Source organism: Antechinus flavipes, chromosome 3 (genome assembly GCF_016432865.1).
Source record: "Antechinus flavipes isolate AdamAnt ecotype Samford, QLD, Australia chromosome 3, AdamAnt_v2, whole genome shotgun sequence".
Classification (NCBI taxonomy): Eukaryota; Metazoa; Chordata; class Mammalia; order Dasyuromorphia; family Dasyuridae; genus Antechinus; species Antechinus flavipes.
In genome coordinates, this window is record NC_067400.1 from 465036793 (window position 1) to 465268780 (window position 231988).

The 231988-nt window shown below is 34.0% G+C and overlaps 3 protein-coding genes across 4 annotated transcripts; 2 read left to right on the forward strand and 1 right to left on the reverse strand.

Moving 5' to 3' along the window:
- Window positions 1-38784: 38784 nt before the first annotated feature.
- Window positions 38785-157871, forward strand: XPO4 (exportin 4). The gene is made up of 23 exons (XM_051986606.1): window positions 38785-38945; window positions 70563-70668; window positions 75808-75949; window positions 81734-81872; window positions 97372-97488; window positions 98275-98428; window positions 112449-112561; window positions 115912-116069; window positions 116316-116490; window positions 123485-123661; window positions 125451-125593; window positions 126097-126242; window positions 127534-127711; window positions 135111-135270; window positions 135873-136042; window positions 139516-139690; window positions 140770-141063; window positions 142339-142519; window positions 148028-148146; window positions 148954-149084; window positions 149969-150086; window positions 151472-151564; window positions 155689-157871. Exons 1-23 carry the CDS (start codon window positions 38877-38879, stop codon window positions 155884-155886), a joined length of 3456 nt encoding a protein of 1151 aa, XP_051842566.1. The 5' UTR covers window positions 38785-38876; the 3' UTR covers window positions 155887-157871.
- Window positions 157872-169919: 12048 nt separating this feature from the next.
- EEF1AKMT1 (EEF1A lysine methyltransferase 1) lies at window positions 169920-188935 on the forward strand. Of its 2 annotated transcripts, none has more exons than XM_051986598.1 (5): window positions 169920-170098; window positions 175086-175240; window positions 182632-182714; window positions 186837-187117; window positions 188739-188935. In XM_051986598.1, exons 1-5 carry the CDS (start codon window positions 169960-169962, stop codon window positions 188882-188884), a joined length of 804 nt encoding a protein of 267 aa, XP_051842558.1. In that variant the 5' UTR covers window positions 169920-169959; the 3' UTR covers window positions 188885-188935. The 2 variants fall into 2 exon arrangements, with proteins under 2 accessions (XP_051842558.1, XP_051842559.1); XM_051986599.1 differs by lacking the exon at window positions 169920-170098 and adding an exon at window positions 170191-170510.
- A 9549-nt stretch (window positions 188936-198484) lies between these two features.
- IL17D (interleukin 17D) lies at window positions 198485-225390 on the reverse strand. The gene is made up of 3 exons (XM_051986604.1): window positions 225154-225390; window positions 224327-224625; window positions 198485-199776 (listed from the first exon to the last, which is right to left on the reverse strand). The coding sequence occupies exons 1-3, from the start codon at window positions 225166-225168 to the stop codon at window positions 199458-199460; spliced, it is 633 nt and encodes a 210-aa protein (XP_051842564.1). The 5' UTR covers window positions 225169-225390; the 3' UTR covers window positions 198485-199457.
- Between the last annotated feature and the right edge of the window lie 6598 nt (window positions 225391-231988).

Genomic DNA, 231988 nt, shown 5'->3' on the forward strand with positions numbered 1-231988 from the left:
CAAAGTTGCAAGATACAAAATAAATGCACATAAATCATCAGCATTTTTATATATTATCAACAAAGTCCAGCAGCAAGAGATACAAAAAGAAATTCCATTCAAAATAACTGTTGATAGTATAAAATATTTGGGAATCTATCTGCCAAGGGAAAGTCAGGAACTATGTAAACACAGCTACAAAACATTTTCTACACAAATAAAGTCAGATCTGATTAGTTGGAAAAATATAAAGTGCTCATGGGTAGGCCGAGTAAATAGAATAAAAATGATAATATTACCTAAATTAATCTACTTATTTAGTGACATACCAATCAAACTCCCAAGAAATTATTTTACAGATCTAGAAAAAAATAGTAACAAAGTTCATCTGGAAGAACAAAAGGTCAAGAATTTCAAGGAATTAATGAAAAAAAAAGTTAATGAAAGTGACCTAGCTATGCCAGACCTAAAACTATATTATAAAGCAGCGGTCATCAAAACTATCTGATACTGGCTAAGAAATAGAATAGTCAATAAGTGGAATAGGTTAAGCTCACAGAACAAAATAGTCAATAACTATAGCAATCTACTGTTTGACAAACTCAAAGACCCCATCTTTTGGGATAAGAACTCACTATTTGACAAAAACTGCTGGGAAAATTGGAAACTATATGAAAGAAATTAGAGCTTGAACACATCTAAATGAGTTCATGATTTAGCCATAAAGAATGACATTATAAGCAAATTAAAAGAACATAGAATAGTTTACCTCTCAGATCTATGGAAAAAGAATGAATCTCTGCTGGGAAAATTGGAAACTATATGGAAGAAATTAGAGCTTGAACACATCTAAATGAGTTCATGATTTAGCCATAAAGAGTGATATTATAAGCAAATTAAAAGAACATAGAATAGTTTACCTCTCAGATCTATGGAAAAAGAATGAATCTGTGTCCAAAGAAGAACTGGAACTCATAATTGAACACCAGATAGATAATTTTGATTATATTAAGTTTAAAAAGTTTTGTACAAACAAAACTAATGCAGACAAGATCAGAAGGGAAGCAATAAATTGGGAAATCACTTTTACATTTAAGGGTTCTGATAAAGGCCTCATTTCTAAAATATATAGAGAACTGACTCAAATTTATAAGAATTCAAGCCATTCTCCAATTTATAAATAGTTAAAGGACATGAACAGACAATTTTCAGATGAAGAAATTAAAGCCATTTCTAATCATATGAGAAGGTGCTCTAAATTACTATTGATCAGACAAACTCTGAAATACCACTACACACCTTTCAGATTGGCTAAGATGACAGGAAAAGATAAGGACAAATGGTGAAGGGCATATGGGAAAATTGGGACACTGATACATTGTTGACGGAACTGTAAATGGATCCAGCCATTCTGGAGAGCAATTTGGAATTATGCTCAAAAAGTAATCAAACTGTTCATACCCTTTGATCCAGCAGTATTTCTATTGGGCCTATATCCTAAAGAGATCTTAAAGGAAGGAAAAGGACCCACATGTGAAAAAATGTTTGTGGCAGCCCTTTTTACAGTGGCAAGAAACTGTAAACTGAATGGATGCCCATCAACTGAGAATGACTGAATAAGTTATGGTATATGAATGTTATGGAATATTTTTGCCCAATAAGAAATGATTAGGAGGATGATTTCAGAAAGGCCTGGAGAGATTTACATGAACTGATGCCAAGTGAAATGAGCAGAACCAGGAGATCATTGTACACAGCAACATCAATATTATACGACGATCAATTCTGATGAATATGACTCTTTCCAACAATGCAATGACTGATGCCAGTTCCAATGATTTTGTGATAAAGAAAACCATCTACATCCAGAGAGAGAAACTGAATGTAGTTCACAACATAACATTCTCACTCTTTTTGTTGTTGTTCACTTGCATTTTGTTTTCTTATTCATCTACTTTCTTTTTTTGATCTGATTTTTCTTGTGCAGCAAAAGAATTATATAAGTAGGCTTATACTCATTGGATTTAACATATATTTTAACATGTTTAACATATATTGGATTGCTTGCCATCTAGAGGAAGGGGTGAGGGGAAGGAAGAGAAAATCTGCACAAGACTGTGCAAGGGTCAATGTTATCAAATTATCCATGCATATGTTTTGAAAATAAAAATCTTTAAAAAAATTTTTTTAAGTCAGAAAATAAGAAAAAACTAAAAAGAATTAGAAAATTAAAAAAAAAAAAAGGAAAATATCTCATTGGAAAAACAGCCAACCTGGAAAATATATCCAGAAGAGAAAATTTAAAAATTATTGATTTACCTAGAGACCATGACCAAAAAGAACCTGGATAACATTCTTGAAGAGATCATCAAGGAAAGCTTCTCTGATATACTAAAACCAGAGGGCAAAATAGTCACTGAAAGAATCCATCGATCACCTCTGGAAAGGAATCCCATAAGGAAAAACCTAAGAAACATTGTTGCAAAACTCCAGAACTATAATCTCTTAATTTACAAATACTGCAAACTGTCAGGGAAAAAACCAAGTATCACAGAGCCACAGTCAGGATTACCCAGGATCTGGCAGTTTCTACAAAAGAGGATCAGAGGGCTTGGAATTCCATATTCTAGAAGGCAAAGAACTTGAGATTAAACCAAGAATCATTTACCTAGAAAAACTGAGCATCATCTTTCAGAGGAGAGGAGATGGATCTTCAATAAAGAAGACTTTCAAACATTTCTATTGAAATAATCAGAACTAAACAGAAAATTTTGTCTTCAAACACAGGACTTAAGAGAAACATAGAAAGATAAACAGGAAAGAAAAAGAAAAACAACATTATTTAAAGATTAAACTGTTTACATCCCTAGGTGGTAAAATGATATTTGTAATTCTTAAGAACTGTATCTTTTATTATCTTATTATTTATTAGTTAGAGAAGTCATAGATAGACAGAGACTGTGGGTATAAATTGATTCTGATTTGATGATATAAAATAAAATAAAAAAAACCATTAAGGGGTGAAAAAAAGGTTGTACTGGGAGAAAAGAAAAGGGAAGATAAACTGAAATAAATTAGATCACATGAAGAGGCATAAAAAAATCTATTACAATAAAAGGAAATAGATAGGGAAGAGTTGAATCTCATCAGTTTTGGCTCAAAGAGGCAATAACATTCACTCAATGAGTATAGAAATTTATCTTACCCTATAAAGAAGTAGGAATAGAAAAAGGGGAGGGGGGAGATGCTGAATAGAAGGGAGGGCAGAACATTAAGAGAAAAAGAGAAGAGAAGAGAAATGATAAAAAGGAGGACAGGCTGAGGGTGGGTTGGGTGAAAACCAAAATACTACTAAGGAGGGACAGGGTGGAAAGAGTATATGGGAGGGAAGGATTCTGGGAAGATAGTAGAATAGGCCAGTAAATTTTAAGGTCTCCACATTCCTCACCAAACAATAAATTTGTGCCTTATGCTGAACATAGACTGGTGAAAATTCAAGAAGACTTGGGAACCTCCTAGCACAACCCAAGGAGATCCAAGGAAAGACCCCACAGCAGGATTAACCAATGTAAAGTACAAACACCTCCAGGCTAGTTCCATAGAAACATCAAATGGGGACTCATGGGGCTAGCTGGATTTGGCCTGAACTTCAGCAGGAATTAGAGACTTTCACCTCCCAGATAGGTGGGGAATCAGGGTTCTGACTCCAGGAAGAGTAAGGAAACCTTGGCTGATTAGGAGCACCAGCCCAGCTATGCTGCAGAGAGATGATCCTGGGCAAGGAGGAGCCAGCATATCCAATGAGTGCAGATGCAATTGAGTAAGGATGCTGCTGACTGTGGGCACTTGCAGGAAGGGGAAGCTTTTGCTTTTGGGTTCCAGGTCAAAGTGGAAAGCTGAAGTAAAGCTAAAGCGCCATCCCTCACCCCATGGTGCTTACACTAGTATTCTTCTAAAAAAAAAATGGGCAAAGAAAAAAGAACCCAACTATAGAAACTGATTATGGAAATAGGAAAGACCAAGGTTCATCTTCAGAGGAGGACACTGAAGAAAAAAGCTTCTTCTACCCCAAAGACTAGCATTTGAGCTCTCTGCCCAAAAAGAATTTATAGAACTCAAAAAAGGATTTAAAAATCAAATGAGAAACATTGAGGAAAAAATTAAAGATTAAAAAAAAATCCAAGAAAAACAAGATTATGAAAAAAAAAAGTTAACCCTAGAAAAGGAGATACAGAATCATAAAGGTGAAAATAACTCTTTGAAAATTAGAATTGGGCAAGAGGAAGCTAAAAAGAGACTAAAAAAATAACAAAACAATATAAAGAATGAAAAAATAGAGCACCATGAAACAAGAAAAAGCAACAGATCTGGAGAACAAATCAAGAAGGGAAAAATATAAGAAAAAATGTGCTACCTGAAAGCTGTGACCAAAAAAAGAAAAAAAAAAAAAGGAACCTTGATACAGTAATGCAAAAAACAATCGAAGAAAATTGTCCTAGAGTGAGAGAATACGAGGAGAAAGAAGAAATAGAAAAAAATCCATCTATCACTACCTCAAAGAGATCCTTTTTAGAAAATACATAGGAATTTAATTGTCAAATTTCAAAACTCCAAGACCAAAGAGAAAAATCTATAAGAAAAAAGAAAAAAAAATTCAAATACACTGGAGCTACAATTAGAATTTTACAGAACTTACTTATCAGCAGCCACAATAAAAGACCACAGGTTTTGGAATCATTTATACCAGCAATCAAAAGAACTATGTCTGTGGCCAAAAATATCATATCCAGCAAAATTATCCATAATATTATGAAAAAAATGAACTTGCAGATTTTCAGGACTTTCTTTCAACCAAACTCAAACCCTATAGAAAATTTAACATGTAAGAACGAATATCAAAGATCAGTTTCAAGGAACTTAACATGAAAAATTTGTTTATGTTTTTTACATGGAAACGTATACCAGATGTTTAAGATTTACATCAGCAATTGGGTAGCTCAAAAGAAAGATTGGAGCAGAATTAAGTAGACTAAAAAAACACAAAACCATTTAGAAAAAGATAAAAATAGTTATTATGTATATAAATGAGGGGCTAAGGAAGAAGAGATGGAATGGCATGAGAGAAGGGAGGAAGGCTCATAATTCTGAAAACCTCATATCAGGAATGGAATTTAGGAAATAACATTTCATTTAATTGGGGTTCAAAATTAGTGCTCTATCATAAAAATCAATTGTAAATATTCATTTGTGAATGCTGATCTGTGATTACATTATATATTTCATCTTTGGAAAGATCTTTTCACATAGATACTTCCAAATACTGATATCACTCCATGAACATGGTGTTTCAATTGTTTGTTGCTTACAAGGCAGTGATAGAATTCTATTAGAAATTCTTAGTAATCATCCTCAAATAATTAAATGCTTTTAGGATTTTTACACCTTGTTACACACTTTTCTGAGATTTGTTTTTAAGTTTAGTGACTTATCCTAAAGAGGGATGAGTTTGGATTTCCAGTTGGAATTCCCTAGGTTTTGCAGGGATTTCTATATTCCATGTGCCTAATGTTTTTCAGGGATCTGTGACAAGTGTTCCAGCTCCCTGGAGCTTAGAGGGGTAAGGGGGGCTGTTTTATTATATTATTATATTATATATAATATATTATAAATAATATACATATTATTATATGTTTTATTATATAAATTATATATTTATTATATAATATATAATTATACATTATTTTTGCCAAAGGATCTGGCAAAATGATTTGTTTTCAGAGTGATTATTTTCAATTATCTTTAAATCTCTCATCACTTTGAGAAAACTCCCATAGGTTCTGGGAGCTCTGGAGGAACAAGGCTTTTCTTCTGAGATAAAAAGCTTGATTTTCTTTCATTTCCCTCTGTTTTTTGGGGCGTTGTGAAAGACCTTTGAAAGTACCAAAGGAGGTGGTAACCTATGAGAAATTTAAGGATATCTTTTTGTTAAGTTGTATCATTTCATACTTAGAAGTTTGTTAGAGTATTAATTTCTAGATTCTTTGTTGAATGGTGCCATGTGTGTTTTCCTAAAACTACTTTAGTACAAGGTGGTAGGGAAAGTACTTGAAAGGATGATGTTAGAACTCCTCAGTGAATCCAGAGAACTTTCCAGGATTATAAAATAGACCTATCTATTTGCTGAGGACAGTAGGTAAGAAAATTGAAAAGATAGTAGAGCAGGCATGTGCATAATCAGATTTGTCCTTCCTGGTGGGTCATATAGAACAGGAACAGATATCCTCTACCTGATTCCAGTTTATTGTGTGAAAATTTTAGGGGAACCTATTTCTGGGTATTTGAGACTCATAAACTTATAATGGATTATGATGAAGTCTCCTTTAATTGATGGTTGTCATAAACCAGGGCTTCTTAAATTTTTCCATTCTCGATTTCCTTTTTTCTTTAGAAATTTTTATTTAATCCTTGGGTATTTAGGTATATAAAATAGATATACAAATCAAACAATTTCTGATAATGTTATAATTTTGTGACCCCTATATTAATTTCTGAGATCCCATATGGAATCATGAACCACAGTTTAAAAATCTTTGTTCTAAATAACTTTGCCCTTATAAATAGGGTTTGGGCATAGGGAATGATGAAGAAATTTCTAATTGGCTGCTAAGCTGAAATTCAAGAGAGATATAGAAAGAAGGCACTCAATATTCCTTTATCTCTTCTTTAGGGATTTGAATTATGAGGATGGCTTCTAGCTCCTTTACTCTGCACATCTGGAAAAAAGCATATTTTATGAACTATGGTTAAGATTAGGAACTTGCTTAAGATTACACAGATTAAATGATATAGCTGAACCAGAATTCAAATCCAGATCTTCTTATTCCAAATTCAGTGCTCTATCCAGAAAAGACTGACAATTTATATTTAAGAGGACTAGAATAAAGAGTATTGACTAGAAATAGTCTGGTGTTTCAAGAAAGATTTCTATATTAATTATGGGCTAAAAGCAAGTTCCTTCAGTTTTGTGGGCCTCATTTATTTTTACATATGTAAGATGAAGTGATTTTCCTTAAGTAGGCGCCCTCTAGAGAATTCTCTGATGGCCCTTGGAATCACTTCTGGAACTCCCGCTCTGATCAGGTGGCATGAATTTTCAGTTTTTTGGACTCATGGCATCACCACTGATCGGAATTCTAAAATCTCTCAAAAATTTTATTTTTCCTCTTTAATATTATTATTATTGTGAACATTATTTCCTGTTTCTGTTCATTTCATTTTCCAATGGTTCATTTCCCAGCTATTCCCCAATTGAGGAGTATTCTTTTAGCTGCTAATTCTTTGCTACCATAAATTTGCTGTTTTTATAGTCTTTTTCTTCCTGATTTGATTTCTTTAGGGCATACAATTGGGTATGAGGTATTAGGGTACAAGAGAAGTTGTACGTGCAAAGCTTAATTGATTAAAAACAGAAAAATTTAAAAAAAATAAAAAGATGAGGTGATTGTACTAGATGACCTTTCAAATTGCTCCAAGTTCTAGATCTTCTCCCTGCTTTTGTAAGTAGAATTTCCCAGCAAACCTCAGATGAAGAAACTTTCCTAAAATCTCTTCCATTCCTCCCTTCCTCTTTTCACATACTGAGATTCCCAAGCATCCTCCCTCTCTCATTGTAATACTCTTGCCCTATAGATCTCCCCTAGTATATCAAAGACACTGTTGGGAACAAAAACTTTATATGCTTTATTTGAGACTAAAGGAAATTGTGGTTAGGTTCCTATATAAATTGTTGTGGGCAGGAGCCACCTTGTGGTCAAAGCTCTGTGGACTGTGATTTCACTGCGTGAATGTGTTAAATTAAGCAAATGCCTTTGGTTTATAAAGGGAACACACTGCATAGCTGAAGCATTTTTCAAAGTCATAAAGATGATGAAATGAGTTGTGTGGTTTATAACAACTCCTAGGAAACCTTTTCCCCAGTGGAACTCATTTCTGGTCTCCATTGAGTACAAGCCGTACTATTAGCTTTGAAAGGCTCCTCTCATGACAGCAGGAATAGTGCCTTAGAATAGAGCTGAGTCCCAATCTGTGTGTGATGAGGGTGGGGAGGAGAACGAAAGGAGAAGCGGGGAAGTATCTGGATTGCTGTATTATCATTAAATCTGGCAGTAGGTCCAGGGAACTTTGGGAAGGAGCTCATTATTCTCTCTGCATCTGTTAAAAAGCAGTGTGATTACATTTTTTAAAAAGTTCAGACTCCATTGGGGGTAGTAAACAAGTTTTGTCTTGCTTTTTTTTGCTAAATGTTTAAGAGGACAGAAGAAAGAAAAAAAGAAGGAAAAACGTGAGAAAGCCAGTAGTGATATAATTGAGAAGTAGTATAGGAATTAGCTAAGCCAGATTCCTCTTCTATCTCAATGGCTTCATCTTTAAAATGATTCATTTTTCCCTATTAAATTCCTGGCACTCAGTGCCCTGGCATTTACAATGATGTCTTAAAGCTCTTCCAGTCTCTTAGACTTTAGGTCAATAGATTTAGAGATAAAAATGAACTTGTGTCCAGCACCACCACTTCTCATTTTGCTATGGAAACACTGAGGTTGAGAGATTAAGATACAGCTAGTGTCTCAGGCAGGAAGCTAAGCTCAATACCCTGTGCACTGAACCTGCTAGAGATCCCCACTGAAATTGCATTGGAAGATTATAAAGATATTCACAGAACATGGTTCGATTGTATAGTTTATAAAGTGGGGAAGGAAAAGAACTGTTTTTTGTCCTTTAAAAAAAAATCCATACCTCAGTGTTTCTTCATTTCACTTTCTTTTGTTCTCAGAAAGGAAGAATTGAGGAAAACAAAGTAGAGTTTGCTGAAATGTTTTTACCTGAAAAGGAAAGAGGAAAGGAAGGAATGAAGGCAGGCAGGGAGGGAAGAAAAAAAGGAGAGGGAAAAAGGAATAAAGGAGAAAAAGAAGGAAAGAGAAAAAGATTGAAGAAGAGAAGGAGGGAAGGAAGGAAGGAGAGAAGGAATGAGGAAAGAGAGAAAGCAAAGAGGGGAAGGAGAGGACAAAATAGGGAAGGAAAGAAGGAGGGAAAAGAAAAGAGGGAGGAATGTGACATGATCAGACCTAATTTTGGGAAGATCAGTTTGACAGCTGAGTGGAAGATGGGGAGAGAATTGAGTCAGGAGCACCCAGTTTTGCAACAGTCTAGATCTGAAATGATAAAGGCTTTTTTCAGGATGATGGCAGTTTCAGAGGAGAAGAAGGTATATATTCAAAAGATGTTAAAAACATAGAAATGGCAGGACTTGACAACTAACTAGTTATGCGGGAATGAGAAAGAGTTAAGAGTAGAGAATGACAGATTGTAAACATGGATGAGTGGGAGTATAGTGGTACCCTCAACAATGGCAGGGAAGTTAGGAAGAGGCAAGGGCTTAGGGAGAAAGCTAAGAGTTAAGTTTTGGATATATTGCGTTTAAGTTGTGAGACATCCAGTTCAAGATGTTTAATAGGCATTTGGAAATGTGAGATTTAGAAGTTAGCTCTAGATAAATAGATTTGAGACATCAATGTAAAGATGACAATTGAATCCATAGGAGCTAATAAGAAAAGTAAGAGATAATATAGAGGAAGAAGAGGCAAAGGTTAGTTCCTGCTTTTAAGGAACTTACAGTCTAATGGAGGAGACAATAAGCAAACAAATATACACAAAGCAAACTATATATGGGATAAATGGAAGATGATTAACAAAAGGAAGTGGACTATGCAAATATAACTCAAATTTTTAAAGCATTTTTTAAAGTATGCAAAACACTCTTCTCACAACAACCCTATGAATAGGTAGTAAAATTTTATTATTTTCATTTTACAAATGAGGAAATGGAGGTTCAGAGATTTAAGAAAAATCTCATATCACAAGGCTAGAATCTGAGAAAGAACTTCTAACTCTTAGCATTAACTTCAGAACAATTTAGAACCCAAATTGCCTAATGTTCAGTCCTTTACTTTTCCTACTACATGGATTCCATTGCTTCTCTTCAGACAGTTCGTTCTGCTAGACAGGACTCATGGATGATAGTATAACTATAAATCACATGGGAACCATAAGGGAACTTCCCTATAGGCTAAATTTAGCTCTTATTTCAATATTTCATAAACTCCACAAAACAAGACAAAAAGAAAAAAAAAAGCAAATATGAGTATAATTGAATAAAATGAAGGGTGGATGTGATGATTTGACATGGTCTATAAACTTTGGAGAATACAATACTTTGCAAACCTTAACATGTTACATAAATGTGAATTATTAATATAAATTCATCTGGAGGAAACAAAGGTCAAGAAGATCATGATAATTGGATAATTGGTGAAAAATAGGAAGAAAGAGAGGACTAGAAGTAGTTCAACCATTTTTGATAGCAATACAAAACTATGCTCCCAAAACTATTAAATTGTTCTTGCCCTTTGGCCCAGTGCTACTTATAGTAGGTCTATATCCCAAAAAGAATGGAGAAAGAAAAATGAGGATTTATGCGTATAAAAAGATTTATAACATTTCTGTTTATGGAAACAAAAACTTGGAAAGTGAGATGATGTCCATTAATTGGCAGAATGGCTACACATTGTTATATATGAATGTTCTAGAATACTATTGTACTATAAGAAATGATGAAGGGAAGATTTCTGAGAAATCTGAGGAAACTTATATGAAGTGATGCAAAGTAAAGTGAGTAGAACCAGAAGGAAAAGTTATACAATATCAATACTGTAAAGGCAATCAGTGAGAAGCTAAATACTATATAAATGCTTATTCCCTTCTCTTCTCTTCCCTTTTTACTTCCTACTCGAAACTTCATTAAATTACAAAACTATCCCTAAGATTTATCTACTTAAAATCTTGCAAAGATATTTCTGATTCTTACTCATTCAAAGAGGTTGCTCTCTTTAATAGTCACGAAATTTACTTCATAAAGTCCTTGTAGATTAATGCCTTGTTAATACATTAAAACTTTATCAAATGTGATTACATTCTGTATTTCATCAACTGAGGTAGAGGAGGGGTCCTCTTCCTTATACTCTACACCCAAATAAATATTTTTTATCTACAGCAAATCAACCAAGATATTTTGATTTGCTTTGTTCTTGGCAAAGCCCATGTAGCATAGTTCATGAAGAATTTGGACATTGACATTCTTGTAGAAGGGAGACAAGGGGAGAGATAACAGATCATCAGTAACACTGTAAATGGATCTTAACTCCAAATATGTAAAATTAATAAAGGATAAAGTCTAGATCTGCAAGAAGAACTTTTGGTGGAACCACAACCTATGAAGAATGACTTGTAATTTTCATATGAAAAAACTATGATGAACTGTTGGGCTCAGGGATTATACCTATTCTTAAAGTCATGGTTAAGTAATCATAAAAAATAGACTTTGTATTACAGATTGCACTCAAATTACCACTTGTGTTGCTTATAAAGGCATACTCCAACTCAAAGCGAAAAGAAAGAAAGAAAGAAAAGAAAAGAAAGAGAGGGAGGAAGGAAGGAAGTTAGGAAGGAAAAAAGAAGGAAAGAAGGAAGGAAAAGAAGGAAGAAAGGAAAAAAGAAAAAAGAAAGAAAGAGAAAACAGATTAGAGACTTGAAGTTGATTTAGAAACATGCTGGAGCTAGCTCTGACTGACTTGTGAAAGCTGACAAAGTTTCAGAGCACCTTGGAAATCAGTACATGTTACAAATCAGAGCTTGATTTATTGTTTTGTTGATTACATAGACTTAAGAAAATTAATGATGCAGATTAAATTTCAAAATATGTCGTACATACATTCTATACCCCGCTCCTTCCAAGGAAAGATGTCCTTATATGTTGTTTTTTTAACCTTTGGGTTAACAGGTTAACAGGAATTCACCTCTCTCTCACGTGAGAAACCAAAATGCTTTGAATAAGCACTTATACAATAACTGATCCACTGGGACAAAAATACAGCTTGAGTGCTGATCCTGTCCCTTTCCTACTAAGAGGCTTCCTCTTCTTAAGTTTAACATGGGATCAATAACTTCATTTTTTGGGGGAGGGGAAAGTAATAGTTCCTGTGGATCTCTCCAAAAACAGAATTTGCAGGTCTGAACTTATAGCTGACTTGGTTAAGTAAGCTGACTTTAAAAAGAAATCAAGCTATCTCAGAAAAGCCTCAGAAAAAAGAGGGATGAGGTTCCCAAGAAGGAATTAAGCACTTGGAATTACTACTCAAGGTTTCTAAGCCATTAAGTAAACTTTATCCTTTAGACCTATAGTACAATAGAATCTCAGACAAACTGTTTTGACTCATGTGCCAGTAAGACAAACAGTCTAGAGCTATTTAAATTAAAAAAAAAATTAACATGGATGAACTCCCACAATATGTTCTAGGAAAATTGCTAGGCTCTAGTATTCTAAGAATGCAAAATATGTGCTATTAATTTTGGCTTTGATATTATAATGGATAAAGTAACACAAAAATATATAACATATATTTGTTGTGAATAAATACTCAACCATGCAAATGCCATGACAGTCCTTCCAATCTATGAGCATAATTCATAAGATACATGAATGTATAGTTATAAAAAGAGATTGCTACCAGGAAAGCAGAATTCTTATCTCTGAAGCAACTTCTTGTGTATAGGCCATTGATCAAGGCAATGAAACCACACTACAAACTACAGAAAATCTTGCAAGAGATGGAACAATCCAATCCAATCCAACAAACATTTATTGAGCATCTACCATATGCCAGACATGTCTTCAGTCCTGTAGATACAATTAATAAGAGAGACAGTTCCTCCCCTCAAGGAGCTTACAATCTAAAGGGGAAATGATCAAACCCAGAAAGAGGCAGAATAGGAGTGGGATTAAGGGGTGGAAAAAGGAAACCTGGGGGCATCTTATTACATGGAGTTGAAACCAGGCAGAGTAGCTAGTGCAAAATGGAATGAGTGGAACAGTAGACAAAATCATGCTTACTTGAAAGATACAATAAAGGAGGCCACAAATAATAGGTACCTCCTGGTAGCAGCAAATAAAGGCAGATTTACTTTCTATTAAGCTGCAGAAAAGAACATGATCATACATAGGTAAGATGTACTCATTGAAAGAATGCAGCTATGGTGCTATAGAAACTGAGGTCCTAGAGGATCTGTATTGGGGGAAAAAGATGGTATGAGAGAAAAATGTTATCCTAGGCCATCAAAATATGTAGGACTTCATCACTGATTACTTATGAGTCCATACCATGCTGATTCATAAGATGTAGAATATATTGCTGTCTTGGAGAGTGGGACATAATTGATCATTGTTTTCTAGTCATTTAATATGAGATATTTAAGAAAAATATCATTATAGCTTTTGGAAGGGCTTGGACTTGGAAGACTGAGTGACCAATACTACCTATATCTGGGCTACATCAAAATAAACCTGGAATTTGCTAAGGAAGTTATTGCTGTCAATAGGAAAGTCAACACCTTGGTTTGGGTATGTCTGGATCCAGAAAACATTTTCAGTAGAGAAGATATCATTAACTGATGCTAAGTGAAATGAGCAGAACCAGAGATCATTATATACCTCAACAACGATACTGTTTGAGGATGTATTCTGATGGAAGTGGATCTCTTCGATAAAGAGAGCTAATCCAGTTTCAATTGATCAAAGATGGACAGAAGCAGCTACACCCAAAGAAAGAACACTGGGAAATGAATATAAACTACTTGCATTTTTGTTTTTCTTCCCAGGTTATTTATACCTTCTGAATCCAATTCTCCCTGTGCAACAAGATAACTGTTCAGTTCTGCACACATATATTATATCTAGGATATATTGTAACCTATTCAACATGTGAAGGACCGCTTGACATCTGGGGGAGGGGGTGGAGGGAAGAAGGGGAAAAATCGGAACAGAAGTGAGTGCAAGGGATAATGCTGTAAAAATTACCCTGGCATGGGTTCTATCAATAAAAACTTATTTAAAAAAAAAGAGAAGATATCATTATAATTGTACCAAATCCAGCCTGTCTATGATAATAATAAGATACTATAGATAATAAGTTATAACCCAATATCAGTATATTTTGGCCATCCATGCAGAGGACTAAGGATAAAATAGGCAAGTAGTGACAGTGAACATCATGGGAACACCTACTCTTTAATTTCAGAAGTGAGTTCCAAGTTTTTTCACTTTGGTGACTGGAACTTCTGAGTCATGTGACCAATGAAATGGAAGACTAGACATCTTGATGTTCAGTTTTTACAATCTCTCAGACTTCTCCAAATTAGGAATTATATGCAAACGATAAAACAATTTTAGTTGTTTCCAAGTTCTAAAACACCCAAGAACCCAAACAAATTAAACTAACAGCACAGAAAGCTAATTCCTAACGTCTAAGTCATTCACTCAATACCCCCATCTCCATCAACCATCACTCTCCCTTCTACAAGGCTATACAAGCTGACTCATGTTCTTGCAGAAGAATTCAACTCTACATCTATCCTATTCCCTTCATCCCACCATTACCCCAATGATCCAAATGACAGACATTTTTCCAGGTTATGACAGCAACAGTTCTGTTCTTCCAAAAGGTATTTGGGACAGAGACTGAGACTAGTGAACAGAAAACTGTCCAGCATGGGAGGATACTGAGAGGCTTAAGATCTATCCTCCAGGGAAATCATCAGGGAAAAATAAGAATTATGAGAGCAGAATTTATGGCCTACATATCAAAAAAAAAGTTGGCAGAATAGAAAACTTGAATCTATGGTGGCAAATTTCATTAAAGAAACAAAAGAGAATTGGGAATACAAATACTTGGAAGTGAAGGACAATCTGAAAGAAGAAAAAAAAATCAATGAAAAAGTATAATCTCCAAAAAAGCAAAACATCTCAAAGATAGGATGCATAGAGACAACTTTAAAGATCATAGGGATTCCAAAGAGTAAGCCAAACAGCCTGAAAACTATAATGCAAGAAATATTACAAGAAGAGTACCCAATACTTCTGACCATAAAAAACCAAAATGCCAACCAAAATAATCCACAGATTACCGACATGGAAAAACCCCCAAACCCTTTGCTGGAAATTCCAAGAAACTTAGCTAATTTTAAAGTTCCACTGACAAATTCTTCAAACAATAAAAAAAAGGATATTCAAATATAAAGGAAAGGAAATTTTAATAATATAAGATTTTTCTGCACCCACTAAAAATACTACAAGGAATAGAATGATGTGTTTTAAAGAACAAAGAAGTTTAAGATACAGTACAAGATGACCTACCCTCAATTAATTAATGAATGAAAAAAGATTCAATTTTTGAAAATTAATATCCAACACATTTCTAGAATGAAGACCTCACTTCATTCAATGAAGACAAATGTTTTTCTTTTCAAATACTCCTAAACAACAGAAACACCAGAAAAGCAAATATATCCAAAAACCAACAAAATAGCAAAAGAGATATAATTAAGAAATTTCTTTTTAAATGCACACAAGAAGACATGGGTGAAAGCAGAATAAAATAGAAGTGATAGCAGAAAAACAAATCTAAATCCTCATGCATGAAACCTCACAGTATCATCTCTACAGGTGAATCAATGTTTTTGTGGGACTAAATTTTAAAATTGGAAAGTACCTAAAAGGGAGCAGGAGGGAAAGAAGATAAAGGGGAATGTGTGACATAATCTGATGAAGTTAAAAACTGACAATGAATGTAAAATAACTCCTATAGTCTCTTAGAAAGAAAATGGGCAAGAAAGCAAAGGGAGGGTTTGGAAAGATAAAGAAATTGGAGAAATTTTATCTCAGGTGGGAAAAGCTATCATAGCTCCTTTGAGAGAAGAGAGATAGTCTATAAAGAGACATGAGAAGCTCACAATATGTACTGATGTATAAGCTCTATTGGTTAATAAACTATATACCATAGATTGAATATTAGAAACTTTTTTTCCCACTCAGTTTTTCCCATGTGACATGTTAGGAAAAACTCTTTTGAGTAACTATTAATATTTTTTAGTAGGCATCACAATACTCTGGAACTTAATGCAACCAGCACAATGTCTTCTGCAAACAGGAACATCTAAAGGACTTCATTCTATGGAGAACTCCTCTTTTACTTAGACTACATTGGATCTTTTCATGAAGGTGATAAAAACTTTCAGTGAGTGTCTCCCTGTTTCTTTTTCTCTGACACAAATATTCAGAAAGTTATATATAATCAACATCATTGTTATATCATTAATGGATTTTGGATAGTTTTATCATATGCATGAGGGACACTTTGTAAGAGGAGAGCATTAAAGTATTTATTTTGATATAATTATTTTTTATATTTTGACAGAGTAGCTCAAATATTTTTTGGAGGCAGAGCCAAAAAGCTAAAGTAGCAGAAAATACAACAAGATCTCCACCATTATCACTACCTTCCTATCCCAAATATCTCCAAATAGATCTAGAAAATTCAACAGATAAAATCCTGATTGGGAAATCTAAGAGAAAAATTTAAATGAGCCATTTTCCCAGCTAAGGTTAGCTTAGAATAGGACAACAGAAGAATATGTAAAGAATGGGATTTATCTAGAAACAACCAATCACACAGAGCTCTCCAGTGCTGGAAAAAGTTATATACTACATCAAGAAAAGGTCTCAACCTAAACCAGGTAGGCTGAAAACAGAGAAAGAAAATTATAGACCAATCTCCCTAATGAATAAAATATTAGCAAAAAGATTACAGAAAATCATCCCCAGGATAAAACACTATGACCAAGTAGGATTTATACCAGGAATGCAGGGCTGGTTCAATATTAGGAAAATTATTAGCATAATTGACTATATCAATAACCAAAACAAACAAAAACCATATGATCATCTCAATAGATGCAGAAAAAGCATTTGATAAAATCCAACATACATTCCTAATAAAAACACTTGAGAGCATAGTAATAAAAGGACTTTTCCTTAAAATAGTCAGGAGCATATATTTAAAACCTTCAGTAAGCATCATATGCAATGGGGAAAAACTGGAATCTTTCCCAGTAAGATCTGGAGTAAAGCAAGGTTGCCCACTATCACCATTATTATTCAATATTGTATTAGAAACACTAGCCTCTGCAATAAGAGTCGAGAAAGAGATTAAAAGAATTAGAGTAGGCAATGAGGAAACCAAACTATCACTCTTTGTAGATGATATGATGGTATACCTAGAGAATCCCAGAGATTCTACTAAAAAGCTATTAGAAATAATTCAAAATTTTAGCAAAGTAGCAGGATACAAAATAAATCCCCATAAATCCTCAGCATTTTTATACACCACCAACAAAATCCAAGAGCAAGAGATACAAAGAGAAATTCCATTCAAAATAACTGTTGATAGCATAAAATATTTGGGAATCTACCTACCAAAGGAAAGTCAGGAATTATATGAGCAAAATTACAAAAAAGTTTCCACACAAATAAAGTCAGACTTAAATAACTGGAAAAATATTAAGTGCTCTTAGATAGGCCGAGCAAATATAATAAAGATGACAATACTTCCTAAACTAATCTATTTATTTAGTGCTATACCAATCAGACTTCCAAGAAAATATTTTAATGATCTAGAAAAAATAACAACAAAATTCATATGGAACAATAAAAAGTCGAGAATCTCAAGGGAATTAATGAAAAAAAAAATCAAATGAAGGTGGTCTAGCTGTACCTGATCTAAAATTATATTATAAAGCAGCAGTCACCAAAACCATTTGGTATTGGCTAAGAAATAGATTAGTGGATCAGTGGAAAAGGTTAGGTTCACAAGACAGAATAGTCAACTATAGCAATCTAGTGTTTGACAAACCCAAAGATCCTAACTTTTGGGATAAGAATTCATTATTTGATAAAACTGCTGGGATAACTGGAAATTAGTATGGCAGAAATTAGGCATGGACCCACACTTAACACCATATACCAAGATACGATCAAAATGGGTCCATGACCTAGGCATAAAGAATGAGATTATAAATAAATTAGAGGAATATAGGATAGTTTATCTCTCAGACTTGTGGAGGAGAAAGAAATTTGTGACCAAAGATGAACTAGAGATCATTACTGATCACAAAATAGAAAATTTCGATTATATCAAATTAAAAAGCCTTTGTACAAACAGAACTAATGCAAACAAGATTAGAAGGGAAGCAACAAACTGGGAAAACATCTTTACAGTTAAAGGTTCTGATAAAGGCCTCATCTCCAAAATATATAGAGAACTGACCCTAATTTATAAGAAATCAAGCCATTCTCCAATTGATAAATGGTCAAAGGATATGAACAGACAATTTTCAGATGATGAAATTGAAACTATTACCACTCATATGAAAGAATGTTCCAAATCACTATTGATCAGAGAAATGCAAATTAAGACAACTCTGAGATACCACTACACACCTGTCAGATTGGCTAAGATGACGGGAAAAAATAATGATGAATGTTGGAGGGGATGCGGGAAAACTGGGACACTGATGCATTGTTAGTGGAGTTATGAACGAACCCAACCATTCTGGAGAGCAATCTGGAATTATGCCCAAAAAGTTATCAAATTGTGTATGCCCTTTGATCCAGCAGTGCTACTACTGGGCTTATACCCCAAAGAGATACTAAAGAAGGGAAAGGGACTTGTATGTGCCAAAATGTTTGTGGCAGCCCTGTTTGTAGTGGCTAGAAACTGGAAAATGAATGGATGCCCATCAATTGGAGAATGGCTGGGTAAATTGTGGTATATGAGTGTTATGGAATATTATTGTTCTGTAAGGAATGACCAGCAGGATGAATACAGAGAGGCTTGGAGAGACTTACATGAACTGATGCTAAGTGAAATGAGCAGAACCAGGAGATCATTATACACTTCGACAATGATATTGTATGAGGATGTATTCTGATGGAAGTGGATTTTTTTGACAAAGAGACCTAACTGAGTTTCAATGGATAAATGATGGACAGAAGCAGCTACACCCAAAGAAAGAACTGGAAACGAATATGAACTATTTGCATTTTTGATTTTCTTCCCGATTATTTTTACCTTCTGAATCCAATTCTCCCTGTGCAACAAGAGAACTGTTCGGTTCTGCAAACATATATTGTATCTAGGATATACTGCAACATATCTAACATATATAGGACTGCTTGCCATCTAGGAGAGGAGGTGGAAGCGAGTGCAAGGGATAATGTTGTAAAAAATTACCCTGGCATGGATTCTGTCAATATAAAGTTATTATTAAATAAATAAATAAAAGAAAGAAAGAAAAGGTCTCAGATACAGCATAGAGGGGCCTAAAATTGTCCAGAATAAAAAAAATAGGTGTAAATTGGTAGCTCTGACACTCACTAGCCAATATGGAGATTATAGGTCCAAGATGGATTGAGGAGGAAAATAGTTCAAGCTGAGTAGCAGTCCTAGGCTCTACACTGTATATCAAGCAATGAATAAGTTGAAAAATAAGCAGAAATGATGTAGCTCTGAGTCCAAGAAGAGAAGCAGAATTTCAGTTCCAGCTTCTAGCTCTGTCTGAAACTGAAAACAGAATAACCATAGAAGAAATTCCAACCAAAGGAGGGGCTGCAGAACCGTCACTTTGAACCAACGAGTTTTCCATCTGGTTAATAGTGGCTGAATCTAGCCGAAGTCTATAGCAACTTTATGTGCTAGGGTGAACCAATAGGCATTTTGCTCAGAACCAAAGCCAAGTCAAGAACTTACAAAGTTCAGAATTGGAGGACATAAATCAGACTTTTCCCTTGATGGGAGTAATTTGGGAGCACTGAGAGTTTGCAGTTCTGCATCTTGAATTGTTCCTGAGATCCTGGGATAACACAACACTCAATATCATAAGAAAGCTGTAGCAGGAGCAACCAACATATTCTCTTTAGACTTGTACAAGCTCATACTTGATATCAATCTGAAGTAAGGAACTGGCCTGAAAGAATTAAGGGGGAAAAGATTAGCATAATGAGCTAACATGGCAATTGAGAGTCTCTGACATACAGTAGTTCCAAGCACTACAAAACATTTACAAGCAAAGTCTCAAAGAAAAACATAGCTTGGGTACAAGTTCAACTAGAATTTCTAGAAGAGATAAAAAGTGAATTTAAATGGATTTTTAAAAAAAATTATAATTTATGTGAGAGCACTAGATAAAAAAATGGAAAAAAAAGAAAGTTATGGAAGAAAGAATTGAAAAGGAAATGAACAGTTTGGCATAAGAGGCATAAAATCTTTCCCATTAGAAAACTATTAAAATAACTGATCATATCAATAGCAAAAATCATATGATTATCTCAAGAGAGTCAGAAAAATCCTTGTCAAAAATGCAACACCCATTCCTATGAAAAACATCAGAAAGCATAGGAGTCAATGGAACTTTTTAAAAAATGAATAGTATGTAAAACCAAGATCAAGCATTATCTGTAATGAAGACAAACTTGAAATCTTCCCAGGAAGATTAGTAGTGAAGTAAGCATGTCCATTATCAATATTATTATTCAATATTATACTAGAAATGCTGATAGCAAAAAGACAAGAAAAAGAAATTAAAGAAATAAAAATGGGTAATGAGGAAACAGAACTATCACTCTTTGCATATGATATAATGGTATACTTTAAGAACCCTAGAGAATTGACTAAAAAACTAGTTGAAACAACTAACAACTTTAGCCAAGTTGCAGGATATAAAATAAACCCATACAAACCAGTAACATTTCTATATACTATCAAAAACTCAAAAGGAAGAGATAGAAAGAGGAATTTCATTTAACTTAATTGTAGATAATATAAAAGACAATTTTAGAGGATTCATGATTAAAAAATGCTAACCACTTCCAGAGAACTGAACTCTAAATGCAGAGTGAAGCATACTTTTTAAAAAATGGATATTTTTATTGTTTTATTTTGTGTTTTCTTTTGTACCATGGCTAATATGAAAATTTAAAAAAAATCTTGCTCAAGCAACAGATTCTCTTAAAATTATAATAGATGATAATAACTTCATGAGATAAGAAATATTAAAGTCAAAGATTATAAAAAGAGAATATATAATATATATCTTAGCAAAAATAACTGACATGAGAAACACATTGAGGAGAGATCATTTAATTATTGGACTACTTAAAACCATGATCAAAAAAAGAATCTAGACATATTTCAAGAAATCATGAAATTAAATTGCCTCAAATTCTTAGAGCCAGAGAGCAAAGTAGAACAATACAGAATTACCTTAATTTTTCCAATTTAAAGCCCCACCGAAGGGCTTATTTGTTTAGCTAACTTTTCTTGACAATTAAAGACCTATCACATAATTTTGCTTACATTAAATTAAAAAGGTTTTACATAAATAAAACCAATTCAGTCAAGATTAGAAGGGAAGCAAAAATCTGGGAAACAATTTTAAGGCCTAATTTTTAAAATATACAGAGAATCGAGTCAAATTTATAAGAATATAAATCCAATTGATATGGTCAAAGGATATGAAAAGACAATTTTTATATGAAGAAATTAAAGCCATTTATAGTCATATGAAAAAAATGCTCTAAATCACTATTGATGAGAGAAATATAAATTCAAATAACTCTGAGGTACTGCCTCAAATCTATCAGATTGACTAAGTTGAGAAAACATAATGAGTGTTGGAGAGGATGTGGGAAAACTGGGATACTAATTCATTGTTGGTGGAGTTGTGAACTAATAAACCATTCTGGAGAGCAATTTGGAAGTATGCCAGTAGGACTATAAAATTGTGAATATCATTTGATCCTGTAGTGTCATTACTGGATCTGTATTTCAAAGAAATCATAAAAGAGGGAAAAGGACCCACATGTGCAAAAATGTTTGTAGTGGTTCTTTACATAGCATCAGTTCATGTCAGTCTCTCTAGGCCTCTGTGAAATCACAATAATTATGTTGAGTGAAATAAGCAGAACCAAGAAAACATTGTACATAGTTACAACAAGATAATGTGATGATTCACTATGATAGATTTGGCTCTCAGAAATTTAATGATCCAAGGTAATTCCAATAAACTTTGGATGGAAAATGCCATCTTCATCCAGAGAGAGAACTATGGAGACTGAATATGAATCATAGCATACTATTTTCACTTTTTTTTCTTGTAATTTTTCCCTCTTGTGATTTTTCTCTCAACATGATTCATATGAAAATATGTTAAAAATGAATGTTCATGTTTAACTTAAAAAATAATTATAATAAAAAAGATCTTCCCCCCCCCCAAAAAAAAAAAAAGATAAAGAGATGGCAAGATTCTGAGAGTCATGCTCATACATTTTTAAAATCTAATTATCTGTCGATTAATTGAGATGAGAGCATCAAACCCCCTATCATATATGTATATATTCTCTCCCACAGCACAAAGGAAGTTCTTTGAACAATAGTGACTTTCATTTTAGTCTCTGAATCTCCAGCACACAATATAGTGCCTGTCACACAGCAGATACCTAATAATGTTGAATTGAACAAGTTGGACTTCAAAAGGAACTATGGAAGAAAGAACAAAAGCAGTTTCTCTTTTCCTTGGTAATCACATAATCCCACTTCAACATAAATTTAAATAATCCAGAACTTCAATTTAGGGCAACAAGGTGGCGCAGTAGATAGAGTGCCAGGCCTGAAGTTAGGAAGACTCATATTCCTGAGTTCAAATGTGAACTCAATACTTCCTAGCTGTATGACCTTGGACAAGTCACTTAACTCTATTTGCCTTAGTTTCATCATCTGTAAAATGAGCTGGAAAAGGAAATGCCAGATCAGCCCTAAATGGGGTCACAAAGAATAGAAATTACTGAAAAAATGACTCAAGAACAACAAACTTCAGTTTAAGAAGCTCCTAATAAATGTTGTCATTTATACAGCCTATGACCATGTTGGAGATACATAGAGATTTCACTAATAAATTGTTATAGAAAACTTTTAAATGCATTTCAAAGAGAACATTCTTCAGTTTCTTTAAATGCCTCTTCTTTCAGAGTGATCTCTGAGTTCATTCTTTAAGTTCTTTGAAATAATGATCAAGTAGGAAGATTGTAGACAACCAGCTAAACTCTATAGTAGCATTTCTATATTTCTAAATTTAATTAGGAGCACGTATTAATTCTTACAGAAAACTAATTTTTTGTTGCTGTCAATTACAAAATTAAAATGTGTATTTGGTTTCTACAACGATGGGATATATTATTGCTTGAGGATAACAGATTTCTCATTATTTCTAGAATCTTATCCCCAAAAGAAATTCTCAAATTTGAGCATTTGATTCTTCAGGATTCATAAGGTGCTGCAGAAAGCATTTAGTAAGTCCTTTGTTTCTCGTATCTTAAAAGTCAATATTCTTTTATGTGATAAAGAATCTAATGTGATAGGATTATTTTTATCCTGTCTAAACTTTAATACTTACATTATTACTTTTTGTATCTCTAGAGTTCATTTCTTTCTATAAAATATCTGTTGTAGTCAATCCTTCCAATGACTTTCTATCTGAAAATCCACAAAGGCAAAAATTGCTTTCTCTTTAAAAAATGTGAAGCAATTCTTTGTTGAGTGTGCTTCTGTGATTCAGAGGATAGCTTAATGTTTATTTGTGTCACTGAGCCCAGGATTAAGCAATAGCACCCAAGGATCTATTTATGAAAGAAATAGAGGTAAACAAAGAGAGACACAGAGAGGGAGAGAGGGAAGGAGGGGAGAGAAAAAAAGAGAAGGGGAGAGAGGAAATCTGGCTCTTATTTTATCCAATTTATGCTGTCTCTTCCTGCAAATGGACGGTGGCTTTCACTTTCATGTACTTTAATCTGATGGTGATTTTGAAAAATAGTTTAGAACAGAACTTTCCCTAACTATTACCATATAAAGGAAGCATGAAACAGAATGAATGAATCATAAATCTAATAAAGATTTAGTAGTAACTGAAAAATTGTTTTATGTGTCAAAAATAATTTATTTAAATCAGAGATTCTTAAATTTTTTTCCATCTTATTCCCTTTTTTGCCAGAGAATTTTTTACATGACTTTGGGTATATAGTTATGTAAAATAGGTACAGTAATAGAACATTTACTGACTATAAATTATAATTTTGCCACCTCCACGTTCACTGAGGCCCCATAAAGGGTTGGGAACCAGTTTAAGAAGATGGGATTTAAATGTAAATATTGCCAAAACATGCCTAATTGGTTGTATTGATACTTCATATTAGATTTGCAATAAATCTCTTGTTAAGATAGTTAATTCCTTATTATTATTTATAGATTTTCTTCCAATTTGAATTGAGAGAATTGAAAATTTGTAATAGATTCTATAAGGCAGAGACTTAATAAGTACTATCTGGGGGTCCCAGGAAGGAAAGTGAATAGAAGACTCTACAACGACTGCTTTTTGAGAATGAATGAACCTTTGATACTAAATACTATTCCCCCAAAGCACTATTTTCCATTCACTAATGCAGTGGTCCTCAAACTTTTGTTCTCAATATCTTTATCCTATTAAAAATGATTGAAGATCTGTCCAAAGAGTTTTTGTTTATGTGGGTTATAGTTATAGATATTGATCACATTAAAAATAAAAACCAATTATGAATTTGTAGACTCTCTGAAAGGATTTCAGAGATTTCGAAGATGCTCTGGACCAGACTTTGAGAACCACTGCATTAATGCATGCTTCTTTTCCATATAATAGTTTCCTTTTATTATCATACCTGCCTATCTTGGCAACTTTTCTGGTATTAATAAACAGCACAAGTTGGGGATCTGGAACTGCAGAGATTGTCCAAAGTGACTATGATTTCCATTAGATGTTTTGTCAAAAAAAAATTAAAATTAAAAAAATTGGTTTGTTTTCTTTTATCAGAACACTCATTGATTGGTTCATTCTGTTAAACTGCAGTGGTTTTCAGTGATTCTAATCTGAAGGTCATACTAAGATTTTAAAAACCTATTAAGCCCTTCAGGTGAATATCCCCAAATGGGAGAAAAAGAATAAATTCTAGAAGCGAAGATAAATAAATTGAACAAAAAGAATAGAATGCAATTCCAAGATACAACAAATTAAATAGTTAACAAAACTGAAATCGATAGTACAATGCCTTCAAGAGATATATCATTGTATATTCTGCATTTTGATGTTTAACCCAGATCCATGCAATGACAAACATCTGCAGGACAGCTGAGAAAAGATAATTATCTAAAGAAGCAGGAGCAATCTTAAAGTTATCAATATTGTTTTCAGTAGGATTTAGTATGATCCATCAATTTTTTTTTCAATTTGAACCTCTTTTTAGTGTAATATCACTATTTTTTTCCATGGGATCTTTTATATAAACCTTCTATTATAAGTGCTTCACGGTTATAAGCTTTTCAAATTAACAAATCAAATCATCACAGCTCCAGAGGGGAGATTAGGAATAACAACATGATTAAGAGCAAAAGGAATCTTAGTTCAAATGAGTTTGGTGGAGTGATTCCACATTTCTCACTTGTGGTTATTTACAATACACTGACATTGGTTTTTTTGTATGCCTACATATTTTTAAATAGAGCAATGATAATGCTGAAAGTATATATTTTTTAATATTTTAGTTGAGGATTGAGTTTATGTTGAGGATTTTAGAACTGTTGTTCCTTTGCAAACAGCAGAGGGGGCTGTTGAACTATTTTTATAAACATAATTCCATCTTTTAAATTTTAATTATTTCTTTGGATAGTCACATTTGGGAAATGCTATCCCACTATCCTATTATACTTTCTAGACCATCTACCTCGGATAACTATACTTACATGACCTAATTACATAATGTGCCAAGTCATTAAACTAGATTTCCTCCAAAAGAACTTTCAATAGCATGTTCTTATCTTCAGCCTGAGTAATTATTAAGCATTTGCTATTCATTCATTCATCCAATATGATTTCTTTGGTAGGGATACTAAAAAAACAAAGTTATGATTTGGCAGCAAATCTTCTAATGATAAACTCCTCTTACCTTTGGGACAATCCATTGCTGAGGCCAAAATGGAATCTTTCTAGATTAGGGGAATATGTCAGATTTGGGTTCCACTGGAACAATGTTTGAAAAGCTAGTGTCATCTTCATGGTCCCATAAGCATAGAAGTAGGACTTTAGTAAAGATAATGATTGAGCATTTACATGCTAAATACTATGTAGGATAAAGAAGTATGATATTTGGTCTTTCTCAATAGGATTTATATCTCTCTAATTAAACTAGACATATAGACAAGGCATAAAAAAATGTGCCAGCATAAAAATTAGTATTTTTTAAATGATACAGATTACATGTGCTATAGTCAATCAATGAGGGCAGAATTAGGAGAATTTCATGGAGAGGTTAGGATTTGATCTGGACTTTGAAGGATGAGCAGAACTAAATAGACATAGAGGAAGGATGTGGTTATAAGAAGCAAGAAGAATTGCATGAGTAGAGGTGATTTTCAGTCTGATTTATTTCCTAAATAGTATGGAGGCCATATGTCTTAAAGAGGCTTGATGTTAGGAAGTAGTGGGAAATAAATTTGAATAGATAGGATTAGGACTGGATTATGGAGGACCTTAAAAATAGACTTAGTTTGGAGTCTATTTTAAAGATCCCCTGAAGAGTTTTCAGTATGAAAATACTTTAGAAAGATTAGGTAGTAAGATATAGGATGCCTTGAAGTAGAATAAATTATTTAAGAACTTTTCATTTTTCAATATTTCCCTCCATTTCTTCTGCATTTGCTGATAAGATTCTAGATGAAAGTTGTGGCAGTGGGATTGGAAAAGGGAGGGACAAATCCAATGATTTTCATAGCTTAATGACTGGCTGGATTTAGAGATGAGTCAAAGATGATAGAGATGTTGAATATGGGTGATTGAAAGATTTAAAGAATAGCAATACCAAAGACAGAAAGAAGAGAAACTGCTTTTTGAGGGAAGAAGTTAGTCTGGGTATATTAAATGATATAAAATAATTGGATCATGGGATTTATTCTTTGACACTGCACAATATGTATTAAAAATGATGGCATGTTATTCAACTAAAAATGTTCAAAAGTTTTTCCTGACAGCTCCCAAAATTTTGGGACTTTTTTGAAATTGTCCAACATGCCTTCCTTCCTTAAGAAACTCAATCATTGGGAAATTTCATTATTTTACAAGATGGAACCTTCTTGGTACACATAACTCATCAGTATCCTCCATCCCTCACGTTGGACCCTTTATCTGGTGAAAAAGGCCAAAAAGGGAACTTAGAACAGTTTTTCTCCATATAACCATCATATATGCTGCTTTTGGATTTCTTTGGAATTCTCCATCATGCTTTGAGGGCAAGAATTGTATTCGTTTTTATTTGTATTGCATCTTTAGCACTTAGCACAATGCACAGCACATAGTAGAGTTTAGTAAATGTTTATTGTTTGCCTGACTGAAAAAAATAATTTATATTGGCTACAGTAGATGAAAAGTTAAGGCTACAAGTATAGATTTGGAAATTATGCACATAAAAATAATAGCTGAAGCTATGAAAACATATCAGGTTTTTTGAGGGGGTGGTGGTATTATTTTGGAGGATTTAAAAAATACATTATGGTTTTATTTTTTCATCTAATAGTATTTTATTTCTTCCAATTACATGTAATTTTCAATATTCATTTTTTGTAAGATTTAGAGTTCCAAATTTTTCTTTCTCCCTCATTTCCCTATCCCCAAGACTATATTTCCATCTTAGTCATATTGTGAAAAAAATCAGAACAAAAAGGAAAAACCATGAGAAAGAAAAAACCACAAAAAAAAAAGTGAAGTAATATACTTCAATCTGCTTTCAGTCTCCATAGTTCTTTTTCTGGATATGGATCACATATTCCATCCCAAGAATATTGTAATTGTCTTGTATCACTGTATTGTTGAGAAGAGCTGATTAGTTGATAATCACACAATGTTGCTGTTGCTGTGTACAATGTTCTGTTTCTGCTCACTCCATTCAGCATCCGTTCATGCATATATCTCTCCAGGTTTTTCTGCCTATTCATCCTTTCTCTTCCTTTCTTCCTTCCTTCCTTCCTTTCTCCCTTTCTTTCTTTCTTTCTCTTTCTCCCTTTCCTTTTCTTTCCTTCCTTCCTTTCTCTTTCTCTCTTTCTTTTCCTCTTTCTTCCTTTCCTTTTTTCTTTCTTTTTCTCTCCTTTTCTTTCTTTCTTTTTCTCTCTCTTGCTTTCTTTCCCTCCTTCTTTCTCCCTTCCTTCCTTCCTTTCTCCCTTTCCTTCTTTCTTTTCTCCCTTTTCCTTTTCTTTCCTCCTTTCTCTTTTTCTCTTTTTCTTTCTCTTTCTCGTTCTTTTTTCCAAATACATGCAAAGATAGCTTTCAATAGTTACTTTGCAAAACCTTGTGTTCCAAACTTTTCTTCCTTTCCTCACTTTCCCCTCTCTCCAAGCAAGCAAGCAATCTGATATAAATTAAACATGTTCAATTCTTCTAAACATATTTTTATTTTCATCATACTTCACAAGAAAAATCAGATCAAAAGGAAAAAAATGTGAGAAAGAAAAAAACTAAGCAAGCAAACAACAACAAAAGCTAAAAATACTATTCTCTGGCCCACATTTCTTATAGAACATTTATCCTAGTATATTCATTAACTCAACTTACTGAGCCATTCCCAATTGATAGGCATTCCCTGAATTTGAAATTCCCTGAAATCACAAAGCATTGTTACAAACATTTTTGTACATGTGGATCCTTTTCCGTTTTTTAATGATCTCTTTGGGATACAGACACAGTGCTGCTGGATCAAGTATGAATAGTTTTATGGACCTTTGGTTAGAGTTACAAATTGCACTCTAGAATGATTAGATCAGTTCACAACTCCACCAACAACATATTAGTGTCCCAGTTTTCCCACTTTACCTCCAACATTTATCATTAAGTTTTCCTGTCACCTTCACCAATCTGAGAGTTATGAGGTAGAACTTGAGTTATTTCAATCTGCATTTTTCTAATCAACAATGATTCAGAGAAGAAAATGTATCATTTATCCTTCTTTGAGTTGTTTGTCCTATATTCTCTGAAGAGGACCATGACCTCAGGAAGTGATGCCACAACATGCAAATGAATTGGAAAGTGATCAGCCTTACTTTTTCCTCCAAAGACATCTGAGTTCAATAGCAAGATTAGATCAGAATGACTGGAGATGGCACGGGATGCAGTGAGAAACCTTTGCCTTTTTTAAAGCAAAGATCTTTAACAGGTCTCAGTTGGACTGAAGCAAAGCCTAATCAGAGATTAAGACAAAGTCAAAAATGAGACAGAGAATTACCTTTTTTATCTAATATTAAAAAATAACAACAACAACTTTCTGAGAAGGGAATACTCTCAAGGTATCTGGCCAAAACAGAAAAACTGCTATTTGCATTCAACCTAAGCCAATCAGGGTCTATACAATGATCAAGTTGGGCTTTACTTGGGACCTATTGTTGACTAATTAATGAGAGTGAGAGTGACTTGGGTTTAAGGCATGGTCTCAAGAAAGAAATCTAGACAGTAAATCCAAAAATATCTTGCTAGGTTTCAACGATCAAAATTTACATTCCTTTGGGCAGAGAACTCACAGGTAAAATACCCTATGTGAGAGAATGAAGGGAAGAAAGAAGAAAGAAAAAGGTACAAAAGAAGGAAGGAAGGAAAGAAGGAAGAAAAGGTAGAAAGGAAGGAAGAAAAGAAAGAAGGAAAGAAGGAAGGAAGGAAGAAAGAGAGGGAAAGAAGGAGTAAGGAAGGAGGGATGGAGGAAGGGAGGGAAGAAAGAAGGAGAAAGGGAGGAGGGATGTAGGAAGGGAGGGAGGGAGGGAGGAAGGAGCTATGTTGTCCAATTGACCAATTCCAGTTGGATCCCCAGAGGGACAGCTCCTCCTCCTCCTCATAGAGGTTGGTTGTCCTTTATTCTTGAAGAGGACTATGACATCAGGAAGTGATGCCACAATATACAAATGAATTGGATTTAAGTGAGGCAGGGCTGTGCAAAGTCACCAGCATCCTTTGGAGCCACCTGGATCCACTAGCAAATTTTAGATCCGGACGACTGAAGATGGGATCCATGTGCCAGGCATTGTGCTAATCACACAGAGAGAAATATGAAAAAGAAAGACTCTCCAAGAGCTGGAATGGGGGAAGATGGGGAAACAACACAAAAAGAAGCTAAAAGGGGGAAGGAGGGATAGAGAAAGATATTCATTGCAGGGCATGATGGAGAAGTCCAAAAAGAATACAATGGGGTAGGAAATGAAGAGATGTCTGATCTGAGTTATCTCCTCAAATGGAGGTTTTGAAATTCATGGCTTTACCTGCAATGAGAGGAATAGGGAGAACTGATGAGTTATGAGTACTAAGGCTGACTGGCTCTTCTTGAAGGATGATGAAATTTCCCAGGGATGAGGTTCCTAGCAATGTGATAGAGAAGTCTAAAGGAGTATAGTGGGGTGGAAAATGAAATTTTGTGAAAAAAATTATTTGTGTATTAGCTTAAATATACTTTGAAAGGGGAAAAGGAAAATTTTTATGATTTAAAAAAAGGCATAAAAATTATTCAGATGGGGACATATACTTGTTTATGATGAATTTCAAGGTTGGAATCAGTACTTTGTATGGTCTAAGTTACCACTGTCAAGCTTTTGAGCCATCTCCCAGGAAGCAACTACAACTTTGTATGTAGTCCTTTTCCCATGACACTCTTTCTGCTGTAAAGAAGCATTCTTACTGGGATTTCTGCATGGAGTTTGTTGTGAACAATAAAAAACCTTTGTGACTGAACTCAGCTATTTGTCTACCATACTTTGTTTCTTCTCTCATGGCTTAGTGTTAAAAGTATCAAAAATATGGACTACTACATAATAGAGAGCAAAAAGTATAAACAGACAGGTCATGGAAAGGGGATGGGCCAATATCTTATACACATACATTCACAAACCCATACACACACACAGCAAGTTATATACAGGATAAATAGATAATTAAGAGCAGAGGTACTGGAATTAAGAAGAGATGTGAAAGGCTTTCTGTTCTTCCTAACCTACATGACTGTTATGTTTCATTTATTTTTATACTTTGCACCCATTACATCTTTTTAAAATTATTATTTGTATTACATGCCATTAAATGAAACTTGAAATAATATATTTTAATACATTCAACTAATCTGTATTTATAAGTCATTTGGTCAGAACATGAACTAGGATACAAAGTTGCTAAGATATATATGACATATGACACTAATACAGTTTACAAAAAGAAAAATAAGGACGGAAGAAAACATGTTATTCACAATTGTTATTTAATGTGTTAGTTTAATCACTCCAACTAGATTCTAAACTCCCTAATGGCCTCGGTCTTCTACTTCCCTTACCTCACTGATTGTGTTGAAATAAAAAGAAGACTGGGAGTTAGGTGATCTGAATTCTAATCTTGGCCCTGTTACTAATTGTGTGATCTTGGGCAAATCATTTCACCAATCAATCACAGATCTACAGATCACAGAGGATAACTCCAGAGGGTCCTTAAATTTTTTCTAATCAAGTCTTTCCTTTTATGGACAAGTCTGCATTTATTAATAGATAGGTAAGCATTTATTAATTACTTACTAGCCTAGGCACTGCGGTAAGCATTATGAACACAAAGAAAAGCAAAAGAAAGTCCTTGTTTCCAAGGAGCTCACAGTCTAATGCAGTGGACAACATCTAGACCACTATGTCCAAAAGAGATGTATTCAGGATAAATTGAAGAGAGGGAAACTAGAGAAAAAAATAACAATTCATTAATAGGGAAAAAATGTGAAGGATGGTAGTCTAGTTATAATAGATCTCAAATTGTATAATACATGAGTAATTATCAAAACAATCATGTATTGGCCAAGAAATAGAGTGGTGGATCAGTGGAATATAGATTAGGCATACAACATGTTATAATACCTGACCATAGTAATCTATTATGTAATAAACTCAAAGATTCAAGCTTTTGGAAAAAAAAAAAACTGCTGTGAAAACTGAGAAACAATATAGCAGAAACTAGGTTTAGATCAACATCTCATACCACCATAATAAGATAAAGTCAAAATGGGTATGATTTACACATAAAGGGTGATATCGTAAACAAATTAGAAGTGCATAGAATAGTTTATCTGTCAGATCTGTGGATAAGGGAAGAATTTAGGACATAACAAGCTATAAAGAACATTATGAAATGTAAACTGGATATTTTTGATTACATAAAATTAAAAAGTTTTTGCACAAATAGAACTAATGCAACAAAAATTAGAAGGCAAGAAGAAAACTGGGGGAAAATATTTGCAAAAAATATCTAATAGTAAGACCTCATTTCTCAAATAGAGAATTGAGTCAAATTATAAGAATACAAGTCTTTCCCCAATTGATGAGTGGTCAAAGCATATGAACAGCTAGTTTTCATACAAAGAAAACTATTGCTTTAAATGAAAAAATTACTTTAAATCACTATTGATTTTTTTTTGGGTGGCACTGATGTTATATAAAATGAATAATATGGAAATGTTTTACATGATTGTTCACATATAATCTTTTATTTATTATCTTAGGGAGAGAGGAGGAGAGGGAAGGAAGGAGGAATAGAATTTGTATCTCAAAATTAAAAAAAAAAGCGTCCAAAATAGTTTTAATATGTAATTGAAGAAAATAAAATATTAAAAAAAAAAGATAGGTCAACTAGATGACACAATGGAGAGAGTGTCTGGAATCAAGACTTGAATTCAAATATAATCCCAGACATTTATTTAACTCTATTTGCCTCAGTTCATATTCGGTAAAATTAGCTACAGAAGAAAATGGCAAATCACTCCAGTATCTCTGCCAAGGAAACTCCAAATGGGGTCATGAAGAATCAGACATCACTGAAAACAATTAAACAACAAAATTGAAGATAATTTCAATGAAAAGGCACTAAAATTAAAGGAGATAAGGAAAGGATTTTTGCCAAGTATGGATCTTTAATTGATACTTGAAGTCAGGGAATCCAGGAGGTATAGATAAGAAAAACATTGAATGCAATAATCAGTAGAGGCTAACCCCTTGATTGAAGCAGGTTTGTAATGGGGGGAGGAGGAAGGGGAAAACTTCCTGCACCTGCATCCTATTTTTCTGATCAGATACTTAACCCTTCTACCAGCCCCTCCAGAGGAAGCTTCTGGATTGAAATATATTTAAGCCCTGCCCCCTTTGCTTTTTTAAGCATTGTGGTGTCCTGAATTACAATTTCCTTGCCTCAGTTAATGAGTCCTATTGTTACTTTTTTGGTAGTCCTCTTTCAGATGAACAAGGGACGGTGTTACAGGCATAAAGACCAACCAATGAAAACGTTGACGTTTGAAGTATCATGTATAAGGTACAGCAAGAAGGCCAGAGTCCTGAATACCAGAGAAGAGCAAGGTAAAAGAAAACTAGAAAGAGAGGAAGGGGTCGGGTTGTGAAGGACTTTAAAAGTCAAACTAAGAATTCTGTGTTTGATTCTGGAGGTAGCAGGGAATAACTAGAGTTGGGGTAGAGGGCACAGGGGTAGGTTGATATGGTCAGACATACTTATTAACAGTAGGGAAGCAGCCAATAGATTGAGGAAGGATTCCTTCTCATCTTAATTTCTATCTGGATGCCATGCTGGATCTCTCATCACCATGGCTAATATTTGTAGAGAAGGTATATCTCCATTTTATGCCTTGCTTGATGTTTGTCATCAGTGGGTCACCGAACAGGATTTTTTCTGTTACCTATTCCAAGGAATCCTGGAATGATCTTCACTCATGAATAGGAAATACCATGATATAAAAGAATTTGTTAGCTTGTATCTTGTTCTATTGAATCAATTTTTAGGTATCTCAGTCCCTCAATGTCCTTATAACTGAATTAACTCTAATAGGGATATTCTTTGTAAATACTTAGCTCAATCTGACTACTTTCCCTTCTTTTTATTTTCTTTCGTGCTGTTTCTATCTCCTTTATAAGCACCTTAGACCAGGGCTTCTTAAAACTTTTTCCACTTTTTGCCTGAGATTTTTATTGCCCCTTCCCCTCACCACATATAGTAATATAAGATAGGCATACAAATCAATCATAAAGCAATTTATTTTATTTTATTTTTTTTTTTTTCTTTCTTTCTTTCTTTATTTTTTAATTTTATTTTATTTAGTAATACCTTTGTATTGACAGAATCCATGCCAGGATAATTTTTACACGACATTATCCCTTGCAATCACTTATGTTTCGTTTTTTCCCCTCCCTCCTCCCCCCCCCCCCAAGATGGCAAGCAGTCCTATATATGTTAAATATGTTGCAGTATATCCTAGATACAATACATATTAAGCAATTTATTTTAAAACAATTCTTCGCTATACATATAATTTTACATTTATTAAAGTCTGAAGCAAATTTGCATGGTATGTGCTTCTTTATTTTTACATAAAGAATTAAAGCTCTGCTTAATTGATCAAAGATGGACAGAAGCAGCTACACCCAGAGAAAGAACACTGGGAAATGAATATAAACTGCTTGCATTTTTGTTTTTCTTCCCGGGTTATTTCTACCTTCTGAATTCAATTCTCTCTGTGCAACAAGAAAACTGTTCGGTTCTGCACACATATATTGTATCTAGGATATACTGCAACCCATTCAACATGTAAAGGACTCTTGCCATCTGGGGGAAGGGGTGAAGGGAGGGAGGGAGGGGAAAAATCGGAACAGAAGTGAATGCAAGGGATAATGCTGTAAAAAATTACCCTGGCATGCGTTCTATCAATAAAAAGTTATTAAAAAATTTTAAAAAAAAAGAATTAAAGCTCTGGAGAATAATGCCTTTTACTGTTGCCAAACTTTTTGTGACCCCCGCTTCCCTCCTCCCCCCCAGCCAATTCAGTTATGTGACCCACAGTTTAAGAAATTTTGCCTTAGAAGACTTTAATTTTAGGGTCTATGCATAGTAGTTTTACCAACCCTGATAGAGAAAAACTTGTTAGGATTTTTAAGTCTTTTCCATTTTTCCTTGTATCCTCCTTCCAGTTTTTATACTTGAATTATCCATAGAATTACTTTAGTCATCCTGGTGCATATTGCACCACATTTCTTTAAACTGATTTTATGAGATGATACTGCTTATCATTATCTCTGTATTATTTTACAAATAGATCTATACTTTTAATACAGCATTGGAGCTATTTCCCTCTCTTTAGCAAGATTAAAGTTTCTTCTAACCTCTTGATTTCATTGTTGGGACAATTTACTTCAGTTAAATTTCTGGACAAAATGCCAATTATAGTCATTTTCAATATCAGTTCTTTTTTCTTTACTTTTCAGTTACTTGCTTAAATAATTAAGTCATTGTAATACTTTTCTCATTATTTTTCTACTTTACTTTAACTCTGAGTTGATACTCACAGCTGATCAGGCCCACAGTTGATTCAGATATATAATTCCCCATATCAATAACAAATCTTTTCCTGTCAGTTACAATAAAATCTATTTCATTGTTTATAATATTTAATATCTCCAACTTGATTTTTAAAAAGTTCATGGTAAAGGAATGACGATTCTTTGTAATCTTTAAGTCTTTGGCCTTTTCATTTTTCTTGAACCAAACTTTGTAGAATCTGTTTACTATTTTTTTCCTCAGAAAATGACAATGCAGAAACTGCATTAACTGGTGTTCTTTTAAAAGTACCAGTATTAAGGGTAATATGTGATGACCTATAAAATATTTTTTAGTTTTCTGGATATATGGTAAAACTCATTCTACCACATTTTTTTTGTTTTGTTTTGTTTTTGCTTCTTCAAATAATTGAAGAATTTTATAGAGGGATTGTCCAAATGATCTTTTAATTCTTATCTATGAAAATGTTAGACAGTGAAGTTTTAATTCTATACTGGCCAAGGATATGAATGGGCACCAGCTTTATAGACCAAAGCAAGCTGGAAAGAGCAAGTACAGGCTTTGTACTAGCACTGACTTGGCTAAATTTTAAGAGGGAGGCATCAGTCTGCGTTGATGAAAAACATGTTGAATGGACATATATCCATTGCTTTATGGAATAAAGGCATTTAACCAAACTTTTTTAAAAAATAATTTACATCATTCATTATCAAGCATCTATTATCTATTATGTGATAAGCACTGTGGTTTGTGGGATGTAAAGACATGAAACAATTTCTATTAATTCATTGACAAACTGAAATGGGTCCAAAAAATAGAAAGGGACAGTGAAGGAATTTAATATTGAGAGAACTTGAATCTGAAGATTAGTCAAAAGAATTGCTTAATATGTAAGTAACTGTCCAAAAGATTGTTAATAGAATTAGAATCAACGAATTATATGCTTGGTTACAGGAATAGAACCTGAAGTAATGGGTAAAAGTTGCAAAGATGCAATTTTGGGCACAGTACAAGGAAAAACTTCCAATCAGAGTTTTCCAAAAATGGAATGGGCTTCTTTAATTTATAACGTCCCTATTGTTGGGGAATGGGAGGCACTGATATATAGGATATTGGAGGAGAGAATTTCTGCTTCCTTATGGACTGGACCAGATAATTCTGAGTTCCATTTTAATTCTCAAATTCTATATGTTCCCATCAAATAAATTACCTTGATGACTTAGTTGAATACTTTTGATGAGGGAAAAGCTGAGTTTGGTGTACCCAGTTAATGTTATATATGCACTGAATTAGTAATATTTTTGTAATGATTTCCTGATTCTTCAAATCTCATTTTCCAGGTGCTCTTTTGAGTTTGACTTCAATATCTTCTCCCATGCCTAAGATTTCCCTGCCTTCACATTGGTTCCCAGAATTCTTTTCTGGGATAGACAGTAATATTAGCATATATTTAAATAGTGCTTTCCTGTTTCCCCATATACAATCTCATCTTTTCCATATTATCTCCCTTTACAGACTCTAAGCTCCTTAAGAATACAGATTTTTATTTTTTGTCATTGGATCCCCATGCTTTGCTCAGTTGCCTTTCATATAGTAAGTACTTAATAAAATTCTTGATCAAAATCAGTTGTGAAGTGTGTCCTAAAAAACATCACTTCTATTTTGCAGGTATTGTATAGGCATTAAATGACTTATCCAAATTCACACAGCTAAATTGTAGAGTTAGGACTCAACTTCTGACTCTGTTAGAGCTTTTTCTACTATACTAATTTCCTTTTCTTTCACAGAGCTAGATTCAAATATTATGTTTTGTCATAGGACCCTATTGTATAACATACTTCATTTTGAAACTTAGGTTCATCTTGCATGAAACAAATTCATATTAAGTGTTTGTATGTTGGAAATTGTTTTAAAAAACCTTTTGTGATACCTATACTCATGAGGGATAGGTTAACAACTTGATTACCTTTTATCTTTGATCTTGGAATATCTCACTACAAAGTATTTATATGAGACACGCAAAATATGTTTTCAGTAGTACTGAAGCCAAACATGAAGCAATGTAACTCATTAAGAATTAAATGTCTCAAACTACTTTATGATAAAGTCTATGCAGTCAAACTTTGTAGCACGAAAGACACAATTTGTAAGCAGATTTAACTTTGTTTTCATAATTTACTAAATAAAAACTAACTGCATCGACGTCTTAATTTAAAAATGAAATGTGCTTAGTTTGACTAGAGGTTAAAAAAAATAACTGCTGAGAAGCAGTTAGGATAGATTTACTTAAGGAATCTCAAGTTTCCAATAAACACTTTCTTGAAATTATATTTAATAGTTAAGGACAAGGCTAGAAAAAATTCAATATATATAACTTCATTAAAAAAAAAAAAAGGACTCACTGGATTCCTATGCCCCAAATGTAAGATTCAAGGTTAAAACTTTCCTATTTTCTTATATTTTTCATCATTTACAATGGTAGCTCTTGGAAAGCAAAGATGGCAATAAATAAAGGATAAAAGGTAAAAATAAAAAAGGTGTTAAAGGATGTTTGTATTCCTAAAAAAGGGTTTTGGAGTGATCCCCGGTCTGCCACAGGGATTAAGCAACATCAATCTACCTCTGAAGCGCTAGATTTGTTCTAAGTATTGAAGCAATCAAATGAAAAGTCCCCTGGCCCTAAGGAGCTTCCACTCTAAAATATACACATTACACAATCCTAGAACAATGGGGTGATGACGAAGAAACAGGACGCCGGCATGAATCCAGGCACAACTGTAGCAGAGAGGAATTCCAGAAGCCCAAGTTTCACCATCACTGCCTTTCCCCCCAGAATTAACTCCCTCCTGGAAATGCCTCTGTTCCCCACCTCTAAGACTAGAGAATCTGGGGAAGCGTGAAGAGAGCGGAGGAAGTACTAGGAAAAGTGGAAGTGGACGTAAGGGAAGGATAAGATAAGGAAGAGCTGGGGAACACAAGACATAGTTAAGACTCGGCGTGGGCCGGACACGTGCTCCCGCCTTCGGGGAAGGATACGTCCGTGGGGAGGTCGCGGCCCAGCCTGGGCTGTGGGGGTATTCGCATGCGCCGGGAGCGCCACAGGTTACACCAGCGGAGGGCAGAGCCCCGGACCGTCCAGGGAAGGGGCACTCCCGCCGCCTCCTTCGGCGTCCTAGGCGGAGCTGTCCCGCGGGACTGGGGGTTGCGGCCTTTGCTCCTTTTTCGGAGGTCCACCCTGAGGGCAGCCCTCAGCTCCCACGGCCCCGAGAGCCAGACTTCAGGAAGCAAGGAAGGAGCTGTGCCTGAGGCGACGGCGGCAGGGGCTGCGACTGGCTTGGGAACCGCGCGTGAGATAGCCGGGTCCCTGCCGCGATTGGCCGGCCGCGGCGCCCGCTCCCACAATGCAGCGCATGGCGCGTCATTGAAGAGAGACCATGATGGCGGCGGCGCTGGGGCCCCCAGAAGTGATCGCTCAGCTGGAGAACGCGGCCAAAGTTCTGATGGTGAGGGCGCCGCGCTCCTGCCTCCCCACCCCCCCAGTCCCGGGACCTTGGGCGGCCCTGTTTGTACCCCCCTCCCCAGGCCCAGCTCTCCACATCGACCCCGCCGGCTCCCTTGGGGGCCACGGAGGAGGCGGCGGCGGCGTGGCGCAGGACCCGCTCAGTTGCCCCTTTGCTTTCTCCGGGAGCCCAGACCCCCTTCCCAGCGCCACTCCGCCGCCCGACTCCGCACGAGGATACAGGAGACTGCCTTGGCCTGGCACTTCGCACTGCCGTAGTCCCGAGCTTGCAGCCCGCCTTGGCCCGCGAAGGGAGCGCCGGAACGCGGGGTGCAGACTTGTAGGGATCAGTGACTATCCGTGGGGACTGGAGAGAAGTCCATCAGTCCCAGGGAAGAAAGCTCGTGGGTGGAGGAAAGGGAGGTTGCCGATAGTGTGGTCTGAGCAGCTCACGTTTTTCATCTAGGTCGAAGTCCCCAAGCACCTTCCCCGAGGTGCAGCCCCGTCTGGAGCAGCACGTGGGAGGGGGAGAGGGAGAAAAAAAAACCAAACCTTTGGGGCCAAGGTCACCGGGCCCAAAACTTACTCTTGTACCAATCCCCAGTGAGTAAGTAACGTGTGGTTTGGCGGGATGGACTCCCCGTCCAGCCTCTGGCTTCATGCCCCCAACTTATCCCAGGTTCGTTGATTGCCTAGAAAGCTTGGTAGGACTGAGTTAAAGGACATCGGGCGGAGGAGGAGGTAGGGAAAGATGGCAAGTTGATTGTTACAACCATTTACATATCTTAGCTTAACAAAGTATGTTCGGAGTTCTTGGTTCATTGTTGTTTTTGTTACTTTTGACTTCCGAATTGGACAGTAAAGTTTTTGCAAGTTGAGGAGCGGGCTCAGGGTGAGGTGTGCTTTTTGGCATCAGCTTTAGCCAGAACCAGTGTAGCATTTCTTTTTTTCTTGAGAGAATTTCGGTTATTGTATGAAATAAATGTCTTGAGTTTCATCTACTCAACTCTTCGATCAAATTTCACAAGACAGTATTTTACAGGATCATTTGAGTCATGGGTGGATGATGCTTTTGGGGAGGAAGAGATGACCGATATCCTATTTACAACGGTCGCTATTATCTCCCACTTTGACAAATATTTTAAAAAGAGTATATAAGTGCATCTTTTTTATACCTTTTGATGAAGAGAATAGCATCTTTTTTGAGGCTGTTTGCTTCTGTTCTCCTGTTCAGAAAATAATTTGTTAGTCTAGCAAATGCAGACATCAACAGCTAGGGGCCAACTTATTGGTATTCTGGTCCCCCCTTTTATTTTTACAAAATCAGCATTTTTGATATTTTATTATTCCTTCCATTCTCTATTGAACAGTAATAATTTTTTTAAAAAATCATACAAATATATGTATCTCAGCAAAACAGTTCCAACACTGGCCATATCCAAATATGCATGGCTCTGGATTTTAAATCCATCATCTTTGGCAGAAGGTTGGATGATTGTGATTCATATCCAGCACTGTGGACTCATAGTTCATTATTGCATTAATCAGAGTTCTAAAAACTTTCAAAATGGCATTTCTCTTTAATGATGTTATTATTGTGTAAATTGTTCTAATTTTGTTCACTTTACTCCATATCTAGTCATCTTATAGTCTTTTTTACTTTCCTCCAAAATTGTGTGTTCGTATGACAAATTTGTTTATAAATTCCCCAATAGGTAGGTACCCTTTTAAGTTTCCAGTTTTGGGCAATTATGAAAACTTTTGCTATAACTCTGTCCATTGGGTTCTTTTCACTTCTTTGATCTCTTTAGAGTCCAGTGGTTCTTAAAGTGTGGTGCAGTGAATCCTGGAGGGTCTCTGAAATCCTTTCAGAGGATCTACAAATTTAAAATTAATTTTTTTTTCTATTTATGATAAATATCTATTATGTAACCCATATAAATAAAAACTCTTTGGACATGATGTCCAAAGATAGTTGTTAATACCGTAAAGATACTGAGAAAAAGAGTTTGAGAGCACTATGAGTGTAGGCCTAGTAGTGGAATAGTTTGGTCAAAGAGTATGCATAGGTTAGTAGTTTTTTCTTCATAGTTTCAAATTGCTATCTTTATAATGTTGTTATTGTTTAAATTGTCTTCTCAGTTCTACTCAGATCACTTTGCATCATTTCATAGAGGTCTGCCCAGTTTCCTTTGAAACTGTGTAATTCTGTCATTTTTTTAATCACCTAATTTATTTCATGTGTATTTACCTCAAATTGTTGAGCCATTCCCCAGTAGGAAAGCAGTTTATTAGTCTCCAATTTTTGGCTACCTTGAAAAGAGCCACTGTAAATTATTTTCTAGGATGTTGGGACCAATTCACTCCTCCATCAATAATACTTTAGTGGTCCTGCTTTTCTTTAGTTATTTTCCTCCTTTATCCTTTTTGGCCAATCTGATGAGTGTCAGTCTGAAGAATCTTATTCAAGTAATATGCCATTTTTCTAATTATTATTGACTGGTAGCATTTTTTCTTACGGTTATTGTTAGTTTGAATTTTTTCCTTTGAAACCTACTTGTTCATATCTTTAGACCATTTGTTGTGAAATCATTCTTAGTTTTTAAATTTTGAATCAATTCTTTAAAATTTTAGATGAGACCTTTTTGAGAAAAACTTTATATGAAATATTTCCCTCATGATTGTTTCTTTTTTCATTTTAATTGTTATATTTTTGTGCAAAATTTTCTATTTTATATAACCAAAATTACTTATTTTCTGTGGTTCCTCTCCATCACCTGAACTCTTCCTCTATTCGTAGATTTGATAAAAACTAATTTTCCTACCAGGTTGATGATTACATTAGTCCTGAAGAAATTGTTATTTAAAAATGGCTCTTCGTGAGTCAGGAATACCTGATTTCAAATTTAGCTTTAGACACTAACTCTGTGTAACTCTGGTCAAGTCACTTAACCTCTGTTCCTTATTTGTAAAATGGTGATAACAACAAGTACTTCCTAGGGTAGTTATGAGGATAAAATGAGATTTTTCTAAAGAGTTGAGGACAGTGTCTGACACATTAAGTGCTATATAAATATTGACTATTATTAATACGGGACATTCAGTTTGCGGTCTCAGAAGCAGTTAGAGATGGGAGATTGGCAGTCAGCAAAGAGGTTGGGACAGAAAAGTTAGATTTGAAAATCATCAGCATATGGATTGTAATTAAATCTCTGGAAATTGATGAAAGCACTGAATAAAATAAATATAGAGAAAGAAGAGATAGCCCAGAACAGAGGGCCACCCACATTTAGAGGTTGTGATCTGGAGGAGGACCCAGCAAAAGAAACAAAGAAGGAGTGGTCAGATAGGTAAAAGAATAACCCGTGGAAAGTGATGTCCTAGAAACCTAGAGGGTAGAGAATATCAAAGAGAAGAGGGAGATCTGCAGTATCAAAGGCTGCAAAAAGGTCACGAATAATAAGAGAAAAGGCTATTGGATTTGATAGCTAAGAGGGCATTATTAGTAATTTTAAAGAGCAGTTTTAATAGAATGATAAAGTGGGGAAACTAGATTCTAAGAGATTGAGTAAAAGTAAGAGGAGAGAAAATGAAGGCATCTACTATAGACAGTCTTTTTATAATAATAGCTTTTTATTTTTCAAAATAGTGCAGAGTTTTAAATACTTACCCTTGCAAAACTTTGTTCCAAATTTTTCTTCATCCTCACTTTCTCTAGATAGCAAATAATCTAATATAGGTTAAATATGTGCAATTCTTCTAAACATTTCCCCATTTATCATATTGCACAAGAAAAATCAAATCAAAAGGGAAAAAAATGAGAAAAAAAAAAAACAAGCAAGCAACAACAACAACAAAATGAAAATACTATGTTGTGATCTACATTAATTCCCCATAGTCCCCTTTCTGGATGTGGCTCTCCACCACAAGTCTATTGGAATTACTCTGAATCACCTCATTGTTGAAAAGAGCCAAGTCCATCATAGATGATCACCACATAATCTTGGTTCTACTCACTTCATCCTGCTGATAGTTTCTTACAGAACAATAATATTCCATAACATTCATATACCATAACTTATTCAGCCATCCCCAACTGATGGGCAACCTCTCTTGTTTCCAGTTTTTTTAGAAGGGCTGCCACAAACATGTTTGCACATGTAGGTCCCTTTTCCTTTTTTATGCTCTCTTTGGAATACAGGCCCAGTAGAGACACTGCTGGATCAAAAATAGTCCTTTGGGCATAGTTCCAAATTGCTTTCCAGAATGGTTGGATCAGTTTACAACTCCACCAACATTGTTTTAGTTGTAGACAGTCTTTTTGAGGAATTTAACTACAGATAACAGAAGACATTATTTAGGATGAAGGATCAAGTGACGCTTTTGTTCTGAATGGAGAAACATGGGTATATTTGTAGATAGTAGGAAATGAGCCAGTAGTCAGGGAGCGATTGAAAGTAAGTGAAAAAGTGCTTTAAGGCTAAGTATTGATCCAAACAATGAATAACAGATAAAATGTTACCTCACTGACATTTTTCTTAGTTCTGAAGTGATATTAAATACAATTTTTGAGACAAATTTTTAGAGAAATATTATTGATTTAAGGTTTTAATTCATTAGTGGAAAGAAATGCAAAGTATGTCTTGAATTGTCCTCAAAGTTTCAGTTCTAGAACATCAAGGTTTTCAGTGTTATTACTATTTGTAGCTATAATTAGCTATTTAGATAGTCCATATCATTCATAATATTCACTAATTTTATAGTAAATCATTAATTTATCACTCAGAGAAGTATCAGTGTAGGGGCAAATAAAGCAGTTGTAGAGCCAAAAGACTGGCTTTGAAGGCTTTCTGAAGATAGGCAGATCAATTTATTTTTCTGAGCCTCAGTTTTTTTCATCTACAGAATTCAAATAATGATACTTGGATTATTTAGTTTAGTTCTGCAAACTTTTGTATATCAAATGCCTATTAATGTTGAATTTATCCTCTCAGTCACTTAGGCTCACAATCTGTGTGTCATTCTGAATTCCTTTCTCTTATCCCCTTATAGCCAATTCCTGTTCAGTTCCTGTCCCATCTTCTTAACATATCTTATAGATGCTTACTTCTCTCCTAATAATATGATAATACCACCATCACTATATGCCTAAACTATTACCATAATCTTTTGGTTAGTCTCTTCTGTTCAAATTTTCCTCATTTCATTCACCTTCACCAATTGTCTTGACCTGGTCTTGTCACTAAATTCTGACTCTGGAGGAAAGAGTGAGGTTAAAGCCTCATTTAAATCCAGCTCACTTGTAAGTCAAGACATCCTCCTCCTGATGTACTGAACAACAGTAATGATACTTGAATTATGTATTTGTAGGATTGTTGTAATTGTTGTAAAGTGCTGTATAAATTAGCTATAATTTTTATTCACCTGTAAAGCTAAGTACTAAATCTGCGATTTCATTGATAAAGGAAACTCCTGGGTACTAGTGCAGGCTGGAAGTCTCTTTAATTTTTAGTCTTAGAAAATTCCCTAAAACACTAAAAAAATTAAAAGACTTGCTATTCTGTGTCAGAGGTGAGACTTGAACTCAGGTTTTCCCAGCTAGCTTTCTTTCCTCTTTGACCTCACTATCATTATTATAGACTTGTAAAAAACAAAATTTAAATACTTAAAAAAAAACCAAAAAAATTTTTTTTTGCCATTCATTTGCCATAATGTAACTTCATATTAATAAAACCAGTTTTCATTATGGCCAATTTTTTTTTTGGGGGGGGGGAGGAAGATAAGGATAACATGTAGAGCTTACCATGTGCTACTCACCATACTGGGTCCTAGACAATTTTTATTTCATTTGATCCTCACAATACTATTGTCCCTATTTTACAGATGAAGAATTGACTTGCCCAGGGTCACGCTACTAATAAATATATGAACCTGGATTTTAATTCTCCAGGCTCAAATTTCAGTGCTCTGTCCATTGTGTCACCTAGCTGCTGTTGTGATGAGTATATTATATTCTTCATACCGTTGAAAATGAAAGAGAATTACATTATAGGGAAGAGATGGAAATATTCATATACACATAGTCACTCTTGATCTTTATATGTTTTTCTCATTTTATAACATTTTGTGTGTTTTGAAGTATATATGTATTTTGAGATAGGCCTAGGAAGTTTATTGTAATTGTACCTTGTTATTCAACCAAAATAAGTTTGAACACATTCATGCCACTTTTCCCCTTCACCAAAATGAATATAATATTGATTTCCCACCTGATCTGACTTAACACTCTGTTTTGCACTTTTTTCTTTTTAATTTTTAAAAGCTAATTTTTAATGATAACTGTTTTCACATCAGAAAATTGATACAAAGATTTTTTTCTCCATTTGATCACTTTCTTTTTTGCCCTAGCTGTGTTAATGTAATATTAGCAGAAGTTGTTTGGTTTGAAGTTATCTAACATTTTTGCTGCAGTTGCTTCTATCTCTTATTTAGTGAAGAATATACATTTCTTTCCCAGAGCTGTGAGAAGTATATGATCTGTTTCTTTTTAATTTTTTTTTTTGTAATAGTATGTTTCTTAATATTAAGGGTCACATATTCATTTAGAGTATATTGTGTGTGGTGTAAGGCATTGGTCTAAGCCTATTTTCTTCAACACTGCTTTTCCCATTAGTTTTTATCAAATATGAAGTTTTTCCCTCAGTAACTTCCGTTTTCCAATTTAAACTTTTTATATCTAGGCTGTGCATCCATTTAGAGCTTTACTTATACATGGTAAGAGATGTTGGATCTAAGTCTTTTCTCTGCTAACCCACTTTCCAGTGTTCACAACAGTTATTATTGAAATTGATTTTTTTCCTATGTGGTTTTTATACTTGTGTTTCTTTTTTTTTTTTAAATAACATTTTATTTTCCCAAATACATGCAGACAGTTTTCAAAATTCACCTTTGCAAAACCTTTTGTTCCAAATTTTTCTCCCTCTTTTCCTCCTTGTCCCTCCCCAAGACAGCAAGTGGTCCTATCTAGATTAAATATGTGCAATTCTTTTTTAAAAAAATTAGCTTTTTATTTTTCAAAATACATGTAGAGATAATTTCCAGTGTTTGTCCTTGCAAAACATTGTATTCCAAATTTTTCATCCCTTCTCTAGACAAGCAAATAATCCAGTATAGAGGAATCATGTGCAATTCTTCTAAATATATTTCCACATTTATCATTCTGCACAAGAAAAATCAGTTCAAAAGGGCAAAAAATGAGAAAGAAAAAAGCAAGCCAACAACAACAAAAGTGAAAACACTGTATTATGATCCATTTTCAGTCCCCATAGTCGTCTCTCTGTAGAGATGTACTCTCTCCATCACAAGTCTATTGGAACTGACCTGAATCACCTCATTGTTAAAAAGAACCAAGTCTATCACAGTTGTTCATTACATCTTGTTACTGTATACAATGTTCTCTTGATTCAACTCACTTCATATAGCATTAGTTCATGTATCTTTTAGGTTTTTCTGAAATCATCCTGTTGGTCATTTCTAATAGAACAATAATATTCTGTCACATTCATATACCATAACCTAGTCAGCCATTTCCCAACTGATGAGGATTCACTCAATTTCCAGTTCATTGGTACTCCAAAAAAGGCTGCTATAAACATTTTTTGCACACATGGGTTCTTTTATCCTTTTTATTATCTCTTTGGGATATAGATCCAGTAAAGACATTGCTGAATATGCACAATTTGATAACCCATTTGGCACAGTTCTAAATTTGGTCTCAAGAATGGTTGGATCATTTCATAACTCCATCAACAATGTAGTAGTGTTCCAATTTTTCTACATCCCCTCCAACGTTCATCATTATCTTTTCCTGTTACTTTAGCCAATCTGAGAGATGTGAAGTGGTACCTCAGAGTTGTCTTAATTTCCATTTCTCTAATCAGTATTGATTTTGAGCTTTTTTTTTTTTTTTTTTTGAGTAGAAATGGTGTTAATCTCTTCATCTGAAAATTGTCTTCATATCTTTTGGGTTTTTTTTTTTAATTAGTTGGGGAATAGCTTGTATTCTTATAAATTTGAGTCAGTTCTCTATATATTTTAGAAATGAAACCTTTATCAGAAACACTGGATATAAAAATTGTTTCCCAGTTTTGTTTCCCTTGGTATTGGTTTTGTTTGTGTTAAAACTTTTGTTTATTTTAAAACTTTTTAATTTAATGTAATCATAATTATCCATTTTGCATTTTATAATGTTCTCTAGTTCTTTGGCCATAAATTCCTCCTTTCTCCACAGATCTGAGGAGTAGACTTTTTCTCCTGATTTGCTTATAGTATCACCCTTTATGTCTAAACCCATTTTGACCTTATCTCGATATAGGATGTTAGATGTTGGTCAATGCGTGGTTTCTGCCATACAGTTTTCCAGTTTTCTCAGCAGTTTTTTGTTAAGTAGCAAGTTCTTACCCCAGAAGCTGGAGTCTTTGAGTTCATTAAACACTAAATTACTATAATTCATTAATTCTCTTGATATTCTTGACATTTTGTTCTTCCAGATGAATTTTGTTATTTTTTCTATCGCTATAAACTATGGAGATGGAACGTGGAGCAAAGCATAGTGTTTTCACCTTATTTTTGTTGGTGGTGGCAGTTTACTTTTCTTTTCCACAAGTTTTTTTCTTTCATCTTTTGATGTGATTCAACATGATGAATATGGAACTATGTTTAGAAGAATTGCAAATGTTTAACCTATATTGGATTGCTTGCTGTCTATGGGGGAGGGTAAGAAAGTAGGAGGAAGAAAAACACAAGAATAAAAACCACATAAGTTATAGGCATGTCTATATGTTGCCAGCAAAACCCAGTAGCAAGCGATAGAATGAGAAATTCCATTTAAAATAACTGGAGAACAGCAAGATAAACATGATCTTGATATAGTAATAAGGAAATATTCAGAAAGAGGGAGAGAAGGGAAGAGTTTGGAGGAGAGAAATAAATTCATTTTTGGTTAAATATAACCAACAGGCAATTGGGAATTTGAGACTTGGATGTCTGGAGAGAGATGAGAGCTAGATAAATAGATCTGAGAAATCATCTGCTGAAAGATAATTGAATATTTTGGAGCTGATGAGTTCATCAAGGAAATAGTATAGAGAGAAGGCCATTTCTTGGGGGAACACTCCTGGTTAGTAAGTAATGGGTAATAAAGAATAAGGGGTATGTCAGACTCTGTTTATGACTTTGATAGTTTGGGGGAGGGAGAACGGAAAAATCGGCCTTTGTAAAAGGCTAGAGGTGGAAGGTGTTCATTAAAAAGTATAAGCATATAGTGATGTTTGTTTAGAATAAAGCATAATGGAATAGTGTAGTTATTAGATAAATGAAGTTGTATACCTCTTGAAAGAATAGGGTTGATCATAACAGGGAGAAGTAGTATGGGCAGGTTGCATCTAAAGTGATGTGACTTGGTGCTTAGAACTGGGAAGAGAATAGATTAGAATGACATGTTGGTACATCTATATAAAAGAGACCCAAAGATTTATATACTAAAAAATATAGTAATATAATCACAGAATCACATGAAGAATTCTAAAATATAATCACAAGAATCATAGATTATTAGATTTGGAAGAAACTTCAGTAGTATCTAGGTTTTCCATCTAGTTTTAACTCATATCTAAACAAGAACCTTCTCTATATTATTGATGACAATCTTTCTATCTTTCTATATGAAGACCTGCATTGTGACTGCTTCTAAGGAATCGAGGTCCATTTTTGGTCTCCCTTGATAAAGATTTTCTTTGATTCAGGCCAAATGGCCTTTTTTAGCCATCACTATGGCCTTGCACTATGGGTTAATGAGACCCATAGTCTCACTTTCTAATTATAGCCCTTCAAACATTTAAGAGGTGTCATCCTGTTTTCAATCTTCTCTTTTTTAGGTTAAATTATTCTTTTATCCTTTTATTTATATTAGGAACAAACTTCCTTATATTCTAGAACTTTTCCTTGAATATGTTTTCTTCCTCCTTACATGAATTGATAAGATCCTTCCTAAGGGGGACTTTATCTTGTCCTGTTTTCCTTAGATCCATTTCACTACTTCATTTTTCAAAAACACTTGAACATTGAAGGAGAGGTAAATATCTACTCTTCACCATTGGTTCCAAGTGCAAGCACATAATAGGGTGGTGGTGGTGGTGATGGTAAGACAAATCATCTATCATTAGGAGAAGTTTAGTTTTTCAATTTCCTTCTCTGGTAAGTATCTGTCATCAATGAAGGCACATTATTCTGTCTTCTTTTGTCACACTGTGTTAGGGACTCCTGATTTTTCACAAGCCTGGCATCTTAGCATTTGGACCCAAACATTCAGTTTGAGTGTTGATTCCTACTTTGTCAGCCTCTCATTTTTTTTATTTTTTATTTTTAATAGCTTTTTATTTATAAGTTATATGCATGGGTAATTTTACAGCATTGACAATTGCCAACCTTTTGTTCCAGTTTTTCCCCTCCTTCCCCCCACCTCCTCCCCTAGATGGCAGGATGACCAATACATGTTAAATATATTAAAGTATAAATTAAATACAAAATAAGTATACATGTCCAAACCGTTATTTTGCTGTACAAAAAGAATCAGACTCTGAAATATTGTACAATTAGCCTGTGAAGGAAATCAAAAAATGGATGTGGGCAAAAATATAGGGATTGGGAATTCTATGTAATGGTTCTTAGTCATCTCCCAGAGTTCTTTCACTGAATGTAGCTGGTTCAGTTCATTACTGTTCCATTAGAACTGATTTGGTTCATCTTACTGTGAAGATGGCCAGGTCCATCAGAATTGATCATCATATAGTATTGTTGTTGAAGTATATAATGATCTCCTGGCCCTGCTCATTTCACTCAGCATCAGTTCGTATAAGTCTCTCCAGGCCTTTCTGAAATCATCCTGTTCAGCCTCTCATTTTTGAAATAGTTTTCAGTTAAAAGGAATTTTCCAGGCTCTTAATTCAACCTGTTTCAGTGTAGGTCATGAAAAACCCTCAGCCTGGCATCAGAAAGATCTACTTTGGATATTAATTTTCTAACCCATGGTCTGTTACTTAACTTCTCCCAGTTACAGGGCCCTTCCCTAAAAAGTGAGCATAATAGCTCCTATTTTACAGAGTTGTTTAAGGATCAAATGAAATAATATATGCAGAGCACTTGGAAGATCTTTAAGCGCTGTACATCTGTCAAGCCATTATTAACTTTTTTTTTTAGCTTTTCCTATTCTCATGTTAGGATAACAGCAATAAAGTTATAGTCATATTACAATAATAAAGCATAAGCAGAAATATAGTGGTAAAGAAAAAACAGATTCCAGTAATAGAAATACAAAAATAAGCAGTTATTATAAAATAGTTAATTTTCCAATATTTTTTCCCAAGAAATATCCAACCCAGGAACATTCAGCCATTTGCCTTGAATGTAGGTTGTGTATTTTCCAAAGTAGCGATAACTTGCTTTCTGTGGCCACTTAGATAATCTTTATAAATATTGGTTATTGCAAATCATTTCCATGTAGACCTTGGCTATCACTGAACTATTTAGACAAGCTAAAGTTCCCCTGTCCTCACCACACTGTTTTATAATTTGTAAAACCTAGGTCCAAATTAGTACTTGATTTTAAGGGAGCCCTCCCATAAGGACTGGAGTGAAGGCAGGTACCCCGGTCTTAAAATCATAACAGTTCACCAACTCTTTTATAAAAGGCAAGTTTTTCCCTTGGCAAAGTATACAAGAAAGCTAAATTTTGAGATGTGCTAGATATTTCTTTATTTAGCTTTCAGGTAGTTTCTTCTAGTTAACATTCAAACTGGCCAGCTGATTTTTTTTTTTTTTAATAACTTTTTATTGATAGAATGCATGCCAGGGTAATTTTTTACAGCATTATCCCTTGCATTCACTTCTGTTCCGATTTTTCCCCTCCCTCCCTCCACCCCTTCCCCCAGATGGCAAGAGTCCTTTACATGTTGAATGGGTTGCAGTATATCTTAGATACAATATATGTGTGCAGAACTGAACAGTTTTCTTGTTGCACAGGGAGACTTGAATTCAGAAGGTAGAAATAACCCGGGAAGAAAAACAAAAATGCAAGCAGTTTATATTCATTTCCCAGTGTTCTTTTTCTGGGTGTAGCTGCTTCTGTCCATCTTTGATCGATTAAGGCTCTCTTTATCGAAGAGATCCACTTCCATCAGAATACATCCTCAAACAGTATCGTTGTTGAGGTATATAATGATCTCCTGGTTCTGCTCATTTCACTCAGCATCAGTTTGTGTAAGGCTCGCCAGTCCTCTCTGTATTCATCCTGCTGGTCATTCCTTACAGAACAATAATATTCCATAACATTCATATACCACAATTTACTCAACCATTCTCCAATTGATGGACATCCTTTCATTTTCCAGCTTCTAGCCACTACAAACAGGGCTGCCACAAACATTTTGGCACATACAGGTCCCTTTCCTTTCTTTAGTATCTCTTTGGGGTATAAGCCCAATAGAAACACTGCTGGATCAAAGGGTATGCACAGTTTGATAACTTTTTGAGCATAGTTCCAAATTGCTCTCCAGAATGGCTGGATGTGTTCACAATTCCACCAACAATGTATCAGTGTCCCTGTTTTCCCACATCCCCTCCAACATTCCCCATTATCTTTCCCTGTCATTCTAGCCAATCTGACAGGTGTGTAGTGGTATCTCAGAGTTGTCTTAATTTGCATTTCTCTGATTAATAATGATTTGGAGCATATTTTCATATGTCTATAAATAGTTTCAATTTCTTCGTCTGAGAATTGTCTGTTCATATCCTTTGACCAATTATCAATTGGAGAATGGTTTGATTTCTTATAGATTAGAGTCAATTCTCTATATATTTTGGAAATGAGGCCTTTATCAGAACCTTTGATTGTAAAAATGTTTTCCCAGTTTATTGTTTCCCTTCTAATCTTGTTTGTATTTGTTTTGTTTGTACAAAAACTTTTCAATTTGATATAATCAAAATTTTCTATGTTGTGGTCAATAGTGATCTCTAGTTCTTCTTTGGTCATAAATTCCTCCCTCTTCCAAAGGTCTGAGAGGTAAACTATCCTATGCTCTTCCAATTTATTTATCATCTTATTCTTTATGCCTACATCATGAACCCATTTTGACCTTATCTTGGTGTACGGTGTTAAGTGTGGGTCAATGCCTAGTTTCTGCCATACTGATTTCCAATTTTCCCAGCAATTTTTGTCAAATAATGCATTCTTATCCCAGAAACTGGTGTCTTTGGGTTTGTCAAACACTATATTATTAAAGTTATTGGCTGTTTTGTCCTTTGAACCTAACCTGTTCCATTGATCAACTAGTCTATTTCTTAGCCAATACCAAATGGTTTTAGTAACTGCTGCTTTATAATATAATTTTAGATCTGGTACAGCTAGGCCACCTTCATTTGATTTTTTTTTCATTAATTCCCTTGAAATTCTTGACCTTTTGTTTTTCCATATGAACTTTGTTGTTATTTTTTCTAATTCATCAAAGTAGTTTTTTGGGAGTCTGATTGGTATAGCGCTAAATAAGTAGATTAATTTAGGTAGTATTGTCATCTTTATTATATTTGCTCACCCAATCCAAGAGCATTTAATATTTTTCCAGTTGGTTAGATCAGACTTAATTTGTGTGTGGCTAGCTGATCTTGTCCCAATTTTTGTTTAGTTATTTTCAGTTGTGTCTGACTCTTTGTGACCCTTTTTTGGGTTTTCTTGGCAAAGATGCTGGAATGGTTTGCCATTTGCCTCTCCAGCTCATTTAGCAGATTAGTAACTGAGGCAAATAGGATTAAGTGACTTGTCTAGGCTCAAACAACTAGCAAGAGTCTGAGACTAGATTTGAACTCAGGTCTTTTGATTCAAGGCCCAGCACTATCCTCCATGGTACTAGCTGCCCTCTTGTCCCAATATTGTATTTTAGATGGAGTGGTTGGCACCCAGTGACATAAAACTTTTTAGGATGACATGTAATGTCCACATACGTCATTAAAGTAAATCATCTTTACTTTAATGTCATCTTTCTTTGGTATATCAGAGAACTGAAGGTATGACATTTGTCCATTTATTTCCTCCCAAGATTAAGATTTTCATTAAGATTGCAGTTTATATGCTCTATCATATCTAAGGTCAGCTAGGTGGGGGATAGAGTGCTGGACCCTGGAGTTAGAAAGACTCTTCTTTCCAGAGTCCAAATCTGGCCTCAGACACTTTCTAGCGGTATGTCCCTGGACAAGTCATCTAATCCTGTTTGCCTTAAGTTTTTTCGTCTGTAAAATGAGCTGGAAAAGGAAATGGCAAACCACTCCAATATCTGCCATGAAACCCCAAATAGGTTCATAAAGAGTCTGATATATCTGAAAAATGACAGAAATCATGTCTAAATAGTGGAGTTGGTAGGCTAGATAAGATTGTTACTCAGTTTTAATAGTTGGGCAAGTTCTTTGGTAAGAGTGGAACTGAAAACTGAACCAGAATCTGATTCTACCACCCAAAGAACTTGGCAACAGCAGAACAATTCATTGAGAACTTGGGCTTTGATTTCTAATTTCTCTTTAGCTGTTATTATTGCTTCAACCCGTACTATCTGCTATCTCAATTGAAAGGGACAGTGGGTTGTTACAACCCATTTATATCTTTTCTCATTTGATTAGTTATTTTCTTTATTCCATTAAAACTTGTCCAGATCTTAGATCCCTTGGTGCCAGGAGTGTTGCACTAGCCTGCTGGTTGGTCTTCGTGTCCTCATTTTTCCCCATACTAATCCTACCTCCACTCAGCTGCCAAAATGATCTTCCTAAAATTCAGGTCTGATCATCTCATCCTCTTTTTCAGTAAACTCCAGTAGTTTCCTATTATTTTGAGTATCAAATATAAAATGTGACTGGCTCTTAAAGATCTTTATAACTTGTCCCTTTCCTATTTTACAAGATTTTTTACACCTACTGCCCTCCATGTACTCTGAAGAACCCTGGCCCTCCTGGCTGTTCCTTTCAAAAAGCAATCTTCAGACTCCTTATTTTTCACTGGCTGTCCCCTTGTCTGAAATGATCTCTCTTTTCATCCTACCTCCTGGCTTCAAATTTTAGCCAAAAACCACACCTTCTACAGGAAGCTTTTTCTCACTCCTTCTTAATCTTAGTGCTTTTTCCTCTGATGGATATCTCCAATTTAGAGACAGAAAGTATGTGTGTATTCAACCTATTCATTTTGCATGAGCTACATACTCTTCTACCCTGCTCAGTCTCCCAATGATGGTCATATCCTTGATCTTCTCATCATCTACAAATCAAATACTTTTTTGCTCAAGAATTCTGAAATCCTTTTATCTGAATGTAAACTATTGGCCTTCCTTTACAAAAACCTAATCTTCATCTGCACCTGTGATTTAAAATTTTTTAACCCTTCAGTTCTTTTCTAGGCCAACTTCCCTACTATATTCTCTCTTCGTTTCCCCATCTTGACCTATTAGTGAAACTGTTCAACTCTACATTGTCTTTCTTTCTTGAATCCATAGCCACCTTATCATGTCAACAATTACTTTTTGCTAAACCTCAGCTTTGGATCCCTCCTGCTGTTTGCTTACTTGCTCCTAAACGTGAGCTGTTCAGTAAGGTGAAGAAAGGCACACAACTGTTTTTATTAGGTCCACTGCAAAGGGCTCAACTGGGCCCTCATTGCTGCTCAGGTACAATAATACCCTCCTTATTTTTCTTTTTCCTGTAAAATATTTTTCTGAAGCCATTTGCCATGAACTCCCACTTATTCTTTTCCTCATACACCTTCTATCACTCTTTCCTCTTTCACCCCTGTTTCCCTATCCTTCTTCCTGTTCTTTTTGTTTGTTTGTTTGTTTGCTGAGGCAATTGGGGTCCCACAACTAGGAAATGTTAAATGGCTGAGACTAGATTTGAATTCAGATCCTCCTGATTTCAGGGCTGGTGCTCTATGCATTATATCATCTAATTGCCCCCTTCCTGTTCAAGGAATCACATTCCATCCCATCTCCTACAGCAGATGTCTTCTATCATCCTCACTTTATCACTTATCTGCAGTCCCTCCCTTCTTATTGGCTTCTTTTCTGCAAATGTATCCATGTCTCCCTCATCCTTAAAAAAACCCTGATTCTCAATAACTTACTTTATATCTCTTTTGCCATTTGCAGCTAAACTCAAATTGCAGCTCTCTATAATAAACACTTCCACTTTTTCTTCAATTTTTTATAATCTGAACAAATCTTGTTATTCCACTGAAATTGGTCTCTCTAAATCAGGGGTCTTCAAACTTTTTAAATTGGGGGCCAGTTCACTGTCCCTCAGACTGATGGAGGGCCGGACTACAGTAAAAACAAACACTTTGTTTTGTGGGCCTTTAAATAAAATAAAATAAAATAAAGAAACTTCATAGTCCTGGGTAAGGGGGATAATTGTCTTCAGCTGCCACATCTGGCTCACTGCCGTAGTTTGAGGACCCCTGAATGATTTCTTAGTTGCCAAATCCAGTGATTTTTTTCCCCTCAAACTTTTCTCCTTTATTTCTCTGCAGCCTTTGACACAATTGATCTCTCTTTTTGACACATTATTTCCCTATGTTTTTGGTACCCTTTTCTCTACTTGTTCCTATCTGACCACTCTTCAGTCTTCTTTGCCAAATAATTATCCAGATAACAGCCTTTAACCAAAAAGTTAAAGAATCTTAGGTTTTCCTTCTGTACTACTTCACTTGGTGATATCATCAACTCCTGTGGATTTAAATACCATCTTTATGTTACTGATTCTCAGATTTACTTATCCAACAAACTTGCTTATCAGACATTTTAAATTTGACACCCAGTAGACATCTTAAATTGAACAATTCTAAAATAGAACTCATCTTTTCCCCTAAATCCTTCCTTACCTCTTTCTCTACTATAGAGAGTAACATCAGCTTCCTAAACCCTTAGGTTCACAAGCCTAGGAATTATCTTTACCATCTCTCAACCCCCCATATCTGTGATTGGTACTGAATTGTATATGATACTTTGTGACTCCATGGATCATAGCCAGCCATGCCTTTCTGTCCTCCACTATCTTTTGAAGTCTGACCAACCTCATGTTCATTGACACTCATAATACTATCCATCTTATCCTCTGACTTTCCTTTTCCTTTTACCTTCAGTCTTTTTACTATCAATCTTTTCCACTAAGTCTTGTCTTCTCATTATGTAGCCACAGTATTTAAGTTTTGGCTTAAGTATTTAACCTTGAAATGAACATTCTGAATTAATTTCTTTAAATATTAATTTTGACTTTCTTGTTATCCAAAGGACTCTCAAAAGTATTCTACAATATTACAATTTCAAAGTGTTGATTCTATAGTCCAGTTCTCAGTCATAATTGGTCCCTCTCCTCCCCTGAGGCAATTGGGGTTAAGTGACTTGCCCAGGATCACACAGCTAGGAGGTGTTAAGTGTCTGAGGTCAGATTTGAACTCAGGTATTCCTGACTTCAGGGCTGGTGCTCTATCCGCTATGCCACCTAGCTACCCCTAAATCACAATTACTAATAGAAAGACCATGACTATATGGACCTTTATTGGCAAGCTAATAGCTCTTGTTTTTTAGTATGCTGTGCAGATTTGCCATAGCTTTTAAAAAAACATTTTTTATAACTATTTCCTTAATAATTCTTTGCAATTTATTTTTTTCTTTTAAAAACTTTATTCTGAGAAGACTTCACAAGATTACCAAAGGGGTCTGTGAACCAAAAAAGATTAAGGACTCTGGCTTAACTAAAGAGACAGAGGGAAAAAGAGAAGAAAAAAGAAGAAAAACTGCTATGCATCAGAATGAGGAGAGTCCACTACTGCTCAGGCCCCCTTCCCTTGTTTGGTTGTTGCTTAGGTTGTGCTTAATCTCTGCTTTGTTTCATTTTTCCTCCTCTACTCCAAATTTCAGGCTGCCACCAGCCAGATAAATGACCCCTTCCACCAAGGACCTGTCACATTTATTTCTGGAAACTTTATGGGGCTGAAAACCTTTCTGAGAGATGTCATGCTTCAGAGGTAGACTATGAACTTAGTAGTTTGAAAAGAAACTATCTAAGAAGTAGAAAGAGAACCAGAAAAGAGTAGTGGCACAAGCTATAGGAGGAAAGAGTATTCAAGAAGGGGATCGTGAGAGCAGTGGGGTGATATGGTCAGGAATGTGCCTATGGAAAATGTGCCCCTCTTTTTGAGGTCCGGTAGGTGGAGCAAAAACCTTTCCCCCACCAAACCTTTATTTAGAAGAAGCTCAGAGGACTACTCACAGCCCAACCTTTTCCCACTAAATTCCCTTGAATTCTGCCCTACCGTCAAGTTTCTACCTATACAAGTCTGACTCTTCCCCCTTTTGCCTCTATTGAGAATGAGAGAAGAACAAAACCCGTTTTATAAAGGTTTAGTCAAGAAAACAAATTTACATATTGGTCTTGCATGGGACAGTATCCACCACAAAAACAGATTGTCAGAGTAAGAAAAAGCAAAAAGTAGTTTATTACGATCTCTTGAGAAAGATGTTTGTCAGTAAAAGAAGTGCAAAGTAAGAAGTGTTGGGAAAACTAGAGGAGATAAACTCCTGGTACTGGTTTTTTTTTTTTTTTTTAGCTAAAGCTTTACTTATTATAAAATCTTAAGTCACAATTAAGTTATAGTTTAAGTTTACATTCCCATGAGAGGTTTTTACTCAGTTTATCCCACACATTCCCTCTTCTTTATTATCCTTTGAAAACCTTTCACACTATTCTTTTTCCTTTTCAAAACACATGCATAGATGATTTTCAGCATTCATCTTTGCAAAACCTTGTGTTCCAAATTTTTTCCCTTCCTTCCCCTCATCTCCTCCTAGACAGCAAGTAATCTAATATATGTTAAACATGTGCAATTCTTCTATACATATTTCCACAATTACTGTGCTTCATAAGAAAAATCAGATTAAAAAGGGAAAAAAAAAGTACAAGTAAACAACAGCAAAAAGAGTGAAAATACTATGTTGTGATTCACACTCAATTCCCCAAAGTCTTCTCTCTGGATGCAGATGACTCTCTTCATGACAAATCTGTTAGAACTGGCCTGAATCATCTCATTGTGGAAAAAAGAGCCATGTCTATCAGAATTGATCATCACAATCTTGCTGTTGCTGTGTTCTCCTGGTTCTGCTCACTTCATTTAGCATCAATTCATGTAAATCGTCCAAGCTTTTGATAGAACAGTAATATTCTATAACATTCATATACCATAACTTATTTAGCCATTCCTAAACTGATGGGCATCTACTCAGAGGAGAGTGATTGAAAAGAGTGATTCTTCAGGTCAAAAAAGAAGAAGATACACTCCTTTTAATTTGGAAAAAATTAAAGATTTGAAAAAGGGTTGCACTCTTTATGGGGCTACATCCTCTTATGTTAAGCTGTTACTAGACAATTTGTCTTATGAAATCTTACCCCTGAATGATTGGAAATCCATATCTAGGACATGTTTAGAACCTGGACAAAATTTATTGTGGCTTTCGGAGTATCATGAATTATGTAGGATGCAAGCCCAACACAACAGGCAAACAGGAGCTAATGTACAAATAGCTTTTGACCAACTAGCTGGTGAAAGTATGGAGCGAATTCAGAACATATTTATTACCCCATACCAGTGTATGAGCAAATTTCTAAGGCTGCAATAAAAGCTTGGGGTTCCCTCCCAGGACAAAAAGATCAAGGGGAAGCTTTCACAAAAATAGAACAAGGTCCCAGTGAACTTTTTGTAGATTTTGTGGGGTGTTTGCAAACAGCTGTAAATAAGAACCATTGGAAATAATGCTGCCACAGAAATAATGACTAGACATTTGGCTAAGGAAAATGCCAATGAGGCTTGCAAAAAAATTATCTGGGAACTAGACAAAGATGCTTCTTTAGAGGAGATCATAAGATGGTGCCACAGTGGACACAAATACTTATTATGCCCAGACTCTGATGAACATGGAAAGACAGGGTCCCTCTTGGCAAGAGACTTCTAGAGAAACTCGTCGATGTTTTCAGTGTGGAAAAGTTGGACATTTGAGAGCCCAATGCAGATATGGAGATAGAATGAAAGGGTAAGAGAAAACCTAAAACCCCATGTCTAAAATGCAACCGAGGCTTTCACTGGGCTTCTGAATGTATATTGATCCAGAGAAATGAGAGGCAGGGCCTAGCCCCAAGATATCAATCAAAAGATACACCCAGAGTCTTTAAAAGATCAGAACTCTGATGTGATCAGTCAGCCTAAAAATAATCACATGGCCTGCAGGAAGAGATTACAGTTGGGGAGAATACAGGCCTTTTAACCCAACAGTGCAGTGTCCAGTGCAAACAGCTCCAATGTAATTACCAGATGATGAGGAGAAATCCCAAAAGTAGTAAATAGAAGGTAATTAGATAGGTTAACTGCTTGGGAAAGAGGGTTTGCTTGTATTTCTACAGATAGAGAAGGAATCAAATGGGTGCCAACGAGCCGTATTCACCTTGTCCATCAGAGAGAAACAAAAGCAGGAAAACTTCAAAACAAAGGAGAAGATTTAAGAAACATCTGACACTGAAAGAGTATGGCTAACAATGAGATTGTTAAAATAACTTTAAAATCTTCAGGAATCATTGGATTCCCTAACACAAGATGAACAAAAACCAGCAGGAATCATTGGATTCCTTGAGATGAAAAATTGTTAAGGAGACTATTGTAACAATTCAAAGCTTATAGGAATTTTTAGATTCTTGGCACATGAAATAATGGACAATGGATTGTGGACATGTATAAATTCTCATGTTGATTCATGTTATTTGTTACATTACTACTAGCCTGTGTTATATTGCTTGTGCTTATGTAATCTATGTAATTATGTGTAATACCTCCCATATTGATGAATTTATGTATACCTGTTTTAAGAGTGAGCCCCTTCAGAAAACCCGCTAATCTGATTTGATTTCCCATTTCTTTTGGTGTTTTCATCTCCTTGCCTGAGATGTCAGGGAGGGTGTGTAACTACCTTCTTTTTATGGTGTTTTCACTTCTTTTTTGAGCAGTCAGGGAAGGCATGATCACCTTCTTTTTTGGGGTTCTCACCTCCTTGAAAAGTCAAGGAGGTCATGACTACCTATGTATTAAATCAAAAGAAAGCGGGAGATGTTAAGAATCCTAGTGTTAATTCAATGGAATTGATGCAATGCTTATTGGTTCACGCCTTAGAGTGAATCCTTATAAAATGATGTCAGTTGCCTAATTTAGCATGGTACTTAGCAAATCCTCTAGCTCACTAATGTATTTAAGTACTCATTGGAGTTCACACTTTTGGGAGATTCACAAGCCAGAAACCCATAATCCCACTCTCTCGGAGGAGGAGTCAACTTTTTACACCAAGCAAAAAAGAGCTTCAGTGAGCCAGTCAGTCAGTTCAGAAGAAGCCCACTCTTGGAGGTGAAGTCAGATTCATTCCATTTTTCACCTTTGTGCTGTCTGGAGGCTGAAGGACAAACCTTTGGATTTGGAGACATTCAGAGGGAGCTCTTGGAACCAAGCAGAGAGATAGGCTCTAAGAAAAACTAACTGAGCTATTTGGAGGAAGCAATAAAAGATCTGAACTTTTAACACCTGGCTGCATTTAGGATGATTATTGATTTGAACTGAAACTAAGACTGCTTCCAGAAAACCTCCCCAAGATACCTGATCCCAGAGAGAACCACTATATTATATTAAAGAAGAATACCACAACTCAGTTTCCAGTTTCTTGCCATTACAAAAAGGGCTGCCACAAACATTTTTACATATGTCTCACACCATTCTTGATATGTTTTCTCAATTATCTTTTTCTCAATCTCTAATACCTCTGGAGCTGATTCGTCTTTTTTCTCTACGGGGGTCCATCCATATCTAACTGGACTTCCCTCTCTAGGTTGCTCAATCTTTCTAATGTGGAACTCTTAGTCTCATGTTCTATTTAATAGTTAATTTTACCTATAAAACCTACTTGTGGGCCATCCCATGGTTGTCACTCTCCTCTAGATCAGCTCACCACAGCTTCCTGTTGTGTGATGTCTTTTCCCTTCCTCCACCACATGTAGTATCTCTCCTAACTGTACTATGCTTTCTGACCCCACTTCTCTTTACAGTCAACTAACTCTTTTAGGTGCTTAGTCCCATTTTAGCCTGGTACCTAAGGGCAAGCCCCAACCTTACAGGGTACTCCCTTTGTTCTGAAAAGTTGTTGAGTTCCATCAAGGAACTTAGAAAAGCCTTTTCCTTGCTAACTATATGCTCTCTCAATTATGTATCAAATCCAGTGCCTGTGTCCTTTGGTTAGTAATTATTTTGACCCTGACCTAGAGTCTAATGAGCCTATTCTGCATACAAATTAGGGTTCTGTATCCCCAACTCCCATCTGGGGCCATATATCACCTCAACCATTTGTGTCCCTAATAATTAGAGTAGGTAATCTTTTGCAAATTAAAATGTCTGTCCTGAAAGTTAGCAACAACAAAAGTGCTAAAAGAAACAGATATATGCATCTAGCAATGGATAGATGAGTAGGCCAAATACTCATTTATTTAGGATATAATGATCACATTTTCAGTTAGGAAACTGCAATCTTTTACATCTATTGAAAACTTACCCTGATTGTAGAAATTTGCTTATAAAAGGAAAAAACAGGGATGTGATTATAATCAAAAACTGGTCCTTCAGGCCTCAGTTTGAAAGCACATATATAATAGGATAAAGCATGCTTAGCTAATTGTATGTAATAACAATTCCATCTTATAGCCAGACTCAGGAATAATAAGGTAGTTCTTATTCAAAGGAATACCATTGGGAAACTGAGTCAGAAGGCTCCCATCTTGTGGAGGCCAAGGTTGTCCTCCTAACTCTTGCCCAAATATTAATCTATCTGTAACAATTCAGAATCACATTCTGTGAGTACCTTCTGGCATCTTCCTTTAAAATGGTGGATTACTGACTTGATGATCCATCAGACAATCACACCTAAATTCAAAACTCCATATAATATCAGCTACAGTCCCAAGAGATTTTCTCTCAAATAACAAGTCTCATTGATCACAGTTTCAGGTGAATTTAGGTCTCAAGGATCACATAGCCTAAATAAGTATTGACTCTACATACATAGAGTATGAGCTTTCATAAGAGATTCATCCTAGTAAGTTCACAGCTTATCTTCATATCTAAGTAGATAGGTTTTTGACTCAACATTACACAAATCATTTTACTTTATTGAGCATCTACTCAATAACTAGTCTAAAATTGAACATGTTATTAACCATAGACATAGACCACTGTTCTCAGAATCCCCTAATCAATGGGAACGGCTTTAAAATGACTCAATACAACCAATTAAAACACATAGAGTATAGAATATCTTAATTTCACATTAAAAAATCCTATCAGAATTAACATTAATAATTTCTTCATCCTAAAAAATGTTAAGTCAATTTCCTTCAATAGAGGAGTCCCTATAAAATATAAGTATTTTATTACGTATATTATATATAATTACATATATTATATATAAAATAGAAGTATTATATTAACAATATCAGTATTGTTAAAATTCTTCTAAGCACAAACATTCCCACTTTCCACCAAAATATTCCTAAATCCAAAGTCAATTTTAGGTTATATATTTTCTTTTTGCTGGGGGGGGGGGGAGGGGAGGGGAGAAGCTGAGGGAATTGGGGTTAAGTGACTTGCCCAGAATCACACAGCTAGGAAATGTTTAGTGTCTGAGACCAGATTTGAACTTGGATCCTCCTGACTTGAGGACTGGTGCTCTATCCACTGCACTACTTAGCTGCCTCCTATAGACTGTCCTTTAACAGTCCATTCTTGAAGTTCCTCCATAGGCTCTTTTAAGCCTGGTTCTCTTAGCCTCCAGATTACAGTCTCAGTTATCTTTACCTTCTGGTAATATCCTTCCTACCCTGCTTCTTCCAGTACTCCTGGAATTGCAAACTCCAAAGATATTGCCTGGGTCAATAATCCTTGCTTTCTACAGGCTAAAAAGGAATGAGGACGTGGCCAGTATATAATTTCTTAAAAACTTACTCTTTGTTTCAAAAGAGAGTATTTCCCTTTTTTCCCCCTCCCAAATAAAAGTAAACCAAACATCTCATATGGGCAAAGTCCCAGATCACTTCTGGGAACGGTTCTAATTCTTTAATAGAGTAATGGGCAAACATTTAGTCCAAGGCAGTTTAGTCTCTAACATCAATTTAGTTATCAGTGTCATAAAAATCTGATTCATTCTTTCCACTTTCCCAGGTGAGAGCAGATGCATGTAATTGCCATTTAATTTGCAATCCCTATTATTTCTCATAAAACCTAAGGAGTAAAATATGTTTCTTTATCAGAATAATATTCTCTACCAATCCATACTTAGGTTCAATTTGTTCCAATGTTATTCCACTAATCTCTCTTAAAGCAGCAGAGCTCAGGGGAAAACTTCCACCCATCCCTTATATCTCAGTTTCCCCACTGGTGTCATTTCATTAAAAGCTAACTTAAATGTTTTGGAGCCGGGCTCCTTCCCTCTGGAGGGATACCTTCTCAATACCTTCTTATTTATCTTTAGACATATTACACATCTTTCAGATACAATTTATTCTGCAATTACACATATCCCTACATGCCAAATTTTCTTGCTTTTACAAAGAAAAAAGCAAGACTAATCTTAAAAGATTCAGAATATCTAAATAACTTTGGATGAAATTTCACAAAATGTATACAACATATCCAGTTGGGCTGAAAAAATGTTAAAGCACAGCTCATACAATTTTTACAAATTGCCCAATATACAATTTAATTAGAAGATACAGACATGTGACCTGGTTCTTACCAGAGAACCAAAATTTTAAATTTAAAATCAAATCAAATACAGATTGAAATTTCTAATGCCAGTACTTCAATAAAAGTGCACACATATTTAAAAAATCTTATACCAGAGTAAAACAAGTGAACAAGTTTAGCATGTGATAGGTTAATAGTAATTATCTCAAACAATTTTAGAATTAGAATTCACTCAGCCCTCAAATTTAAGTTGGCTGAAAACTGCCCTTTCAAATCTATCCACATGACATGCATACATGTGTATACACACACACACACACACACACACACACACACACACACACCGTCCTTTTCACCCTTTTCTAAATCAAACTACTATACCTTGGAGTAGAAGTGAGGAGGAGAGTTTGGGAGCTGAAGCCTTAGGAGCTGTAGCCAGCATTGAAGGCTTTTTTGAATTTAGGTTATCTGCCCAAACAAAACAACAGAATTTTCCTATACATTTTGGTACTTACTCCCAATTCTTCCTAAAGAGCTGTCTTCCAGGGACTCTAGCTAGGTTTAAAGTTAAACTACCTTTCTTTCCCAGAGTTCACAGTATCTTACCCAGAGGACTCATCCAATCGTACCATAGGAAAATCCTTATGGACTAGAATTGCCTAGGTAGCCTTTTACAGACTTCAATGTCTAAATTCTCCCAATCCCAATTCCAGTCACCCATGCAGCTCACTAGTTACTTGGTAGAGGAAAGCTCTTGTACTGATAGTCGTCTTCCTCCCCTCTCCCCCACAATTCTTATTCATCTGGGTTGTACACAACTCACCTGAGTGATTTCAAACCTTTCTCATCTGACTTATCATTTGGGCTGAATTAATCCTTTATCTTTACTAGCCTACTTCGGTTTTTGCTTTCTTTGAGTGTCTCTCTTCGAGAGTTTACCTGATCAGAGTGGGGAATTCCTGAGCCAAGTTCAAGAACCAATGGAGAACTCTCTGGAGGGTGACTGCCCAAGGATTCAGTACAAGAGAGATCTCTCACAAATAGGAGATATCCTGGATGGGTCCCCAAACTGTGTGGGACAGTATCAACCACAAAAACAGTCAGATTTTCAGAGTATGAAAAAATTAAAAAGGGATTTATTACAATTTCTCAAGAAAGGGCATTTCTAATCTGACAAAAGTGTTTGCCAGTAAAAGGAATACAAAGTAAAAACTGCAAAATACCAGATTAAATAGCCTGAACGAGGAACCTCCCTCACCTCCCCAGCCTTTTCTCCTGTTGCTTGGGGAGTCTGGGATTACATTTTAATTGTGAAAAATTATCCTAGAAATAAAAGAATAAATTGCCTTTAAAAGAGGTTCTTAAATGCTAATAAGAGATGGTGGGAAACAGGAGAGGATGAACACTTGTAACTTTTTATTTTTTAGCTATAACTCTACTTGTTATTACATAGTCTCAAATCACAATTAAGGTATATTTTAAGGCTATATTCCCATGAGAGTGTCTTCACTCAGTTTATCCCATGTAGTCTTATCTAAAAAGTGTGTGCACAATGCTGCATGCACATGTACATCTATGTCTGTGAGTCTTTCACCTCTCTCTTAGGATGATGTGTATAATTTCTCCTAACTTTTCTTTCTCTCTTTTCTTTCTCCTCTATTCCTTTTTGCTTCTGTTTCCATTCTTTTAAAACCATGAAGACATTCCCAAACCTTCTAACTGATTAGATTCCTATTGTGACTTCTTTTGTTGGGGTTCAGATGGGACTTGTATCATCTCATATTTTGATATAAGCAATTTACCCTTGTGTAGTCCCTTGTGATTTTTTTTTTAATGTTTCTTTTAATTCCTGAATTTAAACTTGAATTTCTTTGTTGTTCTGGCCTTTTTATCAGGAATGCTTAGAAGTCTTCTTTCATTAAAGTTCCATTTTTTTCTCTTTGTGTGATTACAAATTATATGCTGTTTTACTGGGTAAATTTTTCTTGGCTGTAAGGCTTTTGTCTTCTTTAGAATAGGGGCCGCTGATTCTACTGTGGCTATTCTGTTCATGAATTCTTTCTTTCTGTTTGCCACATATATATATATATATATATATATTTAACCTGAACGCTCTGGATTTTGGCTTATGTGTTCTGGAGAGTTTTCATTTTGGTTCTTTGAAAATGTGATGAGCTAATTCCTTCTATTTCTTTTCTGGTTAGTCTGATTTTTAAAGTATAATGTCCAGGTTTTTCTTTATTTTGTTTTGGTCCTGGTTTTTGGGATGTATAACAGATATAACAAGACCATTGATATACGTCAAAAAATGTGTGCTAATTATGTATACTTAGCTAGTCACCTCTGTTGGGATGGGTGGGTCATGCTTCCTCATCATTCTCCTGGAATTATTTAGTAATTACATTGATCACAATTCTGAAAAGTGTTTCAAAGTTGCTTGTCTTTACAATGTTGTTAAATTGTTCCTCTGGTTCTAAGTTCACTCTAATAATAACAACAGTAATTTTACAAATGTCATCTCGTTTGATTTCACAACATGGAATCTGAGGCAGTCTTTAAATGACTTGCTTTAGGGTCACATAAAGGTAGGATTTGAATTCTGGTCTTTGTGATGCCAAGTTCAGGAGTCTCTGGATTACATCATAGGAGTCTTTCCAGTTTTTCTCTGAAATTGTCCTTTGGGTAAGAGTGTACATATTTGAGAAATATATGTAGGGGTGAAGGATATATATAAAGAACTACACCCATAGGAAATTATATTATGTGATTACATGTGGTAGGGCACACACATGAGAATGCTGTGGTCAGAACAAGGAGAATAACTGCATATCTTAAATTCTGATATCTGATGATACCTTGCTTTTACTAGGTCTGCTTGTTTCATTTGTGGATTTTATTCTTCTAGTCTTGTGGTCAATAACAAGTGTGGTTCAACTGGGCATACAGTTACAGTTTCACTCTTGTTTCTAGATGCTACCTTGCACTATGTGCTGAGATACTAAAGTGCTTAGCTGCTAAGATGCCTCTTCTCCAGAAAACAAGTTAAACCAATATAGATGTTGTCTTAGAACTCAGTGGCTTAGACTTCAGCTCTCTGAAGAAGATAGGCCGTGTACATACTCAGAATCAAACTAAGGAAAATACTTAGGCACCTTTCTTCTTGTAAGAATTGGGAGTATGAGAAATAAAAGTACATTTTAATATACAACGGCAGTAGCAGTTTCCTGTAGAAAAGTCACACTTGGAGCACAGAAGCAGTCTTTTACTTCCTTTCTCAAAATTCAAGTCTTTCTTCTATGTTCCCATTGGCTGGAATTACAGAGGTTACAGCCCATCTGGAACACCTAATCCCTTGTTATAGGTGTGAATCCTCATCCCAATTATATTACATCTTCCCTTGGTGGTCAACTTATTTGGATGTAGTTCAATCCTTTCCCTGATTTGACTAGGTACTATAAAAGTTGATAGCCTTTCTGAAGAGTCTTAATTCCCCCACATGAGTTTCCATCTCTGATTACATCTTCCTCTCAAGTGAGTGTAAGTCCTCTAATTACATTTTCCCTCCATAAATTTTTGTTTCCTTTTTCTGTGTTAACCTAGCTTCCATTTCTTAGGCTTCAATTTCATTTGTCTGTTTTAAGTTTAATAACTCTGTGGAAACTAAACACTCATCCTGTTTTCACAGGAAGTTGTGCAGTTAGCAGAATCTTATCACTGAGAATTATTGTGGAGTGGGGAATGGAGAGGTGTTTCCTCCCAAGGGGGTCTTCAGCTTCAGAAGCTATACTCTTTGAGAACATACTAACCAACCAGATAGGTTATGTCTGCAGAGGTTTAATCCATTTTCAAATCTCTGATGTCTGAGAATGAACATCCATCTATTGTCCCAGATAGTCATTTGATTTAGAGTTAGAAGTTCCTTGTAATTTGAGTTACTTTCTGATTGCTAATTTGCACTGCTTCAATATTCTTTTAAAAGTCTGTCTACCTCACCTATCTAGGGCTATTTGAGTTGCAGGAGAGACATGATCTTCCTTACTTTCCCCCAAGGTTCTTATACTCCCATTTAACAGGAAGAGTAGGAACAAAATAGGCCAGATCAGCCTATTCTCCCCTACAATGCTTTGTTTTTTGAGAAGTCAGAGAAGTAGGAGGAGGAAGTACTAGAGAAATAAAGTCCTTATAAAGTAGTACAATCAAGTGGAAAATACTGATATGTCTGTACTGAGCTCCTTCCATTAATCAGGCTTACATGGTTCTTCCCTCAATCAGAAGGAGCGATGAGATATGAATGCCAAGGCCAATTTGATCTTTCTAGATGATAAGTTTCCCTAGAGTAGTAATTGAGAAGTTGGAGAAGTCCCAAAGTACTACAGTCCAGCAGGAAATAAGAGAAATTTTTCCTGTTGAACATATGTACAAGCCAGCAGAAGAGATAAAGCAGTTTATTGAAGTTGAAAGCAAAGTATAACTCCCTAGGGAGTTAGAAAAGTATTTGTGAATGTTGGAGAAGTCACCTTATGATGATCAAAAATTCTAATACAGTGTGAAGCAGTTAGTAACTTGTAATCAGCGTATTTTATTTTAATTTAAAATACTCTTTCATTTGAGTAGATTCTCCTTACCTTTTGAGTAATTTGATTTATTGAATTAGACTTAAATATTCAGTTATTTCGATAATTTTAGAGTGCTTATCTCAATATCTTTTGAATATATATTTCATTAAATACTTTTCAGACTTAATAGTTTTCAGTTTGTACAGATGATAACTTCTTCTCTGTTGAATTTCTAAAACCATTTTAGACTTTTAAAACAAATTATAAGGAATGATAGGGGCAGTTAGGTGGCACAGTGGATAGAGCACTGGTCTTAGAGTTATGAGTTTAAATCCAGACTCAGACACTCAATTACTGTATCACTCTGGTCAAGTCACTTAATCCTTAGTTCCTTATCTATAAAATGACATGGAGAAAGGAAGTGGCTTGCCATTCCAATATCTCTGCCAAGAAAATTCTAAAACGCGATTAGTAAGAGTCAGTCAGACACTGCTGTAATGACTGAACAGCAACAATAAAGAATAATAGATTTTCTTTTTTATTTTGCTAATTGAAAGAAAGAGGGAAGAAAAAATTTGATTTAGTTTTGACTTATTTATTGGTAATTTTTGAGAGACTAATGTAAATTCTTTAAATATCCTTTGCGATATTGCTTTGATGGCTTAATTTTGTTATAACCATAGTTATCTAATTCAGACTGTTAGCTCTTAGAAAGAGGGAGTCATCGGTTATATAGTTTTGTGTAGTTGTACACATCACATTGTCACACATAGTTATGTACTTAGTAGTGTTTTAATTATGAAGATGATTCTGAGAGAGGATGTAGATAATGTAGAATGATTTTATCTTTATAATCTAGAATTGATGCACTTCATTTGATTTAATGCCCAAACAGTATATTGAGTAAAAATAAAAGTTTTTCTCTTTGTTAGTTTCATATGGATCAGGAAATAGCATGTTACTAACGTATAACTAACATGAAATGTACTTAATGGATTCACATAGCAACTTTTTTATAAATAGAAAGTATGGCATTTTACTGGTAAAGCTTGTTTTACTTTTGTTGTTGTTTGATACCTGAATTTTAAAAGATGAAACCTAGAGGGTGCTCTATCACTATAAATTACAGCAGAAATTAGTTTTCTAGCCTAGTTTTTTTCCTAACCTAAGATCCTTAAATCCAAAAGTTCAATTAGTCTTTTATTTATTGACTGTAATTGAATGTGTGAGTACTTAGATACTAATAAGTAATTTATTCTCTTAAGAATATTAGCTAGTTTATAAAAAATGTTTTAAATTTTTTTGCATTTGTTTTAAAATATGTCTCGATTTAAGAATGTGTTCTGTATTTTCTGTCAGATGATTTGAACTTACTTCCTCCTTAACATTATTGTTAGAATGATGAAAGTTTCATGGTTCCCTCCCATTTTTTTCTTCCCCTTCTAAAGAATTTCTTTTGTTTTATTCAGTGGAACTTAACTAAAGACACCAGTTTTTTTCTTGAGTAATTTTCATACTTGTACACAGCCTAATCAAGGCATATTGTAGGAATAAATGTTATTGAGGTGACACACTTAAGAATAATTTAGTCTTACATTTTTAAAAAATGTTGAATTTATTAGTCTAAATTTTTGGCTGATTAATTCCTTATCCTGAATAAGCATTCATTAAATGGCAACATTTAATCATATCTCTAATGTTATTCTATAGTTACTTAATTTAGTTATAGTTTAGTAATATGGTTACTTTGATTTTTCTAAAGTTTCATAATTAATTACATAGTTAATTATGGCTACTTAATCTTTGAAATATATGTTGTTTGAATTATCTGGGGAAACTTTTATTTTCTGGTCAAAAAATGTGTTCCATGAAATTAATGTTTGTGTTCTTGAAAGTTATTTATTCTTGTTCAGGTTGAAAATTCATTCTGTGGTAATATATTGGATTAAAAGCCCATTTTCAGCTAATTTGTTGTCTTTGAGGTTGTTATTGGTAGAAAATGCTCAATTGAACATTACTAAAATTTTTTGCCATTGTTGTGAAACTTTTCTTTGATAATATGAAGGTGAGATAGTATTCATAAGGTATTCTAAGGAGCAGTATGTTTGAACTTAAAAATTAGACATATCTAAGTAGGTTTTTTTGTTTTTTGTTTTAAATTAAGGCACCACCTTCTATGGTCAATAATGAACAACGCCAGCATGCAGAACATATATTCTTATCATTTAGGAAATCAAAATCACCTTTTGCAGTTTGCAAGCATATCCTGGGTAAGTGTTAACATAATTTTTGTTGCATTAGCTTAGTAGTTTTATATTGCTTAAAAAAGATTATTGCTGTTTATACAGCTTAATTTTTAAAAATATTTATTTGTAATACTTGAGCTTTTACATTAATTGTACTAAAGTGAATTTTAAAAGGTATTTCTCAGAGCAAAAAAGAAACTATTATTTTCAAGTATGAATTTATCTGTTTAAAACATATTTTAAGGTCAAAGACCTCTTTAAAAGTAGAACATGAGAATTGAATTTACTTTTAAAAAACATTGATGTGTTCATCATTTCTGTTATTCAATTCTTTTCAACTATATGACATCAACTCTCAAAGGAAAAATAGGCAGCCCAATATAGTGGACCTTGGAGTCAGAGTGATATTAGTGAAAGCCCCTCCTTTGACACATGCTTCTTTGTGATCCAAGCCCCTTTCCCACTCTAAATCTAAGATCCCTTATATGAAATAATTTAAATTCTCTATGCCCCAGGCAATTCTTTAAATAACCCAAGTTGCAAAATTGTTGCTTATCTATGACTTGGGGATGTTTCCTCCTGTGTAGTTAGTTTCCTATGTGCATGGAATTACTGGCCCTGGAGGACAGGGAAAAACTCTCAAAGGAAAAGGTCTGTGTTGGTTCCATAACACTTTTTAAATGTGACTGAGAAATAAATGAATGGATAGCACGTGAGACAGAAACAAGTTAATATTTTGAAATGATTATTTTAAAAATAAACATCACTTTTTTAAGACTTTTATGGAAGTTTCTACTCAAAATACTTTGATTATAACATATACATTAAAAATCTTATATATTGAACTTCAAAATTATAAAACTGCCTCTTTCACTGGCACTGTTTACTAATAAGGGCCATAGTAGAGCTTTTGTTTCCTTTTGTTTATTTTTTACACAGACTTTGCTTTTGATAATTTAACCTCTTTTTATTTGACAGTCCAAAGTTTTATTTGAGGTTCGTAACACTTGATTATTCAGTCACATAGGAAGTAAATTTTAGGATGAACTGCTGATTTTTATTCCCCTATGCCTTTAGTAAGTTTGTATTAAGTAGAAAACTCATTTTTGTTGTTGCCTTATGCTGTGAGTAAAGATCATATTCTCAATAAATTTATTTCTCTGTAAATAATTGTGTAGTCATTCAACTTACTTTTCTACTTTGAGATTTCAATTTCTTTTAAAAGAAGAGAACACTTTTGCATAGTTTGTGTTTTTAGGACCCAAAGTGGTAAGGATAGGTCAGTTAACTCACTTCTGAATAGACAGGCCAGTTTTTAAAACTAAGATGAAATATTTATATTTTTTGAACGAATAATTTTGTACACAGGGATGGTTTAGATCTGATATGACAAACTGGCTCTGACTGTTTCTAATATTTCCATAGAAAATTAAAAGAAACTAAACCTCAAGGTAAACAAATTTAAAAGAATTCTACTTTCTTTTCTACCTCTTGACATGCATTAGGTTAGCATTGATAGATTTCAGAAAATCATTGTGATTAAAAATAATAAATCTAGGGTCCATCTAAATTTGTTCTGAGAACTGGTTATTTTATTTATCTCTTTTGCTGGATGTACACAGCTGGGCTTTCCTGTAGTTTAATTTAGCAGTTCAGGTGATTACTAGTTTATTCTAGATGGTAAATAGAAAAATTTCCAATGTATAAGTTTCACCTTTATGAAGTAATATTAACTTTGTTGCTATTTTAGTTTATTTAAGAATGTATTTTTGACATGGGATAAATTTTTGAAGGAGTAGTAGTGCCAATTCCAACTATACGCCTAGAGTTTTGAATTTGGAATGTTAAAGTAGCAGATTTTACTTTTGAGTGTGTGTATTACCAATAACATCATTAATATACTACAGGTCTTTCTGTTACATTCATGTTTACATATAAACACCACAGACTGTCTTTTACTCAGTTGCCACCAGCAAAGAAGGGTAATTCCTCTAAGAAGACTTCTCATTCAGGTGGCAGTCAATCAGCGAAGCCAGAATTTTCACATTCTTATTCAGGAAATTAATTTTATTTTGTGGGCATCACTTAGGGAGTTTGTTCTAAAATTTTAAAGAAGGAAAAAAAAGAGCCTTGCCCTTCCATTTTATATAACTTAAATTTTTTCTTTCCTCATTTCAGCTTTAAATTTTGCATATTTTTCCATTTTTCTTTATTTCTTTCTCTAGCTCTTATGTTTATGTTTATTTTCTTTCCTCTTTTTCTGTGTGTTTATTTTGGTAAGAAAAAAATCTGAAGATACATGACATTTCAAGTGCTTTTTGACTAAGCAGTGCTAAAGTGTTCTCAGAAAACCCTTTGACTTTTGTTCTTATTGTTAGAAAATACTCAGATGAGTAAAAGGATTTATTTTCTCTAGGTGTTAATTTTTTCTTTTTTAGTAATTTTATATCCATATTCTAGGAAGTATCATTTCTTTTTTACCTTGAAGTAGCCAAAAAAATGAATAAATAAAAAACAATTATAATGGTAAAAATCTTAGATTTCAGAATTTCTGGGAAAAAAATTTAGTAATATTGTCAACAATGAGAATTGGTACTTCATTGGTAAAATTCTTTTAATGAATCATATCTCACCTTTTGTTTCTTTTCTTTTGGTCAATTAAATATATGGGTTATCCCAAAAGTGTTAGTATGATTTTAAGATATTAGAATTTGTGTGTAAGAACTTATTTACTAAATTATTCATTGTCATGTAGAAAAGGGCTTGAGGAATGAGGAACAATTTCTTTATTGGCCAATTTTTTGAGCCTCTTCTATTGAATTGAAAATTTCTTCTCTTAGGGAGAATGAATAATTTTTCATTTTAGAAAATTTAGAGAAAAATGTTTTGGTTTATGATAGTCTTTAAAAGAGATGATTTCATTTTGGTCATAAGTAATGTAACCTTTAAAATGACTTGAAAATAGTTGCTTTTGTCAAACAGTTTGTGTTGCTAGGCAAATGTGAGCACAGCATAGTAAATGGATAAACTTTTTTTTTCTTTTTTTTTTTTTTTTTGCAAGTAGCTAGCTAAGAATTCTCTGAGGACCCCAAACTTCAAAATATCCTTGTATTAGTTGCCAGACGTGTTGCTTGTATTGTAATAGTTATATTATTTATTCTTATCAATAGATTTCTAGAAAGGATTTCTTGAAGTTTATTTTAGATTAATACTTTGGAAAGTTATCCAAGTAGAATTGGTTTTAGAAGGACCATGTGTTCAAAATTTTGGCTTTGGTTTTACTATATACATAGTTCCTAGAAGTAATAATTATATAGGTCCAGGAGTTTGGAAATCTTGATATCATCTGATATCATCTGTTCAAGGAATATGAATGATCATGGTTGTGTTTTGTGACTTATGCTTGCCACTGTAAATGTATTAAATTAAATAGAAAAGTCTGTTGATTTATTACTCATTAAAAAATGCCACTAGATAAGGCAGTTTAGAGGCAAAAGAGAGCATTTTATATTTCATGAAAATCCAAATATATATTTATTTGGGTCCACTCTCACATGCAGTTAATTTTGAAAGAAGATCTGTATTAGCTAAGGAGAAAGTGGTTTTCCTTTATTCATGCCAATGGAGAAATTAACATTTCTTTGGTTATAGTGGCTATGTTGTGGTAGAAGAAGTAAGTGTAAGTTGTTTTACCATGAATAATTGGTAGCAAGAAGTTATTTGAGTTATGGTTGTTGAGGAAGCTCTGTATTTCTCCTTAAATGGATTACATGATATGTAGCTTTTAATTGCCTTCAGTCCACTATGAATTGAGCCTTTATTTCTTCTTTACCAGATCTTTACCCAGTAATTTCTAAGAACTGTCTCTTTTTTTTTCCTTTGAGAGTATTGAGGGATTTATGAATTGTGATTGTAATTTCCATCAGGATTAGAATTGACACTGAGGCTACATTTAATAAGCCAAACTTTAAAAAATAAGATCAGAATTATCTTTTTTTTTTTTTTTTCCCACGTAGCCTTACACAGTACCCAGTGTAGGAGACTTAAGGATAGTTGTTCACTAATGATTAACCTTCTTCCCAGATTTCCATATCTAATCTTGCCAAGACCATTTGTAAGATTTTAGTAATAAGAATTTGAGTAGGAGAAAAACATTGATGTTAACTTTTCAATGTACGTATCTTCAAGATACTTTGGCTCATTCTTTAAAGTACCAATTTTATGTTACAGTTTGTTTTTAATTCTTTAAAGATACTAATGTTCAAATGTCTTGGAAAATTATCTGGAATCTGGCTATGTGGTTTATGTAGCAATTATATTCAGTCTCTTGAGTTTTTCTGTACATTTCTTGACTTTGTTTCTTCCTTTTTGAAATCACATTTAAAAATTATTTATCAGAGCTATTTGGTACGTGGGTCACAGAGAATCTGATGCCTGTTGACACGTCATTTTTTTCCTGTGATCCAATTCTTAGTTCAGAAACTGTAACTTAATAGATAAGGTTGAATTCCTTCAAAGTGTAGAATGGGGATTTTTACTCAGTTTGATCCTCAGAGCAATCAGAAAATTTATAAGAACTTCTCACCTTGTGTAAAAAGTGAATCTTGTTTTTATTTTCTGGGAAAAATAACTTTAATTATGTATTTTTTGAGTGTTTTCTTAGAGATGAGTCATCTTGCTGAAAGAAATCTATATCATTGTAAATTTAGACCTTTTTAACAACATGGCTCATCACGGATGGGAATACTCAAAAGTTCCCCTTTTTTTTGTTTTGTTTTGTTTGTTTAATTATCTTCAAATGTAGTATACTAGTTATACCTGGTGAGAATATCTTAGGAAAATTTCTGATTGCTTTATTTTTTTATTTTTATTTTTATTTTTTAAAGCTGTGTTATTTTTTAGTTCTTCATGCTTTGGAAGTAACAGTTGAAGAGAGGTGAGGAAAGTTTGTGAAAATTGTGATCGTGATTAGCTGCCACCTGCCTGAGGTGTCTTCTGAGAGGAACTAACCTCTTTGTGGTGCTAGAGCAAGGTCACGGGGAAAAAAAAAAAACAGGTAATCATTTTATTCCTTGTCTGAAAAGTTCTGTTTTCAAATCAAGAAATGCACATTGTGGAAGTTCATAACAAGGATCTGAAGAAAATTTTTTATTTTCCTAACAGAAACTAGTAAAGTGGACTATGTCCTTTTTCAAGCTGCCACAGCAATAATGGAAGCAGTTGTTCGAGAATGGATTCTTTTAGAAAAAGGTAGCATCGAGTCACTGCGAACATTCCTTTTAACCTATGTCTTACAAAGGCCTAAGTAAGTACATAGAAGAAATGCCTGTAAAATGTCTTTCGCAATTTTACATGCCTTTGAGAGTGTCTTTTTGTTTAAATTATTGATTATTGTATTATTCCATGTTAAAATTATAAGATTCTTGAAGGCAAATGTTTTTTCCATTTTTTTATGTCTGTAGCTCCAGGGTCTTGGGATGTTGTTGGTGTTTGTTGCATTGAAGACCTTGAGCAAGTCACTTTACCACTCTTTACTTGTTTCTTTGTCTGTAAAATGTGAGTGATAATAGTATGTACCTCTTAAAATTCTGGTGAATATTAAAAGAGGTAATATGTGGGAAGTGCTTTGTAAACCTTAAAGCATTAGCTATTATTATTGGATGTTAACTGGTAGTTGGGTTTTAAAAAGTTTTTAAAATTTTATTTTGGAAAGATGGCTTTTAAAACGTTTAGATTTTTAAAAGCCCAAATGTTTAAAAGGAAAGCAGACTAAGAACAGTTTTATTTTTTTAAAAATCCAACAAAATACTAAATAGCTAAAAAACAAATATTTTGTTGTTTTTGCAGATAGAAACATATATGTGGATGAAAATCTTTAATGTAATGCCATGTAAATTGGTCAAAAATTGTTATTTCCATTAAACAAGGTTTCTTTATGCTGACATTTCCTATATTTTATATTTCATAGAACTGTTATTTATGTAATTTAAACAGGCAGGAATTCTGTGAGAAAGAGAATATTATATGTTAAATTATGAATGATCAAAAATGCATTATGAAATTTCAAAAGGTCTCATTTATTCCTTTTTATCCTAAATCTTCATATTCCTACATTGAACTTTCAGTCATTGCAGAATCCCCTGGATCTGGATTTAGGGGTTTCATCAATATCCTGGTGCCATATTAATTATACTAGTGTGAATCACAATATAGTGAAAAGAGATCTCAGAAGTCATGAAACCCAGCCTGACCCAGACCTGAATAAGAATCCACTCCATAGTATATCTATGGGGGCAGCTAAGTAGTACTGAAGTCAGGAGGACCTGAGTTCAAATCTGGTTTCAGACACTTAACACTTCCTAGCTGTGTGACTCTGAGCAAATCATTTAACCCCAATTGCCCCAGGGGGAGGAAAAAAAAGTATATCTTACAAATTGTTGCCTAGGCTTTTGCTTTTAAAGTGTCTGAGGAGAGGGGACCCACTGCCCCCTTAGGCATCCCATTTTACTTTTTGCATCTCTAATTTATTTTGACAGCTTTCTGTACTTCAAGCTCAAATATACGTTTTTTACAATTTTTTTAATCCATTATTCTTGTTTTGCCATCTGGGTCCAAGAAGAGCAGATCTGTTTTCCCTCTTCTTAAAGAGATCTATCATGTCTTCTCACTGAAATCTTCTCTCCTCTAGACTAACCATCTCTTGTTTTGTTTTGTTTTTCCTACCATTCATATGGGAATAATTTAAGATCCATCACATTGCTGTTTGCTCTCCTCTGGACATTTTCCAGTTTATCAATGCTCTTCCTAAAATATGTTATCTAAAATTAAATACTATACACTTCTGATATATTTGATGAGAGTGGAAAGTAAACTAGAACTTTCTTATATCATTTCTGGGCACCATTCTTCTCTAAATGTACTCTGACTCTTTTATTATCTTTCATGCATTTATTTCTTTTTTCCCTTGAAATTAAATGTTATCTTTTTATTTAGCAATAATTTCTTTTTATCCTTCCCACTATTCTCCAACCATTGAAAAAATAAAATGAACAATGTTACCCTTGTAACAAATATACATTGTCAAGTAAAACTAATTCCTTCACTGGACATGTTTAAACAAATGTCTCGATGTGCAGCTTGAATTTGTTGCCTCTTTTTTCAGGAGGTGAATAACATGTTGTATCATTTAGTTGATTATTGCATTGATCAGAATTTTTTAAGTCCTTTCCACACTATTTTTAAAATGTTACTATTATATGAATTGCTCTAATTCTGCTCATTTTGGTTGACTTATTATACAAATCATCCCAACTTTCTCTGAAACCATCCCTTTCATCATTTCTTACACTGAATCAAAAAAGTCTCTTTATTCATAGTGAAAGTTCTGTTTTGTTTGGGTACCATAATATATTCCATCATTCCTCATTTGATGGGCACACTCTTAGTTTCCAATTTTTTGCCACCTGAAAAAATATTTTTCAGTCAGTGAAAATTCATCACTGGTTCTCGAAGACACATATGTGACCTTGCTAGTTTAAAGCCCAGTGGTATATGTACTGATAATGATTCACTATAATTCATTTATTCCTGTTACAAAATGCTCATGGAGATTGAAGTCTTCTATAGCACTCATTTGTTTTTTTTTCCCCCAAACTGTTGTCTAGATGCCTCCCCAAGCTCCTACATTTGAATTTATTTTTAACCCATTTCTAAAACCATCTTTAAATTTCATGTTACTAAACTCAATTTTAACCTGTTAAAATCTTTTTGGATCCCTGCTATCATCTAATGTATTAACTATTCTAACTTTGTAACATCTTCAAATTTAATAATAATTCCATAGGAAAAAAAGATTGGGTAAAGATCCAAGTCATTGGTAGTGTTAAACAATAATACTATAAACTTTGTTTGACATAAAATCCCTAATAACCAGTCTCTTCAGCCTGTTCTAAATTCTTTTAATTGCCCTAATTGTAGCTAATCTTTTTTTGACAAATAAAAATATGATATATGACATGCATTTAAAAAAATAGAATATTTCCTGAGCTATCATTCTAATAACCCCTAGAGAAAATAAAGTTAATATAGCACAACATTCCATTTTATTTGTTTTATTGATGTCCCACTTTTTTATTACAGTGTAGTAATTTTTTAAAAATGGGATATTACCCCACCCACTCACCCCAGTCATTGAATCCCTATATTAAAATAAACTTTTAAAAATCAATGTTCAAAATAACCACATTTGGTATTATACGTAACATTGGTAAATGTTATATGGCCTATTCTTGATCAGTCCATTCTGACTTGTGAGCACCAGTTTCTTTTTAGTCCTTCACTAACCATCTCTAATATGTTTTTTGAATTTTGGTCAGAATCATGATCACTGGCCTGTAGTTTATATATGTCAATCTTTTTTGAAAATTAGGATATTTGCCTTTTTTCCCATCCTATAATACTTTACTTATTTGCCATGACTTTTCAGAGAGCATTAAGCCAGTGACTCAGCAATCATGCCTTTCAGTTCTTTCTGCACTCTATTTCATCTGGAGCTGGTGATGGTGATTTGCACATACTCCTTCAGAGCCACTTGGTGCTCTATTTATCTCATCTTGGGTTTCAATTTCTGATTAGCTTTTTTGTTTCATTCTTTGCAGTTCAAAGATCATTCTTCTCAGCAGTACAAATAGACAACAAAATAAGAGTTGGTCAGCTCTGTCTTCTCTTTGTCATCAAGTACATAGCCCCATCTGTCTAGAGCAGTGGTTTTAGCTTTTCTTTAAACGTTATCTTTTTCTCATTACAGTTAGCCTTCCCTGTAAAACATTGGGTCATCTTTAACTTTTCCTTTAGCTTTAACCAGCTGAGCTAATTATAGCCATACAATTTGCTATATTTCATTGTGTTTATTGTGATCTCTCATTTTTGTTGGTACTTCTTTCACACAGAATCTTTTTTATGTCCTCCAACAGTGAACACTAACACTGCATACACAATTTCTAACTATTCATTACTTAGTAAAGAGTCTTTCAGAGAGTTATTGTTCTGTGGCCAAAAAATTAACCATCCTTCTGTCAATTTAGTGGTAAACTTTTATGAGCTAATCTATCACATTCCTAGTTAACAGATGTACAATCTAATAATAAGACCTATATTGGAAGATTTGCCAGGACCTGTCAGAGAGCTTATGCTTTGCTACCACTCCTTTAAGGACTTTGGATTTACTTTCATACCTTGATGAGGCATTAGAATGAGTTACAGTAGAAGAATACAGTACATTTTATTATTTTAATTCTAATCTGTATTAAAAAAAAAAATAGTGGTAGGTAATGAGTCATAGATCTTTTAAGACCAGTATGTAACATATCTTAAGACTAATTTAAGAGAGTTGTGGGGAAATATGGAATACGTTCCTTGTTCCAGCTCCATGAAACAAAGATGAGTGACTGATAGCTTATGTTTTGTTGTTGTTCCCATCTACTTAATCTTTTAGGATGCTGCCTTACCTTTCTAGGATTTCCATTTAGCCATGTTCCCAGATCTTTTGATTATTTTTAAAATAACTGGTAAAGAGGAATCTAGGCAAGTTTTTCACCTTGTGATCAGTCTTTACAATTGTTAAAGAATTGTTGCTTAGTTCGGATAAGAAAAATACAATATGAGATTTATAATTTGTTGAATTTTATTAAAACTTAATTACCTTATTTTTTATTCTTAGCAAAGTGCCTTTTTTGACTCATTAATTGATAATATCAGAAACATGATATGTTTAGAAACAAAATTGGAAAAATTCTTGATATAATGCATTTAATTAAAGTGTAATGACATCTAAAATTATACTCAGAAAAGCTGTCCAGAATTGTGTAGTTATGTAATTCTCTCTCCACCCCCCAATCTTACAGACTTAAAAACTTTAGAGTTAGTCTAGAGTTCTCTAGATCCTTAAAGGAAATTAATGTGAATGAATATAAGACCAATCTTATGTTCATTTAACAACTCCTACTTTTTAAAGATGATTTTTATTTCAGAAGTTATTTATCTGAATAAACTTTGGAATAATTCTGTTATTGATGGTTATATACAATTACACAATTACACAATTCAGAAGGACAATCACTGTAAATTATTTAAATTTGGTCCTCCGTTTTATTTATATTTTCTAGTAGTCACTGCATTTAAAACCATCTTCCCCCTAAAGAATAAAAGTCAGCTGATATTCTGGGCTTTTTATTTTGTGGTTGTAGTTTAAGGGAAAGCTTTCTGGGAAAGAGAAAAGAGGAAATGGGTACTCTTTATGTCCCAACAAGGGAAAGGAATGTAGTAGATCCTGATTCTCTTTTTGAGTTTCATTGTTAAGAAAGAAATAATTACTTTTGTGTCTTTGAACAAGGATGGCACCTTGAGTATCCCATTGTGGAATGCAATATAGTTTAATACCTTGCTAATTCTTTTTCTTGGACTGAAGAATCTGAATACTCAAGGTCATGGTTGTCTTCTTATGATGTGGAATTTTGTTTTGTTTTTAAATAAAATTTTAAAAAGTGAAGCTAAAAATTATCATTAATTTGAGATGTACTTATATACATTAACTTGTAGAATAATCAATCTGTTTAAAATATTTTATTTCCATGTTTTGCAGGTGCAAAAATATGTAACTTAGACATGAAGTTATAAAAATTATTATAATAGAATTTTCATTTTTATTTCTATGTTCTGCTTTGAACCGTCTAGCTAAATTATAGCATGAAATGTTTATTTACCATTGTACATTGAAGACAAGTGGGTTTAAATTCATAACAGTGGTTGGAGCTAGGCTCCTGTCTAGGAGCATTTGCTGGGAAGTTTAAAAGGCATTTAGTTCTTTCTGTATGTGTTCATCACCCCATTTAAAACAACTTATGGCATTTGGATATTTCTTCTTTACCTGTTTCTGCTTTCTCCGAGCAATATCAGAACTATCAGCTTTTATTTATAAATGACCCCCTTCTAATTCTGTAAGCAGTATTTTAAATAACTACATGTTTATTAGAAATTGTGGTGTTCTTTTATAGAGGATTTAAGTAACTATTTAATAATTTGTATATTACAGCCTTCAGAAGTATGTTCGGGAGCAAATTCTGTTAGCAGTAGCAGTAATAGTAAAACGAGGATCATTAGATAAATCAATTGACTGCAAAAGCATTTTCCATGAAGTCAGCCAGTTGATAAGCAGTGGCAATCCCACAGTGGTAAGTATGTTAAATATATAAGAAATATAGCTTAAATGCATTCATTTTGAATTATTATTTATATGTTAATACTTTAACCTGTTAAATTAACATGTTAAATTACTTAAGATTCATTGTGTGTGGTCAATAATAATTGCTTTCTGAATTTCTTCTAATTTTTTTTTTTTTTTTTTGCTGAGGCACTTGTGGTTAAGTGACTTGCCCAGGGTCACACAGCTAAGAAGTGTTAAGTGACTGAGACTAAATTTGAACTCAAGTCCTCCTGACTTCAGGGCTGGTGCTCTATCCACTGTACCACTTAGCTGCCCCCTCTTCTGTATTTTTTGAAACTATTGCTGTGTTATTTTTAGTTTTAAAGGATTTGTTCATCTTAAGAGTTTCTGGTTCTCTTTTTTCTGGGCTTACAAATATTTCTTTGTTCTTTATAACTTTCTTTATTTTCTCAAGTATTTGCTCCCTTTTTTTCTTCTCTTTGGATCTTTAAAATCTTTATTATTTTCTTTCTTTCTTTTTAAATTTATTTTATTTGAAAAAACAATAAGAAAAACAAAAAGAATGTAGAACAAAAGAGAACATTGTCATGTGCCCAACTGAACATCAGGGAGGATCAAAATATATAACAACCAATGACCAGATCAAGAAAGTGTATAAGATTAGTAGATGAAATTATATTCACAAATGTTCACTTTTTCTTTTACTTCCTTTTAAATTGTTCTTTGGTTCTCCGCTGCATACCTTAATTACTTTATTCTTTTTTCTTTCTTTTATTCTTGCCAACCACCCCAAGCAAGCTGCAGTTAAGAAGAGCTATATATATATACATTTGTAGATTATATACATACATATACACATAGACTTATACACATCCCTCTCCCCCACATATATATATATGTCTTTCCCGTCTCTGCTGACTGCAATTAAATTTTGCTCCATAACTTGCTTTGCTATAACTTAATCTTCCCTCAATGAGGGACCCTTCCCTTACTTTCCCTCACCCTTTGCTTCCCCATCCACCTATCCCTCCCCCATTTATTTCTTTATAGATTTTGGAGGGTGCTATATCCTTCATGGAATATATATATTGTTGCCTATTAAACCCATTCCCAATGTGAATAGGTTTTCAGAATTATGAACTTTTCTCCCCCTTCTAATGCCTTTGTGCCTGTTCTTCCTCAGCACTTCATTTGTATAACATGATTACTATTTTAACCTGTACTCTGCCAGTCTTTCTTTTGAGCTGTCCTATTGTTGATGTAAATCTTAAATATATATATACATTTCCCATGCTAATTATATATATATGTATATACATATGTATGTATATATATATGTATATAAAATTTATCCATGTTTAAACAGTTTGTCCATGTTGAGTTCCTTAAAATCCTTTATATTGGCTTTTATATGTTAAATTTTCTGTTAAGTTCAGGTTTGGATTGATAGAAAATCCTGAAAATCTGCAAGTTTGTTGAAGGTCCTTTTTTTCTCATTTAAAATTATAGATAATTTTGCTGCATATGAGATTTTTGGCTGCAGGCTTAATTCTTTTGATTGCCAGTAAATATGATTCCAGGACAAAAACTTTTATTGTAGCTGCTGATAAGTCCTGCACAATTGTAGTTGTAGCTCCAGGATATTTGAATTGTTTTTTTCTTGTTTGTTGCAAAATTTTCTCTTTGATATGGGGGGCTTTGAAATTTGTTTGTTTTCCACAAAAGATCTCTTTGAGAGGTTGTGATTGGGGGGATTTTTCTTTTTCAACTTTCCCCTCATATTCTATTATGGGACAATTTTCTTGGATTATTTCTTGCATTATTGTGTCAGGGTTCTCTTTGGTCACAATTTTGTAGGAGTCCATTTGTACTTTTCTCTTCCTTAATCTGTTCTCCAGATCCATCATTTTTTTATAAGACTTCTTTTCTACTTTCTCATTTATAATCTGTTATTTCTTGATTTCTCATAGCTTCACTGGCTTCCCCTTGCCTAATTCTAATTTTCAAAGAATTATTTTCATCTTTGAGACTCTGCACCTATTTTTCTAGTTGTTTAATTCTTTTTTCATAATCATTTTCTTGGGATTTTTTATTTTTTATTTTTTCCTCTATATCTCTCATTTGATTTTTAAATTCTTTTTTGAGTTCTATAAATTCTCTCTAGGCAGGGAGCCAGCCATTTCACTTTACTCTTTGGAGTAGAAGCTTTTTTTTGTCAAGTGTCCTTCTCTGAAGATGAACCCTGTTCTTCCCTGTTCCCATAATATTTATCAATGGTGGGGTACTTTCTTTTTTGCTGGTTCATTTTTTTTAATATACCTCTAATTGTGGAATGGAGAGATGGAGCCTCAAGCTTCCCATCAGCTCTCTCCTTTGACCAGGAACCCCAAACTAAGAGCTCCACCTTCCAGCAAGTGCCTACAGCCAGCAGCATTCCTACTCTGTTGCTTCTTCACTTCATATGGTACTGATTTCTTCACACTAGTCCCAGGGATCCCCCACTTGATGTTTCTGTGGAGCTAGCCTAGAGATGTTTGCACTTCAGATAGGTTAATCTCCAGCTGGAGGTCTTTCTTCAGGTCTTCTTGGTTTGTATCAGGAGGCCCCTTGTTCTGCCCCAAATCTTGATTTTTTCACCAGTCTGCATTCACTCTGACGTGCACATTTACTCCATTTGTGAGGGAAATTGGAAGAGCTTGAAATTTACCAACCTAATCTGCCATCTTCCCAAAATCCTCCTCCTTCCCTCTGGATCTTCAGGATTTTTTAAAAAGACATTGGTTCTTGTATTCATTGTGTGGCTGTGGTTTACATTTGTTAAAATGTGATATTACTGTATGTATTTGTGCATATAATACATATATGTAAAATTTTTAAAAATTTGTTTTATTTTTGGCACAAAGACACATCCTTTAACATGCATACAACTTATTCCTCCCTCTCATACTCCATTAAAGCACATTCCATTTAAATAGGTAAAACCACCAAAAGAATGATTGTGATGAATGATGTTTGTCTTTTTGGAGTTTATCATTTACCCAAAAGCAAGGAAGGAGATGTGTACTTTAACAATTACTAATATTGCCCATTGTTATTTGACTTGATATTTAATATTTAATGTTGTCATCATTTACATTGTTCTAATCATTTAAATTTGGAGAAGGAAATGGCAGACCATTTCAATATTTCTGCTAGAAAACCTTAAATGGTGTCACCAAAATATTTGACATGATTGACTGAAACAACTGAGTCAAATTGATAAACACTTGATAAAGTGTTATGTTTAGGATAAGCTGTTATGTTCATTTTCACATGAATTTTTTATATAGTTGACTGTTCTTGATATTTTTGGAGTTAATTTTCTATCCTTTTTTTTTTTAAGTTGCAAATTTCTACCTCTTTCCTTCCTCTTTTCCACCTAACAATTTCTACCTCTGTCCTTCCTCTTTCCCACCTAACTCCCCCTCTGTGCCCACCTGTCTCCAAAAAAAAAAAGAAGAAGAAAAACTGCATATAACATTGTTTTCTGAAGTAAGCAAATGGGCATTTTGCATTTAGATTTTCATAGTTTGTTTTAATAATTGGAGATACCTTAGAATCCTCAATGGAAAATGCTAAGCTGAGTAGAATTCTGTGATTTAAGAGAACCCATGGTAACATATTGCCCTATAAAGATAAACAGGACTGAGAATCACTGATTTTTTCACACATGTCTCAAAGTAGACACACTTAAAAAGAAAAAGTTGTATTGAAATAGCTTATGTATATTAAAGCAAGATTTTCTAATATTAGTCCCCCCCCAATTATTCCAGACTTTTTTCATGAACATTGTATCATTTGAGGTCCATTGAATAAACCTCATTAATTTCACTTTGAGCAGCTAGATGGTACAATGGACAGAGTGCTGGCCTTGCAGTTAGGAGGACTTGAGTTTGAATCCAGCTTTAGACACTAATTATGTGACCCTAGTAAATCATTTAACCTGTTTGCCTCAGTTTCATTCTCTGTGAGATTAGTAGAAGAAGGAAATGGCAAATCATCCTAGTATCTTTGCCAAAATTCAAATGATGTTATGTAGAGTTGAACACAGTTGAAATAACGGAACAACAAAAATTTTATTACATTTAATGAGGCAAAAATTGTATTCAAAGTCAAAATGTAATTGAGATAAGATTATGAAAGCTTGGTTTCCTTTACTTAAAAGAAATAGAGACATACTGTGATGTTTTTTCATGAAACTTCTGATAATTCTGCATCTGTTTAGTATACGTTGTCCAGATTGGCCAGTCAGTTATTGATCTCTTTATATTTGGAGCATTGAACTGTGTAAAACTTTCCATTGTTTACTGTTGTGATGAAGATTTTTTTTTGAAGACATAAATGTGTTTTAAAATTATTCATGCCCAAAGTAAGCAATTCATTTGAAAATTAATTAAATTCTTTAAGTTTTCTCCTGAAAATACATAGTGAAAGGAACTTTTACCTGAGAGACAAATTAATGGGGCTATAAGTAATATGTCATACTAATATGCTGTTTGTGAAACTGTATTAGTCTAACTACTTTGTAAAACTACTTTCAATTTGGAACTGTGCCTAAAAAAAATCATTACATTGTTTATATCTAGTGGTGCCACAACTAGGCTTTTGTCCAAAGAGATAAAAGAGGAAATGACCTATATATGCAAAAATATAGCCACTTATTTTATAGTAAAACTTAGAAACAAAGCCAATGTTCCCGTCTAACTGGGAAATGACTAAAGAAATTAAAATGTGATTTAGGAATGTATTAGAATATTATGCTAAAAGAAATGATGAAATTGTCAGTTTCAAAGGAATCAAGCAAGATAATTTTTGTCTTAATGGATGACAACAATATTGTAGGGCAAAACAACCTTGAAAGACTTGATAACTGTGATCTATATAATGACATGTCATGAACCCAGAGGAATGAAGATGAGGCGTACTGCTCATCCACCCCTGCCTGAGAGGGGATGAATTTAACATTGAAGAGAGAAGCAGACATGTTTAGACATGGCCAATGTGGAAATTTTGTTTGCTATGCATATTTGTTATGAGGGTTTTCTTTTTTCTTTCTCCCTCCTTCCCTTCCATCTTCTTTTCCTCCTTCCCTCTCTCCCTTCCTCTCTTTCTCCCTCCCTTCCTCTCTTCCTTCCTCCCTTCTTTACCCCCTTTCTTCCTCCCATCCTCCCTTCTATTATCCCTCCTTCCCTACCTACCAACAGTTCAGTTTAACAAAGGAAATGGGGGCAAAATAAATGCTTATTGAAATAAACACATTTTTAAAATAAATAAATAAATAAATAAACTAAATAAACCAAAAAAAAACCCAAAAAACAAAATAAAACTAAATAAACTAAATAAAAAGAGAAAGCGTGTGCTCCTAATTTAGGATCCTATTAAAAAGTTAAAATTATACTGTCTTGTGAAAACACAATGCATGTACTGAGTATTGTGGTAATGAAATTTCAGAAAACATGCAGTTATTATAGGAATACCTTATTAAAGTTCAGAAAAATTTATGGAGCAAATTGTTTTCATGAGCATGATATCATTTTTGAAAAGGATCTAAGTAATCATGTTAAATGTAATTTCAAATTTACTATATAGAATTTTATGAAAAAGGATTTTGTATATATCTCTCTTGCTTTTGACTAAATTCTCTAAGGGCAAACCTGGCTTCTTTTGCTCAACTTTATCTCTCATGCAGGTGGATTTGAGGGTGCATAAAGGCTCTTTCTGCAGTTTGAATCTCTACTTTTGCAAGTTGGGGGAAGGGAAAGAGAAGCTGTATAACTCCAATATTGTAGGAAGAGAAGGTTAGGTTTTTAACCTTAATATTAGAGAAAAACCTTAGTCACTTCTGACTTCCTTAGTAATTTTAAAGGAGTGTGATTTAGAAATCAAACTGAAGGAGAGATTAGTGTGGAGTCTGCTTTATTTTATCATTCACATAGTTTTCTTCTCACTGTTATTTATTCGGCTACTCATTGAACTGTATTGACAGCATTTTGTTTGATTTTATGAGGCAGGAATCTAAAATGGTGACTCTTTAAACTTTTATTTTAGTCCACATATTTGAATTTACTTAAATATAATCGATACACTGGCAAGGGCTAGATGCATTACCTTTGCTTTCTGACAGCCCCAGCATGTACTGCTTGGGCATATTAATTAACTTAGTACTACTTAGAACCTTGAAGTTGCCAATCATCGGATGTAGTGATATCAAGTTATATTTTGTGCAATTGTCTATGATGGCTTAGTTACCCAAAATTTAATTAGTTCATATGAAACAAAAGATTTCTCTCTTAAAATATTAAATGTCTGTATGGCTGGCTGTGGCTTGATCTTCATCTGCAAGGAAAAATCAACTGCATCTTTAAGCCCTTTTCATGTTAAAATTTTTAGCTAAAAATGAGAGACATTAGAACAATAGGAAAGAAGGAAACATTAGAAATCAATTAGTTCATAGTTTTCATTTTACAGGTGAGGAAACATACTTCAAGGGTTTAATTGAGTACCTAAGGTTACTTAGTCATTAGCAATCTTTTCCTAATTGGAATTTTTTCTTCTTAAGACATTAAATCAATATTCATCATTTTATTTATTTGTTTTCATTTTATTAATCCTTTAAGTTAAGCTTCATTTTGTTATTTTTTAAAGACTAAAGTAGAATGAAAACTGTTTATTCACAGGGACTATTGTTAGTGTTTAACCTCAATTAATCTGATAATGTGATTCTTATTAGCAAAGTCAGAAGGGACAAAGGAGGAAAATTAAAATCTTAGCTAATGTAATCTGCGTAAAGTGATTAGGGGCCTGTATAGGGCTATCATTAACGTATGTATGGCCTTGAAATCCAAAATCAAAGTACTGTTTCTTCAGAATTTTGCTAGGGGTAATTATATTTTATTTTTTATCATTTGTAAAATAAAGTAAGTCCAATTCAGTTGAGAATCTTGATAAACAAAGGTTTCTAAAGAAATTAATCAGGAGCTGTGGATCTTAGATTCTAGTGACTATAAACTCTAGCTATTTATCTCTCCAGATGGTCCTATTAGCATGAATGGAAAATGTTTATCTCCAACAGCTGGTTGATAACAAGGATGTAGTAGCTAAATTGTTCAAGAGTTCTCTTATCTTTCTTAGGAATGAGCAAATCTTTAAAAAGTGTTTGATTTTTTTTTTTTTTTTTTTAATTCTCTTGGAGACTTAATGTATGGCAAAAAATAGTCCCAATGGTAACCTGGTGTGGTTTTGTTTTTTTTTTTTTTAATTTTATTTTTGTAGCCACTAAAATAGCTGATGTCCTAAGAACTATGGGAACATATTCACATGTATTTAGCTAGAAAGTTTTGGCCTGATACAGTTGAAAAAAATGGCAGAGAAATAATTGGGAAACTTTCATCCTGATGGCTATATCTATTCATAAATCCCTTGGGAATCTGTGAGCCCAATATTAAGAACGTCTTTATTTTTTCTTCAGATTGATTTTATCCATCACTCTTTCTCCCTGCTTTATATGAGGTGATCCTGCTCAAAATTTTTGTCCTCCTTCCTTGTAAGATTTAAGATTAAGATTTTAAGCTGAAATTACACATCATTGTTACCTTTGACTGCCATCTTTCTCCTTGACAAACAAGTCAACTATTTGTTGATTAATATGCTTTTAAAATTTTTTTTGGTGTCTTTGTGTGGGCAATTATATCTGTGAAGTTGTATAAAATTATTATAATAGATGCCCTTGTCCTATTTTTAGTTGTGCAAAATTTATTTTTGAATGGTTTGTTTAAGTTGCTTCAGTTTCTCTTTTTCTTATTCTTCTTTTAGTTTTATATTACTTTTGATCTTTGCTCTAACATGTCTCTGGACTGACTCACTGACTGACTGGACCCAGACAGCTGATTCAGGAATGAATCATATATAAATATAAAAGGCAGTTATTATTATCTTGATCACTCTTTTGGATATCCTCCAACTTGTCAGTATCTTTCATAAAACGTTATGCCCTGATCTCAATGCAGTATGGTCCAAGGGCATAATATAGTCCAAGGACATAAGACCTTTCCTGGTTCCCCCCCCCACTAGAAAACTAGTGTTTTCTCCTCTAAAAAATTATTTTCTATTTATTTAGTACATATATGTATACAAGTTTTCTCATCTGATAAAATTATAAATTAGTTGAGGGCAATGACTGCTACATTTTTATTTTTGTATTCTTGGTGCCCACCAGAGAGCTTGGTACCAAATAGTAAATTCTTGTTGACTGATTAAAAGACATAAGACTATAAGATCCTTTTACAGTATTGTTGCTATCTTCATTAACTTAAAGTTGTCCATACATTTTATTATACAAAGAAGATAGAGAAAGATTGTATACATACCATTGAACATCTATATAACATTTCTCTGATCATTTTAGCAGGGGGGGAGGGGGTTTGTTTGTTTTTGACTGACATAACACAGTGTTGAATCATTGAACTTGTGGTCCCCATAAAAATCCCCTAGTGTCTCTTCACATTCCCCAGTTCTTGTGTAGTGTTGTGTGGTTGATTGTTGATTATTTCTAACTCAAGTGTAAGACTTTATGTTAAGACCTATGAAATTTGATCTCATGTGATCATCAGGTTCATCGTTATAGCTATTAGCCTCTTGACCTTACTTCTATTGCATTATTTGATACTCCCTCCTATCTTCATATCATTTGCTTTATTTTATAAACTTGTGTCATCTGTGCTCTCATCTAATTCATTGATAGAGAAACTAAATTTATTTCCTTTTCATTTGTATTTGTATTTCCTGTCTAGAATTTACTTAAGGGCAATATCAGTTGCTGATTCCATCCTTAAATGCTTTTGATACCTTGCCACCTAAACTATGACAGGTCCAAGATCCCTGACTGTGGTCTTCCACTTTGTCCTTTGCATTTTCATTTCAAGCAGACTTGGTTCAGCAGACAGTTAACTATGTTAAATCACCCTTGGTACACCCCCATTAATAGAACATATATTTAAATTTAGACATGAATGCTGAAACTTTTGTTCACAATGAAAATTAGTTTATTAATTTGTTTTTCTAATTCACCACCATAGAGCCAAATTGATTTCCTGCAGGTGACATTTACAATATAATTTTGTTTTTTTAAAAAAATAATAGCTTTTTTATTTTAAAAATATATACAAAGATAGTTTTCAATATTCACCCTTGCAAACTTTGTGTTCAAAATTTTTTTCTCCTTTCCTCACACTCCCTCCCCTAGCAAGTTATTAATCCAGTATTTGTTAAACTTATATGCAATTCTTCTATACATATTTCCACATTTATCATGCTGCACAAGAAAAGTCACATCAAAAAGAAAAAAAATGAGAAAGAAAACAAAAAGCAAGCAAACACCAACAAAAATATGAAAATACTGTGTTATAATCCACAATCAGTCTCCAAAATCATCTTTCTGGATGTAGATGGCATTCTCTATCACAAGTCTATTGGAAACCTACATTATAATTTTAGCTGTTGATTTGATAAGTAATTTTGGAGTCGATAGCCTAATGAATTATTCTAATTGTCAAAACATGATTTATTTTAATTGAAACAGTTTTCCTTCAGGATTATAGAATTTTAAAAGCATAATACAAATTATGTATTATGTATGTATTATTTTTTCATTGCACACTGATTTAAAGAACAGAATTATGATTATGAAAATATTCATATCCTCACACTTAATTTCAGTCGTGTTTTCTTGAAATGTGACATGTAGACTTTTTGAATCATTTGAAAGTTTTCTAAATAAATAGCTAAATATGGCATTTAATTTTGCAGTCTTAAATCATTTTCATGTTTTTTTGTTTTTTTCCAATGCAAATAGTCTTATTTTTCAAGCTCTTTTACAAATAGTCCTTTTTCTAGGATAAGAGGAAAGTGGGTGAGAAATTCAATTGTCTATGGATAGTGCTGCCCTGTGTGGGATAAAGGGCTAATCTCTCTTATCACAAGTCTCATTGATGTTTGCTTAGAGGAGCAGCTGAAAGTCTGCTTTATGTATGGCAACCTTTCATAAAGTTTATTCTTGGTAATAAAGCTCTTGGGATAAGAGCCAGGCTATTATAAGAGACAATCCTCTCTCTGAACAAGAGTATTTCATTTTGTCAGCTGGGGTTCGTGTTTGAGTATGTTATTCTTATGACAGAACTAATGAAGTTGCTGGAGAGTGAGACAAGCAATGTCCATGAAATAGTTTCTCAATGGTATGAAGTTAATGACTTTACTAGAAACTAATACCATGATATTAAAGATATGGAAATATGATGCATGTTTTAAAACAATTCAAGGAGTGTATTGTTTTGCTTATATACAAATATATTATCTCATTTGATCTTGGGATAACAACTCCTGAAGTTGGCCTATGAAAAAATTAACTATTATTTCCATTTTTTGCATTTAGGGTCAGGGGAAAAAAAAAAGATTCAAAGAAGTTAAATGACTTTTTCAAGGTCATATGTGTAATTAGTGGCAGAGTCAGGACTATACTTCATCTCATGTTAATAGGACAATTCTTATACTAAAGATTATGCACTTTTTTCCTTGGATTTTTCTTTTCAAGTTCTTAATTATTTCAAAGTGAACTAATAGAATCTAACAGTCTTCATTTAAAATTTTTTATTTTAATTTAATTTCTTTTCAATGAATAAAAATGTTTTTTCTTCTTCATTCATTGGGGGAAAGACCCTTGTAACTAAAATTCATAAATAAGCAAAAAAAGTTCCAACACTAGTCATGTCTAAAAGTGTGTCTCATTCTGCATGTTTAAACTTGTTATCTGTCTATGAGGAGATAATCATCATTGGGCCACTGGAATCATGAGTGATCATTCTCTTCATTAGAGCTCTCAAGTTTTTTAAAGCTGTTTTTACAGTTTTGGGGGTGAGTGTATAAATTGGTACCCTGCTACTGCTCACTTTATTCTGTATCAGATCATGTGAGTAGTCTCAGGTTTCTCTGAAATAATCTCCTTCATTATTTCTTACAGCACAGTAGTATTATAGTATTCTAGTATGTTTGTATATCATTATTTGTGTAACCACTCCCCAGTTAATAGGTACCCTTTCCCCCTTAAGTTTGCATTTCTTTGCCATCATAAAAAATTTGTTGCTCTAAATATTTGTGTACATATGAGTCCTTTTCCTTTTTATTTGATCTCTTTAGGATATAAACCTAGTAATGGTATTGCTGCTGGTCGAAAGATATAGACAGGTTAGTAACTTTTGGGGGCATAGATCCAAATTGTTTTACAGAATGTTTAGATTAATTTACAGGTTCTACAACCCCTCTAACATTTATCATTTCTTTTAACCAGCTTTGCCAATCTGATGGGTGGTATCTTTGGGTTGCTTTAATTTGTTTCGCTCATAATGTGGAATATTTTTTTCATGATTATTGAAAAGTTGTATCTCTTCCTATGTAAAATCAGTATTCATATTCTTTGACTATCAATTGGGAAATGGATCTTCTAAACTTGAATCCTATATCTTATAGCCAATTAGAAGTAACATAATAAAAATGTGATAAGGCGGAGGGCTCCATGGTTCTCTGTAACAAGAATAGGGATAGGGGTTCTATCAGCGAGAGTAGTTTAATGAGAAACCATATGGCAAAGGGAAGAAACATGAAAACTTTTCAAAGAGAGGAGAAGAAGCATAGCATCCAACAAGCTTACATCTCTGACTAGCCTCTGAAAATAAGATCTAATAGTTTGTAAAATAACATCATGACTTTTTTTTTTAAACTGGAAAAGATCTTAGAAATTAATTAAATTTACTTATTTTGTCTTTTGCCATAAAATTATGGATTTGGAATTATAATTCACTGACCACAATGGTTAACTGAAGTCCACAAAGAAAAACAAATCATGGTCAGACTATTTTACTTAAGAAAACAGTTGAATGTATGTTTTTGAAAAATCACCAGTAAGACAATTAAAAGTTTAAAAGAAGGGGGAAAACTATCTAAAAATTTAAGTATATTTAAAACTCCATGATTCCAGATCAAAGAAGCATTACCTTTTAACATACTAATGGTAGTATACTAATCAGACCCAGAAAGCAAGGTTGGTAACTGCCTATCAATTGCTCCTTCAGCCAGTTTTTTATCTTATTAAAATGGAATTCTTTGCTCTGAATTATTCAAAAGCAGTTCTTTTCCTCATGTCACTGTGAGAAGACTTTGCATTGTCCTTAACATCTGACCACAAAGTCTTGCTTCTCAGCCCAGAGCACTTGGGAGTGTTTGCTTGGATGTCTCTCTTCTTAGAAGGTCTCTATTTCTGTTTTGTAAACCAAACTAGCTAGATTCATAGAGGTTTATTGTCAAGTTAGCCAAATAGCAATAATTTTGCTGTCCCAGCAGCACTTTTTGAAAATCGTTTACCACACCAGAGAAGGCTTATGATCTGCATTTCCAGAGGAAGGGCCTTTACCAACAAATTCACAAACCCCTCAGGGATCTGAAGGGATCATTTGTCTTGTGGAAGTATGTGTCTGTACCTCTGGAATCAAAAGTCCTTCAAGAACTTAACTGATAGGATAGAAAGAAGGATCTTAATGCTTCATTCACTAATCAGAGGCCGACAAATTGTGTGTCCACTGAAACCAAGAACTCAACAGATTAGTAATATTTTATCCAAAGATCATTTGGCTCTTTCTTTAGATTTTTCTCTACATCCTCTAGGAGTTCATTCCTAACTCCAGCTTTAGATTTAGGTATCATAAAATTGATTTGAAACTAAATTAAAGAATTTTTGTCAAAAATCCAGGTTTCCTCATAGTACAAAATGTCTTAATACCCTTGATGGGGAAGTCAGTTTAACCTTGAGTTGAAATACATCCATTGGTGGAGAGATTATTGTACTTTGGGAGAATCCATTTCATTTTTAATAGTTCTAATTGTTTTTCCAGATGTTGAACTGAAATCTTACTTTCTGCATCTTATGCCCATTAGCTCACAAGATCATCAATTTAGAGATAGAAGAGAGCTTAGAATTTGTCCTGTCCAACTCTTTTATTTTTATCAATGAGAATCCTGAGGCCTAAGCAGGTTAAATTATTTGATCTAGTTTTCACTGCTAATTTTATGCCCATTATAGCTACACAATAAATCAAATCCTTCTACCTGACAACCCTTCAGATATTTGAAGCCAATGTTCCTGTCTATGCTAAGCCTTTTCATCTCCCACAGAATATTTCTAGTTCCTTCAGCATCTGTTCATTCTGAAATGCTTTTCAAACCTGTTACCATTCTGAACACCTTCTCTGAACTTACTCCATTCTTTTAGCAGCCCTTTTAAAGTATAAGATCCATTCCTAAAATCAGTACTCCTAGTATGCTTTGACCAATACAAAGGACAATGGAATTATTGAGTTCCTTTATATTCATATCATATTTCTATATCGCATATGATATTAAAATGTGGACATTTTATTAGGCCTTTCAGCACACTCGGCATACTGCTTATAATAAATTTGTGGTTAATCAACCCACCCCACCCCATCATACACTCAGTCTTTTTTCCCCATATGGATTTCTGTTGTTTGGGCTTTAACCTTTGTGCAGTTGGTGCTTTATAGTTGACACATGTTGAGGAATATATTGTTGATGTTACTAGCATTATTAAGTGAGTTTTGTTACATGAAAATAGGAGCATCACCCTGATTATCTGCTATTTTCCTAGTAGATTTCAATGTCCAAGACTTCTAAATTTTACTAGAATATAGCTATTTGTAAAAGTTTCCCTAAAGGTTCTACACAATTATGAATTATTTTTTAAGCCAAAGAATGATTAAGTTATTTTGTTATCTTTAGTGTTTAATTAAATTTTTTCAATGAAAATTTATTTTTTTTCTCCCAACGACAAACCCTCACCCCAACAAACAAACAAAACCCTTGTGAGAATTATGCATAATTGGGCAAAAAAAAAATCCTACCATGGCCATGCCCAAAAAAAGTCTCATTAAGTAACAGTCTTCATTTGTTTTTAGGAATCATAATTGATCAAAGTCCCTAAGAGTTCTTTTTTCTTTTTCTTCAAACTTTTGGGTGTGTATTCCATGTAATGGTGTTACCAAGTAATTGGGTCTGCACAGTTTAGTGACTTCGGTGTAGTTCCATTGCTTTCCAGAAAGGTTGGATCAATTGATTCCTAAGTGCAACAGCAATGTATTAATGTTCTCAATCTGCCACAGCCTCCCCAGCAGTTACTTTTCCTTTCCTTTTTTTGTCATCTTAATCCCAGTCTAAGGGATGTGAGGTGGAATCTCACAACTGTTTTCATTTACATGGTTATTGAAAGTTGGTCTTCTTTGGGGAAATGCTTGTTTATATTTCCCTTGAATGGCTCCTATTTTTACACATTTATTTCAGATGTAAAAAAAAAAAAAAAAAAAAACCCTAAAATGAAAAGCAATCCATTTCTAAATTAAGTACTTAGTCTCTTCATCTGTAAAGTAGGGGAGTTGGACCAGATAATATTGTAAGATACATTTAGCTTTTAAGTAAAGTGAATTGATCTTTTAATCACTGCATATAGTTAGTACTTTATACAAAATAGGCATTTAAATTTTTTTGGGAGGGTTGATATTCATTTATTGTGGGTAAGATCTTGCTAAAGATTCCCTGGGGGATAGCATCTATAAGCTATTTGTGATTTGAGGGAAATAAAGATTTAATTTAAATTTGCTAAGATAATGAGCATCTGTAGGGTCAAGGTACTGACATCAGAGGCATTTCAGAACAAAGATATTGCAGTTGTTGGGTGGATGGCAACGCGTTCAGCTGTTCTATAAGCTTGCATAAATAGTATCATCTTGACTTTAATCTTTCGGTTGTTCAGAGGTAGTGTGCATATTTCTGTTTAACCCATGGACACTTGCCAGCATGCTTGACCTTTTAACAATTCCTACCACTCCGTCCATCTTTGTCACCTTGGCTCCAAATAGTCTGTGGATAAAGCCAATAGTTTTGCAGTTTGGGGCGATATGTTGGATAGAGTTATTGGGAAAGAAAATCTTAATTTCCAATTTCAGGGTCACTGGATGTAGCCTGTAAAATATTTTGGAGATTTTTGACAATTTGTTTATGTTATACTACTTGCTTAGAATGAATTATAATATCAAAATGTGGGAAATTGAATTATTGAATATTTCTTATTCAATATGGCATCAGAAAAGAAATGACTGGGAAAACTATAGCAGAAGTTTTATTATTATTGTTGTTGTTTTTGAATAGGAAAATGGTGAGGTGTGTTTTGAATTATCAAGTGAACATTATTATATTGCTAAAAGTCATTTGTCATTTTTCTAATTTTCTAATTTAATTAATTTTCTAAATTTTGTAGACTTCTGAAAACTATGGAAATTTTCTGACAAATTAGCAAAAATATTTGTTGCAAGTGACCCTACACAAAACAATTATGTCATTTTTATCTTTTCAAGCAAACTCTGGCGTGTTCCATTCTAACGGCACTGTTAAGTGAGTTCTCAAGTTCAAGTAAAACAAGCAACATTGGACTAAGTATGGAATTTCATGGTAACTGCAAAAGAATTTTTCAGGTACTGCTTGCTATTAAAATGTCCTTGGTAAATATATTATAAATTAGTATTTCTTTCTCTAGAAAACTCATGATAAAAGAAATTTTATCTAGGCATTAAGATTTTGTATTTGAAAATTTTCCACTATTTCCAGTTAACTGGAAAAAGAATAAAAATTTCAGCATTTTAAATATATTCAAAATTTTAAGCTTTATTTTTCAGGTTTATCCTTAGTTCTCCCAGTATTTTCATAGTAATGGTTTTAGTTGTATTTATTGCTTATTGTTTTCAAATTTAATTAATGTTATTGAACCTCTTCTGGTCACAAAAATAGGCTTGGCTGTAGACTAAGGATGATAGCTGTGTATTTTAAAATGTTATTGCTGATGATGTGGACTGATTGTCTCATGTATTGTCTTCCTCAGAAGAAATGATATTTGAAGCATTCCTTTAAATCCTAGGACTATGTAGTACAACAACTGACTCTTCTTTCTTGTCAACTAGGACATAGTTCAAGGAACCTGTGCTTTGTTACAGGAGTGACATTTATATTTAAAGTATATGTGTGTGTGTGTGTGTGTGTGTGTGTGTGTGTGTGCACGTGCGCATGTGCATGCATAGGCGCATGCATATGTGCTAGTCCTTATCATTGCAGGGAGGTATAATATTGAACAATTTGGAAGTACTCCTAAGAATTGAAGAGCTCATTTTAAATAAAATTGACTTTTAAAAGCACTGATATTTTAATAGAGCACATTTTAACATTTATTTTTTGATATAAGAATGTTTATAATTGCTTAATTTTAGGAAGAAGACCTTCGACAGATTTTCATGTTAACTGTTGAAGTGCTGCAAGAGTTTAGCCGACGGGAAAATCTAAACGCTCAAATGTCTTCAGTGTTTCAGCGTTATCTTGCACTAGCAAATCAGGTTTTAAGTTGGAACTTTCTTCCACCGAATTATATCCTTTAATGACTGAAGATTTAGTTAGTAACAGTTTTAAATCTAGGTAATTTACTTGCATTATACACAGTTAATAGAAAAGTAGTTTGTATAGTTTTTATAGGGTTTATTTTAAAAATATGCACTAAGTTCTTATTTTTAAAAAAAATGAACTCAGCAAGTTTTTTTGTTTGTTTGTGCAATTACAGTTAAGCGACTTGCCCAGGTCACACACAGCTAAGAAAGATTTAAGTGTCTAAGGCTGGATTTGAACTCAGGTGCTCCTAAATTCAGGGCCAACACTATCCACTGTACCATCTAACTGCCCTTAAAGACAAGTTTTAGGGACAAAATTTTGGTGTTCTGATTCCATACTCTTTTCCTACCCTGGTTTTCTGAAAACAATTAAAAGTAAAAGAGAATCTATTTCCTTATCTTCCTCAAGGCAGTTCATGAACTAAAAAGTTTACTAATAGAAAGTACTGCTTGGACAACCGAATTTTTGATAGGAAAATCTAAGATAGGCTTCTTTTTTAAGAAAGTTAACGAAGAGAAAGAAAAGTGGAAGCTTTTATTTATCTCTATGACTACTTCCCCCTCCTTTTGGCATTTGATTTTCATGGATTTGTCCTCTTGTTTTCACTTGAGGTTAGAATGTTGTGATAAAAAGTATATTTCCATTTTTCTGAGCAACTTATGACAAGAACTTATTGTTTTTGTTTCATTTCATTTATTTCAAGAAATATATTTATTAGTTCACCCAAAACATTTTTCTTTCATTCTTAAAAACCTTTATTTGATCTTGCTACATCCCTCTAATTAGTATCTTGTTTTTTTTCTTCCTTTTATAATTAAATTTGGAGGTGAAGGATGGAATATGTTGGGGAAGGGTAGGGATGACAAAACCTGTTTACACTCTTCATTTCTACTTTTTTTCCTTTCTCTTTCCCTGGATAGCTGGCATCTGACCTCATTATTCTATTGAAATTGCTCCCCACTGCTACTTATGATCTTTAAATTGCCAAATGTTAGGAACTTTTCTTAATTCTGAAATTCTTTTTGCGGCATGTGACATGGTTGGCCAATTTTTTCCTGGTTATTTTTTTCTTTGGGTTTTTGTAACATTGGTTTTGTTGTTGTTGTTTTAGTTATCCTATATATCTGGTTTTTCCTTTTCAGAATCAATTATAATAATTCCTCCCCATTGGTAATCTTGAACACAGGTCCAAAAAATCCAGAGGCAGAACTAGAATATAACATTTTAATTAGCATTAGTTTAAGTGACTTGCCCACGTCATACAATTAATAAATGTCTGAGGCCAGATTTGAATTCAGCAAGATGAGTCTTCCAGATTCAGGACGTGGTACTCTATCTATCTAGCTGCCCTTTTAAGGTTATAGAAACTTCCTTTAAGAAAAAAGAAAAGAGATTCAGGGACTGTGAGTCTATCTCTTTATACACTCCTCTTGTTCCTTTTTCTTTGACCTCTGAGCCAACTTTTTCTGGGAAGATGTTTCTCTAAATTCACAACACATATTTATATCTTCCCTAATTGTATATGCCACTCTCATTTATTTGCCTACATATCCAGTCCCCATATAGGGTTGTGACCCTTCAGTTTAAGGAACTGAATTAACATAGTCACCCTAGTTTAGGCACTATATACCTTTCTCAACAACAGTTGGAATAACCTTTGCATTTATCTACCTGCCTCACATCTCTTCCCTCTCCAATCTATCCTCCACACAGCTACCAAAATGATATTCCTAAAATGCAGGTTGGATTATGTCCCTCTATGCATGTTCAAGAAGTCCCAGTAATAGGGTGGAGTGGGGGAAATCCAGGATGACAGAAAGTAGACAGGATTTTGCCTGAGCTCTTCCTGGCTTCCCTCAAGTCTTTGAACAGATTTTGGAGTGACAGAACTCACAGATATTTAGAGTGTAACAAATTTCCAGCAGAACATAAATTGGAAGGACTTTAGGAAACATCTGTCTCAGGCAGACAGGAGAGCTCAACACAGGCGTGACACAGGGAAACCCAGAGCAGAGAGGCTCTGCACAGGGATTCTAATGGGAGGCTTTTAGCCCAAATACAGCACTATTGGCTACTCTATGCTAGTTCAGAAGCTAGTGTATTCTCAAACTAGCTGTGAGAAACCCTTGTCACTTTGTAGAGGAAGCTTGGGACAATCTTCCCCATTCCCTAAGGAGTAGAACTTAACCTTTAAAAATGAGCAAAAAAGCAAAAAGAGCTCTGACCATAAATGGAGACAGGGAAGAACAGAACTCAAACCCTTGGGACACTAAAGGGAAAATGCCTCCAGATGAAGGCTCAAAAAGGAATATGAATTAGTCTCTAAATCAAAAGGCTCTCTTGGAACAATTCAAAAAAGGATCTTAAAAAAGATTAGAAGAAAAAAATTGGAAATGGAAATGAGAACTTTTTAAAAGAGTTTGGAAAAGTAAACAGAAATTAATTGAAGAAAACAACTCCTTAAAAATGTATTTGGTGAAATGGAAAAAAAATATACTGAAGAAAACCATTTTTAAAAAATAGATATGACAAAATAGAAAATGAAAACTTGAAAAATACAATTGGTAAAATGGAAAAAGAGAACAACTTCTTTAAAAATAGAATTGGTGAAGTGGGAGAAAAATCCTTTCCTTTAAAAGTACAATTGGCCAAATGCAAAAGGAGGTAAAAAAACTAACTGAAGAAAATAATTCAATAAAAATTAGAATTGGACAAATGGAAGTGAATGCTCAATGAAACATCAAGAATCAGTCAAAAAAAAAGCCAAAGAAAGGAGAAAAAAAAAAGAAAACGTAAAATGCCTTAAGAAGTCCCAATGACATTTTTGTCAAAAGTGAGCCCCTGTTTGGCTTTTAAACCTCTTCAACACCTGGTTTGTAATCTATCTTTCTAGATTAAATATAAATACCTGTTACTGTCATTTACATATTTTGTAATACAGCCTTCCCATCTTAAATTCCATTTCTCATCTCCATGCCTTTTCAGCTTTTCTACTTCCTTAACCTCTGTCTCTTAGATAGTTTAATTTTATTCTTAAATAATATTCCTCAGCTTTCCTGAAACTGCCAGATACTAGTGCTATCTTTCCCCTTCTCCCCATCTTACACTCATCATATATTTAAATACTTTGTATATATCTTATATTAACTCAGATATATGTATATGTTACTTCCCCTTTGTAAATTCCTACGATGCAGGAACTGTTTCATTTTTGCTTATTTATCTATTTTAACTTTGCCCATTTCCTGGCATATAGAAAGTGATAAATAAATATTTGTTGTTTGATTAAACCATAGAATTCTGAAGTGAAATGAACTTTGGAGGTCCTATGTTCAATTCCTTACCTAGTGGATGAATGCTTTCTATATTGTATTTTACTTAGTTGTTACATGCTATACTAAAATGTATACTGGGATTTGCTCCATTAACGGAATAGTCTGGTAACAACAGAAATCTCTGTGCTGCTTCCACTATATATGGAATATTATGTTTAGTTCATGTTACCATATTTTAGAAAGGATGATGATGAACTGGAGAATATCCAGAGAAAGATAACTAGGATGTTAAAATTTCTTCATATTCAGAATTTGAACTAACTGTCCCATCTGGGATGACTTCCACTATAAAATTGTGCATGGGATCATACCTATACATTTTCTGAAATTTTTTGACATCTGCTATCCCAAAATCTATGATGCATATCAGTCTGTACTTGGCTTTTCTCTCTTATCATAAATCTAAGATGTAGTGCTTACTTTCTTCCCAACATTCCCATCATTGTCATTCATTGCCTGCCTGGGATGACAAACAAATAAAGAATGGGATTTCACCCAGAAGTATCAAGACAAACTGGGGAGGATCATAATTGTCAAATTATGTTGAATCTCTTTTTTTCTCTTTAGCTATATCTTTTCAGTCTTCTTTCTTGGATCACCATTTTTTTCCCCATTCAGCATGGGTAAGACTTAGGTTACTTGTCTTTACTTTGCATACTATTTACCTTTCTTGGCTCAGTTATTCTCATGCTCAAGAACTATCCACATACATGACCTCTAGATCTCTATATTTAGCCATCATTTTCCCCCTGAATTCTAATTTTACTTTGATAACTGCCTTCTTAATATCTCTAAAATGTCCTAAAATGTCACCAGATCTAAAACTGAATTAATTTTCTTCTTCCCTAAACTTGTTCTTCCTTCATAATAATAAAATAACCTTTTGATGTTAAAGTCGCCCATATCACTGGTTTTTTAGGCTTCCAAGTTCATATCTTAAGTTGTCTTTGATGCTTCTTTATTTCTCATGTCAAATTAGTTGCCAAATCTCATCTTCGTGTACTTTTTTCTTTTCTCCACTCTGGATCATTAGTCTGATTGAAGGAGGCCTTATAATCTTCTTTCTGGACTACTGTCACATCTTTCTAATAGTTTTCTCCACTCCTAGTTTCCCTTTCACACACCTGTCAAAAGTGTAATGCATGGGTTTGACCATATGGAAAAAGCTGGTTTTTGACTTTAGAGGACTTGAGTTTGAATCCTAGTCCTGTCATCAGCTACCTATATGATCATGGCAAATTACTTCCCTTTTTCTGGGCCTCAATTTCCTCATTTGTAAAATGAAGAGGTTGTACCACATGATCACCCCCAATATCCTTTCCAGTTCCACATCTATGAACCTATCATTCTGCTGAAGAAAATTTTTATATTGTGGCATTAAAGTCCCTCCACAAGCTGTAATATAGCTTTCCAGACTTATATCATAATACTTCCCTTCTTGAACTTTGTTTTTGCCAAACTGAAATAATAGTTATTGCTGAACTGAATACCCATCTTGTTCCCGTGCATATTCCTATGCTATTTCACTTTCTTGAAATACCTTTCCTTTTCTTCACTTGTCTGAAAAGGGAAAACCACAAGAAAACAAAAAAAGGTGAAAGTACTATGCTTCAGTCTGCATTCAGTCTCCATAGTTCTCTTTCTGGATGCTAATGGCATTTTCCATCTCATATCTGTTGGAATTGTCTTGGATCACTATATTGCTAAGAAGAGCTAAGTTTATCATAGTTGATTATTATACAGTCTTGCTATTACTGTGTACAGTGTTCTCCTAGTTCAGCTTGCTTTACTTACCATCTATTCATGTAAGTCTGTCCAGGCTTTTCAGAAATCAGCCTGTTCATCATTTTTTATCTAACAATAGTATTCCATTACATTCATAACTTATTCAGCCATTCCTCAGTTGATGGTCATCTATTCAGTTTCCAGTTCCTTATCACCATAAAAAGAGCTGCTGCAAACATTTTAAAATTCTTTGTGAATGAGAAGAAATCACTGTAAGCAGATTAAAACTTCATTTTATTTTGCTTAATTATCATCGTTTTTTATAATTATGATTTCATGAAACTTTGTAAATTTTAACTCCCTAAAGAGAATTTTGATTTTTGACCATTCTAGCACCAATAGCATGTAGTTTGGAGTATTATATCGTTATGGGCACATCAAGTGTTTATGAAAGAAATAGACTGTAACATGTCAAGGTCTTTTAACATTTTGGAGGGGTGAGATTTGGAGGAGGAAATTTCATCTTGATCCCTTCATAATTGTGTAATTTTTTTCATGACCCTTTACATTTTGATTCAGTAAACATATTAAATATTTATTAAAAACATTGCTAAACTGGGAAAGATAAAAACCATGTCCTTTGTTATCAAAGAATATGCAGTGAATGAGGCTGGTTGTTATGTATGATGAAAGAAATAGCGTGAATGAGATAAAGGAGAGATTTAGATGCAATGATTTAGGAAAATTTGTTAGAAAAAAACAAGTGGCATTATGAAAGTTGGGGGTGAGCTTGTCAGGGAATGCTGCTAGAGGCATTGGAAATTAAAATTTCCTGCACTTGTTGGTTAGAAAACCTAAGTTGAAATTTCAGTCTTGTTATTTGCTGGTGGGGGAAGGATAAAATGACTAAAATAACTCAATTTCAAATTTGGTATCTCTAAAATGGAGACTGCAACAACACATGAACTGTTTACCCAGTGTGGCTGTGAACAAAGTGCTTTCTTTGCCAACTAAATTGTTAAATTTGCATGAAACATTTTTCTCAATTCTGTAGTAATAGTAGATCACTTCTATATAGTTCTTTAAAAGTTTGCGAAGTGTTTGTATATCTTAAATCATTTGATTCTTAGTCACCTTGTGAAATTAGTGCTTTTATTATCCTCCTTTTCAGAAAAGGAAATTGAAGCTGAAAGGTTAAGTGATTGCCTTGGACCACACAGCTAATAAATAATCATCTGAGGGAGTATCTGATCTGAGGTCTTCTGACTCCCAAGTCTTAAACTATATTCCGAAGGCCATGTAAGCACCAGAGGGCATAAACTGCCATTTTAAATTTATTTTATGTAGTAAGGAAAATCCACTTATAATAAGTATTGCTGTCATATGTATTATGCCTTTAGGTTATCTTATTTAAGACTCATAGATGTAGCACTAAGCCCAAAGTTGCTTTTAAATAGTTCAAAATTGAAAGGTAGTTTATTGTTTTTAATGTAGCTATTCGTGGTCATATGTGGGCCTCTGATATTACTGAATTCTGATGTACAGGTGGCACTTACTGTATTAGGGTATTCATATGAAAGCTTTGTAAATACAAACAATGTGACTTTATTTTTTCAGTTACTTGAACACTTATTTGATATTAATACTGTTCAGATGTTAGTTCACCTGGTGTTCATAAATGCTTGAGGATTTTGGCAGTGCTAATCATAAATGACAATGCCATAGAATTTCTATTTTGCACAAAGAATGTTTGGCAGGGGTCCCTGGTATGTTGCTTCTGAAATATTTCTTTTTCCAGTTCTATTACTGTGCCTTTTATTGGCATTCTATTTCCGAGGATCAGGTTTGGTTTTGGCCATATTTTTTTTTTTTAAACTTAATCTCCTGGAGGAAAACTGAAAGGATCAAAGGATGGTAATGAGATACAAAGACTTTCACCTAGATCAGAGATACTCAATCAGTAAGGTCAGCTTCATCCATGGCAAGGGCTGGAAAATAGGCAGGTGAGGCCTTATTGCACAAGCCAGTTCCCCTTCCTCTAAAGATTTATGATAATTGGGATCACATGGTTTTAAGTTGCAGTAAATTTATAGCTATGGTAACAGAAAAAATGGTGTCATTTCTATTACTAATAGATGGAGGTAGTGATAGAAGTGATTTGACAATAAAATTGTACTAATCTTAAAATTTTTTCATTTAAAGCTGTGGATAGATATTGTGTCAATATGTTGATATTTTTTTAAAAATTCCTATTGTTGCCAGAAAAGCTTTTTATAATATAAAACATTGATAATGATAGAAAACTTTGCTATAGCAGTGTCCTAATACTGAACGGTGGTTAGGTGCTAATTACTAATAAAATGCATTAGTTTTCATTATTTTTACTCTTTCTCCTTTCCATTACAATGACTATCAGATATGCATTCTTGATAACAGGCATATTGATAGTTTTTGTAGATTAACAAAAGTGCTCTGAGCAGAGTTCGTTGGTGCTGTGTTTGTGCTTGTGTTTTAGAAGAGGATTTCTCTAATTTATGGTTAAAGTGGTTGTTACTAATATTAATCATATCAATAATATTAAATATTATACAATTGCACAAAAGGATCAATAATTGTACCAGTGTAGGTAACTGTTGTTGCAAGAATTTTTCTATAGCAATGCAGATTGCAATCTGTGATTTATCTTTTGAGTTCAAGAGAGATGTCAGAGACAGAGTAATTGCCTTGCTCAAAAACATGCAAGTAGGACTATAAAAATGGAATTTTAAATCCAGATTTTCCATTTTTTAACAGTATTTTATTTTTTCCAATTACATGTAAAGATAATTTTTAACGTTCATTTAAAAAAATTTTAAGTACCAGGTTTTCTCCTTCTTTGATACAGGTTAGAATGTATAACCATGTAAAACATATTCCCACATTTATCAAGTTGTAAAAGAAGGAACAGACCAAAAGGTTTTCCAAAAGGGAAAAAAAATTACCTCCCCCTCAAAAAAAAAAAAAAGTAAAAAATAGCATGCTTCACTATGCATTCAGATACCATTGATTCTTTTTCTGAATGTAGACAACATTTTCCATGATGAGTCCTTTATATTACTTTTAAAAATATATTTGAAGTGGGACACATAGGTGGTGCAGTGGATAGAGCACCTCTCTGAAGTTAGGAGGACCTGAGTTCAAATGTGGCCTTAGACACTTAATACTTGCTAGCTGTGTGATCCTGGGCAAGTCACTTAACCCCAATTGCCTCAGCATAAAAAAAATAAAAATATATTTGAAGTAGTTCACAATTATCCAAGAATTGTTTGTCCTTGAAGTATAATGTTATGTTTTTGGGGGGTTAGGTGACCATTTTATAGTTAGGGAAATTGACTCAAAAAGAATTTATAGGACTTATTTAAGGTACCACCAGCAACAGAGCTGGGACTGAATCCATGACTCTAGATCTCTATTTTGTTTTTCTTTTTCTAGACTGCTAGTTTGCAAACTGAGATGCTGCAACATATATTTGTGTCACAGTTCTCTCTCCAAGCCAATAAACAGAATAAAAAAATTTTAATGCTTTAAGGTATTATAGAAATAAATTGTCTCTCCTTTGATATTCTGTTTTGCTGGCCTATGCTGGTTCATTTGTCCTTAAGTTATATGACAGTTAGAAAATGGCTTTTCTTTTGTTACGTTAAGAATTCAGGCATCAGAACCTTTGCTCTAGGGGTTGTGTAAGTAGCCACTATAATAACAGAAAAGCTATTTTAGTTTCATTTCTGTCATTTCAGGAAGTTTTTTTTTTAAATGGGAAGGGAAATGGAAATAAAGATGATAGACTTTGCTATTAAAAATAAGGAGGAAAAACTTCATTGTAGGCATATTGGGATCATATATAAACAGACCAAGAGACAGGAAAAAAGTACGAGAAAAGATTAGGAAATTTTTAAAAGACTATATTTGTAGTTGTATACCTGTGTTACTAGTTAAATTAAGTAGTTGGAAGTACAAATAAGCTGTCATTCTGCAAAATATTAATACTTTTTATCTTTTTCCTCAGGAAAAAAATAATAGTTGGAGATCAAGAGAATTCTTTAATCATTTAGACTATGAATTGAACTGATTTCCATTTTTACAGTACTGTTTAATAGTACAGTATTAACAGTCTTCAAATTTTTTTTTTTATCTCTGCCATCCTTAATATAGTGATGAAACATTTTTATTTTGGATGGCTTATTAAAAGGTACACAGTTAATTTTATCTATTTGCCTTGTGTTGTCTGATGTGCCACTAATTAATATAAAGTCTTAGAGGTAAAGTTAAGGATCCCTTACAGTTCTATGATAACCCTTAAAATTACATTTGATTATGGATGTCTGATGTAGGGTTCTTAACCAAATTTGTGTTATGGACTATTTTGGCAATTTTGGTGAAGCCTATTGATTCCTTCTTAGAATAATTTAAATAATTGAAGAAAATGTTAAAGGGAATGGAGCTAGCATTAATTAAAGGCCTACCTGTATACCCAGATACTCTGGTAAGTGCTTTACAATTATTAACTTATTTGAGCCTTACAATAACCCTAGAAATTAGGTGATGGTTATTCTCATTTTATGAAGAAGGAAATTGAGAGCCACAGAGATTAAGTAACTTAGCCCAACGTCACTCAACTAGTATCTGAGGCAGGATTTGAATTCAGGTCTTTCTAACTCTGTGGCCAATGCCTTAGCCACTTTTTCTATCCAGCTGCCTAGGTTAATGAAACTAAAGCTGCAATTTTCCTGCCATCTAAGCTCACTGACTACCTAAAATTTATCTCTGGGTTTTAGACCCTAGATTAAAAATCCCTGACCTAGAGGGAAAATACAGGATATTTTTAGTAAAGCTTGTATACCGCTTAGTATAACAATTTGACATGTACATGGATAAATACTTTCAGTGATGAAAATAAGAAAAAATAATAATGGTCACATAGATGAGAGAGTAGTTTTCAGGTGATAGATACACAGGATATTAACATCTATTTCTCTGACATCTTGCTTTTGAACTCAGCTCATCTCAAATGACCCTCTTCAAAGTAATTATATCTGATAACTTTTTCCCAGCCCTTATCTTTCTTGACCTCTCTGTAGCTTTTGAATGCTCTAGGTTATCTCCTCTTGGATATTCTTTCCTGTCAAAGTTTTTTTTTTGTTTTGTTTTGTTTTGGTTTTTGGTTTTTGGGTTTTTTTTTTTTTTTTTGGTTGGTTTTTTTGGACACTATACTTTTCTGGTTTTCCTATCTATCCACTTGCTTCTTTTCAGTCTCCTTTAGCTAGTTCTTTATCCTTATCTTGCTCATTAATTATTGACATTTTTCAGGTCTCTCTATTGGTCCTTTTCCCTTTTGGATTCTGTACTCTTATTTTATTGGTTACTCTGGGGCTAATAAGCAACTCTGTGCCTGTAATTTCCAGGTTTAAATATCCATCCTTCCTCTGTCTTCTGAACTGTAGTTACAAGCATTTTTCATATTTTGAACTGTACTTTAAACTCAACATGTCCATAAATAGGAGTCATTGTTCTCATCTCACCCCTAGCTATCCCCATTTCCAGATTTTCCTATTGCTGAAATTGATGTCATGCTTGATCTGTCACTCATTCTCATCTTACATTTGCAGTCAATTGCCAAATTTTGTGGTTTCTATTTTCTTAACATCCACATCTTTGTTGTCTCTATGAATATTCATTTCTCTTTACTCACATCTACTTGCTGGGATCTAGACCTCCTGACCTCATACCTAGACTATTGCAGTAGCCAGCTAGCTGATTTCCCTACCTCAAGTTCTTTCCTATTCCAGGCAACTTCACTCAGTTGCCAAAGCAATATTTTTTAAGTATAGCTTATCCTCATGCTCCAGTAAGTTCCAGTGGCTGCTTATTATCTCCAGGATCAAATCTCAGGTTTTGGTGGCATTTAAGATCCTAATCTAGCACTTTTCTACCTTTCCAGTCTAATTGCACTTTACTCCGTTGCATGCATAATACAGTCTATTTAACATGCCTACTTATGTTGTTTGAGTATAGCACTTTGTTTCTTATATCTGTGCTTTTCAATGAAGCTGAAATTCTTTGTTCCCTTATTTTTACCATTTAGTTTCCCTCAATTTCTTCAAGACTTGGCTTCTCCCCTCTATAATGGCTCCCTTTATTTCTCTTTCAAATTACTTATATCTTGTATTTTCCTAGTTATTTTTATACATGTTGTATCTCCTCCATTGAAATGTATGTTCCTTGAGGGTTGGAATTGTTTACCTTTTATTGTATCCCTGGTGCTTCAAATTGTGTTTAGCACACAGCAAATATTTCCTAAATGACTGTCTAGTAATACTGCTCTAACAAGAATGAAAGGAAAGTAACAGTAATAAAAGTTGAACATGATAGGAGTAATTTGCTTTTAAAGTATTCTGTATTTTTTCAGTTGTATAGTTCTTACTGGCTTCAGGAAAGATTCTTTAGGAGGGAAAAAGCTAGAAAAACAAGTAAAAATACTGTTTTTTAATTGTTTCTTGTTTTTAAACTTCAATTTTTATAATGTTACTATATGTTTTTTTTTGTTGTTGTTGTTGTTGTTGTTGTTGTTGTTTTTAAATAACTTTTTATTGATAGAACCCATACCAGGGTAATTTTTTACAACATTATCCCTTGCACTCACTTCTGTTCCGATTTTTCCCTCCCTCCCTTCATCCCCTCCGCCCCAGATGGCAAGCAGTCCTATACATGTTAAATAGGTTATAGTATATTCTAGATATAATATATGTGTACAGAACCGAACAGTTCTCTTGTTGCGCAGGGAGAATTGGATTCAGAAGGTAGAAATAATCCGGGAAGAAAAACAAAACTGCAAGCAGTTTATATTCATTTCCCAAGTGTTACTATATGTTTAATGTTGCAAGTGAGGTACAGAAAGTAATCTTGGACTAAAGCAGGTTTATAAGATGGGAAGTGAAAAGTTAATTACTCATTTCAGTGAATGTGTGATCTTGGCCATGTGAAAAAAGCTTCCTTTAGCTGGGCAGCTACCTGCTTCCATATCTTTTTACCTTTGACAGTCTATTCTTGGCTGTCCCATAGTTCCACAGTACAAAGGCTAGAGGTCCACATGATAGAGACCTTTTACAGGTATCACTGCAATACTTAGGTTCTCTGATTGATGTCCTTTGTTTTCCCTACTGGCCTTTTTCCTTGTTCATCAAACAAGTCTTTGGTGATGTGTATAATACAATTTGATGTGCACTTTATTGGTAATATATTATTTACCTTCTATCTTCTATCTACCTTCAATCATGACCACCTCCATTTATTTGAGAATGATCTAACCATAACTTTCATTCTGTCTTTCACAGATAGACAGAATGGGTTAGATTTCTTGTATTTGTTAATATTGCAGAGTGCTTTTAATGATCTAGATTTTTTTTTCTTATGAAAGGATATTTAATGCCATTATTTCTAAGGTGGTATATTACTATAGAACTTAATTCTTTATAGCTAATGCTGTAGATCAGAGTGGCTAGGTTGTTTTTTTATTTTTATTTTCAAAAATAATTTGTACTTCTAGCTTTGTCTTTTCCCTTTTATTCCTTGGTTTTTTTTTTTTTTTTTTTTTTTTTTTTTTTGGTTATATCAGAAAACATCCACTATAGGGAACATAAGAGAGAAGTAAATTTCAAATTTCCAAATTCACCTACTTCCTGTGATATGATAGGTAATATTATTGGAGTTCTGTACCTGTGAAAAACAAGAGTTATTCTTTCAAATCTTAAAGTATTTTCCCCCATGTAGAAACAGATGTGTTAAAACTATCTCAAAAGCAACAAAATAAACAGCCATGCTTTTAAAAAAAGTCATTTCAAATTGTTTTCATTAGTATTGTTTTTTACTTTTATAGTTATGTGATGGTAGAAATTTTAGCATATTCTTTGAATTTCTGTCTTATTTTTGTAAGTAATCATATGGATTACTAAATGATCAGAGAATTGTCTCAATTGAAATTTTATAGTCGAACATGAACAAGACAGCATATCCAGATAGCATATCCAGATATTGGCTATTTAGATCATAGTCAAATTCTTAAAGAAGTTTAGTTATTTATAAAAATGTTGTTGGGAAAGTTCTCTTCAGAAATGCCCATGCATGTTCTTTGGTCAGTTTATAATTGCTAGAAATTTATTTTGTTATAGGGTAGAAAAACACTGCATGATAATGTCATTAAGTAATATTGAATAACAAATTAAGTTTTCAAGCTTCTTTGCAATGATTGATAATTTAATAGAATATTTTTTATGGTAGCTGTTTTCAATTAATTTAGAATTAAAATGAAGTAAATTTCCAATGATGATGATGATGATGATGATGATGGTAGCTGTTTTCAATTAATTTAGAATTAAAATGAAGTGAATTTCCGATGATGATGATGATGATGATGTGTGTGTGTGTGATTTGTTCTTTTTTAATATTTGCATATTTCACTTCATCAAGTGATTCTTGCAGCTAGATTCACAGAGATACACATTTTCATGTATTAAAACTTGTCATAAAGCTTGTTGGCTTTAATGGTTGGGAAAAACTTGTAGAAAATTATTTCCCTTCTTATGTAAATTTTGACACCTATTAGTTGCAATTGTTGTTCCGCCTTTTTTTTTCTTGCCCATTAGGTGTCCTACTTATCAAAAGTGAATTTATCCCTTTGGTATGTCACATAATTATGATCAAACCGTTATCTTACATGCCTATAGCATTCTTTTTTCCAGTACTTAATACCTTTTATTCCTTGGCATCATGCATGAATTATGCAGTGTATGTGAAGAGGCTTAAACTGGTTCCATTACATTCTTTCTGAATGGATCCTGTTGTATCCAGGATATACATATTTTTTAAACAAAGTAAGAATGTTATTGTTGACCTTGACACCAGATAACTGGGTAGACATTATATAGCTATGTTTGAATCCTCACAAAATGTGATGCTAAAGCCAACAGAGTCCTGGCGTGAGACCCTCTTGGATAGCAGAGTTATGGATCTTTTCTTTACAGTAAGTATCTTCCTATTTGATAATGTTTGAAGTTTTTTTTTTTAATTTCTTTTCACATTCTGACTTTCAGTTGAGTCAATTAAATCTAAATTTTAAAAAATAATTCATGTCTTTGATATGTAATTATTTCATGAAGTTTAATATATTTAAGAGTAATCTACGTTTTGTATATTTTATACACGTTTCAAGTTTTAAACTATAATATCATTGAGTAATTTTCTGTTTTAAATACTACTCTGAAAATATCAAATAAATACTGCATTTCAATGTTTTCCATCTTTACAGTTAAAGATGAAAAAGTTTATTGGCATTTTTCAGCTAATTTGCAATTGTACTATAAAAGCATAAATTGGATAATTAATGGTAAACTGTACAGTTAAAGACTAAGATTTTTCCATTTGTAGTTTTCCAGTGTTTATATATTCCTTTTCTTTGCTGGTGAATTCCCATTTGATGAGATGGAATCATTGAAAGTTAAAGAAAAAGCATTGTAGTTTTATCTAGTACACATTCAGCAGCTGTTGAAATGAATTCTTTGTTCTATGTAAGTGTAAACATAGATGATTTTGTCATTTTCAGATTTAACATAAATCAGTTTGTATTTTCATTTGCAATTCATAAAAATAATATGCTGAAAACATTGTCAAAATTAATGGATTAATTGTAAATAAATCTTGAATTGTCTGCCTCAATTGAAATAAATTATTTTGGAATGTATTCAAGATTATATCTTTATAAAGATTTATTTAATTTGATTGAAAATTGATATTGCTCCAGCAGTTTTTGAAAAGGTGAAAAACTTGCTGGCAGAACTCGAAACAGCTATACCAAATCTGAACAGCTGTCTAGACAAACCAGACAGCTGCTGCTGTCAGCTGTGAATTGCCTCATTGCAAATAACTTTTTGAGTTTGGAAGTTAACTCTTTCTTGCATAGCTGTATTGACAAGTGTAATGTTTATAGCTAGTTATTAATTCTATCTTAAGATGTATTTTAAGGGATTAATCAGATAAATTATGACTTAATTTTCAATTGGACATAAAAAATATTTCCTTAGGTAAGGATATATGTTTAGCTCTATTTAATATTTTTGAATATAATTTTATATTTCAACTTGAAAACAAAAATAATCACACAGCTCTCCATTTGTACGTCATAATGAGTTCAGAAATCTTTTGCAAGCATCATGCATTTTCTTCTCCCTTCCCACTCCTTACCTCCCTTTGCCTTTTATAATGAAAGTGAATTATTGCAGAGAGTCCTGGACTTGAAGATTGAAGTGTTTCAGCTCAAATCCTACCTCTGACACTTCATGACAGTGTGACTGGTAATAAAACTTGTGAGCTCTTTGAGCCTCCATTTCCTTATCTATAAAAGAGAAGCAATGGTAACTTCTTCACAGGATTGTAATGAGATTCTAGTGATGTGCAAACATACATATATACATATGTTTATACACACACACACACACACACACAGATATATATATATATATGTGTGTGTGTGTATATATATATATATATATATATCTGTGTGTATATGCATATAATACTTTGTGAACTTTAAAACCCTACACAAATGTCTGTTATACACATATTTGGAGATGGGGCTAACTTTATAATTATGTAATATGTTTATAATTCAGTAAGGGCAATATCACAAATGTTTGAAATACAAATGCTGTTACTGTGGAATGTAGTCTTCCTTCATCCTGAGTTGTTTTCTTAATCAGCCATGTTGACTAAAAGCTGTACTGGAAAGCAAGAATGGGGAGAGTTAAGGAGTATAGTCATTGGAAGTGTGAAGTAAGGGTAGGAGAAACCAATGTATTCATTGTATCCAAGTTCTAAGTTAGAACTTGAAATACATTTTCCTGTAGAAACAATGATATAAAGGAGATTGGGTTCCTAGGTTAGCCCGCAGACATTTATCTACCCTCTTATATGTCCAGGCTGATTTTAGCAACTAAAAATGCACATTGAATTCCACGTTGGAACAAACTTTGTTATATAACTTATTCACTAAATGGGAATTGCTTATATGTCTTAATTTATACAAAGAGTTATTATGTAAACATCATTAGATGTATTAGAATGTATTCAAAGGATGTTTATATTTCTTGAGCAAAATTTTTTTTTAACATACAAGAGTAGAAAAAATAATTATTAAAAACTTCCAAATATATTTGAGTTTTTACAATATGTATTTAATAATTATAAGCTGAAGGAGGTTCAAAGATGAATATAGAATCATTCATCAAGTATTTGCTGAGCAGATAAACATGTGCCCAACACTATGCTGGGTTATTCTGGGAGATATAAAAGTAAGTATAAAATACAGAAAGTACCTTGAGAAATATAGAGTTGGAGAAATCAAATTTAAATAGATTGAACATACAAAACAGTAAGGTGACAAGTGATGATGTATACAGTAAGAATTGTTTAGAAAAGGGAAGGACCAACTTAATCTCTAGTAAAATGTTCACATTTTTTAGCAAAACTGAAAAATGACCATTTTTATTGTCAAAAGTGAAGTGTGATTAGTTTCTAACTCATTCTCAAAAAGTTAGGTGCTTTTGTGGTGCCTACATTAAGCAATCTACATTAAAAATCCTTTGTTTTATAATATTGTATCATGTGACAGAAATGTAATATCTCTTTAATATTTACCTGAAAATATAAACAATACTGATTTATCTAGCATAAATGTAGTCTTTTGAACACTGGTAGGTGTTTGGAAAGTTTTGCATGACTAAAGTAAAACTTGTACAGACTTTTGAAATGGATGTACACTATTCCTTTACCATGGCACTGTTGTAGAACAAAGGTAAATTTAGGAAAAGAAAATTATAATTGTAAAAATTTGAATAAATGAGTGCATTTTTAAGAATTGTAATGCATTTACTTTTCATAGCTTCATTGTTTACTTCCAATAAAGAAGCATCCATATACTCTTGATTGAACTTGATGACTAACTTTAGCAAGACTGTAGCCTAGGCATAGTTAGCATAATACAGATGACTGTCGTTATTGCTGTTTTTAGAAGGAGCAGTATGTCTGACTGGCTGGCATCTGTTTCTCTCTTTAAGACACAACATGCTGTAGACAGTTAAATTTTCAAAATGTAGGTAGTACACTGTGGATAGTTAGTTTGGAGATATTTAAAATTATGGCTTGTGAAGTTAGTGCATTGGAGAGTAAAATAATATTTAAAGTGTGTTTTCATTTAGGAATTAAATACTTTGTTTAAAAATAAACAGCTGGTCTGAGCTCTTTCTTGTTTGGAAGGTAGACATGTAATTTGATAAAGAGAATTTATTTTTATGAATTGGCAGTGACTCTTTCTTACAGGTACATCGTAAAATCAGAGAAGATTCAGATATGGCACAAGATTCACTTCAGTGCTTAGCCCAGTTAGCTTCTCTTCATGGACCCATCTTTCCTGATGAAGGTTCTCAAGTGGATTACCTGGCACATTTCATTGAGGGATTACTGAATACCATTAATGGGTATGTATACATAACTTGGCTTTTTAATATTATGGGAGTTTTTCTTTTTTTTTTAGTCCTTTTTATTTTTGCAGTTAGCAGCAATAAATAATAAGTAACTTTTTTTTCCTTCTTGACATTTTAAAGTATACCTGCATTTGATGGCTAGCATGAAACAGTTGCATTAATCTTTGAAATTGAATAGATGGTTATGTGTAAGGGAATCCATTTTTCCTACTCAATAATTAAAATGTCTTTGATTTATAGAATTGAAATAGAAGACTCTGAAGCGGTGGGGATCTCCAGCATTATCAGCAATTTGATAACTGTGTTCCCTCGCAATGTTTTAACTGCCATTCCAAATGAACTCTTCTCTTCCTTTGTTAACTGCCTCACACATCTCACTTGTTCTTTTGGGCGAAGTGCTGCGTTGGAAGAAGTGGTGAGTAAATTACTCTAAAGTAAGAGCTTCTTTGATCTTCTACTTGAAAATCTGTTATACTATGATGGTATTTTGAAAGCTGAGGACATGTCAAATGAGAGCTCCATGGCTTGTAACCTGCTTTTGTTTTCACACAAGTCTTTTGATATGCACATTTTTTAACATATTGGGGTCATGAGGAATGACAAATTCATTTATAAATTTGACTTCTGAGATTCTAGGATGAAGGTAACTCAAGAATTGGAAATTTTAGGTCTTTGGAGCATCACTTTTGAAATAATTTCATCTAATTATACTTAAAATGCTTGCACTTATATGTTAGTAAATTTCCCTCTAAAATGTCTACTGTTATATAATACAGCTTTTGTTACTTGAGAGTTCAGGTTTGACTTCTTTATAAAATGCTTTTAAAAGTTAAAAAGGTACTTTTTTGATAGTATCTTTTGATCCAAGTTTTGAATTTTTTCAAAAATAAGCCATTTATAATTGGGTTCTCTATCATTGTTAACATTTTCTAACTTGGATGCTGATCTCGTTAGCTAGCATGATCTAATGGCAATTATTAAGTTCAACTGTTATTACACATAAAAATATATTAAATATCAAGGATGGTCTTAGAAACACTTAAAAAATATTTCCTCATTTTGTAATCAAATCAAACAAATTTAACTGAATAGTTGACCCTGATCTTTATGAAAAGAGCTGTATTTATTTAGTTGATAGATTAATTCACCTTGTAATGATATAAGTTATTGATGTTTTTATCAAAATTTTACACATAAATTTCTTATTGTTTAAAATTAGTTTCCCTCTCCAGTTTAATGATCATTAAAGACTTTTGTAAAAAGCCTAAGAAGAAATGCACTGTTAAATTGTTAAATATCACTAGTGTACTTTTCCAGCTTACCTTAAAAGAAAACAAACATTATTACATTAATGAACCTTTATTTCCTTGTAACTGTTTTAATTATTCATGGTTTAATTTGTGGATGTAGGCATCTATTGTATTTAATTCAGGGACATTTAGAAAATATAAAAACAGTTGGGAAAGATAGCTTCCAAATATCAGATTCCTCAGAACAACCAAGTTTCTGTTTAAGCAATACTTTACAGTAAGTACTTTTTAATCTTTTAAAAATTTCATGAAGCTCCATCAGAATTCAAATAAACATGGTATTCAGAGTGTGAATTTAAGAGAAGAGGTAAAACAACTGATAATTCTTCATGGGATGGAAAGAAGAGTAGTAGGAGTAATATTTTTTTTTAATTGTGGTATTAGATTTTTGAGGCATAAAAGGTTGTTTTTTTTTTTTTTGAAGTGAACATAAAATGTGTTCTACATTCAAAGGTTGACCCTTATGCCATCCAAATTCTGAATTAATGAAGCATGGATTAATTAGATTTTTAGCATAATTAATGTCTCCCTTTGTTGATTTTTATTTCCTATTTTGAAGTGATTAAAATGAATAGCATTTAAAGAGAAATTAAGATTTTATCTGTTTTTGTTTTCTAGATTTTACTTTAAAAAAAACTTTTTTAGTTTAATTCTTAGAGAATTTCTAACAGTTTATGTATTTAATCATTAAATTTGTCTGAGTTGCAGAAAACAGAAAAATTAGCATATTTATTATCTGGACAGGTCCTATCCTTACAATAAACTCAAAAACTAAAAGTTTGTGGAATGTGGTCTTTGTGCTTTGGATTCTGCCTTGATTTTGTTATTGTTTCTTCCTCTTGTGTGTTGAGGGATAGAGGAGTAAATAGAAGTTACTTCATTGCAGAGAGCTATGATGATTTTTCAATATGTATGTCTTATAGGACCAGCCTAATCTATTTAATCTATTTTGGCCCATAGCAGTATATAATTGATTCAAAATCAAATAATCTAATCTTATGGTAGTCAGTGAACAAAATAAATGATTTGATTTATGTTAACAATGAAGAATATCAGACTAGGAAGAAAGAAAAATACTGAGAAAACTAAGTTTATTCCTCAGTAAGTAACTTAATGTCTAGAACGTTACTAAAACAAATTACAAAACAGTGAAAGAATTTGGTGTAACATGGTCCTATATTTTATTTTAATAAAATTTGGGAGCCTTAGGTTCTCATTTTTGAGCCAGTCTCTTAGTACTGTTATAGGATTTCATATGATAAGAGTCCATGTAAAGCACAAATTTTTCAAGGATAGAGGGAAGAATGTTGTTCGAAAGTTTATTTGCCCCTTTTAAAAAAAATTTCAAGAAAGGCTATATAAAGCAATAAATATTAGATTATCCATTTTAGGCACAGGAAAGCACCTAGATTTCAAAAGTGAATTTGTGAAAGAAAATGGGGAAGAATTCTCTAGTTGTCTAAAAAACAAAATTAAATATGTACCTCACAGTGTTAATGAGCATCAAGAGAAATAATTTTATCTGGTAAACATCTGGTAAACAAAAGTGAAGTAACTTCTATTTACTCCTTTATCCCTCAACACACAAGAGGAAGAAACAACAACAAAATCAAGGCAGAATCCAAAGCACAAAGACCACCATTCCACAAACTTTTAGTTTTTGAGTTTATTATTCTTTTGTCAGATGAGCATAAGGATAGGATCTGTCCAGATAATAAATATGCTAATTAAGCATTTACTGTATACAATGTGTTTGTTATGCTTTGCTGAGAACATAAAGAAAAAATAGTCCTAATGTCAATCAGTTTGCATTCAGTCTGGGATGCAACTTGTAGATAATTTATTGGAAGAGAAGTCCTTAGGAACTGAGGATGAAGGAACTGGGGAATATGAAAAATGGGGCACTTGACATGGATTGTGAAAGGCCTAAATGAAAAGAGAAGGTTTTCCAGGCCCACAACAATATGAGTTGTGAGAATGTCCTTAAATAGGAAGTGGAACAGTCCAGTTTAACTAGAACACAGAAAATAGGAAATAATTTTTAGAAAATAGGCTGAAATCAGATTGTAGATTCTTAAATGTCAGGTAGCTTCTTTTCTATAGTAGAGAGAATCAGATACTATTAAAGGTTTTAGAATAAAGGAGTGACACAGTCAGCTTCATGCCTTAGGAAGATAATATGAAAAGCACTTTGTAAACCTTACAATAACAAGTACTTGTCAGCTATGGCTTTTACCTCTAAAGTGGGAAATAATGTTTCTCCTATATAATGTTCTCCTAAGGAGCAAATCAGATAAGATATTTATAACTATGTAAATGGTAGCTAATATATTTCAAGGAGAAGAACCAAATTTTTTGAGTCCCTTGATACATGGCTAATAGTTTATTGGATACAGAGTAGATGTTTTGTGAATACCTGTATTACCATGAAAAGTAGAAATATAGACAGAAATTATCCTTGATTGTAATATTTAAATCAATCAACAAGCATTTCTAAACCTCTTCTAATGTGCTAAGCACAAGTTAGGGAATATAAATTCAAAGAACTTAAATAGTTCCTACTTTCAAGATATATATTATACTTTCTCCATTATATTCTAAAGGAGAATCAATAAATAAATACACGTGTAAGAATTTTGCTGGACTAATGATTTTAATCAGATATAGTTGAGTGGAGATGTGGAGATTGTAGCTGTATACCTTTTTTACACTCATTGACCTGTGAAAAAATTCAAGTGTAGAAGTAGAAAAGTAGAATAGATGATTGGTGAACTGTAGGAAATATGGAATCTCCACATTTTTAAATTGAGTTTAAGCAATGAAGTATTTCATGAACTATAAAAGTTTTTTTCTTTAAATTTTTACTGGAGAAATAGAGCAGTTTTTTTGTCTCAATAGACCATCACTAAGTTTAGACCCATAATTACATAAAAGTAATAAGAAGTCAGAGTCGTGAAATCACAGAGTTGAAATTTTTTAAAAAGATTATTTAGTTCAGGAGCATCCAGACTTTTCGGTATTAGTTCTTGTCAAAAATTCATAAATGTATACCTCCAAAATGTTAGAATATACAATAATGGCCTATTTAAGAATTTTTATTTTTAAGGAAAAGAGTTCATGATATTCTTACTATGCCTAATTTCCTAAAGTAAAATCCTAAAGGAATTTTTAATTAAAGGAAATTTCCATAATGTAGTTGCAAGATTTGTTTTGATGACCCTTGTTATATTTTTGCACTGAACAGTATTATGTAATTTGTGTTTTAATTTAGTCATGACAATCATATACAGTTGCTCAGAACAAGATTTAGATGTTGGAGGAAGCCATTTTTCTGAGACATAAGATACAAAACTTAAACTTTACAAAAACTCTTCTTTTAAAGAGTTCTTAATGTACTTTAGCCCCTTTTCAGGTATTTTATGTCTTTGTAATATTATTACCCTGCAATCCAGAGCACTAAACTTGAATGTGGCTTAAGAGGTTCGGGTTACTTCTTTTTTGATTATGCATGCTGAGTGTATTTCTGAGATGCCAAATTACAGTCTCCAGAAATCACTGCTTTTCCCAGTTCTTTCTGCCTAAATGTAAATACTTCATTGTGCCATGGGAGAATCTTACTTTGGTTTTAGGAGACTCTAGTTTAATAGAACAATTTCTCTTAAAGCTTCAGATATATCAAAATCTCCAGCCTAGCCAACAGCCTCTTTTCTTTCTATAGGCCATTGCACACATTTTTCCCCATACCAGGAATGTATATTGATTGTCTTCACCTTAATTTTATTAGACTTACCTAGTTTCCCTCATTATAAAATGAGCTGGAAAAGGAAATGACAGACCATTCCAGTATCTTTGCCAAGAAAATTCCAAGTGAGGTCGCGAAGAGTTGGCTATGACTTAAAACATCTAAAAAACAACAAAAGTTTACTTCAGATATTAGCCCACATATCATTTCCTCCATAAGGCTTTTCCTGTTGTACTCACTCTTTCTTGTCTAGCTGCTTTTGCCTTCTCCCCTCAAATTGTTCTGGATTTATTTTTTATATACTTAATTTATATATGTAGCCTTTTTAGTAAGTCAGTAAGCATTTACTAATTAACTGCCATGTGCCAGCCAGTATACTAAGCAATGGGCATACCAAAAAAAGGTTGAGTCCCTTCCCTCAAAAAGCTTCCTTTAAAATGTATACATCTTGAGGTCAAACATCATTTGATTTGTTTTTGTATCTTCATTGGCTAGCACACAGTAAACTCTTATTAAAATGTTGGTTTGGTTCTGATGGTTTAGCAAATCCATAATGATAGCCATATCACAGACTTTATCTTTAACTATAGTGTCATCTCAGTTAAACCACATTCATGGAAATGTGTCATTCATAACACATATGAATGAGCCTAGTATTAACTAAAGCAGAAGTGAAATAAAGAGTTAGGTTTGGCTTATAAGGTGTGCATTTTCAAAATATAAATTATGATTTCTGAGGTTCTACTTGGCAGTGCCAGCATTATAAATAGCCTTGTCATCAACTTCTTTCCTTGTCCACTTGTTCTCTAACACCTATCTACATTTTATTGGCTCTAGAAAAGATTGTGTGCGTTGGTTTTGATTACATGTATTTTGAAATTCTCAAAATAAAAATAAAGGTATCCTAGATCAAAAGTAGATTTGTTTATTTAACTTCTTTTGACAATATTAGTTCAAATTATTGTTTTTGTTTTATAGTTATAGGTTAACAAATACTATCAAAGAAAGTCTTTTAAAAAAACTTTTCTGTCTTTAGAGTATTTCTGAGAATCTGTAGTACTTAATTACTTCTAAATCAGTACAGATGAAGGACTCTAGTCCTTTCTTTGACTCAGACTAGCTGTATCACTATCCACCTAGTCATTTAACCTCTTGTTGTTTATTTAGTTTTTAAAGACTAAATTACTAAGAAATTGTCAATCTGTAGTATTTGATATTCCAGTCTGAAGGAGTTTATGCCACATTGCTTCCCTTCACCAATGAAATTCTAGGTCTCAAGGGGAGAAATTTTTTTAAAAAGGAACCTGTAATAACTGCTGGTGGTGATATCTCAGATTGTGTTAATCTAATCCTTGGAACTCAGGGTTTTTGTGGTGGAAGCCTTGATAGTGCATAAAATTACATAGAATTTTAAAACTGCAAGGCATCTTTGAAATCAAAAAGTTCAAATTCTTCCTTCTACAAATGAGAAAACAGAGACCTAGAGAATTTAAGTTATTTGTCACAAAATCACACAAGATCATGGTAGTTAAGCTGGCTTGAAATTTTTTGGGGAAGACAGGGAATTCTTCAACCAGATTGTTAACTATTTTAGGTTCTATGAAGAAATAATGCACTATTATGCTAATGTTATGTTTATGAAACTGTGTTTCTGTTATGTTTAGAAACTTTCCATTAATGTATGATAACATACTGTTATGAATGTTTTTGATAGTTGGGGAAAGGTATTGGAATCAGTTCCTATTATGAAACCCCTACCCAGGGAAATAATTGCTCTTGTGTATTCTTACTTTACCACTTGTAGTATCTTAATTTTTTACTGATGTGTGTATTTCTTCTCTACTGCAGATATAAACCCCTCTTAACTGAGTTTTTCAAAAGGTATTATAGCAAAACAAATTCATTACATGACTAGCTTCTTTGAATTAACTAATCTGATCTTTAGGAAACAGCTCCTTCTCTCATTTGTCCTGTAGTCAGTCTTCCTAGTAGACATGTATAGATATAACATAAATTTAAAATAATACTCATTTCTACATTTGACCTAGAATTTATGCTAATTATGAACAAATGCTATAAAATTCTTAGTGACTTTCCCCATCTCATACTTCAACAACAGCTCCATCCTAGGGATCAATTATTTTTAGGCTGCAGGTTTTATTTCAATTTGATTTGTATAATATTGAAATTAATCCATTGATCTGTCAAGTTAGAAATCTAAATTTAAGTCAGATGATCTGTTCAGGGTTTTTTTTTTTTTTTTTAATGGTTAACTATGACTGCATTCCATTTTAATAATCCTCCTAATTTTAATTCTCTGCTTCTATATTTTGTGAATTTTTTTTTTCCCCCTACAGCTTGATAAAGATGATATGGTGTACATGGAAGCATATGACAAATTGTTGGAGTCCTGGTTGACTTTGGTTCAAGATGACAAACATTTCCATAAAGGCTTCTTTACCCAACATGCAGTTCAGGTCTTTAATTCCTACATTCAGTGCCACCTAGCAGCTCCAGATGGTACAAGGAATTTGGTATGTTTTAATTTAACCCTTTATGCCCTATTCAAATTACAGACATTCATATAAAAGAAACATTATTTCATAAGCTGGTATCATTGCCCATTTTTAGATGCAGAAACTATTTGAAGAGGTTCAGTGATTTGCCAGTGATTACACAGATAGAAAGTACTTGAGGTGGGTGTTGATTTAGGCCAATGCTCCACCCAATTATACCACCCTGTTTCTTGGATAACAAGGCAAACCCTGAATTTTATGCTTTTTAACTAGAAGCATAAATAATCCCCTGACAAAATCTCTGAAAATTTAGATCCCTCAGTTGTCACTAGTACTGCTTTAAGCACTTAACCTTTTGCTTTTATCAAACAGGGTCAGACCTCTGACCAGATTCAGGAGCTGCTTATAACCAAAGAAGTCTTGGTTTGGTTGTAAGATAAGAGAAGGGAAAACCCACTGTAAAGGGAAAGATTGCAGTTTATTCTCTCATTATAGAGAGGAGGAAAAACATAAGAGATTATGTATTTTAAAAAATCTAATTAAAAGAAGGCTGTTTGGAACTTGGAACACAATTTCTCAAAAGAAACAGTTAATGTTATTAAAGGGTAATTAGTTTTCCAGGCTAGTTCAAATTGCACTTCTATAATAATGTAGCTAAACTGTAGAGCTGATCTTCCTGGTTTGCATTTTAGGGTCCTAAAGACTGGGGACTGGGGTGGAGAGAAGTATTTTAGTAATTGACCCTAAGTAAAATTTTCAAGTTGGCATTTTGTATTTCTATTCCTCTTTTTTTTTTTTTTTTTTGCAATCCTTTCCTCCCTCTCCTAATGCCGTAACTTATTCCTAAGACCCCCAAATGAAGTGCTTTACTGCCAACCTGCCTTTTGCCCTTTCTCCCCTTATCTCATTTCTTCCTCCAGTCAAAATTTATATTATTCTCTCACTACAAATGATCTCATTTATGTTTTAAAAGGAAAGCAACTTAATTAAATTTATTCAAAAACATCAAGGAACTTTGTCATTTATACTTAATTGCAAAAGGGAGCCTATGTGTTTTAAAAACTATTCTTATTACTTTAAATTTTTTCTAATTTTAGGCAATGTATTAATTAAATAAGATAAGTGAAAGTTTCTCTGAGGGTCAAGGATGGCCTACAACTAAAGCTGTAAAAATTCACTGATTCTTCATTTCTAAGGATTTTACAGGCTGGGGTTCTGAGTCTGTTTTTAGAATCCAATTCCTTGCTTCTCATTGCTGCTTAAATGTATACATTTCTTAACCTATTCCTCTCCTCTCCTCTCCCCTCCCTTTTTTTTTAACTTTCAGGTTTCTATGTTTTTTTGGAGTAATGATGAGAGAATGAGAGTGGAATGAGGGGAAGTAGTTTCACCCCATCCAGAAATAACAAGATAGCACTGTTAGCGTGTGTTTCTCCTTCTTTTCTCCATCCAGTAATCAATAATTTTTTTCCTATCTGTCAATTTGATATGAATATACCTCTACAAATACCTGTATCCATTGTTACATCTCTTATAATTCAGTATTCTCTCAATGATAGGTGTTAGATTGTTGGTAGTTTGGTACATTATGTAGGGAGGCACAAATTAACAGAATGTCAGCTACTGCCAACTTCCTTCTCTCCTCCATTCTTCACCAGCAACTAAATTAAGAAAGTTTTAATCATTGGATCCTAAGCAATCTCTTTAACTGATTTGGAACAGTGGAAATTATATGATGCAATCAGCATGTTTTATTATGTAATGTACCAGCTCTTTAATCTTCGTTTCTTTTAATTGTCTGTAATAGACCGCTAATGGTGTAGCCTCACGTGAGGAAGAAGAAATAAGTGAACTTCAGGAAGATGACCGAGACCAGTTTTCTGACCAACTAGCCAGTGTAGGAATGCTAGGAAGAATTGCTGCAGAACACTGTATACCTCTTCTTACAAGGTACAAACAGTCCAAAGAAATCCCATGGAGAAAATGTTCTATGTTCAAAATGCCCTGGAGAGTACTTAAAGTGTTTAAAGACTTTTAAACACCCCTACCCCGTATTCCAGCTCACTGGAACAAATGGACAGAAACATATTCATGGTTGCATACCTTGGCACATACATTTGGAGCACAGGCACTACAGGATAGATGGCAGAAAGTATGGAAAACATGGTACGAGAATGGTTTGACCCATATAAATAAACACTTGGAATATTCTATTTTCAAATGTCCATTGTGTACTATGAGTCTTTGTAAAAATTAAAAAATATATATACATATGTGTGTGTATGTATATATACATATATATATTCATTAAATGCTGTTATATGTAATAAAGCAAAATTATTATGACATAGTTAAAAATTGAAATTTATTTTACATATATTAATAGTTAATAGAGATTATATTGTAATAAATCCTTAATAACTGAATTTTCCAATGCTATTTATTATTTTCAGTTTATTAGAAGATAGAGTAACAAGACTCCATGGCCAGTTACAGAGACATCAACAACAGCTACTTGCCTCACCTGGTTCAGGTGCCATTGATAACAAAGTGCTTGATGATCTATATGAAGATATTCACTGGCTTATTTTAGTTACAGGTAGGGTGATGATTCTTTTAAAAATTGCCAACTGCTTAGTTTCAGGCATGATAGCAGCTTTAAAAAGTTGTTAAACTAAAATGCATTAGTTTCCAAAAATGTTGTGTGCTATAATAGAAAGAGCACTTACAGATGAGACCCAAGTTTGGATTTCAGCTCTTTCAATTACTAGCTGTTTGAACTGGGTAAAGTACTTAATCTTAGTTGCCTCATCTGTAAAATCAAGATGATAAATTCACTGCTTCCTCACAGGATTATTTTGAGAAGTCTATAAATTTTAAGAGTCTATAAATGTTTTGGTTCTATGTACTTTTTAAATAATATATGTAGTTAAATAGTCTCTTAGGACTTTGTTTAGGATTTAAAATTTTTCTTTTGTCTAAATGACATGAAATATTCACTTTTAAAAAGAAATAGTATTAAATATCATGGCAAAATATTGCCCTTTTTGTCAGTTGTAAAAAAAGGTGTGCAAAGCAATATGCTTGCTTTTGTTTCACTTAGTAGCAGCTAAATGAGGTAATGTCTACAGATATTACTGTTCCCATTTTATAGGTTAGGAAACTGCTTAGAGTCAATGCGAAATAACAAATTCAGTATTGGACTTGGAGTAGAGAAGCCCTGCATTCAAATTTTCTCTCTTAATTCTTGTTAGTCTTGTGAAATCAAGCCAGCAAATTTAAGCACCTATCATGTTCCAGATATTCTGCTAAGCACTTAGGCTACAAAGAAAGGCAAAAACAGACCCTGCTTTCAAGCAGCTCAGTCTTAAAAGGTGGGGGGTAGGGAGAAGTGGAGTACAACATGTCCTGTGACTATTGACATGTACTTCACTTTTCCAGAGCTTAGCAACTGTTTAAGAATTACTAAAGTCATAGAGGCATTGAAGTTTATATTTGTGGAGATAACATATTAATGATGTCAAGATAATTGACTCATTACTCTTGACATAGTAATAGACTACCTTTTCATATGACAGTTTTAAATAATGTTAATAGGAGAGTGGTCACATTTATATAATTCTCTATAAAGTATGTAGGTGAAATGATTTATTTCCCTTCAGGGGATTTTTTAATTTAAAAAGTTGTAAAATATTAGAAGAAGGGAAGAAACTTAAGTCTTTTCTGAGCTAGCTTTATGTGGTATAAAGGCATTAAATAAGTAAACCTGCAAATTTAAACAATTTCACTGTTCTTTCTAAAATGTTAATGAAAAGACAGATTCTAAAAGATAAATTCTGATGGCTAAAAACTGTGCATTCACCTTTTTCCCTCATTTTTTGAAACTAAAGGCTACCTCTTAGCTGATGATACTCAGGGAGAGACTCCGTTAATACCTCCAGAAGTAATGGAATATTCCATTAAGCAATCAACTGAAGTTGACATTAATACAACACTTCAGATCTTGGGATCTCCAGGAGAGAAGGCTTCTTCCATCCCAGGTTGCAACAGAACAGATTCTGTAATTAGGTAATGCTAAATATATGGCTAAATATAATTTCCACAATATTATAAGTAATAAGTTGTTCAGAAAGTGACTGCATAAGTACTTTTTATATTTAAATGATACAGGGAAAAATGTGAAGATTGCAAAGGCTTGGATTGGTAGAACATTCAGTTACAGAAAAAGAAAAAAGGGAATGAGAGTTATGAAATTACTATGAACTTAACATAGAATTGATTATAGAGCCTCTAGGGGAGGTATTATTTAATGCAAAACTGAAAATAATTTGAATTGGGAACTGAATGCAATGGAATTTTAAACATTAAATAATAATTTTAAATTGAGGCTAAAATATGGGTGTGTATATATGTGTATGCATATAGGTGTATATAAACATAATATTTTATGAAATCACAGAATCTGAGACTTGACAGTAACTTAGGGGTCAACCAGTTAATACAAAACCAAGCAGGAATCCTTTTTTATATTTTAACTTGAAAAGTATCTTCTAGGGGCCATTTGAAGATTCCTTAAATTACATAATTCATCTTATAAGCCTGCTTAACTTTTGGAAAACTCTTATTGTTAGTGGTGGCTAGGTGGAGAGTGTATAGAGTGCCAAACCTGCAGTCAGGAAGACTCATCTCTGATTTCAAATCTGAATTCAAACACTGGCTGTGTGACCTCTGGGCAAGTCACTTTATCCTGTTTGCCTGTTTCCTCATCTATAAAGTGAGTTGGAGAAGGAAATGGCAAACCACTCTGTATCTCTGCCAGGAAAACCCTAAATTGGATCATGAAGGGTCAGTCAAGACCCCAAAAATGATTCAACAGTACATATTTTTAAGAAGTTTTCTCTATAAATCTTCATATTCCATTTTTAACTTATTATTCTTAATTCTTTTCTCAAAGCCCAACAAAACCATTGGGGTATACAGTTTTTCGGATCCTTAAATATGTATGTCATGGCTCACTCACTCCACTCTCCATCCCTTAAATATTTTAAGCTAAACTTTCCTAGTACCTTAGACTAATTTTTATGTAGCGTGGTTTCTAGTCCACGTCATCCTCTTCTCATTCTTCTTGATACACTCTAGCTTAGCAGCATGCAGATGAGTACTTAATAGGATTTCTTTGAGATGCAGATTATCTCCATGTTCTCTTCTGTAGAATATCTACTTGACATCCCAGAATCTTTGGATTTGACCTTTTTAAATCTAAAGAATACCTGTGTAGCGTTCAATGTGTTTATTCATTAACACTAGCCCATGCCCTTTTCTGATCATACATCTCTATAGTGATGTGTCCCCACAATTCTTCTTTAACTGCTACTTTAAGTCTTTTACTTGATATAATCAGGATGCTATGAAAACATGGGTTTTACCATCTAGAGGGCCTTATCTAAGGCATGTCATGAAAGCATTCAAATACTTTTGACAAATAAGTCTCCCTGTTTCATGCCATCTCATTTTTAATAACTGGGGTTATTGAGTGGCATTATCTTCATGATTTTACTTATCATGAAATCTTGTATAATCTTAATGTATGTAGGAAAAAGCCTTTAAGCTATATTTGCTCTACTGAATTAAATGTTTTTGTGGTGTAGTAGATCAAGTACCAAGGTCTGAGAGAGCTGGAGAGATCTGGGTTCAAGTTCTATCTCAAATATCTACTAGCTGTATAACCCTAGTTCAGTTACCTAACTGCCCTTATCTTCAGTTTCCTCACCTGTAAAAAACAGAGATAATTACTGTGTACTTATCTGGCAGAGTTAGATGTGAGGATCAAATGAAAATGTAAAATGCTTTGCAAATCTTTGTCAGGATCAATGATTATGACAATGAAGATAATATAGAGCTCTTCCTGTTTTTCAGTATTGTCAGCTATACCATAAATTTCTTCTGTGTGAATTTGAACTGGTCTAGCCTCTCTTCCCAATTTCATCTTACTAAGTGCTATTTTGACTTCATATAGCTCATTGGGAATTGAGGGAAATGTGGGGGTCTTTCATAATGAAATCATTTAAGATCTGGGTTTCACTTATTTTAAAACAATTATTTAATAATTTATTTTTCTCTAATTACATGTAAAATTTATTTAATATTTGTTTTTAAAACTTTTGAGTTCCAAATTCTCTCCCTTCTTTCCCATTCCACTTCTCTTATTGAGAAGGCTAGCAATTTGTTATAGGTTGTATAAGTGCAATTATGCAAAACATATTTCCATATTAGTCATGCTGTAAAAGAAAACATAGACAAAAAAAAAGTTTTAAAAGTATGGTTTAACATAAGTGAGTGCAAGGGATAATGTTGTAAAAAATTACCCTGGCATGGATTCTGTCAATACAAAGTTATTATTAAATAAAATTAAATTAAAAAAAAAAGTATGGTTTAAGCTGTATTCAGAAACCATCAGTTTTTTCCTCTGGATATGGATAGTATTATTTGTCATAAATCCTTCAGAGTTGTCTTGGATATTACTGAGAATAGCTAAGTCATTCAAAGCTAATCATCTTAGAATATTTCTGTTACTTTGTAGTATATTTCACTTTCCATAAGCCATGGAAGACTTTTCATGAAAAGTCTTCCAGGTTCTGACAGCATCCTGCTCATCACTTCTTAGGTCACAATAGTATTCCATCATAATCACATACCACAATTTATTCAGCCATTCCCTAATTGATAGGCATCCCTTTAATTTCCAATTCTTTGTCCCCAGAAAAGAGCTGATATAAATATTTTTCTACATAGAGGTTCTTTATTTTATTTATTTTTTATTTTTTAATTCTCTTTTGGGATATTGATCTAGCAATGGTATTGCTGAGTTAAAGAATATGTTAGGTTTTATAGTCTGTTTCAAATTGCTATACAAAATGGTTAAATGAGTTCACAATTCCTCCAACAATGCATTAATATCTCATTTGTCCCATATCCCTCCAATATTTGCCCATTTCCCTTTTCCTGTGATAAACCAATCTAAGGTTTTAATCAATAGTTTTAATTTGCATTTCTCCATTTATTAGTGATTTGGAGCATTTTTTCATGTGACTGTAGATAGCTTTGATTACTTTATCTGAAAATTGTTCCTGTCTTTTGATCATTTATCAATTGTGAAATAGCTCTTATTTTTCCAAACTTTACTCAGAACTTTGTATATTTGAAAAGTGGGACCTTTATCAGAAACGCTTCAATTTTTTTTTTTTTGCATATTTATATTGCTTGTGGTCTCTTCTTTCTTAAAATATGATCATTCTCTTTGTGAGCAGGTTTCTTGGAGAGGTTTCTAGAGGCAGCCTTAGTTTCGGTTCAAAGTAATAATCACCTCAAACACAGCCAGGGATTTAAGTACAGTCTTTTATTATCTCTTGGTTCCGAGAGCTCTTGTTGCTAATCTTTTGCCTCTGCCAGCTTCTGCTCTAGCTCAACTCCAACTCCTGGCAATCTTCCGAACTGACTGACTGACTGAGGCTCTAAGAGCTTCTTATATATGATCTCTTAAAGGTGTGAACACAAAAGTTGACTCCTCCTCTGAGAGTGTGGGATTGTGGGTTTCTGACTTGTGAATTTCCCTAACTTGTGAACTTCAATGTGTGAGCTAATGTGTAAACTCTCAAAAGTGTGAGCTCTAATGTGTGAATTCTTAAAGGTGTAAACCCAAGCACACAAGCATTGCTTCCATCAGTTCCATTAAGTTATCTGGCCCATAACATCTCTTTGTAAGATCAGATCAATCATACTACCATACTAAATCAGATAATTATTGTCTCTGTCAATTCTAATGACTTAACACTTTGTAAGGATTCTAACAATTGCTAACTATAATTCCCTCCATTTTATCCCATTCCCCATTTATTTTATTTTCCCTTTTCTTTCTCCCTGTCCCCCTTCAAAAGTGTTTTGCTTCTGACTATCCCTTCCCTAATATGCTCTCTCTTCTTTTATCCCCTTCCCCAACTGAGTGTATATATTATTTCCTCTTTGAGCCAATTCTAATGAGAATATGGTTCACTCACTCTCCCTCACATCCCCCATCTTTCTCTGCACTATAAAAAGTTTTTTTCTCACTTTGTTTATGTGAGATAATTCACACCATTCTACCTTTCCCTTTCTCTTTCTCTTCTTAAATTTATTTTTTTGGATATTATTTCCTTATATATTCAACATCATAGCTATGCCCTCTGTCTATATATATATATATTCCTTCTGTCTTTACAATGAGAAAGTTCTTACAAGTTACAAGCATGATCTTCCAGTGTAAGGATGTAAACAGTTTAACCTTATTAATTCCTTTATGATTTTCCTTTCCTGATTACTCTTTTATGTTTCTCTTGAGTCTTATATTTGAAAATCAGATTTTCTATTCAGCTTTAGTCTTTTTATCAAGAATGCTTAAAAGTCCTCTATTTCATTGAATATCCATTTTTCCCCCTGAAGGAGTATACTCATTTTTGCTGGCTAAGTAATTCTTAATTAGTCTTTGGTCCTTTGCCCCTGCAATATCAAGCCTTCCGGCCCTTTAATATCGAAACTGCTAAATCTTGTGTTATCACTGTTGACTGGCTCCATGATACTTGAATTGTTTCTTTTTGACTACTTGCAATATTTTCTCCTTGACTTGGGAGCTTTGGAATTTGACTATAATATTCCTGGGAATTTTCATTTTGGTATCTCTTCGAGGAGGTAAAAAGTATATTCTTTGCATTAATATTTTACCCTCTGATTCTAGAATATCAGGGAAGTCTTACTTGATAATTTCTTGAAAGATGATGTCTAGGCTTTTTTTTTTTTAAAACCATAGCTTTTAGGTAGTCTGGTAATTCTTAAATTGTTTCTGCTAGGTCTGTTTTCCAGGTCAGTTGTTTTTCCATTGAGATATTTTTATATTGTCCTCCCCCCCCCCCCGACCCCCCTATTCTTTTTGGTTTTCGTTTTATTGTTTCTTAATTTCTAATAAAGTTACTAGCTTTCATTTTCTCAATTACAATTTTTAAGAAATTATTTTCTTCAGTGAGCTTTTAAGTACTTCTTTTTCTATTTGGTCAGACTCTTTAAGAAGTTTTTTTCTTTAGTGAATTTTTTCATCTGCACCTCTCTTTCTGTTTGACCAGTTGTACTTTTTTAGGCCACTTTCTCCTCGTTGACTTTTTGTACTTAACATTATCTTTTGAACTAGTTTGTTTTTTAAGGTGTCATTTTCTTCAGAATTTTTTTTTCTCCTTACCAAGCTGTTGAATTGTTTTCCTTGATTTTATTAGATCAGTTTCTTTTTTCTTCTACTTCTCTTACTTGATTTTCAAAATCCTTTTTTGAGTTTTTTCCTGGCCTGAGACCAATTAATATTTTTCTTGGAGATTTTATATATAAGAGCTTTGACTTTTATCTTTTTCTGAGTATTTGTTTTGATCTTCTTTGTTATCATAGTTACTTTCTATGATAAGAATTTTTTTTCTGTTGTTTGCTCTTTTTCTCAGACTATTACTTCATTTTTGGTTAAAATCGGATTTTTCTTCCAGAGTAGAGAGTGCACTGTCCCAAGTCTCAGAGATTTTGTGCAGAGATAATTCTAAGGACCTGTAACTTTTTAGGTCTTGCAAAATGGTATGATTTAAGGAGAGTTATATACTCCTGTCCTGGCTTGTGCTTTGGTCTGTGAGCATCCATAAGTACTCTTTTCTATCCTGGAACTGTGACCAGGGACTCTCCATTCCACTGTGGGCATAAGTTCTGATGTGCTATTCTTTCTTCTTGCCCTGGAACTGCTACCCAGGAGGATTACCCAGATCTAAGTGTACAGACAAAACAATGGAGTTTTGCCACTAGTGCCATCAGAGAAACTCCTATAATCTTCTTCTTAACTCTTGTTTAATTGCTTTATTGACTGTAGACTGAGAGCTCTGGAAGCAGCCTCTTGGTCTGCTGGGACCTGGTGTGTGTTGGCACAACCTGTCCTAGAATAGTAGTTACTCTTACCCAAGGTAACAGATCTTTCCTGTCTATTATCTATATTGTCTTTATCTGGAAAAATATTTCTTTCAGTCCTTTTGTGGGTTCTGCTTCTCCAGAAACTTATGGCGTTATTTAAGTGTTTGGAGGAGTTTTTTGGAGAGCTTAGGCAAATGGCTGCCTGTTCTCCACCATCATGGCTCCACCTCCTGAGTTTCACTTTTAACAAGGATGTTGCCATGGCATCAACAAGCTGGCACTGACCTTTAAATGTGGCATCCAGAATTAAACATAGTAAATAGTCCTAGTGTTACCTGACCAATTTAGAATGTAAAGGGATTATAACTTTGCTTGTGTCCTCTAGAAACTACTGTTCTTTTAAAAATTAAATCCCCACAGAGTATAGAAGGAAGGAATGGAATAATAAATAGTGAAGCTGGAAAGATAGGTTTGACCCAGGTTTTAAAGGACTTTAAAAACTGAACAGAGGCGTTTATTTTAGCTCTTGAGGCAAATCATGAAAGGCAGAAGTCTCAAAAAATTTGCTTTTTTATATTGAAAAAAATAGTTTTTGCCTAAGGAATAAGAAGCATATAGCAGGTTGAATGTGAAAGAAAGGAAACATAAATCTATCAGTGTCATAGCATGAGGCCTAGAATGGGTACTAAAATTAGAATCTATACAGAACAGGGTATATGTGAAAGTATTTTCACATTTTTCAATATAATATTCCTATAACTCACCACAATGCTATCTTCCAGAATGAAATGAGTCATATACTCGCTGGTCATTACATGTTTTTATGAAATCTTTTTACATAATTTCTTGCTAAAATCAATTCAAGCGTAACAAGTGTATATCTCTGCTTTATGTTTAAACTGATGGAATTTGCATAGTATAAGTAGCTTGTGTATAGAAAGAAGAATATGTCCTTTGTTGGAATAATTTTGTAGAAAATATAAAACAATGTAGAATTGGTGTAAATTCCCCAGCAAAAATCCTGTCCTTGATTTCACCAATATTCTAGTGTATCTGGAAGTAGAACTTATGATTTAGAAATGACAGAGATTGTACAATGAATAAAAAATGAAAATTCCTGGGTGTTTATGTTCACAGCTACAATATGATTTCAGTAATTATACAATTCAGTAATAATGTAATTCAGTGCTCAGTTCTGGGGTGATATTTTACTGAGGTATATGAATTAAGCATATCGTTTTCTCTATCACTTTATAATGATTCATTTATAATGATTTTTTTCTCTTATTTCCTGTTTTTCTCTTTTCTGTGGTTCTCTCTTCTGTCTCTCTTCTGCTGGTTAAAAACATATAGTAATATATCTGTTTATATCCCTGTTGACAAAGGACTGTAGTTTCAGCTTAGGCACAATTCAAAGTATTAAGAAAGGAAACAAAATTTGTTTTTCAAAAACAGTGTGAAATAGAAAGATATAAAATAAATAATTTCTACTTTTTGCCCACAGGTTATTGTCTGCCATACTAAGGGTTTCAGAAGTTGAATCTCGAGCAATAAGAGCAAATCTAACACATCTACTTAGTCCACAAATGGGAAAAGATATTGTTTGGTTTCTGAAACGATGGGCAAAAACCTATCTTTTGGTGGATGAAAAACTGTATGATCAGGTCAGAACACAAAATTGTATAATCTTGTTCAGATGTTTGTTGGTGATAATAAGCTGTAGAAACTATTTCTCCTTTGAAAAATTTTTCCCCTGTAAAATCATTTTAGGATACAAGGATTGAAACATGCTAAAGTTTAAATGAAGAAAAAACTAATTTTTCCAGTATCTAATAAATTTAAGAAATTGTTTTCCTTATTTTGCTTATATACAATTTTGGCAAATTTATTTTAACTAGAAATTAAATATGTAACAAATTATGTTTTCTTTTAATGTTTTAATGCTTGTACTTTCATTTTGGATACATCCTCTTTTAGCATGTACCCACAACTATGTATGTGTGTGTATGTAAAAGTAATAAATTTTAGGGAATATGATTTGGAAATGTGGCTGAGTGGGTGGCATGTGAAACATTCTTCTGACTTTTATTTGTCATTTGAATACCTCAAATTCAAATAAAACAAAATGACATTTTCGATTTGGCTCTTTTTTTAACCTGGTGATTTATTATTATTATTATTTAACAAATGTTCTGACTTAGCTTTTATTTTGTTTTTTGTTTGTTTGTTTTGTTTTGTTTTGTTTTTTGTTTTTGGCTTTCCTAAGATAAGTCTGCCATTCAATACAGCATTTGGAGCAGATACAGAAGGTTCTCAGTGGATTGTTGGCTACCTCTTAGAAAAAGTCATCAGTAACCTTGCAGTATGGAGTAGTGAGCAGGATCTTGCGAATGATACTGTACAATTACTGGTTACATTGGTGGAAAGAAGAGAAAGGTAAATATTGAACTGATTTAGGCTGATTTTCCCTTTCTCTCCCCCTTTTTTATCCCTTTTGTTTCTACTTTTCTTCACTTCCCTGTATTAATTTTAATGTCTAAAATAAATATGTCTCATTTTTTCATTAGTATGAAATATTCTTGGAAATCATAATTGTCAAAATTGAGTGGTATGTTTTCTGTCAAAGGAGTCAGCAATAAATAAATAATGCAAAAATAAATAAATATATGTGATAACAAATAATAAATAGATGTATAATTATAACCAGTATTAGGTTATAAAGCAAAGACATAACTAAAAAAAACTCTTTAATTATTTACAACAGTAAAAGTTATTATGCTTTTATAAAATTTTAGAACTTGGAAAGACACCAAAATCATGTAAAAATTTTTATTCTGCTGGTGGTAAAACTGGTAACCGGAGATTTTAATCTTAATTCATCCAAGTTCACACAGTGTTAGATCTGTAATCCATTAGGTACTCTGACTAATAAGATGGTAGCTAACTCTTATTATACTACTCAGCAACACTTAATCCAATTCTTTAAAGCAGGAGCAAATGTACTAGAGAAATTATAGAAGATCTTGTGTGTTATTAAAGAATATTCGATTATACCCCTACTATAATATTTATGTTATAAACAATAAACAATAAACATAAACATAAACAATTTTAACTGTGATAGTTATAGCGTAGCTTGGATTCAAACTCATTTCTTTTGACTCCAAATGTAATATTGCATATTTTACAGTATAAGAGCCTTTAAGTGTTTTGATTCCTTAGACTTTTAACTTCTTGAAAACAGCTTGATTCCTTGAAATTTTGAAGAGCTTTTGAGGAAGCATTTTGGTGAACTTTTTCTCACACACATAAGTAAATAAAAGCTGTTCAGGGAATTTTGAATTAAAAAACATTTACAGAATTACATGTGACCAACAAAGGCAGAAACATTCTTTTAATTAAAAATTGATCATTGCAGTATCTTATAGTCAATTAGTACTTAAAAGAAAATCTGGATTCTGGTGCTCACTGTTACTAACTTGTATGACCATAAATAAGTCCCTTAAATTTTCCTGAACCTTAGGATCTCTATCTGTAGTGAAGACAAAAGAATTAAAAGAAATCGTTTCTTCCTTCCAGCTATATAACTTTCTGACACTAATTCTAATAACTGTTTAGAGAATAGTTTCTTGAATCTATTTACCTTCTTTCTCCAAAAAATATTAAAAACAATTTGAGTTCAAATTCTCATTCTGTAGAAAAATAAGTTACAAATTAGCAGCCAGAATTGTCTACAGAGATGAGATAAAAATGTTTATGGATCAATTATATAAATTGTTTATAAATAAGTTTATAGTTTGCCATATATGGGAGTTGGGAGGAGGGGAAAATCTAAAACACAAGGCTATGGAAAATTATCCATGCATTTGTTTTGAAAATAAAAGACTTAAAAAAAATAAGTTTATAGCTTATTTCTACTCTCTCTCTATTCACTTAAATTGATGTAATGACTAAAAGTGAAGTATGCCTCACTTCAGTGAAGTGAAGTATGCTACATAAAAGAATAGATTCTACCTTTTTAGGTTTATTTGTTTATCTAGCATTGCAGTTAATTACTATACCTAACTCAGAAATCATGCATTCTAGCTAGTGGTGAGGCACTTTGCAATGGAAATTTCTCTATTATTCTTAAAGATGAAAGATTCTGATTCATTAGTGAGCATAGTAATCTTAATTTAGTTGAAATTGGATTGAAAGGTTTTTTTCCATTAATTATATCGCTTTTACAATTCAGAATGACTCATTTTTTTTATAATAGAAACCTTCTCATTTTAACATTGAATGAACTTTTTTTTTTAATCTGAAATCATTACATTGACAGATTTTCTGATTCTTGCCTAGTATTTTCTTTGTTTTACAATTTGTGAAAGCAGGACCAAGCTTTAAAACATCCTATAGTTGAAAGAAGCTAGACGTGAAATTGAGTAGCTTAAAGTCATATTCCAGATTCAACATTTATATTAGTTCTATAACCAAAGGAAAAAATGCCTAATCTTTCTGTACCTCCATTTCCTCATTTATAAAAGGAGTATAATAAAATGTGTAGCATTTATATAACTAGGTTGCAGGGAAAGCACTTATAAACATGAAAATATTTAATAAATATGAGGTGACATTCTTCTTTTAAATTCAATTTTTTCTTGATGAATTTAATTCTACAAGTTGCCAAACTAGTTATGGTACTGGATCTGCAATTAGGACACTAATTTGGTCTAAAACAATTGCCGGCTGTGTGGCCTTAAGCGCTTAGTTTTGACTTAGTTTTCTCTTCTATAAAATGGGAATAGCATGATTTGTGAGGATTAATTAAGTCTATAATTGTAAAGCTTTTAGCACAATGTCTGATACATAGTACTGTATAAATGTTATCTGCTGCTGTTCCTATTATTTACTTCTATTATTAAAAAGTCACCTGTATATTAAAATACAGGTTAGAGGAAAAAAAGGTATTGTATATATTTACAGATATTTGTAGATATAGGCATATGCTGTGTGTAAATATAGGTTTTTTTCTTGCTATCAGAATAGTTTAAGGGGAAGATTACCAGAAAAATCTAGAAAGGAGGGGCATATATAAATATGTAATATGATATAATCATTAACAAGAATATAGCTATTATAGTAATAAATAATCTTTATATTCATGTGTTAGAGTAGTCTGGAAACTGAAATTTTTAGTTAACCATTTTTAAACACATTTATGCCTGTAGTTATAAAGGTAATTGTGAGAAGAGAAAGGTGGATAGGTGATGTTCAGATGAAGTAGTTTCTTGATGCAACGGCAACATTAGATCCCTTACATCTTTTTCCAGAGCAACAAATTAGATTTTTCTAATTGAACATGAACAAAAGAACATGAACATGTCATATGGCCTGCCTTCTTCTTCCCACTTCCCCCCAAAAAACCCTAATAAATGTTGATATTGCCTATTTTTTTAGTACTCTAGAGGAAATAAAATGATACAATGGGAAAGACTCATTGGATTTGATGTCAAAGATCTGGGTTGAAATCCCAGGTCTATTCTACCTTTGTGATTTTCATCAAGTGATTTAACTTTTCTAGATCTTAGTTTCCTTATTTGTCAAATTAGTCTTGGTCTGCATGAGCTTAACTCCCTTCTAGCTTTAAATCTATAATTCTTTGATTGTGCATACAGAATGTTTTTAATAGAATTTGTAAATTGATTATGTTTAATATTGTATAAACTGAAATTGCATTCTGATATTCCAAGCTTTGTGATATCTGGCTCATATTTGTAAAGCCCTTTGTAAGTTATTTCTGAAAATATTTTCTTTGCATCATATTCCTTTAAGTTTAGAACTTTAGGTCTTTCTGTTAAAAACCTTTGCCCTTAAGTTCATTGGAAGTAATTGACTTTATATTGGATTTGTTTTCTCCCTTCATATAGGGCAAACTTAGTAATTAAATGTGAAAATTGGTGGAATTTAGCAAAACAGTTTGCTAGAAGAAGCCCGCCTCTTCACCTCTTATCAAGTTCTGTGCAGAGAACACTTATGAAGGCTTTAGTTTTAGGAGGTTTTGCTCATATGGACACAGATACAAAACAGCAGTACTGGACGGAGGTAATATTTTTATTTATCTCATTTGTAGCTTCTAGTGAAACAAAACCATGACTACGTCTATTTATACCAGAGCAGGTTATTTAAAAAAAAACAAACTAATTTTAGTTGCTTAATTTTTATATCAACGTATTAGTGGTTTCTCTCCTGAATTTATTTATGGTCTTTGTGATGATATTGAAGATTACTAAGTTTTAGCATTTGGACATGTTTATGATCAGTTATTACTGAGCCTCATTTTCCCAAGAGCAGACTGTCATAAAGATGCGAGCACACTTATAAAGAAGAGAGTTTGTAGGCAAGGAAACGTTTTCCTAAATTTAGACAGAAAAGATACAGTACAGAAAAGGTTTGATTGGAACACTGACATGGTTATGACCTTGAAGAAACTTGAATTAGAAATAGGAAGTAACAGGCAAACATGCATACACACACACACACACACACGATATACATATATATCTGTCTGCATAACAAGAATCTTAGTACTCATTTCTAGAATCCATGTAAATTGATCACATAGTTATAGGTTCTTAATCCTTCTATACCATAGAAACATAATTATTAGCTAGCATTATTCTGGGCTCAAAGGATAGGATTAAACTTATTATTGTTTTATTTAATTCCACTTAAAATTATTCCAGTAATCATTACTTAGTTCATACTTAGTTTTAACCTATTGTAAAAATATTCTCTGTACATGGGAAACATACTCCTTAGCAGGGGAGATACCAGCAGAACTTTTATTTCATATGCTAAAATAATGGAAGGAGGAGAAGAATTTCTGTTAAACCCCTTGACAGTGTGATCTCAGTATTAAGAGGGTCTTTCCCTCACTGTGCCACCTGTAAAATAGTGAGTGGGCAGGGAAAGATATTTAACTTATGTTTCTGCTTTGTATTCTAGGGTTTGCCACCCTTCATGTTGAACAATTGATAATTTAGTTCAGAATCGTAACTTACTCTGTGTGACCGCACATGCTCATAAATCATAACAGTACTTGGGCCTTATGAATACTTGGGTTTCTAGTTTGGTAAATATTCACTTTCTAAAATATCACTATTGATGACTTGTTTTTATAGGTTCTACAGCCACTTCAGCAAAGATTCTTGAATGTGATAAATCAAGAAAATTTTCAGCAAATGTGTCAAGAAGAAGAGGTCAAACAAGAGATAACTGCCACATTAGAGGCACTGTGTGGCATTGCTGAGGCTACTCAGATTGATAATGTAGCAATCCTCTTTAATTTCCTGATGGATTTCCTTACCAATTGCATTGGACTGATGGAGGTTTACAAAAACACCCCGGAAACTGTTAATCTCATAATAGAAGTCTTTGTTGAAGTTGCACATAAACAGATTTGCTATCTGGGAGAGGTAAACACTACCTAATTTTATCCTTTTTGGATGCAAAATAATAATAGTGGTAATAAAATGTAAAGAGCACCATGATTATACTATCGTCTCTAATGAATAGCAGCTGGGAGTACTTTTTTAAATTTCCCCAAACATTTGCAGAAACATAATAATTTAATAATAATAAATTAAATACATTTATCAAGGAAGTAATAATCCTGTTTAATGAATAAAATTCCCACTTCCAAAATGATGTGTTAATTATCTCTTAATTTCTTTATAATGAAATAGGCGGCATAATTAGTTTCATCAAAATAATGTGTCCCTGAAAGAACAGATTGATGGAACATTAATGTAATAGGATCCTACTGTAGTACAGTATAATAGTAGAACATGGAGATTTAAAATAAATGCTTTCCATATTTCTTATTTATAAATCATAGGGAAATATTATCCATTCACTAAATTCTTATCTGTTTGCTAAGTTAAACTGTCAAGATATTACTTTAGAAAGACAGTTTAATAGCTATAATTTTTATTTGTATTCGTTAGCATATTAGTATATATCCTATCCCAAACCAGTCATTATAGTTTCCTGACATGTAATTTTCTCCTTGTTAGGTCTGAGGAACCTGTCCAAAAGTAAACTTATACGTTTAAGTATTATAGTAACAGATCCATTAATGAATAGGCAGTATAGTTAGATTTTATTAAATTACTCCTTTTTCTTTCCTTTTCATAAGTAGATCTTATAAGCAGAACCTGAAAGGGAATAAATATAATAGTAGCATATCCATTTGTGCATTTTCCATTGGGGCCTTTGTACAAATCATTTAATTTAATAGTTAAATGGCTCATGTTATAAAATCACTGGTTGGTACAGAATGGCAAGAGTAAACCACTTAAAAGGGAATTTGGTAGTACTGGAGCATTTAATCATTGAATATTAGAGTTAATTATCAAAACCAGTCCCTCCTTATTTTGCCAATGAGAAACTTGATTTCAAAAACATTGTTTTAACCTGGTTACACAACTACTTAATTTTTAATCGGATAAAGTTTGAGCCAATGATCCAAAAAGTTTTGGGTTTTTATTAATATTTTAAACATTATTACAATCTTAATATTTACTTTTTATTCATTATTATTTCAAAATAATCAAAAGCCAATCTAACAGCTATTTATCTGATTGCAAATTTATCTAGATTACATTAAAAAAGATACAGTTTTTATTGTTTTTCCAAGAGTACTCTGCTATATAATATAATTTACTTTTCAAGTTTTTTTTTTCTTACAGTCCAAAGCTATGAACTTGTATGAGGCCTGCCTCACTCTGTTGCAAGTGTATTCCAAGAATAATTTAGGTCGGCAGCGGATAGATGTTACAGCAGAAGAGGAACAATATCAAGATCTTCTTCTCATTATGGAACTTCTTACTAATCTTCTGTCAAAAGAATTCATAGATTTCAGTGATACAGGTATGAGTAGATCAGTAATTAAATAGCCTCATATTCTTACATAATTTCTCCAAATAATTACACTAAAAAGAAGAAAAGAAGCTAGTATCTGATTCTTGTTCTCTCATACTATTTCAAAAACTTCCAGGTGATGAAGAGAGGATGTGTACAATGGTTAAGAAAAGTATACATAGATTTAGATTTTCACATTTCACTTTTTGAATTATTAACCATTCCTATCCCTTTAGAATACTCTTCTTCTTTCTTGTCTGTTAGGTCTTTTTTGTCCTTGTAGGTATTCACTAAATCTCCACATTGGCATTTCATAATCTTCTTTTGGGAAGGGTCCTGCCTCACAGTGGACCCTCAGTGATAGCATTTATCCAATTCCATTCCTGTTGTTCAATGTGATTTGAATAGGGTTTCTGTGAGATGATTTCTGTACTTTTGTTAATTTTTTTTACATGGCAGTTGTTGGGGTTTTTTTGTTTGTTTTCTTTTTTTACAGATAAAGGAAACTTAATTTTCAGAGACAGAATCATATTATGGAAAAACAGTCAAAAATCCAGGAAGTCCAAACTTCAGTTGTGGCTCTGCAAATTAACTCAGTATGAGACTTTGTGCAAAGTCCCGTCACTTCTAAGATGAGGCTTCATTTTACTCACCTGTAAAATGAAGAGATTGGACTCAATGATCACTAATTGCATGATTGTTTTTTTACTACAGTTCTCTGACCTAAGGGCATTTTGCCATCCTAGATCTCTTCATGGACTGACTAACATTTCTGGGATTCTGGGATAACATTTCAAATCCTCATGTGTAATGATCCATAGATTCATTCCTGACTTTTTACCAGCGTTATACTCATTAACACATTGCTCTTCATAGTCAGTTTAGTCCAACAACAATTTATGTAAGTGTTTGTTGTAGTTTAAGCATTCTGCTGGGGACAGTACAAGTCCAGTAAAACAGCCCTACCTTTTGAGAACCTTACATTATTTTGTTAGGGATACATTTTGAACACAAATAATCATACAAGATAATGTGAAGAAAGAGAGAGCTCACTAACACCTAGTAGGGAGGGGGGGTTTCAGAGCAGATTTTGTGTATTCAGTGTTAAACTTGAAGTTTAAACTGAGTTAAAATTTGAAGGAAGTTAATATTCTAAGAGAAAAAAATGAGAAGGGGAAAAGTGCCTTTCAGAACTAGAAAGCAGCCTTGAAAAAAGAGGTAGAAAATGAAATTTCTATAAATCCCCAATGAATTCTTCCTCTCAGCTTAAATCACAGAATCTGGATTGGAAGCAACTTGAGGCCATCTAATCCAACGCTTACCAAGCCAAGAATTAGCTCTATAAGAGCTCTAACAAATAATTATCCAGCCTTTGAAAGATCTCTAGTGAGGTGGAACCTACTACCTACTACCTACTGCAGCCCATTTTTGGACAGCTGGAGTTGTTAGAAAGTACAGCCAGTTTCATGTGTTTATTTATCTTCTAGGGAAAAAGGTAAACTAAGTATAGTTGGCTAAGAAATAAATGTTTTAAGAAAATGATAATGATCATTTGTTTAGATAAGGACTTTTAAAAAACAATCCTGGCATTTAACATGTAATGATATTATTTATGGAAAATATAATTATGAAAAGTCCCGCCTAAATCCAACCAAATCTGATGCTTCCCAAAAGTACATTATCATATATTTTTAAGTTAATAATTGCTTAGTTTGTAGCATTTTTCCATTGGAAAGTATTTAAAGAACCTCGGCATAAAGAGGGTATTCAATAAATAATTTTACTGTTTTGAGTTATCTGAAATTAAAGTATCCTTCTTTAAAGAAAGGACTACAGAAACAAAGGAAACAATGTGACAATGATACAGAATTATACTACTTTGAGGGAATTACTTAGAGGAGTTAATGTTAAGGAAACCTGTTTTCTTGGCAAATTTTTACTGTATTAAGAACACTTTAGCACTATCAATATAGATAACCACCTTCACTGCTCAGTGTTCTATTAGGAGACTTAATTGAATAAATAGTATGATTAATCTGTGATAGAAGAACCAAAAAACCAAGATTACTGTCCCCAAATATTTGAAGAGTTGTCACATAGAAGAGCCAATCTTTTTGTTCAGATAATAGAATAAAAGACATCAAATAAGACAACCAGTAGTATTCATTCAATTTCTACCATGCCAAGCACCTTCGTGTAGGTATTGAAGATACAAAAAAAGAATGAAATGTACCAACTTCCTCCATAATACCTTCTCTGTTTATAGTATTTCCTACTGATCTTCCCTTTCTAAGAATTCCATTGTCTTTGCTTACCTTGAGCATTTGATCTCTGAGTACTTTACTTTATTGTTTAATTGTTTATATTTTACTTCCCAAATAGATTCCCAAATAAATTGTAAAGTAGAATAAAAGTTTTTTGAACTTCATGTGCACCCCCTTACATATCTGGCACAGTGCTGGGTTCATGGTAGCAATTACATAAACAATTTATTAATGAAGACATTAAGGAAAGAACTAGGAAGTTATCTGTAGCTTAAGCTTCATTTTCCAATTTTTCAAAATTTGAAGATGTCTTGATCTCTTCCTGTACTTGTTTTCTCTTATCAGTAAAGAAATGAAGGAATGAAAAAAGCATTTAATTGCTCACCATATGCCAAACACTCTAAACTCTATTTTATTCAAGAAGTAATTATTTATAAAATTGATAACATTAAAGGTCAAATAAGACATCATTCTCTTCCCTTACTGAATAAGGATTCTAAGTATTATGCTTGAGAATTTTGTGGAGAAAATATCTTAAATTGTGTTGAGATACCAGAGAAAGAACACTGACTATGGTTTTATTGTAGTTTAACTGAATAAATGGGTATGTTTCAGATTGCTTTCACGATGTTATTTTTTAATTTAGTTGTAACAAGATGTTTATATTTTGATATACTACATTCTGATAATTTAAACTTCAGTAGTGTTCTAATAGTCATTTTAAATAAGCTTGAATTTTTTTTCAAAAATAGAATAGCTGTTTTATTTTTTTCTTTGTTAACAGTCACTGAGGGGAGAGAAAAAAAGTGGAAGTTTATATTCAGAAATGACTATACCATACTAAAAAATGCTATTAATGTTCTGGGGAGAGATGAAAAAACATGAAATAGTTGGAGGAACAATTTTTAATCTTGGTATCTGCAGATAGAGAGTTCTGTGGTTCTGTTGACTTGGTGGGAATAAAATTACACCTTTATTTTCACTAGCCTTTGATTTTCTTTTGTTGTTATTTATTTATTTTACTTGTGTCTGACTGTGTTCCCTTTTGGGGTTTTCTTAGTAAAGATATTGGAGGGATTTGCCATTTTATTCTCTAGCTCATTTACAGATGAGGAATTTCCATAAATAGATCAAATGGGCTTGTCTGAGGCCAGATTTGGACTCAGGAAGATAGTCTTCCTGACTTTAGACCAGACTAATTATCCACTATACCACCTTCCTGTCCCCATGGTTTTCTTTACACTCCTATATGTTTAATTTTATATATTTTAAAGTATTATTTTTGGAAGGCAGTAATTACATCAGAGATTGCCAAGAGAGTTCATGACTCACAAAAAGCTAAGACTCCATTACTTAAGAGAATAATTTCTAAGATATTCATGCTCACCATAAGGACAGCAAGAGCTCAACTATGAATTGGAATAATTAAAGAAAACTACTTAGAGGAAGAATAACTGTTAAGCCTTGTTATGGGCTCCATTTTCCCCATATTCAAAATCAGAGTTCTGTGGTTTTCAACCCCTTTTAAATGAAAATAATAATAATAATAAATTGACTTAACAATTAAAAAAAAACCAAGAGTTGTATTCTTCACATTTGTTGTCTTAGAAAATAGTTGGCACTTTTTGGGTAATTACTTAACTTTCCTGCCTTGGTTCTCTCAATTGTAAAATGGGGATAATAATAGCACCTAGGTCCTAGGATAAAATGAGATTTGGAAATTTTAAAGTACCGCTATAAAAATTAACTTATTATCAATGTTATTAAATGCTTTTAAATAAATTTTATTATCTGTAATTGCATCTGTGCCCATTTGAAAAATAGGTAAATTTGAGACATTGAGTTCAAAGATATCTTTATGTAGAACTAATCATTTTGTTAATACATACATAAAGGTAAAAATGATAATTTTGAGTGTGTTAAAGTTTTGAAGGCTACTTGGAGTGACTATAGCTGTTAATCTCATACCTTGGAAAACCCTTGACATAAATTCATTGAGCTGTTTTTATATTGGAAGTCAAACCAGTGTTTAAAAATATTTTTTTTCCTTTATCAATGGACTTTATAAGAATAGCAGTGCCTTCAAAGTGATCCATGCCATACTTGTCCTTTTATTATACCACCTTACAGTTTCTCTCCAACAAATCAATAAATCTAAAAAGTTTTTAAGAGCTCACTATATGAAAAGTTCTGGGGATACAAAAAAAAAAGGAGAAACAATCACTGTTCTTAAGAAATTCATGTGGAGGGAGATAACAGATTTCAATTATAAGTCTGAATAATAAAAGAATTAATGCTCATTAAGAAAAATTATTAAAAACTCATTGTTTTGCATCTATCCCATTTATTTCCTCTCTACTATTTCCTTGTATTTTTGCGTTACAAACTTTTGAGGAACATAATCATCTGTCTTAGCAAGTATAAAATACTCTCTCCCACTAGCATAAAAACAGCATGTTTCTGATTTGTTTTAAATCCACAGACTTTTTTCCTGGCTTGGAGCATATTTTATTTTGAAGTTTATTTTAACCTAATTTTGTGGGTTTTTTAATTCAATTTTATTTGATTTTAATTTTCAGTTTTTACTACACCCCTCCTATTTCAGTGAGAGGGCAAGGGAAAACAAAACCCATTGTAAATATGTATAGCCATGCAAAACAAATTCCCTCATTGTTTCTCCCTCTCCCGCCCCCCCCCAAAAAAAAAAAAAATGAGAGAAAGAAGGGAAAGAAAATATGTCTTGATCTGCACTCTGCTCTCATTATTTTTCTACCTGGAATTGGATGTTTAATCATTACTCCTTTGGAATTGTGGTTGGTCATTGTGTTGTTTAGAATTCTCAAGTTTTTCTGTTTGTTGTCCTTACTGTATTATTGTTATCATATAAATTGTTCTCCTGGTTCTGCTTGTTTCACTCTGCATCAGTTTGTATAAATCTTGTCAGGTTTTCCTGAAATTATTCCTTTCATTATTTCTTAAAGTATAGTAATATCCTATTGCATCCATACACCTTAAGTTGTAAAGCTATTTCCCAGTTGAAGGATAGCCTTCTCAGTTTTTAATTTCTGTTTTTTTTTCTGTCACAAAAAGAGCTGCTCTAAATATTTTTATACCTCTTGAATCCTTTTCCTTTTATCTCTTTGAGATATGGACCTGATAGTAACAGGGATATACATGATATTTTAACAAAATTTTGTTAACTTTTGATTTCTAATAATGCAATTCTAAAGGTTTGTTATTTTAATTTCAACAGATGAAGTATTTAGAGGACATGAGGCAGGACAAGCGGCAAACAGATCTGTGTCAGCAGCAGATGTTGTTTTATATGGTGTAAACCTAATTTTGCCTTTGATGTCCCAAGATCTTTTAAAGGTAATTGAACAAAAGCATATGGTTATCAAAAAATAATTATTTTTTAATTTTAGAGGTCTTAACGTAATGAATTACAATAGTATTACTAGACATACAAAGTAATTCTAAATAAAAATAAAGGGTTTGTTTGGGGTTGTTGTTTTTTTCCATTTTAGAAAAAAAAAAAACCTATGTTACCATTGATTACATCCTTGTTAACTTTCCACACCTTCAGGTTTATCTTAACAACTCATTCAATCCTTCACTTAAAAACCTCTATGCTTTTTAGTAACCCTAATCCAGTGGTCAGGATTAGTCTGTGTGTGTTTAAGTTTTATGCTAAGTGAGGATATGTCTTTATGGAAACTGAGATCTATAATTATCAAGTCCTTCTCTTATTGTTATTCCTTCTGTTAATTTCTTTCAAAATTAAGAGGACAAACTGCTATTATTTTCCTCATACTAATCAAATTCTTGTTGAGTAATGACATACTGGATAAAGGATTTCAAAATTAGTTTTGAATAATAGGATGGTTACCTGTACAAATTGTTTTTTTTCTACTATCCTTTGGGCAAAAGTCAAGCCAGTATTGTATGAGTGGCATATATTGTGATGTTTTTCTGTACCCAACTCCCTTAATTATTACTTGATTATTTATTATATCTAATTGATGGGGTAAAAATATCATTGTTCTTATTGTTTAGTTATTATTCCTTTTAAATCCCAAACCTAGAATCTTGTAGGATGTTGTCTTTTTTTTCAGTCTTGTTGGGAATAAAAATTAATAACAAAGACATAATATTTGTGATAATTTGCTTCTTTGACAGTTTCCAACCCTATGTAATCAGTACTATAAATTAATTACATTTATCTGTGAGATCTTTCCTGAGAAAATTCCACAGCTTCCTGAGGACCTATTTAAGAGTCTAATGTACTCCCTAGAACTGGGAATGACATCGTATCCTTTAAATGAATGAGCATTTGTAGAACTTAACAGTTTGGACAGGGGATAACATATTTGGGATTTTTATTTTTTAGTTCACTTTTGCTTTCTTAATAATTATTGTACTTTCTATACTGGCTTCATTTTGTTCTTTCTTTTGCTAAGCTGTTAGTAGTTTACCACACTCGTAACTTCTTACAGAATGATTCCATAGGTTTTTGGGCTTATGTCCCAAAATCATTCCTCAGTCTTAGTTTATGATTTGACATTCATCCTGTGTCACTGGTGTGAATCCAAGATGTTTCATGTTTCATTGCCAATGGACTGTTGCCGATGATAAGAGTAATACAACTTTTCATCTGTTGTAAGTGTTAGAAGTGAACTGTTAATTGTGGCAATTCCTAAAAGTTAAGTAGTTTTTCTTCTTCTTAAGTGCAAGATAGCAAGAGTCCTACTCTCCTGAATCATTGTAGCAAGGAATTCTTTTAATCTATTCCATTAGAATTCAAAGTTGTACTGACCTGGAAAGTTTTTAATGACAAATTCAACCATATGTTATTTATCTCTTCTCTAAGGACCATCCTCACTAAGTTTGGGGAGACTTTTTACTAGATTTTTGACTACAAGATGATAAATGTTTTTAGCTGCTGAAACTATCTTCATATAATATTATATACTCTGTGTCATTTTAAGTTATAACTGAACTGATTAAGTTGCAGATAGATCTCTGAAGATTGCAGAGGTTAATGCTTGATTATCTATATTCATAACTAGCTGTCACCAGACACAGTAGTTAGAATTTTTCTGTTACTGTTAAAAAATTATTTACTGGCAAATTGTATACATTAATAAAATATAACAATGTTAAATTTATTTTATTCTTTAACGCTAATGATCAGAATGAGTTCTGAGGTTTGCCAGCTTTGTCTGGAGGCCTTGACTCCATTAGCTGAACAATGTGCAAAAGCACAAGAAACAGATTCACCACTCTTTGTAGCAACAAGACACTTTCTTAAGGTAAGTAATCTAGATGGAATGTTGGTAAATCATATATGGTTTTAGATCTTATATCTCTGTTCTTTAAGAATGGCATTATATAAAAAATCTTTTTGTGAAATTAATGTTTGTTACATTAAATTGTGAATGAAAAATTGCTGCTAATTTGATTTCTTTAATTATTAAACTAAAGGCACATGTGAGGGGCAGTAAGCCCTAGTGCATAGGGAGAACTAACCTTGTAGAAAAAGAGCTTACACTGAATTCTTCCAACAACTTTATTTTTAAAAAATAATAATAGCTTTTTATTTTTCAAAATACTTGCAAAGATAGTTTTCAACATTCACTTTTTTATATATATAGCTTTTTATTTGCAAGATATATGCATGGGTAATTTTTCAACATTGACAATTGCAAAACCTTTTGTTCCAACTTTTTCCCTCCTTCCCTCCCACCTCTCCCCCCAGATGGCAGGTTGATCAATACATGTTAAATATGTTAAAGTGTAAGTTAAATACAAAATGTATATATGTCTATACATTTATTTTGCTGTACAAAAAGAATCGGACTTTGAAATAGTGTACAATTAGACTGTGAAGGAAATCAAAAATGCAGACAGACAAAAAATAGAGGGATTGGGAATTCTATGTAGTAGTTCATAGTCATCTCCCAGAGTTCTTTCGCTAGGTGTAGCTGGTTCAATTCATTACTGCTCTGTTGGAACTTATTTGGATCATCTCATTGTTGAAGAAGGCCACATCCATCAGAATTGATCATCATATAGTATTTCAACATTCACTCTTGCAAAATCTTGTGTTCCAAATTTTTCTTCCTCTCCCCCCCTCCCCTAGATAGCAAATAGTCCAATCTAGGTTAAATGTGTACAGTTCTTCTGTATATATATTATATTTATATAAAATATTTATATTTCCACATTTATCATGCTGTACAAGAGAAATTAGATGAAATGGGGGGGAAATGAGAAAGATAAAACCAAGCAAGCAAACAGTAAAAAAAAGGTGAAAATATTATGTTGTGATCCACATTCAGTCTGCGTTGTCTATTCTCTAGATGTGGATGATTCTTTCCATCACGATACTATTGGAATTGTTCTGAATCATTGAATCTTGAAAATTATTATGATTAAAAACTATTGGGAAATTTATAATTGTATAAACAGCATTATGCCTTACAATTTTGAACTGATAATACATTGTTAATTCATAGGCATTAAACATTACTTCCTTTAATGTAATTGACCTGGTAAATTGATAACAAAATGTTTTTCCTCATTTTAAAAAGCAATAGATATGGGAAGGATGAAGGTTTGTGAGTACCTTGATTTTTCAGAGTAGATGAAATAACAGTGTGCTTTTTAACAACTTTCATTTGTTGTATGATTTCAGCTGGTCTTTGATATGCTGGTATTGCAAAAGCACAACACAGAGATGACAACTGCAGCAGGCGAGGCATTCTATACATTAGTGTGTTTGCATCAGGTATTACAAGTTTATTTTGAAATGGTTTAGAAGTTAAATCATTTTGTAGATACTCTAGATATTGTGGGTGTCAACTGGGATTGACCTGACAAATCAACAAGCTTTTATTAATTGCCTAACATCTGCCAAACACTGTGCTAAGTTCTGAACAAAAAATTAAAAGCAAATCTACATTTTGGATTATACATAAAAATGATATGGGAGACCTATTGTAATTTGTCCAGAGAAATTGTTAGAGAGCCCTTTGGCTTCAGTAATAGTAAGCTATTTTTTTTGTTTGCTCTTCACAGCACGGATATTTATACTGCCATTTATTTCAAGCAATTTAATTAGGGTTATATCCCCAAGAATTTTGCTTTATATAAGGTTACATATAAAAAGAACATTTTCCAGGGTTCAGTTATTATGAGTAGTCTGTTCAAGAACATTCTAATGCTTAGTTCTTTGGGTCTGATTTCAGTCAATCTGTAATACTTCCCTCATCAGCCTTAAGTTATCCATAAACACAAATCATAATTATATATCTTGAAAGGAGTTAATCTACTCATCTCATTTTATAAACTAAAAAATCAGCCCCCTCTGCAAGAAAAAGAGACTTGCTACAGGTCGAGGCTAGTGATGAGACTCATGACTAGACTAATGACTAGAACTCAGTTTCTTAACTCTTATTTCACTATTCTTTTTACTATTTGTTGCTGTCCCTCTCCATCAACATAAAACTTACATAACTTTCATTTGCAGTTAATGAGTAGTCAGTATAGCATCTCTTTAGAAAGCATCATGAATAATCCTTATGAGCTGAGTCTTAAAGAAAATTAAGTGTTCTATGAGACTAAAATAAAGTGAGAATGCATTCCAGAAATAGGGATGAGTTCAAAGGTAGGGAGATAGGAAGGAGATAAAACATCATCTGTATAGAAAATAGCAATTAATATAGTTTGGCTAGACCAAAGAGCTGGGGTCCTTAGCTTTTGGATCCTTTTGATTGTCTAGGAAAACTCATGAATCCTTCCTTAAAATAATGTATTAAGAGACATAAAATTAAATACATAGGATTACAAAGAAAGCAATTTATATTGAAATACCATTATCAAAATATTAAAAATGGAGTTAATGGACCTCCTATCATTATATGAGGGAAGGGAAGTTATGTATAACGAAACTAGACAGGTTAATACTTTCACATGCCAAACAGAGGGATTTACATTTTATCCTAGAGTCAATAGTGAACTATTGGAGTTTATTGAATAGAGGAGTGACTGAGTCCTACTTGTACTTAAGAAGCATCACTTCTTTAGCTATGTGCAAAATAGATTGGAGGGGGCAGAGATTTGAGATAAAGAAGTCAATTATGAAGTCATTGCAATAGTCTAGGCAGGAGATGAGGAATTGACACAGAGTATCTAAAGTTGAGATAAATGAGTAGTGAAAAAGAGGATGCATATCAGGGATATTGTGGAGGTAGAAATGGCAACTGATTAGAGATATAAGGTGAGGAGGAATGAAGAGAGATGGATATTGCTGAATAAAACCTGGGAGACTGTAATGATGGTGGTGTCCTTAACAGATCAGAAATAGATGTCTATATAGCATCCTGTTAGATATATCTTATAGAAAGAGATACAGCACTAGGGTTTAGGAAAGAACATGGGACTGGATAGATGGGTGTATAATTCAGTCTGTCAGAGCTGAGAGGGTATAGAGAGAAAAGAGAGCCAGGTCCCTCTGTATTAGGAAGTGATGTAAATGAATGTCCAGCCTAGGAGTCAGAAAATAATGGTCAGGCAGATAGGAAAAAAAAACCAGGAAGTAGTAATTGTCTAGGAGAGAGTGGTCAACAGCATCAGGTGCTACAGAGAAGTAGAGAAGAAAGCAGGTAAAGAAAATATATAAACATTTTTTACATATAAGTTAGCAGTTATTTATCCAGAGACTTCTAACAGGAAAAAAAATCTAGGAAATAAATAATACAAGTCTATTGGAAATGCCATTTAGTGTATTCGTTATATTTTGCCTTTCCTATATTGAAGGAAATTCTACAGTGCATTTCCAAATCCCTAACCCCAGTTTTTTGTTTTTATTGAGCTTCCTTTTATTCTCCATAATTTTGAGCTTTAATATTCAGTTAAAATATATTGTTCTTAAAGACCTTATCTTCCTTATTCTTATTTCTAGAATCTACTTGCCTCCCATTCATATTCTTAATCTCCTCAGTGAATTCAGTAACTAGCTGAATTATAGTTGTTCTCTCTGCCACTATCTTGCTGTCATTCTCAGGAACTTTATTATTCACATTAGCAATTTGTCCATATAATTTCTCAAGTCCAGTGACTCCCATAATCACCTTTCTTTAGCTATATCTTGACATGGTCACTATATATCTTGAATTTATATTTTCTATTTTTTATTATTATAGCTTTTTATTTACAAGTTATATGCATTGGTAATTTTACAGCATTGACAATTGCTAAACCTTTTGTTCCAGTTTTTCCCCTCCTTCTCTCCACCCCCTCCTCCAGATGGCAGGTTGACCAATACATGTTAAATATGTTAAAGCAGGGTTCTCAAATTCTTTTTCTCAGTATCTTTACAGTATTAACAACTATTGAGAATATGTCCAAAGAGTTTTTGTTTATATGGGTTACATAATAGATATTTATCATAAATAGAAAAAAAAACTACTTTTGAATTTGTATACCCTCTAAAAGGATTTCAGAGACCCTCCAGGATTCACTATACCACACTTTGAGAACCACTGTGTTAAAGTATAAATTAAATACAATATTATTAGTATACATGTCCAGTTATTTTGCTGTACAAAAAGAATCGGACTTTGAAATAGTATACAATTAGCCTGTGAAGGAAATCAAAAATGCAGGTGGACAAAAATATAGGGATTGGGAATTCTATGTAGTGGTTCATAGTCATCTTCTAGAGTCCTTTTGCTGGGTGTAGCTGGTTCTACGATACTGCTCTATTAGAACTGATTTGGTTCATCTCATTGTTGAAGAGGGCCATGTCCATCAGAATTGATCATCTCATAGTATTGTTGTTGAAGGTATATAATGATCTCCTGGTTCTGCTCATTTCACTCAGCATTAGTTCATGTAAGTCTCTCCAGGCCTTTCTAAAATCATCCTGTTGGTCATTTTTTTATAGAACAATAATATTGAATTTATATTTTCAAAAGGTTTTTCTTATAATAACTCCATAAAGTCAGATTTCAATCTTTTCAAAGGGAAGAAAACTCAGACTCAGAGAGATTAGATGAATTGCCTGGCATCATATTGCCAAAAAATGAAAGAATCAGAATTCATTCTGAGGTCATTCTTCTCTCACAACTAAGACCCTGGAATTATTTTTGTTGATGACTCTGCATTCCTCCTATAACCTGTCAGTTATTCTACCTATGCCTTAGCTTCAGTATTCCAGTTTCTCCCTCCCTTTTCCAGAACATCATTACTACATGCCTGAATCCTGAAGTAACCTCTTAGCAAGCCTTACTGCTGCTCCTTTTCTTCCCTCTCCAAACAGGTCTTCACTTTTTTGCCATTGGTTAGGTATAGAGCTGGTCATAGTACTTCTCTGCTCAGGACCCTTCCATAATTCTGTTTCCTTCCAAAAAAGCTCACTCTCTTTAGTAGTCTAGTAATTAGAACTTTTCACACACTGACTTTCCTTTACTTCTACACTTGTGTCTCCTCTCTGCTTCATAATGGAGAAGTCTCTGGTCTTGTAATTAAGAAGATCTGAGTTTTAATTGTGCCTCAGACAATTAATAGTTGTATAAGCCTGGACAAAGTTCACCTCTTTCAGCTTCAGTTTCTTCATCTTTAAAATTTTATAGCATGCTTTTCACATTATTACCTCAAAACAAGTTAGACTGGACAAATGAAATTATCTCTGTTTTGTATATAGGAAACTGAAAAGATATCTTCGTTTTGATATTAATAAACTAAACAAACCGCTATAATTAAGTAGTTTTTTAAGAACAAAGTATATTTGATAAATATAAGTTGTTAGCAATGATGACCTACAGAATATAGTATTTAAAGTCTTATAAAAACCATATTTTCTTGTTTTAGCTATCATATATTTATTTTAATTCATTGTTTCTTCATTAGGCTGAATATTCAGAATTGGTTGAAACTTTACTGTCAAGTCAGCAAGATCCAGTCATTTACCAGAGATTAGCAGATGCCTTCAATAAGCTTACTGCAAGCAGCACTCCTCCCACGCTGGACCGTAAACAGAAGATGGCCTTCCTAAAGAGTTTAGAAGAATTTATGGCAAATGTTGGTGGTCTCCTTTGTGTAAAATAAACAACAAAACTATATGCTTAATTTAGACCCTTTCTGCAAAATGCACTGAAATGAAAGTTGACTTAAGTCATTTTTCCTGTTCGTGGGTTCTTTGGCCATTTTGGATTTTGAAGAGCCTGAAAGTTTGTTATGTAAATCAGTGACACAGGAGAGGTCAACTTGGAATCAGCTTCTGCTACTATGTGTTAGCTACAATCTGTCATATGTGTTGTAGAAAATGAATGGCAATTTGAAATTTTCAAAATGAAATTCCATATATGTGCAAACAGATATGGCACCATGAAATATATATTCAGTGCCTTTTTCCCCGTTTGTCTAAACATAAATGGCCAGATAAAGGTTAGAATTTTTGTTACTGAAAACATTTTAGATGGAGTATTCTGTAGACATTCAAAACTCTACCTGGTTTTATTATTATAAGCTTTATTTTTTCCTCTCTGAAGATTGAGTTCACGATCCAGTGGGGGGAAAAACATCACCAAATGTTGGGCTTATTTTTTAACTTCTGTGTTTTATTTGTTTTGTTTTCCTGCATCAACCCAATGTTACAGGTTTATGTAATACGGGTTTTTATTTTTTCTGGTGCCTGAGATTCAGGAGAAAAAAAGTTGTATGTTTTGTTCCCTAAAAAGAACTTTAGGAACTGTAGCCATTTCATTGCCTTAATTTTTAAAAAGGAATACAGAAAGAGCAGGCATTTTGGTAAAAATGCAAGTTTTGACGCTTCAACAATTGGTTTAGGTTGTTAGCTGCTGTCTCCCTATTTCTCCTTTTGATAGTATGTATTTCTGTAAACATGAGTCAATGAAAGGTTCATGTGTAGTCTATTTAAAGTTTGTTTTAATCCAACTACATTGCACACAGCTATAACAATCTACACTGAATAGTTTGCTTAAGCAATAACAAGTCAAAAGGGTATAAGTTATTGATTTATACAAACTATAATTTAAGTTGGGGCATTAGAGGCAATAATTATGCTAGGCTGGGATGTTGTACTCTTTTCATCAGGAGCCACATAAATTTGATTTCAAAAGTCAAAACTACACTGTTAAATGCTCTACTATTTCCCACTTATGTTTCATAATCAGGGACTTGCTTTCCAGTGCTGCCATGCTCTCTTTAGTTCTGTGTGCCAGCTTAAATATTGAAAATGACCATGTTTTAACAAGCCACAAGCATACTGATCAGTCTGATCTACAACAAGAATGTAGCAAACTGTGAGGATAGACTGTATAGTCCTGTACTATGAGCACAATTGCAGTTTTTGATAGGGAGGGAGGGATTTGTCCTTCCACTGTGTTCAACATTTGTGTGCTGTGGAATAATTTCTGTATAGTATATCCACTTTTTATTCAGTTGTGTGTAGTATCACATTTGTAACTCTGTGCCATCTTTATCAGTTCATCTCAACGCAGTTACAGTCAACTAATCGCTAGCATCTAAATTCTCTCCAACCCATGCATGTGATATGAATTCAAGGGCAAAGTGCCATCACTCTTTTGAGATACCTTTTTCTTAATTTAATACATTATTAAATAAAAGCTGGGCTGGAGTAAACCTTATCTTAAAGGCTGTTAACATAAATCATTTTTAGAAAAAAAAATTCAATTGATATGGCCTCTTTCCATATCTTAAAATATTTTCAATAAGACTTATTAAAATGTGAAGCTATTTTTAGATTTCCTAAAATCCCATTTTCATCCTTCAAGATGTTAGATTGTTGCTATGTATATCAGTATCCATCTTATTTTGCATTGGTTTTCTATTTTTCTTTTAACTAATGACCTCAGTTTTCCAACCCTTCTTGGGCTTGATAGTTAGAGATGTACATCCATCTCCTTGCAAAAGGTATGGCAATGTAAATTGTTGCTTTAATAGTTGGCTGGCAGGAGCTGGAATGAAAATCAAGTTGGAAAAATAATTAACAGTAATTTGGTTGAGTGAAAAGCATTTTAATGAATAAATGACATTTATATTTAATAAAATGCCTACCAAGATTGTATCTTTACCAAATATGCCAACGCTATTAATCTTAGTGCAATTTTGTAGGCAAATTTTGAATAAAAGAATATTTGCTTTATATTGGACCAAATCAAACTTCAGAGAATTAAAATATAATAATATCATTTTGGGGGAGGGCTAGCAAGTGGAAACATCAATACACTAAAACAGCTAAATTTTGTTTAGAGCTTTGTTTGGGGGGAATGTGTGTGTGTGGGGGAATTGAATTATTGCCCAGTTGGTTTCAAGATCACTTTTATTCTGATAAGTTGACTTTTCTGGTTATAACTGACTACCTGTTAAAATTTCAAGGATTTAAAAAAACAAAAAGCCTTTTTACCCCTTTATATACATATGTTAAAGGAACATTGTCAAGTATTTTATCTCTAGACTCTGTGTGTGTGTGTGTGTGTGTGTGTGTGTGTGTGTGTTTGTATGTGTGCGCAAATTTCTGCTCTTTATATATTTCGAGTTTTCCTTTCAACTTTGTTCATTCAGTTATTCATTTCTTTTACTTTGTTTCCCAAGGCAAAATCAAGTTGTCTTTTGTTAGCTTTTGTATGATATAATAGCATAAAAAATGGCGTCATCATAGTGCTAGCCAAAAAAAATGGTCAGTTTGTCACTGTGCTCCTTCTGCTGGTTGGATGGCTGCCTCTTTCAACTGTATTTACTTGATAAGTGTCCTAATGTCCTTTTAAGTACAATTATTTGATTTTTCCTGCCATCCCTAAATCTTTTTTGGATACATGGCATGTTAACATCACTCTTATTGAGTTTCACCTGCTGTGAATTGTGACTTTTTTTTTTTAAGAAAAAAGATTTTACAGTTTTTCTTAGAAGTTGTTTATAGAATTCAGTCTTTTTTAATTGTTGTATACCATGTATCTGATTGTATAACATTTCTCTATTCAGATGAAATATTTATTACTCTTTTAAAAAAATCCCTACATTTTCCCTTTTTTACAGTCAAAAATCTTGAGTGATTCCTTTCCCTATCCAAAATTTATTATTCCCATCCACTGTATTTAGTTGACTTAATCCATTAACCTAACTAAATATCAAGTTTTCATTTTTCTCATCCACATTGTTTTCTCTTTTGCTATTTGTATGAACTCAAGCACCAAAAGAAAACCATTGTAATATTCTAAGATTTTAAGATTAAGTGTCATTGTGGAACAAAAAAATCTGTCACTTGAATTTTTTTTTTTTAAGTTTCTTCAATTACAAAATTATTCATGGTCCTTTTGCAGCTCTCATCACTAAAAATAGTTGTGTCATAAAATCTTAGCTGTTTCTGTCACCATTACTTAAGAGAATATGGGAGAATGAGATTTTTTTTTTAATTTTTTATTCAGAAGTAACTTTAGTACTTCCTCTCATATCCTACTAAATCAGAGAATAAAGAATTTGGTCCTGAGGTGGGTTTTTTTTTTTTTTTTTTGGCTTAAGTTACAGAATTGTGAAAATTACTTAGCTGCATAAGAATTTGATGATGTTTAAAATTATTTTTAAGTTAGAGATGTATGGATATTCTATGTGGCTCAAATCCTTTTCTAAAACACTGAGTTGAACCATTTTCTCAACAAAAAAATTAAGTGTATTGTGTTTGGAATTTTTAAATGGACCTACTCTTGAAAGTTGATATGAATACCATGGTTAAAGCTAAAGTTAATCATATCCTGACTATTTAAGAACTGTGAACGGTGCCAGATTGATTGTAATGGTAACTGATGGGGCATATGTATAATGAATAGAACATGAGTGGCCCAGGCACTAGTGTAAACTTTTCATTCACTCTATCCTAATAATGTAAATCAAGCCTCTTGGGGAGAGGAAGGATGAGAGGTAAAATAAGAAAACTTTTTGACCTGTAGGTATATTTGTGGACTCTTTTCTAAAGAATATATAGCAAAGTGACTCTGGTGATGGCTTTTTTATAGAGGTTACAGGAGTGTGATAATGCATATTAATCTCCTAGAATTGACATCACAACTTATTTTGTTTTTGAACAGTTAACAGCTGCTTAACCACAAAGTCTTTTGTGGTTTGTTAATCATTCATCCCAGACACTTACCTGTCTTTTTGTCCCTCCCCTAACACCATTCCTCAATCCTGTCTGTAAAATGAGGCTTTAGTTCCTTTCCCTATCAGTCTTCATTCCTAGTATCCTTAGCTGTTAGGAGCTGCTATTTGTGTACTAATAGCTAATTTTCCTAGCATAAAGTTAAATGCCACATCTGCACTAGATACCTATCAAGAGAGTCTGACTCAAATGTGTTCTGAGTACAGACCTTATGGTATACTGTACTGCATAAGATTATGACAGATTACAAATTTTGGTATTGTGATTTGGTTCTCTGTACAAAGAAGAGCTCCGTGCAGTGAATTTGTGGTTTTATGGTCACAAAATGTTAGCACTGCTATCATACAGCACGTGTAAATTTTAAAAAATTTATAATTAAAATTTTAAACATATACAAAGACTTTTTTCAATTTTTTAAAATAGACTTAGGGATATATATATATGTGTGTGTGTGTATATATATGCATATATATATATATGTTTAAATATTTACCTCTATTGAGCATATAATGAAGGTATAAAAGTTGCATTCAGTTTTTCAAAAGATGCTGCATTAAGGCTTTAGGAAGTAAATCAAGGCTGTGTAATTGAGCCAGTTACAAGCTGAATATCAAACTGATAAAATTCTGTTTGTATTTTTTTAATCCATAAATGGGGGTTTAAAATGTGTCTTTTTCACTAAATATTTTTATTACATTTTTGTTTTGACCATGTGTGATTTGTTTGTGTTCTTGAGTATTTTCCAGGTTTTTATATAACTTGTTAAATCATATTGGCTATTTAACCAGCATAGGAAGAGTAAAAGTAGAATTATTCATTTCACATTCACAAAATAATTTCATATGGAATATTAATTGATTTACATCAATAAGATGAAATACTCATTTATATGTCCCTTTGGGAGAACTTTTAGACCCAATGTAAAATAAAATTAAACCCTCCTTTCTTCCCTCCAGCCAAAAATATACTTAATAAACTCTGATGGTTGTCCTTGGAATATTTAGATATAAAATGTAGTCATCGCCTAATCTTAGAAATAGCTTTAATTTTGATCAATTAAACTTAACTACTTTTGTCTGATTTGTGACAAATTTATACTCCCCTTTGAGTTAATAGTAACTTTTTTTGGCTGCTTTGAATCATCTAGTTAGCCTATAGGCATTCAGTAGGAAAAAAGAATTCTACAGCTTGTTCAACAGATAATTCATGGGAGTCAGTAACACTTATTTTTTGAAGCCCAATTCAAAAAATAGAGTGTATTACTCTGAAAAAGGTTCTTTGTTATTTTGTTTTGTTTTATTATCTTCTCTGGGCAGGAGAAGGGTGATGAAACAAAGTTTTTTCATTTATATTCTCAGATTTGCCCAGATGTCACACAGCTAGCAATTGTCAAGTGTCTGAAGCAGTCATTGAAGTAATAAAGTCTAGTCCTAGACTATAATACTGGGAGAAGTGTAATGTGAAAAAAGTGCATTAGGAGAAGTAGTAAATACTATGTTATTAGAAAGATTATTGGGGGGGGTGTCGAGGAAGACAACGAGAAAAATGACAAATAATTTGAGTTCAACCTTGAATGTTTAAGAACTAGACAAATGATGGTTATTCAGAAATTTGGGGGAAAGTTATAATAATACAGTAGAAAGAAATATTGGATTTAAGAGTCAAAGTACCTAAGTTCAAATACTGTTAAAACCAATTTAGTCTTGTGTGACCACTGGTAAGTCACACAGCTTCATTGGACTTGTCTTCCTCATCTGGAAAATGAGAGGGATTGAATTAACAATTGTTGTGCTTTCTTCTAACTCTTTAGTAATGAGTAGTTAGCTAGAATATGACATAGATTATTGAAAAAACTGTGGGAAAAGCAGTGTAAGGATACTTGGATAAGAAGTTTGCATTCTTATTCTTCTGTAGCTAATCAAGCTATTAAAAATGGCCCTGTGAATTATCCTTTTTGCATATGTTTATATCTCAGCAATTAACAGTATAAGAAACTTCCCCCGACATGCTGCTTGTCTGCCTTGCTTTAGGAGACTGATTATTGAAGTTCTTTGTCAGCATGGTGCAGACCATTTGGGATGGGGAAGAGGAAGCAAAAAGCATGAGCTAGAAGGTTATTGCAATAGCCTTGTTAAAAGGTCATTATCGGGGATGAATAGGAAAAATGGGGAAGAAAAGTCTTAGAAAGGAACTTTGAAAGGAGGATGAGTTCTGTTGGAGACAGGCCCATTGACTTTCAATTGGGAGAAACTTCAAAAGTCTTCTACTTTAGATCCTTTGTTTTATAGATAAAGGTGTTGTGTGGCCCATGTGTTTGCCAAAGGTCACACAGGTATTAAGTGTTCCATGGAGTCTGATCCCACTTCTTATAACACCAGTTTCAGGGCTGTATTTTGAAGTGCCAGTAGCACACACTGATGGAAATATCCAGGAAATAATGGAAATACTGTCAAGTTAGATGTCAGAAATGTGGAAGTTGTATTAAGGTTGAAGGCAAGGCTGATGAAATTACCAAGGGAAAAAGTGGAAAGAAGTATAGAATGTAAGCAACTGATGGGTAGAGAAGGGAGAAGAAATAAAAATAGGCTAACCAAGAGAATTTATGGCACCAAAGCCAAGGAAGAGAGAAGCGTTTCAGAAAAGGTATGTCAAATGCAGATGAGAGATCATGGAAGAGAATCATTAAGTGATTTAATAATAAAAATTCATTGGTGTTAGTACCTTGAATATCACTCATAATGTATGGTGAATGACTAAATGAAAAATTATTATTGAGGCTAAAGAATTGTAACAGGGAACTAATTTTTCCCCCTGAGGCAATTGGGGTTAAGTGACTTGTCCAGGGTCACACAGGAAGCATTAAGTGTCTGTGGTCAAATTTGAACTCACGTCCTCCTGACTTCAGGGCTGGTGCTCTCTATTCATTGCCTGCCACCTAACTGCCCCAGAAACTAATCTCTTGATACATTTGTAAGGAAAAGAAGGGATGAAGGAAACTGGAGGAAGTAACAGTAAAAAGAAAGGTGCTGGTGGAGAAGGGATAAAGGTGTAAAGAAATAGTGATAAAAGGTAGATGAAATAAGATGCCCTAAAAATGTAAGAGTAATGGATGAGGATGTAAATGAAAAAAGTTAGCTTTTTTTTTTTTTTAAACAAAATGTTAAAAGTAGAAGGGAATTTAAAAAGGAGTGGGGAATAAAAGGTTAAGATGAACAGAAGTTTTGGTTTGCATTAGAAAGAATTTGATCTTTCATCTTAAAAGGAGGATCCAACTTTTTTTGATAAACTTTTTATTGAAATTGCCACTGTTTCTTACATGTAATTGGAAAAAAAAAGCAAATGAGAGTGGAAAATGGGAAAACTAAATGAATGGATAGACATAAGCAAAAAATACATATAATTTTTAGGTTATTCTAGCAATTCAAAGACTGCAGTACATAAATTCAATTAAATCATAGCATATAGCCAAATAGAGACATTAAAGTTCTAGTCTCAATCTTATCACTGAGTAGCTCTAAGGCCTTGGGCAAGGTCATGTAGCTTTTCTGAGCCTCAAGTTCTTCACCTCATAAAGGAGAAGGTTGAACTCATCTCCATTTCTCAGTCTTTTTCAGTTCTCAAAATTCTATAATCATGGGGGGGCAATTATGGAACTGACAATATTGATAAAAAATGTCTTTAATATTTTCTTAAAGCATCTTTATTGGGTTTTGCATTGTGTGACAGTTCAAAGTAAGTTTTGCCATTTATTTTAAATGTGAAGGTATTATGAACCAGAACTTGAAACAAGGTGATAACTCAATGGAATTGATGGAAGCAATGCTTGTGTGCTTGGGTTTGCATCTTTGAGAGTTCACACATTAGCTCACACACATTAGTTCACACTTTTGGGAGATTCACAAGTCAGTATTCAGTATGAGATTCACTAATTCACACCTCCTATTATCCCACTCTCAGAGGAGGAGTCAATCTTTAAATTTACACCTCTAAAAGAACATAAAAAGAGCTTCAGTCAGTTCAGAAGAAGCCACGAGTTGGAGTTGAGCTAGAGCCAGCAGTCACTTTGGAAGATTGACAGAGTGAGAGTTCAGTGCGGGAGATTGACAAGCTAGAGACTGCAGTCGGGCAGAAGGAAGGATTCCTAAGAGGAGAACCAAGATTCAGAGGGAGCTGGAGGCAACAAAAGACAAGCTGCAAGAGCTCTTGGAACCAAGGAGAGAGAGGCTTCTAAGAAAGCTAACCGGGCCCAAGGAAAGAGATAAGACTTGGAAGGAGAAAATAAACATTTGGATCAGCTGGCTGTATTTGAAGTGATTATTACTCTGAACTGAAACTAAAGCTGCCTCCAGAAACCTCCCCAAGAACCCTGCTCCCAGAGAACCATCATATATTATAAAAAAAGAAGAGAACACCACATGAAAGGAGGGAAATAACATGTTAAATCAAATCATAAATTCTCCATATAGAAATTATTCATGATGATTCAAAGAACAATCTTTGAGAACAATAGGGCTGTTAATGTAAAACAAGGCACAATGAATAGAGCACCAGGCCTGGAGTTAGGAAGCGTTATCTCCCCAATTCAAATTTGGCCTCAGACACTTATTAGATATGTGAGTCTAGCCAAGTCATTTAACTCTTTGCCCCAATTTCTTCATCTGTAAAATGAGTGTGAGAAAATGGCAAACCACATCTTTGTCAAGAAAACCCCAAATGGGGTAATGAAGAATTGGACACAATTAAAACCACAACTTTTTACTAGCTATCCACAGCATTAATATCAATTTTGTTTCCTTAAATTGATACCTGTTGCAAAAAGCTTATCTCCACTAACATTTTGCTAAATATTTCGTTTTCTTCATTGACTATGCAATCAAATTTTGTTCTTTATTTTGACATGTGTCATTGTAAAGGAAAGAGTCCTTAATTTGGAGCCACAAGACCAGGTTTGATTTTCACTAATGCAGCCTTATATTTGGGTGTTGGTGTAGTGTAAATAGCAGACCTACCTGAGGTTTAAGAATGCCATTTTATGCTGTTCTAACAATATTCTTAATGATATTTAGCAAAGTATCATGAATGAAAAAAATTCAGGATCATCAAGATATCCTGTTAATATATTTTTATCTGTTAGTTTTTTTAAATACTTAACAAGAGTTTGTTGCTAAAAAGTAAGGGTTTATTTAAAAAAAAAAAAGCTTACTTTTAAAGTGAATTCTTTAATTTTCAAATAAGCCTCATCCTATACAAATTTGGGAAAATGCAAAGAAAAAAAGCGGGGAGGGTCTTTATGATTAAATGCATTATAATTAGGAAAGCAGGTAGAATCTACAAACTACAAACCTGTGAATTGAATTACTATTAGTTGCAAAATTCTGTAATACATCATCAAAAGAATGGTCTGTGGGCATTTTACAAAAATAATAGCTAAAATCCTCTTAGTCAAGAATCAATTAGGGTTTTTTGTTGTCATTTTTAAACAAAATCTAAATATTGATAGAGAAGCCAGTAGTCTGATCTATATCTGAGCAAGAATCACTTGCAGAATCTTAAAGTTCATCCTGTCTCCTCCTAAAAACCATTGAATGAGAACTATTCCCTATAAAGTAGCCCATTCTGCTTCTGAGAACTATGTTAAGTGTTAATTAGAAAGATCCCTCTCTATCTTAATTATGCTTCTTAAATATTAAATATGCCTATATGCAACTCTCATTATATCCTCAAGTTAAGTGAAATATATTTCATGATAGACCTTAAATGCTTTTAAGATATCCATTGTGTTATTCAGTAATACTCATGACATGTTTAATAGTCTTCTAATCCTTCTGGCTGCCCTCTTCTAAACATTTCAGCTTTCCTGTTAGGCCTCTACTAAAATGTGATGCACAAATTGAATATAATATTCTGGGTATGGCCTGATCAAGGAAAAGTATATTTCAACTAGATACCTCCCATATACTGAATAATAGGCCTCTACGCATTAATTTACTTCAAAGTTCTAGAACAGATAAGGTGATTTTTGAACACACACACACAAATTTCTATTTGAACACAAATAGAAATAATTATTAGAAGCCTAATAAATTCACAAGAAAAAAAAAGTTATGTTGAACTAATGTAATAATAATGTTGGATAATTTTAATTGTGTTTAACTCTTTATTACCCCATTGGGGGTTTTCCTGGCAAAAATACTAGAGTGGTTTGCCATTTCTTTCAGCTCATTTTACAGATGAGGAAACTGAGGTAAACAGGATTAAGTAATTTCTCCAAGGTCACAAGGATATAGTAAAGTGTCTAAGGCCATATTTGAATTCAGAAACAAGAGTCGTCTTGACTCCAGACCTAAGAGTAATGGCCCTACTTAATCCTGCTGTGGTCATACCTCTTCATACCTACAATGTTATGTTTAGTTTGTGGAACATTGTTTTAATAAAGGTATTGACAAGCTGGATTGGATCCAAAAAAAAGAATAGAATGGGAAGGGCACCCTAAGTCATGTGATTGAAAGAACTGGTAACTGTTTATCAAACAGAAGAACTTTATTGAGAATGAGATAGCTGCTTTTAAATATTTAAAGGGCTGTCAAGTGAAAAATGGATGAGACAATTTTGTGCGACTCCAATAGAATAGGATCAGTGGAAGGTTCTGCTCAATATAAAGAGTTGGAAGTTATATGAGCTTCCATGTGAAGTTCTTGTCCCTAGAAACATTTCAAAGCAGAGGATAGGTAGCTTCTTGTCAAGGATGATGTAGAGGAGAATTCTTGAAATAAGAGGTTGGACTAGATTACTTCTAATAACCCTTTTGACTCAGGAATATCATGATAGTTATTACACTAAACAGTTAATTCCCAGACTGGTAAGGATTTAAAAACTACTTTTGAGTTTAATCCTATAAAGTGGATAAATTGCCCTTTATTTTAGTGAGGGTTGCTTGGTTTTTGATGAATTTTAATACTTTTTATTACTTTAGATGGACACATTCAAATAACAGCATTGCATATTTCTCCCTCCTTTAAGCCCTCACCTTTTTTTTTTTTTTTTTTAATCATTACTGAGCTTTCATGAAATGACCAGAGCTGTTAATGTGGAGGTAAATAGAGAGCAACTTTAATCTTTGCACAACTCTATGGTAGTAAAAATGTCTAAGCAAATGAAATGTTAGTGTAGAGGTGTTTTAAAAGCAACTCTTAAATTATAGGGTTTTAAAATTCTATTTCAGACTGAAAATTTGAACACTTTTTCCTTACAAGTTTTTCTATTCTAAAATAGATCACAATAGTGGCCCGTGCAGTTATAGTAAAACATTAATTAAAAAAAAAGTCTTTAAAAAATAGGATAAGTTTTTTATTAGAGTCCCACCACCACCACCATCTTTTTTTTTTTTTTTTTTTTTACATTAAGTCTACTTCAATTATATATTTTATATGTTTTCTTTCCAACTCCTGGTACTGGCAAAGTCATTTTACTTTATTTTTAAACAGTCCTTTTTAATAGGCTGGTTCAAAGTGATCCAACATCTAAAAGCAGAATGTTGCCACAGAGTTCAGCATTTAGAGGATTTACTGTGTGCTATGAGGTTAGTTCATCTATGTGCCCCTTTATTGTTTTTCACTAACTAGTGAATATTATAAATTGACGGTGTTTCAATTCAATTTAGCAAGCATATATTATGCTTGCTTTTATATGCAATACCTTATATTAAGTATGAGATTGCATAACAAAAATGAAAAAATAATCACTATTCTCAAGGATCATATAGAGAATACAAAAATATCCTCAATAGAGGATACAAAAATAAGCAGAAAAATAAATACAATTTTAGAAAGGTATGCACTAAACTACCATAAAAGGCTTCACTTGGAAGGCTAAGGGATTTTAATTGGGAATATTTAAGGAAGAGAATTCCAGGTGGAGAACAGCTTGTGCAAAGGTGTAGAGATAGAGATGGACCATGGAGCTATGCAAATAGTTGAGATAGGGGAGGACAGTCATCATTGTGCCAATGATTAATTGGAAGTTCCCAAATTGTTCTCCATGCTGGTGATAGAATTTATATGCTAACTAATCTTTAACAGAAAATATACCAAAGAAATCTAACTCAATTTGTGTAGATGTCAAAGTGTACTGACATCCAGATTATGTGAAATTAACAACTGATTTAATTTTAACTTAATTTAATTTTAATGAAGGAGATGACTATCTTAATTGTCCAAACTATATGTATCAAAGATGGCACAAATTTTAAATCTGCCTGCACACTATAGTCACCTAAAGAATATGTAAATAAACTTTTTTCATTCCTCAACTTATTTGGGATTTGGGATAAAAGGGAATTTTAGGCTACTTAAATTATAAGACCAATTCAGTTTTCTGATCTTTTCAACTTTGTATCTGTGCCCAAATACTTAAAAAAAAATTTTTTTTGCTTAGACATGTACATTTTCCTGTGCTGTCTGGAATAAGGTGTTTTCCCCCTTTTCTCAAAACTTAAAACAATTTTGTAAAAATTGTAAATTGTAAAATTGTAAAAAAAAAGTTTATTTTTATAAACTTTAAGATTTGTGGGTTATCAGCAGGATGAATAGAGAGAGGCTTGGAGAGACTTACATGAACTGATGCTAAGTGAAATGAGCAGACCCAGGAGATCATTATATACTTGAACAACGATACTATATGAGGATGTATTCTGATGGAAGTGGATTTCTTTGACAAAGAGATATCTAACTCAGTTTCAATTGGTCAATGATGCTACACCCAAAGAAAGAATACTGGGAAATGAATGTAAACTGTTTGCATTTTTTGTTTTTCTTCTCTGGTTATTTCTACCTTCTGAATTCAATTCTCCCTGTGCAACAAGAGAACTGTTCGGTACACATAAATTGTATCTAGGACATATTATAACATATTTTACATGTATAGGACTGCTTGCCATCTAGGGGTGGGAGTGGAGGGAGGGAGGAGGAAAATCGGAATAGAAGTGAGTGCAAGGGATAATGTAAAAATTTATCCTGGCATGGGTTCTGTCAATAAGTTATTTAAAAAAAAAAAAGATTTGTGGGTTATGTCTTACATAAATAAAGCCTCAACATTGTTCACTACCTCCAGTACATTACTATAACTTTCTTGGTATGTGTTGAAGTGATTCAGTAATTAGAGTTGGGGTCTCCCATCTCTCAAACTCTTGCAGTTCAACAAACATTAAACAATTAATAGGACACAAAGACAAAAAGCAAACACCCTGACCTCATGCATTCGAGTCTCCACGCCTTTCTGAAATCATCCTACTGATCTGAATAACCATTTATTAAGCACCAACCTTGTGGCAGGCACTGTGTTAAGGAGGGAGGGATACAAAGAAAGACAAAGTCTGTCCCTGACCTTAAGGAACTCCCTGGTAATGGTGGTAATAATATCCCAAAAATTTATCTACAGGATAAATTTAAGAGTTGTGTTTTCCCCACGCTTATAATTCTGGAGTATTCATAAAAAATTAAGGAAAATGACAGAGAAGGAGATTCAGATAAGGTGCTACCCGCACTGAACTTCGAAGAGGAAAAGGATTCTGAGAAGACACAATGAGTAGGGAGAGAAGGGAAGACGGAGTTCGACGAATAGCTAGGGCCGTTTATTTTGTCTGGAACCTAAAAAATCTGAAAAGGAGAAATAAGGCTGAAAAGGTATAGAGGAACTTGACTTTGAAGGGTTTTAAGAGCTAGGATGAGGTGCTTTTTTTTTTCTTCCAAGAGAAAGAAGTGAGGTCTTTAAGCTATCAATAAGCATTTATTATGTAATAACTCTGAATCAGGCTCTATACTAGGCACAGAAGATAAAAACACGAGACCTTTGCTTTTTAAAGACTTAAGCGGCTACTACTATTACGACTGAAACATTAGGTCTCCATAAATTTGCAAGTGTTGGAGTAGGTAGGTGGCGCTGAGGATAGAGCATCGGGGCTGGAATCAGGATTCAAATTTGCCTTCAGGATGCTAGCTGAAGTGATTCTGGGCAAATCCCTTAACTCTGTTTGCCTCATTTCCTCATCTGTACCAAGAACCGGAGAAGGAAAAGGCAAAACCACCCCAGCAGCTTTACCAAGATGGGAACGACTGGACAACGGCCAAGGCGCGTACAGGATAAAAAGGAAATAACTAACGGAGGGCACTGGAATTAAGGTGACATTTCATTTGAGAGTTAAAGGAAGCTGAAGTGGAAGAGGGAGCGCATTCCAGGAAGGGGAGGAGGGCGGTCAGCGAGAGCGCCCAGATCCGCAATGAGGAATACGGTCTTCCGGTCGGTTAAGCCAGTCCTGGGATTGATGAGGAGGTGGTTGGGATTAATTAAAATTAATTAAAAATTAATTAATTAAAAAGCGAGAGATGAAGGGCTAAGGAAGCGCCCAGGGGAGAATCCCGGCAATCAGCACAGATTCTTCGCGCAACTGCGCACGCGTGAAGGCCGGACGGAGCGCGATACCTCAGGGCCCTAGGTTTTCCGTGCCGGCGCTCTGAACTACTGTCTGTGGCGTGTGGGACTGGTGAGTGTCCGGCTGGGCGCGCGGCCCGGCACGGGGAGGCAGGAATGTGAGGGGAGAAGAAGTGCTCGAGCGGGACGGGCGAGCAGGGAGGGAGATGGAGCGCGCGGTGGCAGCCACGACCCGGCCGGCTCTAGCCAGACCTGGAGAGTGCGGATCACCGCTTGCCCTCCTCAGTGTACTAGTGTTCTCTCCCTGGATCCGCGCGGGTGGGAGAAGGCTTTTCTGGGATTTTGTTTTTGTTTTTGTTTTTCCTTCTGCCGTCCAAGGCAGCGTGGAAGCGGCCTTCCTCCCGGCACCGCAGGGCCCCTTGTCATGCGCCTGCGCTCTTCACCCCCCTCCCCCATCCCCCATGAGAAAGCACGTGCGCTAGTCTTACGAGGCTTTCTTAGAGTTATTAAGGACTAGATCTTCGAGGAGAGACCTTTGGTTTGGAGCCTCAGTGTGTAGGTTCAAATATGGGCTCTAACACGTTATAGTGCAAAATTTAGAGGTGGAGGCGTCTTGGACACATTAATCCTGACATTAGCTCTCTAACTGTTTGCTTCTAGTTTACATGTTGCCTCCTGTTAGACCTGAGCTGGCAGCAGGAATTGGTTTTGGTTTTTGTGAGAATCCCTAGGTCATCTAACCCACTGTTTCCTTTTAAAAATTCTATGCCACACTATTATGTTTCTAGATTAGGTGAAATGCGAAAGGGTTCAGAACCGTTACCCATGCCCATTAGTGAGATTTGTGGGGAATTCGTGATTCTTTGAAAGCATATTTTTGATCCTGAGAATAAAAAAGAAGAACCACCCAAAAAATACAATCAAAATAGTATAAGTACAGAAGTGAATGCAAGGGATAATGCTGTAAAAAATTACCCTGGCATGCATTCTATCAATAAAAAGATATTTAAAAATTTAAAAAAAAATAGTATAAGTGCTGCAGAGAGTCAAGGAGACTGAAGACATAAAAAGGAAAATACCGTTGGCTACAAATACCCTTGAACAGAGAAATTGGATTTCTGGGAGCCAGCCATCACAGACTACTTTAAACCAAATTAAGTTAAATAAAATGAATATCACAAAATCCATGATCTTTGAAGAGTCAGGAGAATCAGGCCTGAGCAGGCCATCCAATAACTTTTTCTAAAAAACTGAGAAACATTGAGAAAGTATTAATAAGCTTTGTTCATAGGAATAGGAGATATTCTTCCTAATCACCAAACAATATAAGGAATACCTGAGTGAATATATACAATTGATTAAAAATTAAATTAGCTTTTTAGCTTGGGAAAAGTAAAGTCTAAGCATATGGTGAGTTCTGGTGCCATACTATACTTTATCAAAATATCTGCTCAATTTCATTTTCCATCCTTGATTGTCCTAGTGAGAATGAAGAAGGAAGTTTAAATCACTAGTTAATTTTTTTTATATTATTCCCTTTGGACAGATAATAGAGACAGCTGGTTTCTAATCCATTAGAAAACAAATAGCTGGACTGTTTGCCATTCCATTTTCTGGATACCTTCTTGGCTTTTTGCTCCTGAAGAACAGCTTCTCAATTACTAGTTCATTCTTTGGCCATCCTTTCAGTCTTTTGTGTACAGTGTTCTCATGATTCTACTCCCTTCACTTAGCATCAGTTATAGGAAGCCTTTTCTGAACCTTCCCTGTCTCTTTCTTTATCCAATCCTTAGTATTTATTTTATATATGCTTTTATATTTATGTACATATAATCTAACCAATAAAAATAATTGTTTGGCCAAATGTGAAGCAAATCTTTCCTAAATCAAATGTGCCTAATATTAGTGATTAATTGGGTCACTAATATTATGGAAAAAAGAATGATTATGAAAAGAGATTATGGGGTCAGCTAAGTGGTACAGTGGATAGAGCACTAATCCTTAAATCAGGAAGACCAGAATTCAAATCTGGCCTCAGACACTTAACACTTCCTAGCCATGTGACCCTGGGCAAATCACTAACCCCAATTGCCTCAGCAAAAAAAAAAAAAAAAAGATTATGTTAAGTGTATAAGATAGATGCCTCTCTTATTTTTTATTTTCTCGAGGAGTCATTACTAATACATAATAGTTACTGTATAGTAGAATTTCCCAAATAAGTTTACGGTTGACATCTGCTTAGTTCCTTTTTATCCAGTTGTATTGTCCATTTCTACTTGACTCCAATTGATTAGGTTTTTCTGTGACTTTGGAGCCCTGTCTAAACTTGTCCAGTCTTTCCAAACACAGGGGATAACGGGAAGGGAAGCAGAGATGAAGAGGAGGGAAGGCCATAGTAAGAAAAAATGAAATGCTAAAATAAAAATTCTGGAAAAAATTCCTTGCTGCTTTTAGTGCTGTGTAATATTTAGCTTGACCTAGAATATCTTCTGTTTTGATCTTAGAAATTATAAGGAGAGAAAGAGATGAAATTTCTTCCTCTGAATCAGAAATACCAATTCCAAAATCTAAAAGTAAATCCTAAATTATTTCATTCTTCAAATCACTTTGCTGTTGGTTTTACCACCTTTCTCTCATAAATACCTTAGCATATACATATTAATACTTACAGGGAGGCTTTTTAATGTAATTATTCATTTGGAGTTCATTGTTGACCTTGGAAGGAGGGTTTTCAATTGAGAGTCAGGATCTAAAGCCAGATTCTAAGAGACTGAATGGATGGTGAAAAAGTAGATCCCATTGATTGTAGACAACTTTTTTCAAACTTTATCAGTGAAAGAAAGGAGAGATATTAGATGATAGCTAGATGAGGAAAAATGGTAAAGAAAAGGCTTTTGGGGGACAGAATTTTGAAAGGACCGATGGATAAGATAAATTGAAAATCGTAAGAAAAGGGAGAGATCAAGATTCTGGGAAAAACAGGAGGAAATAGTTTCTTTAGTTATCGGTTATAAAATACATTGCATACAAAGAAATTGACTTTCCATCAGGAAATTGCTAAAAATTATTTTAATTAATCAAGATAGATTTATAACAATCCATCCTTATTTAGCAGAGTTTTGACATGGTCAGATCAGTGCTTAGGAATAAAAAATCTCAAGTCTTTTATGAACTGATGCTGAGTGAAGTGAGTAGAACCAAGAGAACATTGTATATAGTAACAACATGATTATGTAATGATCAACTGTTATGCTCTTGGCTCTTTTCAACAATGAAGTGATTCAAGATAATTCTAATAAACTTGGGATAGAAAGTGCCATCTGTGCCATCTGTGGGGCAGCTATTTGGTATAATGGATAGAGTATCAGCCCTGAAGTCAGGAGGACCTGAGTTCAAATGTGGCCTCAAACACTTAACACGTACTAGCGGTGTGATCCTGGGCAAGTCACTTAACCCCTATGGCCTCAGCCAAAAAAAAAAAAAAAAAGGTGCCATCCTCATTCAGAGAGAGAACTGTGGAGATTGACTGTGGATCAAAGCATAGAATTTTCATTTTTTGTTGTTGTTGGTTTGCTTTTTTTTTTCCTTCTAGTTTTTTTTTTTCTCCTTTTGATCTGATTTTTCTTACAAAGCATGACAAATATGGGAATATGTTTAGAAGAATTGCACATCTGGGAGATGACTACGAACCACTACATAGAATTCCCAATTCCTCTATTTTTGTCCGCCTGCATTTTTGATTTCCCTCAAAGCTAATTGTACACTATTTCAAAGTCTGATTCTTTTTTAACTGTTTGGACATGTATACTAACATTTAATTTATACTGTAACATATTTAACAGGTGTTGGTCAACCTGCCATCTGGGGAGGGGATGAGGGGAGGGAGGGGAAAAGTTGGAACAAAAAGTTTAGCAATTGTCAATTCTGTAAAATTACTCATGCATATAACTTGTAAATAAAAAGCTATTTAAAAAAAAGAATTGCACATATTTAACCTATATTAAATTGCTTGATGTTTTGGAGAGGGAAGAAGGGAAAGAAGGAGACAAATTTGGAACACAAAATTACATTTTGCAAATGTAAATGTTGAAAACTATCCTTGCATGGATTTGTAAAAATAGAATACTATTAAAATTTTTTAAAAAGGAATAAAGTTTTGCCAGCTCTGGAGCATGGATTAAAGAGAAAAGACTGAAGGAATGAACACCAATGGAGAGCTATTAAGATGGTCCAGAAGTCCCTGATAGTCTCAATAGCACATATTTAAGAAATGCTATTTAAGGTTAGGTGTATAGGAAGGAGGTAGAAGAGGATACTTGTGAAGTCCCTTCTCATCACCTTACCCTTTTCTTACATAGGAATTATTAAGATAGCACAAATGAAAAGTATGTTGATTTAGGTTCAAACCCTGGTTCTACCACTTACCTATGACAAGTAATCAAAGAAGATTAACTTCTCAGAGCCTTAGTTCCTCATTTGTAAAAATAAACTTGATGTATTTTAAGATACTTTTCAGTTCTAAATATGTAGTCTTTTTGAAGGTCAGTATGCAGAGACATATCCAACCAAGGTAATTTTTAATGATACTAATAAACTAAACTGTATAACCCAACAAAAGAATCAATGCACTTATTCATTTTATGGGAGACAATACATATTTCAGCCATCTTGTTTGCTTTATTATCAGTTGAAGAAATGGCTGATTCTGATGATGATGACATCCCTCAGCTTTCTTCCCATACCCTAGCAGCTCTGCAAGAATTTTATGATGAACAGCAGCATCGAAACACTGACCCTGGTGAAGACAATAAATATAACATTGGAGTAATAGAAGAAAATTGGGTAAGTAAATACATTTTAAATTCATATCTCGCTTTAAAGGAAGAAAAAAGTCAGTAAGGCAATAACTATTTATTGAGGGCCCAACATTTAGTGTGCCCAATTTATTACAAGATATTGGGTGGGCCTATACAGATGAATTATAGACCATCTCTAGTTCCTGCCTTCAGAGTACTCATGATTTAGTTGGAAAGAGAAGCCGACACAAAAAATCATCTTATAATTTAAAGCAACATATAATTAATGTGATGACCACATACTTTAAAATCAGCTGGAGTCAGGAATCTGGAAGTCAGGTTAGGGGAAAATCGTTGATCTTTATTCTTAGTGAAGGTGAAAAAGGATCAAAGGTGAAGGGGGATTGGAGATGAAGGGCCATCGTGATAGCAATACGAGCAACTGTGACAAGACGCCAGCTAGCAGTCTCTCCTTCCGCTTCCCTTTCCGCTCCCCTGCCTCCACCCACCAAAATCATCTTTTCCTATACAACACATCAGGACTTGCACAAAGAGTGGGCGGGGGTCATTCTTTCTCCAAGCTTATATATTAATAGAGTATGGTCCAATTATTATTTAGCCTCACGTGCTTGGGACCTCAGTGCATCAACTCGAACCTCAGCCCATTGCAAATTAATCTAACCCCTAAAGACTGCTAGGTGGTACAATGAATAGAGTACTAGGCCTAGAGTCAGAAAGATTCATGAATTCAAATCTGTTTCAGACATTTACTAGTTATGTGACCTAGGCCAAGATACTTGTCTTGTTTGCCTCAGTTTCCATATCTGTAAAATGAGCTGTAGAAGAAAATGGCAAACTGCTTTAGTATCATTATCAAGAAAATCCCAAAATGGGGATAATAAAAGTGTCAGACACAACTAAACAATAACAACAATTTAGTTCCTATATGTTTTTTGAGTCTCTTCAAAGCTTTTTTCAACCTTTCTACCTCAATATCCCCAGTTCTACCCTCTCAGTAACTTTATTTCTCTGGACTCCCATAATACTTTGTATATCTGTTAGGCCATTTTCATATTCTATCTTTTGCCTTGTTTTTTTTTTGTTGTTGTTGTTGTTTTGTTTTTTAGTTATTTGAGTAATTGATGATTGTAGTAGATTGCTGATGGGTCTGTTTGCTTCAAGTTTTTCCCTACTCCCATCCATTTTTTATTTAGACACTATTTTCCAAAACAAAAGTCTGTTATTGTCAGTACTCCTACTCAATAAACTCCAGAGGTTTTTACCTTTGGATTGAATACAAAATGCTCTGTTTGGCATTCAAATCCCTTTATAACCTAGCTCCTTCTGTCTTTCCAGCTTTCTCATATTTTATATCTGAACTTATTCTTTTTTATCTCTGTAGTGACACTGGCCTCTTGACTGTTCCAGAAACAGTCACTCCATGTCTTGTCTCTGAGCATTTTTTCTGGCTGTCCCCCATACCTGGAATTCTCTGCTCCAATTACCAACTTCCCTGGCTTCCTTCAAGTCCCAACTAAAATTCTACTTTTTCAGGAAGTTTTTCTTAATACCTCATTATACCCCTGCTTTCCCTTTTTTAATTATTTCCTAATTATCCTTTGTATAGCTTGTTTAATATATATTTGTTTGAATCTTGTCTACCCTATTAGATTGTAAATTCATTGAGGATAGGATTATATTTTGCCTCTTTTTGTATCCATAGCATTTAGTACAGTGATTGGGACATAGTAGATGCTTAACAAATGTTTTTGGATTGATTTTGTAATCGACTTCTGCTTAACAGCAAATGTGAATTTAAATCCCAACTCTGCTACTTACTAAGACCCATGGTAAATTTTCTTTCTTTTAATCCTTAAATTTCCTTTACTCTTTAAATGGAGGTGATAAATGGAGAGCTAACCTCTCACAGGCTAGCTGTGAGTTTTTATGAAAGGAAGGAAGAAATAAAAAAAGGAAGAAACCAATTTAATAACTGCTACTATGATACACCAAGAAATGAGTTGCTCAAGAAATTGGTTAAATTAAAATTAGAGATTATGTATATATCTTACTTTATTTTTACTTTTTCCTACAAAAGCTTTTGAGAAGGAGGGAAAGTTGTCAATATGAACTTCTCACATAGAATTGACAAACAATTCAGGCTTACATTTTTCTATCTTTAATTTCCCATGATTAGCAGGGCTACATGCTTTTCATTTAGACATTTTTATAAACAAATTAAATGATTTTTTAAAATCTGTTTTTCCCCTACGAGAATATAGATGGAGAGGTTTTGTTTTTTTTTTTTCTTTTATAATCTCTGATTAATCTGAGTCTTTTCTTTCCTTTTGGGAAAGTAGGTACCAGATTAGTGATTTCATTGGTTATAGAAGATCCAACTGAGGAAACTTCTTCTGGGTAGGGAGATCAGTACTTGTCAGGTAACTTCTACTTTTAAATAATTGAGTAGGTTTTATGACTTGCCCAGACTCATACCATCAGTATATGTTGAGAGATGAGAATTGAAACCAGGACCCAGTTCTTTCTACTTACTTGCCACCTCTTTTTCTATGGAAGCCCTGCCTTTTAACCTAGAAAAAGTTTCACATTCAAAATTCTCTTCACTCCCATGAATCGACAATGACCTCTATAGGAATGACACCCAAATCTATATTCCTGTTTAGTAGTAATATTTTTCTCCAGAATTCATACAGGATCTTATTTTCACTTTTCTCCTGCATTTATCACATATTGTAGTTTTGAGTATGTGTGCTATCCCCATCACTAGATTCTATGATCCTTGACTGCAAAGATCCTGCAGTCCCCCTATGTTAGAGAGGTGTGGTTAACTAATTTTGAAAGCAAATTAAGAATTAAATAGCTTAGGTTTTTTTAAACACAAAATAAAATGTTCTTTTTCGTGTATAAAGTAGAATGTAAGAAGAAGATTGTACATGAAACTGAATCTCTGTTGCCTAAAGCTTGCTTTTCCTTTGAAGTATATAATAAATGGGTATAATAAACTATATCATTTTATATCATATAAAATATGTAACAATATATTACAAATATAATAAGTGTAATAAATGAGCATATAGCTTTCAAAACTATTCTACTTCTCTGTTTCTTTCTGTTCCCTTCTGGGCTTATTTGTTTTGTTTTTTAGTTTAAGAATTAAGTTTGATTCCATTTTTATTCATTTGACATCCATTTTTTTATTTTATTAGAATTTGTTTTCCTTCCTCCCTTCATGTTCTTTGCATTTTCCATCTTTTCCTCAGTTCTTCTTATTTTTTCTCTCTCCCTTTTGCCCGCCAAACTCTTGTGTTTATCCCATCGCATAGCCTTTCACAGTTTTTTCAGGTTTTATATTCCTAAATCTTACCAGCCACAGAACTTCCTTCATTTCTCAATCCTGGCTTTTCCCGATAACAGATTCCTTATTTAGCCCAGTAATGGTTGTTAAGAGGTTATTATTTGCTGTTTTAATTCTGTATATATATGTGTGTGTGTGTGTGTGTGTGTGTGTGTGTGTGTGTGTGTGTGTGTGTGTTAATAAAGACAGACAACATGGTGAGGTAAGTAGAAAGCTGGCCTTGAAACCAGAACACCTTTCAATTCCTGATGCATACTGATTATGTGATCCTGGATAAGTCACTTAACTTCAAAACCACAAATTAACATATTTATATGTTATTTTATTTTTATCTATTTGTAACTAATTCCATTTTAATCTAGTTAGCTTCCTGGATAGTTTGGTGTCTCTTCTTTGAGCAGCTCTAAGACTGTAAGTTCAGAGAAGGTGTTGATCTGCATAGTAGATTAAGCTACCTCACTTAGGAAATCCTTATATCAGTGAAGTCACAGGGGATAACAAGAATTTTACTGTCTTGGTCTCTAACCTATGAATAGTTGGAGCTACACAAAGTAGGCCTAGAGAAGGTTTTAGTGATCAAGTAGCATTGTAACAAATCACTTGCAGAGGGAGAGGAATGTAGTTTGCAAACTGGAAGTTCTCCTGAGCAGTTCTTTATTCTTATCCTTGTGTTAAAGATGGCAATAGTCAATATTGGAGGGTTTATAGAAAAGTAAGCATAATAATACTACTAAATCCAAGGAGGTCATGGATTAAAAAAAAAAATCTCATATATGTTACATATTTATATGAACACTTATTTTTTGGTAACAAAGAACTAGAAACAAAATCTAGATGCTGGTCTGTTGGGGAATGTTGAAACAAATTATATTATAAACTGTAAGGAATGACAAATGTAATGAACGCAGAGAGACATGGAAAGATTTACATGAATTGATGCATAGTAAAGTAAATAGATCCAAGAAACAATAAAAATGATAACTACAATGATGTAAATAGAAAGAATTATCACTACAGAAAAATTGAAACTGAATGTTGTAAAATTACAAAATAGCAATACTGGTCCCAAAGAAGAGATATAAGAAAATATCCCTCCTCACTTCTTTCCAGAGTTCCTCATCATTTCCACTTGGTCACTTCTTTCCATTGTTCCCCATCATTTCCAACTCAGCAGTCAGTTTTTACTTGTTGATGAGTATTATAACTAGAATAGAATTCCTCCCCCCGGAAGACTCCTCTTCTTGAGTTCAAATTGGGTCTCAACCACTTACTACTAGCTGTGTGATCCTGGGTAAGCCCCTTAACCATTTTTTTCCTCAATTTCTCAACTATAAAATGAACTGGAGATAGAAATGGCAAACCACTCCAATATCTTTGCGAAGAAAACTCCAAATAGGATCAGAAAGAGTTGGATATAACTGAACAATAACAAGGCTGGATTATAAAGAATGAAATTATCATTAAGGAATGTCAAGAATTGATTATCTCCTGCCAAATCAAACTAACCTAAAGATACACAATATTTGACGTGTATTTCTGAGTATCCCCTGCAGTCTTTAGGGGAAGGATCTTTTCTATTGAACTTCCTAGGATAAATGTCCCAGGGAGTAGATAGAATTCCTTAGCTGGCCTGGTCACTCTAGATGTGGCCTTCCAGAGGGCTTGTACTATCACCTAAGTGACCTCCCACAAGTCATTTAAGTTAACAAACATTTACTTAGCAATTACTATGTGTCAGGCACTGTGCTTCTCCATAACTTTGCTTCTTCCTCTCTTAAAAGAGAATGTTGGAGCAGAGGACTTCTACCATTCCCTCTTCTCTTGAGCTATGAACCCGTGATTCCTGGTGGGATTCCTTGTGGCCCAATGATGTACTGTCAGTGATGAGACACAGCAATATAGTTCTCATAAGGAATTTCTTTTCTTGGTTTCATCTGTGGTTATTTCATTACAATGTTGTGTATTTCTAACATGTAAGATGCTACAACCTTCTTTAGGCTTTCTCAGTGTTTCACAGTTCACCTGTTTTTAAATTCCAGAGATTCACTTAGGAATGGGATTATTATTTCTTCTCTCAGACAGGTACACTTCTCTAACTTGGAATTTAGTTTCATGAAAGTAATTTTTATTTTAAAATTAATTTTTTTTCAATAAAACCTGTTATCTTCCTCACACCACTGACTCCCCATTGGGGGAAAAACATCCCTCATAAATATGCATAAATAAGCAAAACCAATTTCCACACTGATTGTGTCCAAAATATATCTAGACCTGGGTTTCCATCTGTACCCTCAATCTGAGGATATTTGTGTCTTATTTCCTTATCTTCAGATTACAGGATCTTAATTAAATGACCTCTCCACAGTCTGTTCCTGTGCTAATATTCTATGAACCTGTGAATCTCTGGCTGAGGATTCAATTCACCTGATATTTATTAGGCACTTATTTATATCCATAGTACTAGGCTAGACATTGGAGGATTCAGGAAGGCCAGCAACACTGTCTGTGTAGAGTGCTAGAAACCTTATCTTACCCCTAGCATCTGTCCTTCCTACCTTTTAATAATAGATTTGAGTAACTCTTCCCTGAATAATTACTTCTGATTCATCCCAAAACTGGCAAAACTTTTTACTTGTCCTCCAATTCACTGTCATTTATTTAGAGATCTCAGTCACAAATATTAATTAATGCAAGAAAGTCTCACTGGTTATGAATACATATATACTCTGCAGGCTAGCTTATGCTTCTTCTTATCCGAGTTGTAGAAAAGGAAAATGTGTACTTTAGATGCTCATTAGTTTGCTGTCTATAATATATAAACACAAGTACATTAACGTATTTGGACACAGATATGTACTTCTACTACCAATAAAGAAGCTATTTATCAGAAGAGAAAAATTTGGAGAAGTTTTTGGGAGGGAATTGTAGGATTGTGTATGTTTCATTAGCTACCTTAAAAAAAAAAAGTTTGTTGTGTCAGTAATTGCATTTATGATGTTTTTTAATACCCCCACCTTGTAGTCTAGCTGAGTTATTTAAAAGCCTAAAGAGCTAGTATATGTTAGTGCAACCTTGAAGAAAAACACATATGGAGGGCCAGTTTAAAAGACCCTTTTACTTAACTTAATGCCAGGAAAATGTAGGTTGATGAAGTCACTATTTAGGATTGCAGGCATCTATCTACAGGATGGGGCAGCTAGGTGGTACAGTGAAAAGAATGCCAGGCCTGGAGTCTGGAAGACTGCTCTTCTTGAGTTCAAATGGGGCCTCAACCACTTACTAGCTGTCTGATCCTGGGCAAGTCCCTCAACCAATTTTCCCCTAAGTTTCTCAACTATAAAATGAACTGGAGATAGAAATGGCAAACCACTCCAATATTTTTGTGAAGAAAACCCCAAATAGGATCAGAAAGAGTTGGACACAACTGAACAATAACAAGGCTGGATTATTGTACTATGCTTTCTAGAGGCCCCCCTGCTGGGGTGCCAAAATATACCGTTCAGACTAGCTCTCTGGAGGATCTCAGGACCAGCCCAAGTCCTTGGTGTTAATGAAGGAGTGAAGAAGGCAGGAGACCCATGAGGATGGTCAAAGATGGAATCCATTCATTTCAAGTCCTCTCAGCTCTTAAATATCTTAGTACAATTACATCACTACAGCACACTGAGCATGTGCTAATTATAGTACCATTACATCATCACAACACACTAAGAAAGTGCTAACTATAAGCACCCTGCTATTAATATGTAAATGCATCTCTTTACTGCAAGTATCTCTGCTTCTAGTAGAACACAGGTGGCACGCTCTCCTTGACTTCTTAGGAAGGGTGAGATACCCCAGGTGGAGATGAGAGCCAAACCAGACATTATCAGCAGGTTCCTTCTGGGCTGCAGGGTTTTATACCTCATTGAGAGTTCCCTCACTGTCTGTGGCTCTCTACAGATCATTGTTTTTCAGAAACATGCTCCTTGCTATGATTTTAAGGGGAAGCTGTTTTTTAGATGGTAAAAGGTTTAATATGTAAACAACAAAAGTGATTTCTACCCATTTCCCTTCCACAGCAATTGAGTCAGTTTTGGTACAATGAAGAAACTGCCTTACAATTAGCTACTGAAGCTATTATGGCTGCTGGTAAAGGTGGAAGGTAACTTTTAAACATTTTTTTTCCCACTATCTCTCAAATCTATTGTCAGTATTTACTTTTCTTAGTGAAAAATGCTTTGTCTTTAGGATTTTTTCTCCTATATCTAGACTTCAGATGGAGTTTAAAAAATATTTGCTGAAGAATTAATTGCTGTATTTTTAAAATTAAAATAGTAGTTTCATAGCTAAATCAAGTATATATTAGAATTCACAGTAAACATTGGATTTTTTTCAAGACTGAATGTAGTATCTTTTTGTATCATGGTTCAAATTTTAAAAATAGCTTTTGTACCTAGCCATAAACTTTGGTGAAACTTTATGATTGTGATTAAAGCCATCAATTCTGTACCAGATATTACAAATCAAGAAAATAAAGGAATATCTGTTTTTTTCCCAGAGTCACTATTTTTTAAATCTCTAATATTACACAATTATCCAGTATCTAATAATGTTTAATGAAGCAATTTTATCTTTGTTTTAGGGTTTGGTTGTTTTTAAATCTTTTTATCTCATATCCTTAATGGAATGGAATTATTTAGGTTCAAACATGAAACAGGAATCACTTGGAGTTTGTGCTAGGTCCTAGGCAGATTCTGGACCACCTTGGCCCCAACCAGATTGCTCGATTTAAAAGAGTAAAGACCAGAATTCCAATGAATCTGGCTTCTCCTCCCACTTCTAAGAAGTGGACTTGAAGTCGTGGACCCATTTTATATACTTATCTACATTCCCAACTTTAGGAAAACTTTAGGGAAAGCCAAATTAATGTTTAACCAAGAGCAAAGGGAGAAAAAAATCAGTAAAAATTTTTTTTCCTTTTTAATGTTATGGTTGGTACTATCCAAAGTCACAAATTATTTTGTGCCACTAGTCAAATATGGACATGTGCCATTCTAACCCTGTTTTATTTGGCAAAAAAACAAACTAGAAGCAGTGTCCAATATAAAATAAGGCCTGACTTATATAGGTGTCCAAAATATCTTAGTGTTGTTTTAAGCTTTTCTAACTTAATTGACAATTAAATGGTTACTGTTAAATAGCTATCATAGCCAAATATTATAGCCAATTAAAACTTAAAACTACACTGAGACTTTAGGGACATCCTGTGTATGTCTCATATACAATTATATAAATACTCATCCACTATTTTTCAAAGGCACTTATGTGGTACATTGGATAGAAAGCTAGACATGAAATTAAGAGAACATACATTCAGTTGCTATTTCTAGCACTTACTAGATGTATATCCCTTAGTCTCTATTTGTTTTACTTCCCTCACTTGTAAAACAGAGATAATAGCACCTGCCTCCCAGGAGTACTATAAGGACAAAATGGCACAATGTTTGCAAAATGTTTTACAAATCTTATAATGTTATAAAAATAATAAGTATTTTTATTGTTACTCCTAATATTTATAGGGATTTCTCACCTTTCTTTACTTAGCTAACCTCACTTGGTTCTAAAACTAATTAGCAGGAAGATATGCAGTGGTAGGGAGGTGGCAGTAAGAAGGAAGAAAAAAGAAAGAAAAGAAGAAAACTGTATTTTGGGATTTGGGGACCATTCCTTTTCTGTGTTCCACACACTCCCTTTTGTTCCTTATTACCTTGCCCACAATAGCCTACCCAATGCCAACATCAATTATCAGTATTTCTATTAGGAAGGAAGAAGTATGGGAAACTGTTGCAGAATTTCCCTTTATTGTTGATGAAAATTGTCTGTTTACTATATTGTAAACTTAGCTACAGTATCCTAAACTCCCTCCTATTGCGCTTGAAATTCAGTTGATAAAGAGAACCAGAAAAAATAAGTGAAGCTATTAATCCAATCCAGGAAAAAGTATTAACATTTTTTGAGTTTGGTCCCCCTCTGTCATGTTAGCCTTATAGTAAGCCATATAACTTAATAGGAAGTCCGGGGAAGTGGACAGGTAGCCTTAGAAACAGGAGGGTTAATTTGATGCGTGCAGGGAATAGCCAGTGGGGAGGTAGGCTCTTCCTGGATAGGCCATGTGACTTCTAGAAGAAAACTAGGCTGAGATTCTGACCTGGAACAAGTACAGAAATATAAAAGAGAAAAGGAGCCATAACAATTGATAAGTGAATTTGCTTTAGGCAAAATGACCAAAACTGAGATCTGAGTTACTAAGGATGAAGAAAGCTATTGGATAATCCATGCAAAAAAAGCCAACACTTTTAAGGGCATTGGGTCATAGGATTATAGTACCAGAAGGGACTTTAGAAATTAAGTTCAATTTCATTGTTTAACATACAGAAGGTGACTGCAGTGCTTCTCAGATATAAAAGCCTTTGAGCCTTCCAGGGCAGAAAGAAAGAAGCCACTGTAAAATCAGAAAGGTCAGAAACCCAGGGGCAGACTTAAAAGGTCCTTCCAAAACTAGGTAGTAGATTTTAAGAGAGGCAGACAATTCTAGCAGCCTTGTCCTGATTATACCTCAGGCTGGAAGCCTAAGAGTTTAGGACAACAGCCAACCAGGACAGAATTGAGGTCAGGCTGACTCAAGAGAGAAGAAATAAGAGTGAGGTCAGAGGAGATATTAAGAGAGCTAACTGAGAAAGATGAAAATTTAACTCCTTTTGTGTGTCCACTAAAAAGAAATGCTAAACCTTTCACACCTATAACTTTTTAAGACTTAAAATTTTTGCAACTTTTTTTTAAAGATATACAAACTTGAAAACCCAAAGAAGGTTATGTATTTATATTAGAAATTACAGAATAGAGAATTTGGAATTTATGATCCATTCTGAAGTTTGGGGTACACAGTTCACAGAATAGAGAAAGGGGGTGATTCAAAGTGAAAAATATGGGAAAGCACTTAGAGATCTCTTAATTAAAAAGGGGAGAGCACATGGAGAGAACCAAGAAAGATTCTAGTAGTTAATATTCAAGGAAATGACCTCTTGAGCTAGGAGAGAGGGCACAATATCAATTCCAATCTCAGACACTAGTTATGAGACCCTGGCCAAGACACTCAGTCTGTTTAAATTTCAATTTCTTCATCATTAAAATGAGAGCATTAGACTTAATGACCTCTAATGTCACTTCTGGCTCTAAATGTATGATCCTACAACTCCTCAAGGAGACTACATTCTAGTCTTCACTCTTTCTCTTCTTCACTGTCATTCCTGGTTATCTTTTAACCAATATGATCTTCAGTTTCTTGATCTGTAAAATGTAAATAATAGCATCTATTTGACAAGTTATGAGGCTCCAATGAGGTTTTATATGAGAGAAAGAGAGAGAGGAAGAGAGAGAGAGTGCTTGTGTGTATGAAATCACTGCTATCCGTTACTAATTTATCCCGTGTTTTTGTTATTGCTTAGAATTTTCTCTTTCTCCCAGGAAGGACATAGTAATTAGGTTCTCTACTGTGGGTGTACATTAGGTTGAAGAGATTTTTGTGGGTGGGCCTGAGAATTTAATCACAAAAGATACATTTCAAATTTCAAATAATCAAATTACAAAATAGACTTTTGGAATTCAAAATGTTGGCAAGCAAGGCTACAGGTAAAGATAGCTATTTCCTTGATAGCACATTTTTAAAACTTTATAACTACCAGAAACCAAAGGTTTCAAGTCATTTTTACATACTGATTCATAAAGCAGAAAATTGTTGTGTTGTCTTTTTGGAAATTTGGGATTATAGTAGAGTTCTCTTTTCAAAATCATGAGGATTTTAAAAATGAAGTCAGAATTGTTCTTTTGGGGGTTTTGTATATGCTTGAAATAAATAGTAAAGGAATAACATAAAAACAATAGGGACATTTTAGCCTTTGTGACATTTACAGCCAGCATTTTTCATAACATGTTCCTGATGTTTTAAGTTGGTGGTTGTTACTAACCAGTTTTTATGTACTTTCTAACCTCAAAATGATATGATGCAGTTTCTTAAATATACCATATTCTCTCAATATAGTATGAAGTGTTACAGATAGTGTTTATTTAAATTACAACTTGTGCTGATTTCACTGTCTTTTGTCTTTCATATAATCAAATGGAAGCATACACTCAAATAAGAGGTAAAAATAAAGACCTCTTAAAGAAAAAAAGGCTCAATTAGCTTTGAAAACCTTTCATGTGTTTGTTCATTCCCCATTTCTAGGATAGCATGTGTCAGTGCCCCCAGTGTTTACCAGAAATTAAGAGAATTGAAGGATGAAGACTTTTCAGTGTGTATCTTGGAATATGACAAAAGATTTGCTGTATATGGAGAGGAGTACATCTACTATGATTACAATAATCCTTTAAATTTGCCTGAAAATCTTACTCCACATAGTTTTGACATTGTTATTGCTGATCCACCTTATCTTTCTGAAGAATGTCTCAGAAAAACAGCAGAAACCATCAAGTTTCTAACACAAGGAAAGATTCTGCTTTGCACAGGTACTGCATGTCTTTCAGTTTCTTCAAAACATTTTATTTTTCATAAGTATCTTATTTAAGCTGATGATAATAAATATTTTTATTAGATTATAGGAATTACTAGATAATTTTAAAAGGTTTTATAAATTTGAAGTGCTATGAAAATTCACACTTACCTATTTCCTAAAGTTCTGAAATGTGTCAGTACAATTTGAACAAAATTAAGTGGCTATTAATCTTCTCAACATGATGTGTTTTTCATTGATTCCTCTTCTATCCTAGAGTACATAAGCCATCCTCACTTCCTGTTTTCCATATTCACTGGTTCCTATTTTATTCTTTCTGGAATAATATTCTTAGCCAAATACTTTAGTCTCCATTTATGTAATATCTAATACTGCTGAGTCTTAATTTTATGCTCTCACTCCAGTTATATCAATCATGAAATGGTAAATTTAGATTCTTCAAACACATACATACATACACACATATACACATATGTATATACATATATAGATATATATGCGTATGTATATGTATATATATGTGTGTATGTGTGTGTATGTATAGGTTGTATTTCTGTTACAAAGGCAAGTTTTCTGTGTCCTAGAATTATATCCTTCTAAGTTGATGTTGTATATTTATGAATAAATAACTTATATTATTTTTAGTCATATAAAATAAAATTGTTTTCTTTTAATAACATTTTATTTTCCTCCCAATTGCATGTAAAAACAATTTTAACATTTGTAATTTGTTTTAAGTTGTTCCAAATTCTATTCTCTCCTTGCCCTCCCCTTTCCCTGAGATGGTAAGCAATCTGATATAGGTTATACATATACAATGATATAAAACATTTCCATATCAAATGACTTTCTTAAGCCCATCTATTTCTTCCCTTTGTCAACCTCAGTTTGAAACTAAGTTAACCTAATAAAGACATAGTATTTGCTATCCATATCTTCTAGGTAACAGCAAATTGATTGATGAATATCCCTAAAGATATTAAAGCTAAGTTTACTGCTTTATAACTTTAAGGATTTTTCTTTTCTCATTTAAAAACCCTAATCATATTTCTTCTTTTTGAGTTTGTAATGATTCCTTAGGAGTTTTTACTTTGTCAGAATTATTCAATCATCAAGAGAGGGAATCAAGGTAGGCTTAGCCACTCTTAATTGCCAAAATTAAATACAAAAAATATGAATGTTTTGCTACTGAAAAACTGAGCATTAAGGATGAGTAGAATGCCACCTAGTGTTTAGCACTGAGGAAAGCCTTAAAAAAGGACACTTGTTAATACCATATTGTAAGTACATAGAATATTTAATTTTATATTAGGTATTAATTTAATATTAGAGAATTCCATTCTCTGTGGTATGTAGGTGTTTATTTTTTGTGAAATACAACTATGTTAATCATTAAGACTAGTAAACAATACAGTCATCTAGTCTAGGTCCTAAGCATTCCAACTCCAAGCCATTCTTTCTCTTGAGTGAAAGTTTCACTTGTGCAAAAAGGACTGTGTCTTATTTTTTTTGGTAGCTTCTGTTTAACACAGTGTTGGACACGCATAGACAGCCTATTATCCTCTTAGGAGATATGTGTTAATTGATTCTGTTCAATATTATTCTCATTTTATCAGGTGCTATCATGGAGAAAGAGGCAGCAGAACTTCTCGGGGTGAAGATGTGCAAATTTATTCCAAAACACACTCGAAATCTGGCAAATGAGTTTCGATGTTATGTTAATTATGATTCGGGACTGAATTCTGAAGTTAAATATTCATAGTACTATAATACAAAAAAATATTCTAAATAAAATTCTATTTTCTTTAACTCATTCATAATACTCCTATTAAAAATATGTCTCCACCACAGTATTTTCTGGTCCAGATTTGGTTATAAAAAAATCTTGTTATTTCTTAATTTTATGAACCATATTTATAATGCCTTTAGTGCTTGTTTTCTAAAAATTCTTGACCAGGTTGATTCATTAGGATTAGTTCTTTGTTCCTATGCAGTGAGAACTCAGTTTTTCATTTTTAGGGAGCATCCCACCTTTTTCCATTCTAGTACAATTCAAGTTGAGGGTGGAATTTGAATAAGATGTTCCTTTCTTTTTTCTGTTAGACTTTGTGGAACATAAGGAGACAAGGTCAATCTGAATTGGCAAGAATCTGATTCATGTAAATTGCATTTAATTTTACTCTTCGTTCTGGTGATATAATGGAAAATTATTTGTAATAATCACATGCTTATTAACAAATTGGATGTTGCTTTAAAATGCTTGAAAATTTTATTCTCCTATATAGGCTAAAAATTTACCTTATAATTTTTAAAGACTATATAATACGAAACAGGGCTTCCTATTTACTCATTCCTAAAAGCAAGCTTACTCTCACTCCACATGGATATATAACTGATAGAATACAGTATAGGAATTGGAATAAAGACTCCCAGAGCTTGTAAAAGCAGTAACTTTCCTGTAAGGTTCTAGGAGAATTTCCTCTTAAGGAATTGAAAATTTCTCTTCAATGCTGTTAGCTTAAGCCCTCGTTCTATTATGTTCTCCCATAATCAAATGCCAATTATTAACACCCCGATGTATTTTAACCAATGAACATCAATTATTTTCTATGAAGGAAGTTTTTTTTTTTTTACTGAGATAATATTGCAAGAACAGAAATATATATGTTTTCCCCCGATATCCAGCAATACATTCTCCCTTTTATTACTACAGTTCTTGAGAAGAAAGAATTTAAAAGTGCTTGGTACAGTGCTTTTACTCCTTCTCCTCCTACCTATCTCTCACCCCTCACCCCACCATTGCACTTCTGAATGTGAAATAATGAATAGTCAAAGTTGCCCGCTTACTCAGAAAAATTAGGTGCTTAAGGTTGTGTTATTTAACTGGGTTCAGTTATCCAAAAACTCTAGGATAGACTCTTATCATTGGTCTTCATTGTGTCTCACCCTTCCGAACTTTCTAAACTTTCAGGCTCATACCCTAGTCCCTTCCATCTCTGATACTCCTTCACCTATCACAGGAAAGAATAGATCCAAAAGATTCAGAAGCAACAGCAGAGCCATGTGCTTATGACTTCAATCAATCCAGGAAGAGACAGACAATAGGAAAGCTCTTTCTTTCCCCACCCAAAAGCTTATTTAACAGCAGTCCTTTTCTCTTCATTCAAAAGCAATCACACTGGAAAAAAGAACTGAATTGCCCCATTCAATAAGCCAAAAAAATATATATTGAGTATACCAAAACTAGAATTCTTGTGCCTGTTCTGATGTTGGACCAGCGCCTTTTTAGTTGACTATGAATGGATGAAAACAAGCTTATCCAGCTTCCTTAAAGATATGCAGTATGTATAATGCTATACATGGTTGAAGGATGGGACTCCTATTGAAGAGCTTCAGGGTTTTGTCCCCAAATGATGAGGTTGTGCGCAGAGCAGAGAGTTGTGGGAACCCTTTTGGTCGGTGCAAAGGTCTTTCATAAAGGAATTTATGAACCTGAAAAGCTAGACTGGTTAATAGAAGTTTATTATTGACATTGGGAAGTAGCCTTTACTAGAAAGACTGAATTCCTTAGTGGCAAGGCTCCAACAGAGGAATAAAAAGTTTTTAGCAGAAAAATCCTCTCTTAGCAGAGAAAGTGAATAACGTCTTTTTAGGGAAATAGATAAAGAGAAAGAAGGAGTAACGCTGAAAGAGAATATCATTTTAGCGGGCAGAAGGTTGCAGCTTATGCCAAGGGGAGAGAGAGGTTCCTCCATTCCTTGGCATGGCATGTTAGGTCCTCTGCAAGGAATGAGCCCCAAGTTGCCTCTTTTTATAATTGAAACCTCGGCTAGAAGCTGGGGGCAGCTATTGATGGGGGCTGGGAGCAGTTTGAGCTGGAATCAGAATAGAAAATCTTGGAATTGAATGAGTGTCTCTGGGCTAATTTCTAACTCAATAGGGTTAGGAGTGGTCCTGAACTCAACCAGTCCCATTGAGATAACAGAATGAAAGCACTTTACCTTGATTCCCTGGGGTTGGTCTCTCAGGGGAGAGCTTAGTGTTCCCCCCCAAATTCAGAGAGAGTGAGAGGGAGAGTTTCAGGGCTCCCCTTGTCGCTATTGGCTAATCAATCCCTTTTATGTAAAAGCACATTTTCCCTATCTATGGCATAGTGCAGAGAGCCAGATTCTGAGGATCTAAATGTAAATCTCTTGCTCTGGCGTTTGTTAATTCTGTGATGATCCTATAAATACCTCACCAATAATTATCCTGTATTTCATATTGTCTAGCAGTAGTAGGGAGTCATTGAAGATTTTTCAGTAAGGAAATAATATAGTCAGATGTGATTTTTAGAAATATCAATTTGGCAATTATATGAGTTAGATTCATTAGAAGGAGAGATTCAAAAAAAATGATTATTGCAAAAATCCAGTGTAATGCTTTCAGAAGTTTGAGACTCATAATTTTTGGGTAATTTAGTAATTTTATTAATAAGGCTAGAATGTTTATTAATAAAAAGAGGTCAGTGGCATTCTCAAATGCCAAAGAACTCTCAGGGAGGTAGGCTATTATTACAATGAGGAGCTTGACGATGTGACTTGGATCATTCAATCTTGTTCAAAGAAACTTATCAATTTCCATATTACCTGACAAAAGGGAGAATCTATATTTTCCCAGACTTGTCTGAGTAAATATAATGAGCAGTAATGAACTCAGTGACCTAAACTTAGAATTTATTTTATTATATTTTGATTAGATCTTAGATTGAGTAAGTCTTTGCCTGAGATTTCCTACACTGGTTGATTTCTGGATGAGAAAGTAGCAAAGGGGAAAAAATCTTTGTCCTGATTCAATAATTATTAATACAAGAAAGAAATAGTCATTTCTCTCACAAGGTAATCTCTAGGTGATTAAGGCTTGATTGAAGATAAGAGATAATGAGAAAAAAGCAAATCAGACCTTTATAAACCTGAAAGTACCGTAAAGATCATCTAATCAAATAAGGTAATAGTACAATGTTTTTCGAACCTTAAAGCACTATGTAAATAGTAAAGTAGTAATATTATTAGTCAAACACTTTGATTTGATTTTATTTTTTTAAAATTATTATAACTTTTTATTGACAGAGCCCATGCCTGGGTAATTTTTTTTACAACATTATCCCTTGCACTCACTTCTGTAATGACTTTTCCCTTCCCTCCTTTCATCCCCTCCCCCAGATGGCAAGCAGTCCTATACAAGTTAAATATGTCACAACACTTTGATTTTATAGATGAGGAATGTGAGGCCCATTGCCCAAGCTCACACAAGTATAAATGTCAAATTGAAGATTCAAAACCAAGTCCTCTGTATCTAGGTCCAGAATTCTTTCTACTGTACTATAAGATGGAGGGATTAGATTTGGCAAGGAGGGCCACAGCACTCTTAGATGACTTAAATGGCATTTTTAGGCCATTCACAATTTGTTTCCAGTCTTATCTAACATGATCCCCCTATATACCATCCCGACAGAGGGATATATAACTTTTATGTTCAAACAAACTGGATTACTTTGTGCTTTCTAAACTCATTTCTATTTTAGTGAAATAGGGCAAGTCATCTCTTATGCCTGGAACTTAATTGTTCTTCATCTCTGTCTATTGATGGACTCTATCTGGATGCCAAGCCAACCTTGATGCACTTCCCTTAAAGTTAGCTCTATCTTCTCAAATTTTCTTATTGTAAATTGCTTGAATTTTTTCTTATGTCCTTAACACATTTTCACTAAATAAATGTGTTTGTGTGTGTTTTATTCTCACAAAGTAGATAGATTCTAAGTTCCTTGAGGTGACTATCATTTATTTTCATAACCTAGTACAAAGCCTTAAAGTAGGTATTTAATAGATATGAATTTAAATTATCCAGATTATTATAATGAAAAGATTTGATGAATAATAACTGTTATTCAATAACTCCATGAGAATAATGCTGTTATTTTGACCTTTGACAGACAAGGAAACTAAGGCTGAGAGTATCTGAGTCACACTGCTAGTTAGGTGAGGTGAAATCCAAACTTACATCTTCCTTCATCCAAATCTAATGCTCTATCTACAACATAGGGAGGGAAAGGGAATAAGCATTTATATTGCAATTACTGTGTGTCATATATTGTGCTAAGCACTTTTACACATATTATCTTACTTAATCCTCACAGCAGCTTTGAGGAGTGCTATTATTATTCCCCTTTTACAGCTGATGAAAACAAGACAGATATTAAGTGACTTGCCCAGGATCATATAGCTAGTAAGTATCTGAGGCGGGTCTTCCCCACTCCAAGCCTGTCTACTCTACCACCAGCTGCCCCTGCTTCAAAGAGTAAGTAACCTTAAATATTCATTTTAGCTAACCCAATATTCTCTCTCTCTCTCTCTCTCTCTCTCTTTTTTTTTTTTTGCTGTGGCAATTGGGGTTAACACAAGTAGGCAGTACTAAGTGTCTGAGGCCAGATTTGAACTCAGGTCCTCCTGACTTCTCAGCTGGTGCTCTATCCACTGAGCCACTTAGCTGCCCCACTAACCCAGTATTCTACCAGAAGCATATAGACTGTTTGAATTGTATATGTTCATTGTTATTTTGTACATGTATGGATACAGCTAACTTTCATTCTTTTGGGACACACACTTATCCTTTTTGATTGACTGCTCAAGACATTTCTATAATAAGGTGGACAGAAGCAGACAATCTGATGTAAATCTTTTGTCACTTGCCAGTAGTTCTTAGTGAACTAACTTCGAAGGCAAGAGAAGCTTGAGTTTTAATCTCTTGCCATAGTTGTATGACCTTGAAAAAAGTTATTCTCTGAACTTCAATTTCAAATCTATAAAATTGAGATAATAATATCTCAAGGTCCAATTACTTGCCAGAGTTGTTTTGAGGATTGAACAAGATAATTTATATAAAGCACTCTGAAAACCTTCAATATATAAATATTAGTTATTTTCCAAATAATTGAAATAGCAAATCTGATTGCTTTGAATACCTTAATATTTAAAATTTTTAAGAGAATAGAAGTTTGTTCCTGCAATACAATATAATATGACTTCGATCTCCTCTGATCTATATATTGCCATCATTAGATGTTGTTCCCTAAAGAAAATTGTTTATATTTGATTTTTAAAAGAAACGATTATTTCTGTGATAGATGTATCACTCTTTTCATGATGCAAATGTAATTGCAGTTTAAAAAGCCTCTCCAGCAGGAAGATTTTCCCTGTTAATGTGTTCTCAAAGAAACACAAAAAGTCTTGACACTGATAGATATGTCACCATTGAAATCTGAGAATCCCTGAGAAAAGACTAATAACTTCTTTCCTAAAGAGACTTGAACAGTTAAATACTTAAGGCAGAAAGTTTAGAGAGACTGACAATTAAGTACCATTGGTAAAGAACAATCATCTTTGAGAGTATCTGAAGAGACTTTTGGAAGAACAGAATTTAGCTGCCTTTTTAGAAGGGAATTGGACAAGACATTCAATCTCTATGGGCTTCAATCTCTTTGCCTATAAAAATAAGTTGGGTGAAGTGTATAACTTATAAGGCTTTTTTTTTAGCTATAGAAGCTCAAAGAAGGAATTTTTTTAAAGATGTCATTTATTTATTTTATTTTTATAGCTTTTTATTTACAAGATATATGCATGGGTAATTTTTCAACATTGACCCTTGTAAAACCTTCTGTTCCAACTTTTCCTCTCCTTCCCCCACCCCCTCCCCTAGATGGCAGGTAAACCAATACATGTTAAATATGTTAAAGTATATGTTAAATACAATATATGTTTACATAAAAGGAGGAAATTTTTAAAAAATTATTCTTTGTTGTAGTTATGAAAATATCACAAAACATTCGAAACTATGAGAAAATTTAAATTTATAGATAGATATGTAAAGATAATATAAAATAAAAATGTGCTTTTGAGCATTCAAGGATTGATTAAATACCCCTTCTTGTCTAATTCAGATTACTACACAGGCTGTACAGCATGACACATGCATCACTAAAAAAGAAGGATTGTTTCCAAAGGGTATGATACTGTCACCCAGGAATGATAATGATGGAGAACAGCTTAGACTCTTGGCTCATATTGTCCTTAGCTTCACAAATGCAGTCCAAGCTAAGACCTCATGCCTTTCAGGATGTAGACTAGACTAGAGTAGAGCTTTCAGACAAGAAGCTGACATGATATTAAGAGGGGGCTTCCCTATCACCAGATAAGCAGAGCAATGAGGTTTTCTTAATCACTAAAATGAAGATATTCTCTGAATTGCCTAATAAGGAATGAGGGGCAAGGAGGGAAGAAACTTAATTCTAATAGCACCACAACATAAAAACAACTGGAATGAAGAAGACATCAGATCTCCAAGTCAGTTAAGCCTTTGAATACATATATCTTGGGAGCTGAGGCCAAATCATTTCAACAAAAGAGAAGTCAAGACATTTACTAAAAGATTATTCCTTTATCTCCCTCTGAAAAAATCAGGCAAGATAAATTCAGAGATAAATGAATATTGCCACAACCAACACATTTATTAGTATTAAAACATTGATTAAATAAGATTCCTAATCTTTATAATGATGATGTATAACATGATTCTCAACCCAAACTATAGCCTGAGGCTTCATTTCCCATTTCATCCATAATTGGAAGTCCTCATTGTGTTTCCTTTCCTTTTCCCCCCTTTTCTATTAATTTCTCCATCCTTCGAGATGAAGACAGTGCTATGTGTATTTGTTTTTTAATGTGAATTTATAAAGTCTATCATATTTCATTTACCTAGTCTTTCTCCAAGTGGTTGCTTATAATAACCCAGAAAGAGAAACTGTCTTTTAGTTTTTTTTCTACTGATAATTTATAACCAACACTTAGTACTTAATTATATGCTCCTGTAACAATTTTGACAAAATATAGTCACTGAACATAAGCTTTGGGATATTGGGAATAGTATTCTCAAAATTCTATAATTTGTAGATCCTTGTCAATTATCTTGAGGTGAATTCTGGAAAGGAGGATGTAAAAAAGCCTTTACAAATATGAATTAGAAGAAGCTATTATCAACTGCTTCTCCAGAGTCATCAGAACTGATGGGGAAGAGACAACATGGATGTGGGCAGAATGATCTACTTGATCAAGGGAAACTGAAGTATCTTAAACATGTATTAGATACTTAATTGAACTTTCACTGCTGACTCAGTGTGAGTCTGAAGAACAAGATTATGGCCTTTCTCATCCCTTTCTTTTCCTAGGGAGGATTTAAATCTGCTAATTTGTTAGTAATTTTAGAATTTTTATTCCTTTTCTAAAAGCTTAGTTTTCATTTTGAGCTTTAGTAAAGATAATTTGCTAATCTAAAACTAAGTTGTTAAGTCATTTAAGTGCACATAAAAATAAGGACAGATAAAAAGATATTTTAGTCAACAAAGGTATATTGAGGAGTAGAACCATATAGGTCTGCACATACAAAAGCAGGGAGAAAGGTATTATATTCTGTAAGCTATCCAGAAACATCCAAGATCAATATAAAGATACCTCTGGATATTATTAAACTCAGAAAATTATTCACTATATTAGTAAAAGTTGTCACGTAAATATGAAAGATTTGTGTGTCAGGCTGTGCTGCACATGGTTCAAATAGTTACTGCCAAGAAGAGAGGATGTAAGTAATGATGTTACTTCTTTATGTCAGCTTAGCTGGCAGACTTTGACTGCACAAATGGTGGTTATCAAAACAATGCTACCATAGCAACATGGCAATGCTTCCTGAATGTGCTCACAAGCTCTACCTGGTGGCTAGATATTTATTAGATACAAAGATTTGTTCTCTAGATGTATAGGGGTTGCCTGAATCATATAAATATATAAACCTAATTTTATCTTAAATATACATGTATGCAAGCTAACTTTCATTACTCTGAGACTTTCATCCAATTTCTGGTTTGAGCTAAGTTCCACATTTATGATTTTCCACCACCTAATATGCTTGTGAACATTTTCACTAAAAAATGAACTGAGACAGACATACTCAAAATTCCAAATTATTTTTGACTTGCCGGGAATTCTGATAGAATGTTGTGTTGGGAAGATTGAAACTGTAGGATTGCCTAAAAGGAATTTTTAGAATTGTCTAATTCTTGAAGATAATCTTTAAAGAAAACAGAGATTATATTTTCTTAATCCTTGTTTCTCTCCTAATCTAATATAGTGTACACTTTCCCCTTCCATATCACAACTTTCCCCATTGCCATTTTGATATATCTCAGGTTAGCATAAGAAATTAAGTGGTAATTTCGGGGGAATTTTGAGGAAGCCACAGGCTACATACAAATGCCAACAGACAACAGAGAAAAAATTTAGAAATTCAGAAATGCATAAAATGTATACAGTATTATAACACATTTTATCCTTTAATACAATAATAATTCAGATTTCTTCTCTGGTATAAAGGGAAGGTCAAAAAATTTTATGCAAATTTTCCAAATCTCTGGGGCTCTGAGTCGTTAATCCTGGCAATAATTGTATTGCTATGTAGACATTTAGCAATTGTTTGTTGGATGAATCTGTGAATTTCAATGATTTTAATATCTTAAATTTCAGTGCCTGAGTTTTAATTCTTAGAGTTGGATATATCTCTAAGACTTTAACTTCAATTTTTGAGATCCTATGATTCTATGAAAGTTGTTCCTCATTACCATAATTAAAAATAATTGGTATATGCAAAAAACATCTGTCTGGCACACCAAATACTCAATAGAATAAGGCTTATTGTTGTTACAACTAAAACAACAAAAAGATAAGGACACTCTCCTTCATTCTCCATGATTGTAGAACATACTAAATAGTAAGCTTTGTAGCACTTGCTTTCATAGTTACCACAGGTCCTGGGTAATTAGGTGGAGTTGGTAGAGAAAGCCTGAAATAATTAGATTACTTCCTGAGGCAAGCAGGGAAGGGCACTGATGGGATCAGCTCAACCTTACAGTGCCACCTCTGTGGAGGTCTTGAGTAACTCCACTTTACTATGTCCAATCAGAAAGCAAGAAAAGATGTCAAACCCTTAAGGTTAAATTTCCCCTATAAATCTGCTCATGGCCTACACCATCTTGGTGTTAGCTCTCCATGGTGTTTTACCTTGTAGTATCTTTTTTCCCATTCCCTTCCCCCATGGGGAAGGGAGTCTTTCTTCTTATAACTGGCTAAATCTTAAAAGGAATTTAGCACCCTTAGGAGTTAGTTAGGGTCTTTCTCCTTATAGCTAACACTTTTAGGGCAACGTCATTTTGCAACTCATGGTCTGAGCACATATCCAAAACACTTTTGTTTCTATTTCCAAACCATATAAAACACACAAATCCAATGGCAAAAGCATTTAATGAGGACATAAAACAATGTAAATAATAAGGATGGGAATAAAGTAAAAAATATATATATATATTCTCTATATCCATACACAGAATGCAATCTCATACATCTTTCAGGAGAAGAAGATGGGATAGAAACCTGAAAAAAGCTTTTGAGGTACCTACTGAAAAAAGTGACCCTCAGGGTGAGGAAATTATCAATGGGTCTTTGACTCATGTCAGTATGCCTCAGTGACCAGGAAGAAGATAAGTAACTTCTTAAAAAGGCAGCTAGGATGGGCCTGAAGGACCTGGCTCCAATGTTATCTGTCATTTGCTGCAATCTTTTCCATCCCTGCTCCTGCTCCTTCCCAGTTCTGACAGTCTTTATGCTAGTCCATCTCCAAATTTGGGTGTTCTATTCATTGCTCAGAGAAATCACCAACCTGAACTTGCTAAGCTCCCAGCAGTTTCTTCACTCTCCTGGCTATGAAGCTTAATATCTTACATTTTCCCATTATAATCATTGCCCCAAATTTCTGGCAGGTTTTTTTTCTGGCAGTCCCGGAGAATTTCTTTCTAAAAGCTATGCTCTCTTGGCCCCAAGCATTGTGAGAAATTAAATTCCAGGGGCACTCCTTATTCTATGCCAATTTATGCAGTTGGAAATAATAGATGAATATGATTTACGGATTTATTCCAATTATCTAATGCATTTCAAACCAAGATACAAAAACCATGCTAACTTTTGTTCAGAAAAGAGAATAGTAACAACATTGACATTAATTGTAGACTACTCTATATTAAAAAGAAGACCCTTCTTCATGACTCAATTTCATTTCCTCATGACCTGGTGAAATCCTTGCAGTTGTATTATGCAATGGAAGCCTTTCAGGAGGAACCAGATTTTCATTTGCTTTTAATTTTTTGATTCTGTGCAAGGACAAAAAAAGTGAAGAGGGAAGCTGATGAGTTTTCTTCTAGTTCAGTTTGTTGTGGGTTTGTCATTTGGGTTCATCAATAGCTTAATTCCCTGCTTGTCAATGCTGGAGTTCAGGCTTTCTGACTCCTTCTCTAGTTCTGGAACACAAGTGCACCCAACTGGAATGGTCACATAATCTTCTGTGTAGACATAACGCCCCCCAGCACAGGCCGAAGTGCGGCGCAGAATGACTGTGGGCATATATACTGGGGTGCTGCGGAAATTAAAGTTTTCCTCTCCGTATAGTCCTGTCAGACAGCCCTTGCACAAACAATATGCTTCAGGCATGTATTTGGGATACCTTGTGGGATCATAGGAGATTCTGCATGGGAAAAGAAAAAAACAAAACAAATTAAACAACAGATTTATTGAGTGCTTTTTGACCATCTGGAGGATATTACCTAACAAAGAATGATTGGTAGCATTTGTAATTTATTTAACTTTTTTTTTTTAATGGCCAGGAGAAATAGCTGCAGATGAATCTGTCACTATTTATGTTAAGTGAGGACAAGCTCTGAAACCATTTGCTAAATAGATCAGTAACTTTAAAAGGTCTAACAGTTATTTTAGAGGACAGCTTTAGTTACTATGTACATATACTCCAACCTAAAACTTCAAATTATGCTAAACAAGATAAATTACCTGCTTTTCATTAAATTTTTAAAAGTTAAAAAAAAATAGAATTTGTACATATGGTTCATTTGAACCCTAGGGCTTCCAGAACTATTTTCTTGTATGCTAGTTTTAAAAAACTTTTATGGTTTGTTAATCAGTCTATATACAGAGAAAAATGAGAACATGCACATTCCCTTTTTGAATAAACTATAAATACAGTCATCTCAAGGGACAACAGCGCTTCTAGTATTAGCAATAGAGAGCACAGGGAGTTATCTCATGCTCCTACTGGAAACTCACATTACCCCCCCACTTTTAATTTTAGCAAAAATGCACCCAAAAATTAAGAATTTGCTAATGTGGGGAGCAGAGAAATAGATAGCATGCCTGCTGCAAATTTAAGTGTACAAGTTTGAGAAGGGAAATTATTTGGCAGACAATGGATCCCCAAGTTCAGGGGCAATTGCCAAGTGTTCATTCTGAATCTAAGTTAGCCAAAATGAAATGCAGAATCCAAGTTAGCCAGAAGCAGAATGATGAATCCAGATTATCCAAAAGGATGTTGATAATGCTAGAGAAGGGTTTGCACTGACTCAAAGTCAGTGTTCAATGTCATTAACCACTTGATTGGGTGACTCACATAGGAAAAAAAACAGCTGAGATATCTTCACTGAGACCACCACAAGTTGACAGCTCCTTTGTCAAGCTGCCAGTGTTGGAAGTCCCTCCTCTTAGAAGGAATGGGGGATCCATCTAAGGAACTCAGTATAAATTAGGACTACTTTTAAAAAAAGAATATTGCATTTTAAACTTAATGCTGCATTTCCAACATCCTCTTATTCTCCCCTTTTCTGCTCATGACAGAGAATCAAATATCAATATCTGAAAAACACTCACAAAAGAGGAAGTCTAATATTTCTACTCTTCCACTACAAGCCAGAAGGCAACCGAAGATACTTCTGAAATCAAGATGTAGATTGTTCCACATGGCAAGTGCTTTCCTGACAGCCCTTTATGTAACAAGAGTTCTTTCCTATTTTATTCTCTACTTTCAGATAGCTCAGGGAGGTACCATTCCCTATAACTCATTATTCCCATTTGGTCTGCCATTATTTAAGGTTTGCAATTCTAGATGGCCTCAAGTCTCTTCCAATTTTAAATCTATTATCCATAATTGAATTATCAAACGGATATGTGATTGCATTGATTTGAAAGTTCTCTCTACTGAAGATTACGATCAATCCATGCCCTGGGACATGCTGTATACCCCTTTCCTATATCTATATCTATAGCTATATCTACATATATGTTCACCATAAAGGTTCACCTCACATGTCAAGGCATAGGAACTTGTTCACTTTGGGAAAAGAATAGTAGCATCTGCTTTGAAGGGTTGTTATAAGATTCAGGTAAAACAATGCCTGACACAAAGTAGATGCTATACAAATATTTATTCCCTCCTCCTTTCTTTTCATTTCCCACTTTGTGAGGGTACCAGTGGGGCACTATCAATCTATCATGACTCAGTCTGGTCATATAATCATCCCATCTTTTCTTCTATCATTACAATTCCTTGATGCCATTTTGTACTCCTCTTCATTAAAGTTCTTCATTGGCTTCACTTTAGTCTACTCACACCCACCATTTACCTCTCCATTGCTTTCTGTATGATATTCATTTAAAATTTTATAGAGACTGTTATTTTTCCAAGTTCCCCTACCATTCAAAAGTGTTGGCATAAAAAGACAGGTTTTTCCATGAGTAACCATTTTTTTTTAATAATAGGGATAAAGTAGGCACATTTTCGATAAGATCAGGGGTGAAACAAGGTTGCCCATAATCATTACTACTATTCAATATTGTATTAGAAATGTTAGCTTTAAAAAGAGAAGAAAAAGAAATTGAGAGAATTAGAGTAGATAATGAGGAAAAAATTATCACTCTGCAGATGATATGATGTATATTTAGAGAATCTCCTAAAAAACTACTAGAAATAATTAACAACTTTACCAGAATGGCAAGAAATAAACTCACATAAATCATCAGCATTTCTGTATGTTACCAACAAAGCCCATCAATAAGAGATGGAGAATCTCATTTAAAATAACTGTAGACAATATGAAATATTTGGGTATCTACCTGTAAAGTCAAAGCCAGGAGTTACATGAACACAATTATAAAATACTTCACACAAATAAAGTTAGATCTAAACAATTAGAAGAATGACAATTGCTCATAGGCAGGCCAAACTAATATAATAAAAATGACAATTCTATTAAATTAATCTACTTAATCAGTGTCATAGCAATCAAACTTCCAAAAAAATTATTTTATAGAGCTAGAAAAAATAACAACAAAATTCATCTGCAAAAACAAAAAGTCAGAAATACCAGGGGAATTAATGGAAAACAATACAAAGAAAGATGGCCTAGCCATGGCATATCTAAAACTATATTATAAAGCAGCAATCATCAAAATCATTTGATACTAGCTAAGTGGATCAGTGGAACAGATTAAATATACAAGACAAAATAGTCAATGACAAATAGTAATCTAGTGTTTGATAGACCCAGAAATTCTAGCTTCTGGGATAAGAATTCACTATTTGATAAAACTTAGTGTGAAAATTGGAAAATGTATAGTAGAAACTAGGCATTGACCAACATCTAACACCTTATATCAAGGTAAGATCAAAATGGATTCATGATTTAGAGATAAAGAACTGTCAGATCTGTGGAGAAGGGGGGGAATTTATGGCCAGAGAAGAACTAGAAAATATTATGAAGTATAAAATGGATAATTTTTGACTATTTTAAATTAAAAAGTTTTTGCACAAACAAAACCAATGCAGCCAAGATTAGAAGGGAAGCAGAAAGCTGAGAGGGGGGGAATTGCAGCTAGTGTTTCTGATAAAGACCTCATTTCTAAAATATATAGAGAACTGACTCAAATTCGTATCATTCCTCAATTGATAAATGATCAAAGGATATGAACAATTTTCAGATGAAATTAAAGTCATTCCTACTCATGAAAAAATGCTCTTAATCACTATTGATGAGAGAAATGCAAATTAAGACAACTCCGAAGTACCACCTTGCACTTTTCAGATTGACTAACATGACAGAAAAAGATAATGATAAATATTGCAGGGGATGTGGGAAAACTGGGACACTAATGCATTGTTGGTGGAGTTGTGAAATGATCCAACCATCCTGGAGAATAATTTGGAAGTATGTCCAGAGGGCTATACAATTGCGTATAACCTTTGATCTAGCAGTGTTTTTACTCAATCTGTATCCTAAAAATATCCTAAAAGAGGGAAAAGGACCCATATATGCAAAAATGTTTGTAGTAGCCTTTTTTGTAGTGACAAGGAACTGAAAACTTGAGTGAATGGCTATCTGTTGGGGAAATCTGAATAAGTTATGGTATATGAGTGTAATGGAATATTACTGTTCTATAAGAAAATTATGAGTAGATGAGTAGAGCTATTTATGTATTTAAAAAAATAAGTTTATTAATGGCTTCTATTTCTTAATATCATCATGGTTATCCTCAATAGCTCATCCCTTCCCACTCCCCAGAGAAACATCCCCTATTTAAAAAAAAAAGTATTTTTAAAGAAGAAAATCAGAACAATTGATTGTCTACCTCTATGAAGGGGTGGGATGGAGATGTCATCTGATGTCTCTTCAGTGGAGTCCTGCTTTATCTTTGTAATTTTGATACATTCACTTTTCATTTTTTTGGTGTGTGATTGTTTTCATTTATATTGTAGGTATTATACATATTGTTTTCTTGGCCCTACTTCATTCTGTATCAGTTCACATAACTCTTTTTATGCTTCTCTGTATTCATCACATAAATATGTTCTTACCATACAGTAATGTTTCATTACATTTATGTATCACAATTTGTTTATCCTTTCACAAGTTGATAGGTATCTATTTTGTTTCCAATTCTTTGCTATCACAAAAAGTGCTACTATAAATATGTTGATGTATATGAGGACTTTTCTTATTGATGGCTTTCTTGGAGCATAAGCCCAGTAATAAGGTGTCTGGATCAAAGAGTATAGAAATCTTAGTCCCCTTATTTGCATAAACTTAAATTCCTTTCCAAAATAGTTGGATAATTTCACAGTTCTACAAATAGTGTGCTTATGATTCCATAATTCCTCCAACTTTCATCATTACTCATTTTTGTCATCTTTGGTGATTTGCAGAGTATTCGGTGAAATCTCAAGATTATTTTGATTTGCATTTCTCTTATTATTGTTTTGAGGCATTCTTTTCTATGCTTATGAATACTTTACAATTCTTTTGGAAAGAAACTGTTCATATTCCTCTATCTGTTGTGGAGTGGCTAATGTGTATGTTTATTCATTGTTTATATATCTTGGTTACTAATTGGCCAAAGAAATTTAATACAAAGTTTTTTTTTTATTTCCTCATTTAGACCACTTCCCTTCTTAGCTATATTAATTTTGTCATGAAGAAAATTTTCATTTTCACGTAATCAAAGTTATCTATTTTATCTTTTGCAAAAGCCTCTCTCTCATATGATTAAGAATGCATGTCTTATCCATAGCTGTCAGAGGTATATGATCTGTTACTCTCCTAATTTTTTAAATAGTAGGATCTTTAATATTAAGTTTCCATATCCATTTAAAATGTAAGAAAGAGTTGTCAAAGTCTTTTTCTGCCAGATTGCTTTCCATTTTTTTCCAGGAATTTTTACCAAATAAAATGTTTATCAAAATTTTTTCATAGTATGTTTTTCACTTTATCAAAAACTGAATTATTTAATACCATTATGAGCTATTCAACTTTATATGTACTTTCCATGTTTTACAATTTAACATTGGTTTAAAGGGGTTGGTTGGTAGTATACTGTATAGAGAGGTTAAAAATAGGAGCACAATGCTTGACAAGAACTACTGGAAATATGACATCAAATTGGCAGAAATTAGGTTTAGACTAATACCTTGCAAGCAAAACTAGTATAATTTCCAAATGGATATATGATGTAGTTATAAAAATTCACATCATAAAGGATCAAGAAAAGAGAAGATCACATAAGAAAAAAATGGACAATAATGATTTTATAAAGTTAAGTTTTTACACAAGCAAATCTAAGGAAAAAAATTTTGTAACAATTTTCCCAGAAAAAGGTCTAATGTATATGATATATAAGGAACTGATTCAAATTTATATGATTAAGCCAGTTTCCAATAGATAAATACTTGAAAGATATGAAGAGTTTTAAAAAAAGAGAACAATCAATAATCATACAAAAATGATCTAAATCATAAATAATTATAGGAATTCAAAGTAAAGTAACTGTGATTTAGGCCTATCCTACCTATCAGACTGGCAAAGAAGACAAAATGGGAAAGTGACAAATGTTGGAAAGAATGTGAGGAAATGGGTATACTATAACCCTATCATTGGAGTTATAAATTATTCCAGCCATTCTGGAATGCAATTTGGAACAAAATCCAGAAAGTGACTAGTTCCCAAACTAACTACTTATTAAACTTGTATCCTAAAGAAATCAAGAAAGGAGCACACACACACACACACACACACACACACACACACACACACACAGACAGCAACTCTTTTCATGGTAGCCAAAAAGTGGAAATTAAAGACATATTGAGGAATGGCTAAACAAACTATAGCATATAAATGTAATGGAATATTACTATACTATTAGAAATGATGAAATAGACAATTCAGAGGAAACTGGGAAGTCCTTTATGAACTGACAGAGAGAGAAGTGTTTGGAAATAAAATCATTTACATAACAATATTATAAAGAAAATCAACTTTGAAAGACTTTAGAATTCTAAGCAAAGCAATGATAAATCACAAATCCAAAAAAAAAAATGAAGAGAAACCATACCATTCATCTTCTGACAAAGAGATGATGAACTTAAAATGCAGAAAAAGACATATATTTACAGGCATACCTAATATAAGACTTTGTTGCTAAACTATGAAGCTACATATTGAGGGCTTTATTTTCCAGATTTAATTTTTCTTTTTCTTTCTTATCTGTTCACTGTGCGAGATGCAAAAGGAGGTAGTGAGAGAGAGAGAGAAAGAGAGAGATTTAAAATAAGCTCATCAAAGGTAGCTAGGTGGTGCAATGCATAAAACACTGGTTCTGGAAAGGGAAGGCCTAGATTCCAAGATGACCTCTCACATTTGAAGCTTACTAGCTACATGTGATCCTGTACAAGTCACTTAATCCTGAATATCTTGCAGTTAAATAAATAATAAAATGTTTGTCGATTGAAAAAAAAATTAAACCTATTTAAAAAGAAAAATGTTTTCTTTTTCTATGTCACATTTCATTTGTATACAAGGCAAGGTACAAGGGGAGAAGATGGGTTGCACATCAGTACAAATCTCATATAGATTTTAAGCTGTCTTATTTTTCCTGCTTTGTCTTCTGTTTTCTTTTTCTGTTCTCCCCTTTTATATCTCCTCCTTCCTTTCATTTCTTTCTTCTCATTTCTATTCCCTTCTTTTATTCCCTTGTTGGGAAGCAGAGAACATTTTCACCAGGGCAGAAGGCTCTCCTTAGCCCTAACAACAAGAAATGGGAAGAATTTTTGGCTACAAAGTGAGAAAACAAATAATAAGAAAGCTCATTGTTATACACTGTGGTTGCTCTGAAGAGATTTTGGTATTTCAGAAACAGCCATGAAATTATTGCCCACCAGAGTTTTGATTTCTACACAGCATCAGAATGAAATATCAATGATCACCCTTACTCTCCCATTCCCCACTCCCTGTCTTAATGTTTTAGAGAAATGTGTCATTTCCAAAGCACATATGGTCTCTTTTCTGGTTTTCTTTCAAAGGATAGAAAATGGTTTAGCTAACATCAAGGCTCAGACAGGGTTCACCTTTATTTTTTTCATGGTAACCAAAAACTGGAAACTAAGGACATATCCTTATATTGAGGAGTGATTCAAAGAAATGTGGTTCTGCACAAAAAAAGATCAGATAATATAGGTTGGGGATTTTTTTTGGTTTTGTTGTTTCAGGAAAATTCCAGGAAAATAATACCTCTGTATTTCAGCATAATTTAGTAGGTGCTTGGCATGAGAACATACTTGAAATAAATCAAGTTTTTTCTCTAAGAATTTCAGACAACCTTCTCACTGACCACGAATGAAGCTTGGCATGTGTGAGTGACAGCTGGCATGCTTAATCCTAGAACAAAGGGTACATCCTCTGGGGATGATTAGAGGGGATGGAAACTGAGCTCTGAATAGAATGATTGACAGCCAAGTCTGGGGAGAAAAAGATACAAGTTCAGGAATTTTGAACTTCATAAGGAGCAATTTTTAAAAAGAGAGGGATAAAATTCCAGGAGACCATGAGATGCATTCCCTAAAGCAACAAGAATCTTCCCATTGTAATAATCTGATATCAAAATAGAAGCATTACTTAAGAGCAGGGACTCAATTTTTTTTTTTTTTCTGTCATGGATCCCTTTAACAAGCTGATAAAGTCTATGGTTCCAGTGTTTTTAAATGCATGAAAGAAATACATGGGAATACAAAAGAAATCAATGATACTGAAATTCAAGTTTCATTATGTGTGTATATAAAAACCAAGTTCATACTCTTTAAGAAGCTTTTTATTTCTGCTGGTAACAACTCCCTTTCCTTTTTCTACTTCATTCTGAACCCACTTTTCAATTTATACCAATTCTCCAAAATACATCCTATTGGACAAGCTCTATAGATTGCATATCTATGACTTTTATCTGGATAAAAAGTATTCTTCATCTATTTGATTTTTTGTTTGAATGGTTATATCAAATGCTTTTAGAGTAGTTACAGATCAAGAGACTCACCATTCCAATGCAATATTCCAGGACTTGATGCAAACTATAAATGAGACCATCTGAAAATCTCATTGCTTATAGGGAATCTCTCTTCTTCTTCTTCCAAGGCAATTGATTTGCTTAGAGTCACACAGCTAGTATTAAATGTCTGAGGCTGGATTTGAATTCAGGTCCTCCTAGGACCAATGCTTTTTCCACCGCACCATCTAGCTGCTCTAGGAATTCCTCTTCAACTTAAACTCTACACTGGATCTCTTCCACAATAGCAGTGAATTTCTTGGGCAAGCATGCCTTGCACTTTGCCTGATATGGATGATGAGCCTCCATGAACAGTGCCTCTGTTTATATCTTTCAGGGAATCTTGAATTATTCTAATATGTGAATGAGGAAATACCAAGTTGGAAGAAAGCTTTTAAAGATAATGCTTTTCTCTACAAAAGAAAATGCCTTTTTGTAATACACAAACAATAGGCATAGTTGGATCTTGCAGTCTCTATATCTTTTAGTCAATTATGTAATGATAAAGATATGGTCTACTGAGGGATATCACTGGGAAAGGCAAGTAGTACTTGCTTTTTTTCTACTTATGCTCCCATATCTGTATATTCAGTCCCAGTCTCCAAATTTTGGTGCTGCTTCACCAGTTGCCTATTGGATACTTCAAACTGCATATCTCAGAGAGTTCTTAAACCTAATCATATTCATTATCTTTCCATTCAACCCCTTCCTTCTTGGTTTTTTTTTTTTTTCCTGGGGGGGGGGGGTTGTATGCTTTTTTTTTCCCCTGAGGCAATTAGGGATAAGTGACTTGCCCAGGGTCACACAGCCAGACAGTGTTAAGTGTCTGAGACCAGATTTACTCACTTTCCTTACTCACTCACATATTCAATGAATTGCCAAAGCTTGCCATTTTTACTACTATGACATGTTTTCTGACCCCTTCCTTAATTTAGGCCCTCATTACCTCTTGCTCACATTATTGTTAACAGCCTCCTTATTGATCTTCCACTTTCAGGCTTCTTGCCATTCCAGGTCATCCTATGCAATGCTACCAAAGAAATTTTTCTTAAGTGTAGATCTTATCAAATGACTCTTCCAGCCAATCAGCTCTTCTGGCCTCCTACTACCCCTAAGAACAAATACAGCACTCTGTTTCTCTTTAAAAATTTCTCATAACCCAGACTCAATCTATCTTTTCATCTCTACTGGACATTATTCTTCCTCTTGCATGGTATGATCCAGCCAAACTAGCTTTTTCTCTGTTCCTCATAAATGACATGCTATCTCTCATCTATATGCCTTTATACTGGCAAAACTTGCTTGAAATTCACTTCCTCTTTTCCCCATCTTATAGAATCCCTCTCTTCCTTTAAATCATAGTTCAAAAGTCAAAACATATACATATACATACACACACATACATATGCTTCTTGTTTCCCTTATTTGAATGTAGTGAGTAGGAATTATTTCACTGTTTGTACTTGTATTCCCTGTGCCAGCACAGGGCCTGACACATAGTAATTAGTAAATACTTGCTGATTGATCAAGGATGCTCTTGGTATATGATTCTCATAAAAGTTTTGCATGCCTAGAAAAATAAACATACATATATCAATAGTTATTTGAGAGAGTTTTCCCCCATACCTTTGGTAATTTCCCCTCCTTCAGATGCCTTGTGACTCAATCCTTTATGTCCTTATAATTATGTCACTTCCAGGAAAATCTCCTTTATGTACTCTTGGTCTAATCCAGACACTTCCCCCATCTTTCTTCACTTTACTACTGTTCCTGTGGATTTTAGAACCACATCTGGCACTGAGATGTTAGAGTCCCAAGTATGGTGGCTTAATTACCACTTGATGGTAAAAAAAAAAAAAAAAAGTTTATTATAAAAATCACAGCAGATGTTTTTCATCTTTATTTGGTTTTTGTTGTTCTTCTTCCATTTCACCCGTAAATGCCCTGAGGATGATTTTACTTAGTTATGTCTCTTACCAAGCTTTATTCAAACTGATTTCATCTTCTACTTTTCTCTTCTTTATGAAGTGATACTGCTCCTAATCTTTGACTATCCTCTTCTATCAATTTTTTACAAACAAGCTAATATTCTAAGCAGATGATGCCTTTGGTTTCCCTGTCCTTTAGTCAATCAATGCCACTGGTTTCCTCTTGCCTTTAGAATCAAAAATAAACCTGACTTAGCTTTTAGTCCTTTACAACCTAGATCTAATTCTTCCCTTTGTACATTATTCCTTCTCCTGAATCCTACTTTCCAGTTAAACTGGTTTTCTTTCTGTTCCTCACACACAAAGCTCCATTTCTCAATGGCCATGTAATTGATTGGCCATCTCCCATGCTTAGAATTTACTCCCTCCTTGGCACTATTCACTAAATGTCCACTTGGCATCTGTTCCAAAAATCTCTCTCTTTCTTCATTATATAGCTTAAGTATGTATCACCTTTCACATGAAGTTTTTGCTGATCCCCCCCACAACTGCCAGTGCCTTCCCTTTCCAACTAGCTTGTATTTAACTATTTATATTTTATGTATATGTATGTATTCTTCTCATGGTATATATACACACACACACACCTAATAATAATAATAATAACTGTGAGCAATACCTATTGGGCGATGCTTATAAGAAGATGCTAGTATAAAAATGTAAGAAACATCATGAAGAGTGAGAAGACTATGGAGGACCTATTCTGCTAGAATGAAAAGGGACAGTCCCAGCAAGGAATCAAAAAAGAAACAACTTAATACTTACAGGTGTTAGCTTGCTCCTGTCTCAAGGAATTCTTGATTCATTCAGTTTATTAATTTGTTTCTGTTTATAGATATTCACATAAGCCAACTTCAAGATGACAAATGAATATAATCACAGAGTGACCAAAAAAACTGGAGAAAGTGGTCATCTGCCACTTCCAACAAACCTCTCTCTCCAGAAGTCAGAGGCTGCATCTTCCACATTTTTTCTCTAACTGAACAACTCCTTAAACTCTATTCAACATATTAACTTTTATCATGCAGTAAGTATCAATGGCTGGTGATTTCTTTTATAAGGAGAAATTGGCAACTCAATAATCTAGGGGAGAGCAAAAAGATTGAAGAGAATAATTTACTGGCTACCCAGAAGTTGGTGCCTCAGATACAAAAACTGACTTTTCTGCTTAGATTCTTTCCCCTTATGGAAAGAAGAGAAGAATCTCAGAGGCATTGTTCAGTCAAAAGGATAAGAGTCTTTTTTCTATCTCAAAGGCAGAGAAGGGTGATATTTCACATTTAGAGAGCTTACCAATCAGTGTCCTTATCAGCACAGCAGATACCTTTATCAATTGAGAGACATATATACCTTATCATCTCCCCCATTAGAATATAAATTGCTAAAGCTACTTGGAACTATGCCTCAAAAGCTATTAAACTAAGCATACCAATTGCTTCAGCAATAGCATTGCTAGGTCTATGCCCCAAAGAGATCAAATAAAGAGGAAAAGAACTCATATGTATTAAAAAATATTTTCAGCAGTTCTTTTTATGGTGGCAAAGAACTGGAAACTAAGGCGGGTATTTGGCGATTTTCGAATAGCTAAACAAATTATGGTATAGGAATATGAAAGAAAACTATCATTCTGTAAGAAATAATGAAAGGGATAGTTTCAGAGAAATTTGGGAAAAAATTGTATAAAATAATGTAGAATAAGTAGAACCAGCAGGTAATTTATACAATGACAACATTGTGAAGACAACTTTGAAAGAGTTAAAAACTCTGATAAATGAAATAATCAGTGACAATTCTAGACGACTAATAATGAAACATGCTACTTTCTCCTGACAAAGAAATAATAGACTCATAGTATAAAATGACTGATATGAGAATTTGTTTTTCTTGATGATGTATATTCATTTACAAGATGGGGTGTCAAAGTAGAAGGGAGAGAAATATTCATAATTTATAATTGAAAAAAGATAAATTAAGCTTTAAAATGTATGTAAGCTGCATGCAACAAGGGATTGTTTCTTTTTTGCCTTTCTGGCACCTAGTGCCTGGTATATTAAATATATGCTTAACAAGTGCTTGTTGATTAGTTAGTAACACAAAATGTTTGCTACCAGAAATGCTTTTAGTTACCTTTAGCTCTTAGAATGGTAAAGTGCATAGAGAACTAGTTTCAAAACTAGGAAAATCTGAGTCCTGCCTTTGACACATATTAGCTGCCCAATCCTAGGCAAGTCTCTTAAATTTTCAGTGCTTTAGGCAACTCTAAATTGCTATGCAAATGCTCATTTACATTGGGAAGGAGTTTCCTCATTTGGGCATTTCTCACAAGTGTGAAATAACAGGTCTGATCCCTAATCTTGTTACTATATTGTCAACATTTAGAGTTGTTGTCATGATTTCATTTTGAATCTTTCTTCACTGTTACAGCATTCATATCTCACATTTCCTTGATTTATTCATATTCATCATTCATTGTAATATATTCCATTATATTAATTTACCATGCTTTATTCAATTATTTCCAATAATTAAGTCAAATAGTTTATTTGCAAGTTTTAAAATAGTGCTGTCTTTTTATGTGCTATAATTTAAAGGGCAACTAGGTCTAGAGTCAGGAAGACTTGAATTCAAATTTAGTCTCAGACACTTCCTAGTTATGTGACCCTGGACAAATCATTTAGCTCTGTTTCTTCTGTTTCTTAAACTGTAAAATAGGGATAACAGCAGCTACTTCATAGGATTGTTGTGAGAATCAAAAGATATAATATTTATAAAGTGTCTACCACAATACCTAGCACATAATAGATGCTATATAAATGCTAGCAGTTCCTAGTTAACTAGCAGTAGTAGTAGAAGTAGTAGAGGAAATGGTAACTGTCTACAATAAAGAAGAATAATCAGTAAATTCTTAAATTGTGTTTTTGTCTGCATGAAGCTAAATTCTGAATTTTAAAACAAAGAACTTCATTATTTATCATGAATAGTACATAATAATATATGTGCATTTTTGAAAGAGTATTTGAATTTCAGAGGGGTCCATGTCAGCAAATATTTTCATATGCTACCTTTTCTGACAAGCAGAAAAATTTAATTCAACAAACAAGTACTTGGCTTTGAAAATATAAGTACAATCTCTGAAGGTAACTAATTTTTTGCTAGCTCTTTAGCTACAGGAAAAACAACACATCACTAATAGTTAATTATTGTTGTTTTGTCTTATCCTACTCTTTGTGATCCCATTTGGGGTTGTCTTGGCAGAGATACTAGAATAGTTTGCCATTCCTCTCCAGATTACTTTACAGATAAAGAAACTGAGGCAAATAGGGTTAAGTGACTTGCTCAGGGTCACTAAAGTCTAAAGTCAGATTTGAAATCAGGAAAATAAGTTTTCCTGACTTTTTGCCCAGCTCTCTATCCACTCTACCACCTAACTAACCCAATATAGTTAAATCTATTAGCAGCTAGGCTAATTTTCCTCAGAGCCATAACTAGGGTGGGATGATGGGGTTTTTGCTTGTGAAGGCACCAAGATTTAGAAGATGAAAAAATTTTAAATAATGATTTTTAAAATATAACTTTGAAATTTGCTACATTTTCATTTTGGTAACACATGGACTCCATGAGCAATATAGAAACCACTGAACTTAGCATCTAGTTAAGCAAAAGTAATTACTTAAAACAGGAAGCTACTAGATGGTGCCCCTTGCTACTAAAACCCATCTGTGATGTGCTATAGTATTTAATTACTCTTTCTACTACAAATTCTACTGAATTTGTCGTAAGTACTTACATTCATCATTAATTACAAAGTTGATTTTAAATCATGTTTTGTGTCTTTTTTGCACCCAAACTGTCCTAGGTACCCAAATTGCTAATTATGGGTCTGCTCTCCCACTGCCCTGTCTGTACCTCATCTCACCCCCAAAATGCCTATCAATCTCTGTGCCTTCAGGGCCAACACTACATCTAGGATCACAAACACTGAATGGCACGTAGGAGGGGATAGCTAATTTGAACCTACCAGACGAAAAGTACATTTGATTTGGGAAGAAATATTCCAAATAAAGATCCAAGCTCTACTTTCTTCCAAGTAGCTTTTGGTCTACAAGTATGATATAGACTTTGCCCCACAAGCACCCAATTTCCAAACCAGACACTAAGAGGATCATAAAATCAGCTTAGAGATAGAAAGGGCCTTAGACCTCTAGTATAATCTCTTCCTTTTAAGATGAGAAAACTGAGTCCTACCAAGATCCAATGACTTGGACAGAATTACCAACAAAAGCAAGATCTGAGTTCTCTGACTCATCATGGCTATACTTAAACCGTATAAAAGGTTTGACCTGGAATTTAATCTGAGACCTCTTGTATCTGAAGCAAGGATCATTTCCCTGTGCCAAAAACCCACTTCCATATCCCAGCATATGAATACATTATTTCTCTTTTGACCAGAAATGTCACAGCCTTACTGCCAAGGAAGTGAATGGAGAGACTGGGAAGTTACACTAGCTTCCCTCTACTGAAAATTATGACTGACAGCCTCACCCTCAGCTCATTCATCAAGAATTCATCAAGCCAAAGATCTTTTGTGGACAGTGCCAAGGAATTCTGAACAATGTCTTTCTGGCGCTGGGAGAAAATGTCAGACATTGAGCTTTCTCATGAATGTCTTTTTAGAGTTCAGTTTCTTAAACTACATGTCATGATCCCATACAGAGTCTCACAAAGGAATGGGGGAGTAGCAAAATTATTATTTATTATCAGTAAACATTTGATTGTATACCTACTTTATATACTGTCTACCTGAGGTCATATGCAAATTTCTCTGGAGAAAAGGAGTCTCAAGTACAAAAGATTTAAGAAGCCCTGTTGTAGAGGAAATGGAAAAACATCCTTGATTTTAGAGCAAGGTATGACACTGAGTGAAATAAATGTTTAGGCTGATCCATACTCTAATGCTAACTCTGGTGAGTTCAACCCTGAAAAAGATACAAATAGGTTGGCTGTAGAACTAGTTGTTACTCCTGGAAGAATATAAAAGAAAGGACTAACAAGGGTATTTTGGCCTTCACATCATAGATTTGAAGCTGTAAAGGATTTCAAATGTCTTTATTGCAACACCCACTTTATTGATAAGTGAATGGAGGCTTAAAGAAGATTAGCCATGGAGGTCGACAGAACTAGGGATTTAAACCAAGTTCCTCTAACTCCAAATCCAGTGTATAGTAGGTATGTAACAAGGGTTTATTGAATTGAATTAGTTTTGATTGGCAGTCTAGACCTTGGATCCCTGGGGCTTAAAATGAACAAATTTCAGAGTTCGAGGGGATTTTAGAGATCATGTAGTATGAACCTCCCCACCTTTTTTTTTTTTTTTTTAACAGATCAAGAAAATGAGATTTGAAGTGGTTCAATGATTTACCTCAAGTAAAAATTAAAAAACCCAAACAATTAATCAATGGCAGAACTCAGACAAGAATGTAAGAGTCCTGAGTCCTATTTTGCTGCTCTCTTTATCTCATAGCAGGCTGTCTTTAATCCCTTAACAAGTCAGATGGAGAAGAATGGGGAGTCAAATGTTATTCTAGTTGCTGATCCCTTGGCAGTCAGCTCTTCTTTGGACAGTAAATAGTAAATTTACCATACCATCCCACACCAATAAGCCATTTGTTTCATGTTGAATCCACATGAAAAGTAAAATTCAGGATCATAGGCTCAATCATAGGACTTAGAGTTAGACGAGAATTTAGAGAAGAAATACTTGGATTACAATTCTAGAAGGGTGGTTTGTTTGTTAAGTCAATGAGAATGAATATCTTTGGATTTTTTTCTTAGCTAGAAGAGTTATCTTCCATTCAGTGTTGCTGGAAAATGTCACTTTGAGGAGGAAGAAGCAACACCCATGCTAATAGCTTCAATGTATAGCTATCCATTCCACATTGCAATTTTCCCATCACAGTTTGGATATGTTGTGGGTTGGCATAAGAAATTAAATGGAAAATTTGGGGGAAGTTTTGTGGAAGTTGCTGACAACACACAACTGCCAGCAGAGGACAAAGAATCCATGACCAAATACTTAACGCAAATTTTATAATAAGGCCAAAAGAAAATCAAAAAAGAAATATTCAGACTTCTTTTCTGGTACAAAGAGAGAGCCAAAATTTTTTATGCAGATTTTCCAGATTGAAGGGGTGCTTCACTCCTAATTTCCGAAATGTGGAATCATTCATTTGATGTGTCTATCTGAATTCTGTCCCTCAAGATAAATGGCTCAACTACCTCTTCTCCTTTGGTTAATGAAGATTTAGTCTATTTTAATCCAAGGCTGACCAGTTGGTGCTCTGGCATAAGTCTTGAAAAAGAATGAAAATCATTCCTCTTATCATCCTGGCTCATTCCCTTCATTCATTGCCAGGGAATTAGCAATTTAAACTGTCATTTGTCATTTGCTCTTTTCATAACCTCTTTTCTACCTCTAAATGGTGGAAAAATTCCAGCCTCCATCTTCAGTCTTGCTTCCTGATAGGTGTGTTATTGGAATCATCTCATTTTAGGTGTGCAAATACTGAAAAAGTGTTGACGGGATAAACTTTATTGCCTTCAATCTCTGGCTGTGGCAAGAATGCTCAAATAAAGCTGAGAATTTATAGAAAATAAACACTGCATCATAGCCAATGACTTTGATTTCAGGACAAAAGGCCTTAATCCTATGACAATACTACATTACAATGCTTCTATATTTGCTCAGCACAGTAGTGGTAATGAAAAGCAATACTTTGATGTTGTAAGATCAGTAATTTAGTGGATTTGAGCAGCTTAGATAACAAATCACACATAGAATCATAAACTTAATTTTAGAAGGGACCCCAGAGATCATCATTTATAGATGACCAGTCAGATTGATTTAGATGATCAGCATCACACAGGTGGTAGTGGCACCACTTCAGGTTCCATGATTCCAAAGTTAATGTACTTCCCATTGCACTGCCTCAGGAATGGGATATGCTTTAATCAAAGACTGACCCTGTTTGGTCTCAGGAATGAAAGATTTCTGGGAGAAACTAATTTGCCTCTCCCATAATACTAAGTTAGCCCTTGATGGTTAGTCATAGGAACTTGTGAAGACTGTTAAAACCTGTTAAAACACATATATAGGACTGCTTGCCATCTTGGGGGGGGGTGGAGGGAGGGAGGGGAAAAAAATGAAACATAAGCGAGTGCAAGGGATAATGTTGTAAAAAAATTATCCTGGCATGGATTCTGTCAATACAAAGTTATTATTAAATAAAATAAAATTAAAAAAAAAAAACCTGTTAAAACAGGTGCAGTACCTTGCAATGGGCTTTATTGGCAGTATTAACTCTTTAGCTTTTATTTTCCAAAATACAGGTGGACCAATTTGCTGTTCAAATTCAGAACCAGAACATTATTTGCTGCTTTTTCTTTTTTCATTTTTAGGATCCTCATAAACAGAAAAGGGCCTGTGGACTCATTGGTAATTCATTTGCTCAAACTAATACTCATGTCCTATTAGAGGTTCCCAGCAGATGTTGAGGGGAAAGTTACTTTTGTCTCTTACTTTCAGAAGCTCAACCAAACAGGAACACATGTACCATGATATCATAGAATTCTAAAGATGAAAGACCTTTGAAATCATTTAGTGTAACCTATACCTGAATCTCCTCTTAAAAACATTTCTAACATGAAATCTATCCAAAGAGCTTTGGTGACAAGGAACTCACTACAGCATAGTAGAGTGAAAAAGCTTTCTATTTATATTTGGGGGATATTTGGAGCCAAATTTTGCCTCAAACATTTACTAGATCTGTGATCATCCATTGTTCATTGTCTTGCAGTCATATCAGAATCTTTATGATCCTTTCTGGGGTTTGTTTTTTGTTTTGAGAATACTGCAATGGTTCGTCATTTTTCTTCTCCAACTAATTTTACAGATGAGGAACTGAGACAGAGTTAAACAACTTATCCATAGTCACATGGTTAATAAGTGTTTAAGGGTTGGCTAGGATGACAGGAAAAGATAATGATAAATGATGGAGGGGATGTGGGAAAACTGGGACACTAAAGTATTGTTGGTGAAATTATGAATTGATTTAACCATTCTGGAGAGCAATTTGGAACTATACCCAAAAGGCTATAAAACTGTGCCTATCCTTTGATTCAGTGTGTCTCTGTAGGGTCTGAATCCCAAAGAGATCATGAAAAAGGGAAAAGGACCCTCATGTGCAAAAATGTTTGTAGCAGCTCCTTTTGTAGTGGCAAAGAAATTGGAAAATGAGTGAATGCCTATAAATTGTGGAATAGCTGAATAAGTTATGGTATATGAAAAGTTATGGAGTATTATTGTTCTGTGAAAAATGATGAGCAAGCTGATTTAGAAAGGCCTGGAAAGATTTACACAAACTAATGTTGAGTGAAACAAGCAGAACCAGGAATACAGTGTATACAGCAATAAGATTGTGCGATGATTATAAAAGACTTGGTTCTTCTCAGTGGTTTTCAGTGATCCAAGGCAATCCCAGTAAACTCTGGATAGAAAATGCCATCTGCATCCGGAGAGAGAACTATGGAGACTTAATATAAATCAATACATATGATGTTCACTTTTTCTTTCTTCTTTTTTTTTTCTCTTCTGGTTTTCCCCTATTGTTCTGATTTTTCTCTCCTGACATGATTCATAAAGAAATGTGTGTATGTATGTGTGTGTGTGTGTGTGTGTGTGTGTGTGTATGTGTGTGTGTAATGATAAAAAAAAATAAATGTCTAAGGGTATATTTGAACTCAGGAATATGAATCTTCTTGACTGCAGACCTAGTACTCTCTTTATTATACTACCTAGCTCTGATTAATAAAATCACAAATGGAGTCAGAAAAGGATCATACATGACTAAATATGCATAGGCAAGTAAATTAATCTTTCCAAAGTTCAATTTCCTCTTCTGTAAAAGGGAGGAATAATATCTATAATGAGAGACAAGGTGGCATGGCGTATATGGAGGGCAAACTTTGAGGACAGGAAAACTTGCCTTAAGTCTTGCCCCTGATATAGATTAGCTGTGTGATTGGTCAAGTTCCTTAATTTTTTAGCACCTGTGGTGATTTTTAAAGACTATGACCACTGGTGAATTTCCAGATTGCACTAGTGGAGGGAATTTCTACTTTGGGAGTTCTCCATATTGATAAAATCACAGATCTGAATTTTTTTTTAAAGAGGGGGTAGGGGACGACTTCCTTTAGAATTTTGTTCCACAAGACCATAGTCCTGATTCTGAAGTCAGGAGGATATGAGGCAGTTAGTGGTACTGTAGTGCCTGGTGGGCCTGGTACAGTAAACTTTGTGGGCCTGGGGTCAAGAAAATCTAAGTTCAAATTCAACTTACATATTTCCTTAGATCTTTGATCTTGAGCAAGTCACTTAACCTTTGCCTGCTTCAGTTCCTTTATCTCTAAAAGTGGGATAAGCTGATCTTTAAAGTCTCATTTAAATACTAAGATTCTATGAAACTACATGTTTTCAGGAAGTCTGGAAGGAAATCTGCTACTTCTTGAAAATCACCCTATAGACTGATAGTATAAGAATGTGAACAGCATATTTATTTCATTACAGTTATTCAACCTTATTTCCTCCTCCCCACCCAACCTCTTCTGGGACCAGTCTTGTTTCTTTCTCTGATTTTCCTCTGTTTACACCCTTTACCCTCGAAGATTCTTCCTCTCAAATTGTTTTCAGATTGAGATTAAAGTAGGAAAACTGCCCTAGAAAACTAGCAGATAAAGCCTAGAAACAAACGACTGAACATGATTCATAGTCCGGAGAAAAACTCTCTTTGGATTTCCACCACAAGTAATTAAAGGAACTACTGAGCATTATTTAGATTGCTGGAATATGTTTTCTTTTAGTATTTCAACATAATTGCGTGACTGGTCCTATTCAAGCAGCAATAAGTTGGGGCGTTTGCAATGAATAGGAGTATTTCTAAATATATCAATTTCCTTTAATTCCTTGCTAAGCAATCAAGTTGGCTTTATTTAGGTATTTTTATTTTTAAAACTGAACAGAAACAGACATCATGCCACAAAGTAAATGTGATGGTATTTTTATCTGCCAGGAAATTGTACAAAACAACCTATCCAAAACAACCTATCTATATCATCTAATATTTGGTATTTTTCTCTTAACAAAATCCTTGCTTGTGCATTAGGCCATAATATCCTTGAGCAAAGTCAGTTTGATTTTCATCCAAATATCCTGGACAGAGAAAAATATCTCAGAAAAGTCTTCATTGAGCTCTGGAAGGAAAGATACTTTTTCCACAGGCATAATGGCAACATTGGCAACAATCTAAATTTGATTTCCACAAATTTCCAAGTAATTCATTGTGCCAATGGAGAAAATACCATACTGTCTTTGATAGTGTTTTTGCAAATAATACTCTATTTTGCTGGTGCAAGTAAAAGGAGTTTATTTCACTTATTAAGGGACATCCTAGTTTGGTTAAATGCCTTTCTTTGTCTGAATCTATATTATTCAGAATCCTGAACCACATTTTTAGCAACATTGCTTTTTTCTCTCTTCACTTTTCTCCCTTGTTTAAAAAAGTTCTTTTTGAGGCCAAATGGGGACAACAAGGGCTGGACAAGGCTGTCACAACTGAGCAACAACCAGAGAGAAGTTTTCCTGATGCCAGGACCAGCCTTCTAGCCATTGTGCCACCCAAAATGCCCTTATTAATATGCCTATTAGCAACCTTTGTGTTATATATGTTTATTTTAATATGTGCCTATTAACACTTTTGTGTTATATATTATGTGTTAATTTTAATATGTGCCTATTAACAATAAAAAAATATAATCAAAATGATCTATTTTATGATCAAAAAAAAAAAAAAAAAGAAAGGAATAGATCTAAAACAAAACAAACAAACAAACAAAAAAGTTCTTTTTGCTTCATTTGAATCAGATCTGAGCCAGGAAAGGTCTAATTCCCATTTCTCTCATAAAACCACTGCCTCTACACTCCCTCCCCCCACTCAGTTAGCTATTCAGAAGGTTCAGAAATGGACAACTACCCGCTACTCTCCATCCTGAAAAAATGTGTTGAAAATGCTTTGATATTTCTAATAAACAAGATGAAATGGTCCCAGGTCTCAATCAGCTAAACATAATTTTGTTCCATATTGCTCAGTTGATTAAATTTTGATTAAATTTATTTAGGCATTTTTATTTTTTAAATTGATTACTTTTAAAAGTAGATTGCTTTTACAAATTCAAGTAACCTTTAATGCATTATATCTTTATGGGCAGTATATGCATTTTGTGCTATCATTTGGGTGGGATCCAAGCCAAGGCAGCACATCTGTGAAATCAATGGGCAGCTCAGTTAAAACTATACAGGAATATCTACACTGCCTTTGCTACTATTTCTCACAGCCCTGAGCAACTTGTCCCTCTCATTCACTTCAAGAATGAAAAAATGAGTGTTTAATATTTTATTTTTCTAGCATTCACTCCTTCCTGCACCAGAGTCATTGTATGGTGACTGGAGAGGGAGATGCTGAGCTTCCAGAGTAACCATCTCTGGATGAACAGTTAAATTTAGATGATGCCCTTTGAGTTTGATCAGGGGTTCCCAACTTTTTTGGTGTCATGGACCCCTTTTACAATCTGGCAAACTCTATGAACTCCCTTCTCAGAATGGTGTTTTTTCTTAGTATATAAAATAAAATCTATAGAATTACAGAAGAAACTAATTATATTCAAATAAGTTATCAAATATTTTTTTTAAAAAGATCATCTATATAAAACTATAAGTGCTAAGAAGACAGTAACCAAAGAGAGTAGCCAAACCTTAAACTTCTTCCTGTAAAACTCAGTTATTTATTATTTCATTGGAGATGTGGCTCCATCACTGTACATTTTAACCTCCCAATAACTTAATAGAGACATAGTCTAAGAGCTTGAAGTCAAGAAGATTTGAGTTTGAACCCAGTATTGGTCATATAACAGCAATATGACCTTGGATAGATAGATAACTTACCCTTCCAATTCCCCCAGGTTAAGGTTAAGAATTCCTTTCTAAGCAAATCCTAGCCCCTAAGGGGGCTAGGTGATCCCTTCCCTTTCCACATGTCTCCCTATCAAAAGATTTTTGTTCCTCCCACACCTGCTTGCTAAAATGGTACTCTTTTGAACTGAACACAGTATTCCATAAATTGCCTAACCAGGATAGTGCAGGAAGATTGACATCTCTTTATTCTCTCACAGAGACACTGTATCTCTTTTTACACAGCCCAAGTTTATGTATGATACTTTTAAATACATAGGTCTATTATAAAAATTTGCAGTAGCTTTCTGTTGATGTACCATACACCTCATTACTCACTCAAAATGCCAAACATATTTGTTCTCTGATCTCCTGCTGACCTAACTGACACTCATGCCTTACATACTCTGCACTTCTATTTATTGAAATTCTATTTGTTGAAAGGTCAACTGAAGGGCTACTTTTTTTTGTTAGGGCTACTTCTTTTTAAGGGCTTTCTCTTATTCGTCTGTAACAGTGAACTCTTCTTCCTCACTTTGTCTAGCTCTCCCTTTTGCCTTTATCAGAATTTACCCTAAATCAGAAGCAGCTAGGTGGCACAGTGGATAAAGCACCAGCCCTGAAGTCAAGAGGACCTGAGTTTAAATCTAGCCTCAGACACCTAACATTTTCTAGCTGTGTGGCCTCATTAAGTCACTTAGCCTCAATTGCCTCAGGAAAAAAAAAATTATCCTATATCACATTTACCCCAATATATATCTTATATGCTCTGATTTTGTAAGCCCCAATAAGGAAATGATTGTGCCTTTTTAAAAATTTTGGGATGCCTAGCATTACACACAGTAGACATTTAATAAATGTTTGTCAGATTGTGAAGGATTGAATGTAGTGCTGGGTCTGGAATTAAAAAGACATCTTCCTGAGTTCAATCTGATCGTAGACATTTACTACCTCTGTAATCCTGGACAAGTCACTGAAATCTGTTTGTCTCAGTTTTCTAAAATGAGCTGGAGAAGGAAATGGTAAACTACTCCAGTATCTTTGCCAAGAAAATCCCAAATGGGGTCACAATCAGACACAATTGAAAAATGACTCAATATAGCCAATGTGCAGAGATCAGTGTCATGATAGGGATAAGCAGCAGTGGCATCAGATTTAGAATCTAGTTCTGTTAGGTAAGTGTTTATTTATTGCAATGAAATATACCTGATCCCATAGGAAAGCATCCTAATCTTTTCTATGTCATAGATCCCTTTGGCAGGCCAGTAAAGTCTCTGGATTCCTTATCAAAATAATGGCTTTAAAATTATAAAACACATAGGATTACAAAAGAAAACAATTATATTGAAATAAAGTTATCAAAAGTATACATATTTTTTAAAAGATCGTAAACACCAGGTTAAGAACGTTTGACATAGGGTATAATTCATTTTACCTGACCAAAGTACTTACAAAGTTGCATTTCACAAAGTGATTGTAGTAACCACTGCCAAATAACACCACAACTTGTGTTTATGTCCTACAAAGCACGTAAAATTAATGATCCATTTCTAAAAGATAAATACTTGCTATCAAATTCAGAGCATTTGACCTTGTTTACAATGATTGGTACACAACAACTCCTCTACACCTAAGTTATAATAAATAAATTTAAGATTTATTGGGGGTGGGGTGGGGATTTAGACTATGATTTCAGTGGTATGGGGAAATCCTGTTAAGTAATTTCCTTTTATCATGAATGTCTTCTGTGACATTCTCTTAGAGAGTACCTGGGGTTTGGAAGATTAAGTTTTCTAGGTCACATGGCTGGTATCCAATATTGGATTCAAACTCAAAATCTTCTTGATTTTAAGCTCTTATTGAATCCAAGACTGTCTCTATTAAGTTATAGGCAGATTAAAATGGCTGTGGTGGAAATTAAGCCATACCTCCAATGAAATAAGAAATTCCTAGGTTTTACAGAAAGAATGTAAGGTTTGGTTTACATATATACCCACAAGTCATCTTCCTCCCAAACTTTCCATACATAATCCCATAAAAATAAGGAGAAGCCGCATATTCTCTTCCATTTCCTTGAGGCTCGTTTTCTTTATATTCTGAATGACTAAATTAACATCCTACAATCCTAGCCCTGCCTCAGCGAATGAGCATTGCCATCTAAAGGGTGGGGGAAAAGAATTAGCCCACAGCGCCAAAGTTTAAAAAAACTCTTTTGGAGGGGCAAAGAGGGAGATGTTGGAAAGTTCCCTAAATTTCATACATACAGGCCCAAACGCGATTCTCACCTGGTCTACCCAGGAAGGTAGAATTTCTGCACTCACCTGTAGGCCCATGGGGAGACGCTGTGCAGGTTGATGGGGAGTCGGTACTTCTTGTCCTGGACCAGCCTGCCCCCTGCCGGGCAGCTCACGTTGCGCTCCTTGTCCAGCGGTTCCAGCTGCAGGGTGTGGTGGAAGGCGCTGAGCATGCCTGCAGCCAACCGCCCGTACAACTGTTCCAGAAGCTCTTCTGGACGGTCCGCACAGCTTCGGGTCCGCACCGGGCGCTTGTTTACGCGGAAAGCCTCCGAGCTGAGGCTCAGCAGCACAGACAGCACGAAAACGGCCACTGGCATCTGGACCTGCGGCTCAGCAAGAGGCGGGCGGAATGCGAGGGAAGCAGATGTGTGAGGCTCTGCACATCCTCGTCCCTAATTTGCAAGATCCCCCCTCCCCGCGGCCCCCGCCCGGGACTTTTCTGTTCCCGTCTAGGATGGAAATTTGCTGAGGGAAAGGGAGGAGGAAGAAGAGAAGGGGAGGATGAAAGGGTGAGGGAAGGACAAGACGGTGGGGAGGACTTTAGAGAGCAAATATCCGAAATTTCTCCTTCGTTCCTCTCCACAGAGAATCGAGACAGAGGATAAAGTGGACCCAAATCAACCCCGTGGACCTCCCCCACACACCTATTCATTTCTTTCTTCCCCACGCCCGTTTTCCGTGCTTCAATTTGTTGAGCTGTAGGTAAAGGTTTGGAGGCAAAACTTCCAAACCAACCTCGAGCTTTGCCGGATCGGAGGAGAAGTTGAAGGTTCCCCTTTCTCCCCCGCCGCCAACCCCCCCCAACACACACACACACACACACACACACTTCGCCCCCATAGTCCGCTTACCCTCTCTCGAAACATGGTGCTGGGATGCTGGGCGCGAGATGCTAATCAAGCCAGGGATGCTGAGAGCGGGATGGGAGCGGAGACGCTTGAAGGCAGCGGCGGACGGGAGCGAACTTTGTGCCCTGAACTCCGCTTCCTCAAGGGAGAAACTGGAGAAAAAGTTGGAGGAGAGCCCCAACGTTGACTGCCTCTCTCTTGGCCGCCGATGCCAGGAACATTTCGGGGACACACACACACACACACACACACACACACATACACCACTTAAATTTTTAGTCATTAACTTGCCTGTTGAGGCTCTAAACTAACTCTGTGCGACGCTCCCTCCCCCTTGCTGGGCGGGACATAAGGGACCGCAGCGAGAGCAGCCTGCCAGTTCGAAGTCCTGAGTAATGGGTGTGTTTGTGTTTATAATTGGGGGTGGGGTAACTTGTAGGGGCCAATAATCACCAAAATAAGAGGTCTCAAGAAGGGAATCCTCTAGGAGGGTGTGAGTCCCGAAGTGGGGATGGTGCATTTCCACACATCCCAGTCCATCGTCTCCATCAATACGTGGCTCCAAGAGGGCTGACTTTTTTTTTTTTTAAACCATCTTCTGCCTATCACCTCCCTCACCTCCCCACTTCCAGTTCCTAGCACAGTGTCTGGTGTGTCGTAGTGGCTTAACAAAGACTTGCGATATTAAATTAATCTAATTTAACAGAGATTTGTGGATAATCTGCCAGCCAAAAGCACCTGACAGAAAGCTCCAGTTCAGCTATATCAACAAGCAATTTTGTCGAACCAAAAAGATGGACGAGGCTCAGAGTTTTTCTTCTCCCCCCTAATATGTTATATTGAATTGAACTTAATTGCCCCCAGAAAGTTGGTTACCCGGCATTATTCTGTTCCTCTGTGCATTTTGGAGAGAGTTCACACGTGTCATATCTTGAACTTTGGAACCTGGACTTAAAGCAGTAGCCAGGAGCTTGAACTATGGTAGCAGCGATGGTCAGTTTTCCAAATTCTAGGGTAGGTTTCTAGGTTCTTTCCAGTTTTGCTCTCAACCAGCCTTTGTATTTGTACATTACCTTTCATAAACCTTCTTAAAATGATAGGGACGAGGTCCTGCATTGCTAAGTGGAATCGGCAGAGAAAGCCTAAAGTATTGATAAGATTACTCCATGAGGCACTGGGAAGGGCACTGAGGGGGATCAGTTTAACCTTATGGATCCATTCTATGTGGTGGTTGAGGGTAACCTCACCTCACTATGTCCGTCAGAAATCCAAGTTATTTCAAAACCCACTAGGTAAATTTTACCCTATAAATCTGTCTATGGCCCAAGCCATCTTTGCTGAATTCCTTTGGGGTAAGCCTGTCACACAGTTCTGCTTCCAGGTGCCTTTCTCCTGCCCTCCCCCCCATGCTTCATGGTATCTTTCTCCTTGTAATAACTCTTTTAAGGTGCTTAAATTCCTGTATGGATTTAGCCTGTCAGTTAAGGCAATAGTTCTAATGTGGCTGATGTAGACACTAGGTAATGGTAGGTACAAAATGTTGGGGTTCAGTCATGTGAAGAATTCACAGTGGCCATTCTCCTTGGCAAAAGGTAAGTTTATTTAGAAGAGATTACAGACAAAATGAAGGGATACAATAGACATCGGGAATGGTAAATATGAAATAGAGTGGGAGACCATAGAAAGGGATTTTATGGAAAGGATAAATTCCCTACTGGAATTTGCCATTTACCAGGACACCAAAGAAGTGGAGTGGAGGACTAACCTAAGGAGGTTCAGTGTGGGTGGCATGGGTCATAAGTAGATTTATAGGGAAAATTTAGCCATAGGGACTTGATATAACTTGGGTTTCTGGCTGGATTACCTCCACAGAAGGTAGGATCATGGAATTAAACTGATCTTGATTATCAGAACCTTCTTCCTGCCTACCCCAGAGAATAATTTTATCAATGTTTCAAGATTTTTTCTGTCCATCACATCCACCATTCAGGAACTGATCAGTTCCACCTCATGAGTATACCCTTTCTTCTGGTTAATTGTGAATTCCATTAGGGAACTTGCCTTTTCCACCGTTCATTGTTAAAACCACTTTCCTGTATAACTGTAAGCTCTCCCAACTCTTATTTCATTTTTAATACTCCTGTTGCCTATTGTATCTCTTCATTTTGTCTGTAAGAGTTTCTCTTAAATAAATCTTTTTGCCAGAGAATGGCCATTGTGAATTTTTCACATGACCATACCCTAATATTTGGTGCTGAACCCCAAACATATTATTTGGCTATGGATTGCTACCCTGAACATATCAATAAGATCATAGATCTTGAACTGGAAAGGATTTTAGAGGCCATTTAGCTCAACCCCTTCATTTTACACAAGGAAATGGAGGCCTGAGCTTCAGAGACACGAGTTTAACCTAAGTCCTCTGATTCCAAAGATAGTTTTTTCCTCCATAGATGTTAATAGCTTAGATTTCTTTCACTAAAAATTAATTGTTCATATCCTCTGACCATCATCTATTAAGGAATAGCTCTTATTTGTAATCAATTTGAACCAGTTCTTTATCTTGGAAATGGAATTTTTATCAGGGAAATTTGTTACAAAAATTCCCCCCCCCCCAATTTCTCTCTCTCCTAATTTTAACTCCATTTTGTTTGTACAAAATCTTTTAAATCTTATATAACATTTTAAAAAATCTTGTCTTCTATATCCTCTCTATCTTGTTTGCTCTTAAAAACATTTGAGATGATACATCCAGTTCACAATGTCCAATAGGCATTTGGTAACTTGTAACTAGAACTCAGTAGACTGTTACTTTTGTTTGTATTGGTGTTCACCACAGTGCCTTGGAACATAATTGTTTATTGAATGACTACAGCTTGCTTTTCATTCAGACATTTTTAATAGAATTATATTGGAGCATGTGTTTTGGCCCTATTGGTGACTGGAGAGGATCTTAAGGCTCTTGCTAAAGAAATGGGCAATTATACTCTCACCTCCCATCTTCTATGAACTGCAACTATATCAAAAAGACTTAGTCAATGAGCCAAGAAGAATGGTCCTCTCAGTAGACCTTAAAGGATACAATTCTGTCTTCTGGTGCCTTTTTTTTTTTTTTTTTTTTTTTTTTTTTGGTCTATTGAATTGGTAGGGATTCTTTGAGCCAGCCAATTGTACTTCCAAAGTGAATCCAGAGCTCTCTAGCTCCTTAGTGAGAGAGGATATTTATTCTAGTACCCCCTTCAGCTCACAAATCTCCAGTTAAATTAGATTAATTTAATATCAAAAGCCTTTGCTAAGCCAGTGCTGGACTGTTATTACTTTTTAAAAATTCAACAAGTATTTGGTGAATGTCATCTAAAGACTCAGCTTTTGAGCTTTGGGGAAGGAATGTTAATAAGTATATTTTTAACACAAAAATTATAAAATAAAAGATTCCTATGAAAGAGCAATTGCCGAAAGAAATTTCATTGCCAGAAAAGTGTAAGAAATCATCAACTCCTCCTGTGTCTTCTTCATCAAGCTTGCACTTGTCAATCAGCCCATGTCCTGAGCCTGGATCTCAGCTCCTGGCTACCTCTTCTACTTGTGTTTCTTTTCCTGATCACGGAGACTGAACACTGATCATGAGAGAAAATGACCATCACTAAGACACACCAGACAGAGCACACAGACTTGATGAAATTATTCAGAAAATGCAGAGCTTAGGTGAAAGTGGAAATGTCTATTCAACAGTCCCACAAAATGTTTCCTTTTTGATGTTTTAGGTATCAATTTTCAGAGAGATTAACAGGAATTACTGGTTACTGTTTAATGTTTTCATTCTTTGTCAAGGTGTATTTTTGAATCCTTTGAGTTTGTTTTTTTTCCTTCTCTAGTGAAAGAAATAATTCTTACACTAGATGTGCTTCATATATTGACTTCCTAAAAGAGATCTTATTAATCCCTTTTGGAGAGACGCTAGGTAGTGGGGATATTTAAAAAACCAGTGATAAGAACCTGAATCCTCTTTTTTTAAAGGTCTGCCTCTCCAGACCTGAGCCTTCCAAGTGAGCACAAAGTTGAGTAGCTACTTAGTAGAAGACACCCTTAAATTCTTACCCACTCTTCTCTGAAGTGCAGGCCCAATGTCATGCTTGCATTCACTTGCTGAATGCCTATTGAAGGGCCATGGTAGTTAAATGTGTTAACTTAAAATATAAAATTCTTAGAAAATTAAAATATGAGGCAGCCACTGAATTAACTTCATTACTTTAAAGCATTAGACCAATTTATGGTCCCCTAATGAGTTTGTTTTTTGGGAATCTGACCAAAGTGCCAACTCTTATTTAAAACTGCAAAAAGAAGTATGGAATCTGAAAGATAGAAATCTTTTCATGAGTTGCTAAAATCTCACTAAAAGCTCACATTTAGTAAAGACATGTAGCTGATGCAGTTTTCAAAGTTAATTCATAACAAGGAGTTCCCATGGTATTAATTCATCAAGTAGTAACTTGGGCAATCCTGGAAAATGTTCTCCCTGACAAGGATAGAGGAGGCTTGCAGGACTCTGATTCTTCCTGCTGAGTAGTCTCTTCATCCTTCAGAGAAGTAACACTGAAAACCTCATTCTTTCTGGCTTTCTAAACTATTCAAGATCGGAATGCAATAGTTTCATTTAATGAATACACCTTTTCTTCAAGACTTCTAACTCTGGAATTCTCCTCTGACCACAATCTCCTCTTTTATCTACTTTTCCATCCTTTACTCCTATAGAACCAGCTCTTTACCCTATGCTGACCTTTTTTTTTTTTTTTTAACAAGCATCTATTAAACATCTATTATGTGGCAGACACTGTACTAAGCTATTCATAGAATTTCTTTTTCTTTCTTTCTTTCTTTTTTTTTTTTTTTGCTAAGGCAATTGGAGGTAAGTGACTTGCCCAGGGTCACACAGCCAGGGAGTATTAAGTGTCTGAGGTCAGATTTGAACTCAAGTCCTCCTGACTTTAGAGCTGGTATTCTATCCACTGTGCTACCTAACTGCCCCTCCATTTTTCTTTTGAAAGATTTTGACTTTCAGAATCATTCCCAGGCCATCAGTCTAATTAGATTCCTATTGTGCCTAGTAATACAGAGGGGACAAATGTTATATCTTCATATTTGGGTTTATCCTTATTTGGTTCTTTGTGATTGTTTATGTTTATATGTTTCTCTTACCTCCTATGTTTGAATTTCTTAATTTCATAATTCTCTGCTCTTTTCATCAGGAATGATTAGAAGTCTACTCTTTCATTAAAGATCAATTTTTCTCCCTATTTATATTCATTTTTTCCTGGGTAAGCTATCATAAACCTATGTCTTGTCTTCTGGAATATCATATTCCAAGCTCTCTGCTCCTTTACTGTAGTAGTAATTATACTGTGTGTGATCCTGACTGTGGCTCTTCAGGATTTGAATTCTCTGACTATTTTTTTACTGACCTGGAAGCTTGAGATCTTGGTTATAGTGTTTTGGGGAGCATTCATTTTGGGATTTCTTTTAAAAAGTGACCATTGGATTCTTTCTATTTCTATTTTTGGCACTTGCTCTAAGAGACCTGAGATTACTTAAGACTTCTTGAAGTATCATTATTTGTCTCTTCTGGGGAGGGATGTCATAGCTTTCAAGCAGTCCTCAGACCTCTTGTAGTTCCTGGGCACTACAGGCACTGAAATGTCCTGAATACAAGGCTCCTGGTCAGACCTTATCCCCAGTATTAGCAGACTTCTCCTCTATATTGCCAATCTGATCTGGGCTGGAGAAAAATGACTCACTGTGATTCCCCTCCTCCACCCCTTTCATCTTTATCAGGATGTAGTCTGGTGGATTTTCTAGTTTCTAGGGTTGGTGGTTTTTTTTTTTTTTTTGTTTTGTTTTGTTTTTGAGAATTTCCTGTATTTCCTCTTCCTTCTCTACTTTATTGGCTTTACTTTCCACAGTGATGCTTAGTTCTGCTATCTTCTCCTAACCTTCCATTCTAGTACCTCCTTCTAGCTTCCTTTTCCTTCCTAAATAGCTTGGATAAGTTTTAGTAGAATTATATCACCTCAGCAATGTTCTAATTAACACCCCAGGTAGTATGGAACAGTGGAAAAAGTTATGGATTTGAAGCTGGAGGATCTAGATTTTAGTTCTTTGAATTAGAATTCTGCTACTAACTGTTTAGGTTTCTTCTCTTCTTTGTTTTTTGCATCATTAATCTGTAACCTTAGAAAAACTCTGCTTCTTTCACTACTACTTAGGTTAAGTTATGAAATTGGGTCAATGAAGTTTGTTATGGATTAATGCTAGATAACCTTAATTGCACCCTTCATATTATTCAGTAATCCTTAGTCTATAATCTACAATCTTAATCTTAATCTATAATCATTCTATCAGAACGACAACAGAGTACTATCCAAGAGAGTATATGAAATCATGGAGAGCAATCAGAAAAACCTAAGTGTGTCTTCTCCCTTGGACACTTAGGTGACCTAAGTCAAGATACTGAACTTTCCTCCGCCTCAGTTTTCTCATCTAGAGAGTTATCTAGCTTATAAGGCTTTGTGAGGATTGAGTGAGATAACATACATACATGCATAAAGTGTAAAGCTCCACCAACAATATATTAGTGTTCCAATTTTCCCACATTCCCTCCAACATTCATCATTGTTTTTTTTTTTTTCTGTCATTTTAGCCAATCTGAGAGGTGTGTAGTGTTATCTCATAGTTGTCTTAATTTACATTTCTCTGATCAATAGTGATTTAGAGCATTTTTTTCATATGACTAAGAATGGTTTTAATTTCTTCATCTGATAATTATTTATTCATACACCTTGAC

Bases quoted from the DNA above. Each gene is read 5' to 3' on its own strand.
- XPO4 (XM_051986606.1), top strand. From the start codon at position 38,877: ATGATGGCGGCGGCGCTGGGGCCCCCAGAAGTGATCGCTCAGCTGGAG. The intron at 112,562-115,911 runs GTAAGTATCTTC...TCTTTCTTACAG, and splicing joins TTATGGATCTTTTCTTTACA to GTACATCGTAAAATCAGAGA. The intron at 123,662-125,450 runs GTATGTTTTAAT...TGTCTGTAATAG, and splicing joins CAGATGGTACAAGGAATTTG to ACCGCTAATGGTGTAGCCTC.
- EEF1AKMT1 (XM_051986598.1), top strand. From the start codon at position 169,960: ATGCTAGCTGAAGTGATTCTGGGCAAATCCCTTAACTCTGTTTGCCTC. The intron at 175,241-182,631 runs GTAAGTAAATAC...TCCCTTCCACAG, and splicing joins GAGTAATAGAAGAAAATTGG to CAATTGAGTCAGTTTTGGTA. The intron at 182,715-186,836 runs GTAACTTTTAAA...CCCCATTTCTAG, and splicing joins GCTGCTGGTAAAGGTGGAAG to GATAGCATGTGTCAGTGCCC.
- IL17D (XM_051986604.1), bottom strand. The intron at 199,777-224,326 runs GTGAGTGCAGAA...TTTCCCATGCAG, and splicing joins GTCTCCCCATGGGCCTACAG to AATCTCCTATGATCCCACAA.